This window comes from Hemicordylus capensis, chromosome 3 (assembly GCF_027244095.1).
Source record: "Hemicordylus capensis ecotype Gifberg chromosome 3, rHemCap1.1.pri, whole genome shotgun sequence".
Taxonomy (NCBI): Eukaryota; Metazoa; Chordata; class Lepidosauria; order Squamata; family Cordylidae; genus Hemicordylus; species Hemicordylus capensis.
This window is the reverse complement of record NC_069659.1, coordinates 112,081,223-112,347,939: the sequence shown is the minus strand read 5'-3', so window position 1 is coordinate 112,347,939 and position 266,717 is coordinate 112,081,223. Positions and strand designations below refer to the sequence as shown.

General features: G+C 42.8%; 2 protein-coding genes and 1 long non-coding RNA gene across 8 annotated transcripts; 2 read left to right on the top strand and 1 right to left on the bottom strand.

Moving 5' to 3' along the window:
• The first annotated feature begins 22,655 nt into the window (after positions 1 to 22,655).
• Positions 22,656 to 74,389, top strand: SMS (spermine synthase). 5 transcript variants are annotated; one of them, XM_053306150.1, is made up of 12 exons: positions 22,656 to 23,003; positions 30,926 to 31,081; positions 38,198 to 38,318; positions 47,112 to 47,202; positions 51,115 to 51,179; positions 53,804 to 53,979; positions 55,282 to 55,438; positions 55,867 to 55,954; positions 58,683 to 58,797; positions 60,403 to 60,482; positions 67,309 to 67,424; positions 68,561 to 74,389. In XM_053306150.1, the coding sequence occupies exons 1-12, from the start codon at positions 22,952 to 22,954 to the stop codon at positions 68,601 to 68,603; spliced, it is 1,260 nt and encodes a 419-aa protein (XP_053162125.1). In that variant the 5' UTR covers positions 22,656 to 22,951; the 3' UTR covers positions 68,604 to 74,389. The 5 variants fall into 5 exon arrangements, with proteins under 5 accessions (XP_053162125.1, XP_053162128.1, XP_053162126.1 ...); XM_053306151.1 differs by lacking the exon at positions 22,656 to 23,003 and adding an exon at positions 23,710 to 23,755; XM_053306152.1 differs by lacking the exon at positions 22,656 to 23,003 and adding an exon at positions 27,697 to 27,721.
• A 13,859-nt stretch (positions 74,390 to 88,248) lies between these two features.
• PHEX (phosphate regulating endopeptidase X-linked) lies at positions 88,249 to 266,514 on the top strand. 2 transcript variants are annotated; one of them, XM_053305270.1, is made up of 22 exons: positions 88,249 to 88,874; positions 94,086 to 94,154; positions 98,354 to 98,515; positions 132,667 to 132,753; positions 132,934 to 133,160; positions 134,156 to 134,224; positions 135,140 to 135,256; positions 136,436 to 136,519; positions 136,836 to 136,981; positions 143,147 to 143,240; positions 144,559 to 144,687; positions 149,350 to 149,451; positions 201,134 to 201,211; positions 215,463 to 215,566; positions 231,511 to 231,569; positions 243,663 to 243,717; positions 249,876 to 249,943; positions 252,775 to 252,905; positions 253,092 to 253,157; positions 253,276 to 253,380; positions 254,941 to 255,017; positions 265,670 to 266,514. In XM_053305270.1, exons 1-22 carry the CDS (start codon positions 88,751 to 88,753, stop codon positions 265,770 to 265,772), a joined length of 2,256 nt encoding a protein of 751 aa, XP_053161245.1. In that variant the 5' UTR covers positions 88,249 to 88,750; the 3' UTR covers positions 265,773 to 266,514. The 2 variants fall into 2 exon arrangements, with proteins under 2 accessions (XP_053161245.1, XP_053161246.1); XM_053305271.1 differs by lacking the exons at positions 88,249 to 88,874; positions 94,086 to 94,154; positions 98,354 to 98,515 and adding an exon at positions 100,604 to 100,657.
• LOC128349233 (uncharacterized) lies at positions 185,952 to 197,594 on the bottom strand. Its single transcript, XR_008318642.1, has 3 exons — positions 197,470 to 197,594; positions 192,851 to 192,975; positions 185,952 to 187,886 (listed from the first exon to the last, which is right to left on the bottom strand). It is a non-coding gene; the product is annotated as an uncharacterized LOC128349233 (long non-coding RNA).
• Positions 266,515 to 266,717: the final 203 nt, after the last annotated feature.

The following is a 266,717-nucleotide window of genomic DNA, read 5'->3' as shown; positions in this document are numbered from 1 at the left end:
TCTAGAACTTCTGCTCTCCTTGTGATCTCCTTGTGATTTCTACTGTCAGTCAAAAGAAACTTCTTGGTAATGCACAACAATATATGTCTGGTTGGTGTATGTCTGGTTGGTATAAATGGGAACTATGCAAACTGAACTACATGGTTTGCTGCTTTAAAAAAAAGTTGGAAAACCATTCTTTTATTGATTAAAAGAAGTTTATTGTTGATGCTTTTGTGACTTCATAGTGTTCCACTCCACATTTCACAAATAGCTATATGGGTGATTGGTCTGGATCTAAGAATTGCTTTTTAGTTTTTGAATTGCAAATCAAGATGTTAGACACAGATGCCAGTCTAATTAAGATTACGTACTGGGTACACAAGCTACCTAATGGCGCAGTGCGGAAATGGCTTGACTACCAAGCCAGAGGTCACTGGTTCAAATCCTCGCTGGAATGTTTCCCAGACTATGGGAAACACCTATATCAGGCAGCAGTATATAGGAAGATGCTGAAAGGCATAATCTGCTACTGCGTGGGAGGAGGCAATGGTAAACCCCACCTGTATTCTACCAAAGACAACTACAGGGCTCTGTGGTCACCATGAGTCGACACCGACTCAACAGCACACTTTACCTTACTGGGTGCGCAATTAAGGTTACGTACATTAGACTGGTATAGCCAACATGGATCTTGGCTATTGCACATTTAGCAGTACAAACAAGCTAAATGGCCTCTCATTGTTAACAAACAAAATAGTATGTTGCGCCATGTAGGGATGTTCATGAACCTCGGTCCGTGCACAGGTTTGAATAGTGAACCAATTTGTGGTTCTGTGAATTGGTTTGTACTGGTGCGACCAAACCACGAACTGCTTCAGTGGTTCAAGGGTGGCACCAGCGGAGCAGCACCTTTGAAAGTAAGTAGAGCAGGTCCTTAACTGCGTGCCACCGCTCCTTGCAGCTTCCTGCTGCTGCTGCACTGCTCCCCCGAACAGCCCGCACTCAGTGGCCACGCAGCACTGGCATGCTCATGGCCTTTGTGCATGAGCGGAAGCCATTTGCGTGGTCAGCATGGTGTTGCTGACCACACAAATCAGTTTTGTTTTGTTCATGATGGAACTGCTGCTTTTCTGAAAAAACAAAATGAACATGAGCAACTTTCCCTCTTTTATTCATAGATGTTTTTGCAGACAAAAGGCACTCTGAAATGGTATCTCTGCCTCCTCCCAATAATCTCAGATATTTGACCTTGTAGCTCACTTGAAAGAAACTATGTCTGCTGGTGACAGAATGTAATTGTTCTCTTTGCCCGAAGCAGTAACTAGCTATCCAAAGCAGTTTCAATAATTAACTAGTTTCACTAAGCAATTGACATACTTTGAATTATGCAGGATTTAAAACTGCTTTTCAAATTACAGAACAGGGTGCTCCCAGATGTATCACTAGCTGAAGGGAGTGGGAAATATCTGGGGAGGGAATGTAATAAAATCAATGCTCAAACTGAAATTTATAACTGCATGTATGTGAAGAATGTATCTGTGAACCTGTTCCATGGCATACAGTGATCCAATCTTTTAAAGCAATTATACAAATGGTCTATTGCAGATATTGAGCAGTAAAAGTACTCTCACTCACTCACACCTCTGTCAAATGATTTCAACATGACTTGGCACAACTATGTGGATGAACTGTTACCAGTACCTCTGTGTTTTTATGCATGCAAGAACTCTCCTGAATGAAATAAGGTTCCTATTTGATGCATTGCTCGGTATTTACCTGTGTTCCTTCTATGTATGTTCACAAGTGCACATAGCACTAACAAAGAAAAAGCAAAAATAATGGGACAATGGGGGAGGTAACAGAAAGAATGAACAAAGGCCAAGAGAGAAGGAATATACCTGAAAGGGTACTGGAGAAGGAACATGAGCAAATGGCATAACTGATATTTTAGGGGCAGTGAGGAATAGCAGTGGGTGGAGAAAGCTGAGAAGCTTTATAGAACAGGTTTCAGATTATCCTTAGGTACAGAAATCCTATTACTAATACAGTTCAAAATATTAAGACCAGGAACAATGTCATGTTAACTTGTCTCCTACTGAATCTTTTCTACACAGCTTCTTTCCTCAGTCAATACCTTCAACAATTTTTAATAGATGTGTTAATTCCATGACAGTTTTACTGTGGAAAGCATACACATTAAAACAAACAGAAACTATATTGTGATGTACTCAAACAATCCATGCTTCAATGGTAATTGCAAGAACTGTGAAAGGCTTAAAGAAGTGTGTTTTGTTATGCTGAGAATCTAATGCAATTCGTCTTGTTAGATTTAGGGAATGCTGAGAATGAATATTGTTGTCTCCTCAGGAGGAGCTGCAATTATGGTGGTGTTGTGGGTGACTATTTGTGATTAGTTTGCATGCCTTGTACAGCCTTGCTGTATTGTAGGGCAGGTTGTGAGCCTCTTCACATGAGCATCTAAACCTGGATTATTTGCCTCTAATCCAGGCTTGTATGCTTGTGTGAACTGGGGCAAAATCTTGGTAGTCAGAATCTGAGTAATCTGACTTCTAATCCTGGGTCCCAGGTTAGTACAGAGCAGGGTCCCCAGTACTTGAGATGGTGGGTTGTGTGTTTGCTTTCCACACTAGGAATGTGCAAACAGGTTTGAATTCAAACCAGTTCGGTTCGAACCCGTACCAAACAGGGAATTCCTATGGCAATGCCAGTCCGAGTTCGAACCAAACAGATCCTGGTTCTAGTGAAGCGGTTTGAAGAGGCTTGAAGGCTCGAGTCTCCATTACAGGTGCTGTTAGCCATTTTGTGACTGTTCTGTCACTTGCTGTGATTTGCTGAGATCCTGCTTCCCTAATTGGCTGTGGTGGTTAGTGCTGCTGCCTCTGGTATTTGCTGTTGGTGAGGTCTGGTCTCTGACTGTCCTGCCCTACCTGTTGCTTTGGCTTTCCATCCCACCCCCCAACTGCCCTCCTTTCCAAATTATTTTTTCCTGGCTGTGTTTGGTTGGCTGCTGTTCCTTTTGGAAACCCCCCCCCCGCACCGCATTTTTAGTTGAATGTCTCCTCCTGTGCTTTAGCCCAGCTTGCCAGTGGGGGGGGGGGGCACAGGCCCCTCCAGCCCAATTTCTGGCTCCCCCAATGCCCCCTCCCCCTGCACCCCCTTTTGCAGACTGTTCTTCTACCAGCATTTTATTTTATTCAGTGTTTCTCTTTTAATTTATAGGGGTGGGTGAGTAGCTAGGCGGCTGCTCATCTGCCCTCCCACCCATCCCAGCTGTGTGTGCTGCCAGGCTGCCACTGGTCAGGGTTGTTGTTTTTTCCTGATCAGTGTGTATGGGGGGCAGAAGACTTCAGGAGGACGAAGAGGGATAAGTTATTGCTTTTTGCCACCCCCTTTGTTCGTAATTTTTATTAAATAGGGCCTCCTTTTTTTTTTCTTTAAAAAATTTCTGAAAATTTCAAGTCCCTAGGGATGTCTGAGCGCCATGTGGTGAGCAAGGCTTGCAGCAGAATGGCAGGCAGAGGAGATAGAGGTATCTCAGCTGGTTTGGGAAGCGGGGGGGGGCAGAGAAAACGCCAGCACGGGGTCCCACGGGTCCCCATTGGCAAACTCTTTGCCCCAGGCAAGGTGGTGGTGCGAAGGCTCTCCTATCCGGAGGAGCCTGCTGCCGCTGAGCCAGGTCCAGGTGCACCACCAGTACTGCCTACCCATCCGGAACTTGGCAGTGGTGGGGGCTCTCCTGTTAGGGAAGCTGCTTCTGTGGCAGGAGTGGAAGACAGCGGCTCAAGGGCTTGGAGTGCAGCCAGACTGTCCCTCTCTCTTGTGGCCCCCCCCCACCTCTTCTCTCACCCCCCGTAGGTCTGCTGTCACCAAAACGGCCCAAGACGGCATCCAGGATGCTGGAGGCCACCAAGAGCAGTTATGTTGGACGGCATTTTGAAATCCCTCAAAATGCCCCAAACCACTGCTTGCTATTTTCACTGTAGGGTGCAGGTCAGATGGGGGAAAGATGCTAAGCATCTGGGGACAACCTCCATGTGGCAACACATGTGTTGTCAGCTGGATCTCCTTGCCTCCGCTGGCAGCACCAGTGCGCCTAATGTACCTGTGACTAACACTGACAAGGGTTGTGCAAAGGCTTTCCTGAAGCAGGGCATGCAGCCAGTCAAGCGGTGGACACAGTCCTCATCGGGCAGGAAGCATCTAGCTCATGTGGACCCACGTCTCCTCATCTGTCTCGTTGGTGGGGGGGTGATGGCCACTGATGACCAAGCTTTTCAGGTCGTTGATAACCCCAGCTTGTGCTGGATTATCCAGACGCTCACACCCGACTACACAATCCCCTTGAAGACCATGGTCAGCTGGACCATGTTCCCTCCCTGTATGTGAGGTGCAGGGAGCTTGTGTAAGCCTTGCTGAGTGCAGCGTTGCCTGGCACCAGCATGCATTACACCACTGATCTGTGGAACAGTGTGAGTGGAATGCATGCTGCTTTCCTGGCACTGACTGCTCACGGGTGGAGCCTGGAGAAAGAAGGGATCTCCGGTGCTGCTTCTGGCTCTAGTGCGTCCGACACCGCATTTCGGCTCAGGTAGGCTGTCTTGCATGTGGAGCCCTTAGATATTAAGCATACCTTAGAGGAGGTCACAGACATACTCGGCCACCAAACTGAGGAGTGAATAGGTGGGTTGCCACACCTTAGCCAGGGTTTCATTGTAACAGACGATGGCTCCAATGTTACAGCAATGGTCGAGTCAGTGTTGGAGTGTGTGAACATCCGCTACATGGCACATATGCTCCACCTGGCTGTGAGTGATGCCCTTGGCCTCAGGGAGGCGAAGGCGTCCAGGGAACAGGGCTGTCTGCTTCAGGGTGCTGTTGCTGCCACAACTGTGCTTGTGGGCAAGGCCCGCAAGATTGCCGCTCACTTCCACTGGAGTGAGAGGTCCAGGCGCTTCTCTGTGAGTGGCAGCACGAGTATGGCCTTCCTCACTTTCTCATCCCCACAGATGTAGATATTCGGTTGAATTCCACCTTCCTCCCCTCCCCCATGCCTCTTGGAGCAGAAGGTAGCCTTAGCTGACCTGATGAGGAACGAGGCCTTGGGCATGTGCAACCTCTCCAATGCAGAGTGGAAGTTTATGTCTGAGATGGTGACGGCACTGGAGCCTTTCTTGTATGCAAGAAAGACCCTGTGTGCCGATGCCACTCCTCTGAGCCAGGCCCTGCCTGCAGCTATTCTCCTGGAATAGCAGATGGGTACACTGACCCTGCCAGAGGGCTGTGCACTGGCTGGATGGTTGAGGACCAGGGTTGTTGACAGGCTGGTTGGTGTGTGGGGTGGCAGAGGAGTATATCCTGGCTTGTCTCTGCGACCTGACCATCAAAGGCAATATTTGCACAGATTACTTGCCCAGATGGAGGGATTTTCTGGTTCAGGAAGTTAGATAGGAGGATCATCGGACCAGAGACCAGAAGCGTGGTGATGGTGCGCCTCCATGAGTGTGTGTGACCTACACCCTAGCAGCAATGCTGGCGGCCCTTCGTTTTCCCAGTCTAGCGGCGCAGCATCCCAGGCAGCGGCACTAATGCAGCAGGCAGTTCCTCCTACTAAATCATCCCAGTGGTTTAAGTGTGTGTGCCTTGGCACCTTGCCAGGTTTGTACCAGGCCCACCAGTGCTGTGCAATGTTTTGCCCAGTATCTGGAGGAACCGGTGGAGGAAGAGCCAGAGATGGACCATGCGCAGTTCTGGGCAACCCACTGCCAAGTCTGGCAGTGTGTTGCAATGCACAGAACAGGGAGTGGTTGCAATGCACCTCCTCTACTGCCTTCCAACCAGTGTCCAGAGTGAGCAGGTGTTTTCATGGGCTGGTGACATGGTAACTCCTGCTCAGTCCTGGTTGGACCCTGGCTCGTCTGTGAAGACAATACTCAGGTAGAGATACCAATGGTCTGACTCAGTATATGGCAGCTTCCTATGTTCCTAACCTTCTGCTGTTGGGCTATGCTCAGCTGGAAGTTGAACTGGGCGAGTGATTGGCCCGTGGTGTCTGTCACCTGCCCGGCAATAGCGTCCGCTCATCCAACCCCTCCGTCTTTCTTAAACTGTGACATGTTGCAGCGTGTCACTAGTGCTATGACATGACAATTAGACACACCCACCCACTTGCAGCAGGAGGAGCTGTGATATGTGAATGTGCCATTCTGCACAGTCCTCTTTGGTCACTTGCTTGTAATGGCTTAAATGGGGCCCCACCTCCTTCCTCCTTGTGGCCAATTGGAGCACAACTGCTGATGTCATGGGGTTTCCTGCCTCCTGGCCACATGATGCATTGTAGGAAGCTTCTTTTAATTCTCAGAAATCTTCCCGGCTCTGAGCTCGCCGCTGTGGCGCTGGTCTGGGAGTGTGGGTTTCAAAGCTCAACTGAGACCTTGTGATGCAGTTGCTTTCTTTGGTGATCTTGCTGACTGCTTTGATGATCTTGCCAGCCTGTTCCTGAAATGTTCTGCATGTATATTTGTACATATATTTTACAAAGAGACCATAACAGTCCAGTGCACCCTTTTTTTTTTTTAACCCAAAGTAAACTAAACCCAGTATTACTGTCTCTGGTTTCTCAGTGCTTAGGGGAAACCTAATAAAAGTCACTGAACAGGATGCTAGTGTTGCAGTATGAGATTCTGGCATCACAGCTTTTGATAAGATATCAAGAGCTCCCGTCACCCTCTGTGGCAAGACACCAGGCACCCTTGGTGCTTCCATGTCATTACTGGGGAAAGCCCCAACCTAGCACATAAGTATTATGCCAGGGGTTTCTGGCTAGGGCCAAATCTTGGATAAAGAGATCAGGAATTCCTCTGTTTACTGCACACTCGGCAAACTGTTTCCAAGTGCCCTGATAACATGGCAAGAATGAGGAAAAATAATATGATCTGGGCAGTTCTTGTACAAAAGAAACACAGGCAGACTGTTCTAATATAGAAAGTTTAATTATACACTCAACTGTAGTTGCTTTCTCAAGGTAACTTGGAACGGTTAATGACTGTCCAAGTCATTAACCATGGAGAAAAGAGAGGAGCCCAACAGCATGAGTCAGAAATGAACTTAAGGGAAATAGTAAAATGGTGGTTTCATACCGTGGGTGGGGGTGGGGTGGAAGTGAGGGGGAAGCTGGAGTTCATGTGGTTTGTAAAAGGAAGAAAAACAGAGCGAGATGCACAAAGCCAGAGTTACACACAAGGCTATTATACTGTCTTTTATGAATAATCATTGTTCCTCTTTTATTTTTGTACTACTTCAGGTTTTTGCTTAGTGTCCCATCTTTATTTATGTACCCATAACATTGCACACTCTGTGTTTAATATGCAGTGTTATTTCTGTGTCCTGAAACTGAGCCTTGGTGAAGATGACAAACTTTGTAAGAATCCTAAACACTTCTCTTCTTCTCCAATATAAATTAATTCCTCCTTTGCTTGGCTGTTTCTGGGCTTCTAGTAAGGTTACCCCATTGCTCTTACAATTCTTATTTCTCAGTTGCATCACAAAAGCTACAACCTGAAATCCACCTGAAGCCTTCATTAGAACAACTTGTGATTGGGTTCAGGATTCATTAAAGTCCTAAGCAAAGGTTTTGTGATGGTTGTCTCTTCAGAGAAGGAGACACATGAGCAAATACCATTTCCCTTCTTGCAGCCATCCCCACCACTCTTGCTGGTATGATTTACTGAGAGTGGCTCAATGAAGCCTGTTGGTATGAAATTGGAATTAGTTCCCATAAACAGTTCTCCAGCACTGCTAAAAAGTTGTTTATGCTGATATTATATGCAGTGACTTGATCTTTATCCTTATCATGTTGTTTGGGTCATTGCTTCTTATAGGTAAATCTTTTAGTCCTATAAACTTTCCCATTCACCTGAATGGGGAAATAGGGACATGCTGGCTGAGATGCTATAAGGGCTGGATTCTAATATTTATAAGGTTTTTAAAAATATTTTCATACACATCCTAAATCTTGGAGAGTGCTACCTAATGTAATTGTGACTGTTCTAACAAAGTTCGTATGCATTAAATATACTAAAGTGTAGTATTAAGAATAAAAATTAATACTAAATTAACTCGCTCTCATATACTTACTCCAATGGCACCCTCATGTGGAAATTGACATGTTCAAAGCCATAACTAATAAGCAAAGGAAAACTACAGTTGCTTTGAGCACACTCTGAAGCCGTTCTCTGGGTCACAGAACACAATTATCTGCTTTTAAATTGTAGCCTTACATTGATTTGATCTGCTTTCAGAAAAGATTTATCTTAGCATTTCTACAATGTTCAGGGCTAAAATAAATGTTCAGCATTCTAATGCACATTGTGGACCACACTCGTAGTCTTTGTTTGTAAGGCTTAAGGTCTATAATGGGTACACTTTAGCATTCTAAACACAGACATCTCTAAGGTAAACACTGACATCTGTTAGACAAACAATTTTGCACCAAAAGCAGGTAAAAACTTGTCAGGCTTCTGGCTTATTGATTATGTATGCACAAAACAATTCCTTACCTGTACAAACAATGCACTATCGTTAGTTAATTTGTGAGGAGTAAAAGGTTCACATAGACTCAACCCAAGGCATTTCTTAATATTAAGTACTGTATACTTATTCAGCATATTGTGAGAGGTTATGCAAGTCCCCAATTGTGCATCTAATGCTATTTTACCAGTAGAATTAGGGTTGTGAAGCGGCAAACATGACATTGGGGTGCTATATTTGATAACTAGATTAAGTTAGAACATACAGCTGAAGGACTGGTCCTGTCAATATTAAAAAACGACTTCCAGTCAATATGGAAGTGGATGCTGAAGATAAAGTTTGCCTTATATGGTACTTAATATAATGAGGTAATTAAAAGCATGGGACATGGACAAGCAAAAATGTTATTAAGATTGGTACTGCACGGAGGAACTTGGGATGATTCGTGCACACCCCAACGACAACTATTTATATACTGTTTTTCAACAAAAGTTTCCAAAGCGGTTTACTGAGTGCTGGATATTGTGTCCTAAGGCACAGAATGATGGATATTGAGTGGCAACAGCAGCGGAGCATAGCATCATCACATTTAAGGTCATGGAGTTCTCCATGCACTGTAAAACCAGCTATATAGAAATGCTATTCACACAAACGTGCAAAAATTGGGCTGAGGGAGCCCAGCCCGTTTTGCACATGTGTGTGAACCACTGATCCTGGTGATAACATGGCAGCAAACCTGCCTCTGTAGTCACCCTTGAAAATGAGGTTAAGGGAGCAAGTTTTCTTGATTGTGTGGCAGCTGCGGCTGCCGCACTGCAGGAAGCATAGGGTAGGGGGAAGTCCCCATGTTGTACCGTGCACTTGCGTGGTGCATTGTATTTCTGGGGGCCGGGATGACACACAGGGGAATCATCTGGGCGTGCGGGATGACGCACAGGGAATCATCTGGGCGTGCGGGGAGTATGCTCAGCAATGCCAGCTTGACTGTCTGAGGGGGAGGTAAGTTTAACCTGCCTTCTCCACCCTCTAGCCCAGGGGTGGGGAACCTTGGCCCTCCAGCTGTTTTTTATTGTGGCTGGGGATGGTGGGAGTTTTAGTTCAAAAACAGCTGGCCATAGCCTCCACCTGAGAGACTAAGGTGAGGCCTGGGTCCAGGAATACCCGCAAGCTATGTACCTGTTCCTTCCGGGGGAGTGTAACCCCATCCAGCACAGGAAGACCTAACTCAACCCTCAAATTCTGATCCCCCACAATGAACACCTCTGTCTTGCTTGGATTCAGTTTCAATTTGCTATCCCTCATTCAGCCCATTACTGCCTGTAGGCAGGCATTTTATTTATTTATTTATTTGACTTATATACGACCCTTCCAAAAATGGCTCACAGCAGCTTACATTTAGGGAATGGATGCTATTTCCTATTGATAAAGATGACAAGGAGAAGTAGATTTGTGTGACAGCATACAGATAACACCCAGCCCCAAATCTCCTGATGACTTCACTCAGCGGTTTCCTGTAGATATTAAAAAGCATGGGTGACAGAACGGAGCCCTGAGGGAATCCATATAACAGGTCCTGTTTTGAGGAGTAACTGTCACCAAGCTCCATCTGGAATCTACCCGAGAGATAGAAGCGGAACCACTGCATAGCTATCCATCACTGAGGGATCCAGGTAAATCTTCTTAAGGAGTGGTCTAACCATTGCCTCCTTCAAACAAGGAGGAACCCTCCCTCAGCAATGCATTTATGATATTAACTAGGCCACCTCCAACAACCCCCCTGCTGCATAGAAGCAGCCAAGTCAGGCAAGGATCCAGAGAACACGGGTAGGCTGCACCACCCCAAGCAGCTTGTCCACATCCTCAGGCATCACAGATTGAAACTGATCCAATCTAACCCTGCAAAAGGGATTGATGGACACCCCTTTCATAGATTTTGCAGAAATAGTGGTGTCCAAGTCAGCCCGAATACAGGAGATTTTGTCCGCAAAGAACCCATTAAAAGCATCACAGCAGAACAACGTTTCTGGGGAGTGATTTAAGACAGAAGAAGCTGAAATTAAACTCTTCACAAACCAGGATAACTCTGTTGAATGCGAACTTGCAGACCAAAACTTTTTTTTTTGCTGCATCTAGCGCTGCCGCATAAACCTTCAAATGGGTCCTATGCTGTGTTCTGTCAAATTCGAGCCAGGTTTTCCTCCACTTATTTTCCAGTCACTTACCCTGCTGCTTCAGCCCCCCGCAACTCTTTAGTATACCAAGGGGCCATCTTTGAAGCAGGTCAGAAGGGACGCTTAGGAGCGATCATGTCTACTTCCATGGTGAATTCCCTATTCCAGATTCCCACCAGGGCATCGACAGAATCACTGGCAGCACCAACATTAAAACTTTCCAAGGCTTTTTGGAATCCTACAGGATCCAGCAGCCTTTTTGGGTGGACCATCCTAATAGGTCTGCCACCGCATTAGGGTGCACATACATAGTGCCTAGTATGTGCAGAAGTTGGCGAGCACTTTTCTTTTATCTGGGTCCTATAATTAGCTAATGTTTTTGATCCTTTGATACAGAAAATTGCAGATTGCATATTACACAGAGAGGATCTGTAATATTGATACAGAGGATCTTATTCAGGACAGCACATGTTCAATGATCCTGCACTTTGTGCTTCCAATTGTGAATTAAAGTTTTCATGAAAAGCAAGGAAAGCTTATCTTGAAGTTGTTTTTTAAAAAAAATATTTAAAGATTGTTCCGTTACCAAAAACACACACACATTAACCAACATTTCAGATGCAATAACAATGTTCACTACACAGCAGGAAGCATCCAGGTCACTCGTACAATTGCACTAGCATAAGGCTGTAGTGCAATTGCTGCTAGAATAAACTGACCTCTGTTCCAGACTAGTTCTTAGAGTTGCACAACTTGTTGTATAATCTCTTGTACAAGCCTGTGTATGTGCCAATGGGGAATTCCTTGTGCAATGTGCATTCAGGTGGTGGTTCTTTCAATAGCACAAGTACAACTTCTACATCACAGGGACACAGGAAGTCATACCATTGGTTCATCTAGTTTAGTATTGTCTACACTGATGCAGTGGCTTCTCCAAAGCTTCAAGCAGGAGTCTTTCACAGCGCTATCTGGAGGTGTCAGGGATTGAACCTGGAACCTTCTGCATGCAAAGCAAATGCTCTGTCACTGAGCTATGGCCCCATCCCCCTATCATCCATAAAACATTATTTATATGAACAAGTCAGTGTTAATAATGCAGTATTTACATAGGATGGAGTCTAGCAGACTTCTAGCACATTTACTTTTTAAAAATATATATATTTATACATTTATATTCCATTCTTCCTCCAAGGAGCACAGAGTAGTGTACACAGTCATGTTCATCCTCACAACAACCCTGTGAAGTAGATTAGGCTGTGAGATAAGTGACTGGCCCAGTGAGTTTCATGGCTGAATGGGAATTGAAGTTGGGTCTCCCTGGTCCTAGTCAAACATTCTAACTAATACTACGTAATCAACATAAACAAGGAATGGGAATCATTTCCTTAATAAATCATTCTTGAAATTGGGGTGCAAAGTGACCTACATCTCCATAAATATTTTGTCATTACCAGTTCCCATACTTGGATATGGGAATTGATAATAATTCACCTATTAATGAGTATAGAAACTCGTTAAGGGCAGGCATTTCCATTGTGAAGCCTGTTGAAGCTTGGAATCTTTTATGAAATATCATACATGCATATTTATAATGCTCACTAGACCTGCAGCTTCACTGGTGTGGAGCCATCTTTCAGCCCACTCTTTTGTATAAAGCTTGTAATGGCACCCACATTTCCTCAGCTGCCTCTACTTGCTGGCATCTGTCACTCCCCCTCCTCAGTTTTTCAGAGAGCCTTGGCTTTGGAGGCCGATTGGCTGCTTAACTTCTCACACCTACACAGTGCTGTTCTCAGCAAAATTCTACCTTCCCTTGCATCAGATCATTATAGCTCATGGTAATCAAGACAAAAAAACCTCTCCAAGTTACATAGTTGCAATCAATAGTTTTCAAACTCCCACTACATTCACACATAAGCATGGGAAGGGTGGGAAAGTTATTCTTGCTGTTCTGGAAACCTGGTAACCCGGTTAAATATGTGAAGAACTACTGGTAATCCTGAAATCTATGTTTGTTTGTTTTTTAAAAAAGATGGGGAATCTAACTGGGGATAAGCACAAAATGTGATTCAGACACCAAATTGCAGCATATTGCAGGATTGGGGCCAGAGGGGATGAGTCAGCAGTTCCTGAGGGTCAGCTGCTCAGAGTAGCCATCTTTCTGGGCTTATAAAAAGACTGCTGCACTGTGCTCTGTGCCTCAGTTGTTAGAGGCCTTGTAGTGTGGGGGGGTGGCTCCTTCTCCCTCCCCCCCGGGAGACAGTGACTGCCCAGTGGTGAGAGTCTGAGGGGTTACTGTTTGCTGTTGTCAGTTTGCCAGCCTTGGTGCCCCCTAGCTTGTGGGGCTGTGGCTGCCTTGCAGGTGAGTCTGTGCGGGATTGGGGCCAGAGGGGGTGAGTCAGCAGTCCCTGAGGGTCAACTGCTCAGAGTAGCCATCTTCTAGGTTTATAAAAGGACTGCTGCACTGTGGTGGCCGGCCTGCCACTGGCGGGGTCACCACTGAAGTGGTGACACCAAAGGGGGTAGCCCTTCTGGAGAGGAGAGCTGATCTTGTGGTAGCAAGCATGACTTGTCCCCTTAGCTAAGCAGGGTCTACCCTGGTTGCATATGAATGGGAGACTAAATGTGTGAGCACTGTAAAATATTCCCCTCAGGGGATGGAGCTGCTCTGGGAAGAGCAGAAGGTTCCAAGTTCCCTCCCTGGCAGCATCTCCAAGATAGGGCTGAGAGAGATTCCTGCCTGCAACCTTGGAGAGGCTGCTGCCAGTCTGTGAAGACAATACTGGGCTAGAAAGACCAATGGTCTGACTCAGTATATGGCAGCTTCCTATGTTCCCTTAGGGGGAGCCACCTTGGGGGGCAATAAGGGCAAGGGCCTGGTGAAATTTTTTTGCTTCTGTTGTTTTTGGATCCTGAGTTTCAGATGTGTCTTGGTTTGTCTGGGGATGGGGAGATAGGGGGTGTGTCCACTGACTGTGGGATGGCTATTCCGGTGGTGGTGGGGAATAAAGTTGGCAGGTCAGCATGTCATTACAAGGGAAGGAAAGTCGGAAATCTATTAGCTGTTTCCCCTTCTGGCTGCCCTGCCAGCTCTTTGACCTTAGGAAGCAGTGCCAACCTCCTCTCTCTCACCTTGCTCCTCTGTAATGCCAGGTCTGCCAAGAGTAAGTCGGAAACTATCCATAATTTGATTCTGGATGAAGGGGCAGACTTGGTATGTATTACAGAGACTTGGTTGGGGGAGGCTGGTGACCCAGTCTGGTCCCTTCAGGGTACTCTGTTGAGGAGCAGGTGTGGGGACATGGGTGGGGAGGTAGAGTGGCTATGGTCTATAAGAATAACCTCTCCCTGACCAGGATCCCTGTGGAAGTGTGTGACCATATTGAATGTGTGTACTTAAGTTTGGGGACCAGGGAAAGACTGGGACTTCTCTTGGTGTACCGACCACCCTGCTGCCCAGTGGAGTCCCTAACTGAGCTGACGGATTTGGTCTTGGATTTGGCATTGGAGTCTCCCAGGCTTGTGGTGCTGGGGGACTTCAATGTCCACTATGGGACCAATTTGTCTGGGGTAGCTCAGGAGTTCATAGTGGCCATGACAACTATGGGCCTATCCCAAAGGGTCTTGGGACCGATGCACATTGCAGGTCAAATGCTTGATCTGTTCTTTCACTCTGATCAGGGTGGTGTTCCGTGGGTGGGGACTCCTGCAATTTCCCCATTATCATGGATGGACCACCATCTGGTTAAGGTTGGACTCAGTCACACCCCACCTTTGCAGGGGCAAGGGACCCATTAGAATGGTCCGCCCAAGAAGGTTATTGGATCCAATAGGGTTCCAAGAAGCCTTGGAGGGGTTTAGTGTTGGCTCTGTGACGTGGCTAATACTATCTGGCAGGGAGGTTGTTGTAGAAGGCCTGGGAGAGATCATAAATGCTTCTCTGAGGGAGGGCAGGATGCCTTCTTGTCTTAAGGAGGCAATTATTAGACCACTTCTGAAAAAGTCTGCCCTCGATTCCTCAGGGTTGAGCGACTATAGGCCTGTCTCCAACCTTCTGTGGCTGGGCAAAGTAACTGAGAGGGTGGTGGCCTCCCAACTTCAGGCAGTCTTGGATGAAACTGATTATCTGGACCTGTTTCAGACCAGCTTTCGGGTGGGCTATGGGGTGGAGACTGCCTTGGTCAGCCTGATGGATGATCTGAAATTGGGAATAATTGACAGAGGAAGTGTGACTCTGTTGGTCCTTTTGGACCTCTCGGCGGCTTTTGATACTATCAACCATAGTATCCTTCTGGAGTGTCTGAGGGGGTTGGGGGTGGGAGGCACTACTTTGCGTGGTTCCACTCCTATCTCTCAGGAAGATTTCAGATGGTGTCTCTCGGGGACCGTTGTTCTTAAAAAACTGAACTTTGGTATGGTGTCCCTCAGGGCTCCATATTGTTTCCAATGTTGTTTAACATCTACATTAAACCCCTGGTACAGGGTGTTATCAGTATGCTGATGACACCCAAATCTATTTCTCCATGTCAGCATCATCAGGAGAAGGCATAACCTCCCTAAATGTCTGCCTGGAGTAAGTGATGGCCTGGATGAGGTAACAAGCTGAGACTGAATCCAGACAAGATGGAGGTACTTATTGTGCGGGGGTCGGAACTCTGGAGATGATTTTGATCTGCCTGTTCTGGATAGGGTCACACTTCCCCAGAAGGAACAGGTATGCAGTCTGGGGGTGCTTCTGGACACAAAACTCTCTCTGGTGTCCCTGGTTGAGGCAGTGGCCAGAGGTGCCTTTTATCAGCTTCGGCTGATATGCCAGCTGCGTCTATTTCTTGAGGTAAATGACCTCAGAACAGTAGTACATCTGCTGGTTACCTCCAGACTTGACTACTGCAATGCGCTCTATGTGGGGCTGCCTTTGTACATAGTCCGGAAACTGCAGTTAGTCCAGAATGCGGCGGCCAGATTGGTCTCTGGGTCACCTTGGAGAGACCATATCACTCGTATCTTAAAACTGGCTGCCGGTAAGTTTCCGGGCAGAGTACAAGGTTTTGGTTATAACCTATAAAGCCCTAAACAGCTTGGGCCCTGGGTATTTAAGAGAACGTCTTCTTCGCTATGAACCACACCACCCATTGAGATCATCTGGAGAGATTCGTCTGCATTTGCCACCAGCTTGTCTGGTGGCTACTCAGGGATGGGCCTTCTCCGTTGCTGCCCTGAGGCTTTGGAACACACTTCCAGCTGAAATAAGAGCCTCCCCATCTCTTATAACTTTTAAAAGGGCAGTCAAGACGCATTTGTTCTCCCAGGCTTTTAATTAGATACTGTTTTAATTGTGTTTTAATAGTTTTAACATTTTAAATTTTAACTGTTGAAATGTTTTACTCTTTTATTGGCTGCTTTTATTGTTTGTAAACCGCCCAAGGAACTTGCGTTTGGGGTGGTAAAGAAATGTATTAAATAAATAAATAAATATCCCTGTAACACGGAGGGATTACGCATAACCTTTAACATGGAGGGGAGCAGGTCCACACCTGTTCCTTCGCTGCTTGCCACCATTTCCTATCCCAGCTATCATCGCAGGCCAGAGGCGTTCTCCCCCAGCTGCCCCTGTGTGATGCCGGCACACACATGGCCTCCAAAAATGTGCAGCAGCCATTTGGGTGATCAGCAACCATGCAACTCTGCTTCTCACTGCCTCTTCCTTAATCCCTCCCCTCCAGCTATCATTGTACGCTGGCAGCACACTCCTCCCAGCTGCCCCTGTGCAATGCTGGCACACATATGGCCTACATGGTGGCCATGTGCATGCTGGCATGATGCAGGGGCAGCTGGGGCAGAGTGCGGCCGGCATGCGATGATAGCTGCAGTGGGATGGGGGTGTGTGTGTGCCACAATTAAGGAAGTGGTGGTGAGTAGTGCAGGAGCACGTTTGGACTTGTTCTCCTCCATGTTAAAGGAGATGTGCAATCCCTTCCTGTTAAAGGGATGTGCTGCAATTTGGCATCCGAATTGTGTTCCGTGCACATCCTGAGAATCTAATAGTGAGACTGGGGAGTATTCAGCCCTGAGTCAAGACTGATTTTGAATTTGTTTTCCCTAATGAAAGAAGGAAAGTTCTCTTTCCTGAGAGACTCCTACATGGGTTCTCTAAGACACCCCAGGTACCTAGCTAATCAAAGCCCCTTTCATTTTCCACCTTGTGTAGCCAGAGGCTGCATGCTGGAACTGTAGCAATTTCAACACCTGAATTATCCCATACTAGCCCTAGTCAGGCATTGTAGTGCGCATGTGTAAAGGTGTGCATACCCATGTACATGTGTTTGTGTAAATGACTGTATGTCTGTTCATTCAAAAGTGAGCCCAGTGGAGGCCCCCTCAAATGCAAAGTACATATAGGAAGTGTACGGCTGCATGTGCACTGAACCTGGCATGCGAATAGAGTTACTGTCGTCTTGACCAAAGTTGAAGGAAACTTTTCATGTTGTCAGTTTTTTTCAAATGTTTTTTTTAATGATAGAATTAAACACAGAGAAAAATGTAATGTTTGCTGAAACAATATAACTTACATTTTTCAAATGTATATTTGCCAAAATTCCAGAGAAAAGCAACTGCATGTGCACAATTTCAATCTCATCTGCCAAGTGCTGTTTCAGTGAGTTTTGTCTCTTTAGGGTGTTTTGGCAAACTGTATTGCAACCATGGACTCTGGCAGAAGCCTCTAGGAAAGAGAATTTCTAGTAATATAACCCCCCAAATATAGAACCTGTGCTGACATGGGGCTGCCCTTGAAGACTATTTAGAAGCTGCAGTTTGAGGAAAATGCAGCTGCTAGGCTAATATTGAGTGCCACACAATTTTGGTATTGTGAAGCACTACAATTTTAGGATAATATTGAGTTCTGAGAGTTGTAGTAGCTGCCTATTTGCTTCTGGGCCCAATTCATGGCACTGGCTGGTTATTACTTCTAAAACCCTAAATGGCCCAAGTTATCTGAAGAACTGTCGGATACCACCCGAGTCTTCTTGCCATACAAGGTCTTTGTGGGGAGCCCTGCTCTGTACATGGATGCCAGCTGGAGGTTGGTGGGTTTACATGTAGGGTAGCTCCTTCTTGGTGAGTGTCTCCATATTGCAGAACAGGCTGCTTGGGGAGGTCTGTTCTCTCCGTGCTCTACCAACCTTCTGCCAACAGTTGGAGATTGTGCTTCTTACCCAGGCCTTCAGATGGTGTGCTTGGCTGTTATTCTGCATTGTTTTATATTTTTATGTATTGCTTCTGCATAATTGTATATTTTATATTGTACACAGCCTTCAGGATAGTGGAAGGCATTTTTAAGAATAAAATAACTACACCATGAATCCATCAGGAATCAAACTGTATTATCATTGCCACAATCATTATTCAGTCTTTACATGGACTATTGGACTGAATATTGTTCTTAATAGATTTTGTCCTCTAGTATTTTTCCTGTGCTACTTTTAATGTGTTTAAAGCTCCACAGGAGTTATCTTATGGTATAGGTATGGCCAAGTGCCCTCTCAGGTTTTTGTCTTAACATTTCCCCTGGAGTTTCAAAATCTGTTTTTCATGAAGTGTGGGGTGCTCTTGCGGAATAAAAGCAATTCAAAGCACCTTTGCATGTATGGAGAGGACATGTATGTATGGAGATGTCGCAAGCATGCATTGTCCCCTCTGCTATGCAGGGACTGCCCTGGTTTGTATTTGAAAGGGAGACTACATGTGTGAGCACTGTAAAATATTCTTCTTAGGGAATGGGGCCACTCTGGGAAGAGCATCTGCATGTTTGCATGCAGAAGGTTACAAGTTCCCTCCTTGGCATCACCAAGATAGGGCTGAGAGACTCCTGCCTGCAACCTTGGAGAAGCTGCTGCCAGTATCTGTAGACAGTACAGACCTAGCTGGACTCAGTAGAAGGCAGCTTACTATGAACTTCTGGTGTGGTTCTTTAGGACTTGGCCAGTGCTCACTCTGAAGTATAAATTACTGTCATGTTCAACGTGAAACACTACTACAATGTTGTGGGAGTTATATATGTTATACATGAAGGTCATGCACATGACCACTGCAGCCCAGTGGGGAGGGTGTGGGAACCTGTTCTCAGTTGTGGTGCACGCTTTGCTCACCCAAACAATCCGCACTGCTCTGAGCAGCGCAGATCTTTGGAGGCTGGGAAAATGAGTCCTGGCCTCCAGGAATCCCCAAATGCTCCACACAAGCAGTGTGGTGCTTTGAGGGATTCCCACTCAAGCCGGGAGCCCATGCCCTCTAACCCCAATAAAGGGCCAGGGTTAAAAGGTAGGCTGGGAGCGGGGCACAAGTGCCAGGATCAGGAATGATCCTGACACTCCACATGAGCAGCCCAACCCAGGTTGGGCTGCTCGTGTGAACAACCTCATTATGTTCTCTGTTCAGCAGTAGCTCTCCTAATTCAAGAATTATGACAAAAGGCAGCACAAGTGTTGTAGCTTCAGAAAATATGCTAACCAAATGTTGAGTGCATGTTCATTGCAAGTTGGCAACATGCAAAGGCATGTTATATCTACCTATAGTTTTGCTAGTCCTTCCCTGAGCAGTAGGAAGCGCTGGGCAAACTTGGCCCTCCACAATTTATTGTGGCTCGGGATGATGGGAGTTGTAGTTCAACAACACCTGGAGGATCAAGTTCACCCAGCCCTGCTTTAGAAGGTCAGCTCCCTTCTAAAAGAAGAGTTATGGCGACTTTATCAAAAACCTGCTCTGGCATGGGGGCACTGCTCCTGAAACAAAATGCATGCAAGTCCAAGACTAACCTTTCAGCACTTGTTTGATGCTGATTTTCTCAAGCTGCTCAGCTACTGCCTAATAACGCTTTTAATTGGCTCCCATCTGCAAATGAGTGGGGCTTCTGCATGTGCACTCCTAGGTCAACTTCAAGAGCTCCACACCGCCCACCCCATTAGTTCTTACTCATCTTGAGCAAGATCACATTATATGGACACAAAGCTTAATAAATGCATGCTATGGAATTCTCAGTTTATGCAGAGTAACTATGTAGATGATAACTGACTATGTTTAATTAGCATGTCTTAGTTTCAGTCAGGTGTTACTCACTACGAGTAATGTTTAATGTGTGGTATAAAGAATTTTAAACCTGTACAAACAAAACCCCATGACATATTTTTACAGATGAGTTGCCTTGTTTTAGAAACTCTGTGGTTATAAAAACACTTATTAGAGCTATTTTAATATCTCTAAGCCTGTAAAACTAAGTTGCCTTGGGGTCTAGTCCTGCACTATTAAAGTTAATGGATGTCTGCTTAGTTATTTCCATTGCAGTAGAGTCACTGAAGCACTGACTACCAAAAAAGCTCTTTTGGCAGACTTCAGTGAAACAAAGCCAATCTATTGCATAAACAGGGCACTGCATATCATAGATGGTGAATGCACATGTGTCTATGTTGCTATGTGTATAGTATTTGTAATAGCATGACCTGACCATTCTGGGTTCCTGCAAAGATGGCAAGCAGAGAAGCATGTCTCTGAATTCTAGTTGCAGGGGAGCAACAGCAGGAGAGGGGGCATGCCTTCATCTCTTGCCTGTAGGCTTCCCAGAGGCATCTGGTGGACCACTGCGGGGAAAAGGATGCTGAACTAGATAGGCCTTGGGCTTGATTCAGGAAAGTACTTATGTTTTTAAACACATGGGTGATGATGTACAAATAGGAAATAAGTTATCTTTTAAGGATATTCCATATTTTGGTAGTACATGCAATGCGTGTACTATAATGCAATAAAATGCAATGCTTTGGTAGTATATGTAATACTTTTAAAAAACAACTTTATTGACAATGATACTAGGTGGTAGCCAAAGAAAGTTATTCATAACAAAGCATCACTGAAATCAATGAACCAAATTAGTTGTGACTAAATTAAGTCCTATTAATTTCAGTGGGCCTTAGTCATGCATACTCTTTGACTACAACATGCTTAAAAGTGTTAATGAATCATTAGCCCATTCTTCAAGCTTGATGTTAAGCAAAATTAGGGAGGAGAAACAGACAAGTTAGGTATGATGAAAAAGCCCCCTAATTCTGTAGCTTGTAAAAGTCTTGAGGTGGACTACAGGATGAAACTGAAGGTCAGGAAATTTAGGACTGACAAAAGGAAGTACTTCTTCACACAGTGCATAATTAATTTATGGAATTATCTGCCACAGGATGTGGTGACACTAGTAGCTTGGATGGCTTTAAAAGGGTCTTAGACAAAATCATGGAGGACAGATCTATCTATGGTTACTAGTCTGGTAGCTTTAGGCTACCACGCCAAGGCAAGATGCTGCTAAACACCAGTTGAAGGGGAACAACGGCAGGAGGGGGGCAAGCCCTTACCCCCTGCCTGTGGGCTTCTCAGACATGTGGTGAGCCACTGTGTGAAACAGGATGCAGGACTAGATGGGCCTTGAGCCTGATCCAGCAGGGCTGTTCTTGTGTGTTTCATGAAGGTTTAATTTATTAGCCTTTACTAGGTGTAGGTCCAATTCCACTTTGCACCATAGGCCACCAGGACAAAGAAAAACAAATGGCTCTTCCTCCATTTTTAAAAACATAAAACTTGCAGTTGCTTGGTTCTGTTTCCAGCCCTAAATGGAACTAAAACTTAGACGAAACCATGTATTTTGATTTCTGGTTTTGCAGTGCTATGTAAGCAGCTAAAATGAGGATCACCAAGCCCCAGTGGGCCTCCCCTTTTAGGCTCTCACAGTGCAACACACATCTAATGCTCTGGGTGGGTTCAAAGTTGAGCAGCACCCCTCACAGCCTTCAGCTACTTAAAGACTTATGACAGAAAGGGAAGACTTTCCTCAAAAGTTCTGCATGACTCAAAAGTCCCACAATGTTAGTATTTCTTTGGAAGTTTTTTTAAAAATACAATTTTATTTATTGTCATATTTGTATACTGATTTTCATGTTAAAAAAACCAAAACAACCCGGTATCTTTAAAGCAATGCAAACATTAAGTTTCAATATTAAAGAGAGTACAAGTCTCATAAAAACATAAGCATAGTAGAACAAAACACAGCCTTTTCTCACATGCAGTGAGAAGGGCTTGAGGGCGGGCTGCAGGGAAGGTGGATTAAACCTACCTTTCCCACAGATGATTGAGCCATACTTACTGGCCCAGGCAGCAGGGACGGCCGGGATGTGTCATCCCGGTCCCCAGAGTGCCCATGATGCACCTCTCTCCTAACCTCATTTTAAAGGGAGGGCAAGTGGGTTTGCCACCGTGGTGCTGTCAGAATCAGCCTGATTCCAGCAGTTCACTTGCGTGTACAAAACTGGGTTGGGCATCCTTAGCCTGGATTTGCACACGTGTATGAATTGACTCACAATATAACCATACTTTGGGCAACTTGATTGTCTTGCCTCGTTTGCCCTATGCTTTTGCCTATTAAGAGCTTGAGCTGACAAGCAACTTTGGCTACCAGTTTGGGATTTCAATTGATTTTGTGGTAGCAGTCCCTCTTTAAAAACAAAATGCAGAACTTGTACCATGACTGGTCATCCTTAGGCGAAGCCTACTGCCACCAGGTAATCCATCTATCTTCCAGATAGGTGAAAGACTGAAATTTGGTGTTCTGGCTATACTTTTCAATTGCATTGTGATGGGAAAGATGTCGTTTGCAGCTAAAATTTGTTTTGGTACCGTTCTGGAAATCTCCCCTGAACACCTATCATGGAAGAGTGGCTATTAAAAGTGCTCCAAGTTGCCTAAATGGACAAGTTTGTGGGCTTATCCGATGGAAGAAACGACCAATTAGGACGCGCGGGTTTCTTGGTCTCAATGCTGGTCTAGAAAGACTGCAGCCGCCCGTTTCTAGGTAACCTTAATAAATCGGCGGCACGAAGAAAACTCAGCATGCAGCAGCCTCCCTACGGCAAGCAGCAGCAGTCCCCTTAGGCGTCTTGCGGCCCGCTCCCTCCCCTCGCCTGCTGCTCTTTGCAACCCCAGCAGCAGGGAGCGGCTGCAGCCTTCCTCACCACGCCGCCGACTCATTCGCTTCCAGCCAGGCTGTCCCTCCCCCTTGGGCTCTCACAGCGCAACACGGAGGCACGGCTGCAACCCTAGCCTCAACCTCGCTTGCGCGCACACACACACACACACACACGCCTAGACACACAGAGCTCAGTGGCACTCGCAGCACAGCAGCGGCCGCCTCCACCAGGCATGGCACTGGGCTCTACCTCACTATGGCAGCAGCAGCGCGACACAGCACCCTGGATTTCATGCTCGGCGCCACAGGTGAGGCAGAGCGGGAGAGGGTCGCCCACCTGGGGGCACCGCGTCCCCGCGACTCCCCTCATTCCCCTCTCCCCACCCAGCCACAGACCGATCTCCCGTTTCTGCGCCTTCTGTAGCGCAGGAAGGAAGAGTGGCCGGGCGGCCGACCAGCCAGCCAGCCAGCCGGGTCTCCCGCACAGCAATGGCTCGGTGCAGGCCCTGGCGGCGGCGCTGCTGTCGCCGCCGCGCCACGCTCTGCGCAGTGGCTGCGAGCTGACCCAGGGCAGGAGCTGCTCCGGGCAGGCCAATCGCTTTGCCTCCTAAGCCGAGCCTCTTGTCTTTGCTTGCTGCCTGCCGCGGCTGCCCCCAGAGCATGCAGGACTCCCCCTACGCACAGCCCCTCATTTCAAGCCCTGAGGAAGCTCCGCCACCCGCTGCCGAAGCTCCTTTTGCCGCCAGTTCCGGCACCTTCCTCCTCCTCTCTCCCTCTCCTACCTTCGGCCTGCCTCATGTTTTGATTCTCTTCGCCTCCTCCCCCCCCCACCCCCGAATAATTATTTTCTAACCTTCGTGCTTGCGGCTCCTCCCCTTCAGATATGCAGATCCCTGAAGCTCAGCCACCCCTCCCCTTCGTCTCTAGCCATACAGATTTCTTCGCGATCGCCCCCTGCGTGTGCCTACCCCCTTCTAATCATGCAGTGTCCATTCATTTCCCTGAGCACCGCACACTCCATGCTATAATATGATCCACTCTCGGCATCCGAAAATAACTAGTAAGGGCCGTCTCCCGCGCCGATAACCCGTGTACCCCCCTTCCAAGCATTCTCGTTTTGCGTCCCTAACATTTACAAAGGGGCTAGTCCGTGCTTGCAAATTAGACTTCCTAACTGCGCCTTTTAGAAAGTACGCGTGTGCTCATTTTTTGAGGAAGAGCTCATCTTGCACACTTGCAGGACCGCATGCGTGACCTTAATCTGTCCCTTAGGCGGGTAGGACTTTTTTTTTTTTTTAAATGCAGCGGGCAGAGGATGAAGAAGGTTATTCAACTTACTTTCTGTAGTAATCGTGATAATTGAAAGGAAACGATCTATCATATGCAAAAATCTGTCCCAGGGCTTGGGGGGTGGGAAGAAAAAGTTAAATGGATTCTTCGACGGTGAAGTGTATTTTTAAATGATAATTAAACAGAAACAAAAAAAGCTAGCAGGAAATGAAAAACCAGGAAGCTCTCTTGTTTAGGTTAAAATGGTGTCAGCCGCATGCGAGTGACACTTCAAGTAAAGCTGCAAGAAAAAGAAAGCAGGGATATTTGGAGTTGTCTCTTCCCCTACCATTTTCTTTCTTGCATTTTGGTTAGGTGGTACGAGAGGGAGCTGACTCTTTATGAATGTGGGGTCGTTATTCTCTCATTGGGCAGTTAGTTAATATGGTAAATTGGTTTATAACCTGAATTGTACATCTTCAGTAGTTGAGTGGGAATAGTTTAAAAACCACAAGTAGTTCTAGAAGGCCTGCATCCAGTCTGCTCCAGTCATCTGGGAAGTGTGTAGTCACCTATTAGTTTACAAACAAAATGTTTTTTGCAAGTGTGTGTATGAGAGATTGAGTGAAGTTAGGGATATTTGTACAGATCAGAGACACTACTCTCACAAGGTTCTTGTTGGTATTTTTTTAGCCTACTTTCCTCTTAAGTAAGCTTATGAAATCACCCGACATTTTGTGTGTGTGTTTCTGTGTGCCCCCAATTGCTCGACCAAATTGGGTACAGTTTCAGGGACACATAGGGAAACCTCAATGGCATAGTTTGTGATGATGTCATCCAACCTGATTCAAGATGGCAAAACTTTTGAGGTCCAAGTGGACTAATGTGAACCACCTAACCAATTTGAACCATATTTGCTACAGCTATAGGGACACATAGGGATGCTTCAATGGCATAGGTTGTAATGATGTCATCCACCCCAATTCAAGATGGTGGATGTGCGAATGTTTAAGGCTGAAGTGGCTAACTTGTGAAGATGGGAATTATAAATTAAAATTATAGTGAAAGGAAAGTAGGCAAATTAGTTCTTATCAGAAGAACTTCTGACATTCTCCTTTCAAATCTCAAGATGAAAATCAAACTGTTAGTTTAGTCTTTGTGATGAAATGGTGCAGGACTACTTTTATGCAAATTGGCTCTTTGGAGCTGTCAGTCATAAGAGAGAGGGTGACAGAAGTTGGAAGGAAAAGTTCAGTTCAGTGGGGATTTGGGTCTGGGTAGGAACAGTCTTAAAGGGGAGTTGTCTGAGACTGTCTAAAAGATAAGGCAGTCTAAAAAAATGAAGCACTGGGTTATTAGGACAGTCTGTAATAAAGACTCGGTTGTGAAGTGCAGTTCTGAGAAGGAACTGGGTTCAAAGGTAAAATGCCTTCTATATTGTGTGTAAAGTGCTGTGAAAAATTCAAATCATCAGCTTTGTAACCAAATAAGATTTCAGTCCTACTGATCAGTAGTGAAACAAACAGGTAACATCTTTAAATAAATATTCTTCTTGTTTTGTTTTAAAGTACATCTGATTGAGTGATTCAAGCCCTCCTCACATCTGCAAAGCTGTGTTATCAGGCTAAAGAAGCCAACACAGGCCTCATCATATTTCTCCTGCCACCAATTATTCAAGTGCACTTTATACAAGCCAAAGTAACATCTAACGTGAAAAACTGAAAACAAACTTTACACACATCCCTGACTCAGCCCAAACGCCACATTAACCATAACCACATTAACCCAAACCAGCTTTAACTGCCTCTTATGACTGATAGCTCCAAAGAGTTCTAAGCCAATTTGCATAAAGGTAGTCCTGTACCATTCCATCACAGCCGTTATGATATCTCCCCCCCACCCCACCGCTACAGCTTTTAACATTCCTAAAAGTACTGAATGTTGTAGATGGGAAGATAATGTGCTGAAACATAAACTTTATGAGAAGACGGTTTGCAGGCTCTTGCCGAGATGCAAGTCCAATGTAGTTGAGATTGCATTTGTATGCATTCTAGGTCAAAGATTGGCAACCCCAAGGCCATTCTGGCCTCTGAAGGGTAGTGCCTTTTCTCTCTACTATCCTCCTTCCTCCCAGTGTCTACTGAGAGGTGGAAGAGGGGAGTGGTAGTAGGGTTTGCTAGAATGTTGTTTGGGGGTTGGTGGAGTCTTGGCCTGGCATTACTTATTCACTTTCACCTCTGGCGAAACAAGAAGTATAAATCATCCTGCAATTTGTTTGCTCTATAGTATGCCCATGGTGTCATTGGGCAAATTTGGGCTTGTTTAAAACGCTGTGGAATCTGATTTCGGTAACCTGATCCTAAATATATGCATATATGTGATGCCAACCGTAGGCCAGGATCCAGTGAACCCTGAAACAGGTTCTGTGAGCTCAGGTGAACTTTGGCTTTTCTTTCTTTCTTTCTTTCTTTCTTTTCTTTTGAAAGGGAGCCCTCATTCCATATGAAAAACTTGTTTTGAAACTGATGAAAGTTTCAGAAGCAGCTTGTGATGTAGCATGGCGGTTGGGATTCTGTAAAATATTCTGCAGGGCATAATCTGTTTTTGTGAATCTCAGCAGGTTTTTAGATTCTAGTTATAGAGGTCATTCACACAATCAAAAACGGTGTTCTACCTGGGTTTGGGAGCTGTGTGTGCTCCCCATTTGTGGTTGCATGGAGGCAAGGTAAGAAGAAATCCTGGGTAGAAGTGATTGTGTGGAAGCAAGGTAGGAGGAAAAGCTAAAAGTTTTCCTCCCATCTTGGTAGTGCTTCTTTTAGCTGTTGATCTTCGCCAGCTAATTGTAAAGAGACAGATTCCAAACTAATGGTAATAGGCTCAGTTTTGAACCTCATCAACATGAAAACTTGAAAGCTGCCTTACACCTGGTTCTATAAAGGCATGACTAAATATTATCTGGGGCAGAGGACCATGTTGCTGCTCAAATGTGTAGCATCATTTACCTTCTTTCAGCAGTCTGCATTTTGCATGATCAGTACCGCTTTGTGGCTGAAGCTCACCTCTCCCTCCTTTAATGTTATTGCATTTTAAAATAATACAATGTGGTAAAATTGAGTGGAAGACTTTCCAAAGTGGGGCAAGGAAGTCTGGCAAGTGGTGGAGGGAAAGTGAAGGGAATTAACAAGTTGTAGGGTTTGGATGGATCTTATAATAACAAATCTGTTCTGGATCTGGATCTGGATCTGTACATTAGGGATGTGCAAACAGTTCGGGGGGGGGGTTTCTACGTTGAACTGATTCGCTTTGACGGTTCTGGGGTTGAACCAAATCCCCCAATGGTTTGAGGGGTTCGTGATTTATTTTTATTTTTACCTTTAGCCCCTTTGGGGGGTTTCCTTTAGGGCTGGGGGGGGTCAGCGAAGGTTCCCCCTCCGACCTTGGTCAGCACTGCCGCGGCCCATTTTACCAGCTTATTTGGCCCATTCGGGCCTCCATATGTCAGTGCGGTGGCCATTTTGTCTGCCACTGTGCATGTACAACTGGCCTCTGCGAGGCCCTGGGCCATACCAGACCTCGCAGAGGCCATTTGCGCATGTGCGGTGGCGGAGAAAATGGCCACCACGCTGACATACGGAGGCCCGAATGGGCCAAAAAAGCTGATAAAACAGGCCGCAGTGGTGCTGACTGAGGCTGGCAGGTGGGGGGGGGGAACTCCCCCCCCCCGCGGCCTAGAGGAAGCCCCCTGAAGGGGCTAAAGGTAATAAATAAATAAAAAACCTTCACGGACCCCCAACCAAACCGGGGGCGGGGTTCTAAGGGATGCTAGACCGAACTGGTCCAGTCAGGTTTGAGTCAGGTCTGGACTCAAACTGAACCAGGTCAGCCGGTTCCGTACACATCCCTACTGTACATTCGAAAGCCTGGTCTACATGTGCACTAGCATGAAGTGCTAGAGCTAAGAATACATTCATTAGAAGAGTTAATAAGAGTAGATTGTACCACCACTGTAGCTTGCATATGGGGGAGTTATATATTTTTTAAAGCCTCTCTATAAAAACAGGACTCTTTGGAAGTAGAAAACTTTCAAAGCAGTCAAAGGGCTAGGTCAACACCATTCTTCGTGCTCCCTGCTTTTCTGGTTTTCTGCTTGTGTAGAGTTTTTGACAGGGGAGCCTTCAAAACTTGAATCTATTATTTGTAGTCTAAAGTGGCACAGTGCATTTTCCTTCTCATTCTCGTGTACGTGCACACCAGGGCCTGAGTATTGTAGGAGGTATTCTAATTCTTCTTGTTACTCAGTTACCATTTGGTACATGTTTAGTGTGACAAATTCTTCTTGAGTAAATCTATGTAATCCCCTGTGCAAAGGTACTGTGTAGAAAAAGCTGAAAGATGACAAGCAAGGCAAACTAGATTCCAGTCTTGTGTGTCCAAGACAAACAGCACTGAAAATTAGTCAGTCAGTCTTCACTGTATGAAGTATGCAGCTATTACCCTGAATAGCTTAAGTATAACAAAAGAGGTTCCTTGTTAGTTTAGTCACTTGTTTTAAACTGTCTGCAGGAGTATTGTGGAACTGTTTCAAGGTTTGTTATTTCTCATGATATGTTCATGTATTTAGAAAGAGTAACCTTTTTACCAGTTTGGACAGTTGTGAACTGTCCAAGAACATGGTCTTTGATCTGGGACTGATGCTGTAAATTTTACAGTAACTATGAGTGTTTTGAAAAAGTTGCCAGGTGCATTAGGAGAAAGTATTGATTTGACTGAGTTGAGGAAGAGTGCACATAATATTCTTGTACACTGGTGAGGAGACTCATATGTTGATAGAAGGAAAGAATCTGCTTAGAGGGGGTGTTTTTTCTGAGCCTCTGTGGTGTTTTCTCTTTTTTCCTTTCTTTCTTAGATGGAGACACAGACTAACGTAATTTTTATGATTTTTTAAATTTCACAAGCAGGTTAACTGCTAGCTGAGGAAAGTACTGTGTAATGCATAGCTGTGGGATAACTCATCATTCTGATAAATATACAGTGTGGCTCCCACCACAGTATAAGCAGGGAGTGGAGCTATATTCATGAAACTAAAATTGAATACATCACTGTATTCCAAGAATATCTAGTTCTAGAGCATACAAAAATATAACATTTCTTGGCAACTTTAGACTTGAACATTCAGGAACCAGTATAGGACAAAATTAAAGTAAGCTTCTGAGGATCAAGTTAAGGCCCTAAGTAATCCAGGTTTTCATATTATCATCTGAAGTTTAACCTTCACAGATTGATTCACTCATAGAAGTGTCAAAATTGTAAAGGTACTTCCACAAGAGATGGCATACTGGAATTTGGTGCACATGTATGTAGTCCAAGACACATTGCTTACAGCAAGCCTAAGGGGACATTTTAACACTCAACTGTTAAAATTTGGGATTTCAAGTATACATTGCAATAGTAGTAGCAGTACAGAGAGAGCTATCCTACTTTGAACCCATATATAGTCTGCAGTTCAGAGAGGAATTTCCATGGCAGCCTGGAAAGTATCTATGCTTAGGATAAACTATAGAATTTCTCCTTTGTTTCATGTACTTTTAGAATCTGCAGTTTGGGGGAGTGCTTTCCAGTGGTAGCCAAGCTCACAGAATGCGAGCTAATACCAATATTACTAATGATAATAGTATTATATTAGTAATATCATACTAATCTTGCTTGATTACTTTCTTCCTTCAGAGTTAGGTTTAATTGTAAACCTTTGGAATGATGCTTCTGTTACAAACATATTTGTGCAACATCCTAACAGGTACTGCCTTTTTCTAAAGGTGTGGCCTTTTTTTAGAAGTAGCTTTCACAAACATCACTACAAGGAGATAAAGGATTTCTTGCCTTCATTTGCAGAGTAGACTTTGTGAGGCTGCTCTCATACAAATGAGTGGGGATGCTGAATGAATGAATGTATTCCAATCATTGATCAATTATATATACAAACAGATGATACTGCATTTAGATAAGAAGTAAATCATACAGCGTACATCACATAGAAACCTTATATAACAACATCTTAAAAGAAGGACTAGAGGCTAGCTGTTGACGTATCTTAACAGTAGCTGCACAAAATTTGGCAACCTTGTAGGTGGTAGAAGGTTTCTTATCTGCCAGGAGGATTATGGTGTAAAATTCAGCAGTCCTGCCGGGAAGTGTGATAGCAAGGGAGAAATAAGACTGCACCGGCTATCATTATAAAAAGGACAAAATAACCGCACATGGTGGACAGATTCAACCTCACCTGAGCCATGGGGGCATAACCGACTGGCCAGACTAACAAGTAGAAGGTTGCCGGTTCGAATAGCTGCTGATACTATATCGGGCAGCAGCAATATAGGAAGATGCTGAAAGGCATCATCTCATACTGCGCAGGAGGAGGCAATGGAAAACCCCTCCTGTATTCTACCAAAGAAAACCACAGGGCTCTGTGGGCTCCAGGAGTTGAAACTGACTTGACGGCACACTTTACTTTACTTTACTCATGAGTAACTTACTCTGGATGTAACCCAGTGACTGGAATAGCCTGTCACTAACTGTAACATTCTGTAATAACTGTAACATTCAAATTTCTCTGTGTGTGTGTGTGTGTGTGTGTGTGCGCGCGCGTGTGTGTGCGTACACACACACACACATATGTTCTCACAGACAGACTACCCTCCATTGGGTACCTGAGCTGAAGTTTTATGACAGAGGGGGTACACTTGTTTAAAAAGCTTGAGGACCCCTGTTCTAATACAATGTAGGGGTTAGGAATGTGCATGAATAAAAAATCTGGATTCAGTTTGAGTCCCTACCTGTATGGGGGGAGGGAGGGGGAGGAAAAAAGTATTTTCTTAATTTTTTTTCCTTGGAGACATTGGAGTCAGGGCTGGAGAAGGATCTGCTGCAAGTTTCACAATCTCTTTCTTTCCCTGTCTTTCCCTAGCCATGCCACCTTGCAGCGATTACTGCCTGCCCCCCTCCCCCTGCCACGCAGAGAATGATAAAGATAAAGATCTGCTGGAAACTTTGCAAGTATTGGCCCATTACCTGTTGACAGGAGAGGGGCGCACTACAGCTGAGCTGAGCCTACTAATCCGAGGCAAGTGGAGTGAGAGCAGGCCCTCACTAAAACCGTGGCGGAGGCAGGAGTCAACAGAGCCCACTTCTCAGCACGCTCTTCCCCAGGCACCAAGTAGAGAGAGCAGAAGGGGCAGTTGGAAGGCGGGCGTGCAGGGCCCTCGAAAATGCTACATTTGCTACTCCGTTAATCCACCGTAGTTTCAGGGATTGAACCTGGAATTTTCTGCATGCAAAGCAAATGCTCTATCTCTGAGTCTTCACAGATGTGTTCCTTCCTGGGCATGTCAATAACCAAATCAAAAGTATGTTATTTTGTTCCGGGGCCCCAGAGAAAAGGGTCAAGAAAGAATATTTCTTGAATCAAGAAAGAATATTTTTTTTAAGACATAACTATAGTAATGTCCTTTTTAGTAATCGGTTGCTGTGATTTGTTTGTGTCCAAATATCCTCCAGCGTTTTTGTGCAATGTGGTCAAGCAGCTGATGTAAGCCCCCATTTGCACCTATCTAGATTATGAAGAATGTGGCAGAACGTTAGGTAGTATCATATAAGTAAGGGCCAGAGTTCATGTTTGGGTCAGGGATGCCATTAAAAACTGCCACCTTGTGAAGATTTTTGCTTCCCAGGTCACAATATTTAGAGGCCCCTGCTCTATGTTCTGATAGCACTATACGTTTTTTATGTTTAATGGAAACTCTCCAAGAACTCTGCCTGAAGATGCAGCATGTCATAGTCAGATGGACAGCTAGTAATTTGACCTTCATTAAAGAGTGTTTCAGGGGCTTGGGTAGAGATGGGTTCTAAAACTATTAAGCCTGCTAATGGCACCAAGAGTTACAAAGGGTCAAACTACACCTACCACAGACTTCTGTGGCTGAAAGTCTACAAGGTTTTTTTCCCCCCTAAAAAGGGGGCAGGAAAGTAATCCTTCGCCCCTCCTTTGCCGGTTCCCCAAGTTGAATCTATCCCACCCACCTACCCCACTGGTGTTTGCAATATCAGATAAATATTTTGATACACACAGCTTTTTCTCAACAAGGCAAATAACTGGGGGGCATGGGATTCAAGTTGGGGAGCTGGTGTGAACTTACAAATTTTGGTGCTCACATGTTTTCCCTAAGGAAGCAAATATCAGCTTCAGGGGATGAAATTCAAGTTGGGAGCAAAGGGTTAAACTTCCCATGCACCATGACCCAATCTGCCCCCACCTCACTGCTTTTTGTAAGGTAAACATAGGAGTACCCTAGAAAGTGAATGGCTCAAAGTAGCACAGGCAGGTTTTTAAATGGAATGGGGGAATTGTTTTGTTATTGGTTGCATTAATGGCAAAAATGAGTAAGCAATGGAATAGTTCCATTGAGGGAACGCAAAGAGACTAACAGCAGGGAATAACTTGTGCAGTACAAGAACCAAAAACAAACCACTTCTCATGTTGAGAAAAAGTGCTTGGGCTATCTGAGTCAAACACATATTTCGAGGGGGAAAATATCATTGTTTTTGCATAGGCAGTCTTGGAGGAAACTGATTATCTGGACCCATTTCAAACTGGTTTTTCGGGCAGGCTACGGGGTGGAGACTGCCTTGGTCGGCCTGATGGATGATCTCCAGTTGGGAATTGACAGAGGAAGTGTGACTCTGTTGGTCCTTTTGGACCTCTCGGCGGCTTTCGATACTATCGACCATAGTATCCTTCTGGAACGTCTGAGAGTGTTGGGGGTGGGAGGCACTGTTTTACAGTGGTTCCACTCCTACCTCTCAGACAAATTCCAGATGGTGTCAATTGGAGACTGTTGCTCTTCGAAATCTGAACTTAAGTATGGTGCTCATCAAGGCTCCATACTCTCTCCAATGCTTTTCAACATCTACATGAAACCGCTGGGAGAGATCATCAGGGGATTTGGAGCGGGAAGTTATCAGTACGCTGATGACACCCAAATCTATTTCTCCATGTCAACTTCTTCAGGAGCTGGCATATCCTCCCTAAATGTCTGCCTGGAAGCAGTAATAGTCTGGATGTGGGAGAATAAACTGAAGTTGAATCCAGATAAAGACGGAGGTACTTATTGTGCGTGGTCAGAACTTTAGAGATGATTTTGACCTACCTGTTCTGGATGGGGCCACACTTCCCCAAAAAGAACAGGTTCTCAGTCTGGGAGTACTGGATCCACACCTCTCCCTGTTTTCTGGTTGAGGCAGTAGCCAGGGGTTCTTTCTTATCAGCTTCGGCTGCTATGTCAGCTGCGTCTGTTTCTCCAGATCAGTGACCTCAAAACAGTGGTACCTCTGTTGGTAACTTCTAGACTTGACTTCTGTAATGCACTCTATGTGGGGCAGAAACTTCAGTTGGTTCAGAATGTGGCAGCCATGTTAGTCTCCGGGTCATCTCGGCGAGACCACATTACTCCCTTGTTGATGGAGCTACACTGGCTGCCATTTGATTTCTGTGCTAGTTATAACTTATAAAGCCGTAAACGGCTTAGGTTCTGGGTATTTAAGAGAACGTCTTCATTATGTGCCCCACCACCCATTGAGGTCACTTGAAGAGTCCGTCTCTGGTTACCACCAGCTTGTCTGGTGGATACACAGAGACGGACCTTCTCGATTGCTGCCCCGAGATTGTAGAATGCGTTCCCTGCTGAGACACGATATTCCTCATCTCTGACTATTTTTAAAAAACATCTGAAAACTCATCTCTTCATCCAAGCTTTTTCAGTTTTTTAAATTTGTAGGTTTTAATTTTATACTGTTTTTAAATTGTTAAACTGTTTTAACCTTTTATATTTGTTTTAATTGTTTTTATGTCACTGTTAACCGCCCAGAAATGAACGTTTGGGCAGTATATAAGATAGATAGATAGATAGATAGATAGGCCAACAGTTGTATTACTGAAGAATCCAAACACATTGCAGAGCTAATATTCTTTCTTGTGTTTGATGTACAAGGAGTGTCTCTGTATACAGCAATATTTTCAGATTTTTGTGGTTTTATTTTGTTTATAATTGAAACATGTCCCTTGATGTTGACACCAGAATTCTGGATGCTGCTGCATGAGATGTCGTGACAGCCACCAGCCTGGATGGCTTTAAGAAGGGCTTAGATAAATTCATGTAGGACAAGTCTATCAATGGCTACTAGTCTGAGGGCTGCAAACCACCTTCAGCCCAAGAGGCAAGATGCCTGTAAATACCAGTTTCAGGGGAGCAACAGCAAGAGAGAGGGCATGCCTTCACTTCTTGCCTGTGGACTTCTCAGAGGCATCTGGTGGGCTACTTGGATGGGCCTTGGGCCTCATCCAGCAGGGCTGCTCTTATGTTCTTATGCGCCTGCAAGGATTTAATATGCTTTTGGTATTGGCTTCAGGCAAAGTTGGAAATGTGCACAAATTATACAACATACTTCCTTTTATTGCTCTTCCCGCCCTCTGCAGTCCACTTGCTGTTGTTGACACCATCACCACAGCCTAAAAGCTTTTAAGTGTTTCCCAGATGTATGTATGTATGGGGGAGCTAAAGAATATGCAGGACAACTTTTGTCATGAAACAATGGTAGGAGTTAATGCTGTGGTACAAACTACAACTTTTAAAATTATTAAAGAAAATCTGAAAATGATGGCCACATAATTTCCAATATTACTGTCCTGAGCCCCTTCTTTATGACACATTAGTTGGTGTTGGTGGGGCAGGGTGAATGTTAGAGGAGTAGTAAGAGCCCATCCCTTTTTTTTATCAGTTGTGAACTGCAAACGAAAACAGAAGGCAGTGCTGGCTTCAGAAACTGATAACTTGTAGAATGCAGGAAAATGATACTTGCTTCCTAGAACAAAATGCCATTCTAACCGTAAATCACCAAGTTTGTTTGTTTATCAATCACCCTCTTCTTCCAGAGATATCAGGGCAGCATATAAGATCCTTTTTTATCCTCCTAGCAACCCTTTGAAGTAGGGGAGATGGTGACTGACAAAACTCATGTGGTGAGGTTTATGGATGAGTGTGAACCCAGGCCTTGACAATTTTATTCCAGCATTCTGTCTCCTACATCATGTTGACTCTCTTATTTGCCCCTTCTCGTTCTCCCAGCCACCCTGTGAGGTTTGTTAGGCTAAAATAAAATAATTGGTACATGTTGTCCCAGTAAACTTCTTGTGAACCTGTGTGTTGCCACACTTTTTGGGGGTAAAAAGAGTTTCTGTAGTGGCATGGAGTTCTAAGTACTGAGGAAAAAAGTGTGGGCAAGGGGTAATATTGTACTGGTGAACCAAAGAGAAAAAAGTAGGGTGGGGAACCCCTAAGGTGCTATGAAGCTGATTGTCAATCCTTTAATTAATTATTTAAAAATCTTGCCTTATGCAATATGAGCCCAAAGCTCTTCTTCAGAGGCAAAGAATATCTTTTTCAAAGACTAGGAATAATATCATAGGTAGCCCATTGGGATTGATCATGCATTAGAAAACTTAGAAAATGCATTAGAACCCAAAACAATTTTAGATCTGTTTTTTTCATATGGCATAATGCTAGGGAGCTCATTAATAACTGCCACCTCCTGCAAAATTAACTTGCTTGTTAAATGTGACAGACTTACCAAAACTTTATGACTGCATCTGGCTGCAGTGAGTAAAATTCAGTTCCCAAATAACTGAATTTTTGATAAATCAGCTTCCTGTTGATTCTGTCTATATATAGCCAGTGGACAGAAAACAAAGGTCTTTCCTGTTACTGTTTCATAAATATGTTTAGAAAATGTTTCTAATGTTAGTATTGTGGGAAAGGCTTGTTTGTCATTGTTCTTGTAGACATGCTTGTACAGATGTGAAGTACCAGCAAGCTCATTTGTTCTGAAGAGGACAAAAACTCACAAATAAATACTGTGTTTTGTAATCTAAATTAAAAAATCCTTTCTCAAATTTTCCCAGTGACACCTGGGTTTCCCCTATGTCTTTGCAAGCCACTCTACACTGTGTATTGTGATGCACATATGTGATATTTGCAGCCCCATTTGAAGAAGTACCCACACTAGGGAGTTGGGATATGGCTCTTTGCCATAAGTAAATATAGTAGCAAATAGTTTGTCTGCTACCATATAATGCACACACCAGTCTAAGAAAGCAGATTGTTCAGGTTCAAAACAAGAAATTGTGTGACTTTACACTGCAATCCTGCACAAAGTTATGTTGCTCAACTCACATTGACTCCATTGCTACCTTAAAGTGGCATTTAACTTTTCTGTATTGCAGGCAGATTCATTAGGATAGTACATGCAAAGGTTATGGTTCATATGACTCTTTCTATTTGCATAGAACTCAGTTTTGATCATGATCTGCAGAGATGTTGCAGGCCATTTGTATACTGTATAGATACTATCCTTGGGAGTTAGATTTGTTGACTAACCAATAGCATGATTATATTGATGATGCAGAACAATCCAAGATTGGACAGAAGTACAGACTGACTGGAAACAAAGGTCTACAATCTAAAAAAAGTTAGTCATGACTATGTCTCATTGAAGTTAATGGTACTTAAGTTGGTAATGACTAGCTTGTTTCATTGATTTTAGTGATGCTGATTAGTCATGACTAATTTTCTTCATATAACCCAAAGGGAAACATGTCAGCTGATAAATTTGATACCACAATTTAAAAAGCAACTTTTTCCCCTTTAATGGTAATTATGCATAAGTTGCAACCTGGAAAATTTATGAATAAAAAGTACAAGATTATAGTTAAATATTAACTCCTGCTCATATAAACAGGCGATTATATTTGTGAAGCCAAATGCCATATCAATAATCTTAATAAAATGGGTTAAACACAGTTTGGCTTTTGTTTCATGCTTGGATTCTGTACTTGGCAACTGCATAGATTCCAATGCATTTTCATTTTAATCTTTTATCAAGGAAATACTCAGTTTCTTTATAAACTGGCTCAATACTTGGAATATTTAATTGCTTGACTATCTAGAATATCCTGTTCCTTGGAATATTCAGTTCCTTTATGTGCCTCTGTGATTTTAAAGAAACTGCTTATTAAGTTGTTGTGAGCTGCCCCTGTATCCTGATCCTCTTTCATTTGCATCCGTCTCCTTGTTTGTCTATTAGTGTATTCATTCAAAGAATGGGAAACTGAGAGAAGTTTAGTTTGACTATATATCCTATAGTTTCTATTCTGAACCTCCTTAGAAACTAAAATTATATAGAAAATGGGATTAGGTCTGTGCAAAGCTTTGGAGAATTCCCTCAGGTCCCTTTTACCTTCATAGGTAGGTAGACTTTCCCCCAGTGAGCTGGCAAGCCTTCCTGGGTTTTTGGCAAGTAACTCAGTCGAGGCCTTTAAGATAAGCCTCATCCCAGGCCCCAAGCACTATTAGAAATTGTAGTTATCCCCTGGTTTAGGAAGCCTGGAGATGGACTGTATTTTCCAGATAATCCTGTGATTTTCCCAGAAGTGCTTGGGGCATGGGATGGGGCTTATTTTAAAGGTCCACCTGAGTTACTTGTCAGAAGCTTGTGGGAAGTTTTCTTTCCTCTCTCCCCGCATGGAGGTAAAGCAGATGTAGTGGAGTGTGTATGTGCACGCATGTGTGCAGAGGTGCTCTTATCCCTGGACTTTGGGGCTGAAGTCCAGGGCCTCCACAGCCCCTAGGGGCCCCCAAATCCTCATTATTCTGTCCCAGGTATTGTGGTTGCCCAGCAGATGCATAATTTGCCTGGGGTGGTGGTGGTTTCCAAAGACCTTTAGGTCCAGGCTCCAGCATTAACTAAGGGTGTGTGTGTGTGAGAGAGAGAAAGAGAGAGAGAGAGAGAGAGAGAGAATAATCTGTTTAGAAGCTGCTTTTTCTGTAGTTCATTAATTTTGACTGAAGAGGGGATTTTTAGAAAGTTGATATGAGATGTCTTGCTTTCAATGATATAAACATTATGTTTCATTTGATAGTTTTCCTTTTATTTTTGTTCTCATGTGAGAGGATACTGACTAAAAGGCTATATAATAATGCAACAATGTCTAGCAGAAGATAAATGCCCAAGCTTCCAGTTCCATTATTCTATGCTCATGATGAGAGCTATGCAAGTCTCAAAGATACAGATGATAAAATAGATGTGTGTGTCTTCACTGACCATCGTTCTGTCTTCTTTCACTTTCTAGCTGATTGTAATGCCATTTTTAAAGGTCTACAGTCCATCTTCCAAGAGCAGGGAATGACAGAGACTATTCATAACTGGGAAGATCATGGTTACCTAGCAACATATGTCAATAAAAATGGCAGGTGAGTTGAATGTTTGACCTGTTGAAAAACATAGTGATTACTTTTTAACAACAAGGTAAATGGTACTGTCACCCAACATGAACAAAACATTTAATTAAAAGCTTCCTAGTAAACTGTGGTCTGGAGTGTGCCTGGATGGGAGGGGCAAATCACTCAAAGCATGGAATGGTGAGGCAAGAGGTTAGGAAGGATGCTTGGAAGAAGAAAAGAGCTAGGATTTGATGCGAGTGCGGGACTTGGAATGAGAGTATAGGGATGTGCTCTAAAAGCTATTTGGCATCCGAACGGCAGCACAATCCCTTTAAAACCGAGGGCTTCCACAGCCCCTTTTAACACGGAAGAGAGCAGGTCCATAGCTGCTGCTCCTACATTCGCCACCACTTGTTATTGTGGCTTTCCCCCCAGCTATGATCACGTGCCTGTGCTGGCACACGATCATAGTTGGGAAGAGCACCACAATAACGGAAATGGTGGCAAGTGGAGGAGGAGCAGCTATGCAAGCCTTTGGTTTTAAAGGGATTGTGCTGCGATTTGGACACCGAATCACATTTCAGAACATCCTTATGATACCATAAGGTAGATACCCTTAGGTTAGGAAATTTGACTCATTTGGAATAGGGGTGTGCACGGAACCGCCAACTGCGGTCCGGCACTGGGGTGGGGGGGTACCTTTAAGAGCGGCGGGAGGGTTTACTTACCCCTCCAGCTGCTTTCCCACTCTGGTGCTGTAATCCTAAGAGTAATTGGGGCGGCAGGACACCTCTCTGCCGCCCCTTCCCTGACGTTGCTTGAAAAAACTCCCAGGAGTCCTTTGCGTGCACGCACGTCACAGAGACGAGATGCTTTTTTAATGGCCTCCGGACCGGTCCAGGCCCATCCCTAATCTGGAACTGTGTCTGTGCTAAAAATCAAAATCAAAAGTAGAAATTTCTGAAAATTTCATGTCAGTTTAAAAACAAACACCCAACCTAGAAGTTTTTGGAAAATTTGAAATACTGTAGAGGAAATACTTATTTTTTCTATTGTGTTTAGACTTCCTATAATGTTTTGGAGACAAAATGAAAAATGTACAACTAGTTAACATATAATATTTTCCTTTTTAAGAATAAAACAAAGGCATTCATGCTTTTAAATCTCCTCAGTATATGAAACAATCATTACAAATATATGTAGTGCTAGAGATTGACCTGTATATGTGTATGTACTCTCTTCTGTGGGTCTTAGTGTCAAGGTGGGATGTGATGAGACCAGGAGGAAGCGGATTCAGTGCTTCCTAATGTAAATGATGAGGTTTCTCTTGAGGCTTTGCTATCCATGACAAACCTTTTGCAGTATCTGCCTTGACATGACTCTTACCAGAGCCAGAGGAGGAGCGGGGAGTTCACTGGAGTTGAATCCTTGTCTGTAAGGGATTCACAATAAGCTGCCACCATCCGCTTTATTTTGATGTGCGAAAACCCACTCTCCATATAAGGTTCCTGGGGGGGGGGTGCGGGGTAAAGTAGCAAAACCCTCCCCAAAAGGGAGGCCTCCCCTAGGCCTCCAAAGGCATGTGTCTAAAGCAGACCCAAAATGAAGACTAGCACACTTCAGCAACAAGATTAAAAGAAAAAGGTATGCAATAAGAACAATTGTTTTTTCATAAATCAGATTGTAAGAGAGAGTTCATTAACCTGGCAATGCAGATTCCAAGCAATCAGTAAAGAAAAATAACTCCCTGAAGCATTTAACCGACCTGGTCCTAACTTACTACTTATAGGCTGCGGCTTTCCCATGGCCCCAGCAATCGGCCTGCTACCTCCTCAGGGTCCTGAGGAGTCCTCCTGATATCAGAGTCTTCCTGATACAGACCAGAACTACTGCTGGTGGCTGAGCCAGAAATCCCCACCCAGTTCTCTGGATCAGTCCCTTTGATTTGAACTTCCAGGGGTTTTTGCTTTTTAGGCCCACCCTCCCAGCAGCTGCTCTAAGTGAGGCCTAGCCCTCCTTTAGGCATAGGCTAGCCTTCACATCACTACATAACCCCTTTGACATTCTTTTAATTCTCTCCACACAAGGAGGCAGGGCAAAAGGCTGCATGTTTTCCTATAGTAGGATGAAGCACAGTGTCACAGTACTTTGAGATGAGAGATTATCTTCAAGATGAACAAGTAAAAAATAGTGGAGCTCTTCTCACAATCAGTTTTGAGGGATGGCTTCACAGGCGGGTTTGCCGCCATGTTGCCACCGGGATTGGGCCCGATCCCGGTGGTTCACATGCGCGTGCAAAACCGGGCTGGGCTTCCTAAGACAAAGGCAAGCGGGCAGCAATTCGCAAGAAAAGAAGGGCCTAAGGAAGGACCTAAGTCCATGAGTTCTTTTAGTAAAGATGACAGTGTCTCTTGTGTGGGGCAAAGGCTGAAATGCATCTGGAATTAGAGAATTATAACTCTACAAGTATTTTTCAGCCCGTTAATTTAACGGGCGCTAGTCTCCACCCTCAACCGCCGCCTCCTCCCGCCCGGGCCCACTGCCTGCTTTGGCTGGGGCTGGCGCCATCCAGGGCCGCTGCTGGCCTCCCCGGCTGGGCCAGGCCCCCCACCACCTCAGGCCTCTCACTTCAGGCCCCCCGCCACCTCAGGCCTCCCTTACCCTCCCCGCGGCCGGTCTGGTTCCGCGGCCGCCGTCTCCGGGCTTCCCGCGGCAGCCACTGCCGCCAGCGGGCCCAGTCTCCCTGCCGCGGCCGCTCGGACATAGCGTGTTTTCTGGCCGAGGCCGCGGCTCCGCCACCGCCTTGGCCGGCTTCCCCCACCGTCTCCTCCCCCCCGCCCAGCTTCGGCGGCGGCCGGGCTGGTCCCGCCGCTGCCGCATCTGCCCTTCCCTGTCCCCGCTTCTCCTGCTCCCGGTCCGGGAGCCAACATGGCCGCCGTGTCCCTGCGGCTGTATCTTTCTCGGGCGCTCCGCGCATGCCCAGAACGGCCGAGAAAGACACGGGCAGGGACACGGGATCACACTCAAGGGCTTTATTATAGAGGATATTACACAGGATTAGAAATGTAATTGTGTAATATTTTTCATTGCCCTGCATAAAATATCTTGGATTGAATAGTTAGATAGCACTTTGAAAAAGCAATGGGCAAGAAGCAATGACAATTTGTTAAAATTATGATATTGTAAAGCATTTTCATGCATCATTCTAAGAGATATGATAAAAACTTAGGTTTTTAGAAACAAACAAACTGAAAAATGAAATTTTTCAATCTCTGGTCTTGGGAACCAAAGAGCAGGATTGGTTTTCCCCCTCAGCCTTCACATCTCTAAACAAAAGAAAGACACATGAAATTTTAAACATTACATGTATAAGCAATGCTTCTTGATATTGAATTCTTGATTGACACTCTGTTAAGAATAAATTAAGTTTGTCTTTTCTTGAGATCCACATATTTAAGGTTTGAAGTGTGGGGCAGAGTGAAGAAGTAAGCAGAGTAAGACTGGTAGAGTTTCTATTATTTTTTCAAGGATTTAAAAAAATACGTATTTCCAATTCCTCCAGTAATGAAATTGTTACAAAAAATGGATTTCTTGCTGCCAAAATGAAATGTTACCTATGTGAAATAATTCAAGACCTTATTGTTATGAAACAAATCTTTTCTGCCAGAAGGTATGCAAGTCTTGCTGGCTGAAAACATTGCAGTTTCCTAGCCAGAACAATTATCTGCAGTTATCTGGTTTGGCAACTATCAGCAGAAACATGGTATTTTGTGGTTAGCTATTCTTGTCCATACCATATTAGTATTATCGTCCTAAGTGAATAGAATGCTTCCCTGAATTACTGCTAAGGGAGAACCAATTATTCAAAACGAGTTGTTGAGTAGTCCAGAATAGAAACCTAACACTTTTAGGCAACCTTTGTTGTCAAGGTTTTTATAAAGTTACGGATGATCCTGGAATACCTCTTTTTCAATTGTATTTTCTTTCTCATCTGCATTCTTAGGCAATGTTATCTCAAAAAAAAGAACAAAAAAGAAAACATAGCTGTATGCATACTTGGAGCATTCTGTTTCAAGAGTAAGAATTGCCGCAAGATAAAATGAGAACTTGCTTCTTTGATGTGGTCTTTGTCTTCTATACCTATGGGCTTCATGCATGCATGGAGACCAAGTCGGAATCTTCCAAGCTTCATTCCCTGCTTTTTGGTGGGAACCTCACCCCCGATCGCTATATCCGGCTGCGTCTCTCCTCATCTCAAAAGCCTTTCATCGTCCACTCTTCAGTAGACTTCATTAGGAGAAAGTGGATAGAGAGATATTCTTCTCCCTCTCACATAACACTAGAACCAGGGATTATCCCATGAAAATTGATTGCTAGGAAATTAGGACCAACAAATGGAGGTACTTTTTCACACAACACATAATCAACTTGTGGAATTCTCTGCCACAAGATGTGGTGACAGCCAACAACCTGGATGGCTTTAAGAGGGGTTTGGATAACTTCATGGAGGAGAGGTCTATCATTGGCTACTAGTCAGAGGGCTAAAGGCCACCTCTAGCCTCAAAGGTAGGATGCCTCTGAGTACCAGTTGTAACAGCCCTCAACTCCTGTCTGTGGCTTCTAGCGGCATCTGGTGGGCCACTGTGTGAAACAGGATGCTGGACTAGATGGGCCTTGGTCCTGATCCAGCAGGGCTGTTCTTATGTTCTTATGACTTTCTGGCTTCGAGCTGTGAATAGAAAGGAAAGTTGTTTGATTTCTCTCTCTCTATTTGCTCTCCTCCTGCTATCTCCCCCCTTTTCACATGTATCATGTAGGTGCATTTCTTTCTTTCTTTCTTTCTTTCTTTCTTTCTTTCTTTCTTTCTTTCTTTCTTTCTTATTATTTACATTTCTAGCCCATCCTATAACTAAAGGTCTCAGAGCAGGTTACAATAAAACCAATATAAAACATAATTAAAATATATCACAGGCCCTTAGCCAGCTTTTGGCATAGTGTGTACCTGCCACTCCAAACAAATTCTCTTTTCTCCCTGGCCTCACTGACTGTTTTCACTGAACATTTTATAACCTGCCTCCCCTGATTTCTGCAGTTCCCCCCCAAAAAACTTTTGAGGCTGGCTACAGGCCCGATACGTCATAATTTTTTTAAAAAAAATGCAGTGCCTGAGAGCGGAAGAACTCTCAAAGGCCAGGTCAGAGGCCAGGTTAAAGAGGTGCATCTTCACCATTCTCCTGAATGTGCACAATTTTGGAGCTTGGCGCACCTCAGAGGGGAGGGCATTCCACAACCTAGTGGCCACCACAGAGAAAGCCCTCTCATGTGCCCCTACCCCTTTAACTGATGACAGTGGTGGCACTACCAAGAGGGATTCTTCTCCAGATCTTAACTGATGGGTAGGTCTATATGGGAGAAGGCATTCCTCCAAGTATTTGGAGGCTAGGTTGTTGATAAGGGTTGGCCCCTTTATCTTGCCGGCTTTCCCCTAGAGCTGCAGGAAATGCTACAAAGAGCACAGAAGACTGCAACAAAGAAAACCTATTCGCACAATTGGACTCATTTAATCACATTTGCAAACCAACAAGGTTTTGATGTTTCCTTATTACAAGTTCCTCAAATTTGTTCTTACCTTTTGCATTTAAAGTGTTCTGATTTGAAGTTTTCTTCTCTCAAAGGTCATCTGTCAGTGATAGTTGTCCATTCTCCACAGCATAACTCTTTGTGGTTTTGCCACCTTATGGTAAAACGTTTTCTTAAAGGTCTCTCTCACATTCTGCCTGTTGATCATGTCATGGCACTTTTGTGGGGCCGCAACATGGTCTCTTTGGTCCTGGCCTGTCTGATGAAACCACCTTTTGAGCTCTTGGCCACTGTGGAACCTAGACCACTTACCTGGAAAGCAGCATTTTTGGTGGCCATTACCTCGGCTTGGAGGTTGAGCAAGCTCCGTTCCTTGTGGGTGGATACCCCTTACCTCCATTTCCATGCTGACAAAGTGGTCTTAAGGCCAATTAACATTACAATTCCTGCCTAAGTTTGTCTCCACTTTCCACAGGTCTCAACCTATAAACTTATCGATTTTCTTTCCATCTAGTGGTCATCTGTTCTTTTACACATCCTCCCCACTGGGGTCTCCTGAGGACGGACTCCATGACTGAGGGGATGAGAAGGGGTGCATCCGCATAGAGCTTTTTGGTTCGTGCCAAAAAGCAGGGAATGAAGCTTGGAACATTCTGACATGGTCTCCACACATGTGTGAAGCCCATAGGTGTAAAAGAACAGATTACCACTAGAAGAACCAAAGTTATAGGTAAGCAACCTGGTGTTACTTACTGTAATAGTGGGATAACCTGGAAAACAAGGCTGGTAAACCTGAATAAGCCAGGTGAGTCCAGTTATTGTAAACTATCGGCTGCCCCTTTGTTCTGTTTGCTAATAGAAATTTAAGATTCTCCAAAAGAGACCTGAAGGGGAAAAACAACAACCTGGGATGCGTTTCTGAGGATTTCTGTAGTTGTACACCAAATAGAGTTGGGGTGGGAGCTGGTAATATTTAATCATTACTTTCTCCCATATAATGAATAGCTGCCATTAATTCCTTTGGGAAGAAATCACATCACTGTACTTGTGGACAAAACCCTCCAACCAATCTTGACACTTACAGCTTGGGTCCAGGGTACTTGAGCACCTCCTTTGACATGAACCCTGCCTCCTAATCAGGAGAGGTCTGGTTACGGTTGCAGCCGGCTCGTCTGGTGGTACCTTGGGACTGGGCCTTCTCTGTGGCTGTCCCAAGGCTTTGGAATGCACTCCCTGTCAAAATAAGTTTCTCCATCTCTGGTTGTTTTTAAAAAGATCTTTAAGACACACCTGTTTTCTCAAGGTTTTAATGAAAATTAATTTTCAGTTGTTTTATTTTGTGAAAATGTTTTAATTGTTTTTGTTTTATATTAATTTTGATTGGCTTATGTACAACGTCTAGAGATACATATATCTCTATATATCAAGCATTATATAAATATGATAAATAAATAAATAACAGGCCCATTTGTCACCAACAGAAGCGGTGGGGGCGGGGGAGTAATGTCCGTCCTCCCTATTTGAAGACGGTTGCGGGATGCAGGCAGGGGATGATATGTTAAAAATGCCTTTCATCTTTTTGTTTCTACTCCTTGCCTTCCTCCCCAAATGCAATGTGAGTTGTGAACAGAGGTTTGTGCATTCCTATCTCTTTCCTGGGACCTGGAGGCCATAGCTCGTTTGTGAGAACAGGAGGCAGGGATAGCTCTGGAGAAGTAGGGCCTTATCCCAGCCCTTATAGCAGTGGCCTCAGTGATGGATGTGAGAGCTTGCTATCCCATTCATCCATGAGGTTGTTGTCATTGTATCAGGTGTAGGAGGGTTCAGGTTCACCTCTGCTTCTCTGCTTGAAAAGGGTGAGTGACAAGCCGGTGTTGAGAGGCATAGTAAGTGAGTGGAAGTAGCAAGTGGGAAGAAGAATCTGCAGGGAGGGCTAGAAAAGTACTAGAATGGTGAGGGTGGTTGGAGATGGGGCTTGATATAGAAACTCTCTATATCTCCTCCCTTGCACAACAAACGACAATTGGATAGTAATAGTAATACATTTCATTGTCAACTGTGGCTAGACATTACATAGGTCTTGATCAGTGCAGTGTCAAAAGGCTGGAAATCCACATTATTGCATATTAACACTTAGTTAATCGAAGAAATAAATATAGTGCAGAGCCAAAATGTGTTCTGAATGGTATATAGTACAAAGGCTTTGAACATGCATACTCTGCAGTTTCAGACATACTATGGTGGCTGCTGACACACTTTTCTTTGACAAAGGCATTGTATTAATGCCCATTTTGAAAGCTGCAGCTGCTAAATGAATCAAAATTGATTTGAAGATTAAGCCATACTTTCTTGTTGTCGCTATCAAACCAACTCATCTACACCCAGATAAAACCTGCTTTGTATGAAGTTAAGCTAGCAAATATAATATTTGCCCTGTCTTCCAGGTCCTTTTAATTCATGACCCATTTCCACAAAAAGCCTAATTGAGGAAGATTCAATTGTCAACAAAAATGTGAGCACAATAGCTGTCGTCCTCATTGCTAAGCTGAAAATTAATATCTTGTACCAATCAGAGCGCTGTATGTAGTGGCATGAATTATTTTTGTGTAAAAGAGTAACTTTTTGCATGCCAGTCTCCCTTAAAAATGTCAGTGAATAAGAAGATGCTCCTCCTGGCCTCTGATCATGAGAACCAGCCCATTGAAATGTTTTAATATATATTTATGTAATTAAAATTGGGATAGTGCAATAAAGTTTTGATGAGTTCGACAATGAACTTGGAAAATATGACTTGACATCCTGAGTGACGAAGTGCTTTAGTAATGAACAAAGTTGTGCTAGCACAAGAGGATCATGTAATTTCTATTTGGATGTTCAACAAAATAGCTCTGTACCCGTTCACAAGTGCTGAAATTGGGTGGGAAGTTCCACTCCGGCATGTCACCAACCCCTCTCCACCTTGCTGCTCATGGTTATGATGGTGTTCATCTGAAGAGGGAAATGCTGTAACCATTGACGGGCACTTCCATGCTGATGGGAGTTGTAGTCAAGATCATCTGATAATCACTGTTACAGAGAACACTGCTCACAAAAACAGAATTTCCTCTTCTTTAGACATGGACATTGCATGGGTACCACAATCTAGAGAAGAGAAGATGCTTTTCCTAGTATGTCATAATTGTGTTGATTAAATGATGATGATGCTTATTTGAGTTCTTTGGACTTTTTCTTGTTGCTTTCTAGTTTTGCCAATCTGAGAATTTATCCTCATGGTTTGGTGTTAGTCGATGTGCAGAGTTACAATGAGATGAAGGGAAGAGAAGAAACAGAGCAGGTAGATATACTTGTTAAAACATGGGAATTATTTCCGGGCGGGCATGGGGATAGAAATTGCTGTGGTTTGCTTGCATCTTTTATGGAGTTCTTAAAAAAATATGTAAGTTGAACATCATGGCAAACCTTGGTTTGCACTAACCATAGTAAGTGAGTTTGAACTTTCTAAATGAAATGGTAAAAACAAATAGGGCTATATACACATAGAAATTATCATCGGTAAATTAGATATCTTCCCCTATATCAACATATATTGACATGTTGATGTCAATATTTTGACATCAACAGATGTCAAAATATTAGGGATGTGCTCGAAGTGTTTCGGCACCTCTATTTCCAGGTACCGAAACGCTTCAAACTGCCCCAGCCTAATCATTTTGGCTGGAGGCGAGCAGGCATTTTAAAAGGAGGAAGGAGGAAGGCAGGTCTTAGCTGCACCTCCGTTGCAGTTCCACTGCCCCAGACCATCCCAGAGTGGTGTTGTAGCAGCTGGGCTCTCTGCAGGGGTGTATCTAGGGTAGGGCATGCAGGGTACGTGCCCCGGGTGCCACTTGAAGGGGGATGCCACTTTTAAAGACTATTTTTTTAAAAAATGGCCGCCAAAAACGAAATGGCCACCGCACATGCCCAAATAGTTCCTGCGAAGCCCTAGGCCTTGCCAGGCCTCACAGAGGCCATTTGAGCATGCATGGAAGCCTCCGAAATGGCCACCATGCTGATCTTTGCAGACCTGAACAGGCCCGAAAATCAGCCAGGGACGGGTTGCAGCAGTGAATTAAGAGGCTGGCGGGGGGAGGGTAACCTTCTGAGGGTAACCCTATGGGGTAACCCATGGGGGTAACCCCATGGCCTTTAGGAAGCTCCCCAAAGGGGCTACAGGTAAAAAAATTTTTTTTTTAATTTAATATAATATAAATCACTGTACATATATTCAGTTTGGCACTGTGTACAGAGAATCAGGGCTGCTCAGAATACTGAGCTGAATGGTGAGTTTGTCTTTGAATCAGTGTGAAATCCTTAGTGTCAAGGCCCACAGGGAGTTTCTCGCTCTCTTTCTTTCATTTTAACTGTCTTTCTGAAATACTAGAATATATTCCAAGCAGTGACACAGATTACTCTGCATATCATTTAATTATTTTCAGAGTATCTGGGAAAAGTCAAATACTCCATTTATTTTTAAAACTTACGTAATAGTGATGCTACAATGCATAGTAGAGAATTAGACAGGCACTTCTGTTTCGTTTTCCAAGTACACCTCCACATAGTGTTTGGGTATTTCATGAGCCCCAGCATACTGAAATTTGTAGTTTTCCAGCATTTTTTGGTCTGGCTACGTCCACTGCTAAATAGTTTTTGAAATATTAAAAGATTAACGAGCTTGACTTGTATTTTTGAGCTGATATTATGGTAAAATTATCTGAAAGATGGGTGTCAGATGTTTGGAGAGGGGGTGCAATTTCAGTGCTTGCCCTAGGCGCTATTTTCCCTAGATACGCCTCTGGCTCTCTGATTGCCGGGTGCATTTGCTTAGGAACAGGAAGTTCCCTGTTCCCAGCAGGAAATGGCATCTGACTATGTGCAGATGCCATCTTGAGTGGTCAGCACTCTAAGCGCTCAAGATGGCGTCCATACGTGCAAAGACGCCGTTTCCTGCTGGGAACAAGGATCTTCCTGTTCCTAAGCAAATTCACCCAGCAATCAGAGAGCCCAGCTGCTTCATACAAACAATGCCGCTCTGGGGTGGCAGGGGGCAGCGAAGCTGCAACGGAAGTACAGGTAAGACCTTCCTTCCTCCTTTTAAAGTGCCCGCTCTCCACGGTCCCAGATGTGCACAAAACGCTTCATGCACATCCCTACAAAACATTACTATTTATTCCTTGCATTAGGACTGTAACAAATGTCTAAGTTGATCATTTATTTGTGGCTTTTGCTGTTAGCCGATGATAAGGTGCAAGATACGAATTGGTCAAATAAATAATAATAATGGGCTATTTTTCTAACTCAGATTTCTGTATCAGTCCAATAACTGCATTCAGTCACATAATCAGTAGGTAGAGAAACAATCATCATTGTTATAACTTTTAAAGTTTTCAAGAAAATATACTTTAACCTAGCAACAGTGGAGATTGAAAATGCACCTCCTTGGCTGATGTGATTATGATATCACTTTCCTGGATTTCTCTGGGGCAGAGATACTGCAGCTTAATCTGCTGACTGGCCTTGCTTTTTTCTTCTAAATTTGCTGCCAGCTAACAGGCCCCAAAATTATTAAGGTGGGCAAACTACATGAGTGGGTGTGGGGGATATTGGAGACTCTTCCAACTTCGCTAGTAACTGAGGAGGTTGCAGCTCTGGTTTGAGGGAACTGAGGAACTCTCTTTTTCTGTGATGCTGCAGGCCTTTGGTGTATGAAGTGGCTGCAGCTGTGATTTGGTGGGGGGGGGGATACTGGAGGAGGATGAAGAACTATTTCTCTCTACCACCGTCTCTAGTGATCCTGGGAGTGGGGTTGGAATGTGGGGAATCAGAAGGGAAGCATGGAAACTGTGTTTCCTGAGTCTGTGAGACCAAGATAAGTAACAATGGTGCCAACACATCAACACATGTGCAGAGTGCCTTTTCCTACCACCATTCACTACAGAACTGTCTTTCTTGCATTACTGTTAACTGCAGAGTATCTGCCCTCCATACACCCAAGATTAAAGAGTACTTTTATTTATTTATTTTTATTTTATTTATTGTTACATTTATATACCGCCTTTCATTAAAACAATCCCAAGGCGGTTTACAGCAAAATTTAAAAACAAGATTGGACAAAAGACAATTAAAATATTAAGCTAAAAACATAAAACAAAACTGATTAAATTTAAAACACAAGCATAAAAACAGTACAAAACACAAAGAGCAACAGCAGAGCCAATCATATAAAAGCCTGGGTAAAAAGCCAGGATTTTACATGCTTTCTAAAAGCTGTGATGGAGACCGAGGAGCGAATAGCCACCCAGAGAGCATTCCAGAGTCTGGAGGCAGCAACAGAGAAGGCCCTGTCCTGCGTGCACGACAACCAGATTCCAAGGCAGATTTAACCTTACTTGGCAAGGGTGGTGGGTGGTAGTAGTTGTGAAGTGTTATCCTTGCGTTAATTTAAGTGGTGCCGCAGATCTGCCTGATATCTCTTGAGCTGAAGTACCATATGATCAGCTGCCCCCCGGCAAGCACGTAAAAAGCACTTTATTCTCCCCACAGCCAGCCCCCTCCTGTTCTTCTCCTGTCTTCATCTTCTTGGCTCTCTCAGCTCAGCGTCTTCTTCCTTTAGGAACTCTGGAAAGACTTAGGAAACACAGCTTCCATGCTTGCCTTCTAATAATTTTGGCGCTGTTAGTTGGCAGCAAAGAAGTTTGCAGAGAAAATCCAGAATAATAAGCTGCAGTATCTCTGCCCCAGGGAAGAACAGGAAAGTGATGTCACAATCACGTTGGTCAATGGGGATGCATTTCCAGTCTCTTTTCAGAATTGCAGTTTTCAGCTAACGTTTAAAGTACTTTTTAAGGAAAACTATAATCGCTAGAGCACTGATTTGACATACAGTGGCATTGTATGAGTAACATTTGACAACACACTGATTCTGAAATTTAGGGGAAATCCCCATTCAGATTCCTAAACTCCAGTATCACCTTTTCAAATGCCTGGATTATTTAGAACCCTCCATTATGTTTTAATTAGCAGTTAGTGACTTAAATGTATAGCAGCATTTACAGATGTAGCTTCACTATAATCAGAGCTATCACCTGCATTATCGAATATGTTTTGAGTTTTCAGATATTCTATAGAAAATGTGTGAGCACCAATAATGGTAACATCAGCTGTGTGTGAGTATGTATGTGTGGTTTTCATTTTTTGCTTTGTTCTGCAGCTTTTGAACAAAGTGGAAGATAGAGTGAAAGAATTGTTTCAAAGAAACATCAAAAGGGTAAAACGGTAAGGGATTGTGCATGTCTGATCAGATCCTAAGTGGGACTATCAATAAAGTCTGCTTTTATGTGCTGACAAAGCTGGATATATTTCTAGGAAATTATAGAAGTGCAGTGATAATAGACAACCATGGCAAGTAGTCATATTCACATACAAAAGGTCTTAATCATACATATTAATTTCCACTCCCCGCTACATTTTCTTATATAGTTAAATTTTTATTTGGTTGAAATATGTTGATATATATGGAGTTATATAATTTAACTGAAACATTGAGAGATTGTTTCAGCTGGTGCCAAGTTACAGTTTTGGGAGCTATCCATTTTATTTCCTGCTTTATTTTCCTTTTTTGCTGGAGTGAGATAGGGTGGGGATTGTTAGGCCAAGAACTTCCGTTTTAAGGTACATCTTGCTTGATAACACTCCTCCATGCTTATGAATTGGTGGTAATGTAGTAAGAACCCATCTAGGTAGTCCATATACAGTCCTTCATTCTTTTTCATTACTTTGAGGTCAGTGATATCTGGCTTTTACCCTCTGTTTCTGTCCTTTCCTAGAGCAGGCCGATAAGGGTTTAGCTATGGGGAAGGGAACAGGCCATGATCATCACCAGGGAACAGATCATGACCCATGAACAGACCATAACCCTTCAGTACCTACAGGTCTGTCAGTTAGACTAAGATGGAATTTTATTTCACAAGTGAGCAGAGGAATGTATATTACAGGAGGCCCTTGAATATTTCAGGTTCCACATTCATGGTTTCAGTTATTCATGGCCAGGCTATATATAATGTAAAGTGTGCTGTCGAGTTGATTCCTAGCGGCCACAGAGCCCTGTGGTGGTTGTTGTTAGAATACAGGTAGGGTTTACCATTGCCATTTCCTGCACACTATGAGATGATGCCTTTCAGCATCTTCCTATATCTCTGCTGCCCAATATAGGTACTTCCCATAGTCTGGGAAACATACCAGCAGGGATTCAAACCGGCAACCTCTGGCTTGCTAATCAAGTTATTTCCCCGCTGCGCCTATATATACTCAGTTTCAATTCAGTGAATTTTCACCATTCAGTGAATTCAGTGTATTTTCACCATTCACAGTTCCCGTGTGTGCATTTAACCTTTCCAGTTGCATTTTTGGCTTGGAGAGAGCTCTGGAGGCAGTGTGGAGCCATGTTGGGATGTATTTCTGATGCATTTTTGTTTGTTTTGCGGGGGGTGGGCGTTACTGGAGAGCTGAAGTTGCCATGGTACAGTGCTGTGTTCCTCTTTTATTTCTGGATTGTGTGTGTGTGTAATTTTTAATGTATGTCCTTTGACCAGGGAACCTAACCCCATCATTCCCATAGACACAAGGTTTCAATTATGGTATTGTGGTTTTGACTTTTGCAGTGGTATTGTGGAACACAACCCCCAGAATATTTGAAGGCCTCCTGTTTAAACTTTAGGATTAATTTTGACTAAAGTACAGGACCAGCCCAACACCCACATCATGACAGGGCGGTGCAGTGAGGATCACCAGGTGGCAGGATGGGTAATGCCACCAGAAGGAATGCACAAACAAATGTACTGCATGGCCAACAACAATGTACATTTAAATTGGGGCAATTTATGTCAGGGCTGCGTAAGTGGCAACCCTGAGATAAATCGCAATCTTTGGGAGGTAGTGTGCTGTGCTAAATGTTCACAATGTCCTTCTGGGCAGCTGACTTCCAGCCCTGAGAGTTTAACTCTTCCCTTCCTAGTGAACCAGAGATCTTGCAAGAGATTTTGAGAGCTTGGAACTTTCGGGGGGAAACCCAGAAACTTGATAACCTAAATAGTGAATGAATATGTGTATTGAGGTGGGGGAGAATATGTATGTATGAGATGACTGGGGTGAGAATGCAGTGTTGAAGGGGTGTTTGAGATGGCACACTAACATCTGTATTTGACTCAGATTTTGGCTTATTTCAGTTCCGTTTCTATTATATACTGCCCTCTAGTGTCTCTCAAGATGTTTTACTAAATAATATGGTTTCAATATTGAGAGCCATGATTAATTTTCCGCTCATACTTTACAGAGTAAAGAAGTATAGTTTGCTTGGTTTTTTTACCTTTGTTTCAAAGGCATGCAAGGTAACCTACAGAGTATATAAAAACATTAAAGACAAACACAGGTTGCCAGAGTGCTGGATATCTATTTGACAGTGTATGTCCAGGGTATAAAATAGCCATTTCTCTGTATACGTTGCTGCCTAAAAATTATGACTGTAGTGCTTTCAGATTCATATCATTTTAAATATTGATGGAACTTTAACCCAACTTGAGAGTGTGTCAGAAATTTTGTTATGCTGAAGTTTAGATTTTTTAAAACCTGCATGAATTGCTCTGATGTGAAAATATTTGTTTTTTTCTAGTAAGAATTCATTTTAAGGTGCTTCAGATCTGTGGCTGGCAATTATCTCCCAATTATTAGCGGTTTAATATGCAGATCCTTTGCTAGAAAACTGATGTATGACTAGTATGTGTTTGCTTACTTGCACAAACTTAAAAATGTGACATTTGCTTAAAATATTTCTACCCTGCCCTTCTAGCACATTGCTACTCAGGGAGGCTTACAATGTTCTTTTGTTTTTTGCCTATTTGCAGGTTGCCGGCCATTGTGAGAGGAAATGCCATAGATAGATATTGGCCCACAGCAGATGGGCGATTGGTGGAATATGACATTGATGAAGTTGTTTATGATGAAGAGTCAGCTTATCAGAATATTAAAATTTTACACTCAAAGCAATTTGGAAATATTCTCATCCTCAGTGGAGATGTTAGTGAGTATTGTTGCCTTACTATAATATGCTGTCAGTTGCTATAGAGTAAGCCTACACAATGTGATCCACCAAACCAAACACAGATCATCTTTTGTGACCTTCTAGGTGCATGAACCTGCTTGCAGTTCTAAGCAGGCATCAAAACCAGGTTTCTTGAGCCTATGGTGGGTAGTTTTTTTTTTGGCTTGGAGGGGCACCAGTTGTATAGACTTGCTATAGATTTCTTTTTTCTCTTTTGGATATTATGACCTGTAAAAGGAAAAGCTGCATGACAGATTTACTACCCTATTTGGTTTTATATAATTTTATATTTTAAAAGGAATTTTTTAAGGGAAATGTAAATCTATAGCACTATAGATTATTCTGGTTCCTCATGCACTTAATGGTGCTATTTCAAATTTTAATCTACTGGAAAAGAGTAGCAGATTATTCAGATGATTTTTTAAAAATACAGGATTACCTTGTTACAAGAAGTAATTATCCTAGGTCTCTTAAATGATATGGACAGAGAGAATCTTACTGTCGAATGAGATATTCTAACTGAAACGTTGGTTTGTAGTACACAGGATATAGCTCAAGCAGCTTGCTGATGTCCCTAGTTTTGCTGATGCCCCATAAGTAGATCATCTCTAGTTATTACAAGCCAGCCACAAGATAAAGTTATGAACTTTTAGTGTGCTGAATACAGGATTTCACTATTCCTGAAAGTTTCATCAAGATTAGAGAAGTTCTGTTAATAGGTTTGGCAGAATGAATCACTTCATGCTGGTTGTTTTCCCTTTCAGAATTTCTAATGCAGTATGTGATTGGGAAAGAGGTAGACTCTGCAGAACAACAATATCTAAATATTGATGCAGGAAGGGCCATTTCTCTCTTAATATGACATTCTTAAGGTTGACTAAAGTGTGGGACGTTATGTATATGAATAGACACATAATGTTAATATGCATCAGGAAAGAACAATGGTACTGCCATTAATAGATGTTTGGCATTCCTCTGGATTTTTTGAAATAACTTTGGTCAAATTATAAATACAGAAGGTCATGTCTTATTTTTGTAAGTTTGAAAAATATCTGCATTTATGTTTTTATTTAATTGGTCTGTGTGAACTGTTTGAAAATAATAACAAACCATTTTGAATTCTCTATACTTTGATGAGACTCTCACTACTTTGATGAAACTCTCACTGTATTCGTTTTAAGTGTTATTTTGTAAGACATTAATATCTATTTTAATGACATACAAAAATGTTTAGAAGGCTAGCTAATGTATAGATGGATTTAAATCTCTCTGCTTTTCAAGATCTGGCAGAGAGTGACCTGGCATATACACAAGCTATAATGGGCAGTGGGAAGGAAGACTACGCTGGCAAAGAAGTGCTCATTCTTGGAGGTGGTGATGGGGGAATATTGTATGAAATAGTCAAACTGAAACCAAAGATGGTCACCATGGTAGAGATATCCTTTTAATAAGTTACTGATTATACATTTTAGAAAACAATATGTTCTCCCTTTCCATTGTTGGGAGGTCAGCATAAGTGGTTGATTTTTGCAAATGCCTCTTGAGAACCAACCAATTCTGCATTCAGTGCCGAACTCCTTGAATCTGGTTCAGGTAATATCGTTCAGATAGAGAGTCCTTGTTGCCATCATTGTTTTGCTAACTTGTTTGAACAAGATATTTTAAAAAATAATTTAAAAATATATAAACTTATTTTAGAAATATAAGATGTAGGATGTCTATTATTAGCACGTTCCTTTAGGAACAAGTGACAGGGCATTAAAATTTATAGAAGAGAACTTTGTTATTCTGAAGGAAAACTAAAGAAGGTACTTTTATAGCCACAACAAATTGAATTATTAGATTCTTAACTAGTTTCAAAAACATTGACCAAATGGTGATTGACGGGTGTCGAAAATACATGCGCAAAACATGTGGAGATGTCTTGGACAATCTGAAAGGAGAGTGCTATCAGGTATTTAAAGCTAGCAACATTAGTGGCATTTGCCCCCAATGAAAATATGTTTATGAAAGGAATTTGATTTCTGTTATGGTGTGCTAGATTTAATATCAAATCTCTAATTTGACATGCTAGTTGTCCATAATACTACACTGTTGCAGTAGTCTGTTGATACCATGATTTGAATTATGTGTAATAGCTGATTTGCTCATAAAATGGCATAAATTATTATGTTTTTCAAATTACCTTCCTTCCTTGTGGGTCTGCTCTGGAATAAGAGGTTTTGAGGGAAACTGCTCACCCTAGCTCCTAGCCTGGGTCTGCCCAACTTCTCTTCCCTGCTGCACCCTCATTGTTCCTCATGCTCTTGTTTCCCTCTTTCTGCCTTGCTGCAGTTGGTGGAGATGTAGGGGCTACATGGGTCTGGTGCTTGGAAGCAGCTGTCTTCCATCCTCTCGGCCTGCTTGCACAGTCCTTCCTCAGCAGCTTGAGCTCCATCTTGTGGATGACAGCATCAGGGGCTTCCCAGTTGACAACTACTGTTCGTACTCAGTGATGTCATAGCAGTGGACCAGGCTTTCAGCATCACTATAGATGCTGGTGCCTAATTTGACACGTGCTCCGATAGACATCATGGAGTTGGAGCAGTATTTAGTGCCCGGGTCTTCCCCCAGGCTGCTATTTTCCAGCTGGATCTCCAACATTTTGGCACCAGTTGTTTCCTAATAGACTGGCCAATGTGCTCCTGGAGCTGGAAAATGGTCATGTGAGTGTTCAGAGAAGGGGATGGAGTTACTGGATGAAGCTTGGAGCAGCTGTTCCTCCACTGAAAACAATTGTGCTTAATTTAAGGCGATTAACCTATGGGTGTGTATGAACCCAACATGGCAGTTTGGTTCAAATTAGAATTGAACTGTGTGCTGCTGAACTGGTTCTATCAAACCGGCCAGTCTGGTCCATTTGACTGAACTTGTTTGGTGCTTTGAGTGGCAAGACCTGTAAAGGGGAATCCAGTGAGGATTCTCCTTTACAAGTAAAGGGGTGTGGGCAGTGTTCCCTCTAAGGCATGCACATGTGCACGCGCTCACAAGTTTTTGGATGTCTGCTCAGTTCAAGAAGGCCTCTTTCTGAATGCCACATGCACACACACTGGCTTGATTCTGCCACTCATAACAAAACTCATTCTGCACTCAGATGAAAAAAATGAGAACACACTGGGTAGGGGAATCCACTGAAGGGTGGCGTGGGAGTGGTGAGAAAGGTCGTTGTACAGGAGACTGGTAGTCTAAGGTGCCTACCGGCCCGGCTGCTGGCACCACTGCTCACTGCCTCTCAGTGAGCCCAAGTGCCAGATCCCTCTTTAAGCAAGCTGCCTGCACAGTGGCAGTGCAGTTCCAGCCTTTGTGGGTGCCAAACTGGCCCAGTTCAATGCAATCTCATTCAACATTGAACAGTTCATGCACACCCCAAAATTAAACGTCCAAGGTTTGTATGGAGAAGAAGTGCTCATCAGTTCCGAATTTTGTAAACCCTTAAGTGGGGAGGAGATGTGGGAGTTTGGGAGTGAGCGACCAAGCCACAAACACATACTTGGAAATTATATCTATAAGGACTACCAGGATCCTCAGAACAAGCTGGATGCTTGGAGTTTGGAAGCAGTACATTTTATTCGATTGTTAGTTCACTAAGGTGGCTTGTGTATTTTGTTTTTATGGAGACCACATACATTCTAAACAGTCAAACTACAAGACAATGACAGAAACAATACTGCTAATTTATTCTTAAACATGTGTAGTCAATTGGTGAAGAAGAACAATAATGTATTCAGCATAAGTTGCAGGGGAGCAACGGCTGGAAAGGGGACATGCCCTCGTCCCAGAGGCATCTGGTGGGCTACTGTGTGAAACAGGATGCTGGACTAGAGGTCCTGGGCCTGATCCAGTAGAGCTGTTCTTATGTTCTTATAAGTAGGCTAAATTAGTATTTGTAAAAGCTGTACTGCTTGGCATTTGAAGTATGCCAGACATATCTAATTATAAAAAGAATTTTGGCACAGATGAAATAATTGTTTAAATTGCATTCATAGCTGTAAATATTGAAGCCTCTGAAAGGAGTGTATGTGTGTGTTCCTCCATTTGACTATTTCCATTTTTCTTGACACAGATTTTAAACATGCTACGTAAATGATTGACATCTGAGTGTCATGGTTGTGTTTCATTATGACTGAAATGATAGAACAGGATGGATTTCTCTCTCTCTCTCTCTCTCTCTCAGCTATTCTCATCTGAGAGTGCTACAGCATTAAAAGTAGTAGGGATGTGCATGGAACCGGTGGGGGCCAGTTCTGCAGGGGGGATGCCTTTCAGGGGAGGATGCACTTACCCCCCCACCCACCCCCTGCTGTGTTTCCCCCACCAGCGCACGATTTCCAAAAAGCCCATCAGGGTGGCAGCGTACCTCCCTGCCATCCTGTTGCTGTGTTTACCAGATATACTCGGAAGTACTAGACACTCCCCAACAGGCTTTTTGGAAATCATGCGCCAGTGGGGGGAACGCAACCGGGGTGGGTGGGTAAGTGCATCCTCCCCCACCCTTAAAGGCAGACCCCCCCCCCCCCCGCCGTCAAACTGCCGAACAGGTTCATGCACATCCCTAAAAAGTAATAATTAGTACCTAAAGGTACTAATAACTTAGTTAGGGAATCATTGCCATAACAAATAGTCCAAAATTCTACTTTCTTTAGGTTCTAATAGAAGACTGTATTCCAGTACTGAAGAGGTATGCCAAAGAAGAAAGGATGTTTGATTATGTAATTAATGATTTGACAGCTGTTCCAATCTCCACATCTCCAGAAGAAGGTTAAGATTTTTCACCTCCTTAATGCAAACCTTACTTGCACTCAAAGCTCTTTAATTAAAAATGTTGCTTGCAGTTGAATAACTTGCATCTGGGGGAGCTGGATGGGATGGGGAGGGATGTACTTGACACACCATGCAGTGCTGAGCCACTGTGTGGCTTGGGTAATGCATGGTGTGTCAAGTGGGGAAAGGAGAACGGATTATTAGATTTTAGCATAGTTTTACACTTTAAATTGTTCTAGTGTTTTAATTTTGTTTTACTTTGTGCTGCTTTACTGTAAACCACCCAGAGACATGAGCTTTGGGTGGTGTATAAATATGTTAATTACATAAACAAAATATTGGGGTACAATGCCAGTCACTGCACACATAGGTGATGAATCGTGCCTATATTTTGTAAACAATGTAGCATCCACAGTGGCACTTGTGAAAAGACATTTTACAGTTGTTGTACTCGGCAAACCTCTGCAACTTCTAGCAGAAGAGAAACCACATGAATGTATGTGCCCAAGAGCCCTCTTCAGATGTTATAAGCATGAGCAGTGTGCATGCTTACAGAGGGGAAAGAGAGGAGGAAGTCCTCCCCCGTCACCTCCTCCCACAGGGCACACACGCTTTATGGTGCTGTATATCTGAAGCGGGAGGAGCCATAAGCATGCCTGCTGGTGATTCTGTGAGCAGTAACCTCAATTGATCAAGGTTGCCGCTAGGGATGTGCACGAGCTGGTTCGGCGCCTCCTCTGGGAAGTATTGAACCAGCTTGAGTGCTGATCTTCAAACTGGTTCTGTGGTGTGGGGAGCAGTTCCCTTAAAAAGCCGGTAAGGAGCTCCTTCCCTGCACATCCCCACCCCGCCACTGTTCCAGCAGTGGCACCCGCTCTCCAAAACACCACATACGTCTGTGGTGCTGTTCACTGCAGCCTTTGTGTGGCGTCAGCACACACAGCCATGTGTGGTGTTTTGGCAAGTGGGCGCCACCACCGGAACAGCAGCAGGGTGGGGAGGAGCAGGTAAGGGGCGCCTTTGCTGTTTCGAAGGGAACCACTCCCCATTCTGCTGCCAGCTGCCCGAGCCATTCATGCACATCCCTAGTTGCTGCTCATGGAATAGTTTGTGAACACGCTTATGGTGCCTCCCGCTTCAGACAAATGGCATCGTAAGCATGTTTGTGGGGTGGGAGGGGGTAATTGACAGCAGGGTGGTGGACTTCCTCCCAGCTGTAAGCATGCGTGCTGCTCACGCTGATAAAATCTGAAGAGCACTAAGGAGTTTCTCACTTGTAAATATGTGGGTTTGTGTGCAAGAGATTGTGCAGCAGGTTGTACAAGAGGCTGTGAAATGAGCTCCCCATTTGCATTTATACAGGGTTGTGCAATAACTGTGTGCTACATTCTTACACTACTTTACAGCATTTACACTAGCACAAGACTAGTCTAGATGCTACTTGTCGTGATGCCATTTACTTACTTTTTCACAAGGTATCTTATCACTTTAAAAAGATCAATTAATTTTATTCATGATACTTTATTAATCACTTGTCTCAAGCATCAATTTATTAATATTTTATTGTGACTTTTTCTAATTAATTATTACTTTCAAATTTAGATTCCACGTGGGAATTTCTGCGGATGATTCTGGACCTTTCAATGAAAGTCTTGAAACCTGATGGAAAATATTTCACACAGGTATGGCAGGTGAAAGTAATAATTCTTTTATGACTAATTACCACCATAATATATTTGAAACAATGGGCTTGTTCTGAAGCTACTTTGTCCCAGAGTGAGATTGGGAGTGTCCCTTGCGTTCACATACTTGCCCTCCATTTCCTTTCCATAGGCAGAAGTCAGCCAGGACAATTCTGTGTGTATTTGAATACAAGATCTCCCAAAACATGAAGGGGTTTAAATCAACCATGGATTTCATGCCTCACTTTCTGCCTATGAAAGAAAGAATCTGGCCAAGCTTCTCCTGATATCACGCTGGGTAAAATTCCAGGGCCATTAACTTCTTTTGAATTTTGGCTAAAACTGGCTGACATCCTGACTAAGAAAGTTGCTGCATGCCAGGAAGATGTGCCCATGCTTCAGAAGGCTTCCAGAGCACACAAGTTGGGGGCATTCTTTGTCTATTTCCCCTGGAAGTGCCCTGAACCCTACAAATACATGTCTCCCACCTTGTGGGAGCATGGGCACATCTTCCTGGCATGCAGCAGTTTTCTTAGAAGTCAGCGGTTGCCGATCTCCACTTCCTCGGAAATGCCATGAGCTCTCTCTGATCTAGACTTGCCTCTTTCTATGCAAGGGCCATGTAAGAGTGGAACTGCTGAAACAAAGAAAACAAAAAAACCTATGTGTTCAGGCATCATGTGAAACCATAGTTAGTACAAACATACCAAACCAGATTTTGGTTTAACTGTTTGAAAGGTAATGTATTTTTGTTCCTCTGAAAAGTGTAGATACTGACTCTGAATTAAGCTATCTATTTTTAATTTTCTTTAAATACTTAAAAAAAAATTCCTTCCTGAGAAGATTTGAGAGCTTAAGGGGAAAGGTTTCAGCATATATGTAGGCAAATTGGCCTATTCTTCAGCATTTTTATTAAAAATTCTCCATTTTTTGACAACTGTTAGTGGCAAGGAGTTCTGTCTTTTACTGGATCAGGCCATGTCAGCAGGTAAATGCTTGACTTACAAGCAGAAGGTTGCCGGTTTGAATCCCCGCTGGTACTAGATTGGGCAGCAGAGATAGAGGAAGGTGCTGAAAGGCATCGAGGTGAGTCACATGAGCAGTGTGAGAAACCAAAAGGAGGTGTGTGGGGAGAGCAGGCTTAGCCCACTTCCCCTGCAGACAATCAATATTGCAGCCCTGGGTGGCCAGATCAGCTGCCCACATGACTGCCGGCTCCATCACGGAGTTGGCGGGGGTTGTGGGGATTGGGGCCATGTGGTCCCTGGAAGGTCCAGGATGCCCTGCGCAAGTGCGCAGGGCATGCTGGAGAGACCCCCAGGCCCGGGAGGCTGCTTGCAGTCTTCCAGCCAGGGGTCTTCTCATATGTTGCCACACCGTGGAGCCATACCACAGCAATACACACTTTAAAAAATGGAGTTAGCGGAGCGCTCGTTCTGCTAACCCTGTTTCAAGGGAGGGGTATTTAAACGGGTTACCTGCTTTGGGGAAACTGGTCTTCACCTGCGAACCCAGTGATTCCCACGATCTTTGGAAAGCGGGCTAAGCTCCCTTAGCCTGCTTTCCACGGATCATGAGAATACGCTCATCATCTCATACTGCACGGGTGGAGGCAATAGTAAACTTCTCCTGTATTCTGCCAAAGAAAACCACAGGGCTCTGTGGGTGCCAGGAGTCAAAATCGACTCGATGGCACACTTTACTTACTGCCTTAGAACTAAAGTTGGCACTGTCAAGAGTGCCAAATATCTTTTGCTGCTAAAAAAGCAGTGACGGTACTGGATGGCTCCTTCAGTATGGCTGTATTAACAAACCTGTATTGTACTGTTTAGTGACCACTGAAATATTTTCATTCCTTGAATGTTATTTCACTGCCTACATTTTAAAACTAGGTTGACAGTGAATCTGCCATGCATGTTAGTAGTATGCACTATACTGTTTGTCCACTAGATAGAGCTTGATCACTAAAAATGTCCATTCATATAGTAAAATCAAAATAATGGTGTACCTCTGTATGTGGAAGATTTGCATTTGAAGTGTTTTGGACTAAAGAGCAAGGAAATAAAAATTATCCTTTTTCTGAGGGTGGGAACTTTGATTCTTCCCCTCATACTTGAATCCTTGATAATAGTGAGCCTCTTCCCACAGCCAGAGAGAAGGGCTCCAAGTGGGCTGTGGGGAAGGCGAGTTAGACTTAGATTCCTCGCAGACAACCGCTCCTCCTGTGCTGGGTGCACTCCCTGCGCGCCCAGGAAGAGGGGAGGGTTAGGGGCCAGGATGTGTTGTCCCGGCCCCTGGAAATGCCATAATGCACAACGCGAGTGTGTGGTGCATCGTGGGGATCCCTGCTGCCCTGGTTCCCCGTAGTCTGGCAGCCATAGCTGCCAGACTATTAAAAAAAATAAAAAAATAAGGAGCACTCACTCTCTTAACCTTGTTTCAAGGGGTGGCTACTTTGGTGGGTTTGCTGCTGTGATGCTGCTGGGATTGGCCTGATCCCAGTGGTTCACACACGCGTGCAAAACCAGGCTAGGTAACCTTCGCCCACTTTTGCACATGCGTGTGAATAGCCTCAGTCTCTCATTACTGTGTGCATTCTCATTTTTTTCCAAGTGGAGGTCCATTTAACAAACAGCTCGCCATTATGGGAACATACTCTTAACTTAATCTGAGGATCTGAAATTCTACATGTGAAAACACAAAGTCTGCATTGTGAAACATTTATCCAAATGTGTACAACACTTGTGTAAGCATATGGTTAATTTGATACTCCATTTGATATTTGATATGCCAATTTTCAAATTCAATTTTTATTCTAAAAAAAGAACACTTGGGATTTCTAAAAATAATAATAATAATGGAGTTCTGGAGTGGAAGAAAAAGGAAAAGCAATATTTCATAAAGACAGGGCCATGATAAACCTGTCTTAATAATCAGGTTTCTCCTGACCACTTGAAGCTGCACCGCTCGAATTGTTTGATTCTGTTGCCTACAAACTATTCTGTCTTTATTATTTAGCAATAATGCAGTTCAGCACTCCTACTCTCCTTGCACTCTTCCGTACAGCTCCTTCTTTCACTAGGTTTTTCCCCAGTTCCCTCGTCCTCTTTCGCCCTCCGTCCTGATAATGTATATTCATTGATCCCAAAGTTATATTTGTCTCTACAAAACCTTTTCTGTGTTGAACTTCTATGAAGTTTTCATCAATCAAACCTACCTTCTCTCATAGCTGCTGCACCAATCTTGTATCTAGATATTTTCATGAACATTTTACACTATCACAGGAGCTCAACAAATGGCTGTGGGACTCGGAGGCAACCTGCAGTATTTAACTTATTTTGTACATGGTTTCATAGGAGCTGCCTTATACCAAATCTGACCATTGGTCTGTCTAGCTTGGTATTCTCTAAACTGACTGGCAGCAGCTCTCCGGGGTTACAGACAGACAACTTTTACTGCCCTATTTGAAGATGCTGAGGTTTGAATCTGACACCCTTTCTATTCCCATCTCTCCCCATTTAATAAAGAGCACCACTTTGTTCTTGCTGAATTCAGTGAGGTGTATTTGCTCGTTGTGTTCCATCGGTGGTACTGAGAAGAGAGGTTGGCCTGCTACGAATGGAATTCAGAGTCTGGAGAACTATTTTCCTATTCTGGTTAAAATTTATGTCCTCTAGCTCAGGCTTGGCTTCCCTCATTAAGACTGATACATTTCAATTTAAATGGTTTTCATTTATTAGTGATAAATTAACTTACTATGGGTGTTCTCCAGAGGTTCTGCTGGAGATGGGCAATGACCAGGCTAAGGGGGAGATCAAACAACATATCATTGATGTAGGATTGCAAGAGGAAGCTGCTTCTATCACTAAAACCGTCTATCTCGGGGCTCAATTGTTTAATCTCAAGCCAGCAGGCTATCTGTATTCTATTATTATCCCCAAATTCAGACGTGCATTGACATTAGCCCGAATGGATGCCCTTCCATCTGCCGTTTTAGAGGGCAGGTTCAAGTGCATCCCTTTCCCTGCCCGCCTCTGCCCTTGTGGTTCTGGCCAAGTGGAGACCAATACACATTCAATTTTATATTCTAATTTTTTTAAGGAAGCCTGCTTGAGATTAATCTCCCCCTTATTGTCTAAGTTTTTAGGACACTCTGATGATTTTTATTTGAAGTTTTTATTACTTAACCCAGATGAAAAAATTATTAATATAGTGGCCAGGTTTTGTTTTATAATCTGCAAAACTCAATCTGATATTTAGCAATGCATTTCATAAGTAGTTTATATATTTTTCTCTTCTTTTAAAATTTTATTTACACAATGCATTGTTTGTATTTCTTGTATATTGGTCTACGACCGTAATAAAGTTCTGTCCTTTTTTTGCTGTATATTTGTGAGCATAATGATCTGCCAAGCCTGGGCTGGGCGCAGAGCATCTGCACCTCTAGTTTGTCACCTGTCTCCATGCCCCCTACCCCGTTGCCATTTTATTTATTATGTATTTATTTGATTTTTATACCGCCCTTCCAAAGTGGCTCGGTGGGGGGGCGGTTACAATTAAAACAAACCATTAAAACAGTAAAGAGCTAAAACAAAAATTATAAAACAACATAACAACAATTAACAATTTAAAAACATTTTAAAACAACAATTAAACAGTCACAGTAATTAAAAACCCTGAAACCAGGTTAAAATATTAAAACCGATTTTAAAACCCTGGAAAGCCAGGCCAAACAGATACGTTTGGGGGTTTTTTGCCTGCCCGTTGCCTCCTCCTTCTTCTCCCACCCACCTGTTGCCGCCTCCTTCCCCCATCCATCCCCGACTTCTACTTCTGCACATCGCTGCCGTTTTCTCGGCGCTGTCCCCCCCCCGCCCACCAGCTGGCCGGCCGCTGCAACTGCTGCCATTTTCTCCCTCCCACCCATCCCGTGTCTAGCCTATCTGGCAGCTCTCCGAACTCTCGTGAGAGCTGCCACGCATGGGATTAGCCACAGGTATTCCCTAGAGAATTAAATATATAGAAGATGTTCTACAGCAGTGAACTAGTGTGTGCATTTGGACTGTATTTTGTTGGACACATAGGTCTAAGGTTGAAATATCTCACATCTGTTGAATTTGTTATAAACTAGGCATCCATATATATATATATATATATATATATATATATATATATATATATATATACATATATATATATGGGTTTTTTTAAAAAGCAAGCACAGCATTACTTAAAATTTGTTTCTGATGCAGTTCATGAGGTGGAGGAGCTACTGAACTTAACAAACTGTAGATGTTACATACAGCAGTATTTTCATTGTTCTCTCCCATTATTTGCTTGCCACGTTGTCTTCTGTGATTGTTATTTGTCGCTTATGAAGATGATGAACAAAGCTTAGATACCAAGAATGACAGTCTGCAAAACTAGACAGTAGATTACTCTCATTATATAGTTGTTGGTCATTAAACTACCTCAGTACTGGTGGGATGTCCCATAAATTACCTAGCACTGTTTTCTATTTGTGATTTCAAAATTACACACACAGGTTGTTTATATACTATCCTATTCAATTTGATGCTGACAAAATTATATGCTTTGTAAAATTCAGCAGAACCAAATAACCACTGCATGGGATAATAATAGATTACAAAACAAGTTTTGTATAGTCAGCTTTTGTTAACTTTTTCACTAACCTCTGCTTTGCTATTTCCTGTGGCACCTCAGCAAATTTATTTTGTTTCAGAAATATTTAATTCTTTTCTCTACTGTTTTATTTTATCATCTGAGTAAAAACATGAAATAATGTCTCAAGAAAAATGAAGCAACAGAAAGATAATAAACAATAAAATGAGAAATATTTCATTATAGGGCAGAATCAAAGTTGTGAAGGGCTAATGGGAGACGGGATGAAATGGAGGGCCTAAAATGAGGTCTAGAAATTTGAGGGCATGAAGCTACAGCCTTATTAGTCTAAGGTTTAATGGTGCCTTGCTTTGGAAACCTGGCCTTTACCCCGCTGCTTTGAGAGAGAGAGAAGAAGAAAATATTGCATTCAGTGACACACATTCTGCAAGGTGGCTGTGACCATGGAAGAGGCTGCATTGGAGCACAGTCCAGAGCATTGCTGAGCAGCCAAACGTGCAGAGGGGGTGGGATTTCTGCTGCCCTCATTCCAAAAGTACTTTTTTGCCTTCAGAAACATATTTAGAGCTATGCGACCCTCGCAGGCACATTTATGTACTTTTGGAAGGAAAAGAGAGAAGCAAAAACTGCTCCCTCCTTCCCTCCAGGTCCCTCCTTCCCTTCCCTCGACAACACTCTGGCAGCCTCTTCCAAGGACACAACACTCATTCCTCACTTCTAAAACTGCAGAATATGTGAGCCAGTATTTATATAACATATCTTTGTTCTATTGTCCTGCCCTGGGTTTCTTTATTTGATTTACATCATTCTTGGACAAAATTCTCTCTCCATTCTTAGTGTGCATGCTTTACCCTTGTTTTCAGGGAAAGCATATCAATTATTAATATGTCCCGAGATTTTATTGATTCAGTCTTCTTCCTTAGAATGTTTACAGTGTTGCAAAATATTGAATTCTGACATTTGAATCCTAATTTGCATGGCATGAAGCATATTTGACTAGCTATTATAAATTACTTTTTCAGGATTTTATTAGTCTGTAGAACAGGAAGCAATATTTGATAAATAGACTGCTTTAACCCAGTTCTGTTGCAGTGAACAGAACTTATTGATGAACTTGTGCTTGTGCACTGTTTTTCAATTTGATTGGATATTTAAGTCACATTTTCTCATTCTTGTCTTGCAGGGAAATTGTGTCAATCTGACAGAAGCCTTGACCCTCTACGAAGAACAGCTTGGCAGGCTATATTGTCCTGTGGAGTTCTCAAAGGAAGTTGTGTGTGTCCCCTCATACATGGAACTGTATCCTTGTTTAATACAAAATCATATCACCTAACAATAACACATTGTACAAGCCACAAAGTGAATGAAATGAATGGTTAATTTAAAAAACAACAACAAAGTACACATACTTGTCAAAATAAGGCATGTATTTGGATTCAACCCAACCCAACTTTGACAATTTCGGATTTTATGGGCTGTGGCGATGTCGGATATCGGATTTGGAACTTGAATACAAATTCTGACTTAAATTCAGATTTTTCACCCATAGAGGTGAATGGGGAAATTTTTTTAAAATCACTGGTTGGTCCTAGAGCCTTGAAACTTGCCACTCATGTGGGGAAAGAGGTCAGGGCACCCTGTATTGAATTTAGAGAGAATTGGTCAATTCCATGTATTTTGGTGATTTTTTGGTTAAAAAAATTGGCTTAAAATGGTAAAATCTATAAATGATGGTCCAAGGAGGATCTTCAGTTTCAGAGGTTGTTGCAACGTTCTGGCTTGAAACCATTTTTAGCAATTTTTTTTTTACAACCATTTCAAAAATTCACCAAAAATCATGGAATTGGCCAATTTTCTTCATATTGACTACAGGGGCCCCTACCTCCTTCCCTACATGTGTGGCAATTTAGGCTCTAGGACAGGGTTTCTTAACCTTGGGACCCCAAATGTTGTTGGACTACAACTCCCAGAATCCCCAGACATGGCCTTTGTGGCTGACAATTCTGGGAGTTGTAGTCCAGCAACATCTGGGGGCCCAAGGTTAAGAAACCCTGCTCTAGGACAAACCAGTGATTTTTGGTGATTATTATTATTTTTTTAAATCCCCATTCAACTCTATGGGGGGGAATGGTACAATTTTGTGAGTTCTGAAATTATGAGTTTTTTGTTTTTTTAAATATTTCAGAATTAATTCCAACTTTACTTATCCGATTTGGGGTGGGGGGGGCGGGAATCTGATTCGGATTTTACCATTTTTTACCAATTGGTAATTTACCCAACATTCAGATAAAATCCAAATTTTCAAAACTTAATTTGCACAGGCCTAATATGTATCCTAACATAGGGAGGATTCTTGTTGAACTTTCTAGTTTGAAACCATCCTTTTGACAATGCAAGATATTTATTGGATTCCTTGACATATTTTTTTTCTTCAGATGGGTGTTTTATACTATTTGGAAGAAGAGGATTGATGTTTGAAGCTCAAGGTCCACATACTACACACTGCATGAAGTGTGTAGATTTGCCACATGCTGTTTCTTGGCATCTTGAAACTTTAAATTATATGCTGTAGATGATCCTGAGGCTTAGATATGCTATCAATTTGTGAATTCTTTAAATGTTTCTTATTATTTTAATTTAAAAGCAAATGGAAAATGTATATTTTGATGAGCTAGGGTGTTATTTTTTGAAAGTCAACTTAGATAAATTAGCAGCAAAACTATAGCTGCTGGATGCACTGAACCTTTAGAATGTGATCATTTTGTTATTATTTCTTAGATCTTTGAATATTGACTTTAAAAGACAACATTAGCATTTCAGTGTCTTATAGCTGCTTTTTCTTTCAGACATTAATCAGATTTAATTGTCATGGTGCTTTAAATAGAAAAGTGGTTTTTGTTAAATAATTAGTGTGCTAAATCATTAGAGGAATTAAGGGCAAACATATTTTTTTAAGGATACCCTCAGGCCCATTGTGATGTTATAAAGCTACCATGAGATGACATTTCAGTATTATTTTCTTATGGTGAACTTCTTATTCTCTATGCACCCTCACATGTCAAGATCTGGCATTTAATTTTCAGTTCTCTTGGTAAGGAGTATATGCCAGATCTCAACCCTGTGAGAATTAGTTCAGAACAAAAGTACATCACACCAAAATGATATGGGGGAAGTTACCTTGTGATGGCTTTGCCACATCAAAATTAATATGAATTGGGCCCATGCTTAGTTAAAAAGGGAAGGAGCTAACTTGAGATTTTGTTCACCTACTATATCATCCTAGACTTATCTTTTAGTCTTTTCAGTACAGCGAGATTCACAAAGAACGTATGCTGGTATAGTGTCACTAACGTAAGTTGTCTAAGTGGTTAGAGAGCTGTAATTTTATAAACTATTTAGCCCTCTTATATTTATTATAAGCAGGGAGGAATTGTAGATAAAACAAGTACTGGTAGCACTATACATGTGGAAACTACAGCTTGACCTGCTCTTCCACCACTTGGAGTTCAGTATGAAATGTAGAATGATAATTCTCTTTGTGGATCCACATCTTATTAGCTTTAGTGCTAATGCTCCTGGCATGTGAAAAGTCATTTAAAAAGGGAAAATTAGAAAAGTGACTTGGGACACCATATGCTGAAAACTTCTTGTTTCTCAGCTTCATCAAAGTGAATGGGACACAGGTTAAGAATACAGGACAGTTCCCATGCATTTCAGTGCAGTCTGTGAGGAAGTTGCTGGTGGATTATGGTCCTGATAGTCTTGTGCATCTCGTATTTATATTTTTTGCATGTCTATAAACAAGTATTTACTCCACTGAGTTGAGCCCAACCACCATGGATATGATGAATCTTGTGTCTGACCCTAAAGCATCACTACCCCATACACTGTATTTGCATATGCATGTTGAAATATCTATTAGGTGATTGCATTTGTACTCCCCTCCCCCCTTGTCTGCACATGGTGTGAAATTATATTTTTAAAAAATCTTTATATGTGCTGATTGATCATTTACTGATAACTTTGCTAGAAGCAAACCCTTAAAAAGTGCTCAGAAATACAACCTTATTGTATAATTTGGGAGGGAGAGAGATAATGAAAACATATTACCCCTTCTTCGCATTATAAGATCTTGGAACAAAAGGAACCCCCCCCCCCCCGCAACTGAAAAATTTGCATTGCATTTCACTGTTTTAAAGGATGTTACTGGGTTGTTCTGTTTTTATAGCAACATAAAAAGAGTTGCACCTAGACTGTGCATCCCAAATAAAAATAATCACAGTGTATGCTCTCTCTTTTTTACTTCATTGTGAAAAACCAAATGCGTTTTGCACAATACGCTTTCTGCAGGGTGAACTTCTTTATGTATTTACAAAAAAGGACATAGTCCTTGATAGTACAGCAAGGAATTCCATTGTTTAAAAAACAGAATTTTGTTAAATAATGTGTATATATGGTATCTTGGGACCATCAGAATGCTAACAAAATGAACAAGTCAAACAGATATGTTTACAGTTTGTAACTCCTAAACTGTGTCTCCTATATAATTGAAGCTACCTAATAAACTCTTTGAATCTTTATTAATGTAGTGGCTGACATCCTGACTAAGGAAGCACTGGTGAAGATCAGAACAGCAGCACTTCCAGACTAACTGCAGTGGGTAATAGGCAATTCCTCAGCCCTCAGGTGACACAGAGGACTTCTGGGGGTAGGTGGGGAGAGATTGTCAGAAATTACCTCTTCACCAGTGCCCTGGTACAGTAGACTGGAAGTATTATTCTGATCATCTCACTGTACCAGCACTTTGTTAGGATGTCAGACAATATATTTGCTGAATTTGCCTTTGATAAAGAGCAAACTTCTTTCAGGTCAATCCGATGTTTCCTGTTGACTAAAAAGGAACCATTATTTCAATATATGTGTATTATTTATCCTAGTCATAAATTTGCCTAGAATACTGGCTGATACACTACATAGCAAGCCTCCCATCCAAGACGGATGCACATTCACCACTTCTGAGCCAACCAAGAGCTCATTCATTCAGCTTCCGAAGGCAGAGGCTCCTCCGTGCCTCCTTAACTGTGTGTCTTTGCTGTTGCGCCGCCACTTCCACTTTCCCCAGTTCCAGTAGCAATGCAGCAGCAATGATGCACAGCTTCAGAGGCATGGAGGAAGCCTTCAGAAGCTGTGGGTTTGGGCTCTTGGCTGGTTCATCCCTCTTGAATGGGTGGCTCCTTGAGCAGTTTGTTAATCACTCTTTTCCATTATGGTTAGGAGCTTCTGTTGAGTCTGGTGGAGAACATGTGTGACTGATGCAGGCCCACCTTTTTCCTATTGCTAAAATACACAGCCAAGCTCCATTTTATACTAAATTATTTTACACTGCTTTTGAACAGATTGATAGTGGCTTCCTTTATTTCTTTTCCTTATAAGCTGAAGGTAAAAGGCACAAAATTTGGGAGAGCCTACACTAAGTGGACATAAATTAGTCTTTCAGAATTGTATCCTATGAGACTTCAACAATAAGTATACACATGTGATGTATGTCAGAAATTGCTGTTATCTGAAATACTGTTTGGGGATTATGCAATGCTTGTAATGTCAAAATTAGAGCTGCCTTCTTGGAGAAGTAGTTCCCCCCCCCAACCTTCTAAAAGGGCACAAAGTAAGTTTAACTTTATCATATCTACAGAATGTCCCCAGTAGTCACCCTAAAGAATCCAAAGCAGATAAACATATATTCATAGGTTTTTATGTTGTAATCAAAACCAACATGGATTCACAAATTTTCCTGGAACTTCTCCTGTAACTTAAAGTACAAGCAAAAGTTGTCTGAAGTTGGGCTTTTAGAAATGAAGAGTAAACAACTGGCCAAATATATGGAACAGAATTATCCCGCCCCCCCCCCCCAGCCTCGGCTGCAGGTAGAATAGAGCTAAATGCACTGAGGGTTATGGAGGGAAAAAGGTGTTGAGACTTCCTTTCCTTATATACATAAACTTGTGATCATAGGGTCTGATTTAGGGATGTGCACGGAACTGGTGGTTCCGCCAGTTCAAAGGCGGCGGGGCTGCTGCTTTAAGAGCGGGGGAAGGTGCACTTACCCCTCCCACCACTTTCCCCCCACCGGCGTCTTTTGTTAAGAAAGCTGATCAGGGTGGCAGTGTACTTCTCTTGCGCTCCATTGCCCCCTTTGGCCAGATATGGCCGGAAGTCTCCGGTGTGTTGGGGACTTCCAGCCATATCCGGGCAATGGGGCGGCAGGGAGGTACGCTGCCTCCCCAATCAGCTTTCTTAATAAAGGACGCCAGTGGGGGAAAAGTAGCGGGAGGGGTAAGTGCACCCTCCCCCACTCTTAATCAATCAATCCTTTATTACGGTCAGAGACCAGCATAAAATTGATACAGGTTAAAAATTACATGTTATGTGATGTTGTTATGATGATATGATGATACATAACTTGACAAATCTAAAATTAAGGATGATTTCAATTTAAAAGGTAAATTAAAATACATATTAGTACATAATATCAAAAGGCTAAAACTAAGAATGATTGCAGATTAAAAAGTAAAATAGATAGAATATACTCGTTAGAACTAAATAAGCTAAAAACCTAAAATTACTAAAGCTAAAACAGATAAAATAATAATATAATGATATAGTTTCTATAGAAGTGCCCAGAAAAAAATAAAAAGGAGAGTATAAAATCCAGATTTAAAATTATAAAAAGCAATAAAAAGAGAAAGAAGGGGGGGGAGGAAAACTATAAAACGTAGTAAAATGCAATAAAATGCAGTACAATGCAATAAAACAATAGGTTTGGAGGCATGGACAAGTGCAAGGTCAATCCAGAATAATCAAGAATCGGATTAAGTGGGCTCACAGCCTATCATCCTTTGATGGATGCCGATTGCAGCCACACAGAACGTGCCAACGCTTTGTGTAATGGCAGGGTTAGAGTCAGAGAGCAACAGAAAGCTGTAGAATTGTCTCGAATGTCCCGGGTACTTGCTTAGCAATGGGAGAATAAGGGCAACACGAATGTCTCTATGAAACAGGCAGTATAGAAGGACATGCTCAATAGTTTCGATCTGTTCTGAGCCACAGGGACATAATCGCTCTGCAAGTGGGATCTTTCTGTAACAGCCCTCTAGCACTGCTGAGGGGAGACTATGGCAGCGAGCCAAAGTGAACGTCCTGTGGTTTGGTACCTCCAAATGAGTGAGATATGCTGCAGGAGAGGCAGTATATCTAAGTTCCTCACTGATATAAAATTTTGAGACACAGCTGAGGTCTGTTTGGCACTCATTGTCTGTAATGTGCTGCTTTTGCCTGATCGTAGCCCATGTTGAGCAGGGACAGTGGAGAGACCCCACTCTTAAAGCAACACCCCCGCCATATTTGAACCGCTCCACCGTGGTTCCGTGCACATCCCTAGTCTGATTTACCAGGGAGCAATGGGATAGTATTAACTCCCTCATGCAGCCTAATAGATAAGTGCAATGTTAGTCTTTAAATCTGGTAAGAAATGGGGAACTGAAATGAATGAGTAGGGCTAATGTTTGGAAGGCTAATACATACATGCATCAATACAACCAGTGCATCATTGGAAAGCTAATACATACAGAAAGGGAAACATGGGGGGTAATAGTTTTTAACAATCTTGGTTGGAGCATCATAATAACATTGATGTGTGCATTTAAATGCAAAATGGCATAAATTGTACTTTTCTTCCCACCTGTGGTTTTTCCTGTTACTGCTTGAAGAGATTCTGAGAAAATTGTTTTAAATAAAGTTTTGTCATTATTTATATGTAGTTGCTGTAGTAGTGTACAGCATGGGTTCCCAACCTTGGGTTGCCAGATGCTGTTGGACTACAGTTCCCATGATCCCCATCTGGGGACCCAAGGTTGGGAACCCCTACGTACATTATGGACATTAACCTTTTGGAGCTGTGTGTGTGTGTGCATGAACTAATCTGTGACAGATTTAACACTTTTTAATTTTACACCTGAAAAATGAGTGGAACATCATTGTTGCTAGTGCCTCACTAGACATGCACATCAATCCCGAAGATGGTTGGCATGGTGTGTCTTTTAATTCTTTGCACTAAATGCTGCTTCCATCTAGTAGTGAAATTTAACTATTTTTAAAAAAGAAGTTGATTACTAATCTGTCTTTGCTGAAAGAAAACTGCTGGCATTGTATTGACTGCACTGGAACAGTGCATATATTCGAATAAAGGTACGCTATTATTACCTGTTCTGACTGAATTGTTACATTCACTTTGGGTTACAGAATACGTGTATCATACGATATCAACATCATGGATCCTTTCTCACTTTCATAATCAGTTATGTACATGTAAGCCCCAGTCCTGCATACAGGTACCCCAGTGTAAGACCCATTGAACATAGTGGCACACTTTGACTAACTTTGCACCAGTATCCAGCTATCTTTTATTGTTCTGCTGAAATTAAAAGCAAGACAAATTTCTTGCCACTTGCAGTTGTGCAGCACATTTTTGTTTTGATGTCCTCAGAACTTAGGCTTTTCATAGCCTGTCCTACAATATTTACATAATAAAAAGTACTTAAACAATATGTATTATCATGAAATACCCCAAAAAGTGTGTGTATCATACTACATTCTCATTACAATACAAAATCATTACAATACCTGCTAACTGAGTAAAGAGGCACGAGAGGAACAACTGTCTCTATCCAACCCAGCACAGCATCCCTCCAGAGGTTGCTGTTGATGCGTCATATTTGTTTTTAGATTTGTGACACCTTTGGGGACATGGAACCATCTTATTTGTTTTCCTATGTAGACTGTTTTGAGAATGTTTTTTCAGTTGAAGAGCGGTATATGAATGTCCACAATAGTAGTGATTCTATAGCTATTAGAAGGGATGTGTCTGCTATCTATTGTTTCTTTAAGTGATGCATATAATTGAAATTCTAAACTCTAGAACAATGAGATTCATTCAGTACAAAGTCCCATGTGTGACTGAAATGCACAAATTGCATACCCATGATCAGTCACCCATTTCAGCATGTGCCTTATTAGTTAATCTATTGACATTATTCTTCTAAATATATTATAAATTTTTAAAAGCATGTAATGCTACAATTTGATACAAAGACACAGCAGCATACAAAAGCTGCAAGAAGGCATTTAAGTTATATCAGTCAGATGGCTAAATATCTGACTGAACTATGCAAGCAATTTCACTAGTGCCAACACATTATCTAATCTATATTTGTAGTGTTATGATTTGAGGCTGTGTGTGACAGCTTGTTGGTTTAATCAGGAAATATTTAACCTTCAGGAAAGAGCTCCCAGACTTTGGAAGAACTTTCATCCATTAGCAAAAAGATCAAGATCCTTATGGAGGTGATGGTCACTCAGATAATCCTTCCAATGTTTGTTCTTTGGCCTTGGCCATCAGCACACATTTATTAGGTGACAAGAGACACCTCCCCTACGAATTTGGTGAAGACCCATTGGAAAATAGCTTAGAGCAGTTTAAATTTCTTTTCTTTGGCACAGGTTTTATGGGTTGGTGGCATTTTTTCAGACTGAGGAAGTGCTATTTAAATCATTGTGTAGTCCATTTGCATAGCTTCAGCCTTTAGATTGCATGCTAGAAAAGTGCCTTTTGTATATCCCCCTGAGACCCAATTGATTGATATTTTACAACTGATCCTCAAAGTTGGGGATAAAAGTAGATTTTGATCCTCAAAGTTGGTTTTAAGAGGCATGTGTGCGCAGAGGCCCGAAGTCGCCCACTCTGTCTCATTTGCGAGTGAGCTAGGCATGAGGGAGGACCTCTTTCGCCACCATCCTCCAGTGCCCGACCTCACCTCCTGTGATGGTTTTGGGGCAGGCGGAGCCTCCACTGCTGCACAGCAGCATTTTAAAAGGTAATATACAGAAATAAGTCCCCCCCCCGTTACTCTTGTCCCTGGGGCGGCAAATCTTTGGCTGCCTATGGGCAGCCAAAAGATTAATTCACCGCTGTGTGGACTCCGCACATGTATGGAGGCCATCTGAGCCCTGGTGTTGGGGCAGCCCGTGGCCTGGTGCCAGGACATGGAGTGCGCTGGAAGGGGTGAGGGCTGTGTGTTCACGTGTGTGCAGTAGCGGGCAGTGAGGGCAATGCCCGGGGTGGTGGTGGTGAGAGGAATCTAATTATTAATAAGCAGGTGCTTACCATCATTTAGGCAGCACTGGCAAGCTGCCGTGCTCCGCCCGCAATCCCACGCGGGGTAGCGGTACTCTGTCCAGCATCTGGTGGGGCAGCAGAATGGTCCTGGTGTCTGTGCATGTGCAGAGGCTAGAGTCATGCTGCTATCCCACTGGATGCCATGCAGAGCTATACCACCCTGCACAGGTTTGTGGGCGGAGCATGATAGCTTGCAGGTGCTGCCTAAATGCGGGTAAGCACCTGTTTATTAATCCTTACAGGTGCCTCTCCGCCTCCCCTGGTGCTGCTCTCACCAGCCACTACTGTCTGAGTGTGTGTGTGTGTGTGTGTGTGGCTATGTCACTTGTGTACAACTTTTACAGTATTTTGCTTATAACCCTGAAGGAAATTTAATCAAGCAGGAGAACTGAGGTTTATGGGAAATTCCTGGGAAGATAATCTAATTTTGGACATGGTTATCCTTATTCCCTGCTGAATAATCATGAGGTGGGAGTACACTGTCACTATTACTGAATCCACTAATTTCATTTACTTGTGTTTTTTCAGGCGGGGTGTGTGTGGCTTTATCTTGGTTGAAGGTTTTATAATGTTTTTGGTGTTTAGCATCAGGAAATTTTACCTTGTGGTTTGGGTAAGCTCTTCTCCATAGTGTCTAATCATATTTCCCTTTTTTAAATGCCAGGAAATTCACTAATCCAAAAACCTTTGGTTTAAGCTGTTTTACATTTTCACTCGTGCCCTAAAAATAATGGAATATTATTTTCTGGTATATGATGCTGGCTTTAGAAATGAGGCTCCATGCACCCATACTTTACCTTGGCCTTTGAGTTGGACATTGTGCTGGGGAGGGATGCGTCCAGGCAGACACTGGTGCAGTTTCCCTAATCACTTCCTAGAGATGCCCCTGCTGAATTTCTGCCTGATGCATCTCTGATCAAGGCAAAGTGTGAGTGCATGGAGCCTCATTTCTAAAGCCATCATCATATACCAGACTAGGCAATGGTAAACCACTCCTACAAAGAAAACCCCATGACTCTGTGGTCGCCAGGAGTCAACACCAACTTGATGGCACAACCTTTCCTTTACTATAAGTCTTTACAACTTATATGGTACGGAACTTAAGATGGGCACCTTAACTTGCAATTTCTATTCTTTTTAGGGCACAAGTGAAAATGTAAAGCAGCTTAACTCTCATTTTAAATCAAAGGTTTTTGGATTACTGAATAAGGAACATTAACCTGCAGTCAGATTTTTGATACAGCCTTCAGGGCCAAATTATTATATGCTGAGGCCCTAAGCTATGTCAAGCTTAAGACATAGAATTATTCTAACAAAAAGGACAATGAAAATAGAAATAAAATCTTTATTTTTACTTGGCAAATATACAATGAAAAACTAATAATCTAACACAAACAGTTACCTTACAATAAACCTATTTGCATTAGAAATAACTTTCAATGAAAATGCGTTATGTAAAACTTGAAATTTAGTCACTTTAAAAAAAAAATTCAAAGCCCCTCATAATGTGATGCCCCAAGCTGCAACCTTACTTAGCTTGGGCCTAAATTCAGCACTGAAAGAATGCTTGAATGAAAGGCAAAGACAGCAGGAATCAATGTCTTATGCTTTTTTTGTAGTTAAATCTGGTCAAGACAACTTTGAATGACAAGTCAGGAATTCATAGCAATAGGCATGAAGGTCTTGGTGTAAACACCACTGGATCCCTAACAGTGGAATCTAAATCAAATGGCACAGCACACTAACCACTCTCTGATAGGAGTCTTGATCTTATTTATTTATTTATTTTTCTGTGTAAAATTTCCCTGAGCTATTTTTGGAAGGGCGGTATAGAAATTAATAATAACAACAACAACAATAATAATAATAATAAATATGAGGTATCTTACAGCTCATATGACTAGCATTGTATAGGCTAGGGCGGTGCAACTTTAGTCCTCCAGCTGTTGTTGATTACAACTCCCATAATCTCCAGCCACAGTGGCCAATAGGGATGATGGAAGCTGTAATCCAGCAAAAGGTGTAGTGCCAAAGGTAGAAGGCCCTGGTAGAAGCCTTTTAAGACAGAATCTTAGCTCCTTCTAGCAGTTGTGCATTTTACTTTATTTGAAAACTCAGTGATGGTTTATTCAGCATAGTGTTCTGCATTATTGCCTTCCCTCTTCCCAGAGGTAGGTTTGTTCTAAAATGCACAATAAAGCTACTGAATCTTATAGATTATTCTAGCATTCTTATTTCTAATATCTGTTCAAAACCCAGGCTTTGTTCATATAGCTCAGGTGTTCTTAATTTTTTTGGCCCTACAGACATTCCCCCCCCCCCCCGCATCCTCAAGTATTTTCCATGGAGACCTCTCTCTCTCTCTCTCTCTCTCTCTCTCTCTCCAGTTAAAAAAAAATAGGGTGGGGCAGGGAAGAAATCAAGATAGTTATTTTCAAGACATTTTTTCTGGCTTACCAGGAAGCAAATTAAATTCAGTGCATCAAAGATTTTCCACAGACCACTGGACGGACCCCATGGACCCCAAATTAAGAACCTCTGATGTGGATAAATTGGGTATTCCTAGAAGCTTGTACCTAGTAAATACACATACATTTATAACCCCTAAATCATAACTGAACAAAATTTTGAACTTACAAGTTTATGAATATTTGCACATTATTCAATGTGCATATTTACTCATATTTTCTAAAGGTCTTGAATAAACACACAAAAGGGAAATGTTAAGGATGCATTATTGTATTTTTCTTCTACAGTCTAGGGTTTGTTTGTGTTTTGGTGGTTTGGTTTGGTTTGTTTTCGGTTCTTTGTTATGTAGTGTGCTTATTGCAGATGAAAATGCAATGGGAAGTGTTGGGAAAGGGCTACCCAGGAACATAGCAATTTGGTTTACCAGGATAATTATATTTAGTTCTTTAATGTTCAGTTCTTGCGGATTTTGTGTGCGTGTTTTAAGGAGGGCAAATGTTTTGGCCTCATTTATTCCATCCTGTAGGGATTTGTATGGTGTTTTTAACAAACAGCCACCTTGACTATAAGAATTTCAGCAACGAAAGACCGTTTCAATCTTCCTGAACGTGTTCCAGCTGAAAAGGATAGTTGCATGTACTTTTATTCTCATAAACTTCCATAATTTAATGTAAACAATATGTAGAAATATAGTGGCTGACATGCTGACTAACAAAAGCACGTGGGTGAGTAGGTTGAGCGTCGCACAGCACAGAACCCCTCATGCAACCCCCCTGTCCTCCTGCACACCCTGTTGTGCAAAAGGGCGAAGTCCAGAGCGTTCCCCGTGTTCTGGAGGCACTTGGTATGATTGGAAATGTGGAGAGTTAGCAATGTGTTTCAATCTTATTAAGTGCTTCCAGAGCACAGAGAGCACTCCAGACTCTTTGCCCCCTTGCACAAGAATGTGAGGGCAGGAGGACAGATGGGGGCCTGTTGTGTGCCTACACACACACTTAGAGGCCTTTCACATGGGTGGGCAGTGGGGAAGGCTCTTCAAACTCACCTTACCCCAAGACAATGGCTGCGGGGTTGCTGGGAGCGTGGATCGCGCTCCCAGACATGGAGCTCTGGAGGCCACGACAATTCATCCCAGCCTCCGAAGACCGCACAATGCACTGCATGACACGTGGACCAAGGTCCTTTCCAGATGGTAATAATCTTTGTGATGTTCAAAGCTTTCACTCAGGTTTCAAGTGCAATCTCAGTTCCCATATGCACGCTGTAGCAAGCTTCTGCACTGCTTTCTAGCCCAATCTTGCCCTCTACACATGCCAAGCAGGAACCCCATGCTATTTTCACAGTTCCACCTGCTGGCTAGCTCTTGCCTTGCAAGTATTACTGCTTTTCTGGCGACAGAGAAAAAGAGTGGATTCTTATCAGAATTTAAGAGCTGGCTGACAAGTGGCATTGTGAAAATTGTATGAGGTCCCTGTTCAGCATGTGTACGAAGGTTAAGATTGTATTAGGAAGTTGTGTACTTCCTAATACAAGCTTGCTGCAAGCTTGTGTGTATATGGGAAGTAAGGCTGCACTTGGAAATTGTGTGAAAGCTTTGAGCATCCTGCAGTTTATAGCTATCTGGAAAGGCTGTACAGCCCACTTCACTGGATAAACTAATGTATCCTTGGCTGGCAGACTATATGTCAACATATATGAGCCAGTGTGATGTATTGGATAGAGTGCTGGACTAGGACCGGGGAAACCAGAGTTCAAATCCCCATTCAGCCATGATACTTGCTGGGTGACTCTGGGCCAGTCACTTTTCTCTCGGCCTAACCTACTTCACAGGGTTGTTGTGAAAGAGAAACTTAAGTATGTAGTACACCGCTCTGGGCTCCTTGGAAGAAGAGCGGGATGTAAATGTAAAAATAATATAATAATACATATACATACATGTGTAAAGCCCACAGTCGCTTACTTTTATTTAAGAACGCTGCTTGGAATGTCATACACAATGTAATTTGGTAGCTGTTCACAAAGCTTTAGTATATTTTCAGTTTTTCATCTGTTTGGACTACATGGTTGCTGGATAGAAACAAAGAACAGAATGCAGTAGCTATATAACTATGGTCTGGGAAATCTTCAGAAGCTTATCAGGTTGGTGTCCCTCATGGAAATTATAGTAAAGACAAGCTTCCTTCAATGGTAGCTTGCCTACCATTACCAATTTTCCCCTGAGTATGCAGCTATAGGGGAGTGCCAAACACGCACTTCTAGGCCTGCACAGTCTAGAATATGCTCCAGAATCTTTAGCAATATGCTGTGTTTGTGCTTCTGACAATACTGCCTTTACCTCAGCTCATCTTCACCCAGGTTTCATAGTTTGTGCACAGCAGAGGCTTGGTGGGGGAAATGAGGGTGTCTGGATGTTTTATGGTGCATGCCAAATAATCTCATAAACATAAAACAGAAAGTAACTTTCAGGCTATAAGTAAAGGGAAGAAGGAAAGGATACTCAATCAGTAGAGTTAGAAGTCAGGATATAAACAGAAGGTAGGAAGCTGAACAGAGGGCTCTGTGGGGGCGATCTGTGTGTGCTATATTTGTTTTCTTTCCTGAGAGCATCAAAGACTACAACTGCAGCAAGCGTAAGTTGGTTGCACTGTTGGAAGAGAAGTTCACCTCATTAGAGAGGATGAGGTAGGAGTCAAGGAGGCAAACACTGTGCTCCCTTTCAAAGCTATTTGACTCTATTTTTAAATCTGACAAAATCCCCTTAAACTATAAGGCCAAAACAACCAGGAATACCTTCCCCTCTTCTAACCCAGGAATGCCATGGACTCTCCGCTTCCAAGGTTGGTTACAACCTTGGATTACATTCTCAAGATCCTCCAGTTTTAATTGTTCTCACATTGTTAGTAATAGGGAGGCCTTATTAGATTGACTCTGTAGTAGTGGGTAATAATTTATTATGGTCAGTGACCAGTCAACATACACACCAAAATACAAATCAGTATAGAACAAAACAAAATCAAAGCAGTAAAACTACTCAGTTGCTCCCGTCTCAGGTTACAGGCTGCCGCACAGAATCTTGCTTTCCCCGCTGTGACAACTGCATGTTGATTCGCCAAGAGATAGGAGATTTAATACTCTACTGATTGACCAGGCCAATTTTTTAGTAGTGGTTGGAGCCAGATAGGACAGATGTCCCTATAGTATGCACAGTGTAAGAGAACATGCAAGATGGACTCAGTGTCACTCGAACCATATGGATATAACTAGTTCCTTAGCTGTATCCCCTTAAATCTGCCATCCAACATGGCAGAGGGCAAGGCATTAAAGATTGACTCTGTATGTCCAAGCTCAATGCCACATTTGTGGTCTTCACAATTTATTCCAGTTTTGACAGCTGCTTCTGAGATATTTGTCTCAAGTGGTTTAAATGTTGTTGATCAGTCAGAGGCCAGCTTCTCTCAACGTGGAGATCAGGTTAAGTGCCTCCACCATGAGATCAGTCAGTCCTGACACTCCCTTATCTGGTTGCAGGTTTATACATGCCATTGTGGCCCACGCTCATCCTCCATTTCATGGGCACTTATTTGTGTTTTCTGTACTTCACAATAGAAGCTTCACTCTTATTGTTTATGTTTGTTTGCAAGAGCTGATCCCTGTGATATGTCTTGCCACCCTCCTAGTAAGGGCTGAGTAAATTTTTAAAAGAAGGCTCTTTTGTCTAAAATTAGTAGCAGGAAAATATGGCGCAAAGGGCTTAAACTGCCACCTTATGTGGTGGTGTCACTCTTGCCACCCCGCTCCCCTGCAGACCCAGTCTTGTGGCTTTCTCCAAAAAACTGGATGGCATGTGACCAGGGAGGACCTTCTGGGGGAAGAGGGGGTAAAAATGCCCCCCAATTGTGTGGCAGAAGTGCCTTACATAGGAACATAGGAAGCTGCCATATACTGAGTCAGACAATTCATCTATCTAGCTCAGTATTGTCTTCACAGACTGGCAGCGGCGTCTCCTAGGTTGCAGGCAGGAATCTCTCTCAGCCCTATCTTGGAGATGCCAAGGAGAGAACTTCAAACCTTCTGCTCTTCCCAGAGCAGCTCCATCCCCTAAGGGGAATATCTTACAGTGCTCACACATCAAGTCTCCCATTCATATGCAACCAGGGCAGACCCTGCTTAGCTAAGGGGACAAGTCATGCTTGTTACCACAAGACCAGCTCTCCTGCCCCAAGAGCCTTCTGCTCTTGCCAGACCATCTTTGCACATTTCTAAAATGTAGTGAATATCAAAAGGCAAAGAAAGCAGCAAAATGTTACCACCAAACACTTAAAAACATAAACTGAATTGGTGGTTTTATTTTATGACTTTCTTGGCCATCAGAGCGGATCTCTTACACTCAGATTTACGTCGGGTGTGTAATTGCAATGGAATCTATCCTTTCAAGCACATTTACACACAACCAGACATACCTTGGACCACAATTTTAAAATGAACAAATTTATCCACATCAAGCAAGATGTATTCTGTAGCAACTTCTAACTGAGCTGCTAGAAAACAATGCAGTGCTGCTGTTGAAAGAGGAAAGTTTTTAATTAATTTCCTGTTTTATCAAATATTTCATGAAACAACAATGAGGGTCTGACTTCTAGCCATCTGTAATAGGAAAAACCTCGAATTATAGGCAACTGACTTGGAAGAACAGCCCACAAAAATGCTTATTGCCCAATGGATGTAATAACAAGTCATAACTTTCCTGTGTGACAGACCCAGCATGGCTGCAATACCACAGGCAGAGATTTCATATTCCACTGACTCAAACAAAATCCTTTTCACTTCAGCTCTCTCATACTGTACATTCAGTGAAGACCATTTGTACCAGGGGCATAGCTATAACTGAACAAGGTGGGGAGACAAATGCACCTAGGCCCCTGGGGGTGGAGACAGCTGGGCAACAGCTTGCTCTTATGCCTCTCGGAAGAAGAAGAAGCTTAGAGGGCATCTTCACTTTTTGTCCCAAGCAGAGGTGCAGCGGGGAAGCAACCTGCCTAGATGGCAGGAGGCTGTTGGTTCGAATCCCTGCTGGTATGTTTCCCAGAATATAGGCAGCAGTGATATAGGAAAGTGCTGAAAGGCATCATGTCACAATGCGCAGGAGATGGCAATGGTAAACCCCTCCTGTATTCTACCAAGAAAACCACATGGCTCTGTGGTCACCAGGAAAGGTGCACCTATGTAATTTTGCAGCCTGGACCTTTAGGCCTTTTGGAACACCCCCACCCTCACGGCAAGTTAAGAATTATCCTCCTACACACAGACACTGTGATATGTACAGTATTTTTAACTCACAGGTTCTTGAGGGCGCAAACTGCAACTGAACTCAAAAGAATGTAAGAACATAAAACAGGTATATTTATGCAAATATGCATTAGCAGAAACTTTCATCACTCAACTTAACATATCCCCATCCTACATATTTATTTCCGCAGTCCCCCTCTGTCTAGAAAGAAGAGATCACACTCGGCCACCTGGCTCAGGTCACAGTCATGCTCAGCTGCTCAGCACGGCATGGGCCACCTGGGACAGACTAAAGAGGGGGCCCCCAGGGGGTGTGGAGGCCCTGGACTTTGGCCTGGAAGTCCAGGGGTAAGAGCACCTCTGGTCCCAAGGCCCACTCCAACCTTGCTATGCCTGTGATTTGTACAGTTGTAAAATGAATAATGTATAAGCTACATGCATTTGTGAATCATCCATAATTTCCATGTAAAACCAGCATGAGTTTCTTTTCTTTTCTGACTGGTGCCCAACTTTGGATTTTTTCTTCACAATCATGAAGACCAGAAATGTGATAGTTAAAAAAATTACCGCCTTGCATTTTAAGGAGCCAAATACTCTGTTCTACGTGTGGCCATGCACAGAACTGAACACTATTCACACTATCACACTGTTGACACACATCTGCTTCACACCTGGGCAGCAGGCCAAATACTCAATACCAGCCACTCACTCTAAACGTCACACACCACAGAGGCTTCCTGTATCCAGTTCTTGCTTTAGACCTTTGGGCCACTACTTCTGCTCGAAAACCAATGTTTAGTCATCCTGTCTGAAAGAGAGGCATCTGTCTTCTCCATGCAACCTATTTTAAGTGGACAAATCAGGAAAATCAGGCTGCATTTTTGCAAAAGAAAAAATATATCACCAATGAGCTGGTTTTTGTTTTTGTTTTGTTATCAAGGTAGACAGCTTTGTTTAAAGAAAATATTCAAGTATGAAAGCAAGACTTTTCCACAGTCCCAACAAAGGCTGAGTTACTTTGCCAGCTAGCAGCAAGAAAGCTGATGCCTTACTCTCCCACCTATCAAGAATGCTAAGCAGCAGGGAAACTGGCCTCCTATGTTGAAACTCCCTGCTCTAACAGAAGCAACAAATGCATCAACAGTTTCTGTTGTACTTCAGTTCATATTAAAATATACTTTTGCTTAACTTATGCAAATAGATCCCTAAGATAGAAACTGACTCAGACTACCTAGTGAAATGGCAGATATATTATTTTTTGTGGAATTTCTTCTCAGAATTAAGATCAGCAAATGGTTGGATATGCCTAAGCAATGAGAGAGTGCCAGACTAAATTGGCATTCTTAAATTGGCATTCTTAAAATTCTAGTTGAATACTTCCCATAGCACTGTAACATCTAGTGATACTGTTTTTTGGCACCTACTAGTGAGGTTGTGAAATATTACACAGCTTACGTTGGAGGTAATATGGACTGAATCACGTTGTTCTAGAAGGCATCACTTTGATTGCAGTATTAACCTTCTATTGGCACTGAGATGTTCTTGAAGGAGCTGATTCACACATGCCCCAAGAAATCTTTTAAGAAGCTGTGAGAAACTGCCTCATTGCAGTGGCAGATTGAGGCTCATATTTTATTAATAACTTCAGTGTCTTTCAACGTGAGGGATCTCCAAAATGTTTGTTTTACAGACAAGGGGCCTGAATAAGCAATGCTCACACCAGTAACAAGTACATTTTGTTTGTGCTGAGAGTTAACAACATATTGATGTGGTTTCAGTCTTTCTAGGTCTCAGGTATGAACTCCATTTGTCCTAGAGCACAGAGAAACCCATATGCCATATTCATATGAGAGAGCAAAGCTCAGAAAAAAAATTAACAAGAGTGCTCTCAGTGCACTCTCTTTTCTTGTTGTTGTAAGGGCTGATAAGCTGTCACCTGACAGGCCCTGTGTTTATGCTGTATTCACATGGACAATCATCTGACTCAGCCAGTACTGGACCAAGATGTCCATTTTACTCATCTCAGTCTTCTAACACTGCCTAAGGCCTTACACACGGCCAAATAAGTGGGCGGGGCAGAGGGCTGGCAGGGAGGCAGGCGTGGGTAAGTCGTTGAAACCCATTCGTGATGGAGATTGTGGATTGCAATTATTCCCCATGAATGAGGAATTCCCAGGAAGTGTGAATCATAAGCTCATGTTGATTAAGTCCCTGCCTTTTGTACACACCTCCCATTGCTACTACCGATTGGAAGTTTAGTTGATGATTTAGCAGATGATTGGTGCCATGGCAAGTGGCAGAGCAGGGAGCCGGAGGAGTCAGTCCTCTGGCATCCCTCAATGCACCAGGTCAGAAGTGTGGTGCATTGAGGGATTGTTCCTCAGCCGGGTGCTCTTGCCACTCAGCTCTGTGTGTGCACAGCCTGCAGCCTGCAGCCCACACACACACATACTCTACTCCAAACCTGAGGTACACTTGCCCCCTTAAACCCAGGTTAAAGCCAAGGGTATATCCCTGGGTTTGGGGCCAAGGCAGCACCAGGATCGGGATCGATCCTGGTGGTGCACACAAGCAGCCAAGTCCAGGCTGGGCTGCCCATGTGAATAGCCTCATTATGTAATGGCAAAAAATTGTTCTGGCTTAGCAAGAGGTATTGTTGTTTCCTTTCCAGTTTAAAGCAATTCAGCAGTATAGAATGGCTCTCAAGTCCATCTTTGAACTTCACTTTTTTGAGCTAACAGCCGATGTGTTGCAAGATGTAAAAGCATAGCAATTTCACTGAAGTGTAAAATTTCATTGTAAAATAGGAAATGTGCTGAAATTGGGCCAGCTAAGTATGGGTAAATTTGCATTGGTAAATACAGATAGGAATAGAGCAGAAAGGTGAAACAAGAATTGTTACTGTAATGGGATTAAGGGTGCTGTGAAATCCAAGGTCAGTGAAACATGGCAAAATGAACCAGAGAGAAACTATTCTAAGAATGTGTTTTTAACCACCTTTTTCAGTAGGAGTCTCTGGGAAAGAAGATGGCAGTGTCAGGTCTGTTGGAGCTAGGAGTCTGGCAGCATCAGTTCTCAGTTGCAATGTCTCATAGTGACCATTGGGCGGGGGCGGTTAGGGTCATGGATAAAAGTGCTGGACTCTTCCCCTCTTTGTTCTTCCAGTGTTAGTCTCCATTTTGTCTCTCCAGAGGTGGCTCTTTGTTTTGGTCTCTTTCTTCAGCAATGAGCTACAGCTGAAATTAAGCTGCAGACTTTTTCACATTTGTTTGTAACCTTTTCTTTAAATAAATCCTTGTAGTTCTTTAATACCAGCCTCAAGACCTCTTGCTTTGCTGCTTTCTCACCAAACTGGTTTTGCTTTGCGATTTGGGACTCAACTGCCATTCTTCCCCTACAAGGTCTTGGCATGTGACCATAGTTTTATTTGAGCCAAGGTTTTGCTCTGAAAGCAGTTCTCAATGCCAGAGCTCAACCCTGGGATATGTGAGCTTTACCTCTGAGTATGTACAATGTGCAATTCTTTCATCAGAGAGCAGTCACAGCCTTCCTCTCACTCATCTGGAATTAAGAGACATATAAAATTAGGGGGTGCATCACTTACAGAAGGTGTATCTTCCAGGAAGGTTTCAAACCTGATATTTATTACTCTGAAAATCAGCCACTGGTAATTAATCTGAATCTCTTGGCTCCAACAGAGATGTTATTGTTAGTGTAGAACATTATTAGATAAAGGCAACATGTGTTAATCATAACCTCCTGGAAACATTCTCCAATACAAGAAGTACTTCCAGATTTAACCATTTGTGGTATGTCTGCATGGTGCCTATATCAGAGGGGAACTGCATTTATTTTATGCATCTCATCTTTCCAGTCTGTATGCCTGAAGCTTGCCCCAACTTTCTTCCTTTCAACAGAGTACTATGTTTGGAATGGGCTTATAAAAGTACCACAACACACGGAAATATCACTTGCCTGTGTGCTTTTTAAAGCCCTTCTGGAAGTTGTTTTAATAACTGCTTTGCCCTGTACTTAAGCATGGCTCCTATTTTTGGCACTTGGTGTCATACACAAAGCTCCCAAAATAAAAATGCTATAAGATTTCCCCCAAACGCCTTGCAAGCTTTAAGAAGGGAATGCACTTAGAGAGGATGTGTTTCTTCAATGAAGACAAATGGGGCAGCTAGGCTGAAAAAGACATATGGCCAGCAGATCATTTGGTTTCCTAAACAGGGGCAAGAAAACACTCCTGTTAATTTAGTGCCTGCAAAATTTGGTCAGAAGTCCAGTTTTTTATAGGAAAGGAGATATTTATATATATATATTGCTCAGTACAATCTGTTTGGGCAACATTGAGAAGTGTTTCTGCCCTGAACTGCTGATAAAAGGGATCTGGTCTCTGTATGTCTTTTCTCAGAGAAGAAATTTAATACTGCATCTTATGTGGTTCCCCGCCCCCAACCTTGGGAAGATTGAGGGACTTGGAAATGGGTCCTGACAGCAACTTTAGCTATAATAAATAAGAGTGATTGGAATAGAGCAGCCATGGACGGGACTTCTCTGTAGCTGAACAGAAACAAACAGCAGTAGAAAGGAAAGCAGACTTTTTATTTCCAGAAAACTTTGTAAATTCATCCTGATGGAAGGAGAGGCAGCAGGGAGCTCAATGCCAGCCAGCAAGAAACCAGCCAGCAGAATTCTCCGAATAGCCCTTGGTGTGTTTGTGAGCAGCACAGCCGTGCTTGGCACTGTACTTTTCCTGGGTAAGTTTCAATACTTGGGGCTAGCACAAGTGAAGCTTTTGTCAATGCTCTTCAAAAGTACTGCTAGAATGGGATTGCTGTTTGTGTATATTGGATGTCCTATGCTAATCACACTTCACTCCCCCCCAGCTGGAACTGTGAATGAGGTTGTGCTAACTGAGCAGAGGCACCTTTCAAGGTGGTGATTCTCTTTATATTTAGCAGGGGGAGAGCAACTGTCCCTATTCAGTCCCAGCACAGCATCCCTCCAGTGGCTGTAACTAGTGGCTACCTTGTGGCTTGTTGTTTAAAGGTTTTGAGCCCTTTGAGGACTGGGGGCCATCTCATTATTTATTCTTTTTCTCCACAAACCAGTTTAAGAACTTTTTAATAGAGAAGTGGAATAATAAAATAAAATAAAATAAAGTGTTGATGGAGGATCCTGACCACACAAAGACTGGATTAGATGAGCTAAAGGTCCTCAGGATGTCACCCTAATATTGTCTATGAATATTGTAACACAAGATTAAGTGAACTATTTTCATTCCATAGGAAGAGTTGTGTTTTTCATCATTTGGATAGACATTGGCATTTATATATAAAAATACTTATCATTCACCTTTCCACTAAAAATTTCCAAGGCAGCTAATAAAGCATATGAAAAGCAATAGAAAATAATACAAAAACATACATGTTCATTTAAGAAATGATACAAACTAAATTAATAGCAACATTAACCAGAGAAATACAGTCACTGGAGCAACACAAAAGCCTTCCGGAAGAGGGCCACCTTGACTTGGCATTTGAAGGACAGTTATACCTCCAGAATGCTGATACTTAACATATAACTTCTGAATACAGGGGTGCTGATCCCCCCGCTAACACCGCTAAGCATTTGAGGAGTTATCTCATTTTACTGAACTACTAGCAAAACATATTTTTATTCCAAACTGTCTCTCCTCCCCACACCCTTCAAAAGAATTCAAGTGAGGAGTTGCTCCTCAAGCTTTCCCCATGATGGCACTCTGTCTAACAAAAGTGGCCAATGTCTTTTGTGTGTCAGTAATTGACACATTGTATGTATGTAATGTAATGTATACACTTTGTGAATTCATTTTGAATGCCCATTCCATTCTGTTTCAGTTTCATTCTTGTTGAGAAATGCATGGGTGGTCTGGATAGTGCTTGCGTGCTTGCGCAAGCACATACAGAAATGTTTCTGAACAGTTAAAAGATTGCTAAATGAATTATGAAATCTTTATTGGGAAGGGGAAGAGTCTCTCCATCTAATGTATTAATTAGAGCTGTAAGAGCTGCGAAAGAAATGTTTCTTCTCCTATATCTGGATGTTATTGTGGTCAAATGTTGGCAATAATTTAATTATGATATCCATATAATAAATTATTATTTATTAATAATTTCAAATATATCTGAGATATATTTGTTTGTATTGTGGTCGTATGGGTCAGTTGTAAAGGGACAATAAAAGGCAACACTATGGTTGCATCTGCACCAGAATGTGAACTAGGTTAACAAAAAGTTTGTCTCTCCAGGGCATTTTCCAGATTACAGACTGCCACGTGTCCAATAAGTGCCCCTCTGTATTGCTGTATTGCTTGTTCAAAATTTTAATGATGCCTTATGGCCCTATAAAGTGGTAATAGTGTTGTGGTAGGGAGGCTTGCAATGGTGTTTATGCATTGCAGCATGTTGTTGTATGGAAGTTCTCCCCACCACCACCACCCATGCTTCGTGCTTGCTTCTTCCACCTCCTCACCACGGGGAGAGAAACAGGCAGGGAGAAATCTCAGCATTCCCCTCCGTTCATCCCCACAGATCCCAAACCTCCCTCCTTCTCCGCTTGCTTCCAATATAACTTGAACTTGTCAACACAGAAGGGGAAGAGAGACAGACAGGGAGGGAGGAGATTGGAGGGGCTTTATTATTATTCTTATTTTTCCACTGGTGTTCTTTTGCTTACTACAAGGCAAAGGGCAGGGAGAGAGAACAGTCACTTACTTAAAAGAAAACCCATTGAACTGAAACATAATTCATTTACTTCTGTTGCAATCCCACAACCCTCACTGGAGGAGTCCTCACCTCCTCTCCCCCTCCTCCCTCCTATTTATTTATTTATTTATTTATTTCTCTGGAGAGATGCCAGTTCCTGTCTTTCCCCCTTCCTGGCTCGCCACAGGATTCCCATTTGCTCTCCCCCCCACCTACAATAAGCAGTCCCCTTGTTTTGTCACTCCAGAGAATCTCCTCACGCACCCCACTCCCCCTCTTAAACACCCCTCCCCCCCATTATTGCTTATGCAAAACCGGAATGATGCAAGACAGTTAGATTTTTGTTTTGGAACAGCGCTTCCCCCTGGTGGCAGATTTGTGCAAGGCAGCTGAGAAGTTGCCCAAAAAATTTCATGTCACACACACACCCCACCCACCATGCAACTCCATTGCATGTGCAAATGGAGCAGGAGGAGGGGCAGATAAATACATTTCAAGGAGAATATGGACAGTCCTGCCTTGAAAACACATTGCAATGGATGGAAAATATGAATGGCCACCAGCCTACAATGAAGCATTGAATGACACTTTACTCTTGGTTTTAAACTATTGCACTATTCCATCACACTTTGCAATGCTTTACCCGTTGCAATTCTTGTAGTCCGGAAAATGCCCTGGAGGCTTTTCAGACAGAAGGGTTTACTTGCCTGCAAGTTTGGGGAATAATGGATTATCCAACACAAAAATATGATTTATTTATTTTTACCCTGACAAATTGTTAATTTTACATAATTCAGGCTAGGTTCCAGTATGGAGGAGGAAACCCAAATTGTGTAAAGTGCTCTCTGAAATATTGCATGGACTTCAGGATAAATCTGGCCAATATAGGAATGCACACCCACCCTCCCAAAATAAAGTTGTGGTAAAGTTGCCATCTGAAAAAGCTCCTGGAAACCCTGGAAGTGTAGTACTATGAAGGAGACTAGAGATCTCTAACAGAAAATTCTTTGTGCTTTCATTAAACTACAATTCCTAGGATTCTTTGGAAGAAATCTGACAGTTAAACAAGTATAACCTGATATAAATAGTAGTGTAGTATATGTGCCATAGTGACTAGCAGGACTAGGTGTAAAATGTTTTGTGAACTTTCTGTTGAAAAGCTGTATAGAAAAATCCTAATCATAGTATAGCATAGCATAGCATAGCATAGCATAGTCTTTATTTTGGTCTTTGACCAGCATAACCTAATAATAATTTCCTAAATACTAATAAAACTATTTGCCTTAGGAAAGTTATTATTCTTGTGTATTCAGGAAAATTGAAAGTGAAATATTGAAAGACACTTACAGGTCTTTGAGTAAGCCATTTTAACAGAGCAGATTTTCCCTACTGAGCACCTTTAGCAAATTATCATCCCCTCTACAGATTATAATTAGGGTATTATACAAATAAAGGCATTTGTGGGTATTTATTTTGCTTAATGAGCACTGCAATCCTATGCATGTTTGTTCAGAAGTAAGTTGCAGTGAGTTCTGGGATAGTTGGACAACTGTGTTGAGCTCCTATGTTATGATTACAAGAGGGTCTCTTACTGCAGCCAGGAGAAGAAAGATGGGTCAATTAAATGTGAATGACCAAAAATAGGCTGCTATGTACTGGGTTGTGTCAATGTGTTGATGACTGCAATAACTCTGCTTATATTGTTAATGTAAATTGTCTTACATTAGGTTGAAGTTCATTATGTTGGAGTTTAATTCAGTTCATTGGTTCTAATTATGATACCATACAGTTGTAGTAAAGTGCAAAGCATATTTTGATTTAGCAGCAACTTTCCTGCCGATGTTGTACACATGATATGCTGAATGTTCCCTTCCATGTTCTGAATATATGTATGTACAATCCTGTCAAGGTTGGTGGTGCATAGGATTTCCTGAAAACCACAGCTTTCATGTCTATTGCATGGGGTGATTATCACACCAATAGGCAGCCATATTGAAAAATTACTATTACTATTCAGAGCTGGTTTTGACTCCACATCTATGATTATTTATAAAGGCTGGCATTCAGGCTAAATAATTCATGAGCAGTCCCACTGAAATTAATGGGACATGTTAGTCATGACTAACTTCTTCCATTAATTTCAGTAGCCCATGTGATGTACAATGCTACAGTTCTGTAATGCTGTGTGCTCCTGGGCTGTTGCAGGGTCAGAATGCATCCCAATGCTGGTAGGATTTTGTGACAATGGATAAAATTGCAAAAGCATTGCTAGGACTTCCACCCATCCTTACCAGTGCCAGGGCTGCGTTCCATCTCTGCAGTAGCCCTGGGGCTCAGCGTTAGGGATCTGTGATGCTGTGAATCCTGTTGGCAACTGGGACTATTAGTTTCAATGTGATCCTTTTGCAAGAAACTGCACAGAATGACTACACCAGGAAAACAATTTTTCAGAATAAACACAAATACTCATGACTAACTATTAATTTCAGTGAGACTAACCATGAGGAATTTAGTCTACCTGTCAACCAATATTTCTTTTCATATACACATTGACCAATTTAATGCTTGTATGACAAGAGAAGTAATCATGGTGTAAACAGGTACCTATTGCCTACACCAGAGGTAATCATTGGTGGGTGCAGCTAATTGTTGTATTTGTCCCCCAAACCATTTGTCTTCTTGATGGTAAAATCACACATTGCCAACTTCACTTGTGAATCAAATCAGTGGTTGACATTCTAACACAATGCAGATGTTGCAGGAAGATGCATCCACGCCGTGGAGATCATTTCTCTTATCTTCCCTACGTTCAGATGTGCACGGTGCTTTAAAAAGATATGTCCCTGAGGGTCGTGCAGCCCACAGGGACATTTTTTTTGAAGGCACAGAGTATGGCTGAAGGCAGAGAAAATAAGTGACAATCACTCCCCCGCCATCACACACTCTAGTAGTGAAGAACCTACCAGCTGTATTAGGAGCAGCTTTCAACTGCAAGGACCCACTTTTCACTGCTTTTCTTTCATCAGGATGTCAGCCACTGACTAGTAACAGAGTAAGTGTCACCTGATTACTAATGCACAAGTAATAAAATATTCTGTATTGAGAAAGCTGTATGTGTGTGTTTCTGAAAGATCCCATTGCTACATGTGTCGTGATGATTTTGAGTCAAAGAAATCAATTGGTGCTATAAATGCTCATTCATGTTGCTTTTCTCTTTTACAGTTAGTCAAGGTCTTATCAAATTTAACTCTAAACAGCAGTATTGCTTGACTTCAGAATGCATTGAAGCTGGTAAGTGATGTCTTTTATTTCTTGCATTATAGTTCAAGTACATTGGTGTGGAGGCATATGAAATGTGTTCAAGAGTCGATTACTGCTTCTCCTCAAGCAGCCTTGGAAAGTTCTGAATTATAAAATCAACATCTCAGCTTTTTCTGTAAATCAGAAGTGGTGCTGAGTGCATATAGCTAGAAGTGTCAAGGAGAATAACTTTTAAACAATATATCAAAAGCAGAAAACTTGCCAGGGAGGCGGTTGGACCCTTAGAAGATGAGGGCATGAAAGGGATAAAGAAATTACAGAGAAGCTGAATGAGTTCTTTGCATTTATCTTCATGGTGGAGGATACTGACCATATACCTGCTCTGGAACTGAGCTTCTCAGGCTTGGAGTCTGAAGAACAGGGCCAATTTGAGGTGATGAAAGAGGATATTCTAAACTGTCTTGAAAAACTAAAAACAACAACAAATCGTCAGATCCAGATGACATCTACCCAAGAGTTCTGAAGAAATTCAATTTGCTGATCTCCTAGTAAAAATATGTAACTTGTCCCTACAATCAGGCTCTGTACCAGAGGACTGGAAAGTAGCTAATGTAACTCCAATTTTCAAAAATGGGATACAGTGGGTATCTGGGAACCTACAGGACATTTAGCTTTACTTTGTTACTATATAAACTGATGGGAAACATACTTAAGGACAAAATTGTTAAGAATTTTGTTAAGAAGAACAGGCCTTGCTGAAGGAAAGCCAGCATGGCTTCTGCAATGGCAAGTCTTGCCTCACTAATCTTTTAGAGTTCTTTTGAGAGTGTCAACAGGCATGTGGCTAAAGGTGATCTGGTTGACACAGTATACTTGACTTCCAAAAAACTTTTGACAAAGTTTCCCACCAAAGGCTCTTGAATAAACTTAGCTGTCCTGGGATAAGGGACTGGTTCATGTGTGGATTGGTAACTGGTTGAAGGACAGAAAACAGGGATAGGAATAAATGGACAGTTTTCATAATGGAGGGAAGTAAGAAGTGGGGTCCCCCAGGAATCTGTACTGGGACTAGTGCTCTTTAACTTGTTTGTAAATGATCTAGAAATTGGGGTAAGCAGTGAAGTGGCCAAATTTGCAGATGACACTAAACTATTTAAAATAAGGAAATCCAAAACAGATGGTGAGATGTTCCAAAAGGATCTCTCAAACTGGATGAGTGAGCAACTAAGTGGCAATGCAGTTCAATGTAAGCAAGTGTAAAATGATGCATACTGGGGCAAAAAACCAACTACACATATACGCTGATGGGATCTAAGCTGTCAGTGACTGACCAGGAGAAAGATCTTGGGGTTGTGATGGACAGCTTGTTGAAAGTGTCGACTCAATGCATGGCAGCTGTGAAAAAGGCCAATTTCATCCTTGGTAGGGATGTGCGAACATTTTCAGAAATGAACCTGTTCGAAACCGAACCGGTTCAGTTTGATGGTATGATGCCAAAACAAACCGTCCCCTGGGTTCGGGTCGGCATCAAGCTGAACCCCCCAACCTGTCTGTGGGGTTCCAAGTATGATTTTTTAAATTAAAAAATCAACTTACCCTCTCTGGGGGTCTTCTCCAAGGCCATGGGGGGGTGTCTCTGGAGGTTCCCCCTCACCCTGAAGGCATCAATTACTGGCAAAATCACCCAGTTTGTATGTTCTTCAGCCTATTCTGGACCTGCCCTTTACTGTGGTGGCTATTTTGGAGGCTGCTGTTCATGTCCAATGGGCCTCTGTATGGCCTGGGTCATGCCCTGGGCACGCAGAGGCCTATTGGGCATGCGTGGCAGCTTCCAAAATGGCCACCATGACAGAGGGCAGGCCTGGAATGCACCGAAGACCACCTGAACCAGGCAATTCTTGCAGTAATGGAGGCTGGTGGGGGGAGGGGGAACCTCTGGAGACCTCCCCGTGGCCTCGGAGAAACCCCCAGAGTGGGTAAGCAGATTAATTTTTTTTAAACTGTGGACCTCCCCCAAACTGGGGCCAGCGGGGTTGAAGGGCTGAAAAGCAGAACTGGCCCAGTCCAGTTCAAGTCTGGTTCAGACTCAAAACAAACTGGACCAACTGGTTTTGTGCACAGCCCTAATGCTAGGGAACACTAGGAAGGGAATTGAAAATAAACTGCTAATATTATAATGCCCTTATACAAATCTATAGAGCCACCACATTTGGAGTACTGCATACACTTTTGGTCACTGTATCTTAAGAAGGGCATTGTAAAACTGGAAAAGGTGCAGAAGAGGGCAACTAAGATGATCAGGGGCCTAGAGCACCTTCCTTATGAGGCAAGGTTTCAGCATCTAAGGGCTTTTTAGTTTGGAAAACAGGTGACTATGGGGAGATATGATAGAGGTGCATAAACTTATGCATGGAGTAGAGAGAGTGATCAGAGAGAAATTTTTCTCCCTCTCTCATAACACTGGAACCAAGGGCCATCCCATGAAACTTAAAGCCCGGAAATTTAGAGCCCACAAAGGAAGTACTTTTTCACACAGTGCATAATTAATCTATGGAATTCTCTGCCATGGAATGTGGTGGTGGCTTGTATGGCCTTAAAAGGGGCTTAGATAAATTCATGGAGGGCAGGATTATCAATGGCTACTAGTCTGGTGGTTATAGGCCACCTCTATCCTCAGAGGCAAGATGCTTCTGAATACCAGGTGCAGGAGAGCAACAGCAAGAAAGAGGACATGCCCTCACCCCTTGCCTATCAGCTTCTCAGGGGCATCTGCTAGGCCACTGTGTGCAACAGGATGCTGGACCTGATGCTGCAGGGCTGTTCGTACGTTCTTATGCTGCCTCATTTGAACCCTGTCCTGCTGGATCTAAAAGTCTATTGACTCCAACTTCACTAAAAGTCCATTGAATCCAACTTCCTGTTTCTCAGTGGCCACCCAGATTTATTTATTTATTTATATTTTAAAAACATTTATATCCCACTGTCCTTCCGAGGAGCTCAGAGAGGTGTACATGCTTATTTTAATCCTCACAACAACCCAGTGAGGTAGGTTAGGCTGAGGGATACATGACTGGCCCAGAGTCATCCAATGAGTTTCATGGCTGAATGGGGATTTGGACTTGGGTCTTCCCAGTCCTAGTCCAGCACTCTAACCACTATGCTATGCTGGCTTTAGGAAGCCTACAAAGCCCTTCCTGTGAAGCTAGTTCACTTGAATTGTGGCTGCAAAGACTGCTGGATAGGCTACTATCATAGGACTACGTTTTAGACAATGGTGTTAACCTCATTGTTTGGCCCTATGTGTGTGTGTGTGTTTGTTTGTTTTTTGGTAAATTTACATAACACTTGTGCCAGATCAGGATTGCTGTATGGTGAAGCTTTAATCCCAATTTGGATTGGGGCCATAGAAGTGGGAGAGATGGAAGTGCCCGCCATAACAGATATGGCATTCAGCTCTTCAGACACATGCCAGTGTATCCATGTGTGGCATCCATGTGCGGAGGAGGCAGTGAGTGATAGGCACAGGTGGAATTAGAAGTCCTGCTCTTCACTGCTATATGTGAATGCAGCCTTTTAATATAAAATCTGAATAGGGCTTTGGATATTTTAGAATGCTTGAAAGTGTACTGGCAAGCCCTTCCCCCTTCACCAAGGCACTCTGAACCCTGGCACCCCTTGCTGTCCCTCCCCCAAATCCAGCATTTGTCTGAGGAGACAAACACTGTACTTAGGAAGAGATTCTCCCCATGATTGCAAATGTTGTGGTGCCAGGACAGAGTTGACAGATATTTTGTGGTCTCCATAAGGGCAGTTTCAATGTGGGGCAGAGGGCAGAAGCCAGATTGTAGGGGGTCAAAAGTGGAATTGTAAGAGAAGTCAAAACAGTTGGCGGGAACAGCACATCTCCTTCAGCAGTAGGAGAAGGATGTGGTTGGTGAAAGCCCCCTCCCCTATGCTCTAAGGCATGTAGAGGAGAGTTTTGGAACCCATACAACCAAGACATCCTGACAGAGGAGTTTTCTTTAGAATAGGGGAGATTGTGTTTGAAGACAGGATGAACACAGGAACCAGAAGAGATTGATAGGTTGATGTTGTGGAGAGGAATAGATAATATCGGGGAGATGGTAGAGAACCTTCAGACGGGAATTTGAATAGATCTTGGACAATCTTATTGTATAGCATTTTTGCAATATCAAAGATGTTTCATGGAATCATGTGACTCTTTTCAGCTGCAGCCATCAAAAGCAAACTAAACACATCTGTGGATCCCTGTGACAATTTTTTCCGGTTTGCCTGTGAAGGATGGATAGAAAATAATCCAATTCCTGAAGATTCCTCAAGTTATGGCATCTACCCTTGGTTGAGGCACAATGTAGACCTCAAGTTAAAAGGTAGGTGGCTCCTTGCTAATCGCCTCAACAATTCATAGCAGAACACAGTGATCTGCTTTATATAGAATATACCTGCTTATACTGAATGTTAAGAAGTGGCGTCACACTCTGTTTTTGCTGTACTGTATTGCTTTTGGCAAAATCTCATGAGAGGAGAAGAAAAGAGAAAACACTAGTGCTCTGTCTTCCATAGTGGTTCAAGCAAGTGTTTACCCTCCTATTTGTGGAGGGGTGGGTGGGAGTTAAACTTGTTTTAACTATTTGTGGAGGGGTTAAACGTAGTCAAAATGAATGGCTATGAGCTATCAACCCATACTCTTATTTTCAAAATCTTGAAACAATTCTGCATTGGTTCACTCAAACAGTTGTTAACGTATTAGTAATAATAACATTCAGTTAATGTACCCCATTCCCAAGGAGCCTCTGGGTATATGTGCGCAAAAAGGATAATAAATTACTAGCCGACCCACAGAGAGCTACTGGGGCCGGCTGTTCTCCTCTCCCTCCTGTCCCACTCTCCCGCCCCCTCCCTCCCTTCTGCCCCACTCTCCTGCATCCTCCCCCTCCCCCATTCTCTCTTTCCCACTCACCCCCTTTCCAGTCTCTCCGCTGCTTCCCTGGGCTTTGCTGCTGCCTCTCCCTTACCCGAGACCGCCTGGTCTGCCGTCCTGCTGCCGCCTCCCACCCCTGGAGGCCAGGCCAGGCTTTGCCGCCACCTCCCCCTTACCCGGGATGGCCAGGCCTGCCATCCTGCCACCGCCTCCTGCCCCCAGCAGACAGGCCTTGCTTTGCCGCAACTGCGGCCGCCTCCTCCTTCCCCTTACCCAGGATGGCCTGACCTGACCAGGCCAGGTCATCCCGCCGCCGGTGGCTGGCCAAGGTTGCCTTCTCAGGCCGTTTTGCGGCCCGCCACCACCATCCACTGCCATTCCCCCTCCCCCCAAACTCTCACCCAATGCCAGGAACTCTCGTGAGAGTTCCACTGCTAAATCCAGGACATGCATGCCAGCTAAGCGTATTAAATATATAGATTGTTGATATAAAAAATTTAAGACATGCATGCTTTCCAGACGGCAACTTAAAATTGCTTGACTACATATAGGCTTGGTGTGCATTTGCATGATCCAGGTTTTGACACTGTCTTGCATACGGGAACAGCAAGGTGCTGTTCATACAGCCACAGCCTGTATTTGGATCTTATCTGGATGTTTCAGGTTTAAATTGTTGTATGTCCGTTAGGAAATAGTAGCTGGCTTTTTTAGTTTTGAGAACAATTTGTGGGCTTGCTCCATTTTTTCTGAGGTGTCATGTGAGGTGATTATCAGCGGATATATCTTAATCTCTGCCTGTCAGCTTTTGAAATTAGCTGCACCACACTCTGCTGTTCTTGCACAAAACAACCATCTTCTGCAACTGGCTTAACCCCCACCCCCCAGTAGTACTTGCGCAGCAGTACCTCCTTCGGCGGCAATCATCCACGAGCCTCAACATGGGAGGAAGTGGTGTAAAATCTGATGGCTCATCCTCACGGCTTCAAAACTTGACGTGCTTTGAAGCCAGATAGAGTTAGCCATTGGATTTTACACCACTCCCTCCTGTGCTCATGCTCGCTGTCTGGAAAACGAGCAGTCTCAATGGTCTGCGACTGGAATTGAGATGGACCACCACAACTTTCATAGTAATATCAAATGGAGGAGATGTTTATTTTCACAATTGTCCTTTGGGAGTCTTTAGGTGGTGAAGCACTCCAAGACTGCATGCCAGAATACCAGAAGACATGGGTTGGTACTTCAGAGACTCAAGCCCATCGGATATCCATTGTGAGCTAGGGACCAGGATAGGGACCACTTCCAAAGCTTAGGCCTTTAGAACATCCACCACCATGCAAATGGTGGCTTACATACTGCACAGTGAGCTGCGCACTCAAGCAGCATGCAGGCTGCCTGTTGGCAGAGCACTTACCAGCCCATTGCCACTTCTAATGCAGGCAGAGGTAGCTCCATGCTAAGGACACTGTGAATCAGATCAGCTGTGCCCACCTCTCTTCCCATGGGAATGCTGGGAGTTGGGCGCAGCTGTTCTGACACACAGCGTCATGAGCACAGAGCCTTCACCACCTGCACTAGGAGCAGTAGCCGGCTGGTAAGTGCCCTGCAAGCACTGGACCCACATCCTGCTTTGGTGCAGGCTTGTTGCGCAGTATGTAAGACACTGGACCGGGTCTCACGATCAGGGAGACCTGTTTTTTACGGGTGAGTGGGAAGAGCGGGCTAAGCCTGCTCTCCCTGCTCACGAGCGAGCAGGGAGCCCTGGGTGGCTGGCTCTGAGACAGAGCCGGTGGGGGCTGGGGAGCTCGGGGGCCGCGCGGCCCCTGGAAGCCCCAGTATGCCCTGTGCAAGAGCGCAGGGCATACTGGAGAGATCCCCAAGCCGGGAGGCTGATTTTAAGCCTCCCAGCCGGGGGTCTACTCACGAGTAGCTGCGGCACAGAGCCGCACCGCGGCTACTCACGAGCAGATAGCCCGGGTTTGCGGAGCACTCGCTCTGCAAACCCGGGCTAAGGGGCGGGCTACAGGAGCGGCTTAGCCGCTCCAGAACCACCGGGCTCGGCTGCAAGCCCAGTGGTTCTGACGATCATAAAAATCGGGCTAGGATTTTCCTAGAACGATTTTTGTGATCGTAAGAATAGCCCCACTGACTTGTGTGAGCAGGGCAATTGCTACATTGCTCTTGGCCCTCCCTATTACTTTCAGAAACAGAATAAACAGGCCCTCCCTATTACTTTCAGAAACAGAATAAAGGCCATGTCTGGGGATTCTGGGAGTTGTAGTCCAACAACATCTGGGGGCCCAAGGTTAAATAACCCTAGAATAAATTATAAACAGTGCACAGATATGTGGACATTTTTAATAGGTGACAGAACCCAGCTTTTCTGGGCACAAGTATGTGTTACTTGGTGTAGAATTTGTGGTGTTGTTATTAATAGCACATAGTATTTTCATAATATTCACCACTAGTTTTCTGAATGATGCATTTTAACTGAAAGAGTGGTGTCTTTATATCAGGAAATAGGCCCAAGGACTATGCTGTGTGCACACTCTTTCATAAATATCCTTAAACATGTTTATTTGAAAGGAAGGCAAAACCTCTGATTTTTGACTTCCTCAGCAGACTGGCAAAATGAAGGTGCTTAGGTGTGTGGTTTGTCTTAAATTATCTGTCACCAAGAGAACTGTTTTGTGGAATGTGTGTAGGTCTGGAGAAAAAATAGCCCAGGGTGGAAATGTGTAGGAAGGGAGATATTTCAATCTGAATGTTTTCTCTTTGTGCTGGATTCTACTACAAAACCACCCTGGTGGGGAATTACACACACCCTCAAAGAAAAGAAACATGACTCTAATTTTTCAGCAGCAATACTGGGTCTTAATAAAGAAATCCATTATCATTGCAAAGGAGACTGGGCAGTTATTAATGCTACCAGGGGCGTAACTACTATTAGGCAAGGGGAGGCAGCTGCCTGGGGCCCCCCACGCCTTGTGGGGTCCCCCAGAGGCAAGTCACATGGCTCCCCAACACCCGCAGAGCTTCCTTCATTATGATCCTTCATATTTCTTCCTTCGACCTGGCTAGTATATCTCTCTCTCTCTCTCTGTCTCTCGACCCTCCCTCCCTGCCTCCCTCCTTCCCTCCTTGTGTGTATGTATCAGCGAGGGGCCCATTTTACAATTCTGTCTCTGGGCCCACTCCAGCCTTGTTACGCCCCTGAATGCTACTATAACGACTATAGTAGAAGGACTTTGACATGAGCCCTCTTCAAACATTATATTTAATGCACGTACTACCTATGTACAAATGTACAGGACCCGACACATATATAATTATTCAAACATCATGTCCATCATATAGGATGTGCGAACTGGATCGGCCGGTCCGAGTTCAATCCGGACCAGCCCTTTCTAAAAGAACTGGTCCAAACCAGTTTGGGAATATACTTGTAAAGGGGACTGCAGTGAGAACTCTCCTTTACAAGTAAAGGGGCATTCCCTATCCTAAGGCCGGTGGGTGGGAACTTACGCAGGCTAACTGCTGGGAGCTGCACAGCTCCCGGCGGTTCCCACGACTGGGTTCCCTTAGCCCCCTTTCCTGCAGTCCTGAGAATAGCCTCTCTATCTCTCGCTCCCCTCCACTCATTGTCCTGGTTTCTGTGAAGTCCACAATGCAGCACATGACACACAAGCTGCATTGGGGATTCCCCCAAGAGACGGGCACTCTAGGCACCTGTCTCTGTATGGGGCTGGGCTGGAAGCAGCCTGTGCTCGCCCACAAGCTGGTAGCCAGGGGTCAGGGAGCACTTGCTTCCTTAACCTTGGCTAAGAGCTGGGCTTAAAAGCCAGGCTAGGCGGTGCTGGACAACCAGGATCAGGCCCAATCCCAGCGGTTCTCACATGGGGCCTAACCTTGGCAGGGCGTCACTAGCCCAGGTTAAGCTACACATGAGAACAGCCTTGTAGAGTTACCCCCTTCCCCCCTCCTTTTTTTTTAATGGCCAGAGGTGATATATTAAAGAGAGATTTCACATGAAGTCAGGGATTTGTTTTGAGATAAATGTTGCTGACTGCTGGGCACTGTTAGATTCGGTGAATGAGAAATGGTGAACTACAGTTGTCCCCAGTTAAGATCCTCTGTGATAAAATGGAAACACAATTGATGTTGCAAACATACTTGTGCTTCATAAAAATACAAGTCCTGGGCCATCGTTAGCATTTTACTATGTGAATCATCTAATTGTTTATTCATAATTAGGGAAGTTTGATTCATGGATAAAATGTATCACTGAAAGTATTAATAATGCCAGTGAAAAGTGATTCAAATAATAATGTAGAAAACAGAAATTAGCTGCAGCTATTTGAACTAGCACCACCACAAGCGTCCCAAATGTTTCTAAAAGCAGATTCCGAATGAGGCAAAAGATATTGTTTTAGGACTGATTGCAATGTTTACAGAGTCTGTCTGAAACATATGTTTAGAATCAGATGTTAGGAAAGAGGTGTCCAAGGAAAGCAGTGAAGCCAGGCAACACCCACAGAATGGTACACTGACATGTTCGTTTGACCTCTGATGTGCCTAAAGAGAAAGGGCAAGAAAATATTTTGGCTGTGTTTGCTCTCTGAATTGTGTTAACAAAGGAAACCAACACTCTCCACCCTTCAAGCTTTATTCTACAACACAAGATTCAAATGGCAAGAGTTATACATTAGGGAATAATTTCCAAAGTGTTACTGATTGCTTTAAAAATGTAAGCTATTATTTTATATTGTTGGATGTTCCCCATTGCTCTTCATGGAGCAACTAAGTTCCAGGAACAGTATGATCTGGGTTTCATTTCCTTTGGAGAAGGACATGCTGATCGTGTGTTTTTAATATTTGCTTTAGTTACAAAAGTAGTAGAGCAAAGAAGCTGGCACTCCAAAGTGGCAATAGATCTAGAACTTCACGTCAGATCTCCAGAGAGACACAGTGAGCCCTTCCTCATGATCTGTAAAAAGGACTTGACAGGCAGGCAGGGAGGAAGGTTTTGCTACATTACCTTCCCCGCAGAGGATCAATGGAGGGTGCTGGGTGTGCAGATCATGCATGCAGATGATGTTCCACTACTTCCAGCAGTACGGAGGGTCAGGGGCTAGAATACATGGCAGCAGCGTCTCCAAGCGTGCAGGCAGGAATCTCTCTCAGCCCTCTCTTGGAGAAGCCAGGGAGGAAACTTGGAACCTTCTGCTCTTCCCAGAGCGGCTTCATCCCCAGAGGGGAATATCTTGCAGTGCTCACACTTATAGTCTCCCATTCATATGCAACCAGGGCAGGCCCTGCTTAGCTATGGGGACAAGTCATGCTTGCTACCACAAGACCAGCTCTCCTCTCCAAGACTAGCTCTCCAAGAACAGCTTCATTGTGTACTTGATAGGAATAATAAAGGTGATGATGTGAGGACTCAGTTGAAACAGGGTCAGCTTCTTTATTGTTTTAACTCTGCTTAGACACCCACATTCCTTGCTTAACACTCCCACTCCTTATAAGGCCTTTGGCCCCTCCCTTTGTAAGATCACATTTCACTGCATCCCCACCCTTTTGAATTTCAAACTACCTGACACATAAAAGGAAGGAAAAACAATGAAAACAAAACCACTTTAAACAATTCCTAACTGAAGGTGATGAGTAGACTGTCAGTCACCTCTAACAGCACCCAGGGATTATTCTGCCTTGCAAAATAGGTGCCGTTGCTAGCTGTGCACTGCTCTGTCTCTGTAACGTGCAGGCTTCTGGATCACTCGGCCACTAGAAGTTGTCCACTCCCCAAGCGAAGATGAGGAGCAAGCTTCAGTATTGCCTGTAACTCTGGATCCAAAGCAATTAGATGGTGTATACACTGCAATAACATGTCTGAGATGAGAGAGCAGGGTGTGTGTGTCTCTGTGTGTGACACAGAGAGAGATTGCAATTTATTTATAAGAGAATTATAAACTTAACATGTTTGGCATCAAAGATTAATATTTACTGTCTTCTGAGAGAGACAGTAAATGGGTTTCTTCTTATCATCATATTTCAACCTTGACTTGGTTTCTGACCTTTTTGGTGGCATTTGGGAACATATATTATCCCACTATTGAAATGCAGGTGGTATTTCTCTGTGAATAATTCAGATAACCCTGAATAACTAAACAAATTCTTATCACCTGGCTGCACTTTGACCAGACTGCAAACATTTAATTTCTCTTCATTTCTAGTCTGTGGAGCAAATAACATGCAACTGTTTTCTATCTTATAATCCAGGAAGCAATAAATTTGTGCCTGAATCTCAGTACTGGAGCAAAGATTATTTAGAATGGCAAGAATACTTTTGTAAATATGTCATTTTAAGTCAGTTTCACAAAATTTATGACAGCAGGACATCTTTATCCCTTTATTGATTCTTGGCCTAATGGCACAGCAATTCCTGTCTGAGTTGTTGACCAAAAGCTTCCTAGTAATGGTATTACACTGCTTGGTTTATCTACTTTGGTAATGTAGAATAATGTGCTTGAAAGTAAAGTGTACCGTCAAGTCGATTTCAACTCCTGGCGCCCACAGAGCCCTGTGGTTTTCTTTGGTACAGTACAGGAGGGGTTTACCATTGCACCCTCCCATGCAGTATGAAATGATGCCTTTCAGCATCTTCCTATATCGCTGCTGCCCGATATAGTACCAGTGGGAATTCGAATGGCAACCTTCTGCTTGTTAGTCAAGCATTTCCTCGCTGCACCACTTAAGGTGACTCTACTTGCACTTTATTACTTGCTTTCCATTGTGCCTTGTCTTTCAGGCTGCTTGGCCCATGCCTCTGCATATTGTACACCATGCCCCAGGTTGATTGGGCATGCCCTGCCACACATCCATAGACCTGTCCTTATATTCATCAGTGAGATGTTGAAGGATATGTATTTTTAAAGGAACAAACTTTAACGTAAAAAAAATCCAAAAGGGTAAGGTAACATTCTTAGGACCAACAAAATCATCACAGAACAGTGAGCAAGGTTTTGAGTTAGGTTTGTCTGACTGAAGGTATTGCTGGAGCTTTCTTTTCTCCAATATTTTTTCACTATATCAAGAGAGACAAATCTTCAGGATTGTTTTCTGTAATCACGTGAAGATTGATGCAGATTTCTAGAGATTTCAGGCCGGTCCTGGAAGGTTGGTTTCATTCTCTCACTTGAGACACAGACTTCCTTCTTCTCACTTCCTATATTTATTTATTTATTACATTTATTTATTAATTATATGTAGCTAGCAACTAGGCCTGTAGGCCTTACTCTATCTCCCTGATGGAGTTCCTAAATAAACTACTTTATTTGGAAGTTTAACTTCATGTCTCCAGAAATCAGTAGTTAGCAGTGCTTCCTTGTCTGTAAACCCTCTTTTACTTAAGAAACCAGTGTGTGTGTGGGGGAGTGTTTCAAGTGTTTGTATCTGGGGCAGAAAAAGAAATCTCCCCCGCCGAGCTCAGGCAAAATCCTTTAAGATTTAAACTTTAAGATTTGAGATTTGAGACCTTTTCCATGATTGGTTATAAACAAATCATTTAAAAAACTAAAACCCCTGAAATGCATTTTTCTAAGGTCAAGGTTCTGATGTAATGCTTTCTTCAGAATTGTGATTAATGGGGATTGGCATGCCCAAGTGGAGTTGTTTTGTGGTTGAAAGAAACTCCAGATGTGGCTACTATTCTGCTATTCTTTTAATCTTAATTATATTTTTATGCTGTTAACTGCCTTGAGCAGTTTACATATAATGGAAAGGCAGGGGGACAGATATTAAATAAATAAATAAATATGAAGGAGAAAGAAATGCCTTTTCTTCTAGCTTTTCCTGGTTGGACAAGCATCTGGATAAAGCCCCAGTACTTTGAATAATAAATCCAAGTATGTTTTGACTATGTAAGAGGGATAAGAATGATAAGCTGTCACTCCTTTTTATTCCTTAAGCGCAAGGGTTAAAGTCCGAGCTACTCTACGATATGAATTAATTTAATTTAAATTTAATTTATATTCCACCCTTCAACACAGAAGTGCTCTCAGGGTGGATTATAAAGTCAAAATACAAAACAATGAGAATATAAGAACAGCCCTGTTGGATCAAGCACAAGGCCCATCTAGTCCCGCATCCTCTTTAACACAGTGGCCCACCAGATGCCTCTGGGGAGCCCACAGGCAAGAGGTATGTGCATGCCCTCTCTTCTTCTGTTACTCCCCTGAAACTGGTATAATAAATAAATACCACATTATAAAAAGGACAACAATAAAGTACATCAAACTGATCTGACTCCACTTTTCCAGAAGTGTAGCTGTAACTGAACATGGGTGGTGGTGGTGGTGGGGATGTCTCTGGATCCATGTAGGAGGGGGGCCTTCTGGCTGGGTGTCAACTTGCTGTTTGATCTCCCCCTCAAATCGGGAGAGAGGCAGGAGGGCAGGGGCCAACTTCACTTTTTTGTCCCAAGGCCCACTCCAGCCTTGCTATGCCCCAGTAGTTTACTCCATGACCAATAGAGGGTTTATGGTACCTGTCAACCAGAGGCGTAACTAGGGAAAACGGCGCCTGGGGCAAGCACTGAAATGGCGCCCCCCCCCCCGCGCCCCCCCCCCCACATACTACATTATACTTAGGTTTTTCCTCACAAGCGCCTGCCGCTGCCGCCAAGCCAGGCCACTGACTGGCCGCCAGGTGCCAGCAAAGCAATGGGGGGGCGTGGGCGGCGCGGAAGGGACCGTTCGTGGGGGAGGGGGCGCCGACGCGCTCCCTTGACTGCTGCAGCGCTGCTGCACTGAGCAGGAAACATTTGTATTAACAAAAAAAAAAATATTTTTTTTTGTCCTGGCGGCGCCCCCCACATGACCAGAAAAGATGGCGCCCGGGGCACGTGCCCCCCCCTATAGTTACGCCTCTGCTGTCAACACAAAAAGCCCATTGAGCGAATGAATTCAGTTAATAGTCTTTCTCCCTCCCTCTTTCTCGGGCAGGATGATAGAATAGTTATGAAATTATGTAGGGCAGATAAGCTGTCTTTGTAATGAGTGTGTGGGAAACCAGGGATGAGTAAAGGGAATCATTTTGGTTCCTGAGAGAGGTTTTTGTGTCAGCACATCCTATGAGCCACAAGACTGCCACAGAGGGTTTTTTTTCCCTAGGAGTGGAACACCACCGGTGTGCCTGAAGAGTTCATGCGACTGGATCAGACAGTTTTATTTAGCTCTGTGGTTGTGTGTATTACAACATACTTTTGGAGGGTTTATATTAACCTTGTGTTCCAGCTTCCCTTTTCGTCAAGATGATTCATTTGTGTCCCTGAGCTCCCAAAGACACAAACTCTGTACAAAAAGTATACAGAGCAGCATCTGTGTTTGCGTCATAGTTTCTCCAGTTCTCCTAATTATGACCGAAAACAAAAATCGGGGGCAGTTTTCTTAACAGAAAGCTTCGTGTTTTTAAATAGAAGTGGATGTGAATAGCCCACCAGTGAACAAGAGAGCACAGACTTTGCATACATAAAGCAACAAATTCAATACGTTGCCATTCGAGTTAAAGCCTCTTTGGCAGCCAGGCTACCTAAATGATGCGATTGTGGCTAATGTTAGGATTAGAATGCTTGTCTATAAAACTGTGTTGCTGTCATTGGGGCAGAACCTATAATTCCTTCCTGGCTATTGAGTGTATCAGATGAAAGCTGCCAGTCTTTCACTCAGCTCATCATGAGTCTCTGAACAATACACTGTTTCCCCTACAAATGTCCTTTAGTCTCCTTGTCAGCCCAGCAGAAGAACAACCCTTGTTTATTTTTGCTTCACAGTAGCAGACCCACACTCCATGTTTCTATTAGGCAAAATGGGGACCGCTCCATGACAACAAGGACATGTTGTTTTAAGGCACTCTTTCTACTTGCTGTTCCTGGCTAGCAGGCACAGCTGTTCCCAGGACATAGTGCCAGACCCTTGGTTTCTGTTTTGTGAAAGGGGAGGCAGAGAAGTACTGCATACAGTCCATGGCCTTCTCTCAAGATCCTCATGCCAAATTGTGAGAGCAGGAAAGAGTACAGTGAAACTACACGAAAGTCCTACCTCTGCTCATTCTGCCTTTGCCATATGCCCTTAAACACGACTGCATGCATAAATATGTGTGCTGAAACAGAGGGTGGAACTTCAGACCTGAATAGAGTAGTAGATCCCCAGGCATTGCAATGTTTCTAGAAAACAGAGCTCTCTTGCAACATTAATCAGTGGCCTGGAAGCCCTCTTCCCCATAATCCCTGGGATGATGGACTCTCTAGCCCTATTCACATGTGTTAAATGCAAGGACATCAGTACATTTCTTGTATGTACCATGCGGTTGAGAGACCTGTTCCCAGGTTCACTTGTAAAATGAATGCAGGTACAGTCATTCACACAAAAACACGGATGATGTATAGCCATCTGTACATTTATAGAACCAGTGCTTTAAAAAAAAAAAGGTGCCAGTACACTTACCTCAGCGCTGCATGGATGATTTCGGATCCTGGCCATGCACCCTGTGTGTCACACGCACAGGCACATGGCCAAGCTCCAAAAGCACCTCCAAAAGCACGCTCATAAACCCACTCCCCGCCTGGGATTGCAGCAGCAGGGAGGACTTTGCCTTCATTCCATGAAGGGAATAGATGCTGCTTTGTCTACATTCCCTCCAGGGAATGAAGGCAAAGTGATCCCTCTCGCTGCAGTCCCTGGCATGGCACTTAGAAATCCACTCCCTGCTTGGAAAACTCACTCCCTGCACTTGGAAACCCACTCCCCACTTGGGATCGCAGCAGTGGGGGAGGCTTTGCCTTCATTCTTAGAAAACTTGGATGTTTTAATCTTTCTTGGATTCTTGGATCTTTTAATCTTTTAATCTTTTGTTTTTATTGTTTTGCTGTAAACCACCCAGAGACTTGCATTTTGGGCGGTATACAAATGTGTTCAATCAATCAATCAATTCCCTGCAAGGAATGAAGGCAAAGCCCTCCCCACTGCTGTGATCCCAGGTGGGACAAGATGCCAGTATTCACTGCATACAACATAGTGAGCCTCTTCTCATGAGCAGTGAGAAGGGCTCTAGAGCGGGCTACGGGGAAGGTGGGTTAGATTTACCTTCCCTGCAGACAACCGCTCCTCCTGTGGTAGACGTGCTCTCCGTGCACCTAGATGATTCCCCGTGTGCCCAGACAGTGGGAATGGCCAGGGGCCAGGATGTGTTGTCCCAGCCCCCAGAAATACCATGATGCAGCGCACAAGTCCTCTTATAGGATTAGATTGGATCATTTTCAGTTTGTGTTTCCTGAGAATGTGGACAAACTGCTTCAGACTGTGTGTCCTACAACCTGTTCTCGTGACCTTTGCCCAACTTGGCTTATCTAATCTGGTTTTCATATTATCAGAGAGGGTCTGGTAAATATTAGAAATGCTTCACTTAGGGAGGGCAGGATGCCTCCTTATAGGAGACTGTATTAGACCTTACAGTATTTGAAGAACCTGCATTTGAATCCCTTGGAGTTAGCAATTACAGATTCGTTTCTAATCTTCCATGGTGTTAATGGCTTGGGTCCAGGACATTTTAAGAGAGCACCTTCTTTGTCATGAACCCTGCTGCCTACTGTGATTTTCTGGAGAGGTTTGGTTACAGTTGCTCGTTTAGTGACAACTTGGGACTGGGCCTTCTCCCCGGGGATTTGGAATATTCTTCCTGTTGAAACAAGAACATCTCCTTCTCTGTTTGTTTTTTTAGGAAGACCCTCAAGATGCACCTGTGTTTTTTTCAGGCTTTTAACTGAAATTAATTTTAAACTGTTTAATTTGTTTTTATTTTATGAGATTAATTTTATTGTATTTTGTGGAACTGAACTGTTTTTATTCTGTTTTATATTGTGTTTTAAATTTGTACACCACCTAGAGATCTACATATCAGGTGGTAGAAAAATATGATAAATAAATAAAATAAATTGTTTGGAAATCCATCTGGGAGATACAGTAGATTAAGGCCTACATGCTCTGCTGCTAACTGAATACAGGAAGAGGAGAAAGGGAAAAGAAGGAAGTCTCTCTTTCCAGTTGAAAGAATGAAACCTGAGATTATCAGTCTAACAAAGGGGAAGTAGGTAGAGGAAGCGTTGTCAGAGAGGGAATTCTCTTGCTCACTATCTCTACCCCTAGTGGTCCATAGGGTTGCTGGTGTTAAGAGTCAATGCCATCAGGAACTGCACCTGCAACATCTAGGAGGGGCTGGGAAACATGAGACAGATGCACACACATGCATACTAACAGAGTGAAAAAGAATTGGAGGTCTGAGGCTCTGGAGTGGTTCTAAGGGAAGGTAAAAGTGATCACACACTAACATAATGTTATGGTTGTGCAAAGTGAGGCTAGGTTTCATAATTGTGGGTTGTTTCTACAATGAACACTGATACCTAAAAGATGCTACTTTAAATTAACATTAATAGTTTGCTGGATGGTGGCCAGTGCTATTGAACATACTCAACCTGCCAGGGCAGAAGAGCTGGAAAGAAACTATTTGGATTTTGAATCCAAAAACACTCCCCCCCACCTTAATTTGGAATTGACCAATAAGTAGTAATTCAGGATAATTTCAATGCTTCTATTTTAAAGACTAGCATTGGTTGGGTGCCTGTCTGCTTTCAGTGTTAAAAATATATTCTAGTAAATATAAATATACTAAAAACACTGCTCTGTTCCTGTCCTGGCGATAAAGAGGGAATTGCCTAATCCTTATCTTAAAGGTAGATGGGGGAAAGGAAAAGGGTACTCCCTGTACCTTTAGCGGTGTCCGGGGAAGCGGTGGAGGCAGTGGCTGTGGTGGCAGGGGCTTCTCCAAGCTCCCTGCCAGTCTCCCAAATGACAGTCTGAGCCAGCTGCAGTCCAGTTCAGGCCTCCGCGCATATGCAGAAATAACAAAAATGGCCTCCATGCGTGTGTGGAGGCCTGAACTGGGCCACACACCCATGATCGAGCTGGCTAATCAAATCATGCCCCTAATCGAATCCAGCCAGCTTGCACACCCCTAATAGAGTCATCATCTCTTTACAATGTGCCATGCCATTAGGGAAGTTAAGAGGGTTCTATCCCACTGAATGGCTGGTGTAGACCCTGGTGCTCTTTACTGATACCTACCCATCTCTTTGTCTGTCTCACCACCTATTCTGGGAAATCTCTGTGTTCTACAGTCACTGGATTCCCAGTATGGTTGTAGCTTGATAATCCATTCACAAGGTTCCCATGGTCCAAGGCAACTCTTCTTTTATTCCTTTCTTTCAGTATCTGACCCATATATGCTGAATTTCTATACTGGAAGAGTTGTGTAGTGTGCTAGTCTCTTTATTGCTACTTTTGTTTTCCCCTTTGTCCTTTTCACAGAGTTCTGGAACAGTGACCATGTCAGAATGAAAACACTGAATCTAATTTTAGAGGCTTGTGGCTGTTGTATTTTTATTTTCAGCTAGGGCAGTATATACTTAGTGTTTTGTATGTTCTTAAATACTCCAGATGTCATTCTTTTGTATCTCTTGTGCCTGTTTCAAGCTTCCAGGAAAGTAGAAATCCGATACTAGAACTATACTCCTTCCTGGAATGCACTAATGTAAAGTTGAGACACTATAATTAAGGTTTGTGTGTTTGTTAAGTCATGATTTCCGGGATAAAAACCACAACTATAGCTTTGGCGGCTTTTAAAAATGAAGTCCAGGGCTTTGGCCAGCCACTGCTGAACAGAACAAGAACAGTGTATGAGTAATTGGTTTTTCCTTATGGACATGACCCTATAAGATGGCAAATAAATACAAATAAACCCTGAAGCTGCTTCATATTTAAACACTCTTCAGAAATTGTCCTAAGGTCAAAGCAGATGTATCTGAAAATGCACATTTATAAAGAATGATACGAACCACAGATGCCTCTCTCTCTCTCTCTCTCTCTCCCCCCCCCCTTAACATCATACTAGGATCATAGAGTGCAGGAAGGGGGAGGTAAACTCTTTCTCCATGTACTGATTTCCTACTGAAAATGGTCCCCAAAGTTGCTTTTTACCCCCAAACAGTTTTTAGTTGCAAGTCGTCACTCTCCAGGCAAAAACTACCTTGATAGGGGTGTGCAAGCCAGCCATGCAAATACCTTGATATGGGTGTGCAGGCTTAGCTTCAGGCTCGACCAAACTGGGCCTGGTCCAGTTTGGCCATTGAGTTGGCCAAGCCAGCTCACAGACCAGCCCAGGGGATATACGGTACTTATAAAGGGAAATCCGGCTAGGACCCCTCTTTACAAGTAAAGGGGGATTCTCTAGCCTCAGAAGCGGGGACAGTGAAAGGGGGATGTTTACCTTTAGTTTCCCACAGGCAGGGACAGTGGTGATGGTTGCAGTGGCAACATCGGAGGCACCGACTCCTCCAAGGCCACAGCCAGGCCGGCCTGACATTTGGGAAGCAGGTAGAGGATTTGGAGTAGCTTCCACTGCCGCCACCTCCTATGTTACCACTAAGAAGGGGGGCAGCGAAAGGAGAATATTTGCCTTTAGTTTCCCACCAGCAGGGATGGTGGTCACAGTGGCAACATTGGAGGTGGTAGCTCCTCCAACCACCCCCCGCCTGCCTCCCAATGACAGGCCAGGCCAGCTGCGATTTGAGTGGTGATGCAAGTGGCCTCTGTGTGTGCGCAGAGGCCCAAACCGGGCAGCAGCCAGGATGGCCTGTTGTTTGGGAGGCTGGCAGAGGGGTTGGAAGAGCCCCCACTACTGCCGCCTCCAATGTCTCCGTGGCCACCCCAGCTGCTTCCACCATCCCCACCGGTGGGAAACTAAAGATAAATATTCCCCATTCTTAGTCTAGCAAATTCTCTCTTTACCTGTAAAGGGGAATTCTAGCTGGATTCCCCTTTAAAAGTATTACCCCCAAGTTGGCTCATGAGCCGGTTCTTTGACCTGGGGGGAAGTCTGATTTGAACCCAGACCAGTTCCCCCCGTTGGAGGGCCGGTCGAGTTTGAACTTGGACCACCCAAACTGGGCCAGCTCAGTGTGAGCTTGATAGCACATCCCTACACCTTGAAGGACAGCATTCCATGAATAAACAGCATTTGGGGAATAGCTGGCCTCTCCCACTACAGTATATACAGCCTAACCCCTATAGGGATTGGAGCCCCCACAGCACCTCCTCCTCCTCCTCCTCTTCCTCCTCCTCTTCTTCTTCTAAAAAAAGAGGCAAGTGCATTTGTATGGACACTTGGTTGGTCCCTAGGATTGCTATTTTCTTTGGTTAAATAAATGCTTAAAAGGCCAATCAATCTTGGCTGCTGGGAACGGTGGGTGGGATTGGACAGCAGCTGAGGCCCAGAGACCTCATATTTGTTTACCTATAATGAAATGTGCTCGTATCCATTATTGCACCTAGTGATTCAGTGGTGGAAAAGAGGGTATTATATTATAGATTAAGATTGTAGTCACTGGCACAACTACTCTACTGAGTTCCTATGGAAGCAGCTCACAACAGCAGTTAGCCTAAGACCAACATACACTTTGCACCAGCATTGCTAGAAATTGTTTTATGATTTCCCACCCATCTAATCATCTGTTTGAATTCACTGTAAATCTGAGTGTTTTTATATTTTCCCATTATTATTCATTTTTCTTGTATTTGAGAATGTTCAACAATATAGGCAAACATGGCCCTTGGTCACCTCAGCTCTCCTTACCATGTATTTCCACCCATGGGCCTAGTCTTGAGAGTATACCGGACCCTGGCTCATAGACTTCCCCTGGAGAGAAAAAGGGAAAAGGAATGAATAAGTAATAGATTAGAGGTAAGGGGCAGGAGAGAGCTAATGATGGAAACTGCTTGGGCTTCATCAGCGCAAATGTTCTGTCCTCCTCGCTTCCAGCTCCTGGCACAGACCCTGAAAGTGAAAGGCAGAGGTAAATAAAATTAGTTGGGGGCTGGGGTGAGGTGGGAGCCTCACCAGAATAATCAAGCAAAAGAGATTTCTCTCATAAGTATGACTGATGCATGCCCCCCCCCCTCCGATGCACACTGCAATATTGGAGGTAGAACAATAAACTAATGCTTTTCAATGTTATTGAGTATAATCTCTCACCTTCAGTAAAATCTCTTATGAACTTGTTAAAGGTAGATGCTAAAAATTGTGTGGGCTTGCAATTAGGAGTGTGCAAGAAAATAATTTTAGTTCTGTTATCCTATTCATGGTTATTATGTTTATTATCAAAGGACTGATTATTTTCATAACTATTTTTTTCATCTTTTTTTTCCAGTTAAGTACTCATTTGCATAGGGTTTTTTCCCCATTATATTTGTTCTTGTTTGCTCCCCCTTGCCCTTTCCTTTAAACTTTTAAATTTCCTTAGTCTTTTTCCCCATCAACTGGGACTGTAGAGGGCAGTGGAAGTTCTCTGCACTCTGCCTTCTGGTAGCTGCCATTTTATTTCCTCCCCAATTCCCAAGATGCAATGTCTGCCCAGGGCATTACAAGGAAAGATGTAGAGGTGTGCAAAACTGGTTGTTCCAGTTTGAGATTTAACTAGGCCAGCACCGCCCCCTCCCTCAAACCAAATCTTGCCCATCCTGATTTCAAACTGAACTGGTTCAGATCAAACCGGTTCAGCCTTGCTTGCTTGGTAAGGATTCCCTACATAAAAAGGGATTTGTGGGGGCAGATGTGAGGGCACCTTACTGGTTGTGGCTGTGGTGGTGGTGGCTCCCCAGCGGTGGCAGGTGTGTGTGGCTATGTGGTGGCTGTGGCATTCCCTCTCAGCATCAACCGCACTGTGGACTGTGGGCAGCCCAGTTCCAGCCTCTGTGCATGTGCGGAGGCCATTTGCAGCACCACACAATTTGTGGAGGCTGGAACCAGGCTGCCTGCTGGCCCACAGTTTGAGGGGGAGCGCCAGCGGGGCCCGAGAGGGTCCACCACTGCTGTGGAGCTGCCACAGCCACACTGGTAAGGTGCCCTTTCACCCACCCCATACCTCTTTTTATGTAGAGAACCCCCACCTTTGCTTGTAAAGGGGAATCCTTACAGGATCCCCCTGTATAAGCAAGGCACTCAAGTTGGGCTGAACAGGTTTGTGGACCAGTTGCTTTGGTTCAAATCTGGCTTGAGTTCGAACTGAACTGCCATTGTCAGTTCTGTGCACACCCCTAGAAAGATGGCAGTTGTTAGTATGGACTGCCATATTTTTGTGACAACCACCATTTCATTTTTCTGTCTTTCCCCAGATTTCTCTTGACCAGGGTCCCCAATCTTTGGTGCCTAGACATTGACAGAAAGCAACTCCCAGGACCTTCCTTCAGTCACTGTGCCTGGGGAGGAGGATGGGAGTTGTAGTTCAACAACATCTGGAGGCACAAGGTTGAGAACTCCTGTTCTAGGCCACCATTCTACTCTCCTCCATGCATTTCTTCTTCCACTCTGTTCATTCCCCTTTGATTCCTTAAAAACTAGGGAATGTGGAGCAGTGGCAGTGCTAGCACACCTCCAGGAACTTTTCCACACATGGCTTTTAGCTCGCATCTCCTCCAGAATGGTGGGTGTGAGTTTACATATCAGCCGGATTTATCCCAGTATCGCAGCGGGCTATCAGAGAGCAGTTCACAGACGAACCTCATTTTCCCCAAGTTGGAGCTGCATGTTCTAGGTTAGCCTGAATTATGTCTGGGGTAAAAAAAAAAAACAACCCTCTATTTGCGGCAGCTTAAAAAAAACCCAAACAACCTGAAGTTTCTGGTATACCCTGATACTTCTCCGCAATGTGTGGAGGGGCCATTGCCAATAATCCAACTTTTTTCAAAACTTTCACTTTCATAGTTTTGTTTTGTTTTTTAACTCTTTGCTGGGTGGACTTGCGGAATGCCCAGTGTCAGCAGAGGGCACTGCTTGGCAACTTGTCTTGCCGTTGCCGATCTTCTGCATGGCTGAATGAAGGGGAATTTGACAGTTGGGTTCCTTACTGTCTGCTCTTCTGAGTGATTTGCAATTATGAGCGCTTGGCGTGGGGGCGGTTGTGACAGAATGGTAAAATTCCTCAGGTCAGATATGGCAGATTCGGGTTAAGCATCCTGTTGTTTTGAATAGTCAATCTTGTGGAACACCGACTGTCAAACTACCCCCCCCAAAAAAATAATAATGAAGGGAGGAGTCTCTCACCTCCTCCTCTGGGATGTGATTGGTTAGAAAAAAAAGCCTGCTCTGGGAAACTCTGGGAACACACACAGGAAAAATATCCGCAGGGAATGCAAAAAGGCGCCAACCCTATGTGAATGCTCCATTTAATCCCCCAAATTAAACAGCTATGAAGCAGATTCGTGCTTCTGGATAAAAACCATGAAAGTGTGAGTTTTGAAAAAAGCCAAATTATTGGCAATGACCCCTCCACACGTTGCAGAGAAACATCAGGGAATACCAGAAAATTCGGGTTTGTTTTTTAAAAATTCACCACAATTAGAGGATTTTTTTTTTACCCCCAACAGAATTCGGGCTAAGCTAGGATGCACAGCTCTAATTCAGGGAACACCAGAATTGTGTATGAACTGGTCCATGATAACTTGTGACTTCGGGGTAAATCTAGCTGATATGTGAACTCGAACCCTCCATTCCAGAGGAGAAGCGAGCTAAAAGCCATGTGTGTAAAAGTTTTGGGGAAGGGGTTGCATTTGTGTGGAAGGCTCTGCTAGAGCACAGGAGAGTAAGGGGCATATGCTGCACAACACTGGGCAGCATTTGGCACAACAAGGAGGGCAGCACCTCAGGCACTGGGTGGCTTGGACTGGGCCTGCTCAGCAAGACTGCTTTTTCTTCTTGTTTGGGATTCCTTAAGATCACAGAGCTTGACTTTTAGCTCATAAGTGAATGTTTATCCCCCCCCTTCCAATTTTTAAAAAAGTAGATTTGCGGGTGAAATAGATTTGATTGTACAACAAACGTTGCTCCCCACATAGTTAAAAAGGATGTGGGGGGGGGGGGAGAGGCACATGAAAACCAGAGTGAAACTGTGCCTGTCTGTAGGCTGAGAATGCTGCAGGCGCTAGAAATAGCAAGTAAGATTAAAGGTGATGCTTTACCACAAGTGTATAATTAGGCTGTTTTAAAATAGGGTTTTCGTTTGGGGTTTTTTAAAAAAGAAAAAAACCTGTAGGAGTTCTTAGTTTTCAGTGTAGGTTGTACTTAATTTTAACAAGAGATGATTGATGTTTACTATGTGGAATAGTAAACTGAGGAAGTATTATCATTTTAAAACTTGATCCTAAGTACACGAAGATCCTACTACACAGAACACTGAGACAGTGAACCTTGCCAGTCCTTTGATTTCACCAACAGCTGCTTGCGAGAGGGCAATTTTGAACAGCGGGGGGTGGGGTGGGGTGGCGGTGCATAACTTTCCCCCGGACACTGCTTCTTTGCTGCTTCTTTGCTACAAATTGCTTCCCTGCCTGCTTTCCCCCTTCTTGCAGGGTTCCAAATGAAAAGGGGAAAATGATTATGTAGAGGAATTTGGAGTGAGATGCTGTAGCTGGGAAAAAGTTGAAACTTGTACTTTTTAATGCATATAAAGAACTGTTAGTTTCAGTTATGCATGTTTACATGTAGCCTGGAATTGGCTGAGTATGGGTGATTTCCATATCAAGGAAGGTGTACATCCGTAGTGTTTCTTGGCAGAGAATTGGAAGGGGTGTATGTAATAACATAAGAACAGCCCTGTTGGATCAGGCTGAAGGCCTATCTAGTCCAACATCCTTTCACCCAGTGGTCCACCAGATGTTTCTAGGAAGCTCACAGGCAAGAGGTGAGAGCATGCCCTCTCTCCAGTTGATTGCTCCCCTGCAACTGGTATTTTGAGGCATTGTGCCTCTGAGGCTGGAAGTGGCCCGTGAATTTGAAATTCCTCCATGAATGAAATTCCTCAATGAATTTGTCTAAGCCCCTTTTAAAGCATCACCACATTCCATGGCAAAACATTTCATAAATTAATTATGCGCTGTGTGAAAAAGTGCTTCCTCTTGTCAGTCCTAAATTTCCCAACCTTCAGTTTCATGGGATGACCCCTGGTTCTAGTGTTTTAAGAGAAGGAGAAAAATTTCTCTCTGTCCACTCCATGCATAATTTTATACACTTCAATTGTGTCTCCGCTTAGTGGCCTCTTTTCCAAGGTAAAGGGCCCCAGTTGCTGTAGCCTAGCCTCATAAGGAAGGTGCTCCAGGCCCTTGAGTCTTGGTTGCCCTCTTCTACACCTTTTCCAGTTCTACAATATCCTTCTTAAGATACAGTAACCAAAACTGTATGCAGTACTCCAGATGTGGCTGCACCATAGATTTGTACAAGGTCATTATAATAGTAGCATTTTTATTTTCAGTCCCTTTCCTAATGTATGTAGTACACCACTCTGGGCTCCTTGGAGGAAGAGTGGGATATAAATGTAAAATGATGATGATGATGATCCCTAGCATGGAATCAGCCTTTTTCACAGCTGCTGCACACTAAGTCAAAACTTTCAGTGAGCTGTCCACCATGACCTCAAGTTCTCTCTCCTGTCTACTCACTGACAGCTAAGATCCTATCAGTGTATATGTGAAGTTGGGTTGTTGTTTTTTGCCCCAATATGCATCATTTTACATTTGCTTACACTGAACCGCATTTGCCATTTTGTTGCCCATGCCCCCAGTTTGGAGAGATCTTTTTGGAGCTCATCACATCTGTTATGGATTGGTGTGTGTGTGTGTGATTGCACCCAAGATGGGTATTCAGTATCCAAGCCAAAAACTATAAATGAGTCAGGTGAAGACTCTGGATTTGTAATGTTTGGATTAGAATGACTAGGCACAATTACATGGAAGTAAGTCCCACCAAAACTAATTATGTAAGTGTTCAAAACATATATATTTTAGGATCTGGACACCAGCTAAGGAACTTGGTTTCAATAGGCATAGCAATTTTTATGGGGCAGCTAACAAATAAAGTTGTTCTTCATCATCATCATCATCATCATCATCGACCTGCTGTGATAATTCTGTTCACTTAGGCTTTTTAAATTTTTTAATTGATTTTTAAAAATGTTTAAAAAATGCTCTGTATTGTATTTTGTATTTATTTTTAGCCTATTTGCCTTAAGGAAAGTAAGCTTATGAGATCACCCAGCTCTTTGTGTGTGTCCGTGTGTGTATGAGTGTCCCCCTATAAATTTTGCAATGCCCAGACAGATTTGGGCCAAATTTGGTGTGCTTCTAGTGACACATAGGAACGGCTCAACAGCATAGTTTGTGATGATGTCATGCACCCTGATTCAAGATTGTGTATGCCTGAATGTTGGAGGCAGAAGTGGGCTAACTTGTGAAGAAGGTAATTATGAGTTAAGATTACAGGTGGCACTCTTTAATCACAGGGGTTACATTCTCACCTATAGGCATGAGTACAGAAACCATGAATCATGAAACCTTACCCCTATGGGAATTCAGGGGTTAAGTTCCTTAAGCTTAAGAAATGGCCCAAAGAACAGAAATAAAGGGAATAAAGCACAGTACCTTGTTCTCCAGGCCTTCAGCTCTCCAGCAATGCCCCCCCTCCAACCTGCAAATTCACCAAACATTTGTGAATTTTTACCAAAAAAACCCTCAGGATTTTTTTTAAGAGCCACAAAATGGCTCTGTGTTGCAAAATGGCAGCTGGAAATGACATCGGATGTAATTTCTGGCAATCCAGGAACCACGGATAGGCAAATTTTGCCTATTTTTAATACCACAAATAAAGAACCTGGGACAGCTAACAAATAATGAAGATACACAAAACATGGCGTTGTTGTGAGTCACCCAGAAAATGATTTATCATTGGGCAGCTCACAAAGTTGTAATAATAAGAAACAAACCAACTAATTTACAGTGAAGCAACAATAACAACACAAGAGCTCGGATATAAGATCAGTGGACCTGTAAAAAAAGAAAGCAGTACATCACCTAAATGGAAGATTAGATTAGAAAATAAAATCTCCAGGCTCAGATCAGATGCTAGTAAATTGAAAGATATGAAAGACAAGAAGCTGAAGAATGAAAACACCCAACAGTATCTGATCCAAAAATACCATCTAGATTCAAGGAAAATTAGAGAAGTTCTGGAAATAATAAAGCAGCAAATAGCAGCAGTGTCAAAGAAGATTAGCAGATACGAAACCAGAATCACACAACACAGGCAGAATCTCCAATTCCAGACGAATCAGAGACGTTTCTACCAAAGCATAGAAGGAGAAACTGCAAGAAACCTAGAAACACCAAATAAAGAAGAAACAGTGCAATTCTGGGGGAAATTATGGGACAATCCAATAGATTATAATAAAAAAGCAGGCTGGATGAAAGAGGTCGAAAAATGTAACCAACAAATGCAAGATCTAATAATAATACCAGAATTAATAAGTGAAAGAGCAAAGAAAATTAAAAATTGGACTGCTCCAGGCGAAGATGAACTGCATGGCTTTTGGCTTAAACACCTAACAAGCCTTCATAAACAACTATCAAAACAGTTCAATCACATGTTGCAAGGAGGTGATATTGAACAATGGCTAACAACTGGGAAAACTCATCTCATAATGAAAGACCCAGCAAAAGGTGCAGTTCCAAGTAATTATAGACCGATAACCTGCCTGCCAACCATGTTCAAATTATTAACTGGAATAATAGCAGATGAAGTGATGCAACACTTATTAACTAACAAACAGCTTCCAGTAGGGATGTGTGAACCGGTTCGAATTTGAACCGGTTCAAATTCGAACCGGGGTGGTTCGGCGGTTCGGATTCGAACCGAACCAGCCATCAGGTTTGAGCTGCAGGTTCGAATTCGAACCGAACCAGGAGGTGGTTCAATTCAAACCAGTTCAAACTGGTTCAAACTGGTTTGGACACCCAAAAATTGGTAGGATGGTAGCTGGCAACCAGGGGTACCTGTCAACCAAACCCCTAAGCAATCGGACACTCGTATAATTTTTTATGAATTTTTTAAAATTATTTTTTTCTCATAGGGTATAATGGGACCCGAACCAGGCCATTATACCTTATTGTGGAGCACCCATGGGTGCCAACAACCACCCAAACCCTGAAGCAATAGGACAGTCCTATGATTTTTAATGAATATTTGAAATATTTTTAATTATTTTTCTCATAGAGTATAATGGGACCCGAACCAGTCCATATCCCCTATTGTGGAGCACCTAGGGGCACAAAAGTGGGGTGGGTGGTAGACAGACAGGGGTGCCTACCACCCACAAAACCCCAAGGCAATTGGACACTCCTCTGATTATTGGTGAATTGTTAAAGTATTTTTGAATTCCTCATAGAGAATAATTAGGATTGCAGCAAATGTATAGCTTCACGTCGGGTGGAAAGGGGTGTCGTAGAGTGGAGTGTGGTGGGTGGTAGTTCCTAGGGTGGGCAAGGAAGCTATCAGAATTATTTGAAAGGAATTGGGCAAAGGGATGATTTTTAAGTGATTTTTGAAGTTTACGCGTCTTTAAGGTTTTTTTCCATAAAGAAGCATGGAGGTGTCAGCAAATGTATAACTTCATGTCGGGGTCAAAGGGGTGGCCTAGAGCAGTGTGGGGTTGGTGGTAGTGCCAGGTAGGGGCAACGAAGCTACCTGAATTTTTTCAAAGGATTTGGGCAGAGGGCTGATTTTTGGTGAATTGTTGAAATTTACGCGTCTTTAAGGTTTTTCCTCATAAGGTAATGGAGCTTTCAGCAGCCCCATAAGTGCACTTGGGGGGTGCTGGGGTGGCCCAGAGCGAGTGGTGATGTAGTGCACATAGGGTGCCAACCACCCCCATAGGTTTGTAACCCATGGGGTACTTGGTTCTGTTGTTTCTGAGGTGTTCTGAGTGTAGATTCTATGATAGCAAATGAGAGTGAGTGGATTCATGGTGTCTCATTGAAATTCTCATTTGCTCCGTCTCCAACAGTGAGGGCATGCAGTAAAGCCTGGAGCTCTTTGGAAAGCAGTGTCAGTATTGGCTTCCTTGGATTCCCAGGATGAGGAGGATTGATCAGTGGTGTCAGTATCTTGGCTTGAATAACTTGCCATTTTCCCTTCTCTGACCAGCAGAGACTAGAGAATCAATGGCTGACCCACACATTTCCTGGTATGAGCTCTGCAGTTCTGGGCAAGTGCTTTAGCTCTCTGTGTCTGTGTCTGTGTCTTTTGTATCATATTCTGGCCAAGTGTCATGAGAAAATACAACTTCTGGAGCTGTTGCACCAGCACCTACTGAGATTTGGTAACAGTGGGAGGGGGGGAGAGGCATAGATATAACTGAACAAGGGGGCAAATATTTCTCATTCCTTGAGGAAGTGGGGGCTGCTGGCAGGTCAGCATCTCACTCTTTGCTTTCCCTCGCCTGTCTCCCAGTCACTGACATGCTGCTGGCTCCTAACTGGAAGACTTGTCTCAGCTTCAAGCTGAGGTATACATGTTCTTAGAAATGTTTCTGAACCAGGAAAATACACACATGCAAGTGTGTAAAAGTGTCTGCATGCATAAGGTGAGATTATCTGCATAAAAGTGAAAGAAAGGGTAGGCCAAGAATGTTTTGTTGTGTTTTTCACCGTGACCTTCAGTTCTTTTGCAGCAAAGGTAAAGGGGAGAGAGAAAGTTTCCAGGGATCTTGGGGTGGAGGTCAAGGGCCCGTCTTCAGTTTTTGTTCCAGGGCCCACTCCAACCTTGCTATGCCCCTGAGATGGGTAGTGACTTTAGAGAGGCAAGTAGGAAGTGGGAAATAAAAGTGGCAAGTAGGAATTAGGATTAAAAGTGAGTAATTCAATATAATATATGAATATAATATAATATAATATAATAGGGATAAAACTATCTGTACTGTAGGCCGCACATAGGTTTGTTGTTCTGAACAGTTTGTTCATATTACAATAACTTATGCAATCAAGCACAGCTTTTTGTGATTCAAAGAACTATTCATCAGGCAGGACAGAAATGAAGCAACAGGTCAAGGATACATATAGAATAAACTAGATTAGAAGTGACTGAAAACATCTACATTGCTGATAATGAGTTATTTATGAAGATGAAAACACTTGCATAGCTGATAACAGGTTTTTTTGCAGAATATATGTAACTGAAAGAATTTTCATGGTTGACCAAGAAAATTTTCCAACACCTAGATACTAAAGAGAGCTGTTGTGACCCAGAAATCTTGGTTTCAAACTGATCCTGATAGTTTAAAATGTTGATGAATTATAATTCCCAGATGGAATGGATTTTTTTTTTTAAATGGGGACAAATAGATCCGGAATGCAACTGTCGAGAAATATCTATCTATCTATCTATCTATCTATCTATCTATCTATCTATCTATCTATCTATCTATCTAATTTGTACACAGCCCCAAACATTCGTCCCTGGGCGGTTAACAATAGCATAAAGCAATTTAACAATTTAAAAATAAACCAGAGATTAAAACCTAAAAAAATTAGGAAGCTGAGAAAGCTTGGGCGAAAAGATGGGTTTTCAGGTGTTTTTTGAAAATTGCCAGAGATGGGAAGGATCGTATCTCAGCAGGGAGCGCATTCCACAATCTCGGGGCAGCGACCAAGAAGGCCCATCTCTGTGTAGCCACCAAACGAGTTGGCAGTAACTGGAGATGGTATTGATTATGTATATACCCTGCTCTTCCTTTAAGGAGTGTTGGAAAGTGTATGTGAGATTTCCCCCATTAAATCCTCAGAAAAACCCTGTTAGGTAGTTTAGTGAGTGAGAGATGCTACATGATTGAGTGAGCATTTCAATCCGGGGCTCCCCATCCCCAGCCATCTTTCCACTACACCACACTTGGAATCTTTTTAAATGGTTGTTTCACTGTACTGTTTTGTGCACATGCCAGTGAGACTCAGAGCATGATTTGATACAGTTCCTTCTGCTGAGCTAGGTCAAAATCAAGACACCAGCAACATAAGCCTCTTTGCCTTTTTAACTGTCTTGGCACGAGGAACTGAGTTATAGACACTAAAGCAATTTACAGAGTTTGGAAGGCTTAAGAGAGAGAGCATGAACACCTTGAACCTGCTTTAGAGTGCAGAGATGACACTTGCTTAATGAGGCAAGTTATGGCATTCCACTACCTTGGAGCACAGTTAACAACTGGCATTGGCACCTGCTGTTTCCATTTTATATTATAAGTTAGATATAAATCCTGTTCTGAGACAATCTGGCTCAGCTGCTATTCACTGAAGTGTATGTTGTAGATAATTAGGTCAAAGGAAGGCCAGGAAAGTCTCGAGGACTAGTTTGAAATGGTTTGAGAAAAAGAAGGTAGTGAAGAAATTTAGTAATAGAATTGACATCTAAGATTTCTTTTAGAATGCATATTTTGCTTGACTCAGGATTTTCTTGTCTACATGCCTCCCAGTCCCATGGTGTCTGTTTAAATACTTCTTAGCATTTGGGTAGTGCTTTCAAGTGTTCAAAGCATTTCACTTGTCATATAAAGATGACAAGTCATAACACTTATAAGGTAAGTGTTGTGCTTCCTAGCTGGGGTGTGTGGCTAAGAGGGACCAGCTTGCCTAAGGCTACCTATCGCATTCAAGACAGCAGTGAGATTCAGATTTGGGGGCTTCCTTAATCTCGTAGCCACTGCACTACACCAGTTCTCATAGTTTATGCCTATAAGTGTCACTGAGTCTAATCTGAAGGGTAGTGATTCATTATTGTGTAGCTTGACTGTTTTGCAGATATCTAGTGGTGGCTCAAGACCTTTGTGCACGTGAGTCAGGGTGCCAAATGCCTTCTCCCTAGGATGCATCCTTCCCCCTTTTTAAAAGATAGGAGCAGAAAAGCATCTTGCCTTCCCCCTGGCATCCCAATAATCTGCTGCCTAAAGTAACTGCAACGACTCACCTCATGGAAGGGCTGCCCCAGCAGATATCTTATAACATGCCCCTGCAACCTAGATTGCTCCTGACCATAGCCCTATTCAGAGATTATATATACATGTGCGTACAGGTGTCCGTACACATGTACAATTTTTATGTGAATGACTTTACATGTACTTTAAAACTGAACCTGCCTACAGGCTCCTTCCCCTCAAATGTAAGACACAGATAGGAAGTCTGCAAATGAGTAACTGTATGTGTATACAGATCTGTACATGTGTACACTATACCCAGATTGTACATCCATTGAAAATAATATGTGAATAAGTTATTGATTGCCTATTACTCCCTATTACTCCCTATTACTTTCAGAAACAGAATAAAGGCCATGTCTGGGGATTCTGGGAGTTGTAGTCCAACAACATCTGGGGGCCCAAGATTAAATAGCCCCTGGTGGCGCAGTGGTAAAACTGCCGCCCTGTAACTAGAAGGTTACAAGTTTGATCCTGACCAGGGGCTCAAGGTTGACTCAGCCTTCCATCCTTCCGAGGTCGGTAAAATGAGTACCCAGAATGTTGGGGGCAATATGCTAAATCATTGTAAACCGCTTAGAGAGCTTTGGCTATAGAGCGGTATATAAATGTAAGTGCTATTGCTATTGTAAGTGCTAGATCGTTGATTAAGTTTGTCCATGAGGATGCATAACCCGGGTGGGGGAGGCGGAGCTGCTCATACAGGCAAAATAGGTATGGTGTAAAGCAGCCCACAAAAATGGAACAAAAATGTTTATCAACAAGCAAGGAAATGTTTGCCTGCAACATACAAATGTGTGCTTATGCTCATGAATCTTAGAAGATATTTTTGCAAATGGGAGGATACAGGTGAACAGGAATGAAAGCCATGCCTGGGCACCCCTAGTGACAGCTTAGCTGTCCTATATGTTTCAAAGACCTAGCCGTGTTTTCTCTCTCTAGAGCTCTCTCATCTCCTTTAAGATAAGCCCTTCAGAAACAATAACCTGTCCTTTCCATGTTCCTATCTTAGAAAGGGAATTTTGCAAATATATGTGTAAGATGCCCAGAATCCTAGAAAGAAAGCAGGAGGCAAAAATCTATCTATCTATCTATCTATCTATCTATCTATCTATCTATCTATCTATCTATCTATCTATCTATCTACAGCTGTATCCAAAGAATAATCTGAACCAGCACTAGGGATGTGCACAAAATGGATTTTGTGTTCTGTTTCAAGCTTGAAATGAAATTCAGAGGACCAAAACATTTTGTCAAACGTTTCTTGAACAGGCCAGCCCTGACTGTTTCGACAGAACAAACACAAAACTTTTTGAGTGTTCCAGCCATACGGAACAATGGGGAAACTCAAAACACCCCATTGTTCTCCATGGGTAACTCCTAAGGACACCAAAGTGTGTTCTGTGGCAGGGCATGATGGGTGCTACCTAGCACCCAAACCACAAATGAAATGGGCAAATGGGTGGTTTTAAATGAATTGTTAACCTTTTCCCCAAACCCACATAGGATCCTATGGGGATTTGGGGGAAAGGTTTAAAATTTGTTTAAAATCATCTGCTTGCCCATATCATTTGTGGGTTGAGTGGTAGGTAGCACCCATCATGCCCTACCACACAACCCATTTTGGTGTCCTAAGAAGCTACCCATTGGTAACAATGGGGTGTTTCAAGTTTCCCCATTGTTCCCTATGGCCGGTATAAGCTGCACTCACAGAGTGCAATGCATTTTGCAATCCTGCCTTGAAAAACACTGCAGAAGCACACAGTAAGAAGGAATCTGCCCCTCCCAATACAGAACACACATTTCAAACACAGTCCAAAAATGGCCAAAAAAGAATCACTGGCTCAGAATCCACTGCCAGCCACATTGCCTGTGCTGCAGTAACATTTATTTTTATTTTTAAATTTATTTTCACATTTTTATACCGCCTTTCATTAAAAGAAAACCCCAAGGCGGTTTACAAAAATTAAAACATACAATAAAAGCAGTAAAAACATCAAGCTAAAAACAAGCATAAAAACAAGACAACAGATAAAAACACACAAAAGCAGCAGTAAAAAATGATTATGTAAAAGCCTGGGTAAAAAGCCAAGTCTTTAAAAGCTTTCTAAAAGCTGTGATGGAGTCCGAGGAACGAATGGCCACCGGGAGAGCATTCCAGAGTCTAGGAGCAGCAACAGAGAAGGCCCTGTCCCGAGTGCACAACAGCCGGGCCTCCCTCATTGTCGGCACCCGGAGCAGGGCCCCCTCAGATGTCCTAGTCAAGCGGGCAGCAACCCTTGGGAGCAGGCGGTCCCTCAGATACCCCAGGCCCAAACCGTTTAGGGCTTTAAAGGTCAAAACCAGCACCTTGAATTGGACCCGGAAACAAACCGGCAGCCAGTGCAGCTCTTTCAAAATGGGGGTGATATGTTCCCAGCGGGCAGCTCCGGATAAAACCCTAGCTGCCGCATTTTGCACTAGCCGCAGTTTCCGGATATTCTTCAAGGGCAGCCCCACGTAGAGCGCGTTACAGTAATCCAGCCGTGACGTGACTAAGGCGTGGGTAACCGTGGCCAGATCTGCCTTCTCGAGAAAGGGATGCAGGTGGCGCACCAGCCGAAGCCGTGCAAAGGCACCCCTGGCCACCGCCTCCACCTGAGCTTCCAAAAGCAGAGCCGGGTCCAGTAGTACCCCCAAGCTGCGTACTTGCTCCTTCAAGGGGAGTGCAACCCCATCCAGAACCAGTAAAATCTCCTCATCCCGATTGGCTCTCCTACTGACCAACAGTACCTCCGACTTATCCGGATTCAATTTCAGTTTATTAGCCCACATCCAACCCATCACGGCCTCCAGCCCCCGATTCAGGACATCCACCGCCTCCCTAGGATCAGATGACAAGGAGAGATAGAGCTGAGTGTCATCCGCATATTGCTGACAACTCAGTCCAAAACCCCGGATGACCTCTCCCAGCGGCTTCATGTAGATGTTAAACAGCATGGGGGACAAGACCGAACCCTGCGGGACCCCACAGGCCAACGGCCACGGGACCGAGCAGTAGTCCCCCAGCACCAGCTTCTGGACTCTCCCCTCAAGAAAGGACTGGAACCACTGCAACGCAGTGCCTCCGATCCCCATACTCGAGAGGCGGCCCAGAAGGATACCATGGTCGATGGTATCGAAGGCCGCCGAGAGGTCCAGCAGAACCAACAGGGACGCACTCCCCCTGTCTAGTTCCCGGCGTAGGTCATCCACTAGAGCGACCAAGGCAGTCTCAGTCCCATACCCGGGGCGGAAGCCAGATTGAAAAGGGTCCAGATAATCCGTATCATCCAAGACCCTCTGCAGCTGGGACGCCACCACACGCTCCATCACCTTGCCCAGAAAGGGAAGGTGATGGAGCGTGTGGTGGCGTGTGGTGGTAACATCATTGGCACAAGTTGCACTCTCTGTCTCTCTCTCTCCATCCATTCTATTTGTACATCACCTCAAACTTCTGTCTCTGGGTGGTGAGGAGTATTATGACTCCTTATGTTCCTAGCATTGCAGCAGCTGCCACAAGAGCACCCTTAGCAGCAAGCAGAGTCATAAGCTCAACTATAGTAACTTAAGCCACATTTTGACTGAGTATGCCTTGCAATGCAGATTGCAGAGCAGACCAGAGCAGTGAGTAAAGCACAAGTTAGTCTCAAGGGCAGACTGGAGCGCAGCACAGTGATCACCAAGAGCCATTTTATTCAATTTATTTATTTATATCTATGTAAACCACTTTGGGGATGTGTTGAAATGTGGTATATAAATATTTGTCATATTTGCATAAGAAATATCACACACACACACACAAACACAGCTGCCACTGTCCATTTCTTGCCACAACACTGTCTCACAAACAAAATGAACCACAACTCAAGGAAGGAAGGCATCCAAGTTCTGTCTGTCAACCTGAGATCCAGCAAAACAATTTAGTTATAGCAGCAATAGCTGAGAAAACCACAAAATCAAACCTTGCTTCTTCCTCTTCAAGAGAGGCACACTATAAGGGCTGTCTCTGCCTCCCAGTCCCTTTGAATACATTTTAAACTCCCTCGTGTCCTCCCTCTCTCCCTCCCTCCCTGCCAATGGAGGCACAGTTGTCCATGAGAACACTTGATTTGTACGATAACAAGCTAACTAAGAAGCAAGGAGATCTCAAACTCCTTGGTTCAGCCAACTCACTTGGATCAGCCAACTCACTTGGATGCCAGTGCCAGAAAACCAATCAGTAAGGGAAAAACAGACCTTGAAAAATGGTGCTTGAAATGTCAAAACATTTTTATCAGAACGGGGCAATTCTGCTCTGAGCTTGAAACAAGCCTCCTTTTTAGAGGGTGCTTGAAATGTCTGTTTGGAGCTCAAAACACTCAAAATGGCCCATCAACTTGAGTCCAAACATTTTGCAGTTGAGATGTTCTGCACATCCCTAACAAGCACAGGACCCACGTAGAAAAAACAAGATCATGGCTAGTGCAAATGTAGCCTTTGCCTCCCTTGTTGTGTGTAAGAGTTCGGGATGGGGGTGGGGGAGGGGAATGTACTCTGTTCCTCAAGCACAGATTTAGCTTTGGCAGCTTCGCTTTTCCACAGAGAGACCATCAATTATGGTTAATTATAGGAAATCTGATATGCTTCCTCGGGAAATAGTGGCCTTTTCTGGTTTTGGCCTAGAGGGGGAAAAATGACTTTAGTTGTTCTTTTCCCATCAGTATTAATTCTTTTTCTTTTTTAAAAAAATATGACCTATTGCCCCTTTCCCTTGTTTTAGTGGTAGTGTGCACATTTTTAGAGGTTTTTCATATATGTGACATATATACCTCCTTTGAGAGCCTCTTCCAATATTTATGTGATCATTAGATCATTAGTAATGCAAAAGAAAGGCAGTTGTAAAGCAAATGAATAGTCTGGGCCATGTAGGTTTTAAATTTGTATTACAAAGAGATTGAAGCAGAAACTGCATTGTATCATGTGAACACTCTCTTCATTTTGTGAATATGTTTCACAAAGATTGGTCTCTGTCCCCAAACCTTGTTATTTCTGTAAAGATGATTTAAACCAGGGCTGGTACCTGGAATGTGTTTACAGTGTGATACCTCTCAGCCTTAGGAGTGTGCACTCCCCCTTCCCATAATGGCACTGAGATTAGTCATGACATCTTGCCTTATTCTAAGCTATTTTCTTCAGAGAACCCACAATCTGAAACTGACTTCCACCCCTAAGTTCAGATCTTGAGTTCTCTGAAGAAAGTAGCTTAGAATAAGCTGAGATTGGTGGATTCAGATGCCACAATGTCCTAACCTAGAAAGGATGTAGATGCTTATGCAGGGATGGGAGCAGGGGGCATGTGCTGCTAAGGCTGGGGGACATTGTATGGAGATTTACATTAACAGAAGTTCCACATGATGTCTGAACTCACCCAGTATCTGTGCTTATCTCTGAAGCATCAGGGCCACCATCGTTTCACAGATGAAAAGAGAGACATTCTTGTGTGCTTGTAAAACCTGTATTCTCACCGCAAGAAGGGTTGCTGTTTATGCATTGCTGAAGGCTCTTCACTGCCAATAAAAGTAATTTGGTCATCACACTTAATTTTTAAATTCTTTTTGATTTGATATTTTGAATATTTTAGATACTGTATGATCTCCTAATGGATTTGTTTTATATTTATTATAGAATAGATTCAGCTCAAATGCATTCAACTGCACTGATTATTCACTGATTATTATTACTGTATTAAAAATATTTATATGCCACTTTTCAACATGAAGTTCACAAGGCAGTTTACATGTCAAAACGAATAAGATAATGGTGTCCCATCTCTAAAGGGGGTCACCATGTGAAAAAGAAACACAGATACACTTCCAACAGCCACTGAAGGGGTGCTATGTTGGGTTGAATACTGCCAGTTACTCTTCCCTTGCTAAATATAAGAGCTACCACTTTAAAAGTGCTACCATCTTTGCCTAAATAGCATTTACTAGCAGGAGGGGCAGTTATATGGTTCAAAGAACCCGGGGCCCCCAGCTCCACCCCTCCCTATTTTCTTCATTATCTCCCTCACTCCAAGAGGCGGAGTGGGTGAACACAGGCCACCTCTCCCCTAGCAACACCCCTGTGAAGAAGCAATGCACTGGGATTTTGTGTGCATGTGCATTCATTTATATGCATGTGCACTAAAATCAAGATGCACTTGTTTCTGCTCAGAGATTTGACTTCTAGATACCCAACATCTTCCTAAAAGGCACGTTTTACCAAGAATGGCATATGTACAGTGTCTTTCCCTTACCACTGGGGAGCAAAATCATGCTCACCTCCTGTAGGAGGGTCAGAGCTTCAAGAGCAGAGAATGTGATTCTGTCACCACCACCACCACCACCACTATTTATATACTGCTTTTCAACAATCATACTCAAAGCGCTTTATACTGAAAAATAATGAATGAATGAATAAATAAATAAATTCTGGAGCATTTTAACAATGCATCATGGTTTTTGCACTAAACATTCCTAAGCCTCTATGGACAATCAAGAAGAAGATTCAAGTCATTCTTTAAAGATCTCTGGAAGTTCTCCAGAAGTTTGGTTCAAGCCTCTGGTTGTGAAGTCCTGACTACCTACAAAACATGTTCTCATTTAATTTCACAGCTCTCCTTGAGAAACCCCTTAGCAAAAGGAGGGACAATGAAGCAGTGCAAAAGGCTAAGATACTTTATTCTTCATGTATGAATGAGAGTAAGTAATTTGTTATTTGTTACATTTATAACAAATATATGAGTCTGTTATTTGCGGGGTTGTTAGTATCTTTATGTGTAGCAGCTGCATCCTCTGCAAATCATAGATATTTTAATGACAACTGTTAAATTTGGTTTAACTAGGAGTTAAGTCTTATGATGTCTTGCTTCCCCCCCACAGATAAAATAGAGAAAGCTGATGCAAAACCGCTCTTAAACATGCTGAAACATTCTCCTTTCCGCTGGCCTGTGATGGAATCGAACATTGGCTCTGAAGGATTGTGGTCAGAAAGGAAGTTCAGCATGCTCCAAACCCTGGCTACTCTTCGTGGCCAATATAGCAACTCTGTTTTCATTCGACTATATGTGGCTTCTGATGATAAGAACTCTAATGAGCACATCATAAAGGTATGTTCAAGGAAGCCATGCCGCTAGGATGAAAGCTTTCATGAGTTCACTTTAACCATCTAGAGTTCACATTTAAGCAATCTCCATAATATGTCTGGATTCATAGTTGGTTAGCCTGTGGAGCAGGGAGCAGGGGTTCATGGCACTTCTTGACAGGAGAAGGGCCACTGTGGCTATAACATGGACTCAGGCAGATGCTGTTGGAGAGTGGTATTAATTTCCAGACTAGGTATTTGACTTTTAATTTAGTATCCAATAACATCTTTATGCATTGTTGGGAAAAAAACACCCCTTCCTTCACCAGTCATGCAATCCCACCCCCCGCAAAACCCCCACCAAAATAATAATAATTTTATCATGTCTTTAAAACATGTATCTAACTAATATTTGTCAGCCCTGCAGCTTATTTTGTTGACTGGAATTATCAGTCTTTTACAGCTATGTTCAACAACATCTCCATGGAATCTGGCTATTAGTATGTATATATGCAAATGACTGAGAGTCAGTACAGTATATATAGCTACATTCCTTAGGGTACTCTAAGTTCATTTTTAATTTGATTTGCAGTAATCTGCCTTATGGAATGTACATGGCAATATTCTACTTAATTAATGTTTAAACGAATTCTCAGATTAGATGTTCCCTAAGATGTTTACATCTGGGGAAAATAGATTGATTGTACAATTCCTTAACTCATTATTTTTTAAAATACAGATAACTTTTTAACTCCCCATTATCATATACAGACTGATTTTCTCAAGAAAGCAGTGTATTTCATGTAACTTAATTTGATGCCTGAACATATTTTTAAAACGCTTTTTATTATTTAATGTTGCCAAATAATTTTTTTAAAAGGTTAGCAGGTGTCTTCTCTTCTTCTAGTGAGTCCTTCAGCTCCATATTGGAGGTGGAATAGTTTATATTTGTCATGGCTGCAGTTATAAGAGTAATTAGTATTAACTAATGTTCTTCCATTCTTTGGACATTTTTAACAGCTAGACCAAGCATCTCTTTCCCTATCAGCACGGGAGGACTACTTGGACAACACCACAGAAGCTAAATCTGTGAGTATTATTTACTTTAGTATAGTTTCTATATAGAAAGCAATTTCTACATCTGGAAATTTTCTATCTTAATATCAGCATTTTGACCAACTGGTTGGTTAATATTATAATTATGGATGATCAGAGATTTGAACACTCTTCAAATCGATGTTCTTCCTTCTGCCCTATCCTCACTACTGATGTGACTGGTTTGGCTAACACTTTCTATCCCCCCAAACCGGCTCATGTGATTAAGAAGGGGAATGCAATGAGAGTGCACCCCTCCTGATGTCTTTCCTAGGTGTCCTGATGTCTTTCTCTCTGCCACCCAATAAAGGAAAGCATCAGGAGGGCATCTGGATGCCTGGGAAAGATGTTAGGATGAGCATGCTATTGAGGCATCCCCTTCTTAATTACAGAGGGCACCTAGCATAGTGTTGACTTTCTATAAATTACATCAATAGCAGCAGCAGTACAATTTATTTATAGCAAGTCAACACAGTGCTAGGTGCCCTCTGTAACATGGCCTCTTCTCAGATAGCTCCCTACAAGTCTATATGAAAAGGACAAGTCTGGGATGTAGGTAGTGGATGGGGATTAGCCACGGACCGGTTTGGACACTATTTCCCCCCTGAATAAGCCCATGAGAAGGAGGATGCATCAAGAGCATACCATCCTGACACCTTTCTCAAAATTCTGGGTATAGACTTTAGACAAGAACAATGAATATGTAGCACAATATTTAACAATGGAATATAAGAAAATAATGACTTGATAAAAGTTTGGTAATTTAGCGTGTTTTATGCTGCTCAATATACAAAGACAGTTATGTGGGACTAGGATTTTTATTTGCTTAGGGCAGCAAAACACCTTTGGCTGGTCCTAAGTCTTTCTCAGTGTCTTTATAATGGCTGTTTAATTCTTGTTCCTCTGCAGTACAGAGATGCTCTGTGGCACTTCATGGTTGATACAGCTGTGCTTTTGGGTGCCAATGCTTCACGTGCAGAGTTGGACATGAAGTCTGTGCTTAAGCTGGAAGCCAAAATAGCTGAGGTCAGTGTCTTTCTAAATGTGGGATTCCAGCTGGGTTGGTGGTAACTGGCACTTCTGTAGGGATGAGGCGGTGTCTTTACTTTTCCATTCAACACCATTCTATCCCAAAATCCCAGGTCAGTGAAAAATATGTGCATTTAGTATGTTTGCTGTTGTTTATTACTGCTTCTGTTGCTCCCAACCATTAGTCAGAAAACACAAAGACTGTGCTTTTCACGAATCTCCTTTATTCTCTGCTCAGAAAAATGTACACTACTTTTAAAAACTTTGTTTACTTTCATGAGGGCAATTGTGGTTATATCTCTCTCCTTGGTTCTCCAGAGCTCCAAAGTTTATCAGGGCTGACCCAAGCCCTCCTAGTACTAAGGTGATGTGGCAAGTTTTTGTGCCTTACGCCTTCCACCTTTTGATTGCTCACTGAACATTCTGCTCTCCCCCTCTTCCCTGTGGGTCCTTTCCTCCCCCTTCTTCTTAAGACTGGTGGCAGCCACTGCCACTCCTCCTCCTCCTCCTCTGCACAATAGTTGTTCAGGTGACCCAGACTAGATGTTATTAACAGATGTGGTAAACTGGTATTTGTGGAAGAGATGCATCCAGAAAGAGAGAGTGGCCAACATTGTGTTCTGGTGAGTTGGGAACAGGGCATGATACTGGAATTAATTTAGTGTTGAACTGGAAGGGAAATGGATGGAAAGCAGAGGGAAGAACACCTGGTCCCACTGCTGTGTAAGAAGGGAAGCTTCCTGGACCAATAAGGAGGTGAACATATTATACTATGAAAAATTTGGAAGTTGAATAGGAGATCCAGGGTGCAGTAAAACTTGGTTCACGGGTTTTCTGGAATCATCTGGATCTAAGATATATTTGAGGAAGAACTGGGATTATGAAATTAGGTGGCAGTGAGGGTTAAATTTGCCTATGAATAAAAATGAAATTGTATTTACCATAAGATTATATGAAGAAAAAATATCTTAGAATGTTGAAACATTGAAAAAGGAAGGCAGATGTTTGCTAATGAACTAAATGATATGTTCAAAGTCTGCAACTTTTATTTTCTTGAAATCAGTAGGTAATTTATTGCTGTGTATGGCTTGTTGATTCAATCATCTTGGGTCTTATGAGCTCAGAGTTGATTTCTTAGGAAAGATACTAATATATGTTTGCATTTATGTTTTGAAGATAATGATTCCCCATGAGAATCGAACCAGTGAATCTATGTACAACAAAATGAACATATCGGAACTTATCACCATGATACCACAGGTTGGTTGAAGTTAATTGGAAAATGACAGTATTAATGCCTGATTGGACTGTGTAATTACCTTTTCAAACTGAAAGGTGCTTCAGATGTGCATAAGATGGCAATTTAAATAAAATTAGTAGAAACAGGTGTTCACTATTATTATTTTAAATACAGATGCATTTTACGTTCCCAAATATTTGTGATGTTGTGCAGTAATTTTCAACTTTAAAATTAGGCAAAACTTTTAAGTCATTCAACTAATGGTAGGTAATTAACTATAGTCTGAGGTTTTTATGTCTATAAGAACCAATAATTGAGCCTTTATTTGTTTTTCAGTTTGACTGGCTGGGTTACATCAAGAAGGTGATTGACACCAAGATCTATCCTCACCTCAAGGACATAGATGCTTCAGAAAATGTGATTGTCCGTGTACCCCAGTACTTCAAAGATTTATTCAGGATACTAGAAAATGAACGGAAGAAGTAAGGATTTCCAATTTTCTGTGTATTTAACTACTCAAAAATAACGTCTGAATTTTCATTACCATGTGCAGGTGTTCAACACACTTTGAGGTTTGATACTGAAATAGAATTCACACCACTTGCTGTCTGACTATGGGATAATCCTCACAATAATTTCTGTCACTGAAATATTATGCAAACAAATTGTATGAATGGTGTGGACAGCGGACTCACTGCTAGTGATTCCTGGAAACAGATATTGTGGTTGCAAAGCCTTTCCATTTTCAGGAATAAGCAAATATAAGAAATCATAAGTATTGTTCCTTTTCTTTTGTCAGGATATATGGAACAGGATAAATACAAGTGCAATTATCCTAATCTTGAGTTCTCTGGCAAGAGTGAATACTTCCTCTAGTCTTAATAAGATGCAGTAATTATACAGTGTTTAAGCACTTGAAGATTCTTCCATACATGATCTCTTCCCCGCCCCCCACACCCTGCCGGCTTTCTAACTTGGAGGAGATGGCAAACCAATTTGGCTTTCCTTTGGCCTACTTTAGAAATTGACCTGTAGATATTGCAAAATCTGAGTTTTAATCAAGGCTTCAAGATATGTTCAGATAGCAAGAAATAGAAATGACCTTGAGATACTCATTCATTCTTTGCTATGCTGTGCTAAAAGATGTGCATGTTTATGAGTCTTATTTGAGTGTGTATTTGATATATTTCCACTAAAGGAATTAATGTTGGATAGACTTCAGCAGTTGCCAACTGCTATTTTAGAGGGAAGGTAGAAGAAAGTAGATCATGCACATTGCAAGTGTATCTGGGACAGTTCAGATGAAATGTTCAGCTGGCCCCATTCACATGTGATGAGAGATATGTATCATCTGAACTGAGCCTTTGTGGAGTGGGGATGTTGAGGATCTGAGCCATTATATATTTTATTGTTCTAAGAATGGCTCAGATCCTCAATTTTTTTAACTTCTACAAAGGGCCAGTTCAGCCAATACACATCTCCTGTAATGTGTGAGCAGGGCAAATGAACTGGTCCAGATACACTTATGGCTGGAGTTGCTACCTTCTTTCACCTTGCCTCTAAAATAGCAGAAACTGACCAGTATACTTTTGAAATTGACCAGTTCTGAGAGACTGATCAATAATTTTTTCCTCTTAGTTTAGGAGTCAAATATTAGATATATACCTCTTTAGTGGATATTTGACCCCTAAACTCAGAGGGGAAAAATATTGATCAGTTTCTCAGAAATTACCCTTTCTATTAAATTCAGAAAATAGTGGAATATTTGACAAGGTGGAGACTTTCCTATATACACTTACAAATCTTAAATGCTTTTTTTGTCTTCATACTACGAATGAGTAAAATAATTTTGCTGAATTGTTTGTGTCTACTGAACTTTGTTTTAATGGATAATTTTATCTAGCTCTTTTAACAATTTAATGGTATTATTCTGTTTTATATTGTTATTACCTATGGTCACACATAAAACTATGTTACTACCACCACCACCACCACCACCACTACTACAACATTATCTCATTTATCTTTTCAAAAATCCTGTAAGGTGCACTAGTATTGTTATCCCCATATCATAAATTGGTTCTGTGGCTTGAGAGATGGTTAACGCAACCCAGTGAGATCATGACTAAGCTAAAATGCAAGCTGGACATTTCCAGCTTTTAACTTGTATTCTTGATAATTCCAGTGCAATCTGTCTTTCCTTGGAATTCTAAAACCAGTATTTATCTCAGCAACACTATTAAATTACTACAAATAACATAGCTTGCTTGCAAAATTCTTATAGAGATACCCATAGTTGCCAAAATGTCCCTATTTTCAGGGACATTTCAAAATGTCCCTATTTTCCCATTCAGGTGAATGGGAAAACAGGGGCATGTTGGAAAGTATGGATACGTCTTTGGAAGTCTTTTATTATGTAGAAAAATCTAATGCTGTCAAAATGCTTTAGAGAAAAAGCATTTTATTGCTGTGTTTAGTCTAAAAATGTATTCTTAATGTCTCTGAGCATTCGCATTAAGAAATTCAGCTAGGCAGAAACTTCAGGTGAATAGCACCCAGCTACAAAAAATAGCCTTGTCATAAAACACAGAATAAGCCACCGTGTACTATGATGCTTAAATTCTAAAATGACAGGTATGGCTTAAAACCTTTTTGCTATTCACATACCTGTCCTGGAAACCTGTACTTCTAATCTCATATGCATAATGTGTTATCAATATGGTGATGACACCCAAATCTATTTCACCACGTCATTTTCATTGGGAGAAGGCATAACCTCCCTAAATGCCTGACTGGAGGCAGTAATGGGCTCTATTTTTAATTTATTATAGTTATTATTATTTATTATTTATTGAATGTATATACCGCCTAATATAAACATCTCTAGGCAGTGTACAAAATTAAAAACATAAAACATAAGACATTTAAAATGAATTTTAAAAGATAAAAGCATAATAGATAAAAATACATTAATGACACATTAAAATGTAAAAAAATTAAGAGGGGTTTGGATAACTTCATGGAGGAGAGGTCTATCAACGACTAGTCGGAGGGCTATAGGCCACCTCCAATCTCAAAGGGAGGAACAGGCGCGGAGCCAGACCAGTGGCCTGTGTCTTGCCGTGACGGTGGCCCCACTCACCCACCCCCCGCATGTGACATCAGACGTGGGGGCTAGCCACGCCCCCACGTCTGACCTCAGCCGTGGGGGGCATGGTTGGGGTGAACCGCTTCTGGTCATGCCGTGAACGCAGTGTTGGCCATCCAACTCCCGAATGGGGCCGCGCGGCCATTTAACTACCAAATGGGGGCCGCACAGCCCCCAGTCAGAAGCTAAACCAGCACCCGTGCATCTGACGTCAGAAGCTGGGGGTGTGTCGGGGCCATGAGGTGTGGCCCCTGATTGGCGGTGGCTTGGGTTCTTTGAACCCATTTGCCCAATGGTGGCTCCACGCCTGGGCAGGAGTACCAGTTGCAGGGGAGTAACAGCAGGAGAGAGGGCATGCTCTCAACTCCTGCCTGTAGGCTTCCAGCGGCATCTAGTAGGCCACTGTGTGAAACAGGATGCTGGACCTGGGCCTGATCCAGGGCCTGATCCGCCTGGGACTGATCCACCAACTTGTTTGGTGGCTACTAGGGAACAGGCCTTTTCCGCTGCTGCCCATGGACTTTGGAATGTACTCCTTATTGTAATAAGAGCCTCCCCATCTCTGGCAGCTTTTAAGAAGCCACTGAAGACACATTTATTCACCTGGGCTTTTAATTAGATTTATAGTTTTAATATTTTTAATATTGAGTTTTAAATGTTTTCAATGTTTTAAATATTTTAATTGTTAATTGATTTGATATTTTAAATGATTTTAATTGTAAACCACCCAGAGACACAGGTTTTGGGTGGTATAGAAGTAAGTAAGTAAATAAATAAATAAATAAATAAATATGTATAGGGACTGTTTGTGAAAACACTGTGGAGAGGAAAAAAGACACTCTGCATTTGGGATCAAAACTTTGTTAAATATCGGTTCATATGGCTGCAGGACTGAGCCTTAATAATGCAAAGAGATTGTATGGTGAATTCCTGTATAACATTTGGAAAGACACCCAGCAAATGCAGAGGCTTCCCAGTGTTTCTGATCACAGAGAGGATCACTCTCCTGGTATAGTGTTTGTCTGTGCAGACAAACATTGTGCTCATGGACAGTAGAGGGGGCAGGATATGCATGCATCAGCACAGGAAGCAGAGATTGCTGGTCTGCTTCTGTTGGTATTGCACCTGTGTACAGGGTACATGGATACTTCTGAAGAGGGCTTTAGTGCTATGAAAAAAGGAGAAAAGCATTTATTTATACATTTTCGCCATACCATACATAATTTTATCAACCACTTTCATGCTGCCAGCCCACCCACCAGACACAATGGCCAAAGTCACATGCAACATGGAACTGTGGGTCCAATGGAGCCACGGTTCCACACACACCCAATTTCTCCCATCTGAATTCGGACATAACAGAGAGCATCCTCTCTGCAGTCAGCGAGACTGCAGAGAGGAGGGGAGCTGGCTGTGCGGACTTCCTTCTTGACTGAATGACAGCCCGTACAGCCAATCATGCTGGAGTTGAGGAAGGAGCTTCCTCCCTCAACTCTCATTTCAGAGGACGCAGCCTGTATTTCGGCATTTGGACATACCGCAGGCAGCATCACATTTTGGGATGCAGTGACAAAACTCACAACAACCCAAGGGCTCAGATTGGAGTTCCAAATCTGAACCCTCATTTTCATCTCCATGCCAAACTGTATTTTGCCACATTCGGTCATAATGTCCATGGAACTGCTGCCCCATTCAACTGCGTTTCCACATTATGTACAAATGCGGCCAATGTTTCTAAACTAAAAAACCTCAAACATCTTAGCTTTTGCTTGTAAGAAAGGAGCTTCAGTCTCCTCTTCATTTTGGTTGCCCCTTCCTGCTCTTTTGCTAGTTGTTTATGTACTATGCATCCTGACTTCCGTAAAATTAAAAAGACAAACCAAACCATGCATTATTTTAATTTTAATAAAAATTAAAGAAGCAATAAGTCATTCAATTGCCCTGTTCAGATATTGAATTAAAAACTCTGCTCAGAGTGACCTCACCAAAAGTGTGCAGAAAGTCCCACCCTGGCACTGTCACTCATGCCCTCCAGCTCGCCCACCCATGGTTAAGGCGACATTTGTGTGAAGAAGGAAGTGCTGGAACTGTGATGGCTGGCGCTTCCGTTATTGGCAGCCTCGGGCAATCCAGTCGGTTCCCCAGATGTGACAGTTTGCTACAATATTTAGAGAACAACCTGAATAATTTTATCCTCCTGCATTAGAAATATTGGTTTCATCTCCTCTTCCTTGCCTTAAATATGTCCATGTTTTCTGCAGGACTGTTCCTTATTGGAATCCTGGGCAAACAGACAAAGAAAGAAATGGAAGAAATGCAGGCTAGATAGATGTTGTTGTCTAGGTAACTAGTTCTCTGGAAATGACTGCACACCAAATAAATTATGGTTTGAAACCTTCACAATATTGTTACATAGTTATTTTCACTTCTGTCTTAACAAAGCAGATAAGCAACAGCTATTGTTAGCTATTTTCCAGAGAACAAAGAACTGTTTTAGATTGAAAGCTTTGTACATTTCCAGGCCTTCAAAACAAAAACAAAAAAAAATCTGCATTCAACAAGGTTATCTTTATGTTAGGAGTGCAAAACATATTCAGGAGTCTATTGCTTAACTTACTATGTTTACACATGCCACCTGAATCACCTTGCAAAAATGCAATGCTACAAAAACTGTAGGATTGCCATACAAGGAGAATGTGTTCACATATTACTGGTTTTCATATTTGTTATTAAAGACTACAGTAAGAATCACCAGATATCTTGACAGTGGCTGACATCCTGATTAACAAAATACCAGTGCATGCAAATGGAGCAGCACCAATGCACCATTAGTGCTTCTGAAGAGTTCCACATTAACACAGCACCAATACTAGCATGTATTGTGGGAAGTTCAACAACCAGAAACTCTCTGTGTCACCCAGAAATCTGTCTCTGAGGGCTGCATGACCCTCAGAGTCATACTTTTGTGTGGCACAGAGTGCTTCCTGGGGAAGGGGAGGTCATAGAAATGTGCCCCAACCACTGAGCCAGCTATGGAGCTGAGTTAGCTGAACTTTTCAGAAGTGCTTCTCGCATTGCTTGGGCACTTTGTTAGGATGTCACATCAGCCAGTACATTTAACATGAAATTTCCCAACGATTTTTCTAGTTATATTATTCTTGGTTTATTGTTGTTGCCCTTTATAATGAGTAATTGAAAAACTCTCCCTGTATAAAAGCATTAATGCCAAATTCCATCTCAAGATGAGAAATGGTTGAAACATCCTCCAAATGGAGGATCCCATAATTCAGCTGCAAATCAAATGACTGTAACTTTTTTTAGGTTGTTCATTGCTCATTAATTTTCAAAATGAAGGTGCTACCAATGCAGGCAGCATACTAATCGGAACCCCCCCCCCCCACACACAAACTATTTGTGTATTATTTTATGGTATCGGACAGGTATGCATGAAGACACATGAGTTTCACTGTCTGACATAAAGCTGTTTCTGCTCTGACAGGACTATTGCCAATTATTTAGTATGGAGAATGGTGTATTCAAGAATGTTTAGCCTCAGCCGACGTTTCCAATATAGGTGGCTGGAATTTTCAAGGGTAAGTGTGAAACGTTGATGTCAATATCTTCTCTTCACTCATAAATCCATTGACAACAATGTGTAGTCAGAATCCATGAATTACTATACATTACCTGTGAGTAACTCTAAAAAAGCCAGATATCATAACCTTGCATAGGTAAGGGTTGGGCATGGGTGAAAGAATTCTATGGCCAAGAAGATCAAGTTTTCCATTTGCTCAGAACAACTTGAATTGAAAATTGGTATTTCCAATGTATTTTGGAATACAAATTGTATTTCTAGTTTGTATTTCCAGTATCAGAGAATATCACCTAGCCCCTCTAAGGTTACACTAGGGCTTAAGTCCTTTCCTGGAGGCCAAGATATAAAACATATTCAAATGTGAATACATTTTAGATCTTTGCCTCCAGGAAAATAATATTTTTTAACATCTAGGTTTTATCCCTTTATGTCCACATCCTGCATCTGTGAGGATGAGATTTTCATACTCTAGTAGTATATGAAACAGAGAGGACAGATGGCATTGCTACTTGGAGGTTTATAGTTTCACAGGACTGAAAATGTGGTTCACAGGACTGAAAATGTGCTAATAGCAGGCATATTATCAATATTGCTAAACTGCTCTGTTAAATTGGCTGGCCATTCTGACATTCCTGAGTCATCTTGAAAGAGTTTGTCACACTAGAGGTGATGACAAAAGATCCATTTTAAACATTAAAAACAGCTGCTGGGTATGGAATTCGATCAAGATTTCAGTGCTAGGAGACGTTTTGAAATCATTTCCCCTGCACTGTTTCTCCAACTGAAATATGTCTTGGAAGTTGCTATTTGCCTGGCCAAAACTTGCTTCTCTGGAGAAATGAAGCTCTACCAGTCACCGTCAGACTTTTTTTCACTGAAGTGCCCAAATGTCAGATCCAATGCTGATTTGATTTGGTGGAAAGTTAGACAACAAATTGAAAAGGAAAGGGCGGGGGGGGATGGATTATGTTTGAGAATATTTTGGGGAGGATGGAGATGGTTAATTTTTGGAAAATATTCTGTGAGGTTTGTAACTTAGCCAGATTGGCCTCTTTGATGCTTTCCAGCTGTGGTTGGATTACAACTCCACAGCCACAATTGGTGATGGGAGTTATCAACAGCTGGAGACCTTTAGATTGGCCACCCCTGAACGAAACCATGATATCAGTGGTAGTTGCTAGATGGAGTGACAATAACAGGAGGATCACAATGGCAATAGTTATTGCACATAGCAGTGGTAGTTGTCTTATTCAGCAGATGTTGCCATGGGGCGTAGGATTTTTCTAAGGAAACTGATCACTCTTAAATCTAAACAGATAATTCACGGGACCTCCTCCTTACTGCCTCAATGGGATAAGTGTGTAAACGTTGTGGAAGGTGCTCTCCCTTACGTTGTCGGCAAAATGTTTGTAGATCTTCATTTCCAAGAAGACAAGAGGGAAATGGTAGGTTCTCGTTTACCTTTTTACCTTTGACATTTGCTTTCTTCTTTCAGAAGAATAGATAATCATGGGTTGGAAGGATTAGCTCTGAGACACTGGAGGATTAAGAGCCAGTGAGCCTTTGGAAACTACTTCAGGACAGCAAAGGATATATTGTACCCAAAATATATGTGTGACAAAGCAAGCATATTAGAAAGCATGACTATGTTAGTGTCAAATGGGCTGGAGGTGCACATTGAGCTACTGCAAGCTTCTGGGCTTATTTGAAGTAGCTCCCCAGGAGTTTGGGCTTAGCTTCTCCCTTCCTTCTCCTCCAGCCAATACTGCAAATCTGATTGGCTGGGAGCATGGCAACACCATTTTTACTCTTTCTTTCCCCAGGTGCTCAGGGCTGCTTTTACTTTCTCTCACATTAATGTCTCTCCACTTTCTTCCCTAACAAAAAAGCTTTTCTTGCTCCCCACCTTTCCTGCAGCAAAATTGTCCTGGAATTCAGGGGTTTTGATATTAAAATCCTTTCTTTTATTGATGTAAATTTTTGTAGAAGCTGCCATTTTGCAACTGATGTTGTTTCCCCAAGCTACTCTTTCGTGCTGGTAGGTCCCAAGGCTCTGCCAAAAAAATAATAATAAAATAATAATAATAAAAGCCAGTAGCTCCTGCAAGCCTCAAGTCTTGCAAAAGGCATTACCAGTAGACTAGTCACCATGAGCAAGTCAGTAGAGAAGTTGAGCTGAATAACTATAACAGATTCAAAGCCAGGCACTCAGCACAAACATGGGGAGCCTGTAAGGAGAGACCTAAGAGAAAGAGATAATCTAAAACACAGGTCTGACAAGTCATTCAAGGCCAAACTATGTATGATGCAGCAGATATGTAGGAAGTAGCCACGAAGAATTGTGTGATTTGAATTTGGGCTGTGGCACAGAGGAAGAGGGGTTCACTCTGCACAGATTATTGAATGCAAATTATTTCATTCACTTCCACCCCCTGTACCTAAGCTGTTGGTAACCACAGATGGGAAAACATACAGGCACAGACATCAAACTGCTTGCGGAAATAGCAGAATGTAAACTGCCAGTTACTAGACTCCTTGAGCCTATGCATGTTTAATCAGAAGTTACTCCCTTTAAGTTCAAAGGGATTTACTCCCCCAAAAGTGTACATAGGAACATAGTTCCTATGCATAGTGCAATCTTATGTACAGTTTCTTGTTAATAAATTCCATTGAAATCAGTGGGATGTATTTTGAAAGAAACATGGATAAGGATTGATTTACAAGCTGGGGATACTAGGGCTGTGCAGTGCACACAGCGCTCATTACTGAGCTCAGTATTGACCTGATCCCTGTAATGATAGAATTGTGCACTGGATATTTGGGGTGCCCTTAATCTCATTGAGCTGATGAGTGAGTATAGGGCAGGGGAATGGTGGAGGACATAGCTTGAAGAAAGCAGCTGCCACAGGCAGCCACAGAGGCAGTGATTCATTATCACCACCTTTCCCTCCAACATCTTGCTCTAGAACGCACCAGGGCAAGAAGCAATGTAGTTATGTTGCCTCCAATAAGATGTGGCATTGAATCAAACCTTTTTTCAATATTGGAGACATTTTTCATTAGACTCATTTCTGGTGATAAATGTCCCAATATGACTTGCATCACATTGGAATCAATTATTGTTCTGATTTGATGCACAAGCCCTAATATAAACTAGGTTGATTCCCATTTTTAAAATGTGGCATCTTTTGTTCAGTCTTTTCCTTGTGTTTTAGCTACATGGATACTGTCAAACCATTTCCCCCATTTTCTACTGGAAGGGCCTTGCTAAACAAATAATTATGGGAAGTATGATGTTTTCAGATTTAGTCACTGATGAGCTCATGCCCTGGATGTCTTCTTGTCTCTCTCCTTTTATCAAAGAGATATTATTTGTGTCTAAATATAGCAGTGTTTTTTGACCTACAGTCTAGGCAGCATTTCATACAGCTACGCCTGAACAATTTTGATAACAACTCTGATGGTATGAATAGATTTCTTCTCCCACCTACTGCTACAGCTGGTGCATAAAAACCAGAATATACACTAGGGTCCAATTGTAGAGCTAGAATATGAACTGGCAACCTCCAAGTACAGGGAGTTCACCTCATTAGTGCACTAAGTTAATTGAAACACTGCTCTGCCATCAATATTCTCTAAGTTACCTTATTCCCTGGCATGCAGTTTACTCCCAACTGTTTGAATGCTTGGTCATATTTAATGCTAAGTCTGTACCGGCTTCCGTATTGCACCAAAATTATATGATATTAAAAGGACAGTAATGAATCATAAAAATGAGATGCTTCAATTCTCTTTTGGTCATTTAGGTAAGGACATTCTTTCTCCACTTAGGTCAATATCAAAACTCTCAATGAGGCTGGAGATTCACCTGCCAATTAATTCTATTGTTACATAACTGAATACTGTTTTCCAGACCTATTTTTCACATTTATTTGATATTTAGGGAGCAGTCTACTAGTTGTGCTCTTCCACAACCCCCCATGGATTGGAGTATGTGCTTGAGAAACATTTTTCAATCCTTCCCTTATCCCAATCAGATGTCTCATATTACATTTGGTTTTTGCTACTGTGTTCTTCTGATTTTTAAAAATGTTTATAAAAAACTAAACTGCAATTCCAGTTTCACTGCTGTTGCAGATTGTATTCTGTCCAAGTGGTGTACAGAGCAAACACCAGTGGGAGTTTTAACGGAACTTTACTTGGCACACAAAAGGCACTTAGAGATCAGTGCAAAAACATGTTGATTCACACGACCACTAAGACAGAAACAGGAAGGACAATAACAAAAGCTCCTAGAAAGCCCAACCAACCGGAACAAATTATAACTCCTTGTTATAGTGCCCCTTCTGGCTTTATAGCAGATTGTATAAAACTGCAGTATTCAATAATCTAAGCCATAGCTGTTGCATATCCCAACAATTACAACATTGTAAGCTGTAGGTTTGTGATCACAGAAATGCTTCTTCAGACAAACACCATAACTGTGAGCAGCATGATGAGGATGAGGTGTGTCAGCCCTGGGGACAGGACTTCTGGGCATGCTCAGGAATGCTATATATATATGAGTGTTCCTTCCCCCTCCTGTGTGAACAGGGTTAGTTATGGGTGTGTTCTCTGTTCTCTCACACACTATGTCCAGCCTAAATGGTTCCCCGTTGCTTGAAAATCATAGCCGGCTGTTAGAACTGGCAACTGCCTCAACTTAACATTTCATATACATCACTGAATAGGGGTGTGGCATGCCAGAGTATAACAACTGTCATCTAAAAACTCAGACATGCCAAAGAAAATCAGCACACATCACAAGATACACCACTTTGAACATATGCTAATATGGCCGTATATGTTCACCTTGTGAACATTTGAACATTACTATGTTCACCCTGTGGACCTTACTATGAGATCTATTGCGGATGGTGGTGGTGATGATGGTGATGATGAAAATATTTATATAACCTTTTCAACAAAAAAGTACTTAAAGTGGTTTGCATAGCAAAAGGGATGAGAAAATGGTTCCTTGACTCAAAGGTACTCACAATCTTGCACACACACACACACACAGAGGACACCAGCAACAGTCAGTCACTTTAGAAATGCTGTGCTGGGCTGAATAGAAGTGCCTCTTTACCTGCTAATATTTTGATAGGGCTAACCCTGGAGATTGTAAAATTGCCCTAACTCCATCAGCCAGGTTAACATTTTATGTGCACTAGCTCAGGGTAACTGCTTATTTATTGCTATGTACCCTATCCCCCATTGGCATGTTGGCTTCTTCTCTCTGTGAACTCTGTCATGTTCCCAGTAGCTAAGCCTCTAGTCAGGTCTACTCCTGCCACATAGCTGGGCATGTGGAAAAGATTAGGAACTTCTCTTTGTATGACATGACATATATACCTCTCTTTGTGTGACCTACTCTCTGCTGAGATATGTAAGTTTGCCTTCCAAGATTGGGGCATGTTTTAGTAACCTCTTAGCTAACATTTATTTTCTTACATAGCTGTCCTGTCCTTCTGAAATCAAGCAAAGTCATATTTTTAGTTTATTATATAGTCTCCAATAGTTTTTCATTCTACAAGTATTATACATCTTTGGGGCCAGTATTCAAGGGGGTGTCAGAGCACCATAAGAGGACCCAACCAGGATAATTTAAATGTGATGATTAACACAGAAGCAGTATAGACATCTTGATTTTAACTCCCTTTTGGGGATATATAAGTAAACAAAAGAATAGTGGTGTCAAGTGATTTAAAATACTCTGACATGGGTTGGGAGTACATAGGAAAAAGAGAAAGAAAAAAAGAAAGAAAGAAGAAAAGAAAGAGAGAGAGAAAGAGAAATAGAGAGGTAGAGGACAGAGAATTAATGGAAAGTAAAGGAAATTGATAATGAGCAATAGAGATGTTGCTCCTCCTAGTCATAGGCCCCAATCTAGTTTTAGCTTTGTACAATTTGTGGTATCACTTTGGATCATTGAGGACCAGATTAGCACTGTGTATTGGCTGAATGTGTAGACTCTAGTTTTTGCATGTAGGTCTCCTATGTTGGATTGAATGGGTACTCTTCAGAACATTGCATATTTCTCTTATTGTAGAAAAACTTTGTTGTAGATGGAAGAGTTGACTGAAGGGGTTCGTTGGGCCTTTATGGACATGTTGGAAAATGAAAACACTTGGATGGATTTGGAGACGAAGAAAAGAGCTATTGAAAAGGTAAAAACATTTAAATACATACTGTATATTTAGATGTGTGGATTTATACTAGTAATCTGAAAATATGACATATTGTTGCAGTTTTGCTGTAAAAATGTATTGTAAACTCCCCGCCCCCTGCCCTTTATCTGGCATTATGTTTAATCTTCTTTGTAACTTGCCTATATATTGCAGATTTCATTGACTCCTTGGCTCTTGCTCTTCTCAGAACTCATAAACTAGATAATGAACAAGCTTAGCTGAGAATGAGATGATTACTAGAAGACGGTTCTCCTATTACGATATTGAGAATGGGTGGAAATGTCTAGATGGTCTCTCTTTATGATGATTTGCTAATCTGGAAGGATTGCATTTTTCACTTGTATGAATGTCACTTTCTAAAATGTGTTAAATTTTGATGATAATTTTTATGGGGTTGCTCTTCTGTTCATTTATTTGGTTAATATTCTCAATGCTTATGGGTTGAATAAAGCACTTGCTGAATACAACTTTCCAGAAAACAGTAAAAAATTATATTAAATAGTAGCACTTTATAGCTTTGAAGTCCAAAACTAAATACAAGAATTGCATTGATGATCAGGACATGTAGCGGCATTTGTCTGCCTCCTACTAGGTGGCGTTCCGCCCATAGCCAGCATTCACAACAATGAATGCTCATAATCTGGGTGAGAGAGTTACATGCAATGCAGTGCTGGAGGCTGCATTTGCTTCAACTCTGATATATGTTGACACCGATATAGGTGTTGAGGGATGAAGCTCCTCCCTCTCTCCCTGTGTGATTGGCTGAAGCAAGAAGGAATCCTGTACAGCTAGTTCCCTATCCTGACTGCAGAAAGCCCACTTTCCATTTTGTCTGAATCTGTATACCGGAAGAGCGGGGGTGGAACTGTGGGTCTAATGGATCAGTGGTTCCACTTTACGTGTGAATGCAGTCAAAGAGAGAGGGGTGGGGGGAGAGAAGAATGACATCTTCCCCAACCTTGCAGAAAGGTAGGGTGGTGTATGGCTTTCTGCATTATTATAGTTCCTTCTCGTTTGTGGATTGCACTGTCCATGCTTAGCATACTCTTCTCTATGTAGGGCAGAAGAAAAGCTAAAGTGTGCTGTTGAGTCGGTCTTGACTTCTGGCGACCACAGAGCCCTGTGGTTGTTTTTGGCAGAATACAGAAGGGGTTTACCATTGCCTCCTCCTGCACAGTGTGAGATGATGCCTTTCAGCATCTTCCTATATTGCTGCTGCCCGATAGAGGTGCTTCCCATAGTCTGCAAAACATACCAGCAGGGATTTGAACCGGCAACCTCTGGCTTGCTAGTCAAGTCATTTCCCCGTTGTGCCATTAAGTGGCACTAGGACAGAAGTACAGACAAAATGCTCACGTTCAGCCTGCATTAATCTTCTGTAGGGCAGAAGTACAGAAGACGAATGCAGGCTGAACATGAGCATTTTGTCTGGTTTGCGGATTGTGCTGAATGAACACATCTAAATCCAGATGTTTTCCCACTGCAGGACTAGTTAACTCATTACAAGCAGAAAAGGAAGATATGCTTCAGGTCATTAATGCTGTTGTAATGCTGGGACTAGGACTCACAAGTTCTATAAGCTCATTTACTATGAGATCTACAAGTCTCTCTTCACATACAGCAGGAAATTAGAAGAACAAGCTGATAACAGGTGTACACAGAGTGTCTAAAAGAGTGAGCTATGAATCACGAAGTCCCTGGTTTGAACTGCATCTGCTATGAACTCACTATGTCCTCTTAGGCAAGCTGCTCCCTCTTAGCATCAGCTCCCTGGTTGCAACATGGGAATAATATGTTCTTCCCTTACGGGGTTGTTGAAAGGATTACAGCAAAATAATATATGTGAAGCTGTTTGAATTCTCACAAACGATGTACAAATGCTTATTAACATTAAGTAGTGTGTGTGCGTTCTTTTATTTTGATTATGAGGCACATTGAAAGCAGGCATGTTAGGGGCGAAGGGTATAGCTGTCCACATGAAGGAACTTTATGTGAAGGAGCATTCACAAATACAATCTTCGAGCTGCAGTCACTCAAATGGTACAGTCAAGGAAGGACTCTGCCATGTCTTCTTTCTCCCTCTTTGAACTAGCCTCTTATCATATTTTCAACACTGTGTGTGACATTCTACTACTACAAGTATGTGATCGGTTCACAGATGTCTAAAGAGTCTTGGAACCACATTATTGTAATCCTCCATTTTAAGCTCTCTGGGGAAGCTCATCCAAATGCCAAGCAGCACTTAGAGTGACACTTTAAAAAAAAATGCATGAGTACACAGAGGCAGAGGGGAAGAAATGGCCTCTTCACCTTATTTGTAGAAGTGATTGGGTAGCAGCTTATTGGCAAATGCCCTCGGTGACGGGTCCTGTGTGGAGGCTGCAGCTGAGTCATTTCCCACCTGCTGTGCTCATATAAAAATAGGCAGCATTTGATTTTTTATTCCCTTCAAACAGTAAACTTCAAAGCTTTTAGATAATGCAGATGAGAAAAATGGTCTGAGTAATCTGGAATAGTTTAACAGTGAGCATGTCTCATGTTTAAATAGTGCATCATGCTGCATTTTTCAAAAACCTGTTTAAAAATGAAAGATAGGAAAAGCTGGACCTATTTTAAAGAAGGAAGTCAGATCAAAGCGTAGTAAAATTAGGTATTGATGCCTCAGTATTGTGAGTTAGCTGTGTTTTGTGAAAATAGTTGGCCACATTCACATTTCCTATGCTTGTACATAAAATTTGTCATGGACATCAGCTGGAGGTGGACTGAAAGCTTACTGAACTAAATAAGTATCAGCTTTGAGCCTTAGGAACAAGGGAGATGCATGGAGTGTAATATCTGGGTCAGATCCAAGACAAAAGAGCTTGCTGCCCCATAGTACTGCCTGCTGGCATCAGGGATCCTTCCTAGTTTCCTTGCATAACTACTTGGCCTTTGGGATTCCTTATTGGACATACTTGAGTCTGGTTTGAGTCAGATATGCCTGTTTCAAACATATTTGAGAATATAGGTGCATTTTGGAGCTTTAAGAGAGAAGCAGCATTACCTGAAAGGTACTTCATTTGGTGAGAAGGCTGCTACAGAGGTAGTTCAATAGTCAGATGAGGTACAAATGAGCGTGAAAATGTAGAAACTGAGGGATATCAGTCATACTGTTTTTTAATAACTGAATGACATGTTACATTTGCCATTGGGCCACCACTGAAAATTGTATTCATTCATTCATTCAATACCTTTATATACAGCCTATTACAAAAGTTTCAAGGTAGTTCACAAATAAAAACAGCCAACAATTCAAAAACAAACATTAAATCATATACAAAATTCCATTTAAAATTAATTCAGTAAAAATTCAACTAAAAGCCTAGCTGAACAGATGCATCTTCAGTTGTTTCCTAAAAGCCATCAGGGTATCCCTGTGATGACATCTCCTCCTCACTATATTATCTAAAGTGTTTATTTCATGATTCAGCTTCACTGGGTAGGAATTATCTCTACCCCATCCGCAGTTGTAATTTATACTATGGGTGGGGCTAATCCCTACCTGATACAGGTGAATCACATGGTAACCACTTGGAAATGTTACCATTGGGAGGACAACCAATCACCATAGGAATGCCAGTTTTGTACCATTACCATCGCAAATGTACCATAGCCCACCTTTGCTGCCTTGCTCTCTCTTACCTTGTCTCCACATTAACCCCTGACACACAAGCTGGTCAATCACTGGGTTGGGGAAGCAGGCAGATAACCAGCCTGCACACCTGGGATTAACGTGGCAGTGGGGTAAGGCAAGGCACAGTGAGGCAGCTGGGAAGGGATGAGAAGGGTGGGAATGAGCTGCACTTGTGGCTTGTTTTCCACCCTCTACTCCACCTGGATGGGCCGCCACTGTCTAGAAGCTTAGATGTGCCAAATGACAAAGTTTTAAAAACTTCCCATGTTGTGACTGAGCGAGTAGAACTGGGCCTGAGATAAAGAAGTTCCACTGAAGATGTTGCCATTTTCATTTTATTTATTACATTTATATCTCGCCTTTCTTCCGTGGTTGAACTCAAGGCAGCCTATAAGAGGTTCCCAGGAGATCTCTCATCCAGGTATTGACCAGATCTAGACCTGCCAAACTACAGTAAAGTAGCTGCATCATGTGCCCTCCAACTACACTATGGACATGTTTGTTCTATAGATAGAGGCTAGCATCTTGACTCAGCAGCAGCATCCCAAGAAGACTTCCACAGTACCACAGCATGGAGGGGACAATATTTGTCAGTTTATGCTTCCCCTGGAAGTGCTCTGTGTCAAATATCTCACATCTGTCAAAAACTGTTTGCTGTGCAACCTCCAGGGACATATTTTCAGGTGGTGCAGGGCACTGGAAGCAGAGATGAATGGAAATTGCCCCCCACCCTGTGTGCTCCTCACTGCAGGGCTAAAAAAAACTCTCCACAGCATGGACACATCTTCCGAGTGCACTGCTGCCAGCGTAGACAGGATGTCTGCCAATCTGATTTTATTTCAGAGTCATTTGAGGCTAGGAGAAAGCTTCATTTTACCTGGTTTCTAGATAGCCTGGTGAATGCAGCTCTATTAGTGCAACTTTGTTAGCAGAGAGAGGATTACATAATTGTATGAATGCAGCTGCATTATCTGAGAGATTATTACATAATTATGGATGCACATGTAACTGCTCTCACCAGTGTACTTTGTTTACCTGGAGCCCTGCCAGATGGTGATTTTACTTTGGAAGCACAGGTGTGCGTTCACAGATCATCCAGCTTTACATCGAAGTCCCTGCGAGCTATTGGCATACATGATTTGGGTTTTTCGTTGCATATTCGAGCTTAGCCCGATTTATGTCCAGGGCTAATTCCACTTTTAGTGTCGGGTTTCTGGGCAAATTCGAAATATTCAATATGCCCCGTAACTTGCAGTATTTCACCCCTCTTAATCCCGCGGTAAAGCCTGCTGTCTGGGAAAGGCCACATTCAGCTTTTTGCTTCTGGCATTCTGCTACTTGAAACACGCTGACTTGAGGCTAACTTGGATCAAACATCTCTGGTACAACCAATACTGTCATTTATGCAACATTAAAGGCTTGTTTTAAATTTCAAAAGAGCCCTTGTGCCTGCAAAGGCTTTCTTTCTGTACTGCTCTGTCATTAGGGCTGAAGTAGTTACTGTGTATCTAGACCGAGCCTGAAGTTACTGAGCCCGACTCTGACAGCAGACACGGGCCAGTTGACTTTCCTGGTGGATCTTCTGTGTTAAATCCTGACAGGTACATGAGGTGTTCAGATTCTGTTAATGACAGATACATTTAGAAGCAACATGCCTTCAGAGTTTTTCTTTTTCTTTGTTTCTTCTGCTCCAACTATCAAGGGAGACTGTTTTTTGTCACTTATCCAGTGAAGCTTTTGTATTTTCTCTTCCTTATAAAAAAAAGAAAGAACAATGAAGCATACAATATAGGCATGTAATTAACTCAGCTGTAGTAAAGTTTGTTTTGAAAGCAAGCAGACATTCTATCTAAAGTTAGTACTTAATACTGTAGTGTGCTTTTAGGTGCAATTTAATATAGCAAACTCCAAAAGGTCGGCGTCTTTTCTAGTGAATGTGCAGTTCTCACACAATTCTCTGGATGGAGCTCAAGGTGCTTGCACAAGCTGAAGCCCGCCATTCCACTTTCATACTCTTTTCTTTTTCCCTTCAGAGCTCTCCCCCCGCCCCCAATACTGTATTTACATTAATCAAATATTTAAGTAAACTGCACTTACTAATCCTTTCATTGGAGGAGTGTTTCTACACGTGAGGCTTAAATCCGCTTTGATTTAAATTGGTCTGTAAGGCAAATGTGAAATCAAATTGGACACAACCTACTTCTGATTTTCCTTCCATGTGAACAATGATAAAAACATTCACATGGGGGCACAACCAGACCTGGCATGTGCTTAAATGTTTTAAGGGGACTTCCGTTCACAGGGGGGACTGCCCATGATGTATGTTACATTATTAAAAGCCTTTTAAACATGATCTCTTACCCCAATCCTAATTTGTCATGCTAATACAGTTCGGTTCATTACTTGAGTTATGGGAAGAAAGGTAGGTAAAGGTAAAGTGTGCCATTGAGTCGGTTTCAACTCTTGGTGCCCACAGAGCCCTGTGGTTTTTCTTTGGTAGAATACAGGAGGGGTTTACCATTGCCTTGTCCCAAGCAGTATGAGATGATGCCTTTCAGTATCTTCCTATATTGCTGCTGCCCGATATAGTACCAGCGGGGATTTGAACTGGCAACCTTCTGCTTGTTAGTCAAGCATTTTCCCGCTGCACCACTTAAGGTGGGGCAGCCTTTAATGAAATTCAGAAGCCCTACCTTCACCTGCCTGTTTTTCCATAATATTAGCTAAATCAACCCTCTCATAGCCTTCTAAAATCAGTGGCTAAGGGAGAAAAATGTCAAGAAGTAAGGAGGCTGGATACCCCCTGACCCCCCTGAATGTACACTGGATGCACCCCTAAAGCATTTAAAATACATTTTGACACCATTTGTTCTATGTAAGAATGTATTGACAAACACAGAAAGTGTGCTGAAAAGGAGCAAAAAGAAATATTTTTAGTTTCTAAGAGAAACACTCAGAAATTTTTTAAGGTAGTTGTCATTTATATCAAACAAGACTCAATGTACAGCTGTGTGTAAGGAGGATGGGACAGTGAAGGGAAAGCAAGACAATGTCCCTTCGGCGCTGAGTAATGCTATATTACATGACCGTGTTAGAGAAGCAAACATGTGAATGCGGTGTCACATTTTGGTCTATTCCCTCCCTTCCCTTGTTACAACTTTGAGTACTCTTCTGTGTGTGGCACATTCAGAGGTGCACCTAGGTAATTTTGGAGCCTGGACCTAAATGCCTTGGAGGCTCCCCCCTCCCCTGCAAATTAAGCATCATCATGCTCTGCTGGGCGATCACAACATCTGGGGCAGACGAAAGAGGATTTGGGGCCCCCAGGGGCTGTGGAGGCCCTGGACTTCAGCCTTGAAGTTCAGGGGTAAGAGCACCTCTGGGCATATTTCATTCCTGGGATTTAAATAGATGTTGGCTTTAGAAATCTGTAATGCAAATATAAAAACTAAGTTGACTGTAATATACATCAGTTTAAAAAAGGACTCTTTTCTACTTCTGTCAGGAGTTGACAACATTCATATGTGGCACAAACAGGGCATTTAGTGGCAGCTCAAAAGTGCTTTTCAGTGTAATGTGTGAAGAGACAGAGATATAGATCTCCATTTTATCTTGTTTCTTTGATTTACCTAATGTGTTAAAAATAGCTACCTTATTTAGATGTGTCCATGTCTTTTGGGTGTTTTGCCACTCTTTGCCTTACATGCTCTGTAGCACATTATGTTAGCTGGCCATGAACATACTTCATCAATAATTCTCATCCTGGCCCAGCTATGAGTCACCTTGTAGCCTGGTAGAAAAGCTGTTGAATGTGGAAAAAACCATGCTTTTTAAAAGGGTTTTCCTTTGCCTCACATGAGAGGCATAGATAACAGGTTGCTCTATCAGCGAAGCTATTTTGAATGTTGCATTCCATAATAAGTGTTCTGTAGAGAAAAGATTGTGGTAACCCAGGACGGAGTCTATGTTAATGTAGTATTGACATGGGTCTTTTTTAAAATGGTAATTTACTGCTGTTTCCTAAAAATCTGCATTCACTGGCTGAGTATCTTTGTGAGAAGAAAATGATACTGTGTTTCTGCTGCCTGATACATTATTGCTGCCTCACAATCATAGAAATGTTTCTGGATTTGGAAATGAGTGATACAGCCCATAATAGAGTCATGGGTGGTGTAAAAGGTTGGCCTGCACAAAGGACAATTGAGCTATCTTGGCAGGGGCCACAGAGGAGTTTATGGGTTACCCCAAGACCCAATGTGTTCAGTTCCATGTAACTGGAATGAGCGAAGGAGGATGTGGGTAACAGGACTACATAGATGTTTCCCAATAGTTTTGCTAATACAATATAAAATACTATTCTTTATGAAGCTTTATAAAATTTGTAGAATCTCTTAATTCTGCATAGTCATTTAAATCCCCCCCCCCAATACAAGTATGTCTAAAATAATTGGCTTGGAAACAAGTCTTATTCTTTCAGTCCATCATACTTCTAAGTATCTCAGAATGTCTTAGACTTGTTTCACACTTTATATGGCAAACATGTTGACCATATGTCCCTGCAGCAATCACAGCCCCAAAGTGCACACCTATGGCATTTTTAGAGATGCACAGGTTTTCCTTTCAAACATTCCATTGTTCACATAGTGGATCTTCTGAAAACATGTTTGCTACACAAAGAGGTTCTTAGTTTTCATCCCATCAATTTGAATCCATTTCTTCTGAAAAAGGGAAACTGACTCAAATGCATTGGGCTCAGTTATATACATCCTGAGTGCACCTTTGAGGTTGCCTCTCTTGTTGTTTCTGCATTAGTGTCCTCCTTCCTTTCCTTCCTAGATCTTTTGCATTACTGGGGCTCAAGATATTCTTGAAGCTTTATAGCTTCTTCATAAGCTGGATAAGGGCAAATGCACCAGCCACTCTCACCCCATCTGACCTATAGAGAGCGCCACTATTCTGAAAATGTCACCCTTAGCAGAAAACTTCACTCTTAAGGAGGGAACATGTTTTCTAACTGACATGGTGCCTTGTGTTGCATGGCCTTTTAATCAATCAGGCAGGACAGAGAAACAGCCTTAAAAAAAAAAAAAGCCCCCTAAACCACTTTATTCTATTTTGTAGAAAAACATTTATTGTCTGGTTGCAGTACTCAATATAGTGCAGGAAATGTTTGGAGTCTGTGCCAAATTCATGGAAAGACATAATAGCCTCCCAAGTTGTCGGCACAACCAACCTCCTTAAAAAATAAAAATGAATCTCCCCCACCTTTTAAAAGCAAAAGCCATTCTTCTCCTCTATCTGTGCTGTTTTCTCCAATATGCTGTGATATTTGGCAGTTGATGTACAGATTAGAGATGAAGATTCTATCACTTCATTTAGGAACTGCAGGATTGTGGAACCAGAGTGCATTTAGTTTTTTGCTAGGATTAAAATTATTTCAGTATTAGAGAGGAAAATGCGTTGCATTCTCATAAGAGTGGACTCAGATTGAATCTTGATCATTCAGCACATCCAGCTCCTCCCTCCCTGAGATTTCATTTTAGACAGGTATCCCTACTCTTTAACTAAAATGGAGATCTTCAGTGCTGCCATCTTGAAATTCTAACTGCACAGTTGCCACACTGCATGCCTAAGTGCACCCAAAATGGTGGTCTACATAGCCAACACTGATATTGTCATCTAAGGAATTTACCTTGCCATCCATTTGTATGTATAAGGATTATATTATGTGTGTGAATTAAAACTGATGTGGGAATATATTATATTACATATTTTTGGGATGACACCATACAATTAGATTTGGTAATATTTAGACATTCCTAAATAATGACATTTTAGACATGCACAGTATTGCTTTGGTATGTGCATATATATCGTTGGCATCAGCCCACATCTTTATCCCAATATTAATATTAGCTAATAATATTAATAAGTGGGTTTACAAGTACCATGCTGGGCACTATCAGATCTTGGCCACAGGGGCATAGCCAAACTCCTAAAACACCTGCAGTCCAGGCAGGGAGTGGTTTTATGAACACCACACAACAACAACAACAACAACAAATATTTATATACTGCTCTTCAACCAAAGTTCACAAAGCGGTTTACTGTACATAGAAAAATAAATAATATAGAAATAAGATGGCCTCCTGTCCCCAAAGGGCTCACAAACTAAAAGAAACATAAGGCAGATACCAGCAACAGCCACTGGAGCGATGCTGTGCTGGGTTGGATAGGGCCAGTTGCTCTCCCCCTGCTAAATATAAGAGAATATAAGAGAATGAACACTTTAAAAGGTGTCTCTTTGCTCAGTTAGTAGGGGTTACTGGATGCTTTTGGAGTTTGGCCGTGCCGCTTGTGTGTGCAACACTGAGGTAAGAGTATTAGCACCCCTTCTCCTCCTCCTCCTCCTCCTCAAAAGCACTGTAGGGGAGGGTTGCAAGAATTTGCTCCCTCTCCTTATTTGTTCAGCTGCACAAGAAGCCTTCAGTATTCTTTTTTGAAATGTGCAGCCTGTCTTCAGCTGAATTACTCCTGTGTATCATGTTGGCCACTGTTCTTGAAAATTATAGTTTTACTAGTAGGTGAGGCATTTTGTAGACCTGGCAAAGTCATTTGGCATAGATTACATTGGCGGGCACATTCAAGAAATGTAATCCAGGAAGCTACCTAATATGGCAGGGGTGATATTCACAGAAACTGATGTTGGAGTGCTTAACCTAACTCCCAAAATGGATGAGAGTGGATGGCGCAGCCTACATGAAGAGGGTGGCTATTTAACTTTCCATGTGTCAGCTGAGAAGAAGGGAGAGTGGCTATTTATACCTCCAAAGGCATCAGCTGAGAGGTGTGGTGAGGTGTAAAGTTTAAATATCCACTCTCTCTGCTTCTCACTTGATGAATGGGGAGGTTTAAACAAGTGGTGCAAGAGGAGGAGCATCCTGTACCTTTCATGACACTTATTTAAATTTCCCATGCACCAATTGAGAAGCAGGGAAAATGACTATTTAAACTGTATACCAGTTTAGTTGGGTGTGGGGGAGAAACAATGAATAACCGGAACTACCCCCTTGGTGATTCCATTGATATACAGGGAGGTGGCCTGTGAATGGGCAAAACTGTTATTTGAGGGCCACCTGTATTGTCATAGAATTCTTTTAGTAATGTGCTTGCAAAAGGGAAGTAAAAGGACATTTTGAAATTTGTGGGATTTCAACTTCAAACATTTAATTCAGGGCTGCTCAACTTTAGCCCTTCTGCAGATGTTGGCCAACATCTCCCATAATCCATGGCCATTGGACACTATGGCTGGGGATTATGGGAGTTGTAGTCCAAAAACTGCTGGGGGGGCCTAAGTTGAGCATGCCTGATTTAATGGAATGATGACTATATATGGTAAATTTGAATCATAGTAAATTTGAATCAGAGAAAGATCGTCTGCTTCTCTTGGGCATGATGTGGTTTTTAAATTACTGATCTGATCATTCCGAGTTAAAAGTCCATTTGGAACAACAACAGTTATAATCTACTGATTATATACAAATTTCTTCAAAATAAACCCTACCAAAAGTTATTTAAATTTTCCTCACATATTCCAGTGTAAAAAGTAGTGCATTCAGCTAATTTAGATGGCATATAAAACCTGATGGATTGGGCCTACATCCTGTTTCACACAGTGGCCCATCAGATGCCTTCTGGAAGCCTACCAGAAAGAGGTGAGGGCATGCCTTCTCTTCTTCTGTTGCTCCCCTGCAACTGGTAGATGCATCTTGCCTCTGAGGCTGGAGGCGACCTATAGCCTCCAGACTAGTAGCCATTGATAGACTTGTCCTCCATATATTTGTCTAAGCCCCTTTTAAAGCCATTCAAGCTAGTGGCCATCTCCATGTCCCATGGTAGAGAATTCCATAGACCAGCATTTCTTAACCTTGGGCCCCCAGATGTTGCTGGACGACAACCCCCAGAATCCGCAGCCACAAAGGTCATATCTGGGGATTCTGGGAGTTGTAGTCCAATAACATTTGCGGGCCCAAGGTTAAGAAACCCTGCCATAGATTAATTATATGCTATATGAAAAAGTACTTCCTCTTGTTGGTCCTAAATTCCCGGCCTTCAGTTTTATGAGATGACCCCTGGTTCTAGTGTTGTGAGAGAGGGAGAAAAATTTCTTTCTGTCCCCTCTCTCTCTACTCCATGCATAATTTTATGCACCTCTATCATGTTTCCCCTTAGTCACCTCTTTTCCAAAGTAAAGAGCCTCAGATGCTGTAGCCTTGCCTCATAAGGAAGGTGCTCCAGGCCCCTGATCATCTTGGTTGCCCACTTCTGCACCTTTTCCAGTTCTATAATGTCCTTCTTAAGATATGGTGACCAGAACTGCACACAGTACTCCAAATGTGGCCACACCACAGATTTGTATAAGGGCATTATAATACTAGCATTCTTATTTTCAACCCCCTTCCTAATGATCTCTAGTATGAAATTGTGCTTTTTCACCACTGCCATGCACTGAATCAACACTTTCAATGAGCTGCCCACCACAACCCCAAGATTTCTCTCCTAGTCAGTCACCAACAGCTCAGATCCATCAGCGTGTATGTGAATTTGGGATTTTTTGCCCCAATATGCATTTCTTTACACTTGCTTACATTGAACCGCAATTGCCATTTTGTCTCCTGCTCACTCAGTTTGCAGATATCCTTTTGGAACTCCTCACAATCTGTTTTGTATTTCACTACCTGAAATAGTTTAGTGTCTTCTGCTAATTTGGCCATTACGCTGCTTACCTCAACTTCTAGATCCTTTATGAACAGGTTAAAGAGCACACTGGTCCAAGTACAGATACCTGGGACCTTCTTACTTCCCTCCACTGTGAAAACTACCCATTTATTCCAACCCTCTGTTTCCTGTCTTTCAACCAGTTACAAATCCATGCATGAACCTGTCCCCCTATCCCAGAACTGCTAAGTTTACTCAAGAGCCTTTGGTGGGTAACTTTGTCAAAAGCTTTTTGGAAGTCCAAGTATACTATATCAACCGGATCACCTTGATCCACATGCCTGTTGACACTCTCAAAGAACTCCAGCAGGTTAGTGAGGCAAGACTTGCCCTTGCAGGAGCCATGCTGGTTCGCCTTCAGTAAGGCCTGTTCTTCTGTTTTTAAAAAATTGCCCTTAAGTATGTTTTCCATCAGTTTACCTGGCACCAAAGTTAAGCGTGAATAGGTCAAGAACAACTTGTTATGTAAATGGCTGGCTGGCTGTGCAAGGACTTATCTGTCAGGTTGAAGGACCCAGTAAACCAATCAGTATTTTTAATGGGCACATCTCCTGAGTTCCTTCCTGTGGCCCATCAACCTCTTTTGTTAGGGAGGGGGATCCGCATTCACAGTGCCTTATCTGCTTTTCCTGCTGAGGTGATTAGTTTTAGCTTGCTTCAGGCAGCCAAGGAGGGGAGGCAACAGGGTCAGACAATGGACAGAGAGACCTTGAAGTTGAGTTAACTCGGCAGCTAACTGAGATCTGCTTAGACATTCCGAATAGAGGGAAAGACACAAGACGAATCCCCTTTCAATTCACTTGGTAGCTGGTGAACCTGAGGGTGATTGTTCCACTGCCTGCAAAGTGACCTGTCCCATTATATCGACAAGTGGTGAGCCCATGATCTACTGAGCATGTTAAGAGTGGGAACTACAAGCCTCTAGTCCCAGACCTAAGCAGATAAGCTTCTAGGAGACCGCAGAATGACAGTGCTGGCAACAGCCCTCAGTCCCATCCCCGAAGGCCACCACCAAAGGATGGCCCCCTTTGGTGGCCTGCTTTTGGGGCTGTTCCGGCTCTTTCTCTAGTGGTGGCAGCCATTTGGAGGCCAACATGCATGCACCCTGGCAATCTGTGTGGCCTGGGTCATGATTCAGCCATGCAAATGGCCAGGGCGTATGTGTGGTGGCCTCCAAAATGGCTGCCTCCACAGAGAAAGGGCTGTAATGGCCCTTGAAAGGGCAGGGGAAGAGGAAATGGCAGCACCCCCTGAAGCCGCTGGACGCAGCAGTGAGTGCTTTAAAAATTAATAATAGTTTTTTAAAGACTTCTGTCAGTTTCGCATCATGCTCCTCAAAAAAAATATGGTTTTGCCATAGACTATAATGTCATCCTGAAAGTAAGTGATACCATCTGTAGACTTAAAAATTGCATGCATCATTCTTTGAAATATCAAAGCTGCAGAGGTTAATCCAAAGGGCAGTCATTTGAATTGAAAAAGACCCTCCAGAGTAATGAAGGCTGTGTATTTGCAAGAGCGTTTGGGCAGAGGAATTTGATAATAGGCCAAAGAGAAGTTCAAAGTTGTGAAAACGGAGGCCTCTTTCAGAGTAAGCAAGCATTTAATTGATATTGGGTAAAGGAATGAAAACTAGCAAATTGCCAGGGCCGGATGGCATCCATCCTAGAGTCCTCAAAGAACTCAAATGTGAAATTGCCAGCCTCCTTGCTAAAATATATAACTTATCCCTGCCATCAGGCTCTGTACCGGAGGACTGGAAAGTAGCAAATGGTGCTACTTAATTTATTCATAAATGATCTAGAAGTAGGGGTAAGCAGCGAGGTGGCCAAATTTGCAGATGATACCAAACTCTTTTGGGTAGTGGAATCCAAAACGGATTGTGAGGAGCTCCAAAAGGATCTTTCCAAACTGGGGGAGTAGGTGACAAAATGGCAAATGTGGTTCAGTGTTGGCAAGTGTAAAATGATGCACATTGGGATGAAAAATCCCAACTTCAAGTATACGTTGATGTGATCTGAACTGTCGGTGGCTGATCAAGAGAGGGATCTTGGGGTTGTGGGGGACAGCTCGTTGAAAGTGTCAACTCAATGTGCGGTAGCTGTGAAAAAGGCCAATTCCATGCTAAGGATCATTAGGAAGGGGATTGAAAATAAAACTGCTAATATTATAATGCCCTTATACAAAACTATGGTGCGGCCACACCTGGAGTACTGTGTACAATTCTGGTCACCACGTCTAAAAAAGGACATTGTAGAACTGGAAAAGGTGCAGAGGAGGACAACCAAGATGATCAGGGGCCTAGAGAACCTTTCTTATGAGGCAGGGCTACAACACCTGAGGCTATTTAGTTTAGAAAAAAGACGACTGCTGGGAGACATGATAGAGGTCTATAAAATCATGCATGGTGTGGAGAAAATTCATAGAGAGAAATTCTTCTCCCTCTCCCATAACACTAGAACCAGGGGTCATCCCATGAAATTGATTGCCGGGAAATTTAGGACCAGCAAATGGAAGCATTTTTTCACACAACGCATAATCAACTTGTGGAATTCTCTGCCACAATGACAGCCAACAACCTGGATGGCTTTAAGAGGGGCTTGGATAACTTCATGGAGGAGAGGTCTATCAATGGCTACTAGTCGGCAGGCCACCTCCAGCCTCAAAGGCAGGATGCCTCTGAGTACTAGTTGCAGGGGAGTAACAGCAAGAGAGAGGGCATGCCCTCAACTCCTGCTGTAGGTTTCCAGTGGCATCTGGTGGGCCACTGTGTGAAACAGGATGCTGGACTAGATGGGCCTTGGGCCTGATCCAGCAGGGCTGTTCTTATGTTCTTATGATGACAATCCACTACCATGTTGAGTTCACATCTCTTAAATCTACATACATTCGAAGTGTACTGTTTGATTTCCTCACAAGAACAATGGGAGAGACCCATTCTGATGATTCAACAGGCTCTATGATGTCAGCATGATGTAGTCTTAAAAGTTCCTCTTTAAGCAATTGGCACAATGCTACGAGTATGTATACTCTGTGTTGTATAGGTATAGTATTTACTACCATCTGAATTTTATGCTTGAAATGTATGGCAGTGCCTGAACTATCAGGAAAAATATCTGGGAAATCAGCAATCATATTAGCATATGGATGCTCCATCATCTGTAATACAAGTTCCATGCTATATGGGTCCAGAAGTGCCCTTAGGCCCAGACCTTGGGGCACAGGTCTGTGGTCTCAGCAGCCTCTCTTCCTTGGAGGGCCCCAGCATGACTGCCTCCATGCCCCACAGGAACTTGTTGTTCTGGCCTCTGGATATCTCTCAATGCAATGTGCGGCACCCATGGTATACTGGGGATTCCCCCCTTAGTTGGGCACTCTGTGTGCCTGTCTCTATGATTCCTCGGGCTGCACAAAGCCTGAGCAATCACACTATTCCCAATAGCCGCGTTAAGGGTGTTAGGCAATTATTAAGGGAGCTAGGCAGGAGGGGAGCGGAGAGATCCGTGATAATCCCGCCACTTCTCATGACCAGCCTAACCCTGCTTGGGGCAGCCCAGGCAGGTTTAGGCTGCTCGTAAGAAAAGCCTCTGTGTATATTTACAGAATGGCCTGACATAGGGCTTTGATACTGAGCACAGGTGTCAGGCTGGGTGGGTGGGGTGTGTGTGTGTGTGTGTGTATAGTGGATTGGATAATCTATTGATTTTAAATATTTTTTAATTTAAATTTTTTTAAAAAAATCCTATAACAGGCTTGTTTCATGACAGAAAACTTCTGGAACTGAAGCCACCACTTGGACCATCATTTCACCCCCATGTGGAGGAATCTGCCCCTCTCATTCATAAAAAAGGGTAGAGCATCACCTTTTGCCCCACCTTTTAGATTTCCTAGAATGGCTTGGCATAGGGCTTTGATATTGATCACGGATATAGGGTAGAGTGAGAGGGCTCCGTATACGTGATCTGAAATGGATTGATCAATCCATTGATTTTTTTTGTTTTATAACAATCTGATCTCTAATCATTTCATCAGTAAAGGTGGCAAACTCACAGGTTACACTTAAGTCACACGATGCTGTGACATATTGACTGATAGATTCACCAGGTAGTTGGGTTATAGAATAGAACTTGTGATGTTCAGCAATCACATTCAAAGTAGGGTTGAAATAACCATCTAAGGTATGAAGAGCAGTTTCATAAGTGTTGGCATCCCCTTCCAAGTTGGTAAGAAAGGGGAAATGATTATATATTCTTTGGCCTTCAAGGCCCAGCAAGTGAAGCAATATGCTTTGCTTGAGTAAAATCAGGGGCCGGTATGATGAGGAGGTAATTGTAGAAATAGGATTTCTATTCTATTGCTCTTCCAGGGAGAAGCAGGCTCTCCTGGGGCGGACAAGGAAAAAAATGGTGCTGGGATCTGAGCCATGTTGCGGTGGGTATCCATTGAACAACAAGAGTCTGTGGTTTATAAGGGAAAAGTACCTTCAGGGGTTGTGTAGGTCAGGAACATGGAGCAATAATAATCAACAGCAGTTCAGTATGTAGGCCCAGTAACGCAATGAAAGGAAGATGCAGGAACTTTCACAAGCTTTGCAGGCTCATACTCATTGCTCGTTCAAAATCTTGTCACCAAATGTTTTATAGCTCATAAACACGAAGTCGTCTTATGTTGCTTAACTAAGACTTTGTTCAGGAACAACTCCATTTTCATCCTTCTGCTTTCCCTCCCTTTTCTTTCTGACTCCACCCCCACACTCTCTACAGGATCACCCCAGGACAACTTCTAAAATTACAAAACATAAAAGTCTACTAGATGGAATACAACATAGGACCATTGGTCTATCTGATTGTGACAGTGATGGATCCTTTTCAGGTTCAGATTTTTCCACTGCCTTTGCCTCTTCCCATGTTTTTGTGCACAGCCTTAAACTTTTTGAATCTTGCTGACTTTCATTCTCCTCTTCTTCAGTCTTTTAGGTTTTGGTAATTCTTCTTAGGTCCTATATTTACTTTAAAAAAACAATACCACCCCGCCCCCCTGTTACTTGGTTAATCCATAGACATACATAACATACTTAAATACCTATCTCATCTGGGAAGTACCTCAATATTTTCTTTGTTGAAAAGATATTTTTCTCCTTTAAGTCAGTTCATTGTTCCTGCTTCTTATCTGAAAAGTGTATGATCCATTGAGTGATCCATTCTCCCAAACTGCTGCAGTGTATGATCCATTGGCTGATGCTTCCTCTTACTGAGGCTTGGATTATGCAGCCCACACACTTCCTGCAACATGCAGTTCTGCCTATCAGCTTTATTCTTAAACCTGCTTTCATTTTCGATGAGAACATATCTCCTCTCCTCCATGCCTCATTTTGGATGGCATTCTAACACAGTATAATGTTTATATTCTGTCACTAGGTGCTGCTGTAGTGCAACACCTAGGCATTTTTCAGACATCGTATCTCTGAAGTGGGCTTCCATACTTCCTGTGTTGTGACACCGCAGTCCCTACATGGACAGCAGGGTGCTGTTCACATTTCCAATGCCTTGTTTTGAATTAAATCGCTGCAATATAGAGCTAGGATGTGGTATATCCAGTGTAAGAAAGTTGCTGTTTTTTCAGGTTGTTAGTTTCCACAAGACTGCTCCGCCTGCTGTTTACATGTCAAATGTGACTTGCCTGAATGGAGGCATTTTGCTGCTGTTGAGCAGCTAGTCTGGAAAGCGCCTTAGTGACAATACAAACATTGGTTCTCAAAGCAAAAGGAGGACACTCACTTATCCTCCCAGACAGCTTGTTCATTCTTTCATTATTTCTGGGATGACGAAACAAACCTTTTCCATACTGTGGTAGGAAAGCAAACATATTTCACGCTATCAAAAACCAATGAGAGAGAAGACTGAAAAATCATCCAAGATCTACCCAGGAAAAAGAACCGCTCCAAATGTTGGATTTTATTACAAATATCAAAGAGCCCATATAGAATATGGATAAGGTAAACAAACCCTTTTGGTTCTTTGGGTAACTGCTCCTTAAGATTATTGGACATGGGCCAGTTTTATGTCATATATACTTACCATGGTATAACCATAGTTCCATAGTTCACTGGACAATTGTTTAATTTTAAAGACAGTGCAGAGTTTTTATCAACTGCATCTTTATCTTGCCACACACCTGGGGCAACTTTTTGTAGATGAAAATGCCCCAAGTTCTGGCTTATATCATCTGTCAATATGGATCTATGCAAGATGCTATTAAATACACATTTTGAAATGCTATGGTTCATGGAATAATGGGATGCCTTGTGAAGTGTATGTGGCAAATCTTGAGCGAATGCCTTTCCAAATGGCTTTTTAAAGCCTTTTGGAAAATGCCACTCTTCAGACAAAAGTACATTTTTCAGCTACAAGATGAAGGATATTAATGTGTTTGGCTTGAGCATTGCATTTCTTTGTCTGCTCTGCAAGAGCAAAGGGCTTGCTTTGAATGGGTGGAGCTGGATGGAGTGGGTAAGAGGAGTTGGGGTGGGTGGAGCCAAGGGAAAGTATAATATGGGTCGATTGGCCAGGTGTGGAACCCTTGAAGCACCACCTCTTTTTGGAAGTACCAGAAAACCCTGAAAAAAGATGCAAGCTCTTGTGCAGAAATATGGGTTTGGTAACCACATGGCATTTTGCCCTTTCTGTTGCTTAATCTGAAACTAATTGCCATCACAAGTTTGGTTATCTCTTATCTTTTGGTGTGAGATGATTTGCTGCTGTCAGCTTCTCCCTTGTTACCTGGCTGCTGCCAGTGATCAGTCAGTTGTACAGGGATGGCAGTTTCATTAATAACCTGAGCACTGTGCAGACAGATTGTGGGAAACTAGTGAAGGGGAAGGAAATTGTATTTAACCCTGGGCTCCCAGCTGTCATTTTATTTCAAGAACCTAGCTTAACTCCATAAGGCTAACACAACTGCATGAGACCCAAACACTTGTGGCTACTCTCATATTTGGCATGGAAGAGAAGAAGAGGTAGACAAAGACAACACATGTGTATGCACACAGAAGAAGTTTTTGTAGTCCAATTAAACGCAACAATACACAATAACACTATGGCAAAACATTATTTTTTCAACAATAAATAATTAAAATAAGGAGCCTTGTGGCTCCTGTTTGAACAGCAGGTGGAGGCTGTGGCCAGGGGTGCCTTTGCCCAGCTCTGGCTGGTTCACCAGTTACAGCCTTTTCTCAACTGGCAGGTCCTGGCAACAGTAACTCATCCCTTTGTTACCTCTCATTTGGATTATTGTAATACACTTTACCTAGGGTTGCCTGTGAAAATGATTTGGAAGCTTCAACTAGTCCAGAATGCACCGGCCCGCCTCCTTATGGGTTGCCGTAGATTTGATAGTGTCACACCTCTATTATGGTCACTGCACTGGTTGCCTGTTCATTTCTGGGTTTAATTAAAAGTGCTGGTTCTCACCTACAAAACCCTTATGGGCTTAGCATCTGTATATCTCCGGGATCATCTCTCTCGGCCAGTTGTACCCTGACCTGTGAGGTCTTCTCAGCAGGCCCTCCTTAGTGTCCCAGGCCCTGGTGTAGTGCGTGGTGCCTGGGCCCGTAGGAGGGCCTTCTAGTGGCCACCCCTCTTCTTTGGACCACTCTTCCTCCCCACCCCAGAGTTGTTCAGCCGCCTCCCTGGCTGCTTTTTGTTTTAACGCCCTTCTTAAGACCTACCTGTTTCGCCAAGTCTTTGCCCTATTATTATTTTTATTTTTGTTGTTTACACAGTCAGACATGTGTTATTGACTGGTTTGTTTTATCCAGACATCGAGTCCTTTCCAAGGGCCTGGGATGGCTGAATTTTATTATCAATGATGTTGCTGTTATTATAGATATCGTAGCAGAATATAGGCTGTTCCCAGTTGTTGCTTTTTGTAATTGGCTGATGGTGATTTCTGTGGCCCCTATGGTGTTGAGGTGCTCTTAAAGTTGTTTTGGAATTGCACCTAGGGCACCAGTTACCACTGGGATTATTTTGGTCTTTTTCTGCCACAGCCTTTCAATTTGTAGATCTTTGTATTTGGTGATTTTTTCTATTTCTTTTTCTTCTGTTCTGCTATCCCCTGGTATTGCTATGTCGATTATTTTCACTTGTTTTTCTTTCTTCTCGACTACACTTATATCTGGTGTATTGTGTGGCAGATGTTTGTCTGTTTGTAGTTGGAAGTCCCATAATATTTTTACATCTTCATTTTCTACAACTTTTTCAATTTTATGGTCCCACCAATTTTTGGCTACAGGTAGCTTGTATTGTATTGTAATTTTATTTACAGTCATTGACCAAACAGAGAGTAAAAACTAATAGAGATTTTTCAGAAATAGAGATTGAAGCATCTTTATCTGAGAGCAGATGTTTTACAAGATTATCATCAGATTGATCTGCCAGTTTACATATTAAAGGAGCAATAAGTCGTTCCCTAGGATATAAATGGAATTTACAATGGAGAAGAATGTGTGCAACAGTTTCTATTTCTCCTGACCCACAACTACAATGTCGTTCTTCTAAAGGCACACCCTGAAACCTCCCAGCTAGAAGTGCAGATGGAAAGGAGTTAACCCTTACTCTCGTAAATATCCATCGAAACTTAGAGAAAGTGATTGTCGACAGATATTTTGCGGGGGAAAGGTCCATCTTAGTTCTTATTACTCTATAAAACTCTGAAAGTACAGCCCAGTTTTCTTGGATCTCAATATCATCAAGGCATTGTCTCACTACTCTTTTCGCATTCGCTAGCCCAGTTCCAGAAATTGAGCTGGATCTAAGCCTAGAAAGGTGAGTTTATTACTTACTGTAGCACACCATAGTGACTGGGGACTAGCTGAGAGAAACTCAGGAACTAAACTAACTGGTCGCAGATGTATTTTCAACCAAAAAAAGATAATTAGAAGCCAGGCCCGAGATTCAATTTTTATAAAGCTAGCCTCTTTCCTTAAAGTCACATTCGCTGTACATTTTGGAGTGCCAAATAAGTTCCTCAAGAACCCTGATTGGCTTCTTTCCAGAATGTCAAACCTTGAGTATGGACCTAATTGGATACCATACAGTAATTGCGGAATGACCTTTGCAGTATAGAGCTTTAAAGCAGCTGGAATGAAGCCTGCACCCTGAGTTCTAAAAAATCTTAAAATTGCTGCTGTGCTATGTTTTGCCGATTCTGTGACCATACTTATATGTGCTGATTTCCCAGCATTTTGTTGAAAAATTACCCCCAAATATTTTATTTGATTTACCTGTTCTAGTCGATGTCCATCTAGCATCCATACAAATTTTTTTACTTTATTGGTGAAGCACATAATTTTAGATTTGTCATAATTGATCTGTAGATGTTCCAGTGTATCATCCCTGCTACCTTGTCATGCCTTTGTTTGTAGTCAGTCTGTGCGATCTTTTTACAACAGCTGATTAGGTGGTCCACTGTTTTATCTGCTTCTTTACAAAGGTGGCACTTGCTGTTTGTTGTGGATTTTTTGAATTTTGCTCTTCTTGCATTTGTTCTTAGTGCCTGTTCTTGTGCAGCCAGTATCAAACCCTCTGTTTCTTTCTTCAAGTTGCTATTCTTAAGCCATCGCCAGGTCTTGGTGATGTCTGATTTTCCACTTATATTGTGCAAATATTGATCATGCAGTGGCTTATTTTTCCATTTTCCTGCTCTGTTCCTGACTTGTTCTTTCTTGTAGGCCTGCTTTGTTTCATTGGTGTTGAATAGTTTCGCATTATTGACCATTTGAAGTGCATCTTCTTCACTGTCCTTGATATATTCTTCAAGGCCTCTTTTCTCTTCCTCTACTGTTTGATGGACTTGCAGCATTCCTCTTCCACCTGAGCTGCGAGGGAGGTATAGCCTATCGACATCACTGCGGGCGTGCAGAGCATGATTGATGGTCATTATTTTCCCGGTCTTACGATCCAGCTTCTCTAGCTCTGCCTGGGTCCAGTCTATTGTTCCTGCAGTGTATCTGATAATAGGTATAGCCCAGGTGTTTATGGCTTGTATGGTGTTCCCGCCATTGAGTTTGGACTTGAGGATTTTTCTAACTCTCCTGATGTATTCACTTCCAATTTTTCTTTTAACTTCAGTGTGTGCAATGTTATCAGCCTGGAGATGCCCAAGTACTTGTACTGTTTTTTCTCTTCCAGGTTCTTGATGTTGCTTCTATTGGGTAGTTCTATTCCTTCTGTTTTTGTTATTTTTCCTCTGTTCATTATTAATGCAGCACACTTATCTAGTCCAAACTCCATTGCTATATCGCTACTGAATATACGGACAGTGTTTAGCAGTGATTCAATTTCTGATTGGGACTTTCCATACAACTTCAGATTGTCCATGTACAGCAGATGGTTGATTTTACTTGATGTTTTAGATGTTTGGTATCCAGGGCCTGTTCTGTTTAGTATTTGTGAAAGTGGAGTCATGGCGATTACAAACAACAGAGGGGATAGTGAGTCCTCATGGAAAATACCTCTTCTAATGCTAACCTGTCCAGGCATCTTGCCACTGATTGTTAACTGTGTACTCCACATGCTCATTGCTTTTTAAATAAATATCTGAATGTTTTTGCTGACACCAGTTGTTTCTAAACATTTTAGTTTCCATGTGTGAGGCAATGAGTTGAAGGCTTTCTTGTAGTCAATCCATGCAACACTTGGATTTGTTTTTCTTCTCTTGCAATTTTCTAAAATCATTTTGTCAATCAGCAGCTGGTCTTTTATTTATTATTATTATTATTATTATTATTATTATTATTATTATTTTATATTTTAACTAATTGTTATTGGTATTGTTTACCACCTAGAGTCTTTGGAGGAAGTGGTATATAAGAAAAAATTAATTAATAAATAAATAGATAGAGAAGTATTTAGAGGTCTGCCCAGCACTCAGCATGAGCAATGTGCACAGCAAAAGATCAAATGAAATGGCCTCTGTCTGGGTTGCTTAATCCATTGCATGTAATCACTTCTCTCTATTAGGCTTGTGCATTTCAATTCGGCTACAAACGTTTTGTGCTCGAAAATGGCAATTTCGGAGGTTTTGTAACCAAAACAAAATCAAGAATGCTTTGTTCTTCAGAAAAGCATTGCAATTCAAATTGACTTCTCTGACTCTCTCCACTCCAGCTGAGGCACTGAGTGATTAGCAGAAGATAAGATATGCAAAAACTGTTGAGCATGAATAGTTTAGTTAAGTGTTGTATTTAGTGTGATTGAAATGCAAACTGACCTTGCAAAGGGATTTGGAAGACCGCATTTTGAGACAGAAATACCCAAATATCTTTGGGAGCTCAATGCAATTCCAAAGCTCTTGCTAAAAGCCATGGTATAAATTTTGGGGAGAAGCTTTTTGAGAAGCTGGTTAGGAAAGTTCTGAAATTACACAAGTTTTTCTTTCCAAAGGTTTAGAAAGAATCTCTTGACTTGTTCAGGGCTCTTTTGAAGAGCTATTTTGTTTTTCTTCTGATGTTTATGAATTATAGTGGTGTCTAAGCTTTGAGCAGTCTAATGTAATTTAGGCCACAATGTAATTTGGTGGAACATGATGTCTAAGCCAGGGGTTCACAACTTTTGCCATTGCAGGGACAGGTCATCCACATGGGACTACAGGAGACAAAAGGAGGGGGGTGGGGAACACACCTGTCAATCTATTGACATCCCCAGGAATCTTAGTTGCTTCTCTCTTTCTTGTAACCATGATCCATAGTTTTGCACTTTCTTAAACGCAGTGATGATAAATCTCAACAATTCTGAATAGTAGGCTGATTTGTTTGGGCTACAGCTCACTCCACTTCAGTTAAATGAACATTTGAAGCTGTTCCATAGTACCAAGGTAGGTTTTTTTTGTGTTTTTTTTAACATTTTATATCCCGCTCTTCCTCCAAGGAGCCCAGAGCAGTGTACTACATACTTAAGTTTCTCCTCACAACAACCCTGTGAAGTAGGTTAGGCTGAGAGAGAAGTGACTGGCCCAGAGTCACCCAGCTAGTATCATGGCTGAATGGGGATTAGAACTCGGGTCTTCCAGGTCCTAGTCCAGCACTCTAACCACTACATCACGCTGGCTCATTGGTCATTCTCTTCACTCTTTCAACTTGTTTATGTGGGGCTTCAGGGGCAAAACAGTGGTTTGGGTGGCAGTTCCCCAAGGGTGGTGCACCCAGATTACAAATAGGGCAAAGGGCTGATTTCTTGGGAATTTTTGAGGTTTATGCATATTTAAGATTTTTCCCCATAGGGAATAATGGAGGTTTCATCAGCCCCATAACTCCACCTGGGGGGCACTGGGATGGCTTGAAGCGAGTGGTGGTGTAGTGCACAGAGGGTGCCAACCAACCCCCTGGATTGCTAACCCATTGAGGTACTGGGCTTTGTTGTTTCTGATGTGTTGAGTTTAGATTCTCTGGTAGCAAATGAGAATTTTTTTAATGAAAAACCACTCTCATATGCTACCAGAGAATCTACTCTCAGAACACCACTAGAACAAAACCCTGTACTTCATGGGTTGGCAACCCATGTGGTTGGTTGGCACCCTATGTGCACTACACCGCCACTTGCTCTGGGCCACCCCAGTGCCCCTCAAGTGGAGTTATGGGACTGCAGAAACCTCCATTATACCCTACAAGGAAAATCTGAAAGACATGTAACTCCATTAATTCTTTAAAAATCAGTCCTTTGCCAAATTCCTCTGAAAAAATTGTGGTAGCTTCCTTGCACCAACTGGGCACTACCACCAACCACACTCCACTCTGGGTCACCCTTTCCCCCTACCCCGCGTGAAGCTCTACTTTTCCTGAAACCAACATCATATCCTATGGAGAAAATCTGAAAGACATGCAAACGTCAAAAATTAACCAAAATCCAGCAGTTTTCCCAATTCCTTTGAAATGTTTGTGGTAGCTTCCACTCATTGGGCACTATAACCCCCACCCACTCTTTTGACCACATGACCCATTTTTAAATCTGAATTAATTCGGATTAATTCGGATACAAAACAAAACTGGGGTGATTCGGAAGGCTTAATTTTGGACAAAATACAAAATGGGGTTGATTCGGATTTGGTACAAATCAAAACAGAAAAAATACAAAATGCACAACCCTAGTCTCTAAGCAATCTGGTTGAGATCTTCAATATAATATCTTGTTGAAAGGATTTCCTATTGCACTTTTCTGGATGCACACACTAGGGAAACAAACCGCCTCAAATGATGCAGTCCCAAGGGACAGACAAGGTACCTCACCTGCGTTGCCAGTCGCTGGGGAGCCCCCTCTGTTTGTTTGCAATATCATGGATAGTGGGTCAAACCCAAGCTTGAGCTCCACAGGTAAGCCCCATAAAATTCAGATTATTCATGCTAGCTATGCTGAATGCCAAATCAAACGAAAAATCTTCAAAGAACATGCCATTTTTTCATCCCACAGGTCAACAAATGACTGGCCACACTGGGCTGTCCCTTTCCCAGTCCTGATAAGTCTAGGAGAGGCTGTGATTTTCTGCCCTTTGTGGAAAATTGAGGAGCATATTTAAACATAAACTTAGGGCCTAGAAATCTGACTTTGGAATATGGAGATATGGGGAGCTAAAAGGGCAAAGTGTTTGAAATCCAAGAAATCCAAGAAGGATTGTGAGGCTGGGATAAAAGAAATATTTCAGTGGATATTATGTACTTCTTACAGCATTCCCTTTTTAAAGGGCTTTTAGGCAATTCGACCAACAATTCTGAAACATTTTGCACGTAAATGGTGATTTATTGCCAGCATTTTTCAAAAGCAGAAATATGTAATAGAGAAAGTAGCCATCTTCCTTTATTTCAGGACAAATACATCACAGTATTCTACTAATATTTAATGTAAAACACAGGCAGTCATATTTCCTGAATATTAAAGCAATACTCAATGGAGTTAGCATTGGAATGTGATTCATGACCAATATAGGTGGAAATGTCAACATGACAGTGAGCTTCTGTGGGTGTAGATAAACTCATTCATTTAAATGCATGAAGAGTGCAATGTGCACAGTGATATGCACACCAACTCTTGCCACTGTCATTGACCTGGAAGGGGGAGTTCTAGAGCACTTCGTCAGATTTTTTTTTTACTACTACTACGAATATTTATATACCACTCTTCAAACAAAGTTCACAAAGATTTACACAGAAAAATAAATAATACATAAATAAGAAGGTTTCCTATCCCCAAAGGGACCACAATTTAAAAAGAAACATAAGGCAGATAACAGCAACAGCTAGGGATGTGCACAAAACTGGTTTGTAAGTTTCAATTTGAGTCCAAACCAGATTCAAACCAAACCGAGCATGTTTGGTTTTGTGCCCCACCAAACAGACCCCCAGCTTGGCTTGAATTCAAGCTGGTTTGGGGGTTCTAAGGTTAATTTTTTTAAAAAAAATATTAAGGATTCTGGGGGTGCTGGATCCAGGAGTGCTGTCAAGGCGGGGGGTTCTCTGCCATCTCCCCTCCCCCTGCCAGCCTCCCCCATTCGTTAAAGGGCCTCTTTGACCCATTTTCAGACCATTCCAGCCCTTCTTCCGGTGGTGGCAGCCATTTTAGAGGCCATTGTGTATGCGTCCTGGCTATTTGCATGACCTGGGGGCCAGGGTGCATGCGTGGTGACCTCCAAAATGGCTGGCGCAACCGGTGGAAGGGCCAGAAGGGCCCCCAAATGGGCCAAAACAGCCCTTTAAAGAGTGGGGGAAGCCCAGTGGGGGAATGGGGAGATGGCAGTACCCCCAGACCTGGCAGCGAGTCATTAAACTCTTTTAAAAAACCTTAGAACCCTTGAACCAGCTCTGAACTGGTCCATGGCGGTTGGATGGAGGTTGAGCTGAACTGGTTCCAGTTGGCCCAGTTTGATGGCAAACTGGATTGACAAGATATTTGATAAGAGAATCACTTTAAAAGGTGTCTCTTTGCACAGTAACAGGGTTCAGATTGACTTGAGCACCTGCCTCACCCTTGCCCAGGGTATATGGACTTGATGTTAATGGAACTGCTCCCGGAGAATTGGTGGGGACCCTGAGGTACATTTTAGACCTGTGTGATGGAATTAGCTAGCTTGAAATGGAGCAATCCCACCTTCAGAATAAGTTTGTGCAGAGCTTCAGTTGTGGAAAGAACTGAATGGAGACGTTAAACTTCAAAAATAAAATGAGGTTTATTGGAGGGTCTTTAGGGTTACAGGAAGAGAAAATAATAGTTAATAGGCAACACTATTTAAAACTACCAAGACTAAGAGACTAACAGGACTATGTTACCATTCACAAGGAGGCAATTTGGCTTGAGTTTCCGAATTAAGTTCACCCAATGCTGACAAGAGGGAAACAGGTGTTGTGAGCCAAGCCTGGTTTGTACACGAGATATGCTCCGGAGCTAGCATAGGAAATTAGACGTGTTTCGCCAGTGTCACAAAGTGACCAGTTCTTGATATAGTGACCGTGTATGTTCTGGGCTCAAAGGTAGAAAGAAGACCAAAACACTTCCACATAATTCAGTGGGCTTTATTAGGTATAAAAGATTGTCAGAGCAATGGCATCTATCTAAGTGAGCAGGAAACAAAACAATCAGTCATAGCTACTAGTAAAAGCAAAGCAGAGTTCCTAACTACAGTATCATATGTGTGGGGATGCATGTCATCTCAGTAATTACTTCTAACTAGCAAGAGATAGATAAATTGGAAAGGAGAAGGGGGAGGGAGTAGCTTGGAAGGGGGAATGGCAGGGTGCCAGGGTTTAATGAGGGGGAGGGAAGTTGGAGTCATAGGCTGGTTCTTTGAAGAGGCATATTACTGGATCTCGTCATGGCCAAATGAATGTGAGTGAGGCTAGTGTGCACAGCTGGAGAGCATTGCGAGCAAGGTTTCATATGAAAAGCTGGTGCTGGGGTTCACAGACAGAGATAGCCCCTGATTCTTCACCCTGCAACAAGAATCACCTAGCAGTCTCTTGTCTGCAAGCCAAGGATGTCTGCTAGCTATGCAGCTAGACAGCAGGCACTTGGGATACGCACATGAGCAAGTATTGCTAGTTAGGCAAAAGACTGCTGAAGCCCTGTCCAGAGAGCTGACTTCTTAATAGTTGTTCAATCATTTGATCTCAACATAGCATTTTCTCAAGATATCAGCATCCTTCCTCAATCTCAAAGTGTTAATCATTTATGATAATGTCTATTTGTCTGGGGAAATTGAGGGCCATCTCCTGTGTATCCCTAGTTTCTGTTGTCAGGAAGGAGCTGTTCAGTTGACATCCCCAGAACATATCTGCATCTCTGAGCTTTTCAGATGAGCATTCTCTCTTGTCCACAGACTTTCTGGCATTTTGTCTCAAAGAATGTTAAAAGTTGAAGGTGTTAAGAAAGAAGAGCCTAAGCTATGTGTGTGAGACAGCATTTAAATGACTTGTGTAAATCTACCCAGTGTGCAATTCTAAATACATTCCAAAGTAACACCAATAGGATATGTGTGTCATACTAGTAATCAATGCATCTGATTAAGGCAAACAGTGTATCCTACAAAACAATGTATGTAGGAAATGCAGGATTATATCCTTCCTTACAAGGTTGGGAAGAGAGCTGGTCTTGTGGTAGCAAGCATGACTTGTCCCCTTAAGCTAAGCAGGATCCACCCTGGTTGCATACGAAAGGGAGACTAGAAGTGTGAGCGCTATAAGATATTCCCCTTAGGGGATGGAGCCGCTCTGGGAAGAGCATCTAGGCTCTAAGTTCCTTCCCTGGCTTCTCCAAGATAGGGCTGAGAGAGATTCCTGCCTGCAACCTTGGAGAAGCCACTGCCAGTCTGTGTAGACAATACTGAGTAAGATGGACCTATGGTCTGACTCAGTATATGGCAGCTTCCTATGGTCCTATGTAATCACCAGAGAGAAAGCACAAACAACCTGGCTTGTTTCTCAGGAGTTAATCATTTCACTCAGAGTTCAGGCATCAATTGATTTCTTAACAAACTAGAATCAGACACAGGCCATAAGAGTCAGTGTGGTGTAGTGATTAGAGTGCTGGACTAGGACCGGGGAGACTCGAGTTCAAATCCCCATTCAGCCATGAAACTAGCTAGGTGACTCTGGGCCAGTCACTTCTCTCTCAGCCTAACCTACTTCACAGGGTTGTTGTGAAAGAGAAACTCAAGTATGTAGTACACCGCTCTGGGCTCCTTGCAGGAAGAGTGCGATATAAATGTAAGAATAAATAAATAAATAAATAAATAAATAAATAAAAATTCACATAAGTTTGGATTGGTAACTCTGGGTCCAATGTGGTAGCCAGGGAGGCCACAACACAGGTTTTGGATTTCAGAAGCAGTGAGAGGAAAGAGAGCAAGAGTTTGAGCAGGAGTTATATACTACCTCGATCTTTCCTGGAGAAGTGCTGTAAACTCTTGTAGCTCGGGTGTTACCAAGGGGCTTCTCTCCTCCAAGGTAGGCAGGAAGGCAGACAGGCAGGAGCGGGAACCCAGGGACCTGGCAGAGGTCCAGGAGCCAGGCACAATCCAAAAATCAACCAGAATCTCGCAGCTAGGAGTGCTGCACAGACCAGGTTAGAAAAAGGCCAGACTGGCGGCAAAAAGTAAAGCAGGAGTGAGAGTAAAGGCAGGGCAAGATAGAGGTGCCTGTGCCAAGATTTAGTGAAAAGGAGCTGGTGGATCAAAGGAAGAAACACCTGGTGAATCTGGGGTAAAGACAAGGGAGACCCAGGAGACATGTGTATTTATTGTGTCTTGATCTCTTATAGGAAAATTCTTGCCTGAAGGCATTAAACTGATCACACCTTGGTTATGGACAATAGGGACAAAGGACAGAATCAGGCATTGTCTTATTCAGTTGTGAGGAGTGGACCCCTTCTTGCACAAAGGCTGAGAAAATTCAAAAAGACCCATATAGGGAGAAACAAAATGGACACATCAATGTTTATCTCTTGTGTCTTTTAGCATATCTGGGTATAACTAGAATGTAAACAAGCTAGCTTGTCACACCTTGAGCCAACCATTAGTATACTCATTAGCAGAGGAGAGGACCAGCTATTATTTATTTATTTATTTATTTATTTATTTATTTATTTGATTTATATACCACCCTTCCGAAATGGCTCAGGGCGGTATATAATAATAATAATAATAATAATAATGACAAACATCTGCCACGCAATACACCAGATAGAACTGTAGTCGAGAAGAAAGAAAAACAAGTTAAAATAATTGACATAGCAATACCAGGAGATAGCAGAATAGAAGAAAAAGAAATAGAAAAAATCACCAAATACAAAGATCTACAAATTGAATTGAAAGGCTGTGGCAGAAAAAGACCAAAATAATCCCAGTGGTAATTGGCGCCCTGGGTGCAATTCCAAAACAACTTTAAGAGCACCTCAACACCATAGGGGCCACAGAAATCACCATCAGCCAATTACAAAAAGCAACTTTACTGGGAACAGCCTATATTCTGCAACGATATCTATAATAACAGCAACAACATTGATAACAAAATTCAGCCATCCCAGGTCCTTGGGAAGGACTCGATGTCTGGATAAAACAAACCAGTCAATAACACCTGTCTGACTGAACACCTCAACACCATAGGGGCCACAGAAATCACCATCAGCCAATTACAAAAAGCAACTTTACTGGCAACAGCCTATATTCTGCGACGATATCTGTAACAACAGCAACAACATTGACAATAAAATCCAGCCATCCCAGGTCCTTGGGAAGGACTCAATGTCTGGATAAAACAAATCACTCAATAACACCTGTCTGACTGTGTAAATCATCATCATCATCATCATCATCTTTATTTGTTAGCCAGCCCATAACAAATTGTTCTCTAGGTGGCTCGCAACAGAGGATTAAAATATACAATAAAAATACATAACACATTAAATTGTAACATACAAAAAAAGGCGAAAAGAAAATGCAAAACACAATACAAAGCAGCTTAAAAACTCATTTTAAAATTAGTTAAAAATCAGATCAAAACTGAAAACCAGAATTTAAAAGGCCTGGGTGAACAAAAAGGTCCCTGGTGTCTAAAATAACCAAGTGATGAAGCCAGGCGAACCTCACTGGGGAGGCTATTCCGTAAATGCATTGCAAGCACCGAAAAGGCCCTGGTAGCCACCTGCCCCACCTCATTTGTCAGGTGCACCTGGAGGAGACCCTCTGAAGGTTCAGGTTGGGACATATGGGGCAAGGCGCTCCCTCAGGTAACCCAGTCCCAAGTGATTTAGTGCTTTAAAGGCTACCTTATCACACCTTCCTGAGGAGGTGATATTGTGACCTAATCCGCTGCCAACATAGGGAGAATCTATGGCTGATTCTTGAAAAGAATAGTGTTGATTCAATCACATCTACTCTGGCATTCCTCACCTGAAAGCAATCAAGGAGGTAAGCACAGGGAGATAGACCTGCAGTCCAGAAATTAAACATGACCTGAGAGCTATCATCTTAGACTGTGCACCAAGTTACAATACATGCCCTATTGAGTTAGCTCATGTGAACCAAGATGGATATTTCATTTTCGCGTGGGATCTGAGCAGCAGAATGTGAGAACTACCGGACTGTAGCCCCAAAACTAGGTATAGGGGTACTCCTAGGAGCCCCTAAACAGGTTGCCGTGGTAACATTGATTGGAACTTTCCTTTAGCTTTTCTTTTTGATATGAAATGACTTGTGTTCCTTGTTTCCTATTGCTGAACTGAGGCAAATCCTAAAAAATTTATATTTTCCAGTTAGTGAGAAATAATTACGTACAAGCTGACCCGCGCACAGAGCATCTGTGTGTTTTTTGGGCCGGCTACCTCTCTGCCCCCCGCCCCAGTCTCCGGCCGGGCTGCTGCCGGGCTCCGCAATCGGGCTGGACCCACCGCCGCCAGGCTCCGTGTTCGCCGTCGGGCTCCACGTTTGGGCCAGGCCTGCTGCCACCGGCCTCCGCGGCCGGGCCGGGGCCCCCGCCGGCCTCCCCAGCCGGGCCAGGCCCGCCGCCGCCCTGGCCTCCATGGCCTGGCAAGGCCCGCCGCTGCCTCTGTCCTCCACCACAGACGCGCCTCAGCCAATCAGGTGCGTCCCTCCGCTCCGCTGCCCAGCCAATCAGCTGGGTTGCCGGGACGCATCCCCACAGAGGCTGAGGCACGTCTACGGGGATTAAATATATAGATTGGTGTGAGGTGATATTGTCTGGAGGCAATTGCTTCAACTGAAGGAAATTAACTTAGGATTTGATAGAAACTTTCTGTGATGGTGATCTTCAGAATAATTTATTGTGAATTCTTCAAGAATGCTTTCTCAGTGCTGAAGCTCTCAGTCTAAAGTAGAGAGCAATGTAGACTTACAGCAGCTGTCCATTCAAGCCAAGAAGTGGGGAGTGTTCTGCCACCCCAGCACTACATAAAGTCTCATCTTCTGTGAAAGCTACCACTCTCGCCTGGTGTATTGTATAATTTTCAGGCAGCCTCTGGATCCGATGTAGGTCAGAGTGATATATGTGCACCATGACCTTGCCAAACTACAGGTCAAAATTTGACAGGTTAATTGTGCATTTCTTTATCGTCTCAAGAAAAAATAGAGTATAAAATGACAGGTGGTGGAAATAATTAAAGAAACCCTGCTAAATAAATAGACTATTTAATGGTGCATTTTGTAATGTGGATTCCATCAATCTTTTTGCAGATAAAGTGCTCCTAACCAATTAGCATTTTATATCAAGATAATGTCTGAGTGTTCATCTCACCTTATGAGTTATGGAGTTTTCAAGTCACAACTAAACTAGTTGACATTGTATTAGTTTAGGCAATGGAAAACATTCTTGTAAATATTTTAGATGCCAGTTGCAATCTTAGGGCTTCAGTGAAGCCTAAAGCAGTGCCTCACACACTTGTACAGTCATTCATTTTCTCTTCCTCATGCTGACCAAAGTAAGGAAAGAGACACACAAACAAAGCATTAAAGCATATACACAAGTTCTATACAAAGCATTAAGCATATATACAATTACTATACAGGATTTAAAAAACAAGATTCCACAATCTCTGTGTGCTTCTTTCATGTAATTCTTTCATGTAATTGCTCCAATCTTCCATGGCTGGGTAAGATAATTGAGAGGGTGGTGGCCTCCCAGGTCCAGACACTCTTGGAGGAAGCTGATTATCTAGACCCATTTCAAATGGGTTTTGGGGCAGGCTATGGGGTGGAGATTGACTTGGTGAGCCTGATGGATGATGTCCAATGGGGAATTGTGGGAGGAAGTGTGATTCTGTTGGTCCTTTTGGATCTCTCAACAGCTTTCAATATTATTGACCATATTATCCTTCTGGAGCATCTGAGGGGGTTGGGAGTAGGAGGCACTGCTTTGTAGTGGTTCCACTCCTACCTCTTTAGCAGATTCCAGATGGTGACGCTTCTAGATGCTCTGCCAAATGCGAACTTTTATATGTCCCCCATGGTTCCATACTGACTCCAATGCTCATACACACACACACACACACTAAAGTTTTATGTGGCAAGCCCCACCCAGGCAGCGCTAAGCACATGCATGGCGAGAGAGAGCTGGGGCAGCATGATGGCGATGGCTGAAGTGGGCATCTTGGGGGTGGCAAGTGCCTTCATGGAAATCTCCAGCATCGCGGGCTTAAACTCCTCACCCGAGCTCAGCTGACGAAGGGCAGGAGGGCAGTGAAGGAGGGAGGGTGAGGAGAGAGGAGGCAGGAGATGGGCTGAGGTGGGCAGCTGTTTCCGAGGAAGAGCAGGAGGGTGGTGGAGGAGGGAGGGCAACAACAGTGAGGAGAACAGTAAGGCAGGAGACTGGCTAAGGTGGGCAGCTGCTGCTGAGAAAGAGCAGGTGGGCAGAGGAGGAAGGAGGGCGACAACGGCAAGGAGAGAGAAGGTAGGAGATGGGTTGAGGTGGGCAGCTGCTGCTGAGAAAGAGCAGGAGCCAAGGGGATGGGCCAGAGACTGGGAGATCTAGGGCACAGATGTTCTGCGCTGGGCCAGCTAGTCTACATGAAATCACTGGGAGAGATCATCAGGAGAACTGGTGCAGGGTGTTATCAGTATGCTTATGACACCCAAATCTATTTCTCCATGTCAACATAATCAGAAGAAGGAATAACCTCCCTAAATGCCTGCCTGGAGGAAGTAATGGGCTGGATGAGATATAACAAACTGAGACTGAATCCAGATGAGGTGGAGGTAGTTATTGTGTGGGGTTGGAACTTGGGAGACAATTTTGATTTGCCAATTCTGGATGGGGTCACACTTCCTCAGAAGGAACAGGTACACAGTCTGGGAGTACTTCCAAATCTAAATCTTTCCCTGGTGTCTCAGGTTGAGGCAGTGGCCAGATGTTCTTTCTATCAACTTTGGCTGATACTCTAGCTGCATCTGTTTCTTGAGATAAACTACCTCAGAACAGTGGTACATATGCTGGTAACCTCTAGACTTGACTATTGCAATGCACTCTATGTGGGAATGACTTTGTGCATAGTCCAGAAACTGCAGTTGGCACAGAATGTGGCAGCCAGGTTGGTCTCAGGGTAATCTAGAGGAGACCATATTATTCCTGTGCTGAAAGAACTACAATGGCTTCCAGTATGTTTCTGGGTAAAATACAAGGTGGTGGTTATAACCTATACAGCCCTAAACAGCTCAGGCCCTAGGTATTTAAGGTAACACCTTCTTCACCATGAGCCCCATTGTCCATTGAGATCATTCAGAGAGGTTTGTCTGCAGTTGCCACCAGCTCATCTATTGGCTACACAGGGACGGGCCTTCTTTGTTGCTGCCCCAAGACTCTGGAATGCGCTCCCTGCTGAAATAAGAGCCTCCACATCACTTATAACTTTTAAGAAGTATTTAAAGACACTTTTTTTTCACCCAAGCTTTTAAACTAGACTTGTCATTTCAAAAGGTTTAAAGGTTTTTAATGTCTGTTTTAATTTATGTTGTAAACCGCCCAGAGACAGAAGTTTGGGATGGTGTGCAAATAGAATGAATGAATGAATGATTCATGTGTTGGATATTTCTGTCAGCTTCCCTTTCCTTCTGAACCTGACTTGAGACTCCTAGGGGAAAAAAAAGTCCCTTAGGGCTATGCAACCCTCAGGGACATATTTTTGGGAGTCACAGTAGACTTCAAGGGAAAGGGGAGATCACCCCTCCCCTGAAGTGCACGTGCACCATTCTTGTACCAATGCTACAATAGTTTGGATGTTGATCAGTCCTACAACTTTAGTTCACAGATACTATTTAGTTTGACTAAGGTCCTGCATGAGATACACTTAAATAGGTTCTGAGGGCCATACACCTTCTTTTAAATGCATTGGGCTGCCAAACATGAAGGAAGCTATTTCCCATACCACACAATTTTTCACAACCTCAAGCCATTAAAAATCCCAAGACTGCTTACAAAAGTCACTTGGAAATTAATGCAATTCCTGGAGTCCATAGGGCAGTCCTGGAGGCTTGACAGTCCTATAAATGTGTCAGTGCAGAGGTAGGGAGTATTTAAACCTTTACCTCTGTACTTTCCATTTCCATTACCCCTCCAAAGTTGTTTTTCAACCCTGAAAGTACCATTTGCTAAAATGGCACTTTTGGGGTAAAATAGCTGCTTGGGAGAAAAAAACAGCATTGAGATAAAAGGTTAATGATGCCCTACTGCAATCCCAATGTGAATTTTGGTCCCTTGTGGCTGCTGCTCACAAGTAAACACAAGCCTATCAGGACATGATTATGCATTTTTGTGTCATTTGTAGTTTGACCCTTGGTCATCCGCCACTTTCCCCTGCTTAGAGTTAAAACTACCAGAGTGTTTTGCTTTTAGCAGATGGTATTCATATTGCCTACTTTCCATGAAAAATGAGAACACATAAAGAGTAAATTCATTGTTGTAATTAAATGGTCCATTCCATTGCCATGAAAGATTCTTGCTTTCAAACCAGATTTTATGTTAATTTTCCAGTGGCTTTTATTTTGTAGAAACTTCAGTATAAAAATTGCTCTTTAAAAAGGAAGAAAGGAAGATTTATCAAAATGTTTCTGTGGTTATTACATTTCAAATTTGTGGCTACCGTTTCATCATCATAGTAGATCCAGGCTTTCAAGTCTACAGTTATATATGTGCCCCCTCCTAAATGGTCATAATAAAATGTAATGTAGTATAGCATGAGTTTAGATAAAGGCTTTAAAAAAAAATCTGCTTTGAACATTACTCGAATTTATTGTTAGTGCAAGGATAATTTTTAGCATGGCATATTTGCAAGAAGCCTTAGTATAAAAAGATATAATGCCCAGTCACTGCTTGTGAGGGCCAAGCTAGACATTATGCAGGAGATTCATGAGTAGGACTGCCTGCATTTCTGTTTAACTAATTAGCAACTGTAGATCAAGGAAGTGCTGCTCTCATAGAACAGGAAATTATATATAAACATGAAGCTGCCTTGTACTAATGATGGGCAAGCACAAGGCTGCTAGGCCCCAAGATGAATTACCAGTGGTGTAGTCACAAATTCAGAAGTGCAGGCACTCTCCATGATTGCTGCCATAGATATGCCCACACAGACCATCATGCCCACCCCAGTGGCACTTCCTTGATAGTCACTTATGTAACAAACTGTCAGCATAGGAAGATAGCACACTATTTCCATTTAGAAAGCAAAGGCCATAGTGTCCCTGCTGAGACCCCAACAGTCACAGGTACCAAGGAACTCAGGAAAAACGGAACTGGGACTGTGTCCTTGCCTGTCCCTGTATCACTACACCCTGTATCACTACACCCCTACACCCTAGAATATTTGACTCAAGCAGAGGTACCTTTTTGGTGGGGAAGGTATGAGGTTCAATGCCTGAAGGGGCCCAAACCTCCCTCTTGTCAACTGCCAGCCATAAACAGAGTGCTATTGCAGGTCTGAGATGCCCTCCCTATTATTGTGGTTCCAAAATCAGCACAGTGGTTATGGCGGTGTCCACGTTTGGACATAACACTGTGGTGGCCAAACCTCCAGTTTTGGCGGCGAACCTTACTGCAAACCAAAGGTTCAAATTGGAGTTTGAACTGCGGGTCGCTTTCAGCTCAAAACCCCGGTTTCACGCATTCTGACGTAACAGAGTTCCAACCTCTGCCCCATTTAATTCCGGTTTTGTGTTGTGTCCGAATAAAGCCTGGGGCCGCATAGGATTGAACCAGGACCTTCTGCATGTATGGTGCTTTGCTGTACATTTCTTCCCCCATTACAGAGCGAATACTAACTTATGTGGGGGGGATTTAAATAGGGGATTGCTCATGGAAGGAGAGGTTTCTAGACTCTCTCCCAGGATCAAACAAGATGATGTGCGTGCAAATGTGCTTTTAAGAGGCATGCTTCCAATCAGAAGCACTTCTTAAAATCAACAACAATCCTCAGTAGCTCCAGTTGCTATTGGAACTGTGGTGGACAGGGGATGGAAGATAAGTTCTTCCCACAAATGTCATTTCCCCACAGAGAATCCCTGCTCCAAAGCTGGGTTGTGGGTTTTTTTTTGTTTTTTTTTGTGCTGCGAAGTGACTGTTTGCTGCATGTAGACACCTTAGGGGTGAAAACAACAACAACCACCACCAAGTTTGGAGCTGGAGGATTACAGAGGAAAACCAAGTGCAAGGAAAGTCTTCATGGAATCATAAGGGCAGTTCACATTATCAAGAAAAGGGTAGGAGAAGCCTCCTAACCTATTTTGGGAGCTGTGCATGCTCCCTATATTTGATGGCCTGTCAGGTAAAAACAAGGCTAGAGGCATTGTCCACAATTGTCTGCTAAGTAGCAGATGGGTTGGAGAGCTTTTTGTCCAATCTCATTCATTCAGCAGCCAGGTACAGAGATGTGAAAGGAAGGTTGATGGTAACCTTTCTGGATATCTTTGATGGAAAAGTGACCTATAAATATAAGTAAGCAAGTAATTATAAAGAAATGTTCATCTGCTAAATAAATGTTAATAAAATAATCTAAAATATTCACATTTTGGAATGAATAGGAATGCATCTGGTTGTAAATAAGCACTGCAAAAACAATAGCAAAGACTAAAACTTGTACTTCCCAATGCATTCTGCTCCATTCAGTATTATTTTCCCCAGGAGTACCATGAATGATCTTTTGCAACGTGAGACTTTGACATTATTCTGATCTTGAAGGAGGTATGAAATGACTGAAATAATGTTCAAAGAGCAAATTACTCTTAGGAGGCTCTCTGTATCCTTGTTCCGGATGAATAACAGGTTTTAAAATAGAAGTTAAATATTAGCGGCACACAGCAGAAAAGGCTATGTAAAGAAATGAGAAATCTAGGGGAAATTAATACATTGCGGAATGTCTTTCAACTTGTCTCTTGTGTAAATAATCAGAGTTAAGGTGCTACTTAAACTATCAGAATAGTTCTTTCTATGTGATGTTATGGAACTCAGTAATGCTACTGTGGCCATTGATTGGCTAGAATATCAGCATGCATGCTAAAGGATTTAAGGGGGCTGCTTAGCTTCAAAAGGCATATTCCCAATAGGTAGGCTGACAGAAGGTCACTTTCCATATCATGAGCTTCAGTTATGAGAAACTCGACACACATTCCCCATAACTAAAATCATAATGTGGAAAATACACACACACACACACACACACACACACACTTACTTTAGAGTTGCACACAGGTGTATTCTACATGAAGATATAGTGTCATTATTATTATTATTTACACAGTCAGACAGGTGTTATTGACTGGTTTGTTTTATCCAGATATAGAGTCCTTCCCAAGGACCTCGGATGCCAGAATTTTATTGTCAATTGTTATAGATATCGTCGCAGAATATAGGCTGTTCCCAGTAAAGCTGCTTTTTGTAATTGGCTGATAGTGATTTCTGTGGCCCCTATGGTGTTGATTTGCTCTTCAAGGTCTTTTGGAACTGCACCCAGGGCGCCAGTTACCACTGTGATTATTTTGGTCTTTGTCTGCCACAGCCTTTCAATTTCAATTTGTATATCCTTGTATTTTGTGGTTTTTCTGTTTCTTTTTCTTCTATTCTGCTATGCCCTGGTATTGCTGTGTCAATTATTCTAACTTGTTTTTCTTTCTTCTAGACTACACTTATATCTGGTGTATGGTGTGGCAGATGTTTGTCTGTTTGTAGTCGGAAGTCCCATAATATTTTTACATCTTCATTTTGGACAACTTTTTCAGTTTTATGGTCCCACCAATTTTTGGCTACAGGTAGCTTGTATTTTTTGCAGATGTTCCAGTGTATCATCCCTGCTACCTTGTCATGCCTTTGTTTGTAGTCAGTCTGTGCTATCTTTTTACAACAGCTGATTAGGTGGTCCACTGTTTCATCTGCTTCTTTACAAAGACAGCACTTGCTGTTTGTTGTGGATTTTTCTACTTTTGCTCTTATTGCATTTGTTCTTAGTGCCTGTTCTTGTGCAGCCAGTATTAAACCCTCTGTTTCTTTCTTCAAGTTGCCATTCTTAAGGCATTGCCAGGTCTTGGTGATGTCTGATTTTCCACTTATATTGTGCAAATATTGACCATGCAGGGGATTATTTCTCCATTTTTCTGCTCGGTTCTTGACTTGTTCTTTCTTGTAGGCCTGCTTTGTTTCATTGGTGTTGAATAGTTTCTCGTTATTAACCATTTGAAGTGCATCTTCTTCACTGTCCTTGATATATTCTTCAAGGCCTCTTTTCTCCACCTCTAGTTTGATGGACTTGCAGCATTCTTTTTCCACCTGAGCTGTGAGGGAGGTATAGCCTATCAAAATCACTGCGGGAGTGTAGACCATGATTGATAGTCATTATTTTCCTGGTCTTACGATCCAGCTTCTCTAGCTCTGCCTGGGTCCAGTCTATTATTCCTGCAGTGTATCTGATAATAGGTATAGCCCAGGTGTTTATGGCTTGTATGGTGTTCCCGCCATTGAGTTTGGACTTGAGGATTTTTCTAACTCTCCTGATGTATTCACTTCCAATTTTTCTTTTCACTTCAGTGTGTGCAATGTTATCAGCCTGGAGAATGCCCAGGTATTTGTAATGTTTTTTCTCTTCCAGGTTCTTGATGTTGCTTCCATTGGGCAGTTCTATTCCTTCTGTTTTTGTTATTTTCCTTCGGTTCATTATTAATGCAGCACACTTGTCTAGTCCAAACTCCATTGCTGTATCGCTACTGAATATATGGACAGTGTTTAGCACTGATTCGATTTCTGATTGGGACTTTCCATACAACTTCAGATTGTCCATGTACAGCAGATGGTTGATTTTACTTGATGTTTTAGATGTTTGGTATCCGAGGCCTGTTCTGTTTAGTATTTGTGAAAGTGGAGTCATGGCGATTACAAACAACAGAGGGGATAGTGTGTCCCCTTGGAAAATACCTCTGCTAACCTGTCCAAGTGTCTCGCCATTGATTGTTAACTGTGTACTCCACATGCTCATTGCTTTTTAAATAAATATCTGAATGTTTTTGCTGACACCAGTTGTTTCTAAACATTTTAGTTTCCACGTGTGAGGCAATGAATCGAAGGCCTTGTAGTCAATCCATGCAACACTTAGATTTGTTTTTCTTCTCTTGCAATTTTCTAAAATCATTTTGTCAATCAGCAGCTGGTCTTTTGTGCCTCTGGTGTTTCCTTTCTGTTCAACTGGAAGCTGCTTATTAGTTAATAAGTGTTGCATTACTTCATCTGCTATTATTCCAGTTAATAATTTGAACATGGTTGGCAGGCAGGTTATCGGTCTATAATTACTTGGAACTGCACCTTTTGCAGTTTATTATTATTATTGCTATTATTATTATTTTACATTTATATCCCACTCTTCCTCCAAGGAGCCCAGAGCGGTGTACTACATATTTGAGTTTCTCTTTCACGACAACCCCATGAAGTAGGTTAGGCTGAGAGAGAAGTGACTGGCCCAGAGTCACCCAGCCAGTTTCATCGCTGAATGGGGATTTGAACTCGAGTCTCCCCGGTCCTAGTCCAGCACTCTAACCACCACACCATGCTGGCGAATTATGATTTGGAGGAGTCGTGCTGTAACTGAAGATTATAATGCATCAAATGCCCTATTTATTTTCAGTAACTTTATGACTCTTCAGTAACTCTGACATAGACTCTCTCCATTTGTCCTCAACCTTCTGGTTGCCAGAGCTTGACAATATCAAAATCTCTTTCTCTGCCAGTTGTGGCAAGCACCCATTGATGTCTCTTAGACATTATCATCAGGGGTGTGCATGAACCACGGCTTGTGCACCAAACCAGTTTGGACAAGGGGAAGAGAGTGGGAGCTTTAAGAGTATGTTGGCGCTGTGAGGGTACTTGGTCCAAGCACCGCCCCAGCAGGAAGCTGCATGTGGTGGTGGAGAGAAGGTGAGGACCTGCTCTCCTCTTTCTTAAAGCTCCTGCTCCCCTTCCCATGGTGCTAAACCTATGCTTTCATTCCACAAATAGCAAAAACAGTTTGGTGACAAAGCAAAAAAGCAAGGAGTCTTGTGACAGTTTTTCTTTTAAAATTGAAGAACTACAAGGATTTATTTAAAGAAAATGTTACAAATAAATGTGAAAAAGTCTGCAGCTGATTTCAGCTGTGTTTATGGCTGAAGAGGGAGACCAAAACAAACAGCCATCTCTGAAGGGACAAAATGGTGACTAACACTGGAAGAACAAAGAGGAGAGGAGTCCAGCACTTTTATCTATGACCCTAAAACCCCCTCAGTGTTCACTATGAGACATTGCAGCTGATAGCTGATGCTGCCAGGGTCCTAGCACTCCTTCTTATCGGCTCGTGCTGCTGTCTATAATTCTCAACTTCTCTCTCAAGGTTTTGAAATGATCTCTGGGCAGTGGCTAAGTTAGCACATCTGCTACCATTTGTTCACTTGGACAATACATCAGTTTTACGAGTCCATTTTATTGTGCATCCTGCAACAGCATCAGGCTCCAGGTAGTTGAGCCTCTGCGCAAATGCCTCACTTGGGGCAAAGATTTCATGGATGGGGAAGACTGGGGTCTTCTCTGCCCCCCACCCCAGCTCCAGTCTCTCCCACCTCTGCCTGGGAACTTGCTGCAAGCCCTGTTCCCAACACGGTGCTCAGACATTACTCAAAGATGTAAAAAAAGGTGGGCGATTTAAAGAAAGGCCAAAGGGGGGGCAATAAATGTTTTAATGGGGGAAAAACAGCCAATTTGGGGGGGGAGGGAAACCTTTAAAAATAATTTAAGCCAATTGTGTGGAGGAAAACCTTTTGGGGGGAAATCTGAAGGGATGGCTGCGGGAACCTTAAAAAAAAAAGAAGAAGAACCACCTGACGGAGTATTAGGAACCTCTTATTAAAAACAAGATGGAGTGTGGGGGTAACCTTTTTGGAAAAAATGAAACATTGGGGGGGAACCTTTTTTTAGAGAAAATCTAACAGCCTTAAAAAAAATAGGGGAAAGGAACCTAAAGCAAAACTTTTTTAAAAAAATTAAATTTTTAATTTTTTTAGAATCTTTAAAATTTTTTCCTTAACCTTGGCTCCTCAGATATTGTTGGACTACAACTCCCATCATCCCCACACATGGCCTTTGTGGCTGAGGATGATGGGAGTTGTAGTCCAAAAACATCTGGGTGTCCAAGGTTAAGAAACCCTGCAATAAACAATGAAAAAAAAGCAATCAACAATAACCTAAAAGATGGGGGAGGGAAGGAACCTGTAAAAGAAAGAAAGAAAGAAAGAACGAACCTGCAAAATAAGGGAGACAACAACCTGCAAGAAAACACATAAAATATCTCTCCCTACACCCAAATGCAAAATAAGGGTGCCCTATTTAAAACCCACTAGGAGAAAAAGGATACAACACAACAAGTCAAAACAACTCACCTCTCTTCTTCCAGTATCATCTGTCCCACACACTGGCCAAAGGAAGCAAGGACAAGCAAGGACAAAAAGGAGACCAGTGGCAGCAGAGGCTGGCACACAGTACAGGGTGGCACAGGCTGGCACAGCTGAGGGGAAGGGGAGGGCAGAATGAGACGCTTTCCAGCGATTCACCCACCCAAACAAATTACTTAAAATAAGAACTTTGAAAATAAATTAAAAGGCTGGCTGGTGTTAAGGCTATGTGGGAATGTAAGGAGGGATGGAAAGGGGGTGCTGGCACACAGCCACCAAAAGAAGGGAGAAAGGGAGGGGGCAAGCACAGGAGAGAAAACAAACAACATTTTTATTTTATTTTATTTTATTTATCACATTTGTACACCACCCCAAACTTTAGTCTCTGGGCAGTTAACAACAGCATAAAACCTGTTTAGAACATATAGAAAAAACTTAAAAACAATTTAACAATTTAAAAATAAACCAGATATTAAAACCCCCAAAATTTAGGAAGGTGAGAAAGCTTGGGTGAAAAGATGGGTTTTCTGGTGTGTGTTTTTAAATTGCCAGAGATGGGGAGGATCGTATCTCAGCAGGGAGCGTATTCTACAATCTTGGGGCAGCGACTGCAGAGGCCTCTCTCTGTGTAGCCACCAAACAAGTTGGCGGTAACTGGAGACGGACCTCCTCAAATGACCTCAATGGGCGGTGGGGCTCATAGTGAAGAAGATGCTCTCTTATATACCCAGGGCGTAAGCCATTTAGGGCTTTAGAATTAGCACTTTGCATTCTGTCCGGAAACCTATTGGCAGCTAGTATAGCTCCATCAGTAAAGGAGGAACATGGTCTCTTCAAGATAACCCAGAGACCAACCTGGCTGCCGCATTCTGAACCAATTGAAGTTTCTGGACTGCATACAAAGTCAGCCACATGTAGAGCACATTACAGAGGTCAAGTCTGAAGGTTACCAACATATGTGCCACTGTTTTGAGGTCATTGATCTTGAGAAACGGGCACAGCTGGCGTATCAGTCGGAGCTAATAAAAAGCACCCCTAGCCACCGCCTCAACTTGAGAAACCAGGGAGAGGTGTGAATCCAGAAGTACTCCCTGTTCCTTTTGGGATGGTGTGACCCCATCTAGAACCGGTAGATCAAAATCATCTCTAGATTTCTGACCCCACACAATAAGTTCCTCCGTCTTATCTGGATTCAGCTTCAGCTTATTCTCCCTCATCCAGCCCATCACTGCTTCCAGGCAGGCATTTAGGGAGGATATGCCAGCTCCTGAAGAAGTTGACATGGAGAAGTAGATCTGGTTGTCATCTGTGTACTGGTAACACCCAGCTAAAAATCCCTTTATGATCTCTCCCAGCGGTTTCATGTAGATGTTAAAAAGCATTGGAGAAAGTATGGAGCCTTGAGGGACGCCAAACTTAAGCTCAGATTTTGAAGGGCAACAATCTCCAATCTATGCCATCTGAAATCTATCCGAGATGTAGGAGCAGAACCACTGTAAAACAGTGCCTCCCACCCCCAACACCCTCAGACATTCCAGAAGGATACTAAGGTCGATAGTATCGAAAGCCGCTGAGAGCTCCAAAAGGACCAACAGAGTCACACTTCCTCTGTCAATTCCCAATTGGAGATCATCCATCAGGCTGACCAAGGCAGTCTCCACCCCACAGCCTGTCCGAAAACCAGTTTGAAATGGGTCTAGATAATCAGTTTCCTTCATGACCGCCTGGAGCTGAGAGGCCACCACCCTCTCAATTACCTTGCCCAGCCATGGGAGGTTGGAAACAGGCCTATAATTGCTCAACTCTGAGGGATCTAATGCAGGCTTCTTTAGAAGAGGTCTAATCATTGCCTCCTTAAGACAAGGAGGCATCCTGCCCTCCCTTAGAGAAGCATTTATGATTTCCACCAGGCTGTCTACAACAACCTCCCTGCTAGATCGAACAAGCCACATTGGACAAGGGTCAAGAGAACAAGTGGCAGGCCTCACCACTCCAAGCAGCTTGTCCACATCCTCAGGAGTCACAAACTGAAACTGATCCAGTCGAATCACATAAGAGGAGTTGTTGGGCAACTCCAGTTCAGACATCAAATTAATTGTGGAATCTCCATCTAGGTCGGCCCAAATCTGAGAGATTTTATCTGTAAAAAATTCTTAAAACACATCACAGCAGGTAACTGATGACTCCAAATTCTGGTTCAAGGGAGGGGGAGCAGACACTAGTCCCCTCACAACCCTGAACGACTCCGCTGGACGTGAACTCACAGAGGCAATACGGGCAGAAAAGAACCGCCTGTTTGCCACATTTATTGCCTGAGCATAGATCTTTAGATGTGCTCTATGTCGCAATCTGTTGGATTTGAGTTGAGTCTTTCTTCACTTGCACTTCAGTCGCCTACTTTGCCGCTTCAGCCCTCGTAGATCTTCCGTATACCAAGGGGCCAAATATGCAGTGGGTCGGAGGGGACGCATGGGAGCAATTGTGTCTACTGCCCTGGTGAACAAGTTGTTCCAATTCTCAACCAGGGCATCAACAGGATCACCGTCAAAGCCAACATTGAATCCCTACAAGGCTTCTTGGAATCCTACTGGATCCAATAACCTCTTCAGGCAGACCATTGTAATGGGCCCCTCGCCCCTGTGGAGGTGGGAAGTGGTTGTAAGTCCAACCTTAACCAGATGGTGGTCCGTCCATGACAATGGGGAAATCACAGGAGTCCCCACCCACGGAACACCAGAGCCCCTGGTGGTGCAGTGGTAAAACTGCCGCCCTGTAACCACAAGGTTACAAGTTCGATCCTGACCAGGGGCTCAAGGTTGACTCAGCCTTCCATCCTTCCGAGGTCGGTAAAATGAGTACCCAGAATGTTGGGGGCAATATGCTAAATCATTGTAAACCGCTTAGAGAGCTCCAGCTATAGAGCGGTATATAAATGTAAGTGCTATTGCTATTGCTATTGCTGATCAGAGTAAAAGATCAAATCAAGTGTGTGACCTGCAATATGCATCGGTCCAGAGACCACTTAGGATAGTCCCATAGTTGTTATGGCCGCTATGAACTCCTGAGCTACCCCGGACAGATTGGTCCCGAAATGAACACTGAAGTCCCCCAGCACCAAAAGTCTGGGAGACTCCAACGCGACTTCCGCAATCAAGTCTGTGAGCTCAGTAAGGGATTCCACTGGGCAGTGAGGCGATCAGTACCCCAACAGAAGTCCCAATCTATCCCTGGTCCCCAAACTCAAGTACATACATTCAATATAGTCCAATACCCTAACAGGGACCCTGGTAAAGGAGATGTTATCCTTATAGACCACAGCCACTCTACTTCCCTGCCCACGTCCCCATACCTGCTCCTCTACAGAATATCTTGGAGGGAGAAGCTGGGACCAAACTGGACCACTAGCCTCCCCCAACCAAGTCTCAGTAATACATACCAGCTTGGCCCCTTCATCCATGATCAAATCATGGATGAGTTCAAATTTATGTTGGACTGACCTGGCATTACAGAGAAGCAGGGAGAGGCTATGTGGGCTGTTGGCAGTGCTCCCTGAAGTAAAAGAACTGGCAGGACAGCCGGAAGGGGAAATACAGTAGCTATTAAATTTCTGACTACCCTTCCCCTGGAACGGCCTGCTGACCTGCCAACGTTACTTCTTCTATTCCCCACCACCACCGGGATAGATGCCCCATAGTCAACAAAGGCACCCCCTATCCTCCCATCTCCAGATGAACCCAAACACATTACAGCAACTTCAACCCAAATCCAAAACAGCTTAAAACTAATTAAACAGAAGTCATCTAGCCCTCGCTCTCCCCCGAAGTGGCTCCCCCAAAGGGAAGACCCCCTTTGGTGGTGCCCCTTGGGTGGTGCCACCGGTGGCAGACCACCGTTGGCAGACCTGCCACTTCCTATAAAACCCAAACCTGAGCAGGTGACCTGAGGAACAGCTGAGTCACTCAGGGTCTGGTCCCAATCCTGCCCACACTTCCCACAGGGGAAGCAGAAGCAGGCAGGCAACAGCGGAAGGAACCCCAGCATCTACCTGGTCTCTCACTCCAGGCAGCACCGGGTGGGAAGTAGATGGATTCTCCTTTTCCCTCTCTGCTGGGCTTCACTGGGGTTTAAAGTTTAAAGGGACTAGGAGAGAGAGTGAGTGTAAACAACAAAACAACACTAAGAGAGAGTGAGAGAGCAGAGTGAGTGAGGGAGGGATGCAGGGCAATGCATGTGGAGGGGGGATGGGCAGGGCCATACTCCAGGTAGGCCCTGGCCAAAGAAATTAACCGAGGAGGACTGGGATGGGATGCAGGAAAAAATAAACACACAGTTAAAAATCAAAGCAAAAAACAACACAGGAGAAGAGCGAGGGAGGGATGTAGGGCAATACAGGTGGGGTGGGGTGGGAGGGATGGGCAGGGCCAGGCCCCAGATAAGCCCTGGCCAAACAAAGAACAGAGAGAGAGAGAGGCCGCAGGGGGAAAAAACACAGACTGGCAAAAGGTTTAAAGCAGAGGACAGGGTAGAAAGAGAAGGCAATTAGGCAAAGAAGGGAACACAGGGGATTGGACCAAAAAAGCATAGGCAGTCTGCAAGGACTCACACACCAGCAGCTCCAGAGAGCAGCACACAGGCCACAGCCAAACAGCAACTGCAGCCAGAGAGAATTTTCTAGGCCAGAGGCTTGATTTAAATAGGTTTGAAACTCCCTCCTTTGGTGCCCCCACCTTTGCACTCCCCCCGCCCCACTGGCCAACAGGGTGCCAGCTCTCATACACTGGCACAGTGCACAGCCTACCAGAGAGACAGACTAATCTGGCCAATCACAGAATCAATAGCTCAGCCAATGCAAAGTCAGCAAACTGAGCAAAACAAGTGTCACAAAATGGAGGACAGCTGAATTGAGAAAAACAAGTGTCACAAAATGGAGGACAGACCTGAAATAGACTCTAGGAGCTGTGAACTGGTTCGAATGGGGGCCAGTTCGCTTCAAACTCGGACCAGTTCGTTTCGAACCTGGACTGGCAGAGCAAAACCAATGCCTGGTTGGGTCTGAGTTCAAACTGTCAAATCGAACCAGTTCAAATTAGAACTGGTTCGAATTCGAACCAGTTTGCACATTCCTAATGCACATTGATGAAGCTAAGGAAATGAAGAGTAACATTTATTCTGGAAAGGCAATTTATATAATGTGACATTTTTTAAAAGGATGGAAATGGTGTTGTGTAGTTTTGTTCTGTGTTGAAATGTCTTTGGAGTTTGATCAACATTTTGCACTGGTTGCTGCTCTCATAAATCATCCATAATGCTGGACCATTTAATTCACATAGATTCTTCTAAAAATCACTGACAAATTAATTAAGCAGCAAAAGGACTTGTTCTTAAAAAGTGGTTGTACATTATTTTGTTTCTTGTGTAGGTTTAATAAAAAATGTTTTAATAGGCTTGTTTATGTAGATGCAACACAAAGGCTGCTTAATTAAGTGATTGAAATGATTACTATTGAATACATGCAAGACATCTGTGCTTTACCTAGCTAATTTAAGTGCCAACTCAGTGGAAATCTCTTGCTTTCTTGATCTGAAACTTGAACCTCTTGCTTTCTTGATCTGAAACTAAGAACACTGAAAGCTTCAAATATATCAGCCTAGTAGCCATAGCAGCTTTAGTCAGCTGTACCAAACAGCAATAAGATGATCAAGAATGATGTTTTGTATTCCTCTTTTCCTGCTCTTTCTCTGCCATTGAAAGATGTTCCTGAGGCCCTCCTGTGCTTTATGAAAAACGAAGTGCACATATTCTCCTTTGTTATCATTTGCTTCATTTCCTATTTTCCTCTGCAGATTATTTATCTTCCATTGTTTTTCTGTCACTGGGGACATTTGCAAGACAACTGGATCTTTCTTGTTTAAGAGCTCATCTGTTCCTACTGCTAATTCCCCACCTGTATTTTTCAGTTTGTGATATATTAATTATCTCTCTAGCAATTAATTATGATGTCACAGATAGGAGATTTCAGGTGGGAAATAAAATCCTAGGAGCTGGGGAACTTTCAAGACTAGAAAGATCAAGTTCGGGGAACACTTTTTTTTTTAATAAAACAAAATCCAGACCAAAAAAGAAAACTACCGTATTTACCTGAATTGTAGACCACTCTGAATCTAAGATGACCCCCTTAAAAGGTTGAGGTTAAATACAGGTTATACAGGTGGACCTTGATATTTGTGGGAGTTCTGTTCCACCGCTATGCAGATTATTATATGGAATATAGAAGCATTTATCCCTATGGGATCATGGAGGTTAGGTTCCTGGTCAGCCATTTTCAGCTGAAAATCGTCTGATTTTTCTGGGTGGGAGCTCCTTAGCAGTCTCTGCTGCTCCCCCCAAGTTGCACTCTATCTCCAAAATGGCCAAAAATTGGTCAAAAATTGCCTGTTTCACGGGGGAAATTCTTACCTTGATCTGCTCCCCCCTGCGTGTTGTGTCCCCAAACAGCCAAAAATTGACTGGAAATCATGTTTTTTTAAAAATGGGAACCATCTTGTGGCTCTGATTCTAAAATAGTGGCTGGAAATTACCTGCGCGGTCATTTCTGGCCACCCCGACCCGCGGATATGTGAGGTCGGCATGGTTTTTTTTGTTTCTCACGTATGCCGAGGTCGGGTGTCATTTTCCAACCATGGATACGCGAAACCTCAGATAAGGAAGGGGGTCCACCTGTACCTGCATTTTCTAAAAAGGAAAGAATTCTGAATTTAAGATGTACTCCAGATTTCTAATATACAACTTAGAAAAAACCTAGTCTTGGATTTAGTACACCCCACAAGAAAAACTAAATAGTTTTTCCAGGAAGAAAAAACAAAAATAATGCACTTTTACTCTAATACCTTGCAAACATATCCAAACATAGACTCACATACCGTTGGAACCACCATAGATCCTAGTGGATCAGTGGTGGCTTCCAGAGCTGTTTAGCTCCAGACTGGCTTATGTTTACCCACTACCTTCCCCAGCTCATTTACATCCTTTGTGCGGAAGGTCTGGGTTTCAGGAATGTTTGTACCTGGCTCAATGCAAACAATGTTTTATGTGCGCTATGCAATTGGGCATATAAATTTATGGTTATGTAGATCAATTGTGAGGAATATATTCCCACACTTTGCCTGCTAGACAGTTTGTAGAGGCTTTATTTACTTTCATGTTGTTGCTATATCTAGTATCCATATTTGGAAGTGAAGGCCTGTTACTAAAATTGGAATTGAATTGATATCAGGAAGGAATTCTCCATATCAGAAAGGAATTCTTCCCCTCTCAGATTGGTCTGGCTACTAAATGGAAAATGTGTAATGAGATTTTTTTTTCTTTTTTGTTGTCTGTAGCTCTTCTGAGCTCTCTGTTTGTTTGAACTATCTATTACAAAAGCCTTATCTCACAAGAATGTGCATCATTGTATACTTTGCTGGTTTCTTCCATGTTGTCAGAGGTGGGGAGAAACTAGGGTTACTGATTCTCCAAGACTGGCCTGGAGTCTGTGGGAATTGGTATCAGTCTCCAGAAGACTACGGAAAGCAAGCCTGGAGATTTGCAAAAAATATTGGGGGAGGGGGCCCTCTAAGAATAGCTCCCAATCAGAGTTTACAACCCCAGAAGAAACCATTACTTTTGAGCAGCAGATTGCAATAAATCATATTCAGGCTCCTTACAATTCTGTGATTTTGTAGTCCTGCAGTTATAGTGGACTGGTTCGGATAATCATCTGCTGACACATGCAATAACGTTGGGGATATGCCAACTATGTGCCAGCAGATGTCCTGATGCACACTTGGGGTACCCTTTCAATGTGTGGAGGGGCGTTTCTCCAAATTGCCCCTCTACATGTGTTTGACATCCTGGGAGGTTTTGGGACATCTGCTGGTGATGTCAGAGCAGGTATGTTCTTGGCCCATCCCCAAGATTATTCTGTGTTCTGGTGGGCAATCCCCTGAAACTCCCTTCTTATCTATGCGTGGATGGATGGAGGGACTGTGATCTTAGCAGCAAGTCTCACCTCTCTGCATGCCCAGTATCCACATATACAGTAGGCATGTAGGCTGCTATGCAAACAATCTACTACATCAGATATGCAGTGGGGGTAGGAGAGGCCTATGGCTGAAATAACAAAGATAGAGAGGGGCCCTTGGTTATGAAGCTAACAATCACCACTCCATCAGATAAGATAAGATCATGGTTTAAATGAACATTACCATCATCTGCTTCCATTTCTTTCCAAAGGCAAAAGCGGTTTTGGCTAAAGTGGGCTACCCAGAGTTTATAAAGAATGACACGTATGTTATTGAAGGCATCAAAGCTGTAAGTATTATTATTATTATTTATTTGATTATTGTTACATATACAACACAAGTTCTAGTAAGAACTAATCAGCCTACTTTCCTTTCACTGTCTCTACATCTGTACTACATGTGGTGCAAATCGAGGAACAGAAGTTAGATCTCTTGTGCCTCAAATATTCATGTGTCTGTCATCTTGGATCGGGGTGGATGTCATCATTAAAAACTGCACCACTGAGGTGTCCCTGTGGGTCACTCACGACAGCTCTTCCAAATTTGGTTCAAATTGGTTAGACAGTCCTCAGGTTAGTGCACTTGCACTGCAAATGTTTATGCATCTGCCATCTTGGATCAGGGTGGGTGACATCATCACAAACTACACCATTGGGGCATCCCTATGTGTCCATTCAGCTGTAGCAAATTTGGTTCAAATCGGTTAGACTGTTCACAAGTTAGTGCACTTCTGCCTCAAAAGTTTACATGTCAGCTATCTTGAACTGGGGTGGATGGCATCATCACATTCTTTGCCATTGAGGTGTCCCTGGGTGTCACTACAGCTGTAGCAAATTTGATTCTAATCAGTTCAGTGGTTCACAAGTTAGCTCACTTGTGCCTCAGAGGTTCTGCCATCTTGGATTGGGGTAGATGACATCACCACAAACTAAACCACTGTGGTGTCCCTGTGTGTCACTTACTACAACTGTACCTAATTTGATTCAAATAGGTTAAGTGGTTAACAAGCTAGCCCACTTGCATCTCAAAAGTTTACGCATCCACCATCTTGAACTGGTGTGGATGACATCATCACAAACTATGCCATTGAGGTGTCCCTGTGTGTCACTCACTGCAACAGTACTCATTTGGTTCAAATGGGTTCGACAGTCCACAAATTAGCCCACTTGTGCCTCAGATGTTCACTCAGCTGCCATCTTGGATTAGGGTGGATGACATCATCAGAAACTATGCCTTTGAGGCATCCCTATGTATCCTTACAGCTGTTGCAATGTTGGTTCAAATTGGTTAGGCGGTTCACAAGTTAGCTGACTTGTGCCTCAGAAGTTTACGCAGCTGCCATCTTGGAATGGGGTGGATGACATCATCCCAAACTATGACATTGAGGTTTTCCTGTGCATCCCTCACTGCAACTGTTCCTGATTTGGTTCAAATAGGTTAGACAGTCCACAAATTAGTCTTCTTGCACCTCAGATGTTCATGCAGCCGCTATTTTGAATTGGAGTGGATGACATCATCACACACCATGCTATTAGGACATCCCTACAGCTGTAGCAAATTTGGTTCAAATTGGTTAGGCTGTTCACAAGTTAGCTCACTTGCACCTCATAAGTTTATGCGTCTGCCATCTTGGATCGGGGTGGATGACATCATCACTAACTACGCTGTTGAGCTGCCCCTATGTGTCCCTACAATTGAATCCAATTTGGTTCATATTGGTCCAAGTATTGCGAAGTTGATGTGCCGGGTGATCTCATAAGCTTACTGGAAACTAGGCTAACAAGCACAACAAGCAAAATAAGTAAATCATTTTTATACCCCAGAGACCAAAGTGGTTATATAAGGGGTTTGGTAGGTGAGAAAGGAGAAGAACGGATTTGTAATAGCTCAAATACAGTACAAAGGAATATATAAACCTATATTTTAAATAGAGGCCAGCAGCCAATATTTCGGCTGATAGGTGTCTGCACATACACACCTAGTCAACATATTATAGGGGAACTTCCGTTCAAAACATGCTGTCTCTCGTGCCCATTTTTTCTTCCTATCTCTGTCTTGCTTCATACTTGGTGTGGGTGTGTGTTCCTCATGTAGTGAAGAAGTAGATGGATGGTCTTACCATGCGCCTCAAAAAGGGTGTGAGCCAGGCAGGTCACAATGACCCCTTCTCTCATCTCTCTCTCCCTTTCTCCCCTGTCCTTCCTGAATCATGTTCTCCATCTGTTTGTCTCTTTCCCTCTTCCTCCTCTCTAATTCATAGACAATTTATGACAAGGCTTCATTGCTAGAAGTCCAGTAGAGTATAAGTCTCTTATACTCTATATATACTCTACACTGTATAAGTACAGTGTAGCCACAAGGGCTGTGTTTATTCCTTATAATTCCTCATGTTTGGGGAATTAAACTGAGAATCTTGAGAATCTCAGATAGATACTGTAGATAGATAGACAGACAGACAGACAGACAGACAGACACACGGCTGCAGAACAGGTTTGTGTTGAAGGGCGGGGGGAGTGCTGAGCAGGATGTTCATCAAGCTGTAGTGCCCTTCTTAGCTTCTTGTTCTGTGACCCACAGAAGCAAAATAAATTATGCTTATTTCTGTGCATTTCAAAAATGTCTACCCCTCTTCTCTTACAAAAGTAACTGGGGGTGGTTTACAGGCAAGACCTTGGTAATACATAGCCATATCACTTTAAACAAGTCAGCTGCAAAATGAAAACATCACACAGACGGTAGAAGTAAAAACTTCACTACCCATCTGTCCTTGGCAGAGAAACCTCATCAAATTCCTACCTGCCACATGCCATCCTCATTCTGCCAAGATCAAAATATCTAATCAAGGGTATGCAAAATGTATGGGGTCAAATGAAGTTGGACAGGCCCATGGTTGTCATCGAGGCCATGAAATTGTTAGCTGCCCCAGACAAGGTAGCCTCAATGTTACTGTTGAAGTCCTCCATGACAATATGCCAAAGAGGCCTCCAAAACCACACTCAAGATCACCTCACTCAGCTCTGGCAGGGAGACTGCAAAGTAGCCTTGTGGGAGGGATGCTATCAGGATCTGTATCCTGTGTCAGGCTCCCAACTATGAGGTACATACACTTGACATTGGCTGATAGCTAGAGAGGCACCTGAAGGAAAGGTTACATCACAATAGAGTGCCTGTTGCATCTGTGCTGCTACTTCAGTGGAAACTTGGTGGATACAGCTGAGACAGCTGAACCCCACCATCCTCATCTGCCCAGGGTCTGGTGATGCATGCCATGTCAACATGCTCATCCAGAATGAAGCCCTGGATGGCAGCTTTTTTCCCATTCCCAGATCTGGCATTCAGCAACAAAATGTCCAGAACATTTGCAAGCATGATGAACCTTGTTTGGGTGAGGGAGGGAACAGAAGGAAGGATAGCCCTAAAACATCTAACCTTACTCCTTCCCTTTACCTGTCTCATCAATCTTTCATTGCCATCTGTTCCTCTCCTCTATACATTTTGTGTGGTGGTGATGCTGCCACCAACACTCTTCTCTGCTGACCCATCCACCCACTCCCTAAAATGCATATTCCTGTTGTATACCAAAATGTCCTTTGTACTCTGTGTATTCTCATGAGATATACACTGGAGTGTAGAGAGGTTTAGCAACACTGCCATCCAGTGGCTCTCTTGTTCTTGGTATGGGAGTCACAGATCATTCTGACAGAGAGGTGAGACAAGACCTGGGCAATGACTTTATCAAAGTATTAAAGCTTTACTGAACTAAAAACCAACATTCAGTCAATCGTATTTCTAAAAAAATTAGTCAAATCTAACTAAAAGGTGTTGGATGTGTGTTTTAGTCAGTCCTACAGTACAGCTGGCAAATGGCAATAAGCTGACATCCTTAAGAATATAAGAACAGCCCTGCTGGATCAGGCCCAAGGCCCATCTAGTCCAGCATCCTATTTCGCACAGTGGCCCACCAGATGCCGCTGGAAGCCACAGACAGGAGTTGAGGGCGTGCCCTCTCTCCTGCCATTACTCCCCTGCAACTGGTACTCAGAGGCATCCTGCCTTTGAGGCTGGAGGTGGCCCACAGCCCTCCGACTAGTAGCCATTGATAGACCTCTCCTCTATGAAGTTATCCAAACCTCTCATAAAGCCATCCAGGTTGTTGGCTGTCACCACACCCTGTGGCAGAGAGTTCCACAAGTGGATCACACGTTGTGTGAAAAAGTACTTCCATTTGTTGGTCCTAGACCTCCTGGCAATCAATTTCATGGAGTGACCCCTGGTTCTAGTGTTGTGTGAAAGGGAAAAGAATTTCTCTCTCTCCACTTTCTCCACACCATGCATGATTTTATAGACCTCTATCATGTCTCCCCGCAGTCGTCTTTTTTCTAAACTAAAAAGCCCCAGGTGTTGTAGTCTTGCCTCATAAGAAAGGTGCTCTAGGCCCCGGATCATCTTGATTACCTTCTTCTGTACCTTCTCCAGTTCAACAATGTCCTTTTTAAGATGTGGTGACCAGAATTGTATGCAGTACTCCAAGTGTGGTCGCACCATAGTTTTGTATAAGGGCATTATAATGTTAGCCGTTTTATTTTCAACCCCCTTTCTAATGATCCCTAGCGTGGAATATGCCTTTTTCACAGCTGCCGCACATTGAGTCGACACTTTCAATGAGCTGTCCAGCACAACCCCAAGATCCCTCTCCTGGTCCGTCACCAACAGCTCGGATCCCATCAGCATATACTTGAAGTTGGGGTTTTTTGTCCCAATGTGCATCACTTTACACTTGCTAACATTGAACCGCATTTGCCATTTTGTCGCCCACTCCCCCAGTTTGGAGAGATCCTTTGGAGCTGCTCACAATCTGTTTTGGATTTCACTACCTGGAAGAGTTTGGTATCATCTGCAAATTTGGCCACATCGCTGCTTACCCCTGCTTCTTGATAATTTATGAATAAATTAAAAAGCACCGGTCCCAGTACAGATCCCTGGGGGACCCCACTTCTTACTTCCCTCCATTGTGAAAACTCTCCATTTATATCTACCCTCTGTTTCAACCAGTTAGCAATCCACACATGTACTTGTCCCTTTATCCCATGACAGCTAAGTTTCCTCAGGAGTCTTTGATGAGGAACTTTGTCAAAAGCTTTTTGGAAGTCCAGGTAGACTATGTCAACTGGATCACCTTGATCCACACACTCGTTGACACTCTCAAAGTACTCCAAAAGGTTGGTTAGGCAAGATTTACCTTTGCGGAAGCCATGCTGGCTCACTCCCAGCAGGGTCTGTTCTTCTAGGTGCTTTACAATTTTATCCTTGAGGATGCTTTACATCAATTTGCCTGGAACGGACGTTAGGCTAACCGGTCTGTAATTTCCCAGATCGCCCCTGGATCCCTTTTTGAAAATCGGTGTTACATTTGCTACTCTCCAGTCCTCTGGTACATAGCCCGATTTCAGGGATAAGTTAAATATTGTAGCAAGGAGGTCGGCAATTTCACATTTGAGTTCTTTGAGGACTCTTGGATGGATGCCATCCGGCCCTGGTGATTTGTTAGCTTTCAGTTTTTCCAGACAGTTTAGAACATCATCCCTTGTCACTTCTATCTGACTCAGCTCTCTAGCCTCCATCCCTAAAAAGCCTGGTTCAGGAACAGGTATATGCTCAGTATCCTATGCCGTGAAGACAGATGCAAAGAACTCATTCAGCTTCTCTGCAACCTCCATATCCTCCTTAATAATCCCTTTCACTCCCTCATTGTCTAATGGTCCTACTGCCTCCCTGGCAGGTTTCCTGCTTCTGATGTACTTAAAGAAGTTTTTGTTATTCCCCTTGATACTTTTGGCTAAATGTTCCTCAAACTCTCTTTTTGCCTCCCTTATTGTCACCTTGCATTTCTTTTGCCAGAGTTTGTGTTCCTTTCTGTTCTTTTCGTTTGAACAGGCCTTCCAATTTTGGAAGGAAGTCTTCTTCCCTTTTATGGCTTCCTTGATGGTACCCGTTAGCCATGCCGGCATCCTCCTGGACTTAGTGGTACCTTTCCTCCTTTTGGGTATACAATCTAACTGGGCTTCTAGTATTGTGGTTTTGAGTAAACTCCATGCACTCTGGAGCGAAGTGACTCTCCTAATTTTCCCCCTCAGCTTTCTTTTCACCACACTCCTCATTTTGGAGAAGTTTCCTCTTCTGAAATTCAAAATGTCTGTGTTAGACATCCTTGGTGATTCTCTCCCTGCATGTATGCTGAATTTGATGGCACTGTGGTCACTGTTCCCTAAAGGGTCGATGACACTGACATCATGCACCAGGTCCTGGGTGTCACTCAGAATTAGATCCAAGGTTGCCTTCTCTCTTTTAAGTTCCATGACCAACTGTTCTAGGGCACAGTCATTTAGCGTATCTAGAAATTTGACCTCTTTGTCCTGACTTGAATGTGAATTTACCCAGTCTGTGTGTGGGTAGTTGAAATCACCTATTATTACAACCCAGCCTCTCTTTGACACCTCCCTGATTTCCTCCTGCAACTCCCAGTCACTGTCGGCATTTTGATCCGGAAGGCGATAGAACGTCCCCAGTAGCACGTTCCCTTTCCGGCCTTGAATAGTCACCCACAGGGTTTCTGTGGAGGACTCCAGTCCACCTAGGTTTTCTAGCTTGTTAGATTCTATCCCTTCTTTAAAATACAGTGCTACCCTTCCTCCAAGGCGCTCCTCCCTGTCCTTTCTATAGAGTTTATACCCAGGGATAACAGTTTCCAAACAGTTCTCACTGTTCCACCATGTTTCTGTTATGCCCACTATATCTATTTCTGCGTTAGCAACCAAGCACTCCAGCTCACCCATCTTAGCTTGGAGGCTTCTGGCATTGGCATATAAGCACCTATACACTGAATCTCTCCCCTGAAGTATGCTATTCTTTTGACTCTTTGACCTGCTGGCACAGGCTCCCGTCTGCTCTTTATGCGGTTCTGCTCTGTCCCCTTCTGTTTTATCTGAATTCTTTGCAGCCTCACACTTTAAAGGATGGCTTTTGCCAAATGGGATACTGCCCAGCTCCCATTGGCTGTTCCCCAGGTGTCATTTTAAAAGCTGCTCTGCAACCTTTTTGATTTTAAGTGCCAGCAGTCTGGTTCCATCTTGGTTCAAGTGCAGCCCGTCCCTTTTGTACAGGCCTTGCTTGCCCCAAAATGTGTCCCAGTGCTTAACAAATCTAAACCCCTCCTCCCGGCACCAACGTCTCATCCACGCATTGAAACCCCTCAGCTCTGCCTGTCTCACTGTACTTGCGTGTGGAACAGGTAGCATTTCTGAGAATGCTACCTTGGGGGTCCTGGACTTCAAAATGCTGCCTGTCAGCCTAAATTTGGCTTCCAGGACCTCCCGACTGCATTTCCCCACATCGTTGGTGCCGACGTGCACCACGACAGCTGTCTCCTCCCCACCACTGCCTAGGAGCCTGTCTAGACGCTGCGTAATGTCCGCAACCTTCACACCAGGCAGGCAAGTCACTGTGCGGTCAACATGCGGGTCACAAACCCATCTCTCTATCCCTCTAATGATCGAATCACCAACTACAAGGAAACATTCCTGGAAACATTCCTGGAAAGGGAGGGAGGGAGGGATGAGAGGAAGGACCGAAATGAAGGGGAGGAGGGGAAGAGAGGGAACCATTCAGGCAAGCTGAATCACTGGAGAGAGAGTGAGGGGTCGAGGTCAGTCGGAGACGAGGCAAACTGGATAGGTTGTTGAAGGCATGTTTACCGGATTTCAGCATGTGGTCAGGTGCGTGGGTGGATGCTTGGGAGCTAGGCTTGCAGGAGGCTGGCTGGTCGTGGAGGATAGGTTCCAGAACAAAGATAGAGATTGTGATTGTATCCCAGCTACCTGCTATGCAGAGGCAGCTGCTGACAAAATCAAGTATTTGTTGGACTTCTGTTTCAGCTGGTAGCCTAACAAAGGGTTGAGCAAGAGATTGCTGAAGCCATGCCTGCAGTCCCATTTCTCTTATAGTAGTTCGATCATTTGATCTCAACACAGAGTTCTCTGAATCAAGGCAATATCCATCATGAATCTTCATACATGTCAATGGTTTGTGCCATAAACCCAAGTTCTAATGACAAAATGAATTATCATCTCAAGGGAAGGACCATAGGTTCCTCCCTACCCACCCCCCTTCATATGACAAATCCTTGTCAGGAACAAATGGTTTCTGGTGTTCTTGTGAGAGTACTCTGAGATGCAAACAATTTACCTGAAAAGTGCTGCTTTGTGCAGATCACAGCTTTACAGTCCTTGGGGTGCCTTCTCTCCAGTAGAGGTGTGAAGTGGTTGGGGGAAAGGGTCTAGGAAGGAGGAAGAGTGCAATCAGGGGATTCCAGGAGATAATAATCTAAGGCATATGTGTTGCCAGCTAGCCTATAGTGCTACAAAGTATACATAATAAGGAATAGCAATTTAAATAATTAAATACTTAAAAGGTAGGAAGAATACATTAAAGAACTGTTTTTGACAACAGAAATTAACAAAATCAAGTGAATAGTAATGAGCAGACAGGAAATAACACACGAAGAAGTAGAATACATGATGAAAAATGCTAAAGAAAGGAAATCTGTCTGTCCAGATGAGGTACCATTTGAGTTCTTCAATCTAATAGGAGAAGAAGAGATGCAGCTTCTGACTGATCTCTATAATACTATATATAAAACTGGAATTATGCCACATGAATGGCTGAAATTGACATTCTTATTGTTACCTAAGAAAAATAATGCAAAGGACGGTTCCAAGTACAGGACAATAAGCCTCATGAATCATGCATTAAAAATATTCCTGAAGATTATCCAGAACAGAATTTACAAGAAGCTGGAGATGGATATAAATGAGACCCAGTTTGGGTTCAGAAATGGAATGGAAACAAGAAAGGTATTATTCGGAATGAACATTATCATATAAAGAAGCCTTGATATGAACATAGACATCTATATATGTTTCATAGATCATGAAAAGGCCTTTGATAAAGTGTGCCATGAATAACTCATGGAAATATTGAAGCGCAAAAACATTGATGACACAGACATTCGTATTATCAGAAACCTATATTGGCATCAAAAGGCTGTACTCCACGTTGATGGAGAAATGACAGAAGAGCTTGACATTCAAAGAGGAGTGAGACAGGGATGTGTTCTATCACCTGCATTATTCAACATGTATTCTGAAGCAATATTTACCTAAGCACTTTTTGAACAACAAGGTGGTATTATTATCAATGGCAAAGAGGTAAATAATATTTGTTATGCAGATGATACTGTCATGCTAGCAGACAACATAACTGATTTGCAAAATCTTTTGGAATGCATAAATGAAGTCCATGTAGAATATGGGTTGAGAATGAATTTGAGAAAAACTAAGTACATGGTCATCAGCAAAGGACTTCCCATTGCAAGAGTTTCACATTATAAATACTTGGGAACATGGTTAAATGAACACAATGACAGTATACAAGAAATAAACACCAGGACTGAAATGACAAGAGCAGCTTTTGTAAAAATGAAACATCTGCTCTGTAATAAGGATTTCAGTATAGAGCTGAAAATTCGTATGGTGAGGTGTTACAACTATTCAGTCTTGCTTTAGGGAATGGAAGCTTGGACACTTAAAAAACAGAATATGAACAAACTAGAATCTTTTGAGCTCTGGATATATCAACATATATTAAGAATATCACGGGTAGATAGAATTACCAACAAGGAAGTTTTGAAAAGAATGGCAAAAGAGAAAGAGCTAATTAACATCATTAAGAGAAGAAAACTGAATATCTTGGCCATGTTATTAGAAAGGGGAAATACTCCTTACTGCAGTTAATCATGCAGAGAAAGATTAAAGGAAGAAGTGTGGGAAGATGAAGAACATCCTGGCTGAAAATCAAACCACTATTCGGGAATGATTTGGATGCACATCCTTACAACTTTTTAGAGCGTCTAAAGTCAGAATAGCCTTAATGATAGCTAACCTCCAGTAGCAGATAGCAGCAGCAGCAGCAGCAGCAGAAGAAGAAGAAGAAGAAGAAGAAGAATTTCAATAATATATGCCAAGCAATATCGGTTCTAGTCTGTCATTATAAATCATTCTCATACATTCATGAAAGAGTAAGACAAGTAATATATTAATACATCAACAGGATACATTTCCTTCGGGGAAACCCATAATAATACTACAATTCTAACAAAGGCAACTTTGGTTGTTATTTTTCTCTGAGTTTGGCAGTTCACTGAGAGTTCAGCACATCTCTGACCAGAGTCTCTGGCAGGAAATGCTGGTATGGAAGCAGGCCTCTTCTTTGGCCTAAAATCCATTGATTGTGATCCAGGGAAAATGCCTGGGTGCATAGCATTACTTTGCAGCTCACTATACAATGTGATTTAAAACATGCAAACTGTTATATTTGCATAGTTTATTCCATTCACAGCATCCAACCATTTTTTTAAATCTGGCTTGGTTTGTCCTGATGTAGAATTGTGAGTGTCTGTATGCACAGAGGACAGACACCTCTGTGCATCACTAGTTATCATCTTTCCAGATAGCCAAAGACAAGCTATTGAATGTAGTAAAAGAAATGTCTTGATGCTGTGTGCTTGATTAAAATTTAGGCAATGCTTTTTGATCAAGATTTGGTTTGAAATTTAAATTTGCTATCCAAGGAGTCATAGTTCATCTTGGGGATGTATTGTCCAAGGCATAAATGACGCATTTTGGTACATCGAATTCCCACTAGAAGAAAGAGGATATTAACTTCCTAAGTGCTGCATTTCTGCTCAAAAAATGTATGCCTTTAGCTATAACAGTTTTACTTGCTTCTACATTTCTCGAGTTCTGTTTAATCTCCCACGTTATTTACATGAGTCTTTTCTTAAGCATCACATCTCAGGAGAATAAAAGGCTTTTAAATTGAAATTGAGGATGATGAGTAAATACCCGAAGCTTTATTTAAACCATAACGGGAAATCTTAACTATGTCTTTGGATGTATTTATTTTGCAACTTATGCACAATCTGTTTCTAACACAAAACAATGATCACTGTCAACTGTGCCATTGGGGCAAATTAATGGCAGCTGCAATCCATTTTCTGAGTCATAATCCTACTACTAAACTGCCAAATAGTTCAGTGAAGTAACAAATGCAGGCCCAACTACACCACACAAAATGTCTTCACTGAGACCATTGTTCTGTCTGTAGTAGTTAAAGGAGGCTGGGAAGGGATAATAAGTCACTCTTTTTATTGCTTTATGTTCACATCCTATCAAATCATTGCAGTGTGAAACTTCACAGTTACAGATATTTAAAGCCAGACAAGACAACAGCAACAACAAATCTGTTCTAGGAAATAAGCCTGCAGTTGGGAAGAATGAAAGTAGGTGACATCGGCCTGGTTTGTTTCCAAATTGTTCAAGCAAGGAAAATAACAATTGTAGTAAGGCCCAGTCTCTGACTGAAGCTTTGCAAATACTGTAGTCTTGGGATTAGCACATTTACTCTCATCTCTAGATTTTGATTAGACTTTTTTTTTTACTGACATTTGTGACAACTGTTTTAAGACGTGTACAGAAAACAGGGTTAGAGTAGCATTTTTAATTGTATTTTTAAAAGACAGTGGTGCATGAAGCTTATAGGAAGAGCTGGATAAACAGAGTAGGTGTGGATCAGGTGATGGTACATGAGGTAGCAGTAGGCCTGTTCAAGACTAGATCAGTAAAATTGGACCATATCCACTTTTATCAAAATCAGAGGGGTCCAAACCCAAACTTAAACACCAGATTGGACTTCTTCGACCCCCTTTGGAAAAATGTGGAGCTTCCCAGAACTCCAAATGGCAGTGAGAGTTTTAAAATTTTTATTTTAGTGATCGTGGCTGGGGAAGGGGGGTGCCATCTTCTGCCCTCTATCTGCCTGCCTGCCTGCCAGTGCAATTTCCATCTTACAAAAAAATAATAATGAAGTTTTAAAGCCATTTTCCCACTCACATTAGCAGCCACCAGCCAATTTCCAGGTTTATCTTGTGACTTTCTGGTTTGAGGTAACTTCCCCTTAGACTCTGATGCTATATCACTTCCCCTGCAACTCTCTGGTGTTGATGTGCCTAAATGCACCTTTCTGGGTTCTTGTCAGGGCTCTTAGTATGAGAGTAACCCGACATAGGAGAAACATTTCCAAGGCTTTATTATTTAGCACTGCTGCAGACAGAGCGGTGCCAGCTGGTTCTCACCAAAAGCTGGGACCCTGAGTTACAATTTCCATAAGTTTTTATACCTTTTAGTATACAGTTTACACAGTTTGCACAAACATTGGCCACACAACAATGATTAGACAGGCTATGCCATATCAGCATGAATCACGGATCTTTGTCCCCTAACTAAGATATCACTTAATGATTACAAGACTCTGAGTTTCTGCTAAAATAAATACACGTACCTAAGCACGTACACAATTATCACCTGATTCTCCCCTAGCCCCACACCCCGCTAGGGAGGCCCTGCCTGGAAGGGCATTTTCCAACTTAGCAGAAGAATCTTACTTGAGAAAAGTGACTTCTTTTTTCAAGGAAGTGAAGAAGAAGAAAAGTGAAGAAGTGGAGTTCTTCCATTTGTAGAAGCTCTTATGCAAGATGATTCACAAACCCTTTTCAAGTCCCTTTTATGACCCACTAGAGTTTATCTGCCATAACCTATCTGCCATGAGCCTTTTGGAAGGGTGGTATAAAAGTTTTAATAATAATAATAATAATAATAATAATAATAATAATAAAAAATAACCTGTGTCTTCCCTGTTCATGATATTTCTTGTGCAACCCCCTTATACATTGTCTCACTGTACTGTGTAAGAAGCCTTCCACTAGCTGTTGCGCAAAAGTTCACAGAACAGCACAAAGTCATGTTCTCCTTTTGCTCAAGGCTCTTTGTATCCAATCCATTATGTGTTTCTCAGGGGCTCAAAAGAGCAGCTGCTTTTGTTTCACTCAAATGAAAATAAAAGGTTGCCATTAAAGTGTGTGTGTGGGCAGGTGGCTTAATTTTATTTATTTGTTTGTTCTCAAGCAGCCCTCGGCACTTTGGAAGTTGTACGAAGCTGCTGATTCTTTTAAAAGGAGCCACTAACAGTAATTAGATGTTAATGACTTCACAGTCCCTACCAGCACAGCCTGCGTGTGAACCAGTGACCTAGAGGTGTATCCAATTACTAGTTCCCTGAGCCACCCACACCATCAGCACTCATACTTCGAAACTGTCTCTGCAATGCAATAAAATATTTATTAGCCCTTGAAGGGTATAATTTGAAAATGAATAAATAAACACATAGCTGTTTTGAGTATTAAAACTCCAGGGGAGGGTTTTTTAAAATTATTATTTTGGTTTTTTTGCTGGCTTGCAGCCCTCATGTTTAAATGCATGCTTTAGCTCAGCTTTCCCTTGTCAGCTGTCAGATTTATTAACTCTTTGGTCAAGCATCCCCTAGGCTGGGATTTAAAACCTGGTTGCCCGCACAGTCCTGCTTTTTGTATTAGTCAGCATCAAAATGTAGATCATGAATAGTGGTTGAAACACATGTAGTTGTTTACTGCTCTCAGTGCAGGAAGTATCCATAATATAACTGTTTTTAAAAAAAATCTAATGTACCAGATATGTTGGCTTACAACCTGATCCTATGCAGGTGTATGCAGGGATAGCTTCTGCGGTGTTTAGTGAGGCTTACTTCTGGGTAACTGTGCATAGGGTTGAAGCTTTAGTGATATAGATGTATCCATTCTGTGGACCACTGAATCAGTATTTCAGTTGCTCTGGAACATACTCTAGTTTTTCTGAAGGGGATAGCAGCATAGGTACACCCACATAGCAAGGTGATCCCTCTGGGCCACTCCTGTTTGCAAATTTGCCAACCCGCCATGGTAAATATCACAATTCGCTGGTAAGTGATGGAAATTAGGGTCCAATCTGGTTGTTAGTTGAGATATAGCCAGGGCCAGACTGGGGGCACTGGGAGGGCAGCAGAATGTATTTGGGGAGGGCGCCGAGCTTTGAGCTGAATAGGTAATTGAGGGTGGGAGTTGGGGCACAGGGGTGCCACGTGGCTCGGGCGCACTGAGAATATGCCCTGTTGCCCTGTGGGCCAGTCCGAGCCTGGATATAGCTGGCCTTAAGATTTTCTGGTAAATGCCAGATTTTTTACATTTCCCAGTGGCCTTCTATAATGTCAATATTCACACATTTGCTGATACTTATGAAAATGTATTCTAGAAAGAAAATTGCGTTACAAATTCCCATCAGGGGATCAAATCTGCAACGATTGCTGTTAGAGTATTTTTTACTGCAATGCTGCAGACAAGGAAACTGCATGTTACCATTTCTCAGTAGGAGAAATTCTGCCTGGAAAAGCTGTGCTATGTGAATGAAACCATTCTCAAAATAATAATATTTCAGTTCAGAGTGCTGATTTGTATTTTGTTGTTTTCTTCCCCTTTGGATCTGTTGATCATACTTATAACTCTTATGCTCTATCTGCAGATGAAGTTTTCAGAAACGGACTATTTTGGCAACATACTTCAGACCCGCAAGGATGCAGCACAGTCTGATTTCTACTGGCTAAGAAAAGAAGTTCCAAAAACAGAGTGAGTGGGCAAGAATTGTATTAGAGAAGGTGACCTCATGCTTAAATCACATAAGGAGCACAAGCACTTTGAACACAATCCAGCCAAAATTAAGAACCTTTAAGCCCCATTGATTTCAACCGAGAAGTTAAACATGTGCTTAAATCCCCACCCCCATTAAAATCAGTGGCTGACATCTTGACTATTGCTGCATTCATGCTTCAAACAATAGGGCACATGTGGTGCTAGGCCCCACTCTAGTCTCCACACTTCCGAAGCTCACTAGCTCAGGCACTCTTGTGCAAGAGTGCAACTGTTTTGTCTCTCTCCCTGTGCTCTGGTAGCACTCTGTTGTAACAGCAATGAGGGTCAGGGACACGTTTCCATTGTAACAGTATCTAGAGTGTTGGGAGAGCTCTGAAATAGTTGCACTCTTGAGCGAGAGCACCAACACTTTGGAAGTGTGGGCCTGGCATGGGGGCTAGCTCTGCATGTGCCCTATTGTTTGAAGCATGCACTCAGCATTAGGATGTCAGCCAACAGGACTTAGTGCTTAGCCATGGCTGAACAGGGAACTGTTGTTTTTTTTAATTATTAAAAAATAGAATTGTAATTAACATGGGATTTCTTTTAGCAAATGTGGCAATTTGGAATGGTACAACAGACGTTTTTGTTATGTTTTTCATAAAAAGTGCAGCTTTTAGGTAATGTTACTCACAATTATCCGCTGACTAGCAGTGGTGCGTGGGATTAACAGATAATTGATTTCTCTTAAATGGTTTTTCTAATTAAACAAATGCCATATTTCAGTAGAATTTGAGTCTCTCCCACTTACTGTAAAACCTTGGTGCGTATGAATACAGATGTGGCTCTATCAAAAGACATCCTGCTTAAAATTCTTTATAATTAGGGGTAGGCACATAATCATAATGGGCGGTTCGAGTCTTGTTTATCTTTAAAAACCAGCAAGTGGTGGCGGGGGCTCCTCCAACCTGTCTGCTGACCTTCCAAATGACAGGCTGGGCGGGCTGCAGCCTGTCATTTTGGACCGCTGCACATGCAAATGGCCTCTGCACATGCGCAGAGGTCACTCTAATGGCTGTGCATGTGCAGAGGACTGAAATGGGCTGTAGCCTGCCCGGCCTGTCATTTGGGAGGCCGGTGTGGGGATTGGAGGAGCCTCTGCTGCCACCATAAAGAAGGATTCCTTTTTTCTTGCCTCACCCCCATCTCCGCATTTATTGTCACTAAAGCCCTTTACTTGTAAAGGGGAATCTTTGCAGTATTCCCCTTTACATGCATACTCCTCAAGCTGGCTTGTGAGCTGGCCTGGGCAACTCAAGGCCAGACCAGGTCCAGCTTGATCAAGCCTGAGCCACCTGGGGTGGCTTGAATCTGAACTGGATTCAAGCCGAACCAGGAAAACTGGCTCTGTGCACATCCCTATTCTAGATTAGGATTCTAGATCTTGCCTCCAGTTCAGTGAGGTGCATCCTCCCTGCTGGAGGCAAAAAGAGCTAGTGTCTGAGAGGATCCTCCCAAATTCACCACACACACAGGATGTGTATAGTACACCTGTATCATGTGTGCACTGTTGCAAAAATTACCAGCACTGGCTACTCTGACAGTGCTGATCATCTTTTTGGAGAGGGCTTTATTCAAGTATCTTTTGCCTTCTCAGTAGCTGATCAATATTGATAATGTTTGATGAGAAATGAGGAATGTGCCCACTAGCAAGCATAAGAAAAATCTATGAACTGGGGCTTTTGCCTCTGTGACTTATTATAGAATTCAAAGGTATTAGCAATTGTGATGGCAGTGTTGTAATTATTATGCAGGCATACATTGTAAGAGCAACCCTGAAGGGATCATTTCAAGACTTTTCTGCACCATAGATCAGCAAAATACATTATCTGTAGCTCAGCAGAAGTTTCCAGAGCAATGAAAAAACATTTGCTCTTTTGTCAAAGAGGAGATAAACACCCTTGATTCTTCATTCCTGTGGAATTGGCTATTAGCTTCACTAATATACCCTGAAGAGGTTCTTAGTATAATGGAAAATGTCACCAAAGGTGAAAATAATTGGCAGATAATCTCAAAACAACAACAACAACAACTGCTACTACTACTACTACTACTACTACTACTTTAGGGCTGTCCCCATGAATCTTCCCCCATCTCTGGTATACTCTAAACTGAAAGGAATTGCTTCATAACTCAGCAAGTGGTAAATGCAGTTTAGCTTATTTTATTTTTACCCTTCAAGGACTGTTTAATGTAACTTCTCCCTCACAATCTTCATATTTATGTCCCTTAACTCCCTGTCCACTTATTTTTAAAAAGAACAAAAACAAATGGTTGGCCAATAGGGAATGAGAAGAGAGCAGTCCCCTGTGTCATGACATGAGCAGGGGCAGAGCCACCATCGAGCAAAAGGGTTCTAAGAACCTGGGTGGCTGCCCCTCAGGGGCTGTGCTGTTTGCAAGCAAGCCCTGTCCTGTGTCTGATGTCAGATGCAGGGGGTGGGGCTTAGCACCTGACATCAGACACAGGGGGCGGGGCTAGGGGCCACAGCGATGGGCTGGACCCAGGCCACCGCTAGCCTCCCTCCGCCCCTGGACATAAGCATAAAGTACCTACCTCATTTCAGCCAGCTGATATCATTAACTCCTCTAGGATAGACCAGTCAGCCCTTTAAAACTAGTCAAAGGCCCTGAATATCGTAGGAAGCCTGGGCCTAAAGGGAGGCAATGAATCAAATGCAAGCACATAAGCCTAAGAATTTCCACATTCATGTCTACAGTAGTACACGTTGCATAATTTGGTGTCTGAACTGGAGAGCTGAAGTATTATATGATAATTATAAACATTTTGATTCCACCTCTCCGCTTTAATTTCTGAGGTGGCACAGAACATAATTACAATCGATATAAAAATAAAACCAAATCACAAACAAACGACAGTATGAACAGCCAGCAATAAAACACAGCAAATGTCATAAAGGCAATACAAGCAATAAAAGCAGCAGATGGTAAAACAGCACAACAATCAGAAAAACTTAGCATGTGTCTAAAAGCAGTACTAAAGATACATTTAAAAATGTCCTAAGCACCATTAGAAACTTGTATAAAAAGAAGCATTTTCAATCGATGTTTGAATGCTGAAAATCTATATATATAATTCTTCTGGGTGTGCCCAGGAGAAATGCGTCCCGGCAGCCCAGCTGATTGGCTGGGCTGCAGGGGGCGCCTGATTGGCTGGCAGCACACCCAGGAGAACGGCAGTGGTGGCCATGGCCGGGGAGCCAGGCGGGCCCGGCTGCGGAGGCGAGGTGGCGGGCCTGGCCGGGCCCGGCCGCAGCAGCACTCTCGGGCCCAGCGGCGGCGGCGGCGGCACTCTCGGGTCCAGCGGCGGCGGCGGCACTCTCGGGCCCGGCCGCGGAGGTAAGGCGGCGGGCCCGGCCGCAGCGCAGGCGGTGGTGGGCCCGGCCACACTAGAGGCACAGATGCTCTGTGCCCGGGCCCACTAGTAGAATAGAATTGTGAACATTGGACCTATTCCCCCCCCCCACACACACACATACGTAAAAGGGCTTGCCATTAGAAGGTGTATGAACATCTTATCTCTCTGTGAATCTAGTCTTTTCCTGTGAATATAGTCTTTTCTTTGATATATCATTCCCAATGCTTTCCAATGGGAGAGTTTTTCTGCATTTTATGGGACATGAATGCATTTTTCTGGGATTTTGGATTTTTGTAGTGGTCTGGACAAGGGCTGGAACCTACCTGCAAAAACGACATGTTTCTAACTTTTGTGGTTTGGTCTGGGAATTTCATGGCAAGGAGGCAGGGAGTGAGTCAGTGAGGCCTTGTAGTCTGCAAGCATATTACTATCTTATCTTGCTGTGAGACTCTAGTCTTTTTCTAGCTCTATGAGGTCTCATTCTCCATGTGTTTCCCCAAATTTTCCCAGATGTTAATGAATTTTTCTAGATTCACTGGAAATTTTTGATAGCCTGGATGGAGTGTGGAACCTATCAGAGAAAAGGCACATTTCTGTCTTTCGTAGTTTGTTCTGGGAGTTTCATGTCAGTGAGTCAGTGAGTGCTTGCAGTCTGCAAGCATATTAATATCTTTGCTCTCTGTGACTCTAGTCTTTTGCAGTATCATTCCCCATGTTAGCCAATGGGGAGAATTTTTCCCATTGGTATTTCCCAGGATATTAATGGATTTTCTTGGGGTTTGAGATTTTTTTGGTAGTTCAGGCAAGGTCTGGAACCTACATGTAAAAATGTCTTGTTTTTATCTTTTGTGGTTTGGTCTGGGAGTTTCATGTCAGTGAGTGAGCCAGCTGCCAGTGAGGCCCAAGTATACATGAATACATACATACATACATACATACATACACTGCTATTTTGTAATTCAACATATAGGCAATTCATATCTGTTGCTATATTATGATTAACTGCTTATTATGTGATTGATTGATAAAGTTCCGGCAAGTTGGTGTCAGCTCTTAGCGACCACATAGATAGATTCTCTCCAGGATGATCCGTCTTCAACTTGGCCTTTAAGATTTCTCTCAGTGGTGCATTCATTGCTCTCATAATTGAGTCCATCCACCTTTCTGCTGGTTGTCCTCTTCTTCTCTTTCCTTCAGCTTTTCCCAGCATTGTGGACTTCTCAAGGAAGTTGAGCTTTCACATAATATGTCCGAAGTATGACAGTTTGAGCCTAGTCATTTGTGCCTCGAGTGAAAATTCTGGATTGATTTGTTCTATGATACATTTGTTTGTTTCCTTGGCTGTCCATGGCATCCTCAAAAGTCTTCTCAAGCATCAAAGTTCAAAAGCGTCAATACGTTTTCTGTCTTGCTTCTTCAAAGTCCAGCTTTTGCATCGATAGAGTGTCACGGGAAAAACCACTGTCAGAATGATTCTAATCTTTGTAGGTATAGACCAGGGATTCTCAAACTTGGGTCCTCAGGTGTTATTGGACTTCAACTCCCATAATCCCCAGCCTCAGTGGCCTTTGGTTGGGGATTATGGGAGTTGAAGTTCAATAACACCTGAGGACCCAAGTTTGAGAATCACTGGTATAGACACATCACAGCATCTAAATATCCTTTCCATGGCCTTCACTGCAACCCTACCAAGTGCTAGTTTGCAGCGTATTTCTTGACTGCTGGATCCTTTACTGCTGATGGCCAGTCCTAAAAGGCAGAAACTATCCACCACTTCTGTGTCTTCATAATCAATTCTGAGGCTGGTTGCTGTACCCGTTGTCATTAGTTTAGTCTTCTTTACATTTAGTCATAGTCCAATTTTTTCACTGTGCTCCTTGACTTTCACTGCTAGTGCTTGCAAATGATCCGCTTTTTCAGCTATCAGAGTGGTGTCATCAGCATAGCGCAGGTTATTGATGTTTCTTGCTCTAACTTTAAAACCACGCTCATCTTCTTCTGATCCTACCACTCTCCCCATGTATAAACATAGGAACATGTTACTGCTTCCTTTCTTGTTTCATTGTGTTCAGAATGAAGCAAGACATAAAACAATGAAAACACTCTCCTATCTTCATACATGGGTAGAGTGATAGCAATTCTTATCTGTTGTCTGTCTTCCATAATAAGACTGAAAGCTCACTAAGGTAGGTTCTTTGTTATGCATTTGTACAGTGTTTTATAGCTGCTTCCCTCATGAACACAAAGTAATCTTATTTCAGTTTAACTAAGGGTTTATTCAGAAACAACTCCATTTTCTCCTTCTCCTTCCCCTCCCTTTTCCTTTCTGACTCCACCCTATCACACACTCTCTACAGGATCGCCACTGGGACAAACTTCTAAGCAACTAAACATTACTAGATAGAATATAACACATCCCACTCCTTTATAACAACCAAAATTACATTAATTTAAAATTCAATGGCAAAGTCTTGGAGTATTTTAGGTGTTCTCCTATCACACCTACTTCTCCTACTTCTTGGCACAGGAGCTGTTAGTGATGACCCCCACCCCCCACCAGAGGATTGCCCATCACATTCATCAGCCTCATCTGAGGTCAAAACTAGAGGCAAGATCAAAGTCCTCTCCAGTTCCTCTCTCTTAAATTATTTGTTTTGGTCCAGAATATGGGGAACATCCCTTTCTCACTTTATAAGGCAGCTGTACTCAAAGTATCCCACCTGAAATGTTCGCTGTTTCACACCCTGTTTCTAATCCACATACAATTTGTATTTTTGTCACTTGTTTATCTGAACATGTATCTCTGCTTCCTCGGAGCAAGATGGCATAGAAAGTCCTATTAGTTGTTGCAAATGGGCAAGTTAGGTGGTAGTTTTATGTTCTCAGCAGTGGTAGCTTTACGTCCTCAGCAAATGATGGTGATTTCTCTGTAGTAGAATGAGAAATAGTTTGAGAAGCAAACAGAGTGACATGGATTGCCTCTTTCCAGGGTTGTTGATGTGTAGTAGCCAGTTGTAAACTTTCTTTCACTAATCTGTTCATTCTTTCCACTAAGCCATTCCCTTGAGGATGATACAAAGAAAGAGTCTTGAGTTTTATCCCATGATTATGCAAGTATTGCTCCACTTCAAATGTTAGTTACTAATTCTTTAGGAAGACCTACCCTTGCAAAAACTGCAGGCATGAACTGGAATGCCTTGTTCGTAGTAATGTTGTCAGCAAATGAAACTTCTGGCTATCTTGAATAGTAATCCACCAGCACTATCACAAATCTTTGTTTTGTGGGCTGGTTATCAAAAGGCCACATTATATACAGAGCAGGTTTTCCCCATGAAGTTTTCCCACCTGGCCTCTTTTCATGCCTCCATGCATGTGCGGAGGTCAGGTGACATCAGCTCCAGTTGGAGCTGCACCACTGCTGCATGGGATGCTGGGCAGAGCACCACGGTGGTGGTTTGCAGTGCCAGCTTTACCACTGGTAAGAAAGAGCTTCCATTAATTTAATGTTAAAGGTACCTCTCACCACCCCCGATGCCGCACTCACTCTCTTCTTTTTCTTCTTTTTAAAAAGCCAGAACACTCAGAATGTTCTGAATGTAATGGGCTTGTTCCATCAAAACACCAAGACGCTGCTGGTGTTTCAGTGGGAACATTCAGGCCATTTTATGTTTTATTCAAAGCGTTCCAAGCTTGGAATAGAATGCAAAACCCATTCTGTGCACACCTCTAGTCACTGAGTGTGTGCAGAACTGACATTTCTCTGCAGAGATAATAAGCTTGTGGTGTTGGAGTTTTCTTAAGACTTTTGTTAGTTTAACATCATGATCCTCAGTGGTTTTGCTGTATACTAAAATGTCCTCCTGAAAGTACGTAATGCCATCCATAGTCCCAAAAATGGCATGTATCATTCTTTGAAATACCAAAGCTGCAAAGGCTAATCCAAAGGGAAGTATTTTGAATTGAAATAGACCCTCTGTTGTAATGAAGGATGTGTTTTTATGAAAATGTTTGAGCAGGATAGGCCAAAGACAAGTACAAAGTTGTGAACACTGAGGCCTCTTTCAGAGTAAGCAGTATTTCACTAATATTGGGTAATGGATGATAATCCACTACCATGTTGGAGTTCGCATCTCTTAAATCTATGCACATTCAAAGTGTACCATTTGATTTCCATACAAGAACAAATGGGAGACCCACGATTAATCAACAGGCTCTTGTGATGTCAGCATGCTATAGTCTTAAAAATGCCTCTTTAAGTGATTGGCACACTGCTATGGGTATGTACACTTTGTGTTGTATGGGTATTGCTTTTGCCTTCATCTGAATTTTATGTTTGAAATGTATCGCAGTGTCAGGAGTATCAGTAAAAACATCTGAGATAGCAGCAATCATATCAGCATATTTTTATTATTTTATTTATTTCTTACATATCTATACCACCCCATACAAAAATGTCCCTGGACATATGGATGCTCCATCATCTGTAATACAGGTTCCATGCTTTTTGGGTCTAATACTATCTGTAGATCTTTCTGATGTTTCCAGCCCAATTTCGAGAAACCTTTTTGTGACATATACACTTTCTCTTCTGCAGTACATCCTTTGTAGAGCAGTGAAGAATCTAATTATGGTAATAGGGGAACCACCATATTCTCATGGGTGGATGTCTGAAGGCTGGAAATGCAGATCTGATGTAGTAAGAGGAGCCAGCATGGTGTAGTGGTTAGAGTGCTGGACAAGGACTGGGGATACCCGAGTCCAAATCTCCATTCAGCCATAAAACTAGCTGGGTGACTCTGGGCCACTCTGGGTGACTCTGGGCTTCTCTCAGCCTAACCTACTTCACAGGGTTGTTGTGAAAGAGAAACTCAAGTATGTAGTACACCGCTCTGGGCTCCTTGGAGGAAGAGCGGGATATAAATGTAAAATAAATAACAATAATAATAGTAAGGAGTTTCTTGTAAATTATATGGGAAATGATAGTGTACGGAGAACCAGAATCAGCCATCATCTTCACTTTTATGGCCATTAAGTTTAACTTGCTTGCTAACTGGTTTGCTTGCTAAGTTTAACTTGACAATGTGGAGAAGCAGGTTCTGAGTCTGAGTCTGTCACACTTAAAAACACTGTCAGGAAGTAGTCCATCTACCTCTTCCTTATCATACAGTGAAGCTCTTCTCACGAACGGTGAGCTTAGCTCAGCTCGCTCTCCCCGCAGATGAGCAGCCACTCATAGCTGGGTGGCTGGATCGGCCACCGACACAGCTGCCAGCTCTGTCACAAAGCCGGCGGGGGTGCGGGGATTGGGGGCCACGTGGCCCCCGGAAGTTGCAGGATGCCCCGCAGAAGTGTGCAGGGCATCCTGGAGAGATCCCTCCTGGTTGGGGGGTGTCTACTCATGTGTCACCATGCACCACGGTGACACACAAGCAACCAAGTGAGGTTAACGGAGCACTCGCTCCATTAACCTCATTTAAGGGGAGGGGGAATTAGGCGGGCTAGTCGCCTTGGGAGCACCGGGCTCACCTGCAAGCCCAGTGGTTCCCACGATCCCTGGAAAGTGGGCTAAGCTCTTTTAACCTGCTTTCCAGGGATTATGGCAATAGCCTCAGAGAATCAGTAATGGAGTGGACTGCAGACTTGCAAACCTTAGCAAACTATCCCCTTTTCTTGCAACTGACTTGCTGTGAGGGACAATGAGCAAAATCGGCTTTGTGGGCAGAGTCTACACATTGGTGGCATTATTAGCTCTTCCTTTCTGGTGCTTCCACTTTCTGGGGCAGTGCCACATGAGAAGATTGAGATTTGAAGGATTTAGATTGAACAACATGGATTTCAGATTTTGGGGTACCAAATTTGGCACAGTGAAGAGCATTTTCCATCGTCCTAGCCATCTTTGTAACTTTATCCAAGGTAAGTTTCCCTTCCAATAGCAGTTTTGCATACAGTTTGGAGCAGTTTTTGTTCATAACAATCTGATCTCTAATCATTTCATCAGTAAATGTCGCAAACTCATAGATTACACTTATGTCACACAATGCTGTGACATATTGATAGATTCACCAGGCAGTTGGGATCTAGACTAGAACTTGTAACATTCAGCAATCACATCCAAAGTAGAGTTGAAATGATCATCTAATGCTTGAAGAGCAGTTTCATAAGAATTGGCATCCCCTTCGAAATTGGCAAGAAAGGGCAAATGATTATATATTATCTGGCCTTCAGAGCCCAGGCAGTGAAGCAATATAGCCTTCTGCTTTGCTGGAGTAAAATCAGGAGTCTGTATTGTGAGGAGATAATTGCAGAAATAGGCCCCCTATTGTTTCCTGGGAAGAGCAGGTTCTCTTGGGGTGGACCAGTAAATAGCCATGCTACAGTTGTGGGATCCGAGCCATTCTGCAGTGGGCAACCAGTGACCAACAAGAGTCTGGGATTTATAAGGGGAAAGTACCTTTAAGTACCTTTAATGCAGGTCAAAAAGCTGAAGAAACAGTCAGCAGCAGCGATAGTAGAAAGCAGTTCAGGAATGTAGGCCAAGTAATCTGTATTTTTTATTTCTCTGTGTAAACCACTTTGGGAACTTTTGTTGAAAGGCAACATATAAATATTCACAGTAGAAGTAGTAGTAATGCAGTGAAATGTGGTTGCAGGAACATTAACAAGCTTTGCAGGCTCACACACTTAGCTAATCTTGTCACCAAATGTTTCATAGCTGCTTCCCTCATAAACACAAAATAATCTTATGTAGATTCAACTAAGTGTTTATTCAGAAACAATTCCATTTCTCCTCCTCCTCCCCCCAACTCTTTTCCTTTCTGACTCCCCCACCCCCACATAAACACCCTACAGGATCTCCACTGGGACAAACACCTCAACAACAAAACATAAAATATTACTACATACAGTACCCATAATGGTGAAGCCTTGTGTGCTTATAAGCTGGTATTATAAACAAAGCGACATACTTCATAATAATAGTATTGTTATTTTAAGAAGAACTAATGGTAATTGTATTTTGGTCACTGTACTCTGAATATGTACTCTTGTTTGCTGACTGCTGTTTTGGATCTACTGCAAGAGGATTTCCCTTCATAAAATATTATGAAAGCTCAACCTAGAATCCTGCAGTAAAATGCTCTAAACATATTAGACTAATTAGGGTTGCACAAATATGTCTGTCTATATAAGCTGCTTGCTCTGTACTAAGCTAGGCATTTATCATAATTTGTCAGCAATCTCTGTTTAAAAGTCTGTTCATGCAAAATTATTCTGGGATGTTTTCCAGCTCTAATTATATAAGGGAAGCAAGCATGAAAAAATCAGCAGAATCCAACTCTATGGCCACATTCGCACATAACATAAAACTGGAGGTCCCTTCACCTCCGGTTTCTCAAACTGCATGTCTAAATGCGGGTAACCACAGTTTAAGCCAAAAATGGATCCACAGTTTCCCTCCCTGAACAGAGAATTGGATCCTTGGTTTGCATTAAGTTTTGCTGCCTGTACCTCCCAGTATTACGTCCAAATGCTGGCTCTACAGTTAGGCTTTTCCCCAACTGGAGTTGAGGGAGGAAGCTCCTCCCTTGCTCTGGCTGAGAATGACTTTGCGAGCTGTCCTTTATGAAAGAAGGAAGCCCATACAGCCAGCTCCTCCGCCTCTCTGCAGTCTCGCTGACTGCAGAGAGGGCACTCTTCAGTATGTCTGGATGTGGGGAGGAGTGGGGGGAGGGGCACAGATCCATGGATCCATTGGACCTGCATTTCTGCATTATGTCCGAAGGCATCCCATGTTTTGAAATTAGTGTGTGGCAAAGCTCTGCCACTAAGACACTGCTAGAGTATGGTCTGTTACTTTCTCAGAAGTTGCATTCTCTACAGTGTTGCCACTTCTGTGTACAATGTACACCTATTTTATGCATGTAAATATAGGAAGTATCAGCTGGTGTTGTGTTGAACAAAGCAGATGTGATACAGGAGGTCTATAAATAGGATCCACTGATTGCTTTTTATTTTAATAAGAGTCGGGGAGATTCAGAGTGGGACCATGGAGGTTGGGAAGGAGGGGATTGAGCTTCTTTCTTTACTTTGTTTATCCTGATTGAGGTTTCCCCTGAAACTGTTTGCATTGTGGGGAAAAAGAGTACAGGCATCATACAGGTACCTATGTTTTTTGTTGCAGGACAATTAACGGGTTTTTTTTTGGTGGGGGGGATTATTCCAGTTGGGAAAACAACATAGGAGAAAGGGTTAACCCCCTCTCCGAGCACCATGGTTTCAATCTGAATCCCATCACCACAGCTGCTGCTGCTACTACTACTACTACTACTACTACTACTACTACTACTACTATTATTATTGATGCAAGATCCTATTCACCAATTTCTTGCATTTTTCATACTTTGACCCTAAGCATACAGGTGCATTTAGTTTTCTTCATGGAAGTTATATGCTTGTAGAAAATTTGTCTTTTGTGAAATAGACCCAAGTGTACTTTCAGATGGCACTCCCACAGCAAACATAAAGGTTATGTGAGCAATTTCTACCTTGTATTACTTGGTTGACCCCAGTCAGCCATTCTCTGCACTTACAGATTTGGACAAAGACTGAAAATAAATCCAGATAAAGTGAGATGCAAAAATATGCATAACATTTGGTCCTTCACAAAAAATAGACTGTGTTAATTAGACAAAAGTGCCACAAATAATTGGGCCAACAATTATTTGTGGAATGCATGTTAAGGGGCAATTCAGATGAACAGCTCACAAAAGCAATCAAAGGATATGCTAGGAGAGTGTTGGGAAATCTGTGGAGGATGCCCCAAAGGGGGTTCTCTTGGGATACCCCATTCTTCTTCATGTATGCTGCGGACTCTATCCTTTGAACCAGCTCTTGGTTTTATTCCCCTCTTCTTTGTCCAAAGAATTCAGACCAATGAAGAAGTTTATAACACAAGTAAAAAATGGGACACGTGAAGAGTTAGGGAGGAAAAGCAGGCTTACATCCAGGCTATTGAGGCACTTCCACAAATTTGCACAAGCACAATGCTGTCACACAAACTAGTAGTGCTAAGTCTAGAGCTTGAGTTCCAGAGTAGTGTTTGCATATGTTTGCACTAGCATAACAAGGTGTGCAATCAAAAAAGAATGTGCGAACTGGTCGACTTCAAGCTGGTCTGACAACAAACTGGCCTGGCTTGAGGTCTTGCCCTTGAGCTGGACCAAGCCCAGTACAGCTCAAAGTTGAGCCAAACCCACTGGGCCAGTGTAGGGCCAGATTGGGGTCCGGGTCACAGGCCACGTAGATGGCCATTGGGTATGCGCAGTGGCCTCCAAAATGGCCCCTGCCACCACAGAGTAGAGATGTGCATGGAAATGGTTCAGCACTCCTTTTCTGGAACGCCGAACTGGTTCCATCAATCAGCATTCGAACCAGTTTGGAGGGTGAGTCCCCCCCCCCTTAAATGACAGGGAAGGTGCAGCCTACCTGTCAGCCCACACCCTGCCACTCCCCCCACCTCCGCTGGTGCTCTCCCAAAAAACATGCGTGCGGGGCTTCAGTGTTCCTCCTTGAATCCCATTCAGCGTTGCCACAGAAATGGCCGGTGTGCGTGTGCGATGTGCCCACGTTTTTTGGGAGAGTGCCGGTGGGGGGAAAGTGGTGGGGCAGGGATGGTCAGGCAGGAGGCACCCTCCCTGCTCCTTAAAGTAACCACCCCCACCTTCCTGGGAATGCACAGAACCGGTTCCATGTACATCCCTACTGCAGAGAGCCCCCAAAACAGCCCGAAACTGACTGGGGGGGGAGGGACATCAGGAAAAATATCCCCCCTCCCATCCTCAACAGCACACCCAGGAGCCCCGCAATGGTGGTAAGTCCACCATTTTTCTAATAAAATAAAATAGAATAAAATTCCTCCCCCAAGCTGGGCCCAAACTGTTTCAGACTAGAGTTGGACAGAGTCTGGCTCTAGTTTGCACAGAACCGTACCGTACCTGGCTTGGTTTGAGTCTAGTTCTACTCAAACCAAACTGGGTTTTCTGGTTTTGTGCACACCCCAACAACCTAATGGCATGCCTCATATGTTTTTCAGGGAACATTTGTGCAAGAGTGCAGTTCCAAGCATCCTGTGACCTCATGCAGCTATGCAGTATTCTTGCATTAGTGCAACTTTGTTGCACAAGTGTTTCATTAGTCTGGATATCAGCCCATGATTTTTAAACAACTATTAATTCTCCTGAATATATATTGTGTAGCAAATTGACAGTTGAGGAAATCTTGGAGGACACCTTTGATGCCCTTTGGTTAAATCTGGCAAAAACTTTGTGTGTCAGAACTTGGGCAGAAAGAGCTTTGAGACAGGTAAATCAGTTAGGAATAAAGAGATAAAGTCAAAGGTTGAGACCATGGTAGAGACTTGAAATGTGCACTGGCATTTTAAATTTCCAATAAAAGTGTCCAGTGTTTCAAATGTGTCCCTGCAGGTCACTGCAAAAGTCATTTGGTTTGTCCTGGGTAAGGGCACCTCTTTATAAGTGGCTGTGCTGCTGCATTTCAAATTAGTTTATTTGGCTCCTGCCATAAATGACTCTGAAATTGGAATGCAGTCAACCCTGCTAAATGTTTTCTCCTGACTCCTCAGCATAGATGTCAGTCATCTTCTGGCTTCTATTATCTTACAAAAATATATCTGTCATCTTATCATTTTATTAGAAAGTCTTTATTGGGGCACAGGAAGGGAACAAGGAGAGGGATGAAGAAGAAGGCAACACTTTCCATTTATCCAAAATACAATCTGCATAGAGAATGATAATTTTCAGTAGATAAGGCTATATATTTAAGATATTCGCATGGCATTGTTCTTTGAGGATTTGATTGATCTCCAAGTTTCCTACTTATTAGAGAATATAAAGAAAGGGGGGAAATTCTTAATGAATATACTTTATCAGAAAAAAGCTTGATTATCTGTAATGGTCATTAAAGGCATTCGCTAAGGATGACATAAAAACGGATATAATTAAGGATAGTACAGAATGGATAGATAGATAGATAGATAGATAGATAGATAGTTACTTTATTTACGGCCAATGGCCAAAACATGGATATATTTCTGCAGTATGTCAGCAACTGTGGGAGAGGGGGCCTAATTCTTTTCTGGTATGTCATTTCCCTCCTAAGAAGTCCCCCCATCCCCACGCAGGGTTTCAAATACATTTGGAGGCCCATGAAAGGGAAAGCCACTGGAGGTAGAGATGTCCGTCTCTGTGTGTGATTTGGAGCAGGGAAACAGGCCAGCTACACACCCTTTGCCATCCAGCTTTCCACTCTCAGTTGCTTTTTCCTGAAAGGCCTTCCCACTTTTTTTTTTTTTTAAAGTTGGGCTATCGTTACATGCATTTGTATACACAATGTAGTTCTGGTTTCATAGAAGAAGCAAGATCTGGTGGCATAACCTGCGATGGCCCTTCAGGAACTTTCTGAGTAGCCAAATAGTGTAGAATAGCTTGTCCTAGTAACTGAGGTCGTTCATAGAACTGGGCAGGCAGGGTGGGGTGGGAGGAAGGCTGGTTGAACTCACCTTTCCCCCAGACGAGTGCTCTAGATCGTTTTGGCATGCAAGCTGCATGCCCACATGACCTGCGCTGCTGGGAGCAGTGTGGATCAACAGAGGCTGGGACAAATTTTCCTGGCCTCTGGATATCCCACAAAGCACCACATGATGAACGCAGTGCCTTGGGGGATTACCCCATCAGACGAGCGCTCTAGGCACACATCTCTGTATCTCCTCGGCTCCGTGGAGCTGAGGAGACACACGAGCCCAGCAGCTGGGTTAAGGGAGTGTGTGCCTTCTCACATTTTAGGTTTAGGGAGCGCTTGCTAAGAGCCAGATTTGGGAGTGGGGTTAGGCTGGGTGGGTAGTGTGGGGATTTGTGTGGATCCCAATGCTCCACACAAACAGCCTCATTGTTTTGAAGGTTCACAATAACTGCTACTAACCACTCATATCTTTGTGTTGCTCTCTGCTTTCTCAAGGTTAATATTGACCATCAGTTACAGGATTGTTTGCATCAAGCTGGTGAGATAATGTGGAGGATTTTCTACTGTGGTTTCCTATTACGTACATTCATTTTCAAATCTGCCAGTTCAGAAGCAGTTCTTGAAATACATCTCCCCCACAAGATGCTCCCTAATAATGACAATCTCAAATCTTATTTTGCAGTGAGCTTATGGCAGGGGATCCTCAGCAGGAATCCTGTACATTTCTTATGTACAAATACCAAAACAAAACAAAGCCAAGGGAGGCTCCGGGTGGGGTGGGGGGCAATTAAAAAGATTTCCAGTAGACAATTGTTCTGAATACTGTCACAAAAAGGAAATGCAAAACTAGAGAGATGCCTTGACTTTTTACATATCTCACTGCATGAGCCCTTTTGGTTTCTTTCACAGATCTTTGTTGTTATGTTCATAAACTCACAGGATTTGACTTGATCTTACTATTTCAACAGGTGGTTTACCAGTCCAACTACTGTCAATGCCTTTTATAGTTCAACTACAAATCAGATCAGTGAGTATTTGCCTTTTTTTTTTAACCATTTAACTTTTTTTTTACATGGGGGGGTACTTTTCACCTAACAGAGGTGGCATCATTTCATGCAGCTTCAAACTTCCCTCCCTCCACACCCCAACATCTTATCACACAAGCATATAAGACCTGGGCCTAAAAGACTAATATTATTAGCTGGTGCTATTATGAGTCTAAGGGGAAATTAATACATTATCATTGCAGCTTGGGAATTGCATGGTCAGGTCCCACACCACACTTGTAATGTTTTTGTACAGGAACTATACGGGATGGGCAGATGACATCTGTCACTCATACAAATGGCCACCGAATGAATGATGCCATCACTGTGGAAGTAACTGTTTTGTTTCAACACCCCATGTGGTTCCTATATTTGAAGGACCGCTTCTCCCCACCCATGTCATTCAGCATAAGAAGCCTTGCTGTGTGTTCTACATTCAGAATTCTGTTTGGCAATGCTGTTATTTCATTCTGTTGTTTTTCTCTGTCTTATCTTTTTCATTTCTTTTCTTGACCCCCCTTTTTTTTTTTGCAGGGGGAGGTCATTTAAGATTAATTAATCTGATTTCTTTAGCTGACTTGGGAACATATGGAAGACGAGCTCCCTGTTCTTGCTAAATTCAGGACCAAGTTCTTGCATGTAGATTCACAGTATGAGAAGTATTTCCATTCTATTACTCATTACTGAATCCCCAAGTATTCTGTTTTAAGTCCTTTTTCATCTCAGCATGATTCGGATCTCAGAGTTGTCTTGCCATAGCACATTAAACAAAGCTGCACCAACAAGTCAGGATTCCTGATGTAGATTTCACACTCAGCTGTGTCTAACAGCATCATGAAGCCGAGAGCTGTCAAATGTAACCAATCAGTCATGGGCATACAAGCAATTGTGTTCTCTATCTCTCCTACTGACCTTTTTGTATCTGTAGCATTTGACCTTGGGATCGTACTGCTCACTGTCTTTTAAATGCTGTTTCAGGAGTCAATGTATTCATGTGGCATGAACAGGTCTTGTTTAGAGATGGCCTACTGCTTTATCTAGGTATTCAAGCAGCATACTAGAGGCACATAGTTCACACCAAGCTGATGATAATCTCATAAGTCACTATTGTGTAGTGAGAGCCACTATGATGTAGTGGATAAAGTTCTGGAACTGAATTGAACTCTTACTGAGCCATGAATTTCACAGGGTGCTAGCTTCTGGCAAATTATGGTCTATCAACATAAACTACCTCACAACATCGTTGTGAGAATAAAATGAGAATCCAATGTATGTTGTCCTGAGGTCCCAAGAGGAAAGGGAGATATAAATGTGATAAATTATAAATAACACAAGAATTGTCATATCAAGATGAAATAGAGCTATCTCAAATTGAATGCTGCCACAATCAAGTTGTTCATATGGCCAGTCAAGTGAGACTTTATCTCCTACAGGGAGGAAAATATTACCAGTTTCTATGGATTAACATATTGCCTGACAATCTCTGTGTGTCCCTTCCCTTCCCATTGCCTTGGGTATAATCATAGATGTAAGGACACAGGGCAAAGAAATTGAAAAGTGGAAGCACAATTGACCTATGAGTCTGCTCAGAGGTGCTCTTACCCCTGGACTTTGGGGCTGAAGTCCAGGGTCTCCACAGGGGGCCCAAAATCTCTTTAGTCTGTCCCAGGCAGTGCAGTTGCTCAGCCGAGCATGATGATGCTTAATTTGCAGTGGGGTGGGGCTTCAAAGCCTTGAGGTCCAGGCTCCAAAATTACCTAGGTGCACCTCTGAGTCTGCCTTCTCTGCATCTGTTGGAATGCCTGAAGTGAATTCATAGATCTTACCCACAGTGGGATCCATGGCTCACATAACTTCTAGAGCTCATTGTTTTTAGTCATGGATGAGAGCTCAAAGTCCCACTGAAAGTTATATGTTAAATGTGTTCCTTAAATTGACACCTTATCTGGCTAAACATGGTACAGGGCATGAATGGAAAAAATGCCATGCTATATAGAATTTTTGTGTTTGGAGGATTGTGCCCTGATCTTTAATTTTATGCTAATAGAAACATGCCATCTTTAACAAATTATGTACATAGTTAAAACTAATATGGAATATAACCTGGGATTTATAGAAGACCAAAGAATTTTGCCAAATATTTTTCTTAGCACCAATGGATTTGAGAAAACAGTTTTTAAAAAAAATTCAGGTATTTATGTTTGTTTTAAAAAGAAGGATGCACATGAGATTCATTTCTGTCTTAAAACAGTGAAGAAAATAATGTTTCAGTATGATCCTGGAGCTCAGTTATTAAATATTTAGAATTAATTCCGGGTGATGTTAGTTCTCCGGCACATGATATCAAAGCTAAGGTCTCTCTTCAGAGACATACCTAATTATATCTTTATTAGATAAGCAAGTATTAAAATTAGTGTCTGCTAAAAATTGCAGATTAAAATCAAAAGGTTTGAATATCTGCACAGCCAATTTGAAATGCCAATGGTGTGCTATTAGTATAATATTGCCCAGAGCCGTTTTGATGGGGCAGTATATAAATAAATTAATTAAATGACTGTTGTAAAGGTTCTAGAAGGATTGTTCTGGTGCATTTGGTACTCAATTAGAAGCTAAGAGAAGCAGGCTGCCATGTTCTTATTGGTTAGATCTGTTTCATATTGCTGCTGGGATTTTCTGCAGGAGGTTCTCTTTTAGATGTCTATGAGGAGTTTGGCTAATCAGAAGCTTATTAATGAGAAATCACTTTTTAAATAGCCCACCAGCTTCCCGATGGCTAATGGGCAGAGCTGTTCTGGAATTTACACGTTCAAGCAGGCTTGCTAATTAGAAGATTCAAGCTGTTCTCATTTTCCTAATGACCAATACTTTTTAAAAAATATTACACGTCATTTTGTTTTTAAATAAAATCTTTGCAGTCCTCCTCTTCTTAGCCTTCTCCACTAATCAGTGTGTGTATGTGTGTGTGTGTCAGTTCCATTGGATAACAGAGATTGTTTAACCAAAGAAAGATGCATCTATAACACTAACATAAGAACAGCTGGATCAGGCCCAAGGTCTATCTAGGCCAGCATTCTGTTTCACCCAATGGCCCAACAAATGTCTCTGGGAAACCCACAGTCAAGAGCTGAGGGCATGCCCTCTTTCCTGCTGTTGCTCACCATGAACTGGTATTTAGAGGCATCTTGCCTCTTAGGCTGGAGGTGGCTTATAGCCCTCAGACTAGTAGCCATTGATAGATTTGTCCTCCATGCAGAGCTGCACCTACTGTAGGTAATTTTGGAGAATGGACCTAAAGGCCTTTGGAGGCCCTCCTGATGCAAGTTAAGCATCATTTTTTATCACGTAGGTTCTTGAGGGCACAAACCACACCACCCAGAACAGACTAAAGATGATTTGAGGGCCCCCAGGGGGTGTGGAGGCCCTGGACCTTGGCCCCAAAGTCCAGAGGTAAGAGCGCCTCTGCCTCCATAAATTTATCTAAGCCAGGGATGCTCGACTTTGGCCCTCATGCAGATGTTGGCGTACAACTGACATCATCCCTGACTATTATCCACTGTGGTTGAGGATGCTGGAAGCTGTAGTCCAAATACAGCTGGAGGGCCAAAGTTGAGCTACCCAGATCTAAGCCCTTCTTAAAGCCATCCAGGCTGGTGGCTGTCACCACATCTTGTGACAGAGAATTCCATTCCACTCCCTCTACACCATGCATAATTTTATAGACCTCTATTATGTCACCCTTCAGTCATCTTTTTTCTAAACCAAAAAGCCCCAGGTTTTGTAGCCTTACCTCATAAGGAAGGTGCTCTAAGCCCCTGATCACCTTGGTTGCCTTCTTCTGCACCTTATCCAGTTCTGTAATGTCCCTTTTGAGGTATGGTGACCAGAACTATACATAGTACTCCAATTGTGGCTGCACTATAGATTTGTATAAGGGCATTATGATATTAGCAGTTTTATTATCAGCCCCCTTCCTAATCATGTCAAGCATGGAATTGGCATTTTTCACAGCTGCCACACATTGTGTTGGCATTTTAATGAGCTATCCACCACAACCCCAAGATCTCTCTCCTGGTCAGTCACCAACAGCTCAGACCTCATCAATGTATATGTGAAGTTGTTATTTATTTGATTTCTATACCGCCCTTCCAAAAATGGCTCAGGGCAGTTTACACAGAGAAAAAATAAATAAATAAGATGGATAAGTTGGGTTTCCCCCCTCCCCAATATGCATCACTTTATGTTTGCTAACACTGAACCATATTTGTCATTTTGTTGCCCACTCACCCAGTTTGGAGAGATCCTTTTGGAGCTCCTCGCAATCTGTTTTGGATTTCACTACCCTAAATAGTTTGGTGTCATCTGCAATTTTTATTTCATTTTTGATTATAATACTTACTATTTCCTTCGCATACTATTTCATTACGTACTTGTTGTAAAAATATTTCCTTACATATTTTGTGTGCCCTTACTGTCCTTTCTGAACATTGGCTGACATGATGCACAATGTTATGGAGCTGTCATGCTGTGAGAACAAAAGCAGAAGAGAGAGCATGCCCTCAGCTCTTGCCTGTGGGCTTCCCAGAGGCATCTGGTGGGCCACTGTGTGAAACAGGATACTGGACTTGATGGGCCTGGGGCCTGATCCATCAGGGCTGTTCTTATGTGCTCTAGGGCTGCTGCAGATTCCTAAGGAAGCCCGGACACTGTTAAAAATGCACAGTTGCTAAAGCAGCACTACCACAATTTTCCTCATTTGTGAAAGAAAACTTTTGGTAGCACTGCTTGTGCTACCTCCCATTCTTAACAGCATCAGGGCTGCCGTAGGAGTCTGCAGAAGCTCCATGGCACAGCATTATGGCTCCTTAACACTTTGCAGCATGTCAGCCACTGATATTAATGATATATGATATATGATATATGCTAATGAGCCCCTGGTGGCACAGTGGTAAAACTGCCGCCCTGTAACCAGAAGGTTACAAGTTCGATCCTGACCAGGGGCTCAAGGTTGACTCAGCCTTCCATCCTTCCGAGGTCGGTAAAATGAGTACCCAGAATGTTGGGGGCAATATGCTAAATCATTGTAAACCGCTTAGAGAGCTCTGGCTATAGAGCGGTATATAAATGTAAGTGCTATTGCTATTGCTATTGCTATTGCTATATGTGTCATGAATAGTAGGATGCATAACCAACTGCCAATTTTAATAAGAGTTGAAGGCATATAGAGAAAGTTCACAACACAGCCAACTGGCTGCTGGCAACATCTGAACAGAAAATTGAAACTATAGTCCCTGTGAGCTGAACTTCGACACTTCCTGGTATGGCAAGCCAAGAGGGCCGATATATTACATGGGAGGTGCTCTAGCATAATGCACAAGAGGTGATCTAGCATAATAGCAAAGAACCTGAGTTTAGAGCTAGCAGATTGGTGGTCCACATCTCAGTCCAGCCAGTTCAGAGTTGAGTGTTATGTGTTGCCACATATCCAGGTAAATCTAAGCCACCCATCCCAAATAGTGTGGCCAGATTTCACATATTTGGTTGCAAGAGTATGTCTTAGATTAATATAATTTTTAACCAGTTCTCTGAGTGACCTTAGGCTGGCCACTCAAACTCCTAGCTTAACCCACCTCACAAAATTATTGTGATAATAAAAGAGGACAGAGAACCATGGGCACCACTCTGAGTATGACTCTGAGCTCCTTGGAGGAAGGGCAGGATAATTCTTTTTAAAAAGATATTGCAATATTAACTGCTAGAGAAGAAATGAATTTCCAAAATGAGAATAGGTTTGATGTGGTCACATTTTATGAGAATCCAATTTCTTTGCTGTTCTTAACATTTCATTAACAACATTCACATGGAAATGGTTGTTATTTTCCTCCATAGTCATTTGTTAAATTTCAGTCCTTAATTTGTAGCTTTTATATTCACTTTCTATTCATTAATGTGAATATTCATTCATATATTTATTTTTCAAAATGTACGATTGCTAATTATATTTGATAGATTATTTTCACAAGGTATAGAGCATGTTATTTCACTGGTAGATATTTAAACAAAATTAAAGTTTAATGAGTTTGGTTAGCTAAGTAATCAATGAGCTAATCAATCTTAAATGCAACCTTCATTAAAACATCCAACTAATTGCACTTAAGTCAAAATTAATTTGGCAACTTTCAACAGTTAAATGACATCTGAAGATCTATTATTAGAAATGAATCTCTGGATTTGATTTGTGGATCAGCTAAATTAGATTTTTAAAAAATCTGCTGGCTAGTATTTATGCATCCACACACATATACATATATATGTACACACACACACACACACGCACACACCCTTTAAGAAACAGTTAAGGTATATTTTGCTATATTCTTTGTTTTCTAAACAGCATTTTCCACAATGTAGTAATCTATATACTATTACTGAACTCAGTGAAGCATGAAGGCACAATGTTCAGACACTAACTGATGACATCCACAGATGGCTGAAGACTCCATGGAAACAATTAACATGCAGTTTTGCTGGAAAATAGTCATTAATTAGCAAAAAAAGAGGTTTTTAATGGAAAAATTTAGTAGAGCATGCATCCACTGGAGCCCATAGTTGCTGACATGATTTGAGCTGAAGTCTCTCTTCAGCCTAAGGAAGTTCTATGACAGCTTCCAATCGCCATGATGTGTGGCATCATCCACTGTCCACTAGAGATGTGCACAGAACCAGGCGGGGGTGGCTTGAGGGGGTGGGGTGTGTCAATTTAAGGGCAGAGGAGGGTGCACTTACCCCTTACCCCGCTTTCCCCCCACCGGTGCTTGGTGTCTGTAAAAGCCTTTGGAGCAGCAGTATACCTCCCTGCCACCCCTTCCCCCTCTTCGGTCTGAAGTGGCTGGAAGTACCAGGCGCACACCACACATGTGTGCACCTGCCATGTACATGCACGCATGCACCCCTGGTACTTCTGACCACTTCTGGCTGAACAAGGGGAAGGGGAGGCAGGGAGGTACACTGCCGTCCCAAAGGCTTTTACGGACACTGAGTGCCGGCGGGGGGGGGGGAGTGGGGGGAGGGGTAAGTGCACCCTCCCCCACCCTTAAAGTGACAACCCCCTGGCTTCAAACATTGACCCCCCCATGTTTGAACCTGTTCAGAGGCCCATAAAAGGGCCTCCGAAAAGGTCTGTGCACATCCTTACTGTCCACCCTCACAGTTTCACAGCCTTTGTTGGTATGTAAAAGCCACTAAGACTTAGTCCAAGTAGTTCATTTTCCACCAGTAGATCAAGACTATAAAAGAGCTGTTACAATAGTACAAAAAAGCACTATTGCATAGGGGTGTGCACAAAACCAGTATGCCTGATTCGGTTCGAGTCCAAATTGCACTTGAACCTGACTGGGCGTGTTTGGTTTTGTGCACACCCAAGTACCCCTGAATAACCCGTGGTTCACTTCAAGTTTGGGAGTTCTACCTTAATTTTTTTTAAAAAACAACAACCCTGAAACTTACTGCCTCCAGGGTTGCGGCCGCAGGGAAGTCTCCAGAGGTCCCCCCTCCCCCCTCCCCCCGCTGGCCTCCCCCGGTGTCATTATGGCCTGGTTCGGGCAGTTTTCTGTTTAGTTGTGGTGGCCATTTTGGAGGCCCACTGCACATGCGCAGCAGCCTCAAAAATGGCCACCACAACTACATAGATATTTATCTGGGTATGCTATTCTCAATGGACTGAAGGTGATACAGGTCTTCTGAATTATTTCTTTTTAAGTCCTATGCATTTTTTATATGAAGCCATCGGTTCTATAACAGCCCTAAAACACAGTACATTAAGCCATGGTTCATCACAAACTGATGATATTGCATTCTCTAATAACCTCCAAAGAGCTGGGCCATTGGTGAAAGCTCCTGCAAATAGTAATGCATAGCCCTTAATAGTCCTAGTTCTTCTCCTGGGTAAGGAGGATGGTTAAAATGGCATTGTCATTGAGTTGAGATGTTTAACAGTCCACATGGCAGAAATTAAAGCTTTCACTTTCAGATGTGCTATGATGATAAAAAAATTGAGATTAAGGAACCCTTGTTTCCAGCACGGGTGTAATTAATTTGTTTTTACAGCATGGAAATAAGCTTTGACAAGTTCCAAACAACAATAGACCATCAGAGGAACTGCAGTCCCCAGAAAATAAGTTTTTATAATCATCTTGTCTCATACATCAGGGCCAAAACAGGTGGTAATGGCAGCAGGGGAACAACAGCTGGCAGACAGCAGATGGGCAGGCCAAAGGAGCACATTGCGTGTTGCTTCACTCGACATGAGTTACATTTAGTGTATCCCTTTAACTGATGCTGTAAGGAAAAGTGCTGAAAACTGGCTCATCCAATATGTGGGTGTTCATACATTTTAGAAACCATTCCACAGCCTTAATCAATGAAATTCCTTGCCTGTGAGGATTGTGAAGGCAATGCTAGCTGGGCTAATTGAAAATCAAATAGGAGGAAGGATGTAGAAACTGCAGTGAAATATAACATCCCTCTTCACTGACAAAACTAACATTTAGTCAGAAGCCATAGCTTGCATATTTTATGGCGGGAATGTTTGTCTTACTCCCACTCTCGATATTACTTTTGAAACACAGACTTCAAATGATTCCAATGGATCATTTACTGAAAATGTCCAGTAACATGTGATCCCATTAGGTTTTTAACTGGGTCTGTGGTAAAGTGATCACCCAGTTGCTTTGCCACATGCCCAGTTCACAATTCAATCCACATTTGCCATCCCATCTCTGACAGCTTTGCAGTAGTACAATAAGAACATGGAAAAGCAATTGTATACCACCTACCAAACTTTACAGGAATCTATTTAAGTCCACAACATCATCTTAGTCATGTGACATGACCAGGGGCGTAGCAAGGTTGGAGTGGGCCCAGAGACAAGATTTTAAAATGGGGCCCCCCCACTCAAAGTCCAGGGCCTCCGCACACCCCAGGCCCCCAAGGATTTAAGTCTGATATTCCAAAATAAGTATGCTGCCTGGAAATACATTTCACTGAATACACACACGCACATGTCACAATATATAGAGATATACATTGAGTACTATACATTTGTTTTACTTTTAATGCCTAGAACACACTAGAAAGATGAATGATTAAAATGGGCCCCTCGCTGCAGATTAGCCAAGGAGACTTTCAACCATGCAGGGTGAACCTATGTTTGTTTTCTCAGAATTCTGAACAAATTCAGTCAAGTTTGATTCCATGAGGTTTTTCACAGGAGGCTTTTAAAGCCCTTTAACACACATGTCCTCTGGAATAGAGGTGCTGCATTCACATGTTGGCCAGATTTACCCTGAAGTCCCTGCAAGTTATTGGGGAGCAGTTCACACACAAGAAAAATAAAATAAAATAAAAGCAGAAGACATGCTTCACAGTTCTCACTCAGACCTTCTGGGTTGCAAAACAACTTGAACATAAGTGCATTTATAAATGAATGAATAAAATAAATATAATACTGTTTCTTCCAGAAGTTTTTGTAATTTTCTGCCATGAAACAAGCCACTTATAGGACTTTTTAGATAGTTTTTTTTAAGCCAGCAAATTTTCCAAGCTGTTTAAAAATAAATATTCAGAGACTTCTCAGTCCCTCCCCCCCATATCAAAGCCCTATGGCAAGCAGATGCCTATATATCCGGGAGGGGGGGTGGGGAAGGTAACCACAAAAAGGAGTTCACACTACCTGGCAGCAGGGGGTCTTCTGCTGCAGAGAACAGTGGAGGCCTCTCTGGCTGCCTCCTCCTTCCTGGCTGGCTTGGGCCCTACTGGAGTTCAGGATTCACAGAGGCCTACACCAGACCTCTGTGGAAGCCCCGCCCACCCGCCGATCAGCTGAGAGGCGGGAGAAAAGGAGCTCTTTGCAGCGTGTCTGCTGCTCCATTGCCGGCCAGGAGAACAAGCTGGGGAGACGGCGAAGAGGGCAAGTGGCTGAGGAGCCTTGGGGCTGGGCAGGGGGCAATGGGGAGTCACGTGAGGTGCCTCTGGGGGGCCCCTCCAGGCAGTGGGGCCCCCAGACAACTGTCTCCCCTTGCCCGATCGTTGTTACGCGCCTGGACATGACCTAACCATTATGTAGGCTATTTGTGGAATAGCATTATCCATCAATGAGATGATTCCTGCTGCTAGGTCTGAACAGTGGAGTCCTAAAAGCCAGCTAGTACAAGAAAAAGAAACAGAGCAAGAGAGACAGTGAGATCATGCACACAACCATGAGGGGGCGATGGGAGGGCAAGGATGAGCCCACCTCCGCCCCAGACAATAAATGGGCCTCTGTTTGGTGCACCAGCATGTGCCCACATGATTCTTGCTTCTCCAGCAGTGCAGATCACTGGAGCCTGGGGTAACTAGTCCTGGCCTCCAGGAATCTCAAAATACACCACGCAAGCAGTGCGGTGCATTGGGGGATTCTCCGGTGAGTTGGATGCTCTAGGTGCCTGACTGTGTATGCTCGGTTGGCTTGCATATGCTGTGTATGCATGCAGCCTGAGCATACACACAATCCCAGACCTGGGGTTCTGGAAGTTCTTAAGGTTAAAGGTTTAACCCAGATTAAAGGCTGGTTAAAAACCCGGGCTTGCTGCGAAGGCAGTGTGGGGATAGGCCTCGATCCCAGCACTGCACACGAACAGCCCAACCGAGGTTGGGCTGCCCTCGCCTGGCTTGGACTACTCATGTACATGGCCTCAATATGTTTATTGGACCTGCTAACATTTAAGGTGCTGAGCATGAGCTTGCAAGTTACACAGAACACTTTCACAGCAGAATACAAATTTTAAATAGATGTTGTATATACAGAACCATATAATGCAAGTAGAGACCTGTGAAGATGAATAATATTTTGAAGTATTTTTCTCCTAATGTTCTTCTGCCCATTTGCACACACCTGTCTATCACTTGAGTTCTACTCGTCAGTCTGTTCTTCCCTAAAGCTAACACTAAGGAGAGCTACCTGAGCATTGTCTTAAAGCAAAAACATTTGGTCACCTCCTCCTTGCCTGGACTAGATGGGTGGGAGTATCTGAGGTTTTCAGCCTATGGAAGAACTTGGGCAGATGACCTTAATGGTTCGGTTTGTCAGGTGGGAGATTGACAATTCAAGATTTATTTCAATGCTTCGTCAGCATTTGTGAACTTTGAGTATCACAGTGTATATTTACAGGTTTTTCCAGGTCATGTTTTAAAAGATAATTACTATTGTCTCCCCACCCCACTCACTCCTTTTGGGAGGGCAAATCTTATGGCACAATATATTTGTTAGTATTTAAGTTGCTACAAGACTCTTTGTGGTCTGTGGACGATCACAGCTACCCTGCTGGAACTTTCCAAGCTATGATTGAGTCATCTATAAATATATAGACTATGGAAAATGTCATAACAGCTCATGCTGATACTGGATTATTATTTCCTGTTATGAAATTCCATATAATACCATTCCAGCATGCAGTGAAATTCTTTCAGTAATATGGTATGGGAAACATTTCTAAAATGTGAGTTGAGTAACAACCCTAGGGTTGCATATAAATGAGCAAATTTTTGATGATATGGGTCATTATACAATTTGATAATAGATCATCCAATCATCCTTTGATCCATAACTATCAAGGAAGCCAGATCTGGGTAATGGGGTGACGTGCCTACAGAATTCACTCTACAAACCATCTTATAGATATAATGATGCCGCCACTGCCTCTGTGTGTGACTAAGCCACTCACTTCAGCATTAGCTCTGCTAGTTTTTTTCCCTTAATTGCCACCCAATTTAAAAAACAACCCAAAACATTTAAACTAATGCTATTATTAAATGTGTTTAAATTTTGCTTGTCTCGCCTTGATGTCTGCTTCATTTGCAAGGGCAAACTGCTCCTGATTCATATATATGATGCAGTGACAATCATTTGATTAGCCCTGTTAATCCTGAGTGCAAAAAGAAAGAAAAGGTCCTGCTTTCTAAAAATGCCTTAGAAAAGCACAAGCTTCATTATGCTGTTGGATTGAATTAACTATTATAATTCATAATTTTCATTACTGCAGGATTCCCAGCAGGAGAACTCCAGAAACCCTTCTTTTGGGGAACAGAATATCCCAGGTAAAGAAAGCAGATTTTTTTTTTTTTTAATGCATGCATTATGAAAATGGAAGCAGAATGGGAAATAATTTGACTTAATTATTTCAGGTAATTCTCAAATATTTCTGCTGTGTAAATAATATTGAACAGCTATATCAAATGGTTGGTCTTGTGGTAGCAAGACCAAGAGCTGGTCTTGTGGTAGCAAGCATGACTTGCCCCCTTAGCTAAGCAGGGTCTGCCCTGGTTGCATCTGAATGGAAGACTTGCTGTGTGAGCACTGCAAGATATTCCCTCAAGAGATGGAACCACTCTGGGAAGAGCATCTAGGTTCCACATTCCCTCCCTGGCTTCTCCAAGATAGGGCTGAGAGAGATTCCTGCCTGCAACCTTGGAGAAGCCACTGCCATTCTGTGAAGACAATACTGAGCTAGATAGACCAATGGTCTCACTTGGTATATGGCAGCTTCCTATGTTCCTACGTTATTGTACACAGTAGAAGTACTTGACAAACTGACAACTGAGAACCCTGGTAATGTGTGCAGTTTATATTTATTTTGCAGTGAAAATGCGGAATGATATGAAAAGTTTAGGTTGTGCACATGACCTCGATGTGGAGGCTGGACAGGCTTTGAAGAAGGCAGGAACTTGCCTGATTTCCCCAGCAGCCGAGCAGCCGCCATCCTCCCCTCCGCCGGACCATGTGCCAATACGAGCAGTGGTGCGGTGGAAGGAGATGCTGGAAACCTCCTCCACCACAGGATGTCCCGGGACATGAGCGTGGCAGCTGCTTTAGTTAGAACAGCCACCATGCTCAGCACAGCCACTCACCCCTCTGTCTTGCTGCCGGAATGCCAGTGGGGAAGCTGTTTAATCTGGCAGTGATCGCTCAGACAATAGGCAGCTGAGGGTAAGCAGTTAAGCGAACCTCAGGTTTGCATAAACTTTGCTAAATGCCTGGCTTGAAAGTGGGGCTTGGCATAGGTACAGTGCCAGGAGCGACCTCATTCCTGGCAATTTACATGCACAGCCTACCCCAGACTGGGCTGCCTAGCTTGGGTTATGCTGTGCATGTGAATATCTTTGTCTCTTTCTGGATTAGAGAAATGTCCCAACTCTCTCTTAAGTTTGTAGGAAGGTTTATTTGTTTATTTAAAATATTTATACCCCGCACCTCCAGTGCACTACTGCTCAGGGTGGCTCACGACAATGAGATAGCCAAAAGATACAATAAAAGTAATAAAATTAACTAAATTAAACAAACCAACAAAAATTGTCAGATTAAAAACCACAATCATTATTAGGCTCAAATTAAAATGGAAAATTATAAAAAAAACTAAAGAAGGTTGTCTACGAATCTTCCCCCAACACTGTTGGCCGCTCAGCGTGGCAAGTGAGAGGTGGGGGGCGGGGGGGGGGAGGAAGGCCTGCCTCCAAGGATTCCACAATGCACTGCACAAGCAGCGTTGTGCATTGTGAAAGTTCCTGCTGCTGGGTTGCTCCTTCCCCCACCCTCTATGTTTTTGATGGATGCCAGCAGTCCAATAATTGTGTTGTGCACAACTTTGTATAGCTGCTGGCAACTCACTTGCCCACATAACTAGGCAGTGTGGTAGGAGTCACGTGCACATCTTCCTATCTGTTTTCGCCTGGGTTTCAAACCCGGGCTACCTGGCAGAGGAGTTCTGGGACTGGGAGTGATCCTGGTCGTTGTCACAACAACCAGTCATACCCAGGCTGGCACGACCTTACTTGGGTAGGCCTGGTTGTGCAAACAACCTCAATGTGTTGTGCACTGGAGAAGATCTGCCACTAGCAGTTGCACATCACAGAGTGGAAAGAAAGAAACAGGAATTGTGCAATAGCAACAATTTACTCTTTAGCAAGTAATAGCAAGTAATCTACTCTTTAATAAACTACTCTTGCACCTGTTGGCAAGGTGCTTTTTGTTCCTGTGTGCTTTGCACATCACAGAGCACCACAACTTTGCACAGTTCCTCAAACATCTTTAAGTGCACACAACTTCTCATTGCAGTAGCACAGCACTAGTCTGGATGCTAGTGTCTCTGAGGATCTAGTTCTCAAAGTAGTGAGGTTGGTCACTACTGTGGCTAAACCTTTCTTCAGGAGTTTGTTTTTTTTAAACTCCTTTTTGCCACTGCAAAAGGAGTTGAGATCAATCTTCTCTCTTCAAAATGCTAACTATGATAGAATTTGGGCACAGGGGTGCACTTAGGTAATTTTGGAGCCTGGACCTAAAGGCCTTTGTAGCCCGGAGCCCCCATCCCTGCCCGCAAATTATGCTTGGACAGGTGACCACACCACCTGGGACAGACTAAAGTGGGTATTTAAGAGAGCATCTTCTTTGTTATGCGCCCCACCGCCCATTCAAGTCACTTGAGGAGGTCCGTCTCCAGTTGCCGCCAGCTCGTTTGGTGGCTACACAGAGACGGGCCTTCTTGGCTGTTGCCCTGAGATTGTGGAATGCGCTCCCTGCTCGGATACAAGCCTCCCCATCTCTGGAAATTAAAAAAAACCCACCTAAAAACACATCTCTTCAACCAGGCTTTCTCAGCTTTTTAAAACTTGTTTTTAAGTTGTTCTGATTATTTAATTGCTGTTTTACGATGTTTTTAATTGTTAATCGTTGTTTTATGCTTTATAATTTTTCTTTTAATTAGTGGTGTGCACCGGACCGCGGAGCTGCAGTTCGGAGCTGGGGTGGGGGATTCCATTAAGGGCGGGGGGGGCTTTACTTACCCCTCCCGCCCTTTCCCGCGTTGGCGCCGTAAATATTGCAAAAAAATCCGGGCGGCAGGATCCCTCGCCGCCCGCTTCTATTATGTATTATGGCTCTGCTCCTCCTTATTTTAAAAATCGGGGGGCGGCAGGGTGCTTCCCTGCCGCCTCCTCGAAGCCCCCTGCTGCCGCTGAAGCCCCTTTAAATCTCGCCCGGACTGGAGAAACCGTGCTCGGGCGGGCGGCAGCGAGACGTCCGCCCGCCCGCCCGCTCCCTTCCTTGCCGAGTGCGAAGTGCAGGGAGCCTTCTGCGCACGCGCGAAGAAGGAACTAGGAAGCCTTCTTCGCGCGTGCGCAGAAGGCTCCCTGCACTTCGCACTCGGCAAGGAAGGGAGCGGGCGGGTGGATGGATGTCTCGCTGCCGCCCGCTCGAGCGCGGTTTCTCTGGTCTGGGCGAGATTTAAGGGGGCTTCAGCGGCAGCAGGGGGCTTCGAGGGGGCAGCAGGGAAGCACCCTGCGGCCCCCCAATTTTTAAAATAAGGAGGAGCAGAGCCATAATACATAATAGAAGCGGGCGGCGAGGGATCCTGCCGCCCGGATTTTTTGCAATATTTACGGCGCCAATGCGGGAAAGGGTGGGAGGGGTAAGTAAAGCCCCCCCGCCCTTAATGGAACCCCCCACCCTAACCCTTCCGAACCAAAACCACCCCTTCTCCAGACCGGTTTGGAGGCCAGTAGAATGGCCTCCGAACCGGTCCGTGCACACCCCTACTTTTAATTATTAACTGATTTTAATGGTGTTTTAATGTAAACTGCCATGAGCCTTTTGGAAGGGCGGTATAAAAGTTTTAATAATAAATAAATAAATAAATAAATAAATAATTTTGGGGGCTGTAGAGGCCCTGGACTTCAGCCTGGAATTCCACGGGTAAGAGCACCTCAGTTTGAGGATGCCTGTTCACACCCACTCATAGGGTTGTCAACGGACTGAAGCTATTCCTGGAGTTTTTAAAAAAACCAATATTTGTTCCAATATCATACTTTCTATGACTACGACTAATAATAATAATAAAGATCAAGCCATTAAACTCTCTCACCTTGCTTCCAGTAGTGACTAAAAGTAGAGATTAAATCTACTTTTAATCTAGTAGAGATTAAAACTGAATTCTGGAGAGTCCAGGCCAGTCCTGGAGGGTTGGCAACCCTACCCTCTTTTTAGCCATTGTCAGACTGCCACAAGGGCAATACAATAGAGACCAGCAGAGCATTTATTGGAGCATTTGTTCCAATAATTCTCACTTTATATGAACCCATGGAGAAAAGGGCATGGATCTCACTTTGTTTTGTATTCTAGGCCGTGCTGCTCAATGCGCTTCAAAAACTTGAGCAGCCTTCCTCTTAGGATTGTATTCTGTATCTGATGGCATACCTGTCTACAATACAATACAAAATCATAAACTTGTCACAGAATGGGATGCTTCCATTGTTGACATGTCCAATTTTAACCTCAGGTCTATAATGGAATTTTGCACTGGGTAGAAAAGAAAATCAAAAGGAAGCATTTTATTATGTACAAATTACCTTTTGTGGAAGAAATAAGAAAAGAAAATAGTGCCATTCTAAGGCACTAAATTAAATCATGCTGCAGGTTTTAGGTGTGACTCAGACAAGCAATTAATTTGTTATGGATCATTAAATCCAGTGAAAGATACCAAAAAAAAAAAAAAAACCTAAGGTTTTCACAGTAACACAGTACATGTATATCATTCACTGACTAACCATTCTGTTGCTTCAGCTACCTATGAAATGCTCAAGTTCCAGAAGGACAACTGAATGAAAGAACAAACAAATTAAAACCGCAAATTCCATCTTTGTCTGGAATGCAAAATGTATCTGTTGCTCTTCAGCACAGATCAGGACTGCACAATGTCAGACCTCCTGCAGATGTTGGATTACAACTCCCATCACCTCTGACCATTGGCCACTGTGGCTGGGGATGATGGGAGCTGTAGGCCAGAAACAGCTGGAGGGCTGAAGTAGTGCAGCAGCCCTGGAGTAGATGGACATCAGGAAATGGGACCAGAATGTTTTTGCTTTTTGCACGGGCTTCTTTTGTCTGATATTTTATTTAACCACCTTCTGTTGACTTCTAAATGTCAATAGGCTATTCTCACGACCAGTCAAAACTGGGCTAAGGGTTTCGGCCAGTTTACTGGGCTAAGCCAGTTTCGGCCAGCTGTGAGACCCAACGGGAGCCGACTCTTGCCCTCTATAAACCCAAAGTCACACCTTTCATTCCCTGAGGGCACCCTTTAACCCTTGCTGCTCCTTGGGGTTGCAAATCTTTATCTCATGACATCTATCTGTGACTCTCCTTCTCTTGGTACATGCAAACCTGATGAATACTCCATTCTTGCATTCATCTCATCTTGCACTCCTGTCTTTCCCTTCCACTTCCCTTCCCGTTGTGTGTCTTGTCTTACTCAAAATGCAAACTTGAGGGAGGGCCTTTGTCTTTTTTAGTATTATTCACAACAGCTAGTTTTTGAAGGCACTGTAGAAATATATACATACAGCAATAAATTAAAACAAAAATTTTCATTAGCTATAACCAGCATATTCATATTAGATGCTTTCATTCTCCAACTTAGAAAGATTAACTATAAACAATGGACATATTTTATTTCCAGCCTGCTTTATCCTGTGCTTAAAATAGTATTCTAACCATAATTTTTCTGCATTGCTGCCAAGGTAAAAAGAAATAGGGTTTTTTAAAAAGAATTTAATTTGCTCCTGTCCTGTGTTATCTCTGTCCCTCCCCATCCTCACCCCTCTCTTCTAATGGAAACTATTTCTTTAACATCCAGTGGCAAACATGTGGTACTATGGGTGGAGAATCTGGGAGTAGTTAATTACAGAAGGCTATGGTAACAGCTGTGAAAACTGTTATAAATGCAGCACTCATGTGATCTATCTATTAATATAAACCATTGCAACAAAACAGTTAATTTTTTAAAAAAAGTTTCAGGACTTCAGAAGTTTAAATGAAACATTTTGGGGTTTCACATAAATAGAGAAAAGGTGTTGGAGGTGAAACTATACCTGCCTTTCAGTCTTCCATATGTCATCCTCTCTGCACAGAATGCTTTTTATTCTTTCTTCAATTTCTTAGTTACAAAATAATACAATGGACTACTGTTCATTTTTAGGCCCTTGATGTTAACAATCAAGCTATCCCAGATAAAAATGGTTTCCTTCAATGGTTTCTTTAAATAATTTCCCCCCATTCACTCTTTTTTTCACAATTTGAATAAAAGTTTTCAACTTGAAAGTTAGATGTAAAAATGAGCTGCTTTCTAGTCCACTGTCTTTTCCATCTACTTTGAAGCTCATGAGAATGAGCACATTTGAAGGAAGAAAAATACTCCTTTATTTTCCAGGTCTTTAAGCTATGGTGCCATTGGGGTAATTGTTGGGCATGAGTTTACCCATGGATTTGATAACAACGGTGAGTAATTGTTCAGGTAGCTTATTCTTTCTTATGGTTAAATACAACATGTTAACAGAACATGTTCTGTTAAATAGAACATGATGACCACATCATGCTTTAGAGAGGAAGGTATTGTACAGTGAAGCTGACCTGGAATGCTATCATCTGGAATGCTACCATCCTAATATGGGTTAACAATTCTGTAATTTAACCTTTCTTTCATGCCATGTTCATAAAAGCAATAGTAAACTGAAGATTGTTAAGAACCCCATTTGCCTAATGTGAATATTCTAGAGATTGTGGATTATACAGTGAAACAAGGCTTTGGGGTGATGCGGTGGTTGACCAGTTAATTAAGCCTAGACTCATCTGATTAATTAAGCCTAGACTCTTCTTGTTTACAAAAACATTACTGTAACCTTTTTTTAAAAAAAGAATGATTAATTACATCATCCTAGTATTAACATTTGGTGGTTACAATTTCTTTGGCAGTGTTTAGTCGAGCTGCTTCAATGTCACAGAGGGGCGGGCAGGGCAGAACTTCTGGCTGCCATTAGCTCAGCTGCTTCTATTGTAAAGCATGAAAAGGCAAGTAGAAGAGCCCAGTGAAGAGGGGCAGAAGAAGAGGGGGACAGGAGGAGACAGAAGCCTAAGAAAGCACTGGGCTAAAGGAATCAGGAGGCTGGGAAAGGAGGATTGGAAGAAAGAGGGGAAGAAGATAAGGAGGAGAGTAAGGTGGGAGAGAATAGACAGAGGTATGTGCATGTGCCCAGGAACTGCAGGGATGAACAAAACTGAATATGTGCTTTGAAACAACAAATATTGGGCTGCAACCTTTCTACTTGGAATGTATCATCAGAGGGCTTAGCTAAGCACAGGATATCAATTTTCCACCAAAGTGAATGCTTCTGAGACCCAGAAATGATGCCCTGAACATGCAAAGTGAGACCAGCTCTTCTAACCATCTTGCCAGTGACAAGAAGCAGTGCATCCAGCAGCTCCAACAATGGTCTTCCTTGACTTGTACCTTCTTGTGTTAGGCTTATCTATTTAATATTAATGTGTATATGCCATATTTCTAAGTATCTCTGCCACAGAGAAGAAACTGGCCATTCGCTTGGGCACGTGGGTCCCAACATTTCTAAATAGTCACTCAAAATGCCTGGGGAATCTAATGTTAATTAGATTAAGATGGATCAATGGAAAAATGATCTATGTGGCTATTTTTCCATTTACTTTTTCCTTGTTCTGTCCTCTGAAGAGCCATTTGTCTGTCTCTAGATATGCCTCTCAAGCATTCTTGACCATGCTAATTTCATTCATGGGTCGATCAAATGCACCATATCCTCCTTATGGTGTTTAACAGTGCAACTCATGGCATTGTTCCCTGCTTGCACAACAAGCATATTGGGACACCCCATCTATAATAGACTGTGCAAAAGTGGTATAGGTTGCCCCATCTGTTGGTGTCATGGCAGTTAAGTGACGTAAACCCTTTAAAGCCCAACTGGGATCTACCATAAGTCCTTACTGCTCTGCTGTGAGCCTATTTTGTGATGTCACAATTTCAAGGAGTCCTGGAATGCAAAGACTGAATCTGACTGACTTTCAAAACCTTCTGTTGGTATGGATTTCCAAAGATTGGTTAACAGAAATATATCCGATCATTGCTCCCAGGGTCTGAACTTGCTCCCCATAGCTTGCATAATGCAATAAAGGCTAACAATGAGGGTGAATTTGGAATTGAAAGAGTTCAGAATTCAAGCTGTCTTAGTTTGAATATTGACACCCCATTACTAACTGGCCCAAGCCCTCCAAATTTGGTTTGTAACGGGGTGTGCCCTTGAGGCTGGCCAGTGCCCTTGACACTTTCCACCTTCCAAACAAATGTACCCTTGTGAAGGCTTGGGGAACTGCCAGCAGGGAGCACGCACTGTGGATCCCTGGGTGAACCTTCACTGGGCCAGATGCTCCTGAGCATTGCCATGGCCAGACCTCTCCTGGTTTCAGAAAACCCTCCCCTCTGCCCATTCCTCAGTTTCTTCCCAAAGGTACATTTGCCTGGCAGAGGGAAACTGGAAAGGAAGGCTTGGGTCAGTCTCCGCTACATTTGTTTTGTGGTTGGTTTTTTTTTTTAAAGCTTTCTTGGAAAAGACTTAGAAATATTCAAATATCAAACCATTATCCAAAAAAAGCTCAACAAATCCAGTGCTTTCCAAGGCAAAGTGGAAAAGGAAGTCATGTGGTTATATATATTATGTGGTTCTTGGTATCCTAGAGAATCACAGTGCTTCTAATAGTTGCATGAGTTTGCACATCAGTTTTGTTTAGTGAATTAGTTTAGAATGATGTTATACTATTCCCCACTTTCCCAATGATCTACAGGATAGGGATGTGCAAACCGGCTCAACGTCTAGCCAGTTTGATGTCGAGCGGGTTCGGTTCAACGGTTTGGGGTCGAACTGAACCACCCCGTTCGGTCCAACCCTGGACCAAACACCCCACAAATTTCCGGGGGGGGGGGGTGTCCACGGATTTTGTTCTGTTAAAAAAAAATTACCCGGTTTTTGGCCTTCCCTGCTCGGCACCCATTTTTGAGGCCACGCACCTGCACGATTGGAATCTATGTTGCCGATCCCAGTTAAATGTTGGGTTGGCGCAGTGCCAACCCATAAACAAAAATCTAATGACTGGAAATTGAGGGTCCATATGGCATGTGAATCTCCTGATTGTCAGTCAGCCCACCTTACATGGATTGTGAGAACTTGCCCAGTGAGTGTTGCTTCAAAGAAACGTGGCTATTTTTATTTGATCACTGATTTTGTTTTCTAAAAAAACCCAAAATGCAGGTCATAAATATGACAAGAATGGAAATTTGGATCCCTGGTGGTCTTCAGACTCTGAAGAAAAATTTAAGGAGAAAACCAAATGCATGATTAATCAGTATAATGGCTATTATTGGAAGAAAGCTGGCTTGAATGTAAGTGAAAGATAAATGCTTGAAATCCTGCAAGATTTTGTGTGGGCCCCCTCCTTTTTGGGGGACACACACCATGAAAGCCAGTTAGGGGTGTGTGTGAAGAAGCTATAGGGTTTTAGCTTATTGGCTATAAGCTATAGAAATAGAAACATGTCTTTAATTAATTATGTTATTTCATTCCATCAGGTAAAAGGAAAGAGGACTTTGGCTGAAAACATTGCAGATAATGGAGGATTGCGAGAGGCTTTTAGGGTAGGCAGCTCTTTTGCTTCTAAGCTCACAAATACACAAAACTGAAGCATAATGTTGCAGAAACAAGGGCTGATGAAATGTGCACCTACTCAAATGAGCTCATTGTGTCTCTCATCAGGCCTATAGGAAGTGGATCAAAGAAAAGAGACAAGGACAGGAAGAGGCCCTATTACCAGGCATTGACTTCACCCACAATCAGCTCTTCTTTCTGAGTTATGCTCACGTGAGTTGTAAAACATGGCTTTTCAGAATAGCTGTGCATATTTTGCTGTTCACTTTGTGGGGAGTAGACAATTCTGCTTGATTACAAAAAGGACTTGGTTAACTCAGAGCTTTTCTTCAAGTTTAAAATTTATTTATTTTTTGGTAGTTGCCACTCCCTCCACCCCCACTTTATTCTGCCAGTTCCCACTTTCTCCTACTCTTTATCCTGTATCAGCACAAGCCACCCAGGCACCTATTGAGCTTGAAAATGAATGATCTTTCCAACTCTAAAACAGTTTTGGCATATTTTGCTTTTTCTCTAAACCCAAATCCCTTCAATCAAGCTTTTTCCACCTCCAAGTTGAAGAAAGCTAAGTTCTAACTAACTGCTGCATCCCTAACATATCTATCTCTTAGCAGTCATCTTGGTACAAAGTCAACAGTCCACAAAACACATTTAATTATCGCATCCCTAAACTCGTTTTTCAGGGAAATTCCTCTATTTGGCTAGGTGCTTGTCCCATCATTGTCTGCTTCTTTTTATTTGTTCTTGTTTTCTCTCTGTGATGATCTGTTGCTCTTCCTGTCCCACTTCAGTACAACACGTAGAAAAGTTTCTTCCTTGGCCAAACTGTACTTTCTTGTTCAAGCTAAAGAACAGGCAGGAGCAGTTTATCTCCTCTATGCGCTCTAGGATGTCCCATTCCTGCCAATCTCCTTCCTCTTGAATGAGAAAGGACTATATACCGCATAGCTCCTTTCTGTTCAGTAGGTAGGAGTCCAGGGCAGTCCCACCCTTACAATGCTTTTAGACGCTTTAGTGGTGCAAAATTAACTAGGGGAAAGCTTCCAACTTCCTTATAGTTCATAGACAGGGAGGTGGTTCTCATGATCGCCAAAAAGCGGGCTAAGGGAGCCTAGCCTGCTTTTTGGCGAGCGTGAGAACTACCGGGCTCACAGGCAAGCCCGATGTCCCCAAAGTGGGTAACCCACTTAACTAGCCCTCCCCTTAGATGAGGTTAGCAGAGCAAGTGCTCCACTAACCCCGTCTTTTCCATCGTGTGTTGCTGTGGTGCGACTTCCACCATCCCACACTGCCGTTTTGTGACTAACTCTGCCTCCCCAAGCCACTGTTTATGCTGGTGATAGCTCCCAAGGCACTGGCAGTTGTTTTTTTTTAAGCTCCCCAAGCTTTAAGTCTGCCCACACCTGCTTTACTGCCCTCCTCACAAGTTGTCAGGGGTGTGTAAAGTTTGTGTTGTGTTACCAGTTGGAATTCAATTTCACCAGTTAATCCATTCCTGTTTGGTCTCCTATGTGCTGAACAGAAAGGCACAGTTTCCCCACTTAATGGTAAATCCAATTTTCCATTCTTTCTGGTGGTTAGACTTGTGTGATTTGTGTACAAGGGTGTTGCTGAATTCAATATGCTGTAGTTGCTTCTAGTCACAGTGTAACATTCAACTTCTAGCCGACTGTTTGAAATCATACATTACTTTTAAGTCAGCGCATTTAGGATCACAGGCATCAGTTATTTCATTAGTTTCTCAGTTATTTCAGTTATTTCTCTTTATTTTAGGTGAGATGCAATGCTTTTAGACCTGAAGCTGCGAGAGAACAAATCTACACTGGAGTTCACAGTCCTCCTCATTTCAGGTATTTTAAATCAATCATCTTTATTATGGTCCACGACCAGCATAAATAAATTAAATTTAATCAGTAGAGCATGATTAAAACAATTATGAAACCATAAAACTATGTTATTTTAAATTTCTATACTAATGCTATAAAGCTATGATATAATACTAGAAGACTGCTACCCTTAAAAGAGAGGGTAGCTATAAAATTATTAAAACAGGCATTTTAAAGTTCTTCCCCTCATGACAGAAATATGACACAGCCGGATATTTAGTAATATATGCAAATATAGCAACTATAGTGGGGAAAGTTTTTTTTAACCTTCATCAGTTCAGTTCTTAGGTGTTTTGATTTAAACTAAGCAGCATATATTCCAATATTGTTGATATACTTTCCCCAAAAGTAATATGTCATACCTAACATTAATTAGACTGGAGCATATGCTCTTTGTATGGGCATTTAACAGTAATTTTTAATTTTTCTTCTTCTCTCAACTAATGCACCAGCACAAACCTGGCTCAGTCCAGTCCACTGAGGGTACAATGCCATGTGTGAAGGAATCCCCATAGGACATAACAAAGCCCTTTTACCCAACCCCCTCCCCAGGGTGGGTATGCACAGACATGCAGGCACTGCATCATAAGGACAGAGAATATAAGAACATAGGAAAAGCCTTGCTGGATCTGGCCCAAAGCTTAACATGTCAAGTAGCCTGTTTCCCACAGTGGCCATCTAGATGCCTCTGGGAAGCCCACAACCAGAAGGTGAAGGCATGCCCCCTTTCCTGCTGTTGCTCCCCTGGAACTGGTATACAGAGGCATCCTGTATACCATCTGAACCTGGAGGTAGCCTGTAGTCATCAAGACTAGAAAACAGTAGACAGGTAGACCCGTCTTCCATGAATTTGTCTGAGCCACTTTTAAAGCCATCCAAGCTGGTGGCCATCACCACAGCCCATGGCAGAGAATTCTGTAGATTAATTATGCCCTGTGTGGGAAAGGACTTGCTTTTGGCAGTCCTAAATTTCATGGTAATTGGTTTTGTGAGATGACCCCTGGTTCTAGTACTGTGAGAGGAAGAAAAACTTCTCACTGCCCACTTTCTCCACACAATTCATCCTCTCTAATAAAACGCTTGGTGTCCGTCCGTGGACGGACACCAAGCGTGTGTCCGTGCCTCCCTGCCCTGTTCTGCACCTGCGCGAAGCGCAGGCCCAGAACAGGGCAAGGGAGACACGCTCGCCGGCACCGGCAGCCATCTTGGGCGGCCAGAAGCGGCCGCCCCAAAGAAGCCAGAGAGGCGGCGGCGGGGGAAAGTGACCGAGGCGGCAGCAGAGCTGCCGCCTCGGCCAAAATAGATGGAGGCCGGGGGCGGAGCGGAGGCCATGTAACTTTAAAATAAAAATTGCTCCCGCGGCCGACGCCGCCGACCGCCCACCCTCCCTCCCAGCTGCCGAGTCCCCCTTACCCTGGCCGACTGCTGTCGGCCGAAGACTGCCCTCAATTTAAGAGGCAGAGAGGAGCTCGCAAGCAGAGCTCCTCTCTGTGCAAAGCCTCTTGCCGAACTGCCGCTTTGGGCGCAAGGGACGCAAGCACCCAAAGCGGCAGTTCGGCAAGAGGCTTTGCACAGAGAGGAGCTCTGCTTGCGAGCTCCTCTCTGCCTCTTAAATTGAGGGCAGTCTTCGGCCGACAGCAGTCGGCCAGGGTAAGGGGGACTCGGCAGCTGGGAGGGAGGGTGGGCGGTCGGTGGCGTCGGCCGCGGGAGCAATTTTTTTTTAAAAGTTACATGGCCTCCGCTCCGCCCCCGGTCCCGGCCTCCGTCTCCCCGGCCTGGCGGGGACAAGTGCCTGGGCCGATTTGGCCCTTAAAGGTGGGGGGGGCGTACGGCGGAGGGAGGGGGAATGGCGGCGGGGGGCCAGGAGCGCCATTACTAGCGCCCGTTATTCAACGGGCCAGAATTCACTCGTATTTTATAAACCTCTAACATGTTTTCCCTCTTTTCTAAACTAAAAAGCCCTAAATGTTGTACCCTTACCTCATAAGGAAGATGCTGTAGCCCCTGCTTATCAGACCATTAAAGAGAAAGGAAAGAGCTAGATGGAGATATAATAGAGATACACAGGCTTACCATTCTCCATAATAGCCTTGGGTGGTTAGTGCCTTTGTGAGTGTGCTGTTGTACAAAGAGAGAAAACACAGATGGGTTATGGGAACACCTCTATGTATTTGTGCTGTGTCCATGGGGCCTTGGTTTGAGCCCACTGTAAATACTATAATCATTTAAAAACAACAACACCTAAGTAAACATTCTAAATCATATTTATTTATTTGATTGATTGATTGATATACCGCCCTTCCAAAAATGGCTCAGAGCGGTTTACACGGAGAAATAATAAATAAATAAGATGGATCCCTGTCCCCAAAGGGACAATCTAAAAAGAAACATAAGATACACACCAGCAACAGTCATTAGAGGTACTCTGCTGGGGGTGGATATGGCCCAGTTACTCTCCCCCTAGTAAATAAAAAGAATCACCACATTAAAAGGTGCCTCTTTGCCAAGTTCTGTGTGACAGTTGGAAGGCTACTCTACATATGAGGTGAAGGCCCGAGAGCATCGTGAACAGGGATAGCAAACAGGACATAGGAGTTTTGCAGGAGTTTAGCGGGAAGTGTGTGGGGGAGCCTGGAACAAGCCCCTGCGATCACAAGGATCACAAGGAGCCTGGTGGAGAAGAGAACATAAGTACATATTCGTATCCCTCATATTCTTGGGAAAGGCTGTTTGGACAGTTAAATAGTTGGCCATTACAGCTGAGACCTATCCTAATAAACTATCTAATAAACGGACAATAAGTTCCCTAAATACTGTAAACAGCCAACAAAAACAGTATGAAGATAGAAGGTCAGCAGGGGAAGGGGCAGTTCCCAGTGTATTGCACATAGTGCCACATGTATGACTATTTGCCCCATGGGCAGAAGTCATGGGTGTGTACTCGGTGCAAGGAGCTCCTGGCTCTTAGGGAACAAATCCGTTCCATTGAGACCAAGATGGCGGATCTGGAGAAGCTCAGAGAGGCAGAGAGACATGTGGACGAGACCTTCAGGGATGTGATAGAGGCATCCCACTCCAGGGCTGGTAGCTCCTCTGCTGTCAGGGAGAATAATAGTCTCAAAGAAGGAGGACATTGGTCTGAGAAAGCGGGAAATGCTTCTTTAGAAGGGACCCCTTCTGTGGAAGATTAGCCCATATCATCTCACACAGGGGATACTCCTCTGAGGGGTGGGGGCCTCCTTGTAGTGGGTGATTCGATCATTAGAGGTATAGAGAGATGGGTTTGTGATCCGCGTGTTGACTGCACGGTGACTTGCCTGCCTGGTACGAAGGTTGTGGACATCACACAACATTTAGATAGGCTCTTAGGCAGTGCTGGGGAAGAGACAGCTGTCGTGGTGCATGTCGGCACCAACGATGCGGGGAAATGTAGTCGGGAGGTCCTGGAAGCCAAACTTAGGCTGATAGGTAGCGTAAGTCCAGGATCCCCAAGGTAGCATTCTCAGAAATGCTACCAGTTCCACGTGCGAGACAGTGAAATAGGCAGAGCTGAGGAGTTTCAATGCATGGATGAGATGTTGGTGCTGGAAGGAGGGTTTTAGATTTGTTAGGCACTGGGATACATTAGCAAATTAGAGTGGATTCATGGTGTCTCATTGAAAATCTCATTTGCTATCACAGAACCCACACTCAGAATACCTCAGAAACAACAGAACCCTGTACCCCATGGGTTAGAAACCCATGGGGGTGGTTGGCACCCTATGTGCACTACACCACCACTCGCTCTGGGCCACCCCAGCACCCCCAAGTGCACTTATGGGGCTGCTGAAAGCTCCATTATACCTTATGAGGAAAAACCTTAAAGACGCGTAAACTTCAACAATTCACCAAAAATCAGCCCTCTGCCCAAATCCTTTGAAAAAAATCAGGTAGCTTCCTTGCCCCTACCTGGCACTACCACCAACCCCACACTGCTCTAGGCCACCCCTTTGACCCCGACATGAAGTTATACATTTGCTGACACCTCCATGCTTATTTATGGAGAAAAACCTTAAAGACGCGTAAACTTCAAAAATCTCTTAAAAATCAGCCCTTTGCCCAATTCCTTTCAAATAATTCTGATAGCTTCCTTGCCCACCCTAGGAACTACCACCCACCACACTCCACTCTACGACACCCCTTCCCCCCGACGTGAAGCTATACATTTGCTGCAATCCTAATTATTCTCTATGAGGAATTCAAAAATACTTTAACAATTCACCAATAATCAGAGGAGTGTCCAATTGCCTTGGGGTTTTGTGGGTGGTAGGCACCCCTGTCTGTCTACCACTCACCCCGCTTTTGTGCCCCTAGGTGCTCCACAATAGGGGATATGGACTGGTTTGGGTCCCATTATAATCTATGAGAAAAATATTAAAAATATTTCAAATATTCATAAAAAATCATAGGGGTGTCTTATTGCTTCGGGGTTTGCATTGTTGTTGGCACCCATGGGTGCTCCACAATAAGGATTAATGGGCTGTTTGGAGTCCCCTTATATCCTATGAGAAAAAAATAAAAATAATTTTCAAAAATTCATAAAAAATCGTACGAGTGTCCGATTGCTTAGGGGTTTGGGTGACAGGTACCCCTGGGTACCAGCTACCATCCTACCAACTTTTGGGTGTCTGAACCAGTTCAAACTGGTTTGAATTTGAACCGAACCAGGGGGTGGTTTGAACAAAACCAAAACCAAACCAACCCCTCCTGGGTTGAACCCGGTTCGAATTCGAACCGGGCGAACCGGTTTTGTGCACATCCCTAGCTGGATCAGCAGTTGAATGCCTCTGTTCGGGCAAGTCGCATTCAGAATGTTAACAGCAGGGGGAGCAGTCTCACAGCAACTAACAACCCCAACCCCCCCCACAAAATCAGCAACTTTTTCACACCAGATGTATGACATCTTTGCTCTATATCGCAGCGATTAAATTCGCAACAAGGCATTGGAAATGTGAATGGCATCCTGCTGTCCCTGTAGGGACTGCAGTGTCAGGATGCAGGAAGTATGGAAGCACACTTCCGAAATATGTCCTGACCTTGTTGTAGGATCTAGTCTGGAAAGTGCCAGGGAGGAAGTTGGCAGAGGAGGGAGCAGAGAGAATGCAGGAATAAGAAAGCTTTGAAGAGGCAAGGAGCCTTGAAAAGGAGTGGCAGCAGCAAGCAGGCACGCACACACATGCAGGAGAGCAGACAAGAAAGAGGTTGGCAGAGGATGACACAGGGACAAGGAAGAGCAGGGAGCCTTGAAGAAATGTGGTGGCAGTGAATATACACGGAAGCACATGTGGCACGCTTCTGGCCATTCGGCCTCCAAGTCAGTTAGCCTGCCTGTCTACCCACTGCCAAGCAACTGACAGCAAACTGGCTGTGCATGCTGCTGACAGAGCTTGCAATGGGCTGAGTTCTGTCAGGAAGACTCAGGAGCAGACGTGGAGGTGGAGGAGGACTTCAGAGGACATGGGAGCAGCAGATGACTCTGGAGGAGACGAGGGGGCAATGGACAGGAGCAGGGGGCTGAATCCAGCATAAAGTGGAGCCCCTGCTGAGTACCTCCTGGGACTCTTCAGAGTACCACCAGCGGTAGGCATACCACCAGGGGTATGCATACCACTCGTTGGGAACCCCTGGTCTAATATTATTTGGAACATTTTCATTCCAAAAGAGTTCAAAGAATGACTAACGTTCTATGAACAGAATCTCCATCACCCTCCCTGCATAAATGGGTACAATTCAATTTTTTTTTATTACAGCCATTGGTCAGTCAAGAGATAAAAATCAGAATAACAAATATAACTAATATACACAAATAGTAACTGATAATAACACACAATAAAACAGTATACAAGCATCCAGGACAATAAATGGGTACATAATGCCTATGTTTCACCAGGATAGCTGTCTTGGGAGAGGGTTTTTAAAAAAGCAATGGATATGTTTGCTGCTATCAAAAGATTCATATGCAGTTGTAAAGATTCATTTCCCCTACAATATCCTTCACATAGCCCCCACACAACTTATAGAGGATTTATTGGAATATTGTATTCTGTCACTGGAATTATAATTGGGTAGTAAGTTAATCTTAACATGTTGAGCAGAGTGGGTAGGCTGAATATGGAAGGTGCACACAAGCATCCTATTATTTTAACAGCTTAGTGCAGTGCATATACAGTGAACACATCACAGGGGAGAGGCATGCCTCTGCATATCCCTTTGCACATGGGCAGTGAGCCCACAGTAGAAGGGACTGACTCCATTGTAAAGATGGATTTAATCATTTCTGTTGTGGAACTTGTCAGGGATATGTCTTTTCCTCAAATTCTCATTCTTTTTTCTTTTTTTAGGAGACATATTTAACAAGAATTTATTAATTTTCATACCCATATAATACCCATATAATGGGTGGTAATTCAGTTTTTATACAAAGTCTGTGTTCCAACTGGTAATTGCACTTTATAATACAAATTATAACTTGTCCTAGAAATGCACTTTTAAAAAGTTAATTGCACTCTTCCACTGATTTACTTTTTACAATTAACTGTACAATTTGCATGTAACTTCAAAATTGTCCTTTATCCTCTAACAATAGAAAGAAATATGGGCTGGAGTGTTAACTTACACTTGAAGGACTGATATGAATAATTATCCATGTATTCGTTTATATATGTCGTCAGTGCACTTTGCACATATTTCTGTGTCTCTCCCCTGCCCCGGCCCTGACTCAGTTTTAAGGATATTTATTTGAGATATCCTTTACAAATATAGTTCTGCATCGATAATATTCTTCCGAATGTTGTTAGGTTATCTTCTTGAAAATTTGAAAAATATATAAATATATGTGGCACTTGCCAAAAAGGGGGAAAAAGGGTGTTTGTGTGGGAGGGATTAACTGGGATTTAAAGTTTGCTAGTTTTAACAGTGTGTGATTCATGACATCTTTTCAAGATAGGATAGCACAGGATGGGAATCCAAATAACTTAATTAATGAAAAGTGCTACTTAAGAAGGTTTTTGGAAAATACCACTTACATGATGAAATTGTCTTTGAAGTAGATGGACAAGCTGTAGTAGTGAATCTGCCATCTGTTATGTTTGTACCCAACAAACATAATAATTCAGAGATAGGCAGGAAACAAACTGAATACACTTTACTAGTCTGAGTCAGTAGGCAACTATTTTACACACACAGATGTCTCCTTTTATATCTGCTGTGTTACAATAATTTAATCAACTTTACACATGAGTAGTACTACTATAAACACAATCACTACACCATCTGTAGTAACTTTTTACCAGATGCCATAAATACTTAGTATACTTGATAACCTGTTTTGGTGTACTGAATGTACATTTACTCTTTTTCCATGGTTCATTTCAGAACTGTGACTGCATTCACTGCAGTTACTTCATTACCACATACATTTCCATTAACCTGGGTGGGGAATTTTGGACCAACATTTTTAACATAGGGCCTGTGATCTAAAAAGTTACCTAGTTTAAGGACTAGAACTGGTCCAGTGATATTTTTGACATACTTTTTCTTGAACACAATTTGTTTCTGAAAATCCCTTGATTTTCCAAAGAGTTTGCCATATGGAATGGGGCTGCTTTTTGCATACACACCCTGGGCATACAGAACTAGATGTGCTTTGGGTCTTGTCCCAGAAGTTCAACATGTATTGGAAAAATATTTCATGCAAGTAATATATTGTTATGGTCTAGCATGTCCTACTTCCTGAACAAAAGGGACAGCATGCATTGTGGGGCTTTTGTTCTCATTTCCCATACAACAGTCCCCAACTGCAGCTGACATCAGATTGCAAGGAGCAAAGTCCTGCACTAGAACAAAATCCTGCACTGGGCCCTCCGATGGCATATCCCCCCTGATGTCCAATGAATGAGGAGGATGACATTGTGGTAGCAGTAGTCTCATCCCATCTTCCTCCTCATCAAGTGTGGGGATGTAGTGGTGGCAGCATTGACCCTCCTCCTCACCTTTTGGAGTATAAGATCAAGAGCTGCCACATGACCTGAAGGGGAGCGGGGGTGTAGTCACTACGTTTTCTCTTGGTGGCGGCTCCTCCTTCTCCCCTCTTATTTGAGGAACTGGCTTTCCTCCCTGAGACCCTTGTGTCATCAGACGGGGACTCTGAAAAGAAGTACATTTATTGCAAGGGAGAGGACGAGAGGCAGTAGCATTGTCTCTTGTCATCACAGTCTTATTCTCCTGCCCCATTTGCAAAGAAAAGGGGACATTCCCATTTGCAGATCGGGCAGGGGTGCAGACAGACGGAAAGCTTGAGGAGTAACTCCTCACTCTAATGTTTGGGGGGGCAGAGGAAAGACACTTTTGGGGGATAAAATGTGTTTTGGCATCTGAAGATATGAGTTATTCAGTTTGGTGGAGAGGTTTAGTAAAATGGAGGGGGGACTCCTCAAATATTTAGGGTGGGATTTCGACCCTTGAGATGGGATGGTGGGTAGGAGAAGGCAGCAGCATTTTAAGAAACATACAGGTGAAACTCGGAAAATTAGAATATCGTGCAAAAGTCCATTAATTTCAGTAATGCAAATTAAAAGGTGAAACTGATATATGAGACAGACGCATTACATGCAAAGCGAGATAAGTCAAGCCTTAATTTGTTATAATTGTGATGATCATGGCGTACAGCTCATGAAAACCCCAAATCCACAATCTCAGAAAATTAGAATATTACATGGAACCAAGAAGACAAGGATTGAAGAATAGAACAATATCGGACCTCTGAAAAGTATAAGCATGCATATGTATTCAGTACTTGGTTTGGGCCCCTTTTGCAGCAATTACTGCCTCAATGTGGCGTGGCATGGATGCTATCAGCCTGTGGCACTGATGAGGTATTATGGAAGACCAGGATGCTTCATTAGCGGCCTTCAGCAATTCTGCATTGTTTGGTCTCATGTCTCTCATCCTTCTCTTGGCAATGCCCCATAGATTCTCTATGGGGTCAGGTCAGGCGAGTTTGCTGGCCAATCAAGCACAGTACACTGTATACTTTTCAGAGGTCCGATATTGTTCTATTCTTCAATCCTTGTCTTCTTGGTTCCATGTAATATTCTAATTTTCTGAGATTGTGGATTTGGGGTTTTCATGAGCTGTACACCATGATCATCACAATTATAACAAATTAAGGCTTGACTTATCTCGCTTTGCATGTAATGCGTCTGTCTCATATATCAGTTTCACCTTTTAATTTGCATTACTGAAATTAATGGACTTTTGCACGATATTCTAATTTTCCGAGTTTCACCTATATAGTTGTCCTGCCTCTCCCTGCCCCCCAAATGGGCTCTTAAGTTGGCCCTTAGCCCCTGGACAAGTGCCTGTCTTCACCAATCCCTGATGCCGCACCTATCTTACCTTGCTGATTGTAGCACAAATTATTTTGAAAACTCCAAAGCAGTTTATGCTGCATTACAGTGAAGTTGTTGATCACTACCTTTATCTGTAGTCCACTAGGCCCTTGTTTTTTCTCCCAGTGAAGCTAACCTTAGAAATGATTGTATCACTTGACTGCAGTTTCATTCACTAGAAAGGTAATAGGAGTATCCTCTCCCCTTTCCTATCTAAAGAGCTGAATCCCCAGCAGCATGAAGGCAAGAGAGAAAGACAGAAGATGGAAAAGGTTACAGTGGGGAAAGAGTACCTTTTTGGGATTAGAAACTACAATTTCACATAAAATGTTATTCTTCCAAAGAAAGAGTGTAGCAGTGAAGCAGCACAATTCAATTTTGGCACAAGGTTATTTTAATGGGGAATTCAAATGAGATGGTGAAAAGCTTGAAAGGTACCCAATCAACCAAGGTAAATGGGCAATTGAATAGAGAAACAAAATACAGAGTAAGTTAATGTAAAGCATATAGAAATTATGATCATACTGGATATGTGCTGACAGTATCAGCTACTCAGGAAAAAGATCAGGATACAGTTATGGCCTCTGCTGTCAGGATTGCTTTAATATGCTGCTGCAGGCAAAGAGCAAGCAGGATATCAGAATGCTGGAATGAAAAATAATACAGAGAGGATTATAATTATACAAATTAATGATATGGCCTCATCAAGAATATTGTGTGCAGCCTGGTCACCTCCTCTCCAAAATGCAATCGCTGATCTGAAGACAGATCAGACAAGGGGTAACAAGTATAATTAAGTGTATGCATAGAGTGGTGCCAAAGGGGACTGACAAGATTTGGGTTGCTTACTTTTGGATGCAGATTAATGAAAGGGGACTCAAAAGTGTACATATTTTATGTATAAAATCATGAATGCAACTGAGAGAATATTTCAGAGGGCTCTACTTTGGGTAAGGTTTAGACATGTTTGCTGGGTTCTTTTCTGTGTTTATTACCAAAGAAAAACCATTGCATCCCCCCTTATGAGTATAGGCTGGGTAAGAGGGCTTGAAGTTCAGTGCAGGCAGAGGCCATGAGACAAGCTGAAGTAAGCCGCTTCAGGCAACTGACTGGCATCACACAGTATTAGACTTTGAGTAGAACTTGTGACTTAAACTAACTCAAAGGTTTTATCTTCTCTCTTTCTAGAGTTATCGGTGCTATGAGCAACTTTGAGGAGTTCCGGAAAGCTTTCAGCTGCCCAGAAAACACTACAATGAATCGAGGCTCAGCTTCTTGTCGGCTTTGGTAGCTCTTCCTCTGTACTCCTGCACTGAAATCACTCTCTCATTCAAATGGTTCCAAACTCTTAATGGAGATCCTGCTGTGACTAAACTGTGGACCAGACATGTTTTTTTAGTGTGTCTTGTCATCTGGATGTTGACCTGCACAGATCTAATCTCTACCTGCTTGTTCAAGATATAGAAAATATTTAAAATATAGAACATAAAAAGGACAGGCTTTATTGAAGAAGTATTTGGAAATGGGTTGTTTCTTTTGGATTATTTTATTCTAATCTATGATTTATAGCCTAATAGCTATATATATGTTTACTCAAAATTAAGTCCCACTGTGTTCAATGGTCCTTTGTCAAAGTCCGTGCCATAGGATTGCAGGCTTAAGCTAGTAAGATTTACTTGGTATACTTCTGCTTTGCAGAAGACAGAAATGAAGCCAGTCTTTGTCCAGTGACCACAATGCTCAATTTAAATTAGTCAATTACACACACTCCCAGACCCACAATATCCCTCCCCCTCCCTTCCAAACTAGACCTGAAATTTACTTGCATACAGTATATCTTTTCCACAACTACTTTTTTTAGATCAAAAGCAGTCTCAGCAGGCTATGAATATGAATGGGGCAAGGGTGGGATGCTTCCTTTCTCCTTCAGCTGTTGTCCTGTTTAGGGGTGTAGTGAGACATTTTTCATTGGGGATGAAGAGACAAACACTAGAGCAGGGGTGGGGAACCTTGGCCCTCCAGCTGTTTTTGAACTACAACTCCCACCATCCCTAGCCACTGGGGATGATGGGAGTTGTAGTTCAACAACAGCTGGAGGGCCAAGGTTCCCCACCCCTGCACTAGAGAGACAGGAGGGTCCTACTCAACCCCTCCCCCCCACCCAGCAGCTGCTTCTTACCCCACGGTGGAAAAGATACACATGACTTTTTATCATGCCCAGTCTGGACTTCAATCA

Coding starts and splice junctions, on each gene's coding strand:
- SMS (XM_053306150.1), top strand. CDS start 22,952: ATGGCAGCAGCAGCGCGACACAGCACCCTGGATTTCATGCTCGGCGCC. Junction 31,082..38,197: donor GCTGAGCCTACTAATCCGAG/GCAAGTGGAGTG, acceptor TTCACTTTCTAG/CTGATTGTAATGCCATTTTT. Junction 55,439..55,866: donor ATGGTCACCATGGTAGAGAT/ATCCTTTTAATA, acceptor TTTCAAAAACAT/TGACCAAATGGTGATTGACG.
- PHEX (XM_053305270.1), top strand. CDS start 88,751: ATGGAAGGAGAGGCAGCAGGGAGCTCAATGCCAGCCAGCAAGAAACCA. Junction 143,241..144,558: donor GGTGGCTGGAATTTTCAAGG/GTAAGTGTGAAA, acceptor AAATCTAAACAG/ATAATTCACGGGACCTCCTC. Junction 249,944..252,774: donor CCATGGATTTGATAACAACG/GTGAGTAATTGT, acceptor CCCAAAATGCAG/GTCATAAATATGACAAGAAT.